At 44.8% G+C, this 254,833-nt stretch overlaps 2 protein-coding genes across 7 annotated transcripts; both read right to left on the bottom strand.

Annotated features, from left to right (window-relative positions):
- Positions 1 to 20,156: 20,156 nt before the first annotated feature.
- Positions 20,157 to 149,866, bottom strand: GTF2IRD1 (GTF2I repeat domain containing 1). 6 transcript variants are annotated; one of them, XM_055001940.1, is made up of 28 exons: positions 149,601 to 149,866; positions 89,025 to 89,153; positions 82,972 to 83,113; positions 77,349 to 77,495; positions 75,877 to 76,060; positions 74,474 to 74,784; positions 72,086 to 72,181; positions 68,223 to 68,306; positions 64,396 to 64,579; positions 60,539 to 60,564; positions 57,675 to 57,795; positions 57,134 to 57,171; positions 55,200 to 55,280; positions 52,848 to 52,937; positions 51,658 to 51,711; positions 49,607 to 49,672; positions 48,843 to 49,026; positions 46,777 to 46,835; positions 46,363 to 46,425; positions 45,577 to 45,660; positions 44,995 to 45,178; positions 44,030 to 44,058; positions 36,819 to 36,866; positions 29,819 to 29,896; positions 29,058 to 29,250; positions 25,318 to 25,355; positions 21,726 to 21,862; positions 20,157 to 20,408 (listed from the first exon to the last, which is right to left on the bottom strand). In XM_055001940.1, the coding sequence occupies exons 2-28, from the start codon at positions 89,145 to 89,147 to the stop codon at positions 20,340 to 20,342; spliced, it is 2,913 nt and encodes a 970-aa protein (XP_054857915.1). In that variant the 5' UTR covers positions 89,148 to 89,153; positions 149,601 to 149,866; the 3' UTR covers positions 20,157 to 20,339. The 6 variants fall into 6 exon arrangements, with proteins under 6 accessions (XP_054857915.1, XP_054857918.1, XP_054857917.1 ...); XM_055001943.1 differs by lacking the exon at positions 149,601 to 149,866 and adding an exon at positions 149,020 to 149,068; XM_055001942.1 differs by lacking the exon at positions 149,601 to 149,866 and adding an exon at positions 147,928 to 147,964.
- A 19,381-nt stretch (positions 149,867 to 169,247) lies between these two features.
- On the bottom strand, positions 169,248 to 238,706 carry CLIP2 (CAP-Gly domain containing linker protein 2). Its single transcript, XM_055001933.1, has 16 exons — positions 238,628 to 238,706; positions 234,017 to 234,243; positions 221,792 to 222,333; positions 206,152 to 206,276; positions 202,580 to 202,793; positions 199,885 to 200,082; positions 199,215 to 199,318; positions 196,528 to 196,588; positions 185,682 to 186,626; positions 184,073 to 184,130; positions 183,184 to 183,267; positions 180,405 to 180,561; positions 178,228 to 178,387; positions 176,108 to 176,293; positions 175,568 to 175,630; positions 169,248 to 173,231 (listed from the first exon to the last, which is right to left on the bottom strand). The coding sequence occupies exons 2-16, from the start codon at positions 234,135 to 234,137 to the stop codon at positions 173,220 to 173,222; spliced, it is 3,030 nt and encodes a 1,009-aa protein (XP_054857908.1). The 5' UTR covers positions 234,138 to 234,243; positions 238,628 to 238,706; the 3' UTR covers positions 169,248 to 173,219.
- Between the last annotated feature and the right edge of the window lie 16,127 nt (positions 238,707 to 254,833).

The raw sequence follows: 254,833 nt of genomic DNA, 5'->3' as shown, positions 1-254,833 counted from the left end.
TTTTAAATCCCCAATGCCTAAGAGAGGGGAAAAACACAAACTGAAGTCCCTTTTGTGCGTGTGTGTCTGTGTGCAAAAGCGCTGCCACAAAAATAAATCCCGCCCCCTTTTCCATGCACAATGAGGGAATCTTGCTGCAGAGGCAGGAGACTTGGCAAAAGCAGGCCTCGGAGGAGGAGGAAGGCCGGGTCTTTTTCCGTCCTCCATTTCCAAGGCAGCCTTTTCAGTACATGCATGCCTCGGAGGGGGTTTTTTAAAAGCCCTGTGAACTGGCTTGTTGTGCAAAGCTCTGCCAGCATAAGAATCATACAAAATTAAAAAGTTGTTTGCAGAAGAGAGAGATAAAACATTTTTTTAACCTTTCCCCCCCCCCAAATCTTAGTTTGTAGCAACAAAATAAAACGGGGTTCCTTTTATGGCCCAGATAAAACATAATCGTTTTTTATCCCAACCTTGAGGGCTAGAAACATTTTAGTAACACTGTTATTAATTTGATTGCTTATTCCAAATTAGGCCAGATCTGTTTCACTGTGTGATTATCTATTAAATGTTGCCCAAGCGTACTTGAAAAAGGAGGCACTGTCCTTTGCCCTCCATTTCCAATGCATCCTCAATATATAGGTATAAAATCTGAGTGAACTAATTAGTTCTTGTTAACGACTATGCAATCAAACAATTAGTAAGATTTCAGAATGGATATGTTATAACTGAGACTATTGCCATCTGCTGTGATAATTTAAACAGTGGCCCAAAAGTACATACTTTTCCCAACCTTGAGGGCTAGAAACATTTATGAATGTTACTAATATGATTGCTTATTTGAGATAAGAACAAAATGTTTCTCAGCATGAGTCACTACTAGTAAAATATTTCCCATATACACTTGAAGAAGAAAGCCATGTCTTTTCCATCTTCCATTTCCTATACCTTCTCACTACATACACCTTACTTAAAAAAAAAACTAATTTCCATAATTCTGTATCATCACACGTACAAGGGAGAGAAAGAATGTCAGCATTTATCATACTTTAAAATATGGCCTGAACCTTTTTAAAAAAACCTTGAGGTCTAGAAACATATTTAGCATACATAAAATTTACTAACATTATTAATTTGATTGGTGATTCAACGTATAAGTAAAACAATCTCCAGACTCTGTGTGACTTTCTATTGCCATAATGTCCAAGCATAATTTTTTCATGCGGGCTAGAAATGTTTTAAACATATACAACCTTTATTTAATAGTTTATTCAAGCTTCTTTTTAAAAACCTCACATTTTGAACATTATTACAATGTAATTTCTGTTCTATTCTAAAATTCCATGAATTGGCCACATTTCAATGGCTATTAAAATAGTTCTGGCATTCTGTGTGACATCTGGACACAGCTTATATAAATACGATTCCATTTCTGAATAAATGACAACAATAATATCATCTATTACTACTATTACTATTACTACTACTACTACTACATCCTGTCCTATACTAAAGGCTAAAGATGGGTAATAAGACAAGGAGAAAATCTTTTCTGAAGGGAATTTTAAAATATAGTTTGTGAAATTATGCTAATATTTTTTTTAAAAAATGGTTTAAAATATTTGTATATCTGCCTTTCTCTCACACATCATAGGACCCAAGGTAGGTAATAACAATGTAAAAACAATTTGATAAAATAATAAACATTAAAACCATAGTTACAAAAATCCATTCAAAACCAATTCAAAAACACGTTATGCCCTCAATAGCAGGGGGCATAATAAAGCTTTAAACTTAATTTTTAATGTTTTAATATTATACTTTTTATGTTTTAAAATTGTTTTAAACTTAATGTTTAATGTTTTAATATTATACTTTTTATGTTTTAATATGTTTTAAACTTAATTTTTAATGTTTTAATATTATACTTTTTATGTTTTAATATTATGTTTTAAACTTAATGTTTTAATATTATACTTTTAATGTTTTAATGTTTAAAACTTAATTTGTTTAAACTTAATTTGTTTTAATATTATGTTTTAAACTTTAATTTTAATGTTTTAATATTATGTTTTTATTGTTTTATATTTTAATTGTTTTATATTTTTAAGGTTTTAATATTATATTGTAAAATATTTCTCATTTATCCCCAAATCACTTTTCTACCAAACCTGAGAGGAAGGTAGGACTGGGGAATGTTGTTGTGTTGTATATGTTGTATATACCTCACCCCCATCATTTTTCAGGAAGACATGGGGGTGCATTTTAAAAATAAGTGATGGCAAAAACATCCACACTTGAACAAACATTCTGTTAATTCCTTTTTTAAAAACTGATTTACAGGATTTATTGGCTTGTTTTCAAAAAATTCAAAACTGTGCCTGCCAAATCATGATAAAAAAAGGAAAGAAAGCAACAACAAAAAATGCTTTAAACGTTAAAAATATGACCATACAACAACAGAACAGGGTTTCATCCCAAAGTTGACTTAAAAGCTATAGGGTTGCCAACCTCTAGGCGGTAGCTGGAGATCTCCTGGAATGATCTCTGGGCAACAGAGATCAATTCCCCTGGAGAAAATGGCTACTTTGGAAGATGGACTCTATGGCATTATATCCCGCTGAGAACCTCCCTCCTCAAACCTCGCTCTCTCCAGGCTCTACCCCCCACATCTCCAGGAATTTCCGAACCTGGAGCTGGCAACTGTTACTGCAATCCAAGGTTTAGTAAAAAGCAAGAGAACCAGTTTAACTTCTCAGCAAAGCAAATATAAAAAAATCAGACCAATCTACCCTCTCAGCCCAATGCAGGCCAAAGCTGTAGGGCAGCTACAGAGAAGGCCCTGCTGCGAGTGGCAGCCATGCTGGTCTCCCCGCAAGATGAAGCCCTAGGCAGGATTTCCTCAGCTTTCCACTGGAGGAGGTCTATTGGTCAACATGGTATAGTGTAATGGTTAGAGTATTAGACTAGGACTGGCCCAGATTCAAATCCCTACTTGCCATGAAACTGACTGGGTACTTTGGGCCAGTCACTGCCCCTCAGCATAACCTACCTCACAGGGTCTTTCAAGGAGAACGTGACCTCATTTAAGACAGGACTGTCCCCTTCCAGTCAACTAAGCCTATACCCACCACGTCACTTCAGTTTTGTCTCAGCTGAGCTTGTGTTTTTGTTCATCCACACCCAGTCCATTTTAAATGCATAACCAAATGAAAGCTGGGGGTAGGGATGCCACGCCCCCCGACCCTCCTGCTGACCTCATTGTTCCTGGGTGCTCCTTCCAGGAAGTGACATCATTGCACGGGCATGGGTTTTCACATGTGCTTCTCAGAGGGCTGTTTTGGCCTGTTTGGAGCCAAAATTGGCCCACTGAGAAGCACAGGAGCGCTCTCAGGGGTGGTGTGATGACATCAGTCCCGGAGGTGATATCACTGTGCTGCCCCAGGAGCACATCCAGGGTGGCTTTCCCACACCTTTCCTCCCCCACTGCCCAGGCAAGTAGAGGTGGAGGACGGAAGGTGGAAGTGAAGGATCCCCTGCCCTCAGTGGGGGAATGGCATCCCTACCTGGGGCTGTGGGAGGGGGTGTAGTTGTGCATTTCCTGCATTGTGCAGGGGTTTGTACTAGATGACCCTGGAGGTCCCGTCCAACTCTATGAGTCTACAATTCTATGAAGTGCCATTCTTCATTGCACAAGCCACACCTAGCTGTCACACTAGGGTTGCCAGCTCCAAGTTGAGAAATTCCTGGAGATCAGGGCGGTGAAACCTGGAGAAAGCTGGAGAAAGTGGGGTTTGGGGAGGGAAAGGACCTTGGCATGGGATAATTCCATACAGCCCACCCCACAAGTAGCCATTTTCTCCAGGTGAACTGATCTCTGTGGCCTAGAGACCTGTTGTAATTCCGGGAGTTCTCCAGCCACTACCTGGAGGCTGGCAACCCTATGTCACACCGAGGTTAGCTCTTTTTCTGGCCTACAGGTTGGATCATTTTGGTAGGATACCCAGCAGACTGGCAACACAGAACTATCTATCAATTTTTTTTTTAGTGCTATTGTTTCTTCAAGAAGCTTAGGGCAACATCCTTAGTTCTCCTGCCCTCTGATTTCACCTCCTCACAACCCTAGCCTTTTCTGCACTGCACAATATTAATTGGTTCTGGCTGCATACCTCTTCAGGTTCTCTTCTGAATTCTGCATGTTCAGATTTCAATGTGGTGTCTTCAAGGTTTCTCTTTGAATTTTCTGCATGCATTTATTCCCCAATGTTTTTTCTCAATGTGGATTTTTAATAGTGCAAAATTTTCCTTTTGGACCCAAAGCTACTTACATAGTTATTTTGTTTTCATGTATCATCAATTTTTATTTATATCAGGGCTTTTTTTCAGCGGGAACACGGTGGAACGGAGTTCCGGAACCTCTTGAAAATGGTCACATGGCTGGTGGCCCCGCCCCCTGATCTCCAGACAGGGGGGTCTAGATTGCCCTCTGAGCCGCTGAGCAGCGCATAGGGCAATCCAAACTCCCCTCTGTCTGGAGATCAGGGGGCGGGGCCACCAGCAATGTGACCATTTTCTCCGAGGGCAACCCACTGAGTTCCACCACCTCTTTTCCCAGAAAAAAAGCCCTGATTTATATTATGTTGAAAGACCTCACAAATTGGGGGTGTCCTGGATCTCTCTTGACTTCAGAGAGGGCACAGAGGTATCCTAGTGTAAATTTTCCCAAAGTTGGCATTTTTGATTGGGTGTAATAGCTCTAGAGTGATGTTGTTTTCCCACCAGAGCCAAAGAGCTGTTATAATTCTTTGGAGTTCTCAGTCTTTAAAAAGCTAGCCAATGATAATATTCCTGAGTCCCACCCTGCTGGGAGGGTAAGAAAACTTACCAGCCCTAGTAAGAGCTGGTCTGCTGCGTGGTATCCTTCCTGATTCCATGCCATCCATACAGTCTCTAGAGCTATGAAAAGTGTATATATTTTATTTGTAAAATATCATAGACCATACCAGGGCAATGGGTTTGTAGTATCCTCCCTGGTAGAGTATATATGTTCTCCACCCACTCCTGTGCTTAGGCCTCAGGTGGAAAACGGGACATTGGATAAAATCCTTGGTCTTATCTTATCCAACCTTATGCCGTTTTCTTCCTTATCCTGCAGATAATGAAGGAGTCTAAACAAGGAAGAACAAAGCTGTAAATTACTACAGTATGCCAGGAGATACTATCCTACATAGCACTGCAAGGGTCTACAGGGCAGCTAAAATTGTATCTGTTTTAAAACCTTGCCTTTCAATGTGTTTTAATCATTAGAGAAAATATTTCATAAGTTTTTAAAAATGTCAACCCCACCCCAATGCTGCCAAAAAAATGTTAAGTTTTCCTAAGAAGGAAAGCCTGTTTCTCATTTAGATTTCATCACTGAGTGCTATTTAAGTTAATTAGGAGACTTTGGTTGATTCTGTTATCTAGTGACTTCTGAAATATAATCTCTGGTGTTGTTAATAGCAGGGCTAGTCTATTACCTCCCGCTTTGTTTTTCTTTCTTCCAAAGCACCTGTAGAAACATATTCCAGCCACTGGCAATGTGTATATTTTCCAAAATATATTTTCCAAGAACCAGTATGGCTTCTTTATCACAGTACACCTCTACATAGTCTGAGATCTTTTGGGGGTTTTAATCAGTCTTAATTAATTTAAGAATGAAAATATGAAGTTCTGTTACAGAGCTGTAGCTAACCATGCCCTGACCCGGATAGCCCAGGCTAGTCTGATCTTGTCAGATCTCAGAAGCTAAGCGAGGTCAGCCTTTGTTAGTCATTGGATGGGAAGACCAGGGCTGCAGAGGCAGACAATGGCAAACCACCTCTGTTAGTCTCCATGCCCTGAAAACCCCAACAGGGGTCGCTGTAAGTTGGCTAAAACTTGACTGCACTTTCCACCGTAGCTAGCCTTCCTTGTTAGGCGAGATTGTAATGTTTTCAGATGCTGTCACACCTTTCCAATTTGTATGGGGGGAGGGAAGTAGTGCTCTCATTTATACACTCATGGTGGGGGAATTACTCCTTGCCCCCCATTTCCCCTTCCTGAGGAATTGAAGAGCAGGGGAATACATGGGCTCCACACAGTGTCGCTCTAGGAATTTCCGTAGTTGCTATATTAAAGACCATAGAGATTAGGAGAGGGAGCTGAGAGAGTCACCCAGAACTTACGTCATATCCTCCGCAAACGCTGCCCTACCCAGACACGTACACACCAAATCTCCAACATTTGCTGAGGCAGTTTTGAGAACCCTAGAGGAAGAGTTGTGTCCTCACAGGCAGAGGATCTGCCTTCCTGTGCTTAGTCAAAGAAGTTAGCCATCCCAGTTTAAGTGATTTTGCGCATCACCATCATATAACACCCTCCCCTGGTCATCTTTTCTCTAAACTTAAGAGCTTCAAGGTCTCCATGTTTTCATCACAGGAAGGTGTCCACCCCGTTGGCCATCTGGGTGACCTTTTCTGTATTTTATTATTATTTATTTTTTATTTATGTTATTTATAAACTGCCTTTCTTTCTGAGACTCAAGACAGATTGCCTAGTATATGTCAATATGATCAACATTCAATAAACTGCGCAATAGGGTAAGGATAGCAGAAATGTGAAAACAAGCAGAAATCCGATACAAAGTTGAAAATGCTGAAACAAAACATAAGCAGATTGAGACAACATATTAAATAGTATAGAACTATCTAGTTGGAGCATATTTATAGCAACAGACAGTATACAGTAGTATAGTCTACAGTCCCTATCCCTGTCTGCTGCATCTCTCTGAACCATTTCCTTACAGCAGGGGTGGGCAAATTGCGGCCCGAGGGCCACATGCAGCCCGCTACAGAGTTTTTTGTGGCCCGCCAAGACAGTCAGAAAAATCTACCTTGAATCGAGATTTGCAGCTATAGATGATATGAAATTAGCACAATAAATAAATTGAATAAAACTACCACTATTTTATTTAATTTATATTTATTGATTTTTATGATACAATTTATACCTTTTCTGAAATGCAAAGTTAACTAATGAATGCAATCATTTTAAAAGGTGCGGCCCTCCGCTAACCTCCGCTCCCACAAAGTGGCCCCCGAGCCAAAACAATTGCCCACCGCTGCCTTACAGCATAGCCCTATTACTTGTGTAAGAAAGCCTTGTGAATAGTTCAGTTTTGCACAGTTCAGTTTTGCATCTAACAAAGAGAGCTGTGGCTCTCGAAAGCTTATGCTACAATAATGTTGGTTAGTCTTAAAGGTGCTACTGGACTCTTTGCTATTTTGCACAGTTTGTGGAAAGCTAGAAGAGAGGGCGCTTTCCTGGCCTCCTCAGGCAAACCACTCCATAAGGTGGGGGCCATCACAGAGAAATCACATTTGCTGGCAGCTGTTGATTTTACCCATCTGTAGGGCAGTATCTGCAGAAGGCCCTGCTCAGATAAACAAAGCTGCCATGGTGGAGGACAGGGGGAGAGGCTGTCTCACAGATATGAGGGGCCAAGGCCATGAAGAGCTTTGAACGTGCCAGTTACAACCTTGAATTAAGCTTGGTAATGATGGAAAACCAATGGAGTGACAGCAGAATAGGAGAGATATGCTTACTCTGCCTAGCTGATGAGAGTAAACAAGCTGCAGCATTCTTCTCCAGCTGGAGTCTCCAAGTTAGCTTTGAGGGGAGGCCTATGTAGAGTACATTACAGTAATCTAGTCTCAATGTTACTGTGCCATGAATCCAGGTGGCCAGATCAGCCGTGTCAAGGTAGGGGGCCATCTTCCAGGCTAGTCTGCGTTGTGAGAAGACCTTTTTTGCATCTGCCTTATCTTGCTTCTCTAGCAGCAGCTCTGGATCTCGTATAACCATTAGGCTCTTAACTGTGTCAGCCGGGCCAACTGAACCCCTTCAAAGATCTGAAGCTCAATGTCCTTCAAGATCTCTGCTTTTCCAACCAGCGTCACTTCTGTCTTGTCTGGATTCAATTTCAATTTGTCTGCTTTCAGCCAATTGACAACAGCTGTCAAGCTGCAACTCAGTATCTCTACTGCATCATCAGGGGATTTGGATAACAAGATACAGAGCTGGGTATCATCTGCGTATTAATGGCATCTAATTCCATAGCTACAAAGGAGTTCTCCTAAAGGCTTTAGATTGAGGTTGAATAACATGGAGCCCCGTGGCGCAGAGTGGTAAGCTGCAGTACTGCAGTCCAAGCTCTGCTCACGACCTGAGTTCGATCCCGGCGGAAGCCAGGTTCAGGTAGCCGGCTTAAGATTGACTCAGCTGGCTCATGGTTGACTCAGCCTTCCATCTTTCCGAGGTCGGTAAAATGAGTACCCAGTTTCCTGGGGGTAAAGTGTAGATGACTGGGGAAGGCAATGGCAAACCACCCCATAAAAAGTCTGCCAAGAAAACGTCGTGATGCGACGTCCCCCCATGGGTCAGTAATGACCTTTACCTTTAAGAGTGCGCATTGTGGAACCCCACAAGATAATTCCCACACTGATGATAGCTGATCTCCAATAGCAACCCTTTTGAGTCCATCCCATGAGGAACAATTTAAACTAGTCCAAGGCACATCCCCTGATACCTACTTCTGCCTCCAAATGTCTTAGCAAGATGGCATGATCTACTGTGCCAAAGGCTGCAGATAAATCCAGGCAGAGCGACAAAGAAGCCTGGCCTTTGTATACATTCAGGCAGAGGTCATCCACTAGAGCCACTAGAGCCATCTCTGTCCCATAGCCTGGCCTAAAACCAGACTGAAAAGGGTCCAAAGCACCAGAGTTGTCCAAGAAGGCCTGGAGTTGGTCAGCTATTGTTCTCTCTCAACCACTTTGTCCAGAATGAGTAGATTAGAGACTGGGTGGTAAATGGCTATATCATTTTTGTCTAAGGATGATTTTTAAGCAGTGGGCAGATGACCACCTCTTTGAAAGGCTGAGGGAAGATGCCTTGAGTTAGTGATTGATTTATGATAGACATCAAGGGCTCCTTTATGTGGTCTTTACAAGATTTTAGTAGCTAGGATGGGCAAAGATCCAGAGTACTAGTAGCGGCCTTAACAGATGCTAGAAGTCTGTCAAAATCCATCACTATGACCAGTCAAATGATTTCAGAAATGGACCAGGCAGTATGTTAAGCATTACTTCTGGCTCAGCTATTTTGCAGGTTCCATCCAAACCAGAGCGTATTTGAGGTATTTTATCAGCAAAAAACTTTGCAAAGGTGTCACAAATAATTTTCTGTTCTTGAATCAGGGAAGGTTCAGATTTAGGGGTCAAAAGATGCCAAGATGCCTTAAACAATTGGGGTGGGCGTGACTTAGCCGATGCAATGGTTATAGAAAAATAACATTTCTTTGCTGCTATCACCGCCGCTTCATAAGTTTTCCAATGGGCTCTATCAAATTCAGCATGAGTTTTCCGCCAATGTCTTTCCAGTTTCCAGACATCTTCCAGTCCTCCTTGTCACCCAGCTCTGTGGTGAAGCATGGGGCTGGTTTCTGCTGCAACGGAGGAAGGGGTCTGCAAGAAGTAATCTTGTTAACAGCTTCAGGGACCTTCGGATTCCACGCTTCCGCCACATCCTCAATATATCCTGAGTTTGGAATTCCAAAATCCCCCAGGGCATTTTGGAATCCGGAGGGATCCAGAAGCCTTCGTGGGAGGACCATTTTAACTGGGGAGCCCATTTTGTGAGATACCAGGGTCATGTTCACCCTTGGATTCACCAGGTCCTGAGCCAGCCCTGATGTGGAGCATTCTGTATGGCAGTCCCCAGTACTATCAGCCTAGGTATCTCCAGTACTGTTGTGTATTGGGCTGAGCTAGGCCAAAAAAGGCCTGAGGTAATTGCTATATTGAATGTATTTACTGTTACACACTGAGCTTCAGGTTATGCCAGGGTTCCAAATGCCTGCACTCTCATTGGTTACATTTGCCTGCACTTGACTATCATTGGTTACATTTGTCTGCACATTCATTGGGTACTTTCTGGGGGCAGCAGCCAATCGGTCCTCTCCAATAAAGACCAATCAGTGGCCTGCCTGTCTTATACATTGTATATAGTTCATGCAAATGATGGTATTGTAAAGTACATGTTCCTATTGGTTACTGGCTATTCTTGGGGCGGGGTTTCTGTGTATATATTGAGGGCTTCTGTTCAGCTTGGGTGTCTGTGTAGTATGTGTCATCATCACTCTTGGCTTCCCTGAACCCAGCTGCAATCTGGCTGAAAATGCGAATGACCTCACTGCAAGCACCCGAGGAGGACCCCCTGAGACCGGAGAGGAGCTCCCCGATGCCAGGACCCACGCCCGATGGCTGCAAGTAGTGAGGAAGTCTGTCCACCCACCGCTGGCCACCCAAAAGGAAGGCCAGGGCTCTACCCTGAGCCCAACCAGTTGGACTATTTCCTTAGAGACTCTAAACAGACTCACCCCAACAGGACTTGGGCTGCATGTTGCAATATTTCAGCCTGAACAATGTTTTGATTGATCCAAAGGACTTTTACATGCACCTGCAATGACTGGGATGGGGTTTTGTATGTATTTGCCATTTTCTTTCATTGATTGTAACTGAAACATTATTTGAATAAAGTCAATCTCATCTAGTGTATAGTGTCTGCTGTTGTCTGTCCTGGCTTGCAATAAAGAGCAGTGTTTTGGCTGAAATCACTCGGGGCTGAAATCATTCTAAGTTCCAGGCTCAGTACACACTAAGTACCACCTGAGAAAGGTTGCCAGGAACTAGGTTGCCGGTAGACTAGAAATCTGTCCTTAGTTCCCAATGTAAGGAGCATACAGTCAATGCCTGCTATAGTTGCTACTGAAAGTTGGCAGAAACTGAAAGTCTCATGGAGCTCTTACCTCATCACTTCTTTGGATTCGGATCTCATATCCAGAACAGCTAATTATTACCTATTGCCGTAAACTTTGGCAAGGGAGATGGGGCGTCCCCCCTTGTTCCTTCAGGGTCTGAACTATTGGGGAAAACTATTGGTCATAAAATGCAGAGACATTTTAATAGCTTGTTTATTTAATTGACTTAAAGCATTTATAATGGATATATTTATAACAAAATATGTGTAATATTCTGTCATACAGTCACAGTGGTTATTAAGTTGATTACCTAAGTATGTATGTGCTCACCATTAGAAATAAAATGGGAATTTGTTAGGGACAGGCAAGATATTAATTGCTAAGTATTGATATTCTCCTGATTCTCCAGCTTTGTTTGAATAGATAAGGAAATCCTAGAATTTTAGCTGAGATGGCTAAAATCTTTAATATATTCAATTAAAGAACAATAAAGAAACTTTGCACTAATGACAGAATTAGACTGAGTACTGTGAACTGGATTTGATAGTCTGTAGATCTTTTGTAACTCTTGCTTCATTGTTTTGTTTATGAGTTTTTATTAGATGAAAATAAAGTTGTTTTTTAAAGAGGATGACATGGTGTATTCCGGGATTTCCCTGTCTTCATTCAGTTCGTTTTGGTTTCTGTTTGATGGTAGCCATGGAAACAGCATCACACTGACATTTCTATTTCATCTCCATTCATAAAAAAGAGATGGAGCAAATGACTGCGGGAAGCGTAATTAAACGTCGCAATGGTTTTGATGGGCGATACCTGATCACTCCTCTTTTTACAACACAAACTGTCAGCAGCACCCTTGACATAATGTTCACTTTTAAGTGCTCAAAATTGTTCTAAATCATATTGCAAATGTTTTGAGTGCTAACGCTCTTGCGCTGCTTTCCTGGGTCTAGCCTGCCCTTATTGGCCATTTGCTGGAGAGGAAAAAAATCTACTAACTTAAAAGTGTTGGCTTTCCTCGGTGATCCTATTGGGGTGTACACAGGAGGTTGGGGGAGCAGAGTGTCCTTATCTCATATTCCAGCCTAATCCATTTTGAGGGGACATGGCTCCATGGGATAGCATCCTCCTTACATGCAGAAGGTCCCTGGTTCAATCCCTGGTGGTGGGATAATGTGAAAGACCTCAGCCTAAAGCCTGCAAAAGCCATTGCCAGTCTGAGTAGACAATATTGACCTGGTGACACTGGTGACACTGAGAGATCTCTGTCTTTTGGTGCTACACCTCTGAAGATGCCAGCCACAGCTGCTGGCGAAACATCAGGAACTACAATGCCAAGACCACGGCAATACAGCCTGGAAAACCCACAACAACCATCAATATTGACCTTGATGGCTCAACGGTGTGATTCAATATAAGGCAGCTTCATGTGTCCATGTGTCTACCTAATTCCTTCAATCAATAATAATAATAACAGCAACATTCAATTTATATACCGCCCTTCAGGTCAACTTAACACCCACTCAGAACAGTTTACAAAGTGTGTTGTTGTTATCCTCATGACAATCACCCTGTGAGGTGGGTGGGGCTGAGAGAGCTCTGAGAGAGCTGTGACTGACCCAAGGTCACCCAGCTGGCTTCAAGTGGAGGAGAGGGGAATCAAACCTGGCTCTCCAGATTCGAGTCCTGCTGTTTTAACCACTACACCAAGTGTACTCAAGTGTTCTATATTGGCTCACAAATACTTTATGCATTCTTGCACTGCCACTTCAGGAGCTGTAGGTTGATCCGGTGGATTTCAATAGGCAGCAGCGCAAAACCAAACTTCAGTGGATTTTAACTGGTACATGCAAGCAATGACTCTGGGGAGCAAACAGGGTTGCCAGCTCCTGGTTAGGAAATGGGGAGTAGAGCCTAGAGAGGGCGGGGTTTGAGGAGGGGAGGCACTCTAGCTGGAGTTAATGCCATAGAGTCCACCTTCCAATAAAATCATTTGAGCATATGTTAAAAGCTGCTACCTGGCCAGCCTCTGCACTATGCTACCTACTGCAAAATGCAGAACAACTTCCAACACTGCTTGTTTTTTAAAAATATTTGTGAAACAAATAAATCTTCGTGTTGGGATGTGATCAAACTACTATAATCCATACTAATATAATGGGCTGCAAACACAAAACAAGAAATATGTGCAGGGCCAATAACCCTGTTGTCTGATGCATGTGTAATTTTTCAGTAAAAATCAAAAAGACACACGAGAGCCAGTTTGGTGTAGTGGTTAAGAGCAGCAGGACTCTAATCTGGAGAACCGGGTTTGATTCCCCACTCCTCCGCTTGAAGCCAGCTGGGTGACCTTGGGTCAGGCACAGCTGTCTCAGCCCCACCCACCTCACAGGGTGTTTGTTGTGGGGATAACAACAACACACTTTGTAAACCGCTCTGAGTGGGTATTAAGTTGTCCTGAAGGGCGGTATATAAATTGAATGTTATGTTGTTATGATGTTTCATTTTCTAAAAATGTCTGTTGTTTGCTGTTATTACACAAATGAAAGTTTAAATACTCAGAAACTTATACAAGTAGAAGGTTGAATGAGACCTCAAGATGATTGTAACTGTGCCTGCTACAAATTCAAACTCTGACTGGCCCTGCCCCGGTGGTCTCTTTATTTGTACGCACAATCCCACAGAATAGTATTGTTTCCCATAGCAGTACTCTCCCACCACTGGATATGTGCGTGAAGAAGGCCCAAGACATACAAATGACTAAGAAACTCTGAAACTGAAACCCTTATATCTCTTTCCCTTGAAATGGGAGGCATGAAATGAAGTATTTCAAGAAAAATGAGAGCCCACGATGCATAGCTGCTAGAGCTTTGGACTTCGACTGCGGAGACTTGGATACAACTCCCTTCCAAGGTCCTCGGTTTACTGGGAGCATATCAACTGGCTGTAATGGGGTCCAGTTAGATGTTAGGAGAGATACAGCTTCTTTTGTTGCATTCTAGATGCGCCTGAAGTTTGGGGGGGGGGGAGTACACTTCATGCGTCTGTTCTAGAGGGAAAGTTAGGTGGCTAGCCATGTTGATCTGCAGTAGAACAGTAGGATTTTAGTCCAGTGGCATCTTAGAGACCAACAAGATTTTCAGAGTGTAAGCTTTTGGGAGTCAGAGCATGCCTGAAGAAAGAGTGCTGACTCTCTAAAGCTTACACTTTGAAAATCCTGTTGGTTTCTAAGGTGCCACCGAACTAAAATCCTGCTATTCTAGAGGGAGAGATGACCACATGTCCCATTTTCTGATATATGTAACTATGGGCCAAACTACAAGTGACGAATGACACAGGTTGGACACTTGCCAGCTTCCCTCAAGTTTTGATGGGAAATGTAGGCAGCTTGGCGGAATGTTGGACAAGTGACAGTTGAAAAGTCCATTGGACAGCAGTCAGAGAGCCAAGCTGCAAGACCAGGATGCCTACATTTCCCATCAAAACTTGAGGGAAGATGACAAGTGTCCAACCTGTGTCATTCGTCACTTGTAGCTTGGCCCTATGTGTCAGGGTATCTTGGATTCTGTGGGTACCACTTATGCGCAGGTACCTTAACAATTTTGACACCCCAATGAGTCAGTCAGCCTTGTATGTCTATGTATATGTCTATGTATATAACACCTTGGCATGCTTCAGGGCCAGCTCCAGGTTTTTGGAGAACTTGTGGGCAAGATGTCCTCTGGGCAGCCCTTCCTCTTCCTCCTCCTCCAGGCAGCAGCCCCCCAGCAGCCAAAGGTGCTTGGCCCACATCTCCAGGGAGGCGAGGAGCTGACCAAGTGAGCAGTTAACAGCAGCCAAGCCAAAAGAGGCGTTTTAGGAGAGGGGTTGTGGCTCCGTGGAAGAGCACATCAAAGGTCCCATGTTTCTCAAGAGCGCATAATAATAATAGCAGTGCTATTCACCATCGCTTAACTCTCTCCTCTTTTTCCATACGAACACCAGATAACAGGTGCAACACTGGAGAAAACAATAGGCGACAGACTCCAGACATGCTACGGACCAGACTGTTCTTATCCCAGCTTCTTTTTGCAACCTGACATCCCATTCCTCCGCCGTCCTCCAGTTGCTATGTGATCGCTGCTAATTTTAGGCACAATCTTCCCTGAACAAGGCGTTGTATGTAGGTTGATATCCTGCCAGAAGAAACACCAGGAGCCAAAGCTTGCAGCGATACACCTTCAAGTTGCAATGTACACAACTGCGTCATTGCCTTCTCTACGCCCACCAACTCAGTGTCAAACCAGGATCCACAAAGGGATTTCTAGAATGATTTTTACTGCTAAATAGCAGCCATACAGGTCCTGATTCAGATCAGGGCTGTAGGGCAGTGGGAGAAGCTGTTAATTCTTCCTTCTCTGTGCTGCTATTTTCTGATCATAAATGCAAACACTCCAGAAATGCCATTTGCTCTGTTAGGGGAAGCAGGTGAACTCCATGAGACATTGGCAGTTCCCTAAATAGAGCTCCTTGCAACTGCTTTCTAGGGTTACCAGCTCCAGATTGGGAAATTCCTGAAGATTTGGGAGGGGGGGTGGAGCCTGGAGACGGCAGGGTTTAGGAAGGAAATGGACCTACCTTAGCAAGGTTAGTAGGGTTACCAGTCTATAAGTCATCATGCAGGATGCACTTTGTGCTGGGCTGATTCTTAAAGAATTGGCCTGTGTGGGGCCCAAATTGGCCTGTTGCGGAGTGCAGGAGCATTCCCGCAGCCTACATGAGGACAGCCCTGGGAGTGACATGGTCGAGCTGCACCGGGAGCACACCTCGAGAGGCCCATTCCCCCACCTTTTCTCCCCACCAGCGAAGTGAATGGTGGTGGGAGGGTAAAGGCTGGGAGCAGGGGATCCCCTGCCCCCACTGAGAGACCTGAAGCCCTATAAAATCAGTCCACCCTCCAAAGAAGTCATTTTCTCCAGGGGAATTGATCTCTGTGGCCTGAAGATCAATTGTAATTCCAGGATACCTCCAGCCACCACCCAGAGTTTGAAACCCTACCTTTTCCCTTTAAAAAAACCAGGCAGGGAGGGGATTGGGAATGTGGCTCTGGGGGGAGGAGGTCAACCCTTGTCTCTAGCACCTATTCCCTGATCTGAAATGAGCTCGTGGAGCCACTGCATGCCCCATTGTAGTAACATATAATAAGTGTTCAATGTCCGCATCTGTACGTTTCTTCCGACGGAGGAAATAGCAGCACTGAGAAGCTATTTGAAATTTGGAAAAGGACATCCTCTTTCCCGTCTTGCTGCACCCCTGCTTGAAACCGAAGGATCGGCGCCCTGAGGCTGCTATCTAGTTATCTATCAGGAAGGCTAGTTCTTTTTTTATGTGCCATCAAGAAAAGGGGGGGGGATATCTTAAAATAGCATATGCATGTGTGTGCAGTCAAGTTGCAACCAACTCACAGGGACCCCCCATCAAAGGGTTCTCAAGCCAAGAGGTGAGCAGAGGTGGTTTGCCAGAGACTTCCTGCGTATAGCAACCCCGGTCTTCCTCGGGGGTCTCTTATCCTAGTACTGATTGAGGCCAACCCTGCTTAGCTTCCAAGATCTGATAAGATTGGACTATACTATGATGCTTTCCTGCAACATGGTGGTCTTCCTTTCAGGTAAATATGGGAATTAGCAATAAAGAATGTACTAAAGATCAGTTCATGGTTCTTCAAGGGATTCCTCAGGTTTGACCCTCAAATACTGCTGAGAATAGACTGGAAAGAACTGGAAAGATATTGGCTCTCTTCTCTAAGCACTATTTCTCCGAGCTCAAATTTGCTTGCAAAATCTCAAGTATCTATCTATCTATCTATCTATCTATCTATCTATCTATCTATCTATCTATCTATCTATCTATCTATCTATCTATCTATCTACTTCATTTTCATAGTATTTTCAATCTTCAGAGGTAGGAGCAATGCATGATCTAGGGACATGAACAGAGGGTGCAAAAAGTTTTGCGCTGGGCTTGAAATGGATCAACAAGATGGAAGAATGATGCTTTTTTCTAAAACCCTCAGATCATTTTTAAAAGAAGCATTTCTCAAAAGTTGTAGAGGCCAAATGCAAAGAATTTCACGGTATCTTGAATTTGGATGAAAGGCTGTTGCAGCTGCTCTGCTCTAAATACCAGCTGTGGATTTAAGATATGGGCTTGAATCTTGGCTTCGTTATGTTATGGAGAGCCAGTTTGGTGTAGTGGTTAAGAGCACGGGACTCTAATCTGGAGAGCCGGGTTTGATTCCCTACTCCTCCACTTGAAGCCAGCTGGGTGACCTTGGGCTAGTCATGGCTCTCTGGAGCTTTCTCAGCCCCACCCACCTCACAGGGTGTTTTGTTGTGGGGATAATATTGGCATACTTTGTAAACCGCTCTGAGTTGGCATTAAGTTGTCCTGAAGGGCGGTATATAAATCGAATGTGATGATGATGATGATGATGATGTACAGTTGGATTTTGCACCATTCTACTATGACCCTTCTGGGGGTAGATCGCCTTTATATGGAGTAAATAGTTCCAAGGGGGCAACTAAGGTCAGAAAACTGTGGAAGGCAGAGGTAAATCGTCCCTCTGCACTGCGGCCCTGATTCAAATCCTCCTCCCATGGGAATCTGTTCCCATATTTTCCACTGAGTCTAGTTTGATGTGATAATAATGAACCTGTGGTTGTAACTCTTCAGAGCTCAGCTGGAGACTCACATGACTAAACATTCCTCCATACAACAATCAGTGCACATAGCAAAGTAGCATGTCAGAGAGAATTTAGCCTTCTCTCTGACAAGCTAGCTTTCTATGTGCAAGAAACAGTTTTTCATCAGGAAAAGCATTCAGTCGTCTGACCTCCCACTTGCAATCTACAGTGGTGTGCCACCCATCTTTGCCACCTCTGTGAATCTCCAAAGATCCTTCCAGATTACACAGGGTAGATTTCTAAGTTTTTACATACTTTACTGCCAGACCAGTAACAATGCTATGCTCATCACTCCTGGCCTTTCGTTGCTGGTGGCGCCTGGCTGATTTAGGATGTCATTACGCATTTTCTCTCCAATGCATTCTGAGCGCAGCCTAAAAGTTGCAGATGCTGTTTGTTCCAACTTCTCTAGCATCCCGGCGTCATCTCGTTTCAAAGAAATGATTTTAATCAAAGCTGTCATTCTTTAATTAAACCCCATTGAAATGCCATCTGCTTGGGATTTTTTTTTAAAAAGCCAGTTTCATGTTTTACCACTTCTAACGAGGATTGTTATTGAATTTAGAACGCGTGAGTGCCCACGCAGCCCCCCCCCCCATCACCAAAACTCCTTCAAATGTCACAATAAAGAGGGAGATGTAGGAGGATTGCGTCTCCAGGATCTTAATTGCGATGGAATAAAAGTTCCTTCTGCGGATAATCACTTTATATACAGAAGCACACATGAAGAAACAGGCTCCGTTTGAAAAGATGGACAATTGCAGAAAATAGCAAGGATTAGCGGCAGACTGAAAACAGTAATAAAACAATCAGGAATTTCTCTTGCAATCAAGCAAAGAGGCAGATTGGCTTTTCCCCATGCTTTAGAGGAGTCCCTGTTCAACCGGAGGAGCAATCCCAGCCCAGGTCATCCTTTAGGGCAACAATATGAACACACACACATACAACACATCTGCCGTACAAAGACCACTGAACTATCTTGTTCATTATCAGCTGCAGGGGACACGATTCGGTCTCGCAGAAGGAGACGTTAGAAAAGAGCAAGAGTCCAGTAGCACCTATAAGACTAACCACATTTGTGGTAGGGGTATGAGCTTTCATGAGTCACAGCTCACTTCTTCAGAAGGCAACATGGTATCGGTCCAATCTCATCAGATCTCAGAAGCTTATTAGAGCTGGTACTTGGATGGGTGACCAGCAAGGAAGGCTCCATAGAGGAAGGCAATGGCAAACCACCTCTGCACCTCACTTGCCTTGAAAGCTCCTTGCTGGGGTTGCCATAAGTTGATTGTGACTTGATGGCACATACACACACACACACACACAAACACACAGGCAAACTACGGCTTTGGCGCCCCCATCTCCCATTCAAGAATAATAACATAATAATAATAATTTTTGATTTATAATATCGCCCTTCAGGACAACTTAATGCCCACTCAGAGCGGTTTACAAAGTATGTCATTATTATCCCCACAACAAAACACCCTGTGAGGTGGGTGGGGCTGAGAGAGCTCCAGAGAGCTGTGACTAGCTCAAGGTCACCCAGCTGGCTTCAAGTGGAGGAGTGGGGAATCAAACCCGGCTCTCCAGATTAGAGACAGAAAAGTGAGAAGGCTAAAATGAACATTTTGCTCACCATGTGGGCATACAAAATGAACAATATAAAAATAAATAAGCTCTTCAAAAGGCCTCCATGATCCATCATGGCAGCTATAGAAGACCAGAGTCAACAGATATGGAGATTCTAGAAGCCAGTTAACTCCCAGCTTCCCCTCAAGCCCGTAGAGGAAATTCCTCTCACCTGGTTTGGTGCCCCTCAAAATCTGGAGCCCTAGGTAATGGCCGAGGTTTACCTAGTGTTCGGGCAGGCCCTGGTCTTAGAGAGCTGCTGCCAGTCACAGTAGACAACGCATGGCTAGATGTGTCTCAACGGTGCGACTTCATTGTGCTTCCTTCTGTGGCCACAAACCCACGGGCCTGGTTTCTCCTGAAATAAAAGCCTCTGTGCAGATGTGGACGAAATTCCAAAGTGTTGACCAATGAGAGAGGGAGTTGAGGGAATATGGCTGTCAACTCGTAACAACCAGGCTGCGTGTTCATCCCTCTCCTGTCGCAGGTATTTAAAGCCTGGCTGAGGGAACGAACCGAAGGTCTTAGCCTGTGGCCTTGACGGACTAACCTGGCAGACACCAGCCCAAGACGTTTTGTCTACCTTTTTTTGACGTGTCCTTTATACTGTTTCGTTTATTTCAACTTATTTAAATTGTATTTGTGCGGGGTTCTTTTTTTGTAAGGGTTTAGACAGGCAATCTGTGTGGAAGCCTGAACTTTGTGTGTCTGTGAGAGAACATTTGTTCTATCTGAAGCAGGCAAACTGTGTGTGCGTCTGAAAAAGTTTATGTATATCAGTGTGACTGAGCCTATGAAAAGAAACTTTAAGAACCGAGAACCATCTTTGAACAGGGCCGGATCTAGGGTTGCCGGCGCCCAGGGCAACCCTAGTCCGACCGCTCATGTGCTCCCGGCGCTGCGTGATGATGTCATTTCTTTTCCTGCCCAGAAAGGGTGAGATTTTATTCCACAATAACTGGAAGCACTTTTCATAGCAAGGCAACACCTCCTTATCTTTTTTTTATTCAAAAAGGCCCTGGAGGCAGGAATATAGTGTAAAAATCATTGGAAAAACTAAAAGGCATTGATACATATTGGAATATACATTTTGTACATAAAAAAAATTACAGGTCATCATTGTCTGTGATTCGTTCGTCTGAGGTTCCGGTTCAGCAGCTGAGATCTTAATAGTTGATGGGTCCTGGGATTTGAACGTTAAGCCCGCCGTAGTCCAACATGTACATGGGCCATTGCTGGAAAAGAGCAACGTGTTAACAAAAGGATGAAGGAAGAAATCACAGCAGTGCATGATAGACAGCCAGGTCACCAGCTGAGCCCCCCTCCCCAATACTCTCTCAGCTGCCTTCTACCCCAGTCATAGTCTCGGTCCAGCTATTTCTTTGTTGTCGATTCTGTGGCTCTGGAGTCTCAGACTTACTACTTGAGATTCTTTAACTGGAGAAGCCACTTAAACACAGGGCTTCTAGCATGCAAACGTGCTCTCTCACTGAGCTGCATCCCTTCCTAAGTAGGGAGAATGCCCCTTAAAAGTCTTGGAGGACAGGGTGCTTCCAGCTCTCAGGGTGGTGGTGGTGGTGGTGGTGGGGAGTCCCCAAATTTGTTGAACCTGAGAACACTTTTCAGATTTCGAGAACAGGAGGCAAGCACTTCAATAAAATGGCTGCTGTCCTGGAGGGAGGAACCCATCACAAAATAAGGGCTACGGCAAATTACAAAGCACTGGAAAGTTCCATAAAAAGGAGGATCCAAGCCGAACATGCTCGTAAGAACAGCAACAACATTCGATTTATACACCGCCCTTCAGGACAACTTAATGCCCACTCAGAGCAGTTTACAAAGTGTGTTGTTATCCTCATGACAATCACTCTGTAAGGTGGGTGGGGCTGAGAGAGCTCTGAGAAACTGTGATTGACCCAAAGTCACCCAGCTGGCTTCAAGCAAAAGAGTGGAGGAATCAAACCTGGTTCTCCAGATTAGAGTCCTGCTGCTCCTAACCACTACACCAAACTGGAGGCAGCTGTTTTCAAATGGGTGCTCCCTGTAGATAATGTCTCCTGGGCTCTGATATGCACCCCCAACTCTGATAAAACTGAGGCCCCAGGAAACATATTGGCAGGCACCATGTTGGGGATCAGTGCCTTACAGAGTATGGTGAACAAACTGCCTTCTGCTAAGGCCTTACTTTACTTTTGAGTATATCTGAGGCTCCCTTGTCCCAAGTCATATCATTGGTCTCTCTCAGTATTGTGCTGGCAGTGGCTTTCCAAGGTCTTGGAGAAGCAAGTAGAAAATGCTGACCTTGATAAAATGGTATTTTCCCAAAGTGCATGGAATGTTTTTCTCCAAAGGAGCAAAGCAGCACATCCAGGAGAAAGAAGGAATAAAGCCCTTCACCCTGACATGCTGTCTTTCTATGTGCATGGATGTTTTTCTTTCATAGGGAAGACCGTTCAAGCATGTGTGCTTCCTCATGCAGTCTGGAGTGGTCCAGACCAGAAAGAGGTGGACTGCCTTCGTGAGAACTACAGTAGTTTTGTTAATATGTTTACCACGAGTGAAATCTGATTTGCTGATGATGTGGACTCCAGGTTGGAAGAGGAAGAGGAAGATGAGGATGAAGAAGAAGATACCGAATTCCCTTCAGAGATCCGCTTCCGCTTCCGTTTGGGAACGCTGCCATCAGTTTCTAGGAGAATTCAAAGGAAAAAATGTGCTTTAATTTGAAGGTTGTCTTTCCCCGTACAGCTTCCTCCAAAGATACATTCTCTGTAGTGTGACAAACACACACCAGGGCCGTTTCCAGATGGCTTACCTGCAGCCGCTCCATGCCGCAACGTCGCGGATCGTGCCGGGGAAAACGCGAAATATCGCGTTTTCTCGCGCGAGTTTTGCACGACATCACGCAAAACTCGCGTGAGAAAACACGATATTTCGCGTTTTCCCCGGCACAATCCGCAACGTTGCAGCATGGAGTGGCTGCAGGTAAGCCGTCTGGAAACGGCCCTGGAATTTTGACAGAGAAACACAGTACATTGGTGTATGCGTGGTGGTTTAAACCTCATCCTCCCATGCACTCTTTCTCCCCTGCAAACTGAAACCTCCCATCTGCCTCTTCTCCCCCTCAAATCCCACCCTCTCACCTGTTCTCCCCTTTCAAATCCCGCCCTCTTACCTGCGTCTTCTCCCCATCAAATCTCCCCCTCTCTCTATTGTTTTGCAGCTGCTCAGCAGAGACTGAACTACTTAGATGTTAGGTAAAAAGGTAAAGGTCGTCCCCTGTACAAGCACTAAGTCATTGCTAACCCATGGGGGATGTCACGACGTTTTCTTGGCAGACTTTTTACACGGTGGTTTGCCATTGCCTTCCCCGGTCATCTACACTTTACCCCCAGGAACCTGGGTACTCATTTTACCGAGCTCGGAAGGATGGAAGGCTGAGTCTGTCAGGGCTTGCCGCCGCTGCCGCTGGGCATGGCACTGGGCAGTCTGCTCCTGACGTCACAGGGGGGCCAGGGATTCTGCAGGACCCTGCTCTGTGGAAGGAGGGGCGGTATACCTCACCCAGACTCCCTCTCAGTCCACTCGCTGGCCTGCTCAACCTGGCCTGCTTACCCTCTGCATCCTCCTTCATCTCCTCCTTCCAGAACTCTCCTCCAAACCTCCACCCTTGCATCTTACTGCTCTCACTCCACATCATCACTCCTCACTCACACCCACCCACCACAGGGCTCTTCCCAGCCAGCTTTTATAGGGCTTCCTTCTACTGCCCCACCCCTCTTCCAGCCTGGCCTTGGGCTGCACCAAGCAGTTGCAGCTGGGGTAGCTGATCTGGCCCCACTGACCAGCACCAGCTGTGCCTTGTTCTCTGGCTGCCCAGCCTCCCTGCCTTGGCTGATTGCTGAAGGCATGTCCAGCTGCAGTCCCCTGGCTAGCAGCCCAGCCTCCCTGGCAGAGCTGATGGCTGAAGGTGGGTCCAGCTGCGGCTCCTTGGCTGGTTGCCCAGGGCTTCCTGCAGAGTGCCTCCAATAGCCCCACCTAGAGTGGCTTGGCTTTTGGCAACTCCTGGGCCAGGCTACTATTTTCTAGCTGGGGCATGGCTTTGGGTTGTTGGGGCTGCTGCTGCTTCTCCTCCTCAGGTAAGGTCTTTGGGTGGGTGACTGCTGGGCTCCCAATCCCTCTGCCCTTGCCCCCTTCCGCCTTGCCTAGCCCCCTTTCCCTCCCTAGGGGAGTGGGACTCGCTGGCCTCTCTCTGTCTCCCCCTGCCTCCTGAGGCCCTGGACTTTTGCCCCTTGCCCCTGGCACCGGCAGGTTCTGGCTCCATTTGCCTGTGGGAGGGGTTGACCTGCTGTCCCCCAGCTGCCCCCTCTGCCTGCCAGTCAGACCAGTTGACCTGCTGTCAGCTGGCTGACCAGTTGACCTGCTGTCTGCTGGCTGCCCCCTCTGTTTGCCCGTCAGCCCAGCTGACCTGCTGTTCCCTCCTACCAAGTCTGGGGGCTGGGACCCAGACCCCGGACAGAGTCAACCTTGAGCCGGCTACCTGAACCCAGCTTCCGCCAGGATCGAACTCAGATCGTGAGCAGAGCTTGGGCTGCAGTACTGCACCTTACCACTCTGCGCCACAAGGCTCTTCTCGCTCGCTTAGATCTTGGACTCCACTTAATTTCTGTTTCTGACTAGAGAATTCCTTTAGTCACCCCACACCACACATCTTTACTGAGAAATATTTCTGACTAAGTTCAATGGGACCTAATAAGCATTCTTGGGAAGTAAAGATCTTAAAGCTGTTTTAGTCCAATTCTTTTCGAGAGGACTTGCTTCCAGACAAGTGTGTCTTTCACTTTCAGGCTCCGAGTCAGATCAGAGATCATATCAAAGCTGCTCATCAAGGAAGCAGCGAGGGACCCATTTGAAAATATTCAGGGTGGCCTTTTCACTCTATAAATGGACATGAGAAATTTAAAACATTTTAAGAGCTTTAGATAAATGTATGGTGGTCAGGCCCATCAATGACTATTAGAACACTAGTTGCTGGTGAGGACAACATGGGCAGGCTTTGGCTTCTGTGTTGTCTTTCCAGGGCAGCTGATCGACCATTAGGGCAAACAGGATGACAGACACTTCATCTTATCCAGCCAAGCTCTTCATAATAGTTTGCTCTACATGGACCCGTTGAGATCAGTTTTGATAAGAATAAAGACGATCAAGATTCCATTCATATGACCCCTTACTAAAGGCCCTGTCATCACAGAGATGGTTAGCTTGTGTGTGAGCTGTACCACTCCAGATTTTAAATGCAGGATTAACATGTTTCTGATTGTAAATGGAGGATTAATAGCATTTATTTCATTATGAGCACTTGTGAGTAGGGGTGTGCATCCGAAAATGATTTGGGTTTACCGAAGCAGGAAAAAGATCTGGAAAAACCTGAATCCTGAAGCAGCAAGTCACTTCAGGATTCGGGAATTTAAACCCAGGGGTTTTTTTTAATGGGAAAAGAAGTGGTGGAACTCTCAAGAGGGAAATGAGGGACAAACACATGGGATTCTTTGAAATAATATTATTTTCATGTGCTATTGCCGAGTATTTTCAAGAGGTGCCAGAACTCCATTCCACCACATTCCTGCTGAAAAAAAGCCCTGTTTAAACTGCTTTGGAAAGCTTCAGGTAGAGCTGCTGCAGCACTTTTCTGCAGTGCTGCAGCTGCCGCCACTCTATTCGAAACTTTCTGAAGCGCTTCGGGAAGCTTTGATTCAGTATTTTTGAATTGGTTCAGCAATGTTGGGGCCAATTCGGAAATACCGAAATCATTCTGAATCAGGCTTGATTCGGGCTAAAAACCCGAATTGGAAACCCGAAGCACACACCTCTACTTGTGAATCACAGCTCCTTTCTGCAGATACAAGAAGGAGAGAGTGTACTGATGATTCTTCTTATGAGGAAGATTACAGGGAGGTGATTTCAGGGGGATGAAATCAGGATTAAAAAATGGGGCGGTGATATCCATGTATGCTGCTCTGAGCTTTCTGGAAAAGGGTGGGATAAAAATGTACCAGCCTGATAAATATGGTTAAGATGAGCAAAGACAGTTTCTCTCCAACATGCTGTTTTGGGCTACCCCCCTCTTTTCATTTTACAACTTACCTGGCAGTTTGCCCTCAGGGCCCAGGTCTGCAAATGGCCTGCATTTCAAAACACAAACAAAAATATGTGATTTAGATGAGGGGACATCCAACATCTCTCTCAAAAATTCATCAAGCTGATGCTGGCTAGTCTCATTGCACAGTATACCTGAGTGAAAACCATCTCGAATTCCAGACTGGAAAAAAAATTCTATAATTATAAAGGATTTATATTTCCTTCCTGCTTTTCAGCCAAAAAACTGGCTCCAAGAAATCAAAAGAGTCAATATAAAATGTTTCTCAGGGGCTGGGGTGGGAGGGTTTCAGCTTGAACTGGATCCAGGCATAGTGGAAGGGTACTTGGCTGCGTTCTGTTGCCTATATCTTGTAGATATAGAGTGATGAACCAATCCCTTCTCGTTCTGTGATGGGGAGGAGTTGGCTGGTTAGCTTTCTTCACAATTGCTCAGGAAGCTGTCAGAAGACTGGCTGTTTTGGTTCAGAATTTAGCGAGCAAACCAAATTGCATTGGTAGTATCCAATTTGGTCCTAGAGTTGGAAGGGACCTTCCAGTTCTTCTTGTGCAGCCCTCTCTCCACTTTAGGAACTCCAAAGCTAGATCATTCCTGACAGATGACTGTCCACCCCTCTGTTTGAAGACCTTCCAGCAAGGGAGGGCCTTCTCCAGGTCATCTAGCTGAAACACAAGAAGTTGACTTCTACAAAGGCAGACCATTGGTCTACCAAGGCCAGTATGGCCTACTGAACTGGCAGCAGCTCTCCGGGGTCTCAGGTTGAGGTCTTTCACATCCTACCTGGTCCTTTTTAAACTGGAGATGCTGGGGATTGAACCTGTGACCTCCTGCACACAAAAGCATATGCACCAAGCCACAGTCCCGCCAAGGTCAAACTGCTCTTATTGTTAGGAAGGGGCTTCTATTATTTAACCCAATCCTGTCTTCCTGTAACTTAAGTGCATTAGGTCTCCTCTGGCCTTCAGAAGGAGGAATAAAGTCGCCCTCTTCTATGCAGCAGCCCTTTGAAAAGCACGTTCATATCCCCGCTCGGTCTTCTCTTTTCCAGGCTGAACATTCTCATTTCCTTCAAACTCTCCTCACAGGATTTGTTTTCCAGACCCCAAGCAATCCTAACTGCAGTCCTCTGAACCTGTTCCAATTTGGCTACATCCTTCTTAAATGAAATCTTCCCAGCCTGTCACATGCGGTGGGCAGTTCCTTTCAGCTCACGTCTGTGAGAGGATTTTCTGACCCCTTTGGCAGTCACAAATTTACCTCTTCACTACCCATTTCCTCTCTTGCTTCTACACTATCTGGCAACAAACCCCAATTCTCCAATAACCACATGGCCTTTTGGGTGAATTCCCTTGGACTTGCCGCAGTGGACCAGTTCAGATTTATGGAATTTGTTGGCAGAAGATATGGTAAATGGCCACTTGCCTAGATGACTTTAAAAGAAGATGAGACACATTCATGAGGACATGTCCGTCAGTGGCTTTTAGCTACACGGAACCTCCATATTCTGGGGCAGTATACCTCTGAATGCCAGTTGCTTTGTGGGGAGGGGAGGAAGAGACTTTGGCCTCCATGTTTGCTTTTATTGGTTGGTCACTGGATGGACTTAAAAAGCTACAGGAAACAAACATTTGGGGACTTGGACTTAGAGAATGGATTTTGAAAGTTAATACAAAATTATTTGAAAATACAAGGTGACTTCCCAGAGACTGAGCAAATTATTCAAATTAACACGTCGGAATAAGGTACCTAATAAAGTCACTTTTACTCAAAAAATCAAAGGATACGATTTTATTACAACTCAGAAAGAAACTGCTAAAAACTGAAGGAAAAGAAATACAGATATAATAAAGAAACAAAAAGAATTTAGAAATCTGAAGTGAGTGTTGCAGCAGAGGCAAACAAGATATCGCTAGAAAATCCCTTTTGCCCTAGAAATATTCCTGACACAGGGGAAGAATATAACAACAACAGGTGAAGAAACGGAAGCATTTCTACAAGACTTGGAAACGGAGAACAGTGATCAAGGTTTGAGTTCAGAAGACGTGGGCGCTTCAGCTGGAGAGAAAGAAGGAGCAATCAGTAGGAGAAAGGAAGGGAGGAGGGGAGGAGAAAAATGAATGGAATTAAAATAATTTCAATGAATTTGAATGTCCTTCAAGTTAGAGGAAACGCCCATGTTTAGAGGAAGTGAGCCTCTATATACTAGTTGCTGGAGGGCAGTGAGGGGAGGGAGTTGTGGCCATCAGACCCTGCCTGTGGGTTTCCCGAGAGGCTCCTGGCTGGCCCCTATGGGAAACAGGATGCTGGGCTTAGATCGGACTTTGGTTTAATCCAGTGGACTCTTATATTCTTGTGATCCGGGTCTGCATCAACCCTGACTCTGGCTTTATGTCCCACGGTTGGGGAGGGACCACATCCAGCAAGCGTGCAACGTCCTAAAACATGCTGGGCTTCGATCCAGGCTAAATCAGCAAGTTGAACCGATTCCTCCTTCCTGCTGCAGACCCCCCCTCATGTCATTCCTCGGGGTCTCTTAGCCCCCAGAAGCAGTTTTTCATGTAGATCCGAGGGGTGTAGGAGGAAGGGTGGAAAGTTCCATTCTGCTGATGGAATTTCTAGTTTTAGTCCAGCCCACTATCATGACATATATAATACCAGGGCTTTTTTTCTGGGAAAAGAGGTGGTGGAACTCAGTGGGTTGCCAGCACATTGGGCAACTCTTGGTGGGAGATGGTGCCCCTGGTACCACATGTGCGCATGCAAAGTGCACGCATGTTCCCAGGGCCAATGATGTCACTTTGGGTCAGCTGGAACAAGGGGGGAGTTTTTAAAAGTTTAAATCACCCTTGGCGAAAATGGTCACATGGCTGGTGGCCCCGCCCCCTGATCTCCAGAGGGCAATCTAAACTCCCCTCTGTCTGGAGATCAGGGGTGGGGCCACCAACCATGTGACCATTTTCAAAAGGTTCCAGAACTCCGTTCCACTGCGTTCCAGCTGAAAAAAAAGCCCTGTATAATACCATAGCAACAGTGGAATGTATGAAATTGATCCACATGTTAATATGTCAACCAAGATTGGTTTTCTTTTTTAAATACTTTTTAATTATAAAATTTGGGGGGGGTTGTTTTGTTTTTTGTTTTCATTTTCCTATAGATTAGTTTTCAAGAATCATTTATAATTTTTTTCATCCCCATTCCTTCCCTAAAGCAAAGCAGGCACTAGCCGAGAAGCCAAGGGAGGGAGGGAGGCAGAAATAAAAGGATCCTCGAGGAAACTAGGGCATAAAGTCTTTGGAGATTTCTGCATTTCAGTGAAAGAATAAAAGGTGGAGATTAACTGACCACAGCTTCTCAGAGAACATGCTGTAACCCTACACCGCAGCAATGAGGTTAAGTTTACGGCCTGCTGGCATCTTACAGAGGAAGCCAGCAAGTTCAGACCTTTACACCATGGCTTGAGAAATGTTTTCAACCATTTTATCTTTTTAAACTTTATAACATCAAGCCTGACCAAGAGACCTGGTGGTCTGGAAAAGCTTTCATGGTGTTTCGTGCTAATTTGGTTGGTCCAATAAAAGGTGTTAGATGGGTTTTGTTCTTGTTCTGGGGATTTTGCATGGATCGATATGGCTGAGCTTTAATTGCAGAAGGAAAAAGCTGTTCTGACTTCACACCGGCAGAGGGCACTGTCGCTGCACAGACTGCTCATCGAAGTGGCAAAACTTACTGGAGCTGGTTGATAATGGCCATCCGGATACGGTCTCGGGCTTTGAGAATCTTCTCCAACCGGTGGATGTCGTATGTGTTGGGGTTTCGAAAAGGGATGTCGTCTGGAAGGCCGGTCACTTCAATGGCATCAGGACTGTCCCTGATCAGTTTATATGGCACCAGGACTGGCCGGTTCAGACCCAAAGCTTCTCCTGTAGCAACAGCCAAGGTGAGGTAGAAGGGTTATGGAATAGAACAGCATCATTCCAGCTACAGAGCTCCACAATTCCCGAAAGCAATAGCTATCAAAAACGTGTGTTGAAATTCTCTTCTATGTATCTAATTCTCAACAGAGAGCCAGTTTGTATAGTTATGGAGAGCGGCAGGACTCTAATCTGGAGAGCCAGGTTTGATGCCCCACTCCTCCACTTGAAGCCAGCTGGGTGACCTTGGGTCAGTCACAGCTTCTAGCAGCTCTCTCAGCCCCAACCACCTCACAGGGTGATTGTCATAAGGATATTAATAACACACTTTGTAAACTGCTCTGAGTGGCTGTTAAGCTGTCCTGAAGGGCAGTATATAAATCGAGTGTTGTTGTTGTTGTTGTTGTTAACAGAATTTGGGAAAACTGAGTTTGAATCCCCACTCTGCCATGGAAGCTTTTAATCACAGCAAACTGAGTATCAGGGGGGTGGGGAGCAGAGAGAGGTTAGGGGATACTAAGAATCCAAGTCTGTGCTGGAACCCACAGAGAATCCAGCTTAGGGAGTGGCCACTCACCGTATTTTTCATTGAAGAGCTCCTTCACTTGCTCTCGGAGAATCACCTTCTCGCCCAACCTGTTGGCGTCGTCTTCATCTGCAAAAACCCCCCAGAAACAGAGTTGTAAAATTAACAGCATTTCCCTGAGGTCTCCTGTTGAGATCAGTGTGTTGTGTGTGTGCGTGTGTGCGTGCATGTAAAGCGCTGTCAAGTCACAGTCAACTTATGGTGACCCTGCAGTTTTTTCAAGGCAAGAGAAAAATAGACGTGGTTTGCTATTGCCTGTCTCTGCGCAGCAACCTTGGACTTCCCTGACGGTCTCCCATTCAAGAACTAACCAGGGCCAACCCTGTTTAGCTTCTGCGATCTGATGCAATTGGACTAGTCTGGGCCATGTAGGAATTGTCCCCAGGACTCCTGTTTCTTTTCACTGCAGTTGACTAAAGGCCAACCTACACATTCCCAATGGGGAACAGGCAGCTGTATTGCAGGAACTCATTAGCATAACTCATTAGCATATGCCACACCCCTTGCCATCCTCAGAAGTGTGTCATTAGCATAACTGATTTGCATATGTCACACTCCCTGACCTCACCTATCCTGGCTGTTTTGGTCCCAATCCTGGCCATTCCGGGCTGAAACTGGGCCCAAAATGGCAAAAAAGGGCTGAAAATGGCTGAAAAGGGGCCAAAATGGTCAGAATTGGGCCGCTGCTGAGCGGGAGAGTGATCCACCAACCGTAAGAGGTCTGATCCTGGCCATTGTGGGACTAATCCTGGCTGTTTTAGGCCCAATTCTGGCCATTTTGGGCCCAATCCAGGCCAAAATGACCAAAAATCAGATGGGCAGGGCCACCTGACATGTGACCTCTTCGGAGGACTACTGGAACTACGTTCCTGTGCGTTCCCCCTCAAAATGAGCCCTGCTTGAATGCTGATCTGTATCTTGTATTCTAATAAATATGTTGTCCCAACTCCCATTTATAGAAATAACAGGGAATGCTGGGGACAGATGTATATGAATGGACAAAGCTATCTTATACCGGGCATGTATTACGAACAGTTGAAGCTGCTTTATATGCAGGGGGGCCATAAGAGTATCATTTAGCTCGGTCTTGCTTGCTCTGACTGGCGATAATTTTCTTAGGGTCCCCAACTTCTGCTCTCAAAGACCTTTTAAATGGCAACGGTGGGGGCCAAGCTTGGGATCATGCAAATTCTTAGCAAGTGCCAACTGTCCCACTGAGATATAGCGGGATCTGTAGGTAGAAAGTAAAAGGGACGAACATTTACCCACCTAAGTGCCTGCTGACCATACCCCAAAAATATCCTGTCGCCACACCACCCATGACCATTCACACCAATGAGGCACATCCAGTTTTTCTGTTAAGCTGGGGGTCGGGGGGAGACATGAAACTGCTAGATGAATTTTCAGGGGACACTCTGTAGATGGGGGAAGGGTTAAGCACCTCCCTTGAGCTTACCGATCCTTCCCTCCAGTCCATGTTAGTGTTTCAAGAGGAAAACAGAGCTTAGAACCCCCATGTTGCCCTTAACAACCAGCTCAGCTTTTATTTCAGGATGAAAGACAACCTGTATGGTTAGAGTGTTGTACTCAGATCCGGAAGACCCAAATTCAAGTCCCCCACTCTTCTGTTGAAGCTTGCTGGGTGACCTTTGGCTAATCAACACATTCTCAGCCTAGCCTACCTCACAGGGTTGTTGTTGTGAGGACAAAATGAAGGAGACGGATGCATGCGCCTCAGAGGAAAGATGGGGTGAAACTGGGACAGATAGAAAGGGAGGAAAATGCCTGATGAAGCCGGGGACCACTGATCAACTCCACTCGTCTTCTGATTCATCTCCAGAATATGAGAATAAACACGTGGTATCAGCTTGTCATTTTTCTTTGAATAACTCATGAAAGTAAACAGGCCACAGAGATTACTGGGAAAGGATGAGGGACTCTGGGAAATTGTTGGGGGGGGAGCATTTACCCCCAAGCAAAATAATTAAAGTTACATGGAATCCAACCTCAAGCATTTCTGCCAATTCTGGAACAAAGCCAATTAACTCCAATGCAAAGAAGAACTGATTTTTTTGTCTGGCACCAGAATGCCTGTCGGCTGTGGGGGAGCAGGGAGGCATATCAATATGACCGAGAGCCAGACATCCCCAGCCATGCTACCGTTGGCATTGGTGCATTCACCCTCTGCTTATGAATTCTCTAAGGCAAACAGATTCCTGTGCAACACAAAACGTTCCTATCTCGGAGCATCTTTCCCGTACTGCCCAAAAACGTGCTGAGAGGGAAGTCTGACTGCAGAGCAACCTCTGACTACGCAATTTCGCAATTTCAATTCTTAGCAAACCAACCACAGCCCTTCCAAGTGCTCACAATATCTTTGAAGTGGCAAATATGGTAACAGCTTTCCCTGTAGAACAAGACTGCAATTCCCTATGGATCACCCTCCATCTTCGAGACTGTTGACTTGAAGGGGTGGATAGAGCTGGAACCCTGGGGGGGGCAGTTAATGAAGAGGTACAGGGTCGACTTCCACCACCCCTCTTTCCACCACTGATGCTCAGTTGGATACATGTGGGTGCGTAGATGGTAGCAGACAAAGAAAGGGTTAAAAGGGAGGTTTGGGAGGAGATGGGCACATTTGCTTGGTTTGGAAGAGTAACATTTTCTAAGTAGTTATTCGCAACATTTTCATTATTGCCATTTTTTAAAAAATTACAAACCACAATAACATCTGTCCCCAAAATCAGAAAGCCACCTGACAACAGAATAAAACTGTGGACTATACCACAGTCTGGGCTCTGCAAAAGACATTGTGGATTTTTTTTTCTTTTTACACTTTCCTTCAAAATGAGGCTCTAGATGTGGGAATTCTACATCCTTGGGGCAACCAATAAAAAGGCCCTGTCTCACAGATGGTGTGACAGATGGTTTTGAATTCACCAGCAACGGTGCCCTGACCAAGACCTCAACAGTAGGACTTGATAGCTAATTGTTCAGGAGTAGGTGCTTCCTAAATTATTCTGGATTTTAAAAATCAAAATCAGCCCAGGAATATGATGAAGTACAGGCTATTGCACAGGGTCCTTGGGTTTGCAAAATGCCACAAATCAATGCATAATTTTAATGACTGTTTTAAGATTGCTGTTGATTTTATAGTTGATGATTAATTTATTGTATTTTATGGATGATGTGAGCCACCCTGAGCCCATTCATGGGGAGGGCGGGATATAAATCAAATCAGATCAATCAATACATAAATGACTAAAATTGGATTTTTTAAAAAATGTTGTTTTAGCACCTTTGCCATTTTCCTGCTGTTCTGTTGCATTTGAGTTAGGACGATGAAAAAATGTTATAATGCAAATATGCTTCAAATAGGCTGTAATTTACATTTGGAACCGCAAGTTGCCCGAAATGCTCTTAAAATACTAAAATGTTGTCCCTCACGCTTGTATCCTTCCTCCAAGGAACTCAGGGCAGCGTGCCAGAGTGGCAGCTATCCCATTTTGACCTCAGAACAACCCTGCGAGGTAGACACAGAGAAACTCGAGTCTCCCCGTTCTAAGTCCACCAGCCTCCCCACTGGCTTCAGCCTTTATTTTTAAGAAATGCAACAGAAACATTTGAAGCTGCCTCATCTGTCTGCTCATCACATTTTATCCCAACCTTGACCCCAAGAGGTCAGAGCAGCAGGGGTGGTCTTAGTGATTCTGAGGCCGTGGGCAAAAGTCCAGGTTGGGGCCACGGAATCACTGCCCCCCATGCTGCCCCGAGCAAGAGGCAGCCTCTGCAGCCGCCCAAACAGGGTGGCCACCGACTGCTGCTGCTGCTGCAATTGAGCAGCTCAAGTCTCAGAGATGGCAGGTGAAAGCACCTGGGCAGAGCCTCTACTGTAGTGAGTGGGTGGGTGGGAGGAGCCTCTGCCATGCTGAGGCATTTCCCCCTGCACTGACTCCTCCCTAGCACTCACCTGGCCCTTCTGGTCCAGCGGAACGCTACACCTGCCCTGCCCTGGGAGAAGACGGCACCCCACCTCAATCCCTTGCCTCCTCTCCACAGACAGTGTCAGAGGCGCCGCAGCTTCTCAACTGGCTTTTCCTCGCCCTGCCCGTCATTGCACTGCGCAACTGGTTGCCAGCCCCTACCTGGCCAGCTGCACAGCTACCAGATGTGACTTACTTGATGCCTACCCTCCTCACCATGACAGAGAGCAGAGAGCGGTGAAGTATAACACTTGGACTGTCACCTGTGTCCCAGAACAGCTATCCCGGATGCTCTGGGGCTAAGAGTCTCTCTACACAAGACATCTGACATGTGAAGAACACATGTTGGGAGATGCAAAGGTAGCCAGGAAGGGCAGAGTTGGCGGTAGGGAAAAGGCTTTGCTATACACTGGAGCTGTGTAAAGGAGCTGTGAAATGCCAGAATGGAAACTTCAGCCCATTATAACTTCTCCAGGTCCAAGCCTGGCTCTGGAAGGCAGCTTCAGCCCATTTCCATTCCTTGCTGCCCTCTGGTTGTGATCCCACACAGTTTTAGACCAGAGAGGTGAAATTGACAGAGCTTTCCGGGAGGCAAAGATGAAATTAACAAATCCTCTGAGGAGAGATCTCTGCTGGCTCTGGCTCTTTAAACTGCGCTTCCCAGCTAACATTGTGTCTCTCTACACTTGACAAACACACGCTGGGGCGTCTCGTGTAGAGAGACTCTAAGACCGCCCCTGCAGAGCAGCACACATAGTCCTTCCCTCTTCCATTTTGTCCTCATCACAACCCTGCAAGGTAGGTTAGGCTTAGAAAGACCACATCTGACTCAGGATGATGGGGTGAGCTTCATGGCCAAGTGGGGATCCCGGGACTCTCTGGTCCAAATCACTAACCATTAAGCAGCATTACCAGGCAGGTGTCTTTCCTAGCCCTGCTATATGAGATCCTTTGAAGCAGAGACACTCGGGACTGAACCAGGAATTTTCTGCTATCGGCCTCTGAGGCAATGCACTTTCTTGGACCCACGAGAGGACCGTGGGTCTGTGTCGCAGAATCCAGAGAAGAGCAGCCACGCTGGATCCAACCAAAAGTTTCATCCGCAACGTTTGATCCACTCCAGCATCCTGCTCCCCACAGCAGCCAATCAGAGGCCTCCAGGAAGCCCACTAGCAGGACATGAAGCCAGTAACATTCTGCCTTTGTTCACCCTCCATCAACTAGTATTCAGAGGTACACTGTCTCTGAACATGGAGGCTCTGTTTAGCTATCATGCTGAGTAGCAATTAACAGACATACCCTCCATGAGACAAGCACGTAAGAGTAAGCAAAAGTAGTATACTCTCCTCCTCCAAGATCATCCCGATCCCAGAATGCTGGGAGCTCTGTTTATCACACCCCACCTTTCCCTTACAATTCCACATTAGAACCAAACATAATACAATAACACCCCAAGGAAATGCCTCCTGCTCAACCCCACATTAAAAGCCATCACGAATTAAACAGCCTTATAGCTCCTCCTAAAAGCTTCTGAAGACAACACCCCATCATTCCTTTAAAGGAGCCCATGCCACAAAGTAGGAGCCACTATAGAGAAGGAACAGTGGGGGAACAACTAGAGGTGGTGGAACTAGAGGACTATAACTGACATGGGGGGTCTAAGAGGGGACATGGCGTCTCTACACAAGATGTCTCGGTGCATGTTCGTCAAGTGTAGAAAGACGAAATGTTAGCCGGGAAGCATAGTTTAAAAAGACAGAGCCAGCAGAGATCACTCCTCAGAGGGTTTGGAAGGCTCTGGTCAATTTCACCTCTCCAATCTAAAACTGTGTGGGATCTCAACCAGAGAGGGCAGAGAGGAATGGAAATGGGCTGGAGCTGCCTTCCAGAGCTGGGCTTGGACTTGGAGAGGATATAATGGGCTGAAGTTTCCCTTCTGGCATTTCACAACTCCTTCACACAGCTCCAGTGTATAGCAAAGCCTGCCACCAGCTCTGTTTTTTAAAACTGTCCTTCCCAGCTAACATTGCATCTCTCAACACATGTTCTTCACACGTCAGCTATTTCATACAGAGTCTTTCAGATATTTTGGGCTTAGCCATAAAAGGTGCCCTGACCTGGATGGCCCAGGTGAGCCTGATCTCATCAGATCTCAGAAGCTAAGCAGGGCTGGCCTTGGTTAGTAATTGGATGGGAGACCTCCAACGAAGACCAGGGTTGCAGAGGCAGGCAATGGCAAACCACCTCTGTTAGTCTCTTTCCATGAAAACCTCACCAGGGGTCGCCATAAATCAGCTATGACTTGAGGGCACTCTCCACCACCACCTGTGAAAGGCACTTGGAACTGAAGGGGGAAGCAGCAGCCAGCACAGCTATTTTAAAACAGGGGAAACATGTCGCCATAGGGTAGTCCCTGATAATCAGGCTGCCCCGTTCTGAACTAACTGCAGTTTCTGGGTTATCTTCAAGCGCAGCCCCACGTACGTAGCGCATGCCACAGTAGTTCAGTCATGAGGTTCCAAAGGCACAGCTGTGTCACCTGATCCTAAGAAAGAGGTGGGTTTTTTCAGTAATGTGGCACGTATTTATCTCACCTTTTCTCCAAGGGGTTCAGGGAGGTGTACAGCAGTCTCCCTATCTCCATTTTATCCTAGCAACAACCCTGCAGGGTAGGTAAGGCTGAGAGAGAGTGACAGACCCAAGGCCACCCAATGAGCTCCGGTGGCAAAGTGGGGGTTAAAACTCGGGTCTCCCAGATCCCTGCCTGATGTTCTGACCATGACACCACCACTTTCAAATAGTTTTTTGCAACTCCCTAACTTCGGACCAGGGATATCCCAGATCATAAGCATCACCAGCTACGGCTGCAATGGGAAATTATTCTCCCCCCACCCATCCTGAAATTTAGATCCTTCTTCGTTTTTCCTCTTCTTTTGAAGACACCACATTTTTTTAGTAACGCGTTCCTTGTCTGCTACCATCCACAACACAGCAACTGAGCAACGTACCGTGCAAAGCAGCATAAGCTTTTTCCAAGGTGGATATCCGTCTAGGGGCTACGGCATAAATTAAGAAAAAGAGAGAGGGAGAGAGAGAAAGAGGGATAAAATGGTGAGTGGGATTTAGTTCACTGCACAAGACAAGCCCAGTAGAAATCTGGGCACAACCTTCTGAAGAACACACTCCTCCGCAGTCTGGGATCCTATGATAGTAAAGTCAGATAAATACTTTTGAAGTGATCCAGAGACACGGTTGTCTGTGGTGTATGTACACAGACACGTTTCCTTGGTCCCACTGCAGCCTCTGATCAGAGACATTTGTGGATGGAAAGCCTGCTTTGCAAATCCAGAATGTCCAGGTTCATTCCCGTTGCATCTCCAGTGAAATGGATCTCAGGGAACCAGGTTAGGAAAGAGAGCAGCCCAAAACTAGAATGCTGCAGCAAGTCAGAAGTGACAATACTGAGCTCGGTGAATCAAGGATGTGGCTTAGCGTAAGGCAAATGTATGTATTGGGAAGGACTCAGCAGGCAAAAAGACTTCTGCCTTGGAGAGCTGTTACCAGCTAGAGAGGATAGTACTTGGGGAGGGGTGAGGTTTGGAAGAACAGCACCTTTTGCTGAACGGTCCCAGCTTCATTTCCACAAGGCATCTCACACTAAAGTATCTCAGGTAGCTACTGTTTGGAATAACTCCCCTTGTGCCTGAGACCCTAGCCGGAGGCGTGCTGCCTGCCAGAGTAGACAGCAGTAAGCTAAATGATTAGTGACACTTTCACATGCACCATATCCATCTTTCATGGACAATCAATTGGAAAGACGTTTTGGAACTTTATTCTTAAATGATTATGGCAGCAAGACTAATGTATGCACAAAAATGGAAAACTCCAACATTGCCTACAATGGAGGAATGGAGGATAAAGGTTTTGGAATTTGCATCGATGGCAAAACTTACTTCACTAATTACAGAAAGGACAATATCTACATTTTTGGTTGAATGGAAACCGTTTATAGACTTTTTACATGAAATGGATAATTATTTGATGGTATGTTGATTTATGGATTAACGAATATGAACTATAGAAAAAAGAGGGCTTTTATTCTTAATATAAAAAGAGCCCCGTGGCGCAGAGTGGTAAGCGGCAGTACTGCAGCCCAAGTTCTGCTCACAACCTGAGTTTGATCCTGGTGGAAGCCGGGTTCAGGTAGCTGGCTCAAGGTTGACTCAACCTTCCATCCTTCCGAGATCGGTAAAATGAGTACCTACCCAGTTTTCTGGGGGTAAAGTGTAGATGACTGGGGAAGGCAATGACAAACCACCCCATAACAAAAAGTCTGCCAAGAAAACGTTGTGGTGCGAATTCCCCCCATTGGTCAGTAATGACTCAGTGCTTGCACAGGGGACTACCTTTACCTTTACCTATTCTTAACACAGAATAAGTGAGAATTTGAATATGATATATACTTGTCAAGGAGAAAATCAGAAATCAGCTTGTAGTTTAGTTTTTCTTTCATTTTTCTTCTTTACATTTCCTTCTTATTATTAGCTGTCTTTTCTGTTCTCTCATGTTTATATGTACTGTTAGTTTGGTTCTTAGGTGATTGCACTTTTTCTTTCTTTTACGTTTATTGTTTAAACAAACTTAAGTTATCACAAATTATCATATGCACCATATCTGTCTTTAGAAATAACACACCACTAGTTTGATTTTACACAAACTGGGTGGTGGGTGGGGAGGGGGAGCACAGCATTAGCTCTGCTTGCAGGAAGTCCCAAAAATTCAGTCCACAGCATCTTCAGTTAAAGAATCTCAGTTATCTCTCACGTACAGACCCCCAGGTGACATCAAGAGACTTTATACCTAGCTGGTACCCAATCTTAGAATGCCTAATGAAACAACACGAAATCCCCCCAAAGACTTAAAGATGAAGATCTGTGGTAATTTGGAAGTATATAATTCCTCTGTATCTCCACGACTAGTTCTACACATCCGCTTCTACACGCTCAGATACAACAGCACATAACAGGATGGATATTCAAAACAGTAAGATATAATCATTGCTCTGTGACTGTATATGAATTGTAAATATATGTTATTTTCGAAAACATACTGAATGTAATAATTGTTTACAGATACCTATTCTTGTAAAATCAGAAATCAGCTTGTAGTTTAGTTTTTCTTTCATTTTTCTTCTTTACATTTCCTTCTTATTATTAGCTTCTTATAATTGTATGCATGATATTTTCAAAAACATACTGAATGTAATAATTGTTTACAGATACCTATTCTTGTAAAATCAGAAATCAGCTTGTGGTTTAGTTTTTCTTTCATTTTTCTTCTTTACATTTCCTTCTTATTATTAGCTTCTTATAATTGTATGCATGATATTTTCGAAAACATACTGAATATAATAATTGTTTACAGATACCTATTCTTGTAAAATCAGAAATCAGCTTGTAGTTTAGTTTTTCTTTCATTTTTCTTCTTTACATTTCCTTCTTATTATTAGCTGTCTTTTCTGTTCTCTCATGTTTATATGCATTGTATTGTTTATATGTTATTTGTATTGTTGCTGATTTTGAAAACAAACAGAATTTGGGAAAAAAAGAATCTCAGTTACAGGCACTGGGAAAGACCTTTCTGTCCTAGACCCCCGAGAGACACTGCCAGTAACAACACGGAGCTGGACAGATCCCGGCGTGATTCGGCATTTTAGGTTTATTCTATTTATTTAAAACCTTTTAAAGCCGCTTTCCCATCCAACTTAGAATCCCCAAGACAGCAAACGATAAAAACATTAAAATAATTTTACCCACCCACCCCCACACACATATAAAACAGTTAAAAATACACAGATACATGAACGGGAAGGAGAGTGGATGAGAATCAGTTAGGAAATGCAAAACAAAACAGAAAAATCTTCTGGCAAAAGGCAGTAAGAGGAGGGAATTCCACAGTTGGGTGCCGTGACCAAGAAGGCCCTTTCTCGGGTTGCTACCCAAATAGCCTCAGATGGTAGGGCCACCTGAAGAAGGGCCTCCACAGATGGCTGCAGTGGTTAGGTGGGTTCATATGGGAGTAGGGAGCTTCATGCGCTAGAAAGGGGCACATAGTTCCACGGTAGCGCATGTGTTTTGTTCTGGCTGGCTAATCTGCCCATAAAGCAGAACAAACGCTACCATTTTATTTAATGTGTTTATTTATGGGATTTTAAGCCATTTTTCTCCCAAAGGTTCCAAAAAGAAAAGAAAAGAAATACAGCAAAACCACCAAAAAGAGAAACAATGCACCATCGTAACATGAAAAATAAAGAATCTTTATGTCTGTATTTACAATCAGCAGCCGCAGCTGATATTCAGGGATTCTCCCACCTTCTGCTACTACTGCTCCGTGACTATGATCACACAGGATCCAGATACTATCTTCTCATAATAGAAAAGAGTCCAGTAGCACCTTTAAGACTAACCACCTTTATTGTAACATAAGCTTTTGAGAACCACAGCTCTCTTCGTCAGATGCATCTGACGAAGAGAGCTGTGGTTCTCAAAAGCTTATGCTACAATAAAGTTGATTAGTCTTAAAAGTGCTACCGGACTCTTTTCAATTTTGCAGCTACATACTAACATGGCTAACTCCTCTGGATCTATCTTCTCATAGAATCTTTAAAGTTGTTTTTATGTATCTACTTCTGTATTTTTGTATACACTTCTATATTTTTGTACTATTTCGGTTATTCTACCTTTCCCCCCCGCCCCCCTCCTTGCATTTCTGGGTCCACTTAAGTCTTCCTTCTCCCTATGCTTTCTCATGCAAAACAAGTGACTGCAACCGTCTTACATACAATTTTGCTTAGAAACTTTTAAAAAAATAAGAGACAAGCTGAATTCCCCAAAAACTATGCAGAGGAAGCATATCAGTATACAGGGCTTTTTTTCAGCAGGAACGAAGTGGAACTGAGTTCTGGCACTTCTTAAAAATGATCACATGGCTGGTGGCCCCGCCCCCTGATCTCCAGACTGAGGGGAGTTTAGATTGCCCTCCGCGCCGCCAAGTGACGCGGAGGGCAATCTAAACTCCCCTCCATCTGGAGATCAGGGGGCGGGGCCACCGGCCATGTGACAATTTTCGCCGAGGGCGATTTAAACTTTAAAAAACTCCCCCCTTGTTCCAGCTGACCCAAAGTGACGTCATTGTGCGGTCCTGAGTTCCACCACCTCTTTTCCCAGAAAAAAAGCCCTGTCTGTATATATTTCTTCTTCTGTTTGCATATTCTGCTTCTAAATGGCGCATGAATTTCCAGTTGATGTTTTTTTAAAAACATTTCACAAGATTGAGACAGCCTCCCACTGGGCAGGATTTTTGATATAGAGAAACATCATTTTCTAAGCCACCATTCAAGCAATTATCATTTTCTCCCAGGAAAAATAAGATTCCTCCACTCCTGCCTTCAGAAAGAGCAAACCAGTTACTGCATTTAAGGGCTGGGTGGGTCACTGTTGCATAAGTGAAAGAGGTACATCTTGGCTAGCACCTGTGACAAGCAGTACAAGTCTCCCCAGTCCCTGCGCTCGCACCATCCTGAAAACTTCTAAAAAGAGCATGCTTTAGCTATACTTTTAAATTCTCGAAAAGCTGAGCCCTAGCCAGGCCATAATGACATAGGGCAAGACCACACATTTATTTCATGTATTTATTTCAAATACTTTCAATCTATCGATCCACAAGGTGGCTGACAAACAACTGCGTTCAAAACAAACATCAAAACTATACAGAATAATCCAAAATGAAATGCGACTGACGACAACAAAAACAGGCAAAATCAGCACAGTAAATCAGCCGCAGAATCAAAACCATCTGGAGTCATCTTCAATTCAAAAATCCTACTCTACCTTTTTTAAAGCATTTTTTTCTTGTTTGCTGATAATGCATGCCTTGAGCACAACAAAAACCATCTCAAAAGAGCTTTCCCCTTCTCGGTGATACAGGAAGATGAATGCTTTCCCACTTCAGAATGAAGGGGGGGGGGCCTTTTTAATCAAGTAACACAATTTCTAATCTAATCAATGAATCAACTGAACACTGCCAGAATAGTAATAATACACCAAACTCTGGAAGCTACCCATAGCTGGTGATTATTCTGAGCAATACAGAACAATAAACAGGTCTGGGAAACAGGAGTGTTTGCCACGACACACACAGTTGGGGGCGGGAGGGAGATACACAGAAGGGAAGAGGGAGATGGTACCAAATGATTACCTTCCGATACCTGGGAGGATGCTGCGGTTTCAAATCAATTGGGGCAGGGGGAGAAAAAGGAAATAAAAATCAGGCAAAAAATGTTGAATAACCTACAATGGGTATTAGCAATCCAGTCTGAAAGCGCTTGCGCCAACGGGCTGGCCGGCAGCCGTGGTGGTGGGCCACATAATGATTTCTGCAGTGGCGCATCAGCTGACACATTGCTGTTTGTGAACCAATGGCTCTGGAGCACAAGAAGAGCACCTGGTGCACAGGCCGAGTCCCCTTGGCACACAATAGCTGCTCCCTTCTCTTCTGTGAGTGATGGAACAATCTACACAGGCAGCGAGGAACCTCCATCCACCTGCAAAACAGTTCCAACTGGGGGGGCAGGGAGAGAACTACAAGTGAGCACATCTGTAATCAAGTCAAGCCATGGGTCCGCCTAGCTCAGCATTGTCTAACCGGATTGGCAGAGGCTCTCCAGGTGTTGGCAAAGAGCTTCCCAACACCTGAAAATCATTTAAATTGGAGATGATGGGGAAAGAACTCCACTACTGAGCCATAGCTACTGAGCCATAGCCCATAAGAACATATGACAGCTGCTCTCCACCACCTCAGGCTGAGGTCATTCACATTACCTACCACCTGATTCTTTTAATGGGAGATGCCGGGGATTGAACCTGGGACCTTCTGCATGCCAAGCAGATGCTCTACCACCAAGCCATGGCCGCTCCCCTTAACAAAAACACAAGAAGATGCCTTTTCCTGAATCAGACCCTTAGCCTATCAAGGTCAACACTGCCTGCTCTGACTGGTAGCAGCTCTCCAGGGTCTCAGGTCAAGGTCTTTCACATCGAGAAAGATGTGTTTTTCTCCCTTTCTCACAATACAAGAACTCGTGGGCACTCTATGAAATTATTGAGCAGTCGGGTTAGAACAGATAGAAGAAAATACTACTTTACACAAAGGGTGATAAACACATGGAATTCGTTGCCACAGGAGGTGGTGGCAGCTACAAGCATTGCCAGCTTCAAGAGGGGACTGGACAAATATATGGAGCAGAGGTCCATCAGTGGCTATTAGCCACAGGAGATAGATGGTATTCTCTTTGTGGGGAGGTGGTGCTCTGTTGTCTTGGTGCTGGAAGGAAGGCAGTGGGAGGGCTTCTGGTGTCCTGGCCTCACTGACAGTCCTTTAGATGGCACTGGATTTCTAGCCACTGTGTGTGACAGAATGTTGGACTGGATGGGCCACTGGCCTGATCCAACATGGCTTTGCTTATGTTCTTATGTTCTTATCCCCTACTACCAGATCCTTTTAAATGGAGATGTCGGGAATTGAACCTGGGATCCTTTGCCTGCACAGCAGGTGCTCTCCTCCTGACACTCCCCCCCCCCCAAAATTTGGCTTGATGTTGCTTTTTGCTGCCTTCAGAAGCTCTGTTTTGGTTTGAATCCAAAAAGCAGACATTTGCTCAGACACACAATTTATTTCCCTCCGCTCTAAAATCTGGGCAAACTTCATCTATTTTCTTTCTCCTTATAATGGACAGAGTTCTCGTCACCCAGACAAAAATGATCAGAACGGGTGTCAGTCTTCACTCCCAATTATCTGTAAAATGGACGCACGTATGACTCCAAAAGTCACCAAGGAACATCCGTACTGAAGTTCAATTGTAGTTTGCAAGGATAAATGCATCCTGTCGTTGCTTGGAAAAACAAGCTTGGAAGGTACAAGACTCAGATCGGGGGCAAGGGGTGTCTCCTCCGTAAAACCAAGTGTCATTTTCATGTCATAAATATTTTCAAATGTATGATTGCACTCATTGGCGACAAGTAGGAGGTGGCTTTTGTCTGGTAAACAGAAAGCAGGCTTTACTCCCCAACGTGGAAAGCACCAGTCAGATTACTGAGGCCTTAACATTTCTGGAAAGGCAAAATATATCACACGTTGGCTCTTTAAAGCATTCCACACTTACCAGGTTTAGGGATGAGGCCTTGGAAAGGTCTGGAAAACAGAACAACATAATAACAATCAGGAAACCAAGGACATTACAGACAGGTTTCAATCAATCATTGCTGCGGGCATGCGCCGCTTGCCGCGTTACAAGTGTCACCGAAACGGCAAGCCTTGGCTCTGTGCCATGGCACTGAACTTGCTTTGCCCACAAAGTCTCAAGTGCAGTTCAAAGGCGCTCAGGAAACAGTGGTTGGGAGAGACCTTTCTCTGCCCAAGGCCTGGGAGAGCCACTACCGATCAGAGCAGATGATACGTGGCAAGAAGACCCAACGGTCAGCAGTTATAGAGGGTATAGGGGAGGGTTTACAGATCAGTGGGAGAGCACTGTCCGGTATCCAGAGTGGCTCTGGGCTGAATTCAGTTAACAGAGCTTGGAAACGATGTGTTAGGAAAGCTGCTTCCCTGACCAAGACCCTGGTGAGCCACTGCCAGTCAGCAGAGATCCAGTTTGGCGTAGTGGTTAAGAGCGGCAGGACTCTAATCTGGAGAATCAGGTTTGATTCCCCATTCCTCTGCGTGAAGCCAGCTGGGTGACCTTGGGTCAGTCACAGCTCTCTCAGAGCCCTCTCAGCCTCAACCACCTCACAGGGTGACTGTTGTGGGGATAATAATAACACACTTTGTAAGCCACACTGAGTGAGCATTAAGTTGTCCTGAAGGGTGGTATACAAATCAAATGCTGTTGTTGTTATTCCTGAGCTAGACAAAGCAACAGTCTGACTTGATATAAAGCAGTTTCATATGTTCACCATGTGATACATCCCCAACTGTATGAGATTTCTCCATGCATGGCTCCCAAACTAGTGCCAAGAAGGTGCTCTAGCCCTCTTAATTAATGGCTAGTCGTTAATTAATAAAGGTCTAAAATACAGATTATGAAATGAAATGACACAGCCCTCCCACGTCAACAACCTGGCAAAATACCTTGTTACCGTGAACCTGATTTTGTCTGCCACAGCTAATATCCTCTCCAGGTTCTGGGAGCCGAAGGTGCACGGTTTCCGGAAGGGGATCCCTGGGGGGAGACCTTCTATGATCACCGACCCTGGGTTGCTTTTGATACGCTTGTAGGGCACTTGGACGGGGTACTTGATGCCCAAGGCCTCACCTGAAAGGAAGGCAGGCAGGTGAATTTTTTAAAAAGCAAGAGGGCTCTTCCAAGAATTCTTCATGTCCTCGCAACGGACAGCGATGGTTCCGGGAGCATGAAGGACGCAAGACCTATTACAGGGACCTATTACAGTTCCGCTGGGCCTGCAAAATGGAGATGTTCCACCAGGCCTATGATTATGGATATAGTTGAGGAGCTGGCAAACTCGCCTGGTCTGCTCTGCATTTTCCATCTTAATCAAATGGGAAGCGAAACCTCTCTCAATGCTTTCAACTCTTTAAAAAAACCTGTTCTCCATCTCTCAGCCTAACCCACCTTGCAGGTTTGTTGTGAAGATAAAACAAAGTAACCCCATAGACAATGCCCTTAGATTAACACCTAGCCTTCTTGCTCACCATATTTCTTGTTGAACAAATCTTGCACTTGTTCCCTTAGCGTATTTGCGATATCGATCCGGGAAAGCCGAGTGTCATAGTTTTCTTTACAGAGAGAGAAAGGGAAACCAATAGAAAGCCCCTGATGTTACATTTGCAAGAAATATAAAACCATTTTTAGACAACATGCTTCAGCAAGTAGGAAGGAAAATCAGTATCTTTCTCTTAAGTCAGCTTAGTAACTGAATCAACATCTTTTGTTAAAAATGAAAAAACATTAATCTACAGTATTCTATTACTCATGTGATTTTATTTTCGGTATAAGGAAAAACAAACAGGGGCTTGGAAGGAATCGTACCTGGGGGAAAGGAGGGAGAACTTCTCTCTCTCTCTCTCTCTCTCTCTCTCTCTCTCTCTCTCACACACACACACACACACACAAACACACACACACACACACACACACACACACACAAATCTCTTCCTCCAAATTTCTATAGGTTCTTGAGCAGGCTAATTTCCACACTATGTTCCATCTCCCCCCACCCCACCGCCTTTTAACTAGCTCTGAACCACACTCAACATTTCATGCCACCTGGAGCACACGCCACTCTCACCAGGTCTTTTGATAGTTCTCCTTTTTTTTTTTTTTGCACACCTGGGGGCATTCTCCAAGTATTCAAAAAGCTCTACCTTGTCCATAGGTGGTCCCTGTACCATTCTTTCTGACAGTAAAAAACAGAAATATCCAAAGCCAATACTGAAATCAAATGAACGGGAGGATTCGATGTGTTCCCCAATTCTCACCATGAAATCCGGGTCTTTTCACAGGTTCTTCTATAAGACGATCACTGGAGTCTCTCTCATTCGCTGCCGACAGGGGAAAAAAAAGAAGAAGAAGAAAATACACAGGAGAAAGATTCTTATTTATTTTACTGCATTTTATCTACTCTCCTCAAACAGTCTGAGCCTGATTTCTTCTTTTAAAAAGGATCAAATCGTGTCCACTATAACCCTTACTAATTCTCAGATGCATTGTCAGAGAGCTGTGGTTCCCGAAAGCTTATACTACAATAAAGTTGGTTAGTCTTAAAGGTGCTAGTGAACTCTTTGCTATTTTGCAATTACAGACTAACTCGGCTAACTCCTCTGGATCTTTGTTTATTGAAACACTGTGCCATCATAAAGTCCTGGGAATCAATATGTAATACCAATACATACCTATCGTCGCTGGGCTTTCAGAGCTTGTATCCTTCACTGCTTCTGTAAGAAGTTCTGGTCTGAAAAAAACAATAATTATGATGATACAAAAATCCTGCCCTCATTTATTTATTATTTATATCCTGCATTTCCAGCTTCCCCAAATTAGGAACTGGCCGCACAATTTGGGAATACGTTCCCTGAGCTATTTTGCTAGCACACCTCCTTCAAAAATTACTGCTGCACATGGGTGTTTGGGAGTGTCTGAGGTGGGGTAACTGCCCCCTTGGGGCTAGGGCAGGAAGGTGTTACTTTTGCTTCCTAGCCTAACAGAAAGCAGAGTTCCCCAACAGGGTGCCCCAGGAGCATTATGTCTCCCACCATTACTTCCCCTGGTGCCCTCCAAGCTTTTCAGAAAGTGAGCAGGGCCACTGTAAGGCCGATCTTGTTAATGGTTATCCTCATTCAAGTGAAAGGGATCTCCATGGCACAACAGCATCTGCAGAAAGCGACTGGAGGATCAGCTGGACTGAAAAGCAACTAGGAATTCTTTAGTGTGTGGTTCCCTTACTTCTTCAAGCCTAACGGACTGTTACCCTGAGCTTCCTCAAAGCAGAGAGGAATCTTTGTTCTGGTTTTAGAGTCCAGGCAGCTAGTCTGTTCCATGAGGGAAAATTTAGTATTCAAGAGGAGAGGCCACCTATTCCTTTTCCAGACTTCTTATTAGAGGTGGGCACGAACCAAAATATGAACCAAAGTTCATCATGAACCAGGCCGGTTCGTGGTTCGCGAACCAGCAGTTCGTCAGAGTCCATTTCTGATGAACCGCCACGAACTTTAGGGCAGTTCATTTGGTTCGTTTTTTGGTTTGTCACTGCAGACAGCCTAGTACCAATCAATCTGTTTCCTAGGCAACGGAGGCTGGGCTTTCTGTAGACCTTCTGCTGACCCAGAAATGACCTTCTGCTGACCCAGAAGTGACTTACTGCTGACCCAGAAGTGACATTCTCATGAACCAAATGAACCAGTTCACGAACCAGGGCAGGTTTGTGAAAGTTTGTAGTTCATGGTTTGTGAAACGTGACAAACCACAAACCGCATGGTTCGGGTTTTTTTCTGGTTCGTGCTCATCTCTACTTCTTATCCTGCAAGAGGCTGGACCATGGTCATAGCCAAACTACAGATAAAACTAACCTTGAGAGATCACAGGCTGGACTCTGAATAACAACAAACCACAAACAAGAGAGAGTTGCAGCAATAAGCTAGAAAACAGGAATCCCCACCGTAACTGACTAACTAGTTAAATTTAAGGCTATATATATAAGAATTAATACAATCGCTTGTATCATACAGAGATCATTCAGTTATATTCATCCAGCTTTGCATCCAATTACAGAGTCACAATTCAGCATGAATAAAATAAATATTTGAGCATCATAAATACTCTTAATGGAGACAAAAAACAGAGTCCAATGAAGTGACTAAAGTGCAACTTTTTTCTTTTCTTGCAAGAAAAGAAAAAAGTTGCACTTTGGTCACTTTATTGGACACTTGGACTTACCTGTCATGTATACTTCATGTCAATGAATGGTGCTTATTTATAGTGTTTTTATCTCCATTTATGATGCTCAAATATTTATATTGTTCAAGTTGAATTATGACTTTGTAATTGGATGCGAAGCAGAATAAATATAAATGAATGCTTTCTGTATTGTATAAGCTATTTATTAATTCTTATATATATAGGCTTAAATTTAACTAGTCAGTCAGTTATGGTGAATTCCTGTTTTTTGGACTCTGAATAAGTCAACTTCAGGTGTTCAGTGTGGTTGCCATGCGATTCTTTTGCAAAGCACAGAGGCAGGTATTGCGTTTGGCTCTGCCTCTGGCAGGAGCCATTTTGGGTTTGGCCCGCCTCCTGTGGCAGCCATTTTGGAGTAGCACTCGCCACCCCCCTTTCAAAATTCCGAAGGTGCCCATGGGCTCAAAAAGATTGGGGAGTCCATGATGAAGATGGACATTGATGGTATCACCCAGACTGAGTCACAGCAAGAAATAAAGCCAGCAGTTTCCCTCCCCCTCCCTACCTTTTGATGACAAACTGGATACTGCCGCTCGCCTGAAGGATCTTTTTAAGCTTTGCGATCCCAAAGCAGTTGGGCCGCCTGAGCAAGATGCCATCTGGCAAGCCCACAACAAAGAGGTCTTCTGGGTACATCAGGAACTTGGAGTAGGGGACTTTGACAGGCTCTGAAATTCCTATGGCTTTAGCTGCAAACATAAACATTGAAATGCGGGAGCTCAGAAATTGTTATTGGGCATCCATATTTAAATGGTGATTCATTTGAGATGTGGTGCTGGAGGACAGTTTTGTGGATACCGTGGACGGCCAAAAAGACAAATAAGTAGGTTCTAGATCACATCAAGCCTGAATTCTCCCTAGAAGCTAAAATGACAAAACTTGGAAGGGAGAGGGTAGCCTCCATCTCCTCAAATCTCGAGGGAACAAGAAGGAAGGCATTGGCTCACAAAAACTATGCATGGATCCATGCATGGGCAACTGGTTGGCCACTGTGTGAAAGAGGACGCTGGACCAGGTGGACTCGTGGCCTTTTTTAATCAGGGCTTTTTTTAATTAGCCAAGGATGTCGGAAATAGAGCATGTTCAGAGGCAAGCTCCCTTCGAACGGCAGCTGTCATTGGGCAGGGCCCAGTGGTAAGTTTCCCAGAGGCACAGGCGTGGTCACTTGAGAAATAGGATGCCGGACTAAATGGGTCATTGGTCCGGTCCAGCAGGAAACCAGGACATGACTCTAAAAAGCCTTAATAAAATAAAATGAGCATAACTTACCATATCTTGTATTAAACAAAATTTCGACTTGCTTCCTTAAGTGACTTAAAACATCACTAACGCCGTCTGGAAAATAAAAAAACAGCAAACCTAGCAATGAAATAACGAAAACAACAACAACAACGATCACATCAGAAAAAGGAGAGGTGACACAGTCATGTTCATTGGATGCGGCAAAACCACACTGAAGTCTTGTGGGACCGTAAAGATTTAACAAGCTTTTATTGCGGAATAAACTAGTCCACAAAAGCTTATGCCAAAATAACAACCTTTTAAATGGTCCCACAAAACTGTATATACAGAAAAAAGTGAATACCAAAGGCTGCACCAATCTGGAATTTGGCAACAAAAGTGTGAATAACAGAGGTTTTTTTGCAATCTATTTTTTACATCTGCACATTTATTTTTTCAGCATAAAAAGAGCTTGGTGGCTCAAAGCAAGAGTCTATCTAGTGTTTCCCACACTAGTCAATTAGTTGCCTCCAAATGGCCCACAATCATGGGAGAGGGGAACCTCCTCTGTTGTTTCTCCAGGTATATTGCTTCTAAAAATGGAGGTTCCATTTAGCCATCATGGCTAATAGCCACTGAGAGAGATTTCCTCCTCTATGCATTTCTCTAACCCCTTTTAAAGTCATGTAAGCCACAGGCCATGAGTAAATCCTGTGGCACTGAGTTCCACAAGTTAATTATTTTTATTGATCTGTTATTTATAGTCTGCTTTTTTCACTGAGACCCAAAGAGGATTATATAGTATAAGTCCATGTGATCAACAGCTGGGGCATTCAATAAACAATATAATAGGGTATAAATAGCAGTAATTTGAAAAGCATAAAATCCAAATGGTAGTGGGAAGAAATAATTTCTTTCATCTGTACTTAATTATGTCGCCCCTCAACTTAAATTGGGCACCTGCAAGTTCTAGAATTCTAGAAAGGGAAAAAATCCTATCCAATCAAGGCATACTTTTATAAACCTTTTTCATGTTAACCTCTCCTTGATCATCTTTTTTTCTAACCTAAAAATCTCCAAACACTTTAACTGCTTTTGTAACCTTTTGTCCTATGTAAAGCCCATCCATGAGGAGTGTAATGAAACCCCAGGATGAAAAATACAATAATAAAAATTACCACAAAAATGTAAAAAAGCATTAAAAGCTTGTTTTTTTAGATCCCCTTGTCCACAAACCGGACAAAATTATCCCAACTGGTTTCAAAAGGACAGTGAAGTCTAGTCATACGAGCAAAAAACTAGAATATTAGGGACAAAAATAGGCTAAAATTCTTCTCCCTGCTAATTTTCTACTGCTGGGGCTTGAGGTTTTTTGATATGGAGTTATAATGTATAATTTGCGTGGAGTCTCAACATGAAAAGAGGAGTATAAACAGGGCTTTTTTCCAGCTGGAACGCGGTGGAACAGAGTTCCAGCACCTCTTGAAAATGGTCACATGGCCGATGGCCCCGCCCCCTGATCTCCAGACAGAGAGGAGTTTAGATTGCCCTCCATGCCACTGGAGCAGCGCGGAGGGCAATCTAAACTCCCCTCTGTCTGGAGATCAGGGGGCGGGGCCACCGGCCATGTGACCATTTTCACCAAGGGTGATTTAAACTTTAAAAAATTCCCCCCTTGTTCCAGCTGACCCAAAGTGACGTCATTGTGCGGCCCTGAGTTCCACCACCTCTTTTCCCAGAAAAAAAGCTCTGAGTATAAATAATATAAATAAATAAGTAAGATGGAGTAGCATTCAGTTATCCAAGTCCTTGCCATATGAAGTGGTATCAACTCCAGTAGGTCTGCTTGGTTAAAGATCTTATGAAAGAGGCCACCACTCACAGCCTCCAGTTTTGCCTGTGAAGGCCTTACTCAAAGAAAATCCTTATACAAAGAGACACCTGCTACCCAATTCCACTTTCTTTCCCCCAAAGTAAAAGCCCAGATGTTCCCTGCAATCTCCAGTGGGCAAGACTGTTTTCTTCTTTCCGACATGGAGGTTAGACAGTTTCAGACTTCACAGCAATGGAATCTAGACTAATTTTATGATAAAACGCACCTTTGCCCTCCATCTGTTTCTCATCATGTTGCAAATCACTGCTGGACCCTTTATCTGAAAGCACAGAGAAAAGACAGAAGTTTAGCAGGAAAGGATATTTTGACCAACAGGGCTGAGGAAGAGTCCTGTGTAATTTGAAGTCTTGCACACTGACTGGCTCTCTATGATCCCAGCCAGAGAAGAGACTTTCCCTGTGACCTGAGATTCTTTTTCACTGGAAATGTCAGAAACTGAATCTGGGACCTTCTACATTTGAAGCACATGCTCTGTCATTGAGTCACTCATAACCCCTCACCCATGTAATGGTACAGTCCAGGCAAAAGTCATTATTTCTATTTCTTCTATTTATGGTAGAACAGATCTGGTCATGTGAGTGTACCAGTCATAGGGTGTAACCCAGAGCAAACAAATTCTTAGGTCTTTTGCTCAGCCTCACGAATGCCATCAATAGATAATGTCACACATCTAGGACATATATCCAGAGGAGTTAGCCGTGTTAGTCTGTAGTAGCAAAATAGTAAAGAGTCCAGTAGCACCTTTAAGACTAACCCACTTTATTGTAGCATAAGCTTTCGAGAGCCACAGCTCTCTTTGTCAGATGCCTGTCTGACTAAGAGAGCTATGGCTCTCAAAAGCTTATGCTACAATAAAGTTGGTTAGTCTTAAAGGTGCTACTGGACTCTTTATATCTAGGACATAATATTTAAAGATGATCTTCATCAATATCTATGCATGCTGCTGATTCAATCAACAGGCTTTGTATTTGACTCTGTAAAAAACTGCCCTGAAAGTCAACGTCAAAAGCTTGGACAGGTGCAACCTGGCTAATCCACAAACTTTAGGAACAAACACATTGAAGGCTATTAGCCTCGTGAGGCTCCATGGCAACATATCCACTATGCCCACAACCCGCTGGCATATAGACATGCAGTATATAAATCACAAAAAGCCAATGGTTGGAGCTAAACATCAATGAAGATATTCATTCAACAGCATACACTTCAGAGTTTCTCCAACTATGTTCCTGAAAAGCTGGAGAAAATACTTCAAAGAGGCTTCTCAGTTGTCTGTGAGTGATGCCACAGCTTATGGTTAACAAGTGAATATTCCCAATTGTATGCATAAACACCCAATGCAAATATAAAACACATACAGTGGGGCCCATTTGAAAACCCCTCGTTTGCAATCACCTGCCAGCCTTTCGCGCATGTAGCCGGGATCGTCTGAGGTCACGTGGTTGGCCGTTGAGTCGTGCAATTCATCAGAACCAGGTGATCGGTCTGTTAAGAGGAGAGAACCAAAGGATAATAACCTCTGGACGATCCACGGAAGTGCCAAAAGTCATGGCCTTCTTGTACACGGGGATGATTCTCTGTTGTGGCTCTCATTGCTGCTGCGCATGCACAGGCGTCTGCAGCAGCAACGGAGCACCTGCACAGAAGTTATTCCTGCATATTCCTTGCCTCAGCCCCCCACAGCAGCCATTCCCCTATTCCCTGTGCCATTTTGAGTCAGCAATTGCTAGACTGCTATAGTGCAACAGTTCTATAACAATCTATTGTCACGATCTACCAGCTCTTCTGAATTCCCAGTTTCCATTTTAAAACAAGAAAGAAAGAATCTTGAACAATTTTCGAATCCAGAGAGCCTTCACTGGTCACAGTAGAAGGTACCAAACTGGGTGCATCAGAGTCCTGGCTGCAAATAAGGCAGCTTCGTATATTAATATTACAGATGGGGCCTGTGGCTCAGCAGCAGAAAACCTGCTTTGCATGCAGAAGGTCCCAAGTTCAATTCCAGTATCTCCTGTTAAAGGATCTCAGCTAGCACAAAGATCCCTCTGTTTTTATGCCCCTGGATAGTCACAGCCAGGGCCAGCGCGTCCATGAAGGCGGGTCTGGCAGCCACCTCGAGCGCTGAGACGTTGGAGGGGGCGCCGGGGGCGTGGGTATGCACCGTGGAGCTGGCGGCGGCAGTGCTGGCAGCTGAGAGGGCTGGTAAGCCCCCCATGCACCACCCCGGCCACCTGCCACGCCTGGCCCACAGCTTCTGCGCCCAGCCGGGAGCGTGTGCTGGTGGCGGCAGCATGGGGCAGTCTGAGCACACAGCCTCCCAGCCCTCCCGCTCAGTTGCCCCGTGCTGCCGCCGACTGCACACCGCTGTGGGCCAGGTGCAGCAGGCTGCCAGGGCAGCGCGGGGCAACTGAGTGGGAGGGCTGGGAGGCCACCTGCGTGCTGTCCCAGCTGCCTGCCGCGCCAATGGGCCTGGCTCGCAGCGGTATGCTGCGTGATTACGTCACACGCAGTGATGTCATCATGCAGTCTGGGTTCCCACTTTGCATGCACGCATGGGGGCGGCAACAGCCTTGAAGCTGCCCCCGGCCTCAGGCACTGGCCCTGGTCACAGCTGTCAGAAAATAGATGGACCAACAGCATAAGACACTGTCACAGGTTCAAGCAACAGATTGCTTCCAGTGGCTCCATTCAGAAGTTGCACCAAAGAGGGAGCATGGTGTAGAGTGTCTGACTCAGATCTCGGAGACCTGAGTTCAAATCCCCCCATGCCACAGAAGCTCACTGGGTCACCCTGTGCCAGTCACACACTCTCAGCCTAACCCGTCTCATGGGGATTTTGTAAGGATAAGACAGAGAAGGGGAGGTTGGTGTAAGCTGCTTAGGAGTTCCCATTGGGGAGAAAATTGGAGTATAAAGGAAATAAATTTGGAAAACACAACAAAACTCATGCACAGCCCTCTCCTAGAAGTATGTGGCAAGGGGCTTAGCAGGTAGCAGAGGCAGGAAGGGACCCCACCCTACCCCGTGTGCATACCACAATGTGCTCTCGGTTGACTTTATTAAATACATCAACAAACCGGGGAACCACAATTCTGGAAATTATTGTTGTATATTTTTCAAAGTGCAAGGTGCAAAAGTGCTAAGTAAGTTTAACATGCATCATGAATATATTTACAAAATACAAAGTCCATCCAATAGAACATCAAAGTCAGCATAATCTCAAAGTCCATCCATTTATGAACTGAATCTTCACCGTCCGGAATATGTATGAAACTTTTAAAGTGCAAATGCTGAATATAATGAAAAAAGCCGGTGGGAGGGGAGACATGTGCAGGTTGTTTGTTCTTACACGGTCCAAAGTAGTCTACTTTGGACCGTGTAAGAACAAACAACCTGCACATGTCTCCCCTCCCACCGGCTTTTTTCATTATATTCAGCATTTGCACTTTAAAAGTTTCATACATATTCCGGACGGTGAAGATTCAGTTCATAAATGGATGGACTTTGAGATTATGCTGACTTTGATGTTCTATTGGATGGACTTTGTATTTTGTAAATATATTCATGATGCATGTTAAACTTACTTAGCACTTTTGCACCTTGCACTTTGAAAAATATACAACAATAATTTCCAGAATTGTGGTTCCCCGGTTTGTTGGTGTTCTTTGTTTGGACTTGGGGCCGCCCTTTGTTTTTCTTTTTATTAAATACATCAGCAGCACCACTGGGAGGTTTTGTTTACCATACCTGGAACAGTGATTTGAATGATGTCCACTTCGTCGGGCTCGATCTTGATGCGTTTTATCCCTCCCAGCTCTCCTGAGGTGCCTACAAAAAATGGGAGGAAACAACAATGAGAAAGAAGGCAGGAAGAGAGGGGAGGAGGAGGCTGGACGATGGCGTACTTACAGGATCATAGCCTAATATTTTGCGTGTTCCTAGTTTAATACCTTTTTAATTGTGCTCTTCCTCTAAAGAGCTCAGAGTGGTGCACATCATTCTGCCCCCTTTTGTTTTAGCTTCACAACAACCCTGTAAGGTAGGCTAGGCTAAGAGACAGCAATTGGCCCAAGGTCACCCAGCCAGCTTCAGGGCCAAGAAGGGATCTGATCCTGGGTCTCCCAGATCCAGTTCAATTCTTCACCCATTTTACCATACTGACCCTCCTTAAAAACGTAAGAGTCCTAAGAGCATAATGTTAATCTAGTTCTTCATCCTGTATCCTATAATAGCCAATGAGACACTTCTGGGATGTCCACAAGCAAGGCATGAAGGCAACAGCACTTGCTTGTCCTCTCGACCCCAGCTATGGGTATTCTGAGAGGCACTACCTCTGAACAGATACACTGCCGCATAACACGGAGGTAACACGGAGGTTCCACTGAGGTAACTCGCCTAATAGCCATAGATGGACTTCTGCTCCATAGATCCATTTGAAAAATGAAATCCTGCCCTCAAGTTATAGCTGACTTATGGTGACCCCCCCCCCCTGGTAGGGTTTTCATGGCCAGAGACTAACAGAGGTGGTTTGCCATTGCCTGCCTCTGCAACCCTGGTCTTCGTTGGAGCTCTCCCATCCAATTAGTCCCTTTTAAAAGCCACCTAAGCCAGTGTCCATCAGTGTACCATGTGGCAACAAACTCCTTTCTTCAAGGTCTCACTATGGAAGTCGTCTATCCTAGAGGAAGACAAGACAGTAACTAATAAACTGACTGCAAGGTGCTGGGTGCGAGAAGGAGGCTGCTCACAGTTAAGACTGTAGCAGCAGAACCAGGCCCGTTCTTGCTCACAAACCAAGGGAACTCCTGGTTTGAGCTCTGCAGTGTAATGCAACTTCAAGCCCAGAAGAGGCCAGTAAGATCACACCTGTTCCTATAAAGTTGCTGATTCTATCCTGGCTCCTAAGCCTGAGCAAGTTGTTATTCAGGTGCAGGCTAGGCTGCTTACAGACCATTTTTGATTCCTTGCTCAACCGCCCGCAAGCAGATTCTTCTTCTTATCTCCAGCCAGCCAGCTGAGAAACCGTGTGGTTCAATTATGCCAAAGTCAGCCCAAATTAGGTATTAGATTATTCTTATTATTATTATTTACAGACATTGGCCAGTAAACAGTTTGAAGGGAAACAAGTAAATAACAATTAAAACAGTGATGTTAAAAAACCAAAATACATTCTCATATAAACAGAGGTTTAAAATTTCAAATATTCTAGAAGTTAAGATAAAATATCAGAACTGAAGAAACAAATAAACCTATCTATATACTTATCTCTACTATATTTCAAAAGCAAGTGCTTCTCAGACCCAACTTTCTCCATCATTCTCAACAAAGATCACAAGGATTAGAAATTCTCTTTCTAAACGAAACCTGATCATGGTTTAATTGCAAAACAATAGTAATAATAATAATATAGTAATGATATTTGATTTATATACAGCCCTACACGACAAATTAAGACCTGCTCAGAGCGGTTTACAAAGTGTATTATTATCATTCCCACAACAATCACACTGTGAGGTGGGTGGGGCTTCAAGTGGAGGAGTGGGGAATCAAACCTGGTTCTCCAGATTAGAGTCCTGCCGCTCTTAACCATGACATCAAATTGGCTCTATTCATGCAACCCCAATTGTCCTCTGCCTATCCTGGGAGTTTCTGACAAAACATCAGCAGTTGTTTGTGCTTACCTGGTTCACAGTCTCCTGAAATGGAGGACTTCTCAGACCTGACAAAGAAAAAATGTCGTATTTTGGTTACTGAACAAAAGGAGACCCTGCTAGGACTCCCCCAGGCTTGTTCACGCAAGGATCAAACCACGGTTTGTTATTATGTCCAAATGATGACTAACATCAAAGTTCATGGAGAACTGATAGGTTTCAGGGAAGTTACTTCAGCAAAATTATGAATTTTGTTCCTCTAGACACTTCTGATGTCTGCTATGGGCACACCATGTTTTCTAAACATTAGCTTTAAATATTTAGACATTTATACCCTGCTTTTCCCTCCATTGGGAACCCAAGCGACTTACAGCATCGTTCTCTCCTCCTCCATGTTATCCTCACAACAACCCTGGGAGATGGATATGAGAGAGTGAATGGCCCAAGGTCACCCCACGAGCTTCCAGGGCAGAGAGGAGACTAGAACCGGGGTCTCCCAGATCCTAGTCTGACATCTAACCCCCTGCACCACGCTGGCCCTTAGATTATTTGTAGAACAAAACAAGCTTACCTGTGATTAGCCTGTGACGACCCTCCCAGATCAAGAAATGCCATTCTGTGCGGTTCAGGAGAAATATCCCCAGAGGGGCTGGATGGCTCAATCTTTGTTGAATCTTTGGTAAATTTACTTCCTGGTTGCAGTCAAGACACAATGTTATCCCAGCGTGAAGTAAAGAGGCAAAGGAAGCCGAGATGTTGAAAGGGAGAGAGGAAAAGAAAGGATTTAAAAAAAAAAGTTTTCCAGAGGCAGAATTTACAACTTAGTAGCTCCAAATTCCAGGTATAATTTCCTCTTTTTCTTTTAACAAAAGTTAGGAACAAATGAAGTTGTATGGGATGGGGGTGATGATCCCAAAGCTGCTCGAGAGATTTGGGCATCACATTCCAAGGGAAATAAAAGAGCCCCAACTCCTTTTGATATAATTAGAACACAGGCTGTGTTTCCAGTCACCAGGAAAACAACCACGCATGGATGGAGTCCAGTGGTCATTTTCAAACAGCCTGGCTTACTTCTGCTATCAGAGAAGGGCTGCAGGGAAACTGGTCTATGGGGCCATAGAAATATGAGGCAGGGAAGGGTCTCATTTCCCCAGTCATCAGTCACAGGCTCTGATTGAACTTAAGGTCACTCACAACTCTCCTCCTGGGGTCATACAAAAATGGAAGGCAAAATTCAGTGTTGAATGATTTAAACACCAATTATGGAGAACACCGAGTCCCAAGTCAAGGTGATGGTAACGTTTTAACTCTTTCCACCCACAATATTTTCCTAACCTCAAAACAGGCCCCTTTAATTCCCTTAAAATCAGGTCCATGATATTAATGCCTAGGCTCTGGTTCTGACTTCCTTGAGAGAAGTACCATGCAATTCTATGCAGTTTTACTCCAGTCTAAACACACACATTTCAAATTGATTTCAATTACCTTAGACTGGAGTAACTCTGCAAAGGATTGCACTGGCTGCCATCTTATTGGTTGAAGTGTTTAATTTAAAATGGCATCGAGTGCAGCGTTAAGCATATTAAAGTTCTATTTCAGCCCTCCTGCTATTCGAACAAGGGCCAACCCTCTGACTCTGGAGAGAGGTCAATTCTGTCTCATCAAAATGGGATCTACTTTTGAATTTACTGTACTTACTTGGCAGGACTTGACTTGCAAAGTAACTCCATTCTACTTTCCCCTCTCCTCGACATAAAATGCAGGATTTGGTGAACACTAAACATTCCATTTTTCATTTTTGATATTTATTAATCAAAAGCATTATTCCGCAGCAGGCGATGTTTCACAGCCCTTCACATATGATGCAGAAGCAAAGTAAAGTTTGATCAAGCCTACCAGAATATCCAGGGCTTTTTTTCATCTGGAACGCGGTGGAACGGAGATCCGGAACCTCTTGAAAATGGTCACATGGCTGGTGGCCCCGCCCCCTGATCTCCAGACAGAGGGGAGTTTAGATTGCCCTCCGCGCTGCTCCAGTGGCGTGGAGGGCAATCTAAACTCCCCTCTGTTTGGAGATCAGGGGGCGGGGCCACCAGCCATGTGACCATTTTCACCAAGGGTGATTTAAACTTTAAAAAACTCCTCCCTTGTTCCAGATGACCCAAAGTGATGTCATTGTGTGGTCCTGTGCTGGCAACCCACTGAGTTCCACCACCTCTTTTCCCAGAAAAAAAGCCCCGAGAATATCCATTCTCCACTCACTCCATTTCTCCTCCTGGAATCAGCATGCCAAGAGGGGAGGCAGCTGCCAGGGCCCAGGGTTTCTGGCAGGACACACCCTTCACCTAGACAAATCCCCTGACACCTGCACACATGTACTCCTCCCCTCAAATGCTTGCAAGTGCTCATTTCCAGCTGCAGATGTTGGGTGGGTGGTGCACAGAGTCAGTTCTCCTGGTGGCCCAGGTGATGGCATTCCAGGAACATGTACCACCCAGCACCATTGTACATATATTATACTGCCTTATACTGAATCAGAACATTGGTCCATCAAGGTCAGTACTGTCTGTTCTGACTGGCAGCAACTCTCCAGTGTCTCAGACAGAGATCTTTCACAGTATCTGCCACCTGATCCCTTTTAACTGGAGATGCTGGGGATTGAACCAGGGATCTTCTGCGTGCCAGGCAGAGGCTCTACCACTGAGCCACAGGAGTTGTGGGTGGCTGTGATGGCAGATGAAGTGGAACTTGCAGTAGGTAAACTAAGGACACAGAGCCAGGTGGAGAGATAATGTGAGTGTGTTAATGGAAGGGGGGCTCGTGGTGCACGTGGGGGTGCACATTAGTCTCTGCGCAGGGACCTCCAAATCTGGATCTGGCCTTGAACTTGAGAATGAGGATTTAAATATCTTCTTACTGATATGGGGCTGAATGAATTTTGACAGGTATAAATTGTTTCCATGCAGAACTAAAACCAAAATGCAACAGCATAGTTCGAAAAGGCTATTTATTTATTTAGGGTATTTAATTGCTATCTGTGCAGAGTCCTGCTCAAGGTGGCTTACAGAGAAAAACAAAACCACAAACTGAGTGAAACATCATAAATCAGAGGTCCACGTGGCTTCTTTTTACTAACAAGAGCTATTTTGAAGAGCCGTTCACAGATCTTCAAACATCTCATTTGTGTCGGCTTGGAGAAGCCAGCGCACTTGAGTTTTCAGTAGAAGTTGTGACTGCAGCATGTGAATCAAAACACATTGTTGTCACAGTCACTGGCCAAGTAGCAGAATGAAGTAGGATACAAAATCATCTTTTAAAAAACCAGGATTTAATCACGGTGCAGAGAACATGCCTCCATACAAGTTTTATCTAGGCATACAAGACATCGGTTTGTTCAGAGAGAGACAAGGGAATTAACGAAGGCGTTTGGCTTACCTGTAAAAATTCTTTCATCAAACATCCTGTAAAGAAAGGAAAAAGGAATATATCAACTAATACTTCGGTTTACAATCTCATCTGAAGACCTTAAAACAATCTACACGACGGAGGACCTGTTGCTGCTCCTATTCAACGCTATGCAAAGTTGAATCGCAGCAAGGAGTTTGTCCACATAGTCTTGAAACGGGCTCACTACAAGGCTCAGTTCTCCAGATTTATCAGCACTCACCTTGACTCTTAACATGTAATGTATTTGTGTGTTATGTTTGTATCTGGCCTTTCATACAAGGAGATCAAAGTAAAACTAGACGTGACAGTGGAAGACCTGGCTCTCAAAATACAGGTTCAAGCACAACAGGTACCAATTGTGGGGTGATTTTAGGCAGAAAAGGGGCACTTTTGGGGGGTGGGTGGGAGTGGAGTAACTGGAGTGCCTGTTTTTCAAATGATACCAAAATTACAGGAAACTTAATGCTACCTGTCTACTAAAGAACCCCCAAGTTTCACACAAATTGGACCAAAGAGTCTAATTCTATCGGCCCCTGAATAAGACGGACCCCCAACCTTCCCACCTGTTTCCAAATACACAAGAGCAACCACTGGCTGAGAACAGAACCAACAAGCCCCATAGAGCCAGTGTCAAACCAAAGAATACCAACAGAGCTGTGGGCCAATGTGGCACTCCAACACAACAGACGTCAAACCCGAGAATCCTAGCAAAACCAGCTTAAGTAAGGGACACTGATGGAAATCTGCTGGGATTCTCTGGTTTGACACAACCAATGTCAAACCAGAGAATGCCAGGGAAGCCAATCTGGCAAAGAACCAACCATTGTTCATCACTGGTGCTCCTGTCCCCTCCCAGCTCTGCAAAGAACAAGCACAACAACAATGCAGTGTGCATGAGCTTCACTTTGGGTGCTTTTGTGAGATCTGCGGCTTCTTATTTTAAATTGAGATACACATCTACGTTCCGAAAAACTTTTGTTCCAATTATATTTGGGAGGAGGGTTTTTTTCTTTATGAGAGCAACAAAAACAACATTTTTGGCACCATATTTATTTACCTCTCGCACAGAAGCATTCCCCTAACATCTGATATCATTGCCTGGGAGAGCTGCCTCCCTCCCCCCCCCTCCCTCTCATTGCCCCCCAAACTTGTAAAATTGAAGAAAAACAGGCCAGAGAACCTTAAAGTGCCAGCCCTGAATATTTCCGGATATTCCCAAATATTTCCAGAATTTTTCAGGAATCACTATCCAGTATTCTTGAGAATCCCAAATATCACCTGGATATCCTAATATGCCCCCCAAATACCAATGAAGTATTTTTCAGATATATATTTGGACTGGAAATATCCAAATGCATATCCCTATTGAGAACAAATTCTTAAGAAGACATTGACCATTTCCACACACGTTGAATAATGCACTTTCAAGGCACTTTAGCAATCCTTTGGAAGTGGATTTTTTGTTCCACACATGGGCCGTTTCCACACGGCTTACCTTATTCTGCAAAATAGCAAAATCTCGCACGAAATCTCGTGAAAAGATGCTGTTATCACGCGAGAAGACGCTGTTATCACGCGAGAAGAGGCAATAACAGCGTCTTCTCACGAGATTTTGCGCGAGATTTCGCTATTTTGCAGAATAAGATAAGCCGTGTGGAAACGGCCATGGAAAAGCAGTTCCAAATGTTCACTAAAGAGTATTGAAAGTGGATTATCCAACGTGTGTAGAAGCAGCCATTCAGTTTTTATACGCAAGTTGTTTTAATGTTATTTGTATACTGTTTTATCTGTTTTTAACTGTATTTATGTACATTGAAATGTTGTACTCCACCCTGAGCCCGCCTGGTGGGGAGGACGGACTAAAAATCTAATCTAATAAACAAATAAACAAATAATTTATCTGTCATTGTTGCTGTCACAAAGAGACTGGGAAAACTGCCCTAACTGTGGAAGCAGCAGTGAGCAGGGTTGAGAGGGCAGGTGGGATTGCACCCGTATGCCCCTTCCCACTCGCTGCTGTCCCACCATTGAGGGGGTGCAGAAGTGCTGACATGCTGATGATCACATCAGGTCTGTCCACTGACTTGTTTCCCCTCCCCATATTCGCTGTGCGTACAATGTCCACCCACAATCACTCCACGCTTCTGCCTTTGAGCTGAAGTAAAGGAGGTTCTTTGCCCTAAGCTCAAAGACAAAACCTGCAGAAGCCCCACGAGTTGTGCTCAGAAAGAGTTCTCAAAATGTTGCAAGCTGCTTAAACTGTATCCTTTTGCAGAGCAAAACAGTTTAAGCCAGAAGCCTTTTTGTTGGGATTAATGGACAAACAGTTGGAAATTAGCATTTTGGTATATTTTTGTGTATGACTACAGCAGCTAGGCTTTTATATGTGCAAAAATGGAAAAGCACAGAAATGCCTTCAACTGAAGATTGGAGTATGAAAATGACGGAGTTAGCGGACGTGGCTGAACTTACAGTTTTGATCAGAGATAAAACATTGTCTGCTTTTTTGGCTAATTGGAATCCCCTTATTAACTTTCTGCGTGAAACAAGGAAAAGTGATTTGATGATTTGTGGCCTTGATTTTTAGGAAGATAAATCTGAGAAAAACAAATAGAAAGGAGGCAGTAGAGAAAAAGAAAATTTTGGAGAGATTAAATTTTAAGTATGATGTTTGTTAAAAAAAAGATGTGTTGTAGAGAAGAATGGAAATGAAATATGTATTATTGTTTTCTTTTATTTCTAAGTTCTGTCTTTTCGTTTTTTTTAAGTGTTGTGAGTCAGCCAGGGCTGAGTGATAGTGAGGACTCCTCAGGGGAAGAGGAGCTCCAAGCAGCTAGCCTTGAACAGCCAGAAGCTAAGGACTCCTCAGAGGAAGGGGAGCTCACAGAAGCTGACCAGCAGGGAATACCTGCTGCTCAGCCTGCACCGTCAACAGCTGAAGCAGGGCCCTCTAGCTCTGATCCAGCAGGTGAAATCCAGCTAGCTGACCCAGCCCTACAGATTCACCTCCACCCTTTGAGCGCCGCAGATGGAAGCTGAGAACTGAATTGCAGGCAAGGAGGCAAAGTGCGCGCCTCCTGGCCCGACACCAGCCGCTTGTTGAGAGTGATGAGGAGTGAGCACAGGATAGCTCCCAAGCAGCTGGCTTCAAGCCCAGCCTGTCTATAAAAGCCTGCCACAGACAACCAGGGAGCGTGGAAGCAACACGTCGGAATCCTGTCCCCCGTACTGTGCCTTGACTCTGCCTCTGGATAGCCCTTGCTCTGACTGGTAACTGACCTACGGACCTCTTGACTTAGCTTTTGAATTCTGGACTTTGGACTTGAAACACTCACCTGGCTTTGAACCCATGCACTGACTTTGGACTGGACTCAGACTATCCTGCCTGTGCTGACCCGGCCCACGACAGTAAGCTTTTTATTATCCTTTTTTAAATGTTTGTTTTCTGCTCTTTTTATTGGACTTTTAATTCTATGAATAAAATTTTAAAAAATGTTGCAAGCTGCTTCAGATCCCTTTCTGGGGTGAAAACAGGAGAAATACTTAAATAAACAACTAAAAATTTAAAAAGGTGATTTTCAAAGCTGAAGCAGCAGGGACGTAAAAATTCAAAGTCATTCCTGCTGTATCAAGACAATGAATCCCAACCGACTGTCCCACATCCCACTGCCCTTGGATTGCCCTGCACAAAAAGTGAAGCAACTTTACAAGCAAGTACCTAAAATATTACCCTCAGACTTATGGCTCATACAGCCTCAGCAGCCTCTCAGAAATGGTTATTTGTCCCGGTATGGTTGGAAATGCCTACTTGCAGCAACTTTGAGTCTGCTGTATGAGCCACGTACCTTTTGATCACAAAGTGGATGCGATGCCTTTCCTCCAAAATCCGTTTGAGCTTTGGGACACCATACGTGCAAGGACGCTTGAATGGGATTTTGTCTGGGATCCCGATGATTTCCACTGCCTCTGGGTCGCATGCAATTTTCCGATAAGGGACAGGAACCATGTGATCCAAACCCAATGCTTCCGCTGAAAACAATTTGCAGAACAACATTAATTCCTTTAGAACAGTGGTTATCAACAACTTTTTGATGTGGGACCTGTAAAAGAAACATTCCCCTCCTCCCCTTCCTTCTTGGTTTCCTTGCCCAAGAGATAGAGGGGACTCCAGTCTGGTGTAGCAGCAGGACTCTAATCTGGAGAACCGAGTTTGATTCCCCACTCCTCCACTTGAAGCCAGCTGGGTGACCTTGGGTCAGTCACAGCTCTCTCAGAGCTCTCTCAGCCCCACCTACCTCACAGGGTGATTGTCGTGAGGATAATAAAAACATACTTTGTAAACCGCTCTGAATGAGCATTAAGTTGTCCTGAAGGTTGGTATATAAATCAAATGTTGTTGCTGCTGTTATCCACGTGCATGTGAAAGGACTTGCCCCACTTTCCCCCTTCCTTCCTGCTGTATGGGGTAGCGTGCCCTCACTCAAGCTGTGCCCTTCCTTTTTCTATCCACAGACTGAGGCATGGATAAGGCTATATTCATTTGAGTGTATGTGCATATTGTCTTACACTCCCCTCCCCCTTAGCCAGCTAACCTCCTGTAGCCCAGTCATGAGTTTTTGGTCTATGTGTAGAATGAGCAGTCAAGCACATAGGTGAGGGGTTTTTTACCTCAGTGCGAGATCTTTAAAAAGGAAGAGATCTTTATTCACTGAGAAAACACACTTGATTCACTAGAGCACAAAGCATTGGAATCAAGTTGGTGCAGAATGCTGCAGCTCGATTGTTATCAGCAGCTAGGAGGATCGTGAATATTACTTCCATTCTGCAGTCACTCCATTGGCTACCTATCAGTTACTGGGCTCAATTCAAGGTATTGGCTATCACATACAAAGCTCTTCATGGCCTTGCATCTGACGAAGAGAGCTGTGGTTCTCAAAATGCATCTGATAAAATGTATCTCGAAATGTATCTGACATGCATCTGATGAAAAGAGCTGTAGTTCTTGAAAGCTTATGCCTCAATAAAGTTGGTTAGTCTTAAAGGTGCTACTGGACTTTTTACTAGTTTGCAACTACAGACTAGCACGACTAACTCCTCTCGATCTATCTTCATGGCCTTGGTCTATCATTATCTACAGGACCGCCTCTCTCTCCCTATGTTCTGCCATGGTAACTTTGTTCATCTGAACAGGGGCCTTCTGCAGGGGCCACCTTGCACATAGGCAAAATGAACAGCTGCCTGTACACATGCATTCTCTGTTGTGGCCCCCACCATATGGAACAGCCTCCCTGGAGGTCAGGAAATCTTCCACTCTCTTGGCTTTCCAAAAACAATGCAAAACTGAATTATCCAAGAGGGCTTTTTACTCAGACAGGTGGGCTGTACTGTAAGGAAGGAAGTGGTCTCAAGGAGAGCCATCAGTACAGAGATAGGGACCATAGACTTTACTACTATGTACTGTTTGTTGCTGTAAATATGATCTTACTGGGTAGTTTCTTTGTTGTTTAATATGTCAGGCTTAGAAGTGTTCATGCTTTGTTTCAGCATTTCTTTAGCCCTGTATTGGATTTCTGCTTGTTTTAAATCTTTGCAAACCTGCATTTGTATATCCCATTACATTATTGGTTGAAATGTCTTTTACATTGACTGTACGAACACACAATATGTTATCTACCTTGAGTCTCGATAAGAAAGGTGGACTATAAATAATGTAAATTAAATAAATAAATACAGTATATAAACTGTGAACCCAGTCACTTGTATCAGCTGCTCCTCTCTTAGAGAAATGGCTGCCTTTAAAAGCACTACTACTCACAAGCAGGGCCGGATCGATGGGGGGGCAAGGGGGGTAGTCTGCCCCCGGTGTCACCAAAGAGGGGGTGCTGGGCGCGGCTGCCAGCCGCCAGGAGCACACTGGAGCTGGCGGCAGCAGCACAGAGGGCTGGGTGGCCGCCCGCACCGTTCGCCTGCCCCACCGACAGGGTGGCTAGCTTGCCACATGCACAGGACAGGGAGCATGTAGCAAGCTGGCCGCCCCATCAGCAGGGCAGACGAACAGCGCAGGCGGCCTCCCAGCCCTCCACTCAGCCGCCCACGCTGCCACCGCCAGCTCCACGGTGCACCCTGCGCCGGGGCGGCCAGCTTGCCGCGAGGGTGGCATGCTTCTGGGCCCCTGCATGATGACCTCACAGAAGTGGCATCATCACACGGTGCCAGGAGTGCGCGAATGCATAGCGCGTGCACAGGGGCAATACTGGACTTGGGTTGCCCTGGGCGCTGGCAACCCTAGATCCAGCCCTGCTCATAAGACCAATCTGATCAAACAAAGCACAAGTCCAACACTGTAATACTGAACGCAAGCACCTTGAATGCCTGGATACTCAAAAACCAGGCTTAGGTACAAGATGCAAAAACCGAGAGTCAGCAAATTATGACAATGCAGCTCCCATAACCTGTGGTGAAGCGTGTCATATCAAATCAGGCCACTGATTGTTCTAGCTAAGCTGTCTACGGTGGCATGGACTCTTCTGGACTTACAGACTTAATTCCACACGGCCTTAATTTGGAGGAGAAGACATCGTTATTAGTCTAATCTGCCTCTTCCTCTCTTGCTGGTGTCTCCTGAGAATGCCATGCTGATAGTTTCCAAAACCTGTCACCTTGGTTCCCAGGGCACCGAAAAATCAGCTGTTACAAAGCAGTCAGAAGCCCAAATGTTTTAATTACAGGCTTTTAAACTCCTCTGCTTCGTCTCTGACTCACAAAAGCTTAAACTGGAATACATTTTGTTAGTTTTAGAGGAGCTGCTAGACTCTCGATTCATTTTATTTGCATAAACCAAGATCCTGAATCTACCGGCTTGCGGCCCGATTTAACTGCTTTAAAAGACACATACATTTTATAGGCAAGGCATGCACATGATACAGACAAGAAAACACAGTAAGGTTAAAAGGGCATGAAATGCAGACGGAACCCTCCATATTGATTTGTTTAAAATATTTATACTGCCACCTTTCTCTCAGACAACTGGAACCCGAGGCAGGTAACAAAAATAAATCAATAGGGGGGAAAGCCCAATAAGAACAAAAATACACTCTTCACAAAACGGCAACGAAAATACCCTCTTGACTTAACAATGTCCCTGGTTTCCTGTCAACCTTTAAGTTCGTAGATCTTCTCCATTATCAGAGGACCCCAAAGAACCTTTTTGAACCCTTTCGAAGTTCTGCAACCCTTGCGAAATTCCCTCAAAGTCAAAGCCCTCCTCGTTTTTCTTGGGAAGCCATTCCAAAGGGTGGACGGAGGGGGAGGACCTGCCCAAAATTGTAGGTCTAATACAAATAAGCACCATGATAATTCAAAGCAGCTCTGCCTAGTAGTAATAGTGCTGTTAAGCTAATTCAACACCCGTAGTGTCTGAGAAATGCTCTCTCTCTATTCATGCCCTGGTTAATGTAAAACACGAGCTAGAACTTGAGTAGCTAGAATCTACCATACCAAAAGAGCAGCTAAAAGAAGGGACATGTATCATATGGCTTCTACTGCTATGCTGCTGCTAGGAAATATTTTTTTAAAAAAAAATCCACCGCAAAAGCAAAACAAGACAGCTCCCCTGATGATATGCAAAACATAAGCACCACAGATGAAAAACGGGCGTTTTCCTCCCACTCACCATATCTGCTGTTAAACAGAATTTGCACACATTCCCTCAGGGTGTTGATGTCTTCGGTTTCTTTGATGAAACTGTCCCATTTATCTAGCAGAAACAAAACGAAGAAAAAGATTCCGTACGGCAGCAGAACAACAGATCCCCAGTCTCTCTTGCCCCCACTTGGGTTGGATCCAACAGTTTGCCCCCTAAAGCTAAGTGAGGAATCTTCTGTCGAAGGATGGAGTCTTCTTCCAAAAGACAATTCCTCCGTGGATGTGAACCCAGTTACTAGAAGATCGCTGTACACAGTTTCTGTGGTCAGCCACAGCTCCGGTAACAACATTATTCAGTGTCGCTGTCAACTCCCAGCATCTTTTTTACCGGCCTCCCCTTTTCAAGAAAATAGCACTTTCAACTTCAGCATTGCCCACATCTCTCAAAGATTATGGACAGAGATGAGGAGAAAATGACATGTTATGTAAGAGACCTGTGAACTGATTTTCCAATGTTAAAAAAAGAAACTGAAGAGGGTCTCTGATTTGATATGGGAAGTGGTTCTAGCACAGAATAAGCTCTCATTCATTCCATATGCTGTTTCTTTGAAATAAATCTGCCCCCCCTAAGATAGTTTCAGGTGGGCAGCCATGTTGCTCCACAGTAGCACATCAAGATTTGAGTCCAGTAGCATCTTAAAGACTAGCAAGATTTTCAGATTATAAACTTATATCTGAAGAAGCAAACTTTGACTCTTCAAAGCTTATACTCGAGAAATCTTGTTGCTCTTTAAGGTGTTACTGAACTCGAATCTTGTTCCCCTTTAAGATGTCCCAATTCTTAGCTAGAACTGGGGAAAGAGAGGTACATTGTGGACATCTGTCTCTCCATTCTCTTGGGGGAATCAACGCAAGGGAAAGGGTTAAACTTCCCCTGTCCCAGAACTGTAGCCCTGAACCACATGTAGGGTTGCCAGATCCCCTTACCCTTTGGGAGGGAGGGAGGAGACTATTGGGCGCTCGCGGCCTGTGCGATGACGTCACTTCTGGGAAGCGACATCATCATGCAGGCACACGCTGCCCCTGGGAGCACACCTGCACTCCACAACAGGCCAAATTGGGCCCAATTCAGCCTGAATCGGGGAGCTGCAGAGTGTGTGAACGCTGTCAGGTTGGCGCAACAGGTCCTGGAGTGCTCCTGCGGTCCGCAGAGGCCCAATTCTGGCCAAACTGGGCCAGATTTGGGCTGAATTGGGGGCTGATTTAGACAACTGTGAAGTGTGGGAATGCTGCTGGGGTGGCATGACAGGCCCCAGAGTGATCCTGCACTCCGCAACAGCCCAATTCGGGCGAATTGCACAGCTGCAGAGCACGGGAGTATTGCCAGGGCAGTGCAATGGGCCCTAGAGTGCTCCTGTGCTCTGCAGCAGCCCATTTTGGGCCAAAATTGGCCTACTGTGGTGCGTAAGAGCACATCGCACCACTCAGAAGTGTGCCCTGGGAGGCGCATTTCCCCTCCCTTTCCCCCACTGGCCAGAGGGGATGCCGCAGAAAACACAAAATGAGGGAGAGATCAAAAATCTCCCGCGGTCAAAACTTACAACTCCTATCAACATTTAAAGTGCACTGTGCAAAAGCCAAGTGGGGGATTGGCAACCCTATCCACATGCTCCCCCTGCCAGCAGTGCCCCCACCTCCCGCCCAGCCAACAGCTTTTCAGTTTTATAAAGGAAAACAGCCAGAAATCTAAACACATGTCACTTGTAGTTTAACCCGGAGTGTCGTTTAAACTCCATGGTTGTTTTGTTAAAACCATTTAGTGTGGCATTTTAAAACACAGAGCAGACTGCCTGGTGTGTAACTTGTTGCCTAACACACAAATTCTATCAGCTAAGCTCCGGAAGTAGACTCACTTATCAACTGCAGAATTGTGGAAGGGTAAACTGTATAGTGCTAAAGAACAAGTTAAGTTTTTGCAACCATTGGTAGGGTAGGAAGGGGAGCAAGAACAACCATTTTGGACCAAGGCAATGCCCCCCCAAAAGCATTATACAAGAAGCACGGGTCTTGATTTGAGTTAGTACATTTGGGTTGAGAGACTGTCAATCAGACCATACTTCTCAACCCAGAAATCATGATCCTTAGGTGGGTCAAGAAGTCTTCCTGCTGGGTTATGAGCCCCCATAGACAGAGAGCCAGTTTGGTGTAGTGGTTAAGAGAGCGGAATTCTAATCTGGAGAGCCGGGTTTGATTCCTCACTCCTCCACTTGAAGCCAGCTGGGTGACCTTGGGCTAGTCCCAGCTCTCTGGAGCTCTCTCAGCCCCACCCACCTCACATGGTGATTATTGTTGTGGGGATAATAATGGCATACTTCGTAAACAGCTCTGAGTGGGGATTAAGTTATCCTGAAGGGCGGTATATAAATCAAATATTATTATTATTATTATTTATTTTAAACTGGGGTAACTTTGTTTATTTAGGTATTTAGAACCTGCTTTTCAACTCAATGGCAACTTAAAGTGGCTTATTTTAAGATCCAGTTTGGTGTAGTGGTTAAGAGCGCAGGGCTCTAATCTGGAGAGCCAGGTTTGATTCCTTGCTCCTCAACTTGAAGCCAGCTGGGTGACCTTGGGCTAGTCATGGCTCTCTGGATCTCTCTCAGCCCCACCCACCTCACAGGGTGTTTTGTTGTGGGGATAATAATAACATACTTTGTAAACCGCTCTGAGTGGGCATTAAGTCGTCCTGAAGGGTGGTATATAAATCGAATGTTATGTTATTATTATAATTTTGGCTGCCTTTTCAAAAGAGATTGATTGCACTTTAGCCCGGATTGGAGAGAGGCTTGTTGAAAGGAATTATTAGTCAGAGGAAGATAAAGTCGTGCTGAAAGGAATTATTGGCCAGAGGAAGACAATGCTCGAAACGAGCCAATATGGAAGAAGCTGGCAAAGCTCGTAGCCGACGCCAACAACGCCCATACCTCTAAGTATGACTTTCAATTGACAACACAGGAGGAATTCCTACGACCAATATTTAGTGTGTGTTTAAAGAAGGGGACACATATGAAGTATTGAAGAACCAACTGAAGTCCACCTAGTATTTTGAATGGGAAAGGGGACTATGTGATTGGTCATATGTTATACGTTATGTAACAATCGAAGGATATTTCACCCAGTAAAGGCAATGGGAAAGCTGACGATATGAGTGTTTGTATTATATCAGACAGACATTGTGTGGTATATTATATTGCTATTGACTAGTGATATTTGTATAGAGGGGTATGTTATTATTATCCTCACAACAATAATCACCCTGTGAGGTGGGTGGGGCTGAGAGAGCTCCAAGAAGCTGTGACTGACCCAAGGTTACCCAGCTGGCTTCAAGTGGAGGAGTGGGGAATCAAACCTGGTTCTCCAGATTAGAGTCCCATCGCTCTTATCCACTACACCAAACTGGCTCTTGAAATGCAATTTGAAGAGGCAGCACAATTGAAATCTATACACTACTCAATTCTTTGCACCTCCCAAGGTTCACCTGCCAAAAAGCATAACCATACCTGATTTGATGGTTGTTGTGGGTTTTCCGGGCTGTATTGCCGTGGTCTTGGCATTGTAGTTCCTGACGTTTCGCCAGCAGCTGTGGCTGGCATCTTCAGAGGTGTAGCACCAAAAGATAGAGATCTCTCAGTGTCACAGACACAGAGATCTCTCAGTGTCACTGTGACACTGAGAGATCTCTGTCTTTTGGTGCTACACCTCTGAAGATACCAGCCACAGCTGCTGGCGAAACGTCAGGAACTACAATGCCAAGACCACGGCAATACAGCCCGGAAAACCCACAACAACCATCGTTCTCCGGCCGTGAAAGCCTTCGACAATACATCATACCTGATTTGTCATGGACGATAGAGAAAAGGATCCGTTTAGAGGAGTGCACGTTCTGGATGAGTGGGCCACTAGGAAGAGCAGATTTCTGACTTGGACCTATCAGGAAAAGAAAGGAAGCAAAATGAGAGAGAAATCAGGATGATAAAAACAAGGAAAAGAGGGCTCTTGTACATTCAGTGCAGCAGTTGCAGAGATTAACTGAACACGCAAGTGCAGTCCACTGGGAATTTGTGCCTTCACATGAGCATCACCTAATCCCAAATGTGCGAGGATCTACTGCAATCTACTCAGGTATTGGGAGGGGGGTCTTAAAATAGGGCCCTCAGAAACCAACTCCAGCACCTTTTCTCCTGTACCGCTAGAACTGAGTTTCTGCCACCAGCTTTGCAAAAACAAGCCATCTTCCTCAAGGGTACCACATTGTAGCTTGCAGCACCAACCAGCCACGCCCCATGACAGAGCATTCAGTCAGCTAATCTTAAAGGCCTATCTCTTTCCACCATAGCCCATAAAAGCCCTGGCCTCAGAGCCTGCCCTTGTCTTAATTTTATTAATTATATCAATATGCAGCATGTGCTATAGCTTGCTTCCCTCATCCAAGGCAGAATTCCCAGGAGGAAGGTCTCCCATTCAGGCATCGATTAGTCCCAGGCCTGCTTTGTTTCAGTAAGATTGTTGCATTATAGACTTTACATATGTTCCCTGGGACCTGGTCTGAAAGCCCCCAAGACAGGGTACCCTGCAGCTGGATTTGATGTGGTACTGAACTGAGATGTAGGCTTGAAGAATGCCATTTGGACTGTACCACTAGTTAGAGATGTGAAGGCTCAGGAAAAAAAATAAAACCAGAAAAATACAAAATTTGGAGCTTAGATGCTTAAGGAAAATATGAATGAAATGCCTTTTATGATCAGGTTTTACTTAATCAAAATGTATAGCATGGAAGTCTGAGGCTTTTGCAGCAAAGAGTGGGAAATGTGTGAGAGCGCTGCAAAAAAACTTCTATGAAATATTTTTTTCCTTTTGGAATAAGTGAAATGTGCTAAGACAGAATACAGTGCAGCATATCGCAGCTCTCTCATTTTAGCACTGGGATTATTTGCAATTTTGCAACATTTAAAGCATTTATATGTTTAACCTACAAAATTATAAATGATTCAGTTTATGTTGTTAAAGTAGCAAAACAGGTTTAGGTTTGATAGGGAAGTATTGCATTGCAATTTCATTTCGATTCCTCGCCCCCCCCACACACTGATTTCGGGGTGGGGGGTGGGGGTCCAGGAAGCTGAGCAGGCTGTATAAAGCTCTACATTCAGACCTTTGTTCTCAGCCCATTCAGCTCTTCTCAGGAGATGACGAGCGAAGGATCTTGCCTAACTCACACCCTGCTCTCTTGCACCCTGCTCTCTCTGACTGGAGCTTGGCCCTTGCTTGGTTTGACTCCACCTTTGTAACTCCCCTGTACCAGCTCCCAAGTCCATCCCACACAGAGTGTCGATGTAGTGTGGTGACCAAGAAAATTTGGTTGTGACTGGGGAGGTCTCTTGATCAAATCTCGCCTCATCCACGAACTCTCTAGGCCAGTGACCCCCAACAGGGTGCTATTAGAAATGACAGGAAAATGAAACTTTCAGAGACAGAAATGGTATTGCTCAGGGGTTATTTCGTAGAAAAAGAGCATGGGGAACTTATTAGCATAACTCATTAGCATATGCCACACCCCTTGACATCACCAGAAATGTGTCATTGGTGTAACTGATTTGCATATGCCACACCCCCTGACATCACCTATCCTGGCTGCTTTGGACCCAATCCTGGCCATTCAGGGCCGAAATTGGGCCCAAAATGGCAAAAGGGTCTGAAAATGTCCGAAAAGGGGCCCAAAATGGTCAGGATCGGGCTACTGCTAAACAGAAGAGTGATCCACCCACCCGTCAGAGGCCCGATCTGGGCCATTTCGGCCCCAATCCAAGACGAAACGGGCCCCAAATGGCCGAGAGTCAGGTGGGCAGGGCCACCTGACATGTGACCTCTTTGGGGAACTGCTGGAACTGCGTTCCTGCACGTTCCCCCTCGAAATGAGCCCTGGTATTGCTGTTGCCAGGGGACAACAACAGAGAGGTGCTTCGAGCTCCATGTTTGCAAGTCTTGTTGGGGGCACTTAGTGGATCGCTGGCAATGGGATAATGGGCAATATGGACCTTTGTTTTGATCTAGCAGTGCTCTTCCAATGTTCTCATCAGCTTTGATTAGGAGTGGCAAGTCTATATCTTTATCAAAGCCATAGTGGCACACTTCCTCCCCCTGCCCTCTATTAAGTTCAAATCCAAGGAATCTCAGGGGTCTTTTCACAGCCATTCCTTGGACAGCAAACATGAATGCCATTACCACAGCAGTCACCGAACTCCTGTGGCGAAGGCACCTTCGGTTCTCCTGTCAGCCGGGGCCTCGGTATCTCGTTGGTCGCATTCACTCCATGCCGACCAGCAGGGCCCTCCTGCTTTATCTCCATGGCAATCTGCGCAGGTAGTGACACCCCGTACAGGAAACTATTGGTGGTGATTCCAGAAAGAGCGTCTTGATTGGCTGGTTTAGTGTGTGTGTTGTTGAGGCTGGGATCTCGACTGCCCTTTGACATCAGGGTGGAGGAGTTCATTTCGGAGCCAGGGGTAGTTTCTCTAATGGAGTCCTCAGGCAGCCTGAAAAGAGAAGGAAACACCAGGTAACTTTCAGTCCATCGTCATGCGGGAGGGATGGTTCAGCACTGCAAACAGGATCATATAATTGGAAGGGGACCCCCAACAGCATGTTTTATAGCGGCTGCAGATATGTGCTATTTCTCGTTGAGGAAATGGTATGTCAGATGGAAAGGTTAAATCACCTACTTCAGCCCTGCTTTTTATTCTGGGTCATACCCCCCATGGCTGCTTGGAGCCCTAACAAGGTTAGGAAAACTGACAATGAATCACCCAAATACCAAACGAGAGATCTATAAATAGTTCTCCCACATTAAAACAAAACTGTACGCAGCAATTGCGTGGGGCATTCAGATCGAGGCTGTGGCATTTGCGGGGGGAACTGTGAACTTCTTCATCCTACATAATTTTAGTGATCTCAGTCATCCCATAGTACATCGGTTTTGCTTGAGGGACAAAAAACCTCGGGAGCAATAATGGTAAAAGAAGAATTGTGTGTTTTAATTTCATCATCCCCGTGTTACAACCTCCACCCAAATTAGAATGTCCACAATTGCTATTTATGGTTACACAAAGAGTAGGAGATGGATTGACTAATTTCCCATCATCTTGATAGTCTGACCCTCAAAATCACCGAGGCAGGACAGCAAAGATTCTATGCGTTAACAGCTGCTTAAGAGGCAAAAAGTCAACCAAGGTCTTTTGGTGCTACACCTCTGAAGATGCCAGCCACAGCTGCTGGTGAAACGTCAGGAACTACAATGCCAAGACCACGGCAATACAGTCTGGAAAACCCACAACAACCAACCAAGGAATGCCTTTCATAGGAGGCACATAACAGACTTTATTAATTTCTGCCAGCTATGCAGCTGTTAAAGGTAGGGAAGTTGTATCTATAAGAAAAAGAGCACTCGTACCCATAGACCTGACACATTTGAAGTCAGCACTTTATGACTTTACATCTAAACTCCACAGCCAACTTTGATGCTCGAATCTTCGGTCAAGCATATTCGGTGACTCCAAGTAAGAACTTGAACACAAACATATCAACTCCCTCCTACTCAGTGCTAAATCCCTACCCAACGTTCCTCTTACCTTTTCAGCCTGAACCGCATACTGTGGCTATGTTCTAAAATGGCCATCAGAGATTTCGCATCATACTCCGTGGGCTTCCGGAAGGTGAGCCCATCAGGCAAACCAGCAACCACGAGTGACCCGGGCTCTTTCGAGAACTTCTCGTACGGTAATGGCACCACGCTGCTCTTCCCTAAGGCCTCACCTGGTTCAGAAGTGATGAGTTAGAATGCGAACGCAAGGCACCATGTGATGCCAGTCCCTCCTTGGCCGCAAACCCAAATGGCGGTTTTAGGTAAATCCCTTGATCTCAGCTGCAGCTCCCCAACACCAACTGAGATAAATGGAATTATAAGAATGATCACCCTGACCTGAACAGCCCAGGCTAGCCCAATCTCCTCAAATCGTGGAAGCAGAGCAGCGTCGTCCCTGGTTAGTACTTAGATGGGAGACTACAAAGGAAGACTAAGGTTACTATGCAGATGCAGGCAATGGCAAACCACCTCTGTTTGTCTCAAGCCTTGTAAACTCTGCAGGGTTGCCATAAGCTGGCTGCAACTTGATGGCACTTTCCACCACCATAAGAGTGAACTTTCTTAGAGGTACCACAAGAGAAGCTGCTTTACTTAAGTCTCTACTGCAGCAAAACAACAAAGAGTCTTGCAGTTCTTTGATGATTAATAGGTGTTCAGACCTTTGAAGACTGGAGCCCGTGTTTGTCAGGCAGAGAGAAATGGATAATATGAAAGCTCTTGCCACATAAATAGACTTTAAGATAATAAATAAGTAACAAATAGCCTTTAAGAGGTCACAAGACCCTTTGTTGTGCCCGTTTATAGGGTGGTATTCTCCAAGAAAGTTCGGGAAGCATGCTGAATACTAAAGAACTTGTGTAAAGTATTAATTATAATAGAAATTAATAACAATAGGAGACCTTCTGAGAGTCCGTAGCCTTATTCTGCACTGTCAACTCAGCTTACTAGAATTAGTGTGTTCTGGCAGTGTGGCACATTGGTTAGAGTGTGGCACTGGGGAAACCCAGGTTCCAAGTCCTCCTCAGCTACAAGGGTTAATGGGCAATCATGGATTGGTCATTCTTACCCTCAACCACATGTGGTTGGATGGGAGCATCTTGGATGAAAGATGAAATAAAAACCTAATAAATGATATTCAGTGCTTGGGCGCCACCACTACAGATGGCCAGAACTCAATACTGCAGCTACTAGGTTAGTAGGGAGTTAACTGACAAAAGGATCCATGAAGGTACCACGAGGGCCCCTAAAACTCCCTCTGTTTGCTCTGCATTCTGAGCAAGCTTGATCCAACCTGCTTCTCTTCCTCTCTACCTAATTTAACCTCCGCTATCCACCTCCAGCCCCAGATGTGATGGATCAATAATTTCAGAACACTCTCAAAGGGAAACCAAGCACACACCACAGTAGGAAGCAACCTCAGGAGAAGGAAAATGGAAATGGTTCAGGAGTGTTCCTTACTATAAAGCACATCAAAGACTTCTTCCACCATCTTCCTGAGAAGGTAAACATCCGATCCCTGATCTGGGGAGATCCGTGGAATGCTCCGGCCAAAGTCCTTGGCTTTCTTCTGGCTGTCTAGATCGTGTTCTTTCCTCTGTTGGATTCCTGCCAATGTGGTGGGGAGTATGGAGAAGAGAAAAAGAGAGAGGAGAAACGAAACTGTTCACTCTTGCGCCCTAGATTCTATACCCCTTTAAGCAGGCTGTGTGTATTCTATCTATCCACCCATTCCATGTCAACATGTAATCTGTTATCTGGAGCAGAACATGGTATCCTCTTAGCTGGGGCATGTGACCTCATCACCAGGGGTGCTGGTAGACTTTCCTTCATTTTCCTATGCCAACTAATCTGCCATGAATCTCAGTGAGAAAGGTGGGCTATAAATGAAGTTAATTAGTGTGTACAGACATATCTATAGAAGCCAGAGTGCGATTTTTTTGAGTATGCAACAAGGATCCCTCCCCGCAACTTGAAAAAACTATTCTGGGCACAGAACGGTGTGGAACTGTTTCCTCTTGAACTTGATTCTCTTAGGAGGTGTGCTAGAGCTTAACGGAAGAAATCTATGTTCAAATTTCTGCTCAGCCATGAAGTTCTCTGGATGAGAGTCAGTGTGTGCAACAACAACAACACTAAATTTATATATCACCCTTCAGGACAACTTAACACCACTCAGAACAATTTACAAAGTATGTCATTATTATCCCCACAACAAACATCCTGTGAGGTGGGTGGGGCTGAGAGAGTTCCTAGAAGCTGTGACTGACCCAAGGTCACCCAGCTGGCTTCAAGCGAAGGAGTGGGGAATCAAACTCGGTTCTCCAGGTTAGAGTCCCGCGCTCTTCTTAACCACTACACCAAACTGGGTCTCAGTTTGTAGTGGCTAGAGAGATGGACTAGGATCTGGGGAAACCACCTTTAATTTCCCTCTTCTGCCTTGGAAGCACATTGGGTGACCTTGGGCCACTCATACCTTCTCAGCCTAAGCTACCCTGCAGGATTGTTGTGAGGGGGGGAATGGAAGAGAGGAGAATGATGTAAGCTACTTTGGGGAGAAAGGTAGAGTATAAATGAAGTAAAGTTTTAAAAATAAAATCTTGGGCCAGTATTGATCATTTAGCCCCACATACTACACATGGTGGTTGTTTGATAAAATGAGGAAAGGGAATCTGGAATCCCCTATCTACGCAGTTCTGAATTCCTTATAGGAATGGTGGGTTAAAAATGTGTCCGACCGAAGTCTGCACACACCCTAACTTCTCTTCTGCTTCCAGTCCAATTGTAGTTGATATCTCGAGGTATAGAATGCCCAGCTACCGTGTTTGTTCATTTGTTTTTAAAGGGGTTTTGCACTTTATTAATTGTATGTTAGGGATGGCAGCTCTTGAAAGAATTGGAAATGTTGCTGTATCAACCTTGCATTGGAATTTGTAATTAAAAAGACATGCCAGCTCATGAGAACACCTCTCTTCAGCAATAAGGCAAGCACCTCTTTTCAGTACATAGAAAATATTTTCCTGTACGCATCTCAGGGTAACTGATACGATGTATTTATTTTTGCAAAATATTTGCATCTTGCATGCTCAGCTTTGCTCAGGAGGTAGTTTCCAAACAGATTTTTTTAAAAAGCAGTTAAAATACAACCGTAATCATAAAATAAATATCAGGACTGTGGAGGAAAAAGGTCACAATACAGCAAAAAAAAATAGCATACCTTGCTTTCAGGTGCTTGAGTGGGTCAGTCTCCCTACGGTGCGTTCCCCGCCTCCAACTGTCAACTGCACTCAACATTCCATGCCTCTTGGAGCATGCTCAGTTCTTTGGGGATTTCCCCCCCTTTTAGTTAATGTGTATGTGTTCTCACATACCAGAGGAGTCCTCTCTGGTGAAATCTTCCACCCACCTCACCTGTCCCAAAAATCCATCTCAAATTTGTTTTATGCTGACAATGCCTCCCCCAGATTAACTAGGCTGACTTTTCTTCTCCCACCCCACGGCTCTTTTCCCCTTTAATGCAGCCGGCCTTGACATTCTATCCAGGGGTCATTTTGTAGAAAAAGAGCTGGAGGAACTCATTAGCATAACTCATTAGCATGACTCATTAGCATATGCCGCGCCCCTTGCCATCACTGGAAGTGTGTCATTAGCATAACTGATTTGCATATGCCACACCCCCTGACCTCACCTATCCTCGCTGTTTTGGACCCAATCCTGGCCATTCAGGGCCAAAATAGGGCCCAAAATGGCAAAAAAGGGACTGAAAATGGCTGAAAAGGAGCCCAAAATGGTCAGGATTGGGCTGGTGCTGAGCAGGAGAGTGATCCACCACCCGTCAGAGGCCCAATCCGGGCCGTTTCAGCCCCAATCCAGGCCGAAATGGGCCCAAAATGGCTGAGTCAGGTGGGCAGGGCCACCTGTCATGTGACCTCTTTTGGGGAACTGCCGAAACTGTGCTCCTGCCCCCTCAAAATGAGCCCTGATTCTATCCCATCTGAAGCATGCCCACTCCCTCCTCAGGCTGTTTCCTTCTGTTAAATTACGTGTATTTGTTAAATTACATATTTTTTGGCAGATGTAGGGATTTCTCCTGTAAAGCAGGAGACCCTTACCTTGCCTGTAGGTAGCCCATTGAATGGCTTCTATCAGTCACAAATGACTCAGCCCCTTTACTATTACATTTAATGATAACACACTGAGATTTTTTTTTTTATTAAAAGAAGCTGAACCACTATGCTGTAACTTTCGGGCCACAGCGAACAGGTTAAGGTATACGACAGAGCAGGAGAAAGATATCTTTGCTGAAGGCTGAATGCTTACAATGGATTAGACCTGGGGCGAATTTTACAGCTGACTCCCACTCCACAGATAATCCCAAGCAAGCATTGACCTTGACAGACCAGCAGGGCTAATATTTGCACGAGAATGAACTGTTCCTGAGCAGTTCCACCAAGGGGATTAAACACGAACGCAAATGCGCTTTCCACCAGCACTGAGCATGCAGGCACTCCCCGATGCTTGATTTTTCTATTGCACGAATACTCACAGGATTATAATTAAACAAATACGTTCTTTTTCTCCCCTCATCCCAGGGCACAGACCCAGTTCTCTAACAACTGCCTCCAAAGTGCTTTGAGAGACCAAATCAACGGGGCGAGATCGAGGAACCAGCTACACTGCACAAACAAAACTTTTTGTTTTTCTTTTGCGACTTTAGCTGCCTGGTTTGCTTTATCAAGGAGAATGGTATGGCAAAGGATTAACCCTTTCCTTTGGGGCAATTTTTTCACTGAAAAAAACACTTCCAAGCTGCTTTTACTTGTACTGGGGAAAAATATATAGGTATCTAAGCTTTCTGCAGTGGAGTTAAAAGCAACTCAGGGGTTGCTTTTAACCCCTGAACATGGCTTTTTTTGAGCCAGAACACCCCAGAACGGTGTTCTGGCACCTCTTTAAAATACCCACGTGACTGGTGTCAAGAGGATATTTTTAAAATGGCCTGTTTGGGCCATTTGGGGTCTGTTTGGGCCCAGATAGGGCCCAAAATAGCCAGGATTGGGCCACTGCCAGACGGAGGAGGGTTCACCTGCCCAGCTGCGACCCGTTCCAGGCCAACTCAGGCCCAATCCAGGCCATTTGGAGCCCATTTTGGCCATTTGGGGTCCATTTACGGCCTGAAATGGCCCAGATCCAGCCACTGCCAGGCGGGGGAGTGCTCCCCTGTAGTGGAGTGGCCCATTCTGGGCCGATTTTAGCCTTATCTGGGCCAAATTGGGCCCCACCATGGAGCATGGGAACACTCCTGGGGCGGCCACAGCCTGTGTGATGACATCACTTCTCTAGAGAGAGGCACGCCACCTCCTCCCGGGAGTTGCCCTGGGTGAGAGTTCCTCCATCTCTTTCCCCAGAAAAAAAGCCCTGGCTATGAAGGAATGGATTCTCCCTTTTTAAAAAATTCTTGCAATAGAACATGTGATGCTTAAGCTAATTACAGAAACAAATTAGTTAATGGTAACTGTGAAACAGCAAACTTAACTTTACAAAAAAGTGTGTTAAGTATATATGGCTGATCCTAGGCAGTGACCATTGCTGCTGCTGTCTGTTAATATTCCTGTTCCAAGACGTCTAAGAAGCTTTTGAGGTAAAGACATGGGGGGCACAGCATTGTGTGTCTCATGACACCACTTCTGGTAAAACCCAGAAGTGACATCAGGCAGCTATGGGAATCACCAGTCAGTCTATGGTAACTATAGAGTTTTTAGAGATTTCCAGAGCTACTCAATGTCATTTTAGGATGCCAGCTTCCAGGTGGGGCCTGGAGATCTCCCAGAATTACAACTGATCTCCAGTCTACAAAAAGCAGTTACCCTGGAGAAAATAGCTGCTTTGGAGGGTGAACTCTATGGCATTATACTCTACTGAGATCCCTCACCTCTCCAAACTCCACCCTCTCAGGTTCCACCCCACTTTCACCTGTGGAGCATGGCTTCTTCTTCTGCAGGCCAAAATGTCTCCTGAAATGCTGCTTCTGAAGGGACCCCAGCATTTTGGGGGGCATTTTAATCTGCAGCAGGAGAAGGGAGGCAAGAAAGTCACATTGGAGGTAGAAATCCTTCCATCTGGTGAAACTGCTCTGATGGATCTAAGTCAATGTTTATTAGAGAGGTGACCGGGGTGGTACTCAGTTTCCTGCTTTGGGTTTCCCGCTTTGGGTTTCCCTGAAGCAGGAAAACAATCCAGAATAACCCAAATCCCGAAGTAGCAAGCTGCTTCGAGTTTCATGTATTTAAACCACTTCGGTATGCTCCGTAAAGATTTGGTGCATATAAAAGTGAAAAAGCCAGGGGAAGTTTTGTCCTAGCTCACCTCCCCACACCCACTGACTGGCTCCACCAGTCAGCTGAAGCAAGGGCAGGGGTTTAAAGCGCCCCCAGTGCCGCTTGCAAGAGGTGTGGGGATCACTTTAAAGTTTGTGGCATTGCTCCAGCTGACTGGTGTGCTCTGCCAGTCAGCTGGAGCAAGAGTGTGGGTTTTAAATGACCCGAAGCCTTCTGAGGCAGTCCAAATAGCTTCGGAAAGCTTTGATTCAAGATTCTCGAATTGGTCCCTCGATGCTGGGCCTGATTCAGAAATCTCAAATCTTTACAAATCGGGTCTGATTCGGGTATTTATCCCGAATCAGTAACTCAAACTGCACACCCCTAGTGGTGACCATGGTAACCACAAATTTTCAGTAGTGCAGTCTCAGATTATGGAACCAGCTACGTACTGTGATTTGCCACATTCAGGATCTTTATTCATTTAGAATATTTATTTTGCCATAGATCCATATCAATGCCCGATGAGGCTTATGATAGGAACTATGAAATACTAAAATCCAAAACACACACACAAAACAATACAAAACAAAATGAGAGTAGCGAGTGCATTTTTAAAAAAAATACCATTGCACCAAAAAGATGGAAGAGCAAAACCCAACATGTTGGCCTGATATTGCTTTTGGCATTAAAAGTCTCACTTTTCGAGCAAAGGATTTCTGCAATTAAAAAAATGGGTCAACGGTTCTCTAAAGAACTCCACTCACTGCAGAACTTCTTGAAATCTGCCTGGACCTCCTTCCGAGTGTTCATAAAGACCCTCCCCTTCTCTGTCCCAACGACAAAGGTGTTTTCATCATGAACTGCAATGCAGGCAACCTCCGTGTTGAGTTTAGAAAGTGCTGAACACTGGAGAAACAAGAGAAAGAAGCACAATTGAGAACATCAAAAAAGAGATCGCATCCATTAGGCTCTTGCATTATCTCCACGCGACCACAAAACTATGTGCATATTTTCTAAAACTGACTATTGCAATACCTTCTATGTGGGTCTGCCTTTGAAGACCCTTTGGAAGTTTCAGAAACAAAAATGGTTTTTATTCATTAAATATTGTGACAATACAAAAATTCTGACCACCTCCATATTCTGGAGAACTTATTAAGTTTAGAAACTCAATAAAAGCCAGAACTCTGTACTGCCTGATAGTCACCCCAAATCTGTCCAATGACATGTCTGCGTTACACATTTAAACAGGGCTTTTTTTCTAGGAAAAGAGGTGGTAGAACTCAGTGGGTTGCCAGCACAGGGGGCAACTCTTGGCGGGAGGTAGTACCCCTGGTACCACATGCATGTGCGGAAAGTGCACACATGCTCCCAGGAGCACACAATGACATCACTTTGGGTCAGCTGGAACAAGGGGAAAGTCCCTGACTTCCTGACAAGCAGCTGATCCGCAGATTTAAATGTCCCTTTCCCTGCTGCTGCTAAGCAGCCGGAAAGGGGTATTTAAACCACACGAACCACGAACTAGTTCGTGAACTTGCCCCACTTCGTGAAAGTTCGTGGTTCCTGGTTCGTGAAAATGCCACGAACCACGAACTGCACGGTTTGGGTTTTTTGTGGTTCGTGCCCATCTCCACTGCAAACCAACATGGCTACCCACCTGGTATTATTGTTATAATTATATTGTTATTTCAAGACCCTCTTTCAAGCTGCAGATTGGAGTCTGTCCAATTTGTTGGAACTGAATTCCTTCCTCCCCCCACCCCCCGCACCTTTCCCCTAGAAATACAGTGGAAGAATCCAGTACTTTGTTAGACTGGAGCATTCAGCTCACTACAAAGGTTTTGCAAGCAAGAATCATTTGTTTAACTGAACTCAGAGAGACTATCAGTTGCATGTTCGTTGCTTTAACTACGTGTTTGGTTATGCGAGATAGTGTTGTACTGTTTCATATGGTGGAAGGTTTCGTGTAACAGACATTTTCTTGAAATTATCTTGCAAGTTTAATTCTTGATTTAGCTCCACAAGTTATACCAACTTAGAAATGTTATTTTGTTAAGTATCATTTCATTAATGTTTACATTGCCCTCCCGTAATACATAATATGCCCAAGATCACATGGGAAGGAGGACTGATGCCTGATAACATACATGCATTCTCTAAAACAAAGGAAACTAGGCTGTTTCCTTTAGAACTATTATTTTTACTAAGCAGCAGAGCACGGGCTTTGCATGCAAAAAGTCCCTGGATCAAATCCTTGGTATTGTTCCAAGCAGGGCTTTTTTTCTGGGAAAAGAGGTGGTGGAGCTCAGTGGGTTGCCCTCGGAGAAAATGGTCACATGGCTGGTGGCCCCACCCCCTGATCTCCAGACAGAGGGGAGTTTAGATTGTCCTCCGAGGGCAATCTAAACCCCCCTCTATCTAGAGATCAGGGGGCGGGGCCACCAGCCATGTGATCATTTTCAAGAGGTCCCGGAACTCCGTTGCACTGCGTTTCAACTGAAAAAAAGCCCTGGTTCCAAGCATCAGGTACTGGCAAAACGCTTTCTCTGTCTGAGATCCCCCAAGATTCCCTACCATTTGAAACAGGCACTCTTAGGCTCCGTTGGCCATTGATCTGACTCAGCATAAGGCAATGCCACATTTTCACAGGCAAACATATGCAAATGTAACTGCTTAATTAAGCCATGGACTACGACTCATACGATTTAATTGACTAGGATTTTTAAGGGACTGACAGACCCAATTTTTATTCAAATTGATGCGTTCTTGAGCTCTGATGCTGCAAAGACGCACACACACACAAATACCCACACACTTCCTTGCCTGATTCATTCGCACTTAAAAAAAATAAGCTACAGTCTTTTGCAAGAGACATAGCCAGGCAGATATCTTGTTTGTGGAAACAAGACGGTCTTATGTAAGAGTTCTACTGGTTTTTTTTTTTCAGATGGGGAATGGGAGAAAGACATTCATGCAAATTATTTTCTCTGTCATAGGAGAAAAAAGCCTTTGACATCTTGTTGTGGAAAAGCACACAGAGAGATTGGTAAAGGGACTATCAAAACAGCAGATTCCAACAAAAAGGTTAATAGAGAAACACAATATGTGTTTTTAAAGATTGACTTCAAAAAACACTTCTGAATGGATGTGGAAGCGATTTTCACTTCAGATCCCAAAGAAGTGAAGTGATTCGTCCTAGCAGCAGCCTAGAGAAAGGAATGCAGCAACCTTTCGTTACCAACAGTGCTAGCATGAATTCAAATAAAATCATGTCACCCCTCCTGTCCCTAGGCCTTTCCGGTGAAATTTTTACTGCTGTCAAACCCCATTTGCTTCATAGCCGCTTAACCAGTTTGTCGCATTCCATGACTGCCCCTCCTGCTGCAGTCTTTAGAATATTTGCAAACATACCATGATATCACAGAAGCTTGACAAATGGGAGGCAACGAACATTTTAGGGCATGGCAGGGTTTTTTTGCAGCTGGAACGTGGTGGAACAGAGTTCTGGCACCTCTTGAAAATAGTCATGTGGCCATTTGTGTAGAGAAGAAGGGGGAGACGCTTTGAGGTCCACAGGAGAAGCTGGTACAGGCCCAAAACAGGAGGGATGTAATGTGATTCTCATGAGAAGATTGCTAGAACCCTGCATAGATGTCCACACAGTAGATTAATCCTGATGGTACCTTCCTCCGTCAACACACTGGACAACATGTTTGCGTAAAGGCCTATACACACTGGTCACAAAATTGCAGTGTACACATTTCATTTTGTGATAACACACATTGGGGCCTAAGCTTATGGGGCCTGATGCAGACATGATGGCCAACCAGAAGATACACTGAGGATGCAGGGAAAAGGGGGCAAGCACTAGGGTTGCCAGCATCCAGGTGATGGCTGGAGATCTCTCAGAATTACAACTGATCTCCAGGCCACAGAGATCAGTTCCCCTGGAGAAAATGGCTGCTTTTGGAAGGTGAACTCTATGGAATTATACCATGCTGAGGTCCTTTCCATCCCCAAACCCTGCCTTCTCCAGGTTTCACCCCCCAAATCTCCAGGAGTTTCTCAACTTAGAGCTGGTGACCCTACAACACTATGTAGAACTAGTGGGATACTGACAGGAGTAGAATACTCCAACTGGATGAACTCCTGGCCGAATTCAGTGATGACATGGGCTTTTTTTCTGGGAGAAGAGGTGGCGGAACTCAGTGGTGGAACTCAAGACTGCACAATGATGTCACTTTGGGTCAGATGGAACAAGGGGGGAGTTTTTTAAAGTTTAAATCACCCTTGGCGAAAATGGTCACCTGGCAGATGGCCCCGCCCCTGATCTCCAGACAGAGGGGAGTTTAGATTGCCCTCTGCACCATGGTGGGGAGGGCGATCTAAACTCCCCTCTGTCTGGAGATCAGGGGGCAGGGCCAACAGCCATGTGACCATTTTCAAGAGATGCCGGAACTCCGTTCCACTGTGTTCCCGCTGAAAAAAAGCCCTGGCAATGACAAACAGTATCTTGCCAGAAGGACATCTCTATCCCACCACACTTCTCCACCCTACAGGGCCTTCCCCTTCAAAGCAAGCATCAGCCCCAAGAAGGTGTGAAATCTGACATGAGGGTGGGGATATTTTGGCTTATGAAAACAGCAAATGGGAGGGAAGGCAGAAGCCCCTTTCAGGCCCCAGCTTGCTCAGAAACGGTAGTCCTGCAAATTCATGTTTTTTATGTTTTGTTGGACTATAAAAGGAACCCCAATACAAATAGTGTTGGATGTCCCGTTTAGTTTGGACCTCAGATGAGAAAGCAAGATTTTCACCCCCTAGCTGTTCCATACCTCTTCTTTGCCACACTTTCAGCTCTCATAACAAAAACAAAAATGATACACAGTGTAGTGATTGCAATATAAGCAAACTACTATGGAAACCGGCTAATCACAGCCAAAACAAAGCGCTATATATAATATATCCTATATGAGCATACAATATGGTTGTTTACAAAATAGATACACTTAAATATAAAATACTCGTACATACAATATTGTAATAGCCAAACACAAAGAACTGCAAAGTCTACAATATGTTGATAGTAGACAGCCTTTACCTTGAGAGTTCCAACTTCAACACAATGTGCCATTCGTTTTAAACCTCTGTTACAGGTATGTAAGAGTATTTTATATTTAATTGTATAGATTTTGTAAATGTGTTTATTATGCACAACATATATATAACACTCTGCACAACAAAGAATCACAGGAAAACCTTCCATAGCTTCTGCCATGTGTGTTTAGAGGCAGGCTGGACATTCATTCCTCTTCCCTCCCTGCAAACCTGCCCACCTGCTTCTCGTACTGGCTAGGTTGGTCTTTCTAGAGGAGTGTGGCCCTCTGACCCACGTGCCATTAAGTCCCAGTGGGTCCAGCGACCACGGGAAGGGTCAGAAGGGTCTACTAAAGGGAGAGGCCAATGCAGGAAAGATCCATGATTCTTGTGCCAATGGATCACAAGATCCAATAACGGCATTATTCTCATTCCACCTCTTAAATCCCGGACTCTTGGTAGGTAAGAAAGACTGCAAAACCATAGTTTGTGATGTATTGTCGAAGGCTTTCACGGCCGGAGAACGATGGTTGTTGTGGGTTTTCCGGGCTGTATTGCCGTGGTCTTGGCATTGTAGTTCCTGACGTTTCGCCAGCAGCTGTGGCTGGCATCTTCAGAGGTGTAGTGACACTGAGAGATCTCTATCTTTTGGTGCTACACCTCTGAAGATGCCAGCCACAGCTGCTGGCGAAACGTCAGGAACTACAATGCCAAGACCACGGCAATACAGCCCGGAAAACTTACAACAACCATAGTTTGTGACTTGGACAAAATGGTGAACTACAGTTTTCCACAAATCCAAAAGGTTTTTTTCCCCCCAAAGGCCACACGCCAAAGGAGGAAGAAGTGTGTGAGGATCCGCCACAATTTACGTATTATCCGCTGCTTTAAATATGTACTCCTATGTACCACCAGTGCTCTATGTTGTCTAATGTTAGTCCTAGAATTGATCATGTTCTGTTTCAGTATTTTTATCTACTCTATATTGGATTCTTGCTAATACTATGTCTTTTAAACGTGTATCTATTCACCCTATGGCATTGTTTATGGAAACGTCCTTGATACTGTATTGAAATGTACTTGATACTGATTGTACTAATCTCATACTGTGTAATCCGCCTTGAGTCTCAGTGAGAAAGGCAGACTATAAATGACATAAATAAATAAATAAATTTCGTCCATGTATGACCAAAACTCTAATGAGATCAAATGAGCCTAATTTCATTAGATCTTAGAAGCTAAGCAGGGTCAGCCTTGGTTAGTCAGCGGATGGGAAACATCCAATGGAGACCAGGGTTGCAGAGGCAGGCAATGGCAAACCATCTCTGTTAGTCTCTTGCCATGAAATCCCCACCAGGGGTCGCCATAACTCAGCTATGACTTGAGGGCACTCTCCACAACCACCAATGGCCAAAACCACAGCTTGCCTCAGAAAAACACCACAGCCTCTGCTAGAAATTCCACAGAAATCCCACATTTGTTTTGTGCAAAGATCCAACATCTTTGTAGTGGTTAGAGTTGGACTAGGCTGTGGGAGACCAGGTTCGAAGCCCACTCTGCCACAGGTTATCTTGAGCTAGTCACCTTTCCTGTCAGCTTAACCTACCCTCTCAGGCCCTCAGGCCTATTTTTGTGAAGATGAAGCACAATGTTGTAAGCTGCTGTGAGTCTCCATTACAGAAAAAAGCAGAGTTTAAATAAATAAATGCCAAAACCTTACCATAGAATCTAAGGCAGATACTAAACTGGTGATGACTTCATCTTTCTGAGAGAACACCACGTGCCACTGGTCGTGTCTGGAGTTGTTCGGTGGTCCATCGGAGAGCTTCCCCAACAGAGCCATCGTCACCTGAAATAAAGCAACACCACACGCTTAAGGTTAGGCACGTTTATTTGTTTCATTTACAGTTCACCTTTCTTCCTGAGACACAAGGCATATTATACACTTTAAAACAACACAATAGGCATAGCACGTAGAAGAAACCTCCAAGGACTCACAGGATGCATCTCATTTGCCCCACTATTTCTCTTTCCCTTTCCTGAAAAAGAACATAGCATCTCCCCTTTTCCTGCCTTCTTCTCTCCTTCCCACATACCAGCCAAACTGCCTTTATCTACCCTGCTGTCTTTAGCTTCCTCTCCTTCCTTCCCCCTGGCAGCCTCTATCTGGGAAAACTATAGCCCAATTATACAGTGCTGACTGTCATGCTGTTGCTCCAAACTTGCAGGGGCATCTCACTGTACCCTGTATCTCCCTCCCCACACTATTTCCTCTTTCCCTCGTCCTGGTAACCCTCACATCCTCACCTTCCCTTCTTCCTGCTCTCCTTCCTACCCACCAAGCAACCTACTTTTTATCTGTCCATTTTCAGCTAAATTTATTACTTCATTCATACCCCACCTTTCTCCTCAATGGGGTCGCAAAGCAGCTTACAAAATTCTTCTGCCCTCCATTTTATCTTCACAATAACTCGAGGAGGTAGGTTAGGTAGGGAGTATGTGACTGGCCCAAGGTTACTAGGCAAGCTTCCATGGCAGAGCTGGGATTTGAAGCTGGGTTTCCCCGGCCTTAGTCTGAAACAATCTCAATTACACCACACTGACTTTCTTGAGGTGAGTGCTGTTGAACATCAGTGAGTATCTGGGCCTGAATGAATCATGAAGTCATGAGGCAACAAGATGCGTTTGGCTGCTACCAGGCCTGGCCCTGATGAGTTCTCCCTCAAAAGCCAAAATAGTCCTAAAGAGGGCCCTGCCCCTCTCCCTGCCTTTTACAGACAGAAACCAAAGCTTGAAGGCTGGCAATACTGTTGTGGTTGCCTAGCAACTTGCACTGATGGCATTAGATTCTTAAAGCTACAGGCACTGCATCTATTATTTTAACCTTCCAATGTATTTTTTCCCATTTCAGATTTTTCTGAAAACCTGAGGCTTTACCAAGGTCTGTAGAAATATCTGTACTATCCAGGGCTTTTTTTTTAGCAGGAACGTGGTGGAACGGAGTTCCAGCACCTGAATAAAGATATCACACGACAGGAAATAGCAGAAGTATTAAAGGGTCTAAAAAATAGAAAATCCCCTGGTTTAGATGGATTTACTGCAGAATATTATAAAGAAATGGCGGAGTTACTGATACCAGAAATGCAAAGATTATTTAACTATATATTAAAAGAAGGTAAAATGCCAGATTCATGGAAGAAAGCTGAGATCCTTCCAATTCTAAAACCCCAGAGAGACCCTTTAGATACATATTCTTATAGGCCAATTAGTTTATTGAATCAAGATTACAAAATATTCGCAAAAGTTCTAGCTAATAGACTGGAAAAACATTTACCAAAACTAGTTAAGGAAGATCAATATGGTTTTGTCAAGAATACATCTATAGCCCATCCATTGAGAAATATATTAAATGTTTTGTTTGGTAAAGAAAAGAAAACCCTAGCTCTGCTAAAATTAGATGTTTATAAGGCGTTTGACACCTTAAATCATAATTATTTAATGCAGGTATTGGAGAAATTTGGTTTTACTGGACCGTTCCTAAATACTATAAGGGAAATTTATAGGGGTGGTAAAGCAGTTATTAGAATAAACGATAGACATACTAGAGAAATTTCAATCCAGAGAGGAGTAAAGCAAGGTTGCCCATTATCCCCGATGCTATTTGCATTAGCAATGGAACCCCTAGCAGACAGGATTCGAAATAGTGGTAGAATTCAGGGATTTCAAATAGGTAAGGAAGAACTTAAGTTAAATCTTTTTGCAGATGATATTCTGCTGACAATAAGTAATCCACTACAGGCAATAAGAGAACTGCTAGTTATTTTAGAAGATTTCAAGTCAAGCTCGGGGCTTGGTGTCAATATTAAGAAATCTGAAATAATGTTTCTTAACGTAGATAGGGAAACTAAAAGAGAGATATTAGTTCTAACGGGGATGAATTCAGGAGTAAGTAAAATTAAATATTTAGGGGTATATCTTACTAGAAACATAGAGAAGCTACAAAAAATCAATTATAATAAGGTTTGGACAAAGATAACAAAGAAACTGAAGGATTGGAAGAATAAACATTTGAGTATTTTAGGGAAAATTAGAGCAGTTAAAATGTTTATATTACCCAAGATGTTATATCTACTTCAGGTACTCCCAATAGAACTGGACCAGAAAGATATAGGGAAATGGGATGAAAATATTAAAAATTGGGTGTTCGGCCGGAAAAAAGCAAGAATCTCAAAAAAATTGGTATATATGCCCCAAGATGATTTAGGATGGGGACTCCCACATTTGCAAGCTTATTATGATGCATTTCAGTTGAAAGCATTGATGGAGCTAGAATGGAGGAAAGGGGATAAGTGGGTAAGATTTGAATCTGCAATCAATAAGGGAGCAGGTAGTTATGGAATTTATACTAGAGATCTGCAAAAGGAGATAAGACAAGCAAAAGGCCCAAGAAAAATAGCCTTGATTGCTTGGAAGAGGTGGAAAACGGCTATGATGCCACAGAACTCAAAATGGACTCCACTCAAGTATATCTGGGAGAAGGAGATGAACTCGAAATTTTGGGAAGATCTTAAGGCGGAAGGTATAACTAGAGTGAAGGACATGTACAATGGTCAAGGGGATTTGTTACCACTTCAGGAATTGAATCAAAAATTGGGGGAAAGATATTGGTTAAATCTAATGGGGTTACACCAGTTAATTAAACAAGACAAATATAAAGAAGCTATTAAAAGGGAAGACAATAATATAGAACACGCATTATATGTGGATGAAATAAAGAAAGGGCTGGCAGGGAAAATTTACCTTGAATTGGTGAGGGATAAGGAGTTTATGTTTAGAACTCTAAAAAATAAATGGAATAAAGAAAAACAAATAACTTCTGAGGAGGTTAATAAGTTAATGGTGAATTTGAAGGCAATTAAGCTAGAAAAGTATAGAGAACTTGAAAGGAAGATTATTATGAAGTGGTATAGAACTCCTGCCCAATTGGCATACATGCTTAAAGGGATGAAACCTAACTGCTGGCATTGCAATGCAAAAGAAGGGTGGTACTCCCACCTATGGTGGGAGTGTCCAAAGGTCATAGATTTCTGGGACAAGGTACGGGGAAAAATAGCATTGGTATGTAAGGTCAACCTCAATATAGATGTAGATCTAATATTCATGGGTGTATTGGGAAACACTAGAATTGAGAAACAAAACCAGGATATTTTCAAAGCGATGATACTAGCTGCACATGCAGTGATTGCATACGGTTGGAAGGAGAAGTTAAAATGGACCTTAGAAAGATGGAATGATTACTTGTATGAATATATTCAATCGGATATGTTGGAATGTTTAAAAAAAGATAAGGCATGGGATGGAAAAATGGAGGAGATAAAAGAGAAATGGTCTGTATATTTTCAATGGGTATATAATGGAGAAGCCAATACAACTATATTTGGAAAATTGGAAAAAATGTGCTCGTGGCTAAAAATTTAATTTGTAATTATAGGATGGTCACCTTGCGGGGGGGAGGGTTACAAAAGGGGTAAAAGATGTATCATAGGAGAACTATGACTGTATTGAAATGTAATAATAAGTGATGCATCAATTAAAAAAAAAAAAAAGGAACGGAGTTCCAGCACCTCTTGAAAATGGTCACGTGGCTGGTAGCCCCGGCCCCTGCTCTCCAGACAGAGGGGAGTTTAGATTGCCCTCCACGCCGCATGGCACAGAGGGCAATCTAAACTCCCCTCTGTCTGGAGAGCAGGGGTGGGGCCACCAGCCATGTGACCATTTTCACTGAGGGTGATTTAAACTTTTAAAAACTCCCCCCTTCTTCCAGCTGACCTAAAGTGATGCCATTGTGTAGTCCTGAGTTCCACCACCTCTTTTCCCAGAAAAAAAGCCCTGGTACTATCTAGTCATGACTCCAGCCTCTGGATTTAAGTATCCACACATTTGGCTAAGTTGAAAATTAGACATATAGATATTCAACAAACATGGTTAAAAACATTAAAACTGGATTACAAAATTAGAGATTGATAGATATGATAAAGCAGGGTTACAAAACTGAAGAATAATGTAATAATGAGAACTACCCATAATTTTACCCAGTTGTCTTTATTAAAAGGCCCTCTTGAACAATTCCATTTTACTCATTTACATTAAATTCCCAGTGCAGCACCCCGAATTTCCATTTCATCCAGCATCTTCTTCCCCAGTCTAACCAGATACCACAGGAATCAAGCCCCCCTTTCACGGTTCCGCTAGTGCCACATTAATTGCTTTTCTTTGGGCTTGCTGCATAGGGTTACTGTACCTGCGATTCTGTGGACAGAGCAAATCAGAGATCCATATCACAAGATTGATGCCTTCAGTATAAGACCCACATGCCCTGCCCCACCCAGGCTGCAGAAATGCTGGAGATGAACCCACAAAGAAATCAGTCCCACAGCATCCACAAGTCATTTAAAGAGGCTCCTGGAATGCTCATCTTCTGTAATTCAATGGAAGCCAACAAGAGCCAGTGTGACTCTCGCTGATGCAAAGTCTCGTCTCAGCAACAAGGTATCTGATTTCCCCTACTCAGACATGATGCTCCATGGCCTCACAAGATCAGGCATATTCTTTCAGCCTAACCCACCTCACAAGGTTGTTGTGAGAAGAAAACTGTAGCAAGAAGACCGAGATTAAAAAAACATAACAAATAAACAGGACAACCTAAGTTCTCAAAGGGGGTCTGCCCTTTTCCCCTGTTAGTCTTCCATAGTATCTAATGATCTGGCAGCTTTTTTTCCTCCTCACAACACCCCAGTGAGGTAGGGCAAACTGTGGGTGCAAAACTAGCACTCAGTTTGTTTTGCAACTTGCAGGAGGATTTAGAGATGGGATCTGAAGGATTCTGAGGATTCTTATCAGCAGCCCTTTTGACCAGCCAACAACAACAAAAAGCCCCCAGACTGGCAAATCTACATCCAGCCTTTCCCCCTTTTGTGCGGGTCGCATGCCCTATTGTTATCTTTCTATCATATTTTAATCTTCTCTTTCTTCTAAAGAGCTGAAATCAATAAACATAATTCTCCACTCTTCCATTTTATCCTCATAACAAGCTGGCGAGGTAGGCTAAATTTAAAAGAGTCAGCAACCGGCTGACTTTGTGGCTTGCACAGAGGGATCGTACCCGGGTCTGGCTAGTCATAAATAGAGATGGGCACAAACAGCAATACGAACAAAAAAAAGCCATGAACAGCCCAATCTGCTGTTTGCAAACAAGCTGTTCGTAAGGCCTCATTCTAAACGAACAGGTGGTCGTTGCAAGCCTCGTTCCTTGCTGTTCGTTGCTGTTCATCAAGCCAGACAGTCTGGCACCTGCAATCAATTCCCTTGGCAACTTAGGCAGGGATTGTCTGAACTCTGTCTGAACTCCTGCTGTTGCCCTGGAAACCCCAATCTAAGCCCAATTTAGCTTGATAAGCAGGTCTTCTTTTCAAGCGTGGCGCTCCAAATTTGTTACAAGGAAGCAAAGAGCAGGGGGGAGGGGAGCTCCCAGCTCTGATTTTGCAGACAGTGGAGAGGGAGAGAGACAGCTGCTGTTGGCATTTTGAGAGAGAGACAGGGAGAGTGCATTGGAGCTTGAATTTTCTTTGTGTGTGGTGGGATATGGATCTACCCCTTCAGGTTCCAGGGGTGCTGCCAGGCTCTGGGGCCAAGTTATTATTTATTATTGGTACATTTCCTACTGCCTGCTCAGGTAGGGTTTCTGAGAGTGGTGTGGTAGGGATCTTGATGGCTGGAGGAGAGCCTGCTGGCCCCCACGAACAACGAACATGTTCGTGAACAGGTCATGTTCGTTAATGTTCATTGTTCGTTGTTCATGGATGGCAACGAACAACGAACACCATGTTTGGGGTTTTTTTTCTGTTTGTGCCCATCTCTAGTCAATAAACCAACACTTTAACTGCTTCATCATAACATTGAACCAGATAGGCACAGTTTGGCATTCATGTTTGCCTGGCTACTGTACTGTGGAAGCTGTCCCTCACAAGAAATATATTCCCACACGTAGAAAATAGTGGACTGGGGAGACGTGCTACTTTTCTGTGCAGGGAATTCTTTTTCTTAATGGGGGAGCATTCAACCAAGACAGTCCCACCTCTCTGATCTGAAGTGCTATGTCCCAGAAACAGGATGACTCGATTTCTGTCTGGTGATTGAGATCTTTTGTTTCTTTAGGCATACCCACAGTAAACTCTTGTGACCCTCTTCTCAGGTTGTGTTTTTTGTATGTATACATGTCTTTACCATATTGTTACACACATATACCACACACACACATTTTAATGCTGTTGTTCATGTTTTAAATGTTTTTAATGCCTTGATGTTCGCCACCTTGCAGAGCTCATTTGGATGAAAAGATGGTGCATACATGATTTAAATAAAATAAGCAAATACATCTGTCCATACAGCCATACCCATGAAACTTCCAACAGCAGAGAAAATGCACAGAACTAAGGTAATAATATTTAGTGTTTGCACACCTTATCACAGCAATCCTTTCTAACAGTCCTGCAAAGTAGGTTGGTGTTACTTCCCACATATTGCAGATAGGCAGACCGAGGCTGAAAGAAAACAGCTTGCTTAAGGCTGTTGAGTGAGTTTGTAGCAGACATGAGATTTTGAAGCAGCAATCATCCCCCCATCCGAAATCAAAGTCACAATACTATTCTAGCTCCTGGCTAAGGAGGTAGAGGCTGGTAGCTGTACCTTTCAGGAAACGCAATCTACCGCCAGGCTTTGGTAGGGTTGCCAGCCTCCAGGTAGTGGCTGGAGATCTCCCAGAATTACAACTGGTCTCCAGGCCACAGAGATCAGTTCACCTGGAGAAAATGGCTACTTTGGGTGGGGGGGTGGACTCTATGGAATTATGCCATGCCAAGGTCCTTTCCCTCCCCAAACCCCGCTTTCTCCAGGTTTCTCCAGGTTTCATTCCCCAGATCTCAAGGTGTTTCCAACTTGGAGCTGGCAACCCTAGGCTTTGGGTATTTCAATCAAAACGTGCATGGCATTTTGTTCAGCAGTAATTCAAGGCCGATCCAAGCAAACCATGCAATTCACACAGCATGGACCAAAATGTGCGTGTGTGTGTGTGTGTGTGTGTGAGAGAGAGAGAGAGAGAGAGAGAACTAAATAGCTTGTGGATGCGGGGGAGAGACAGGAAAATCTCTAATGAAGCAAAATTCAGGGAGGCTGCCTGGAGAATTAGAATGAAGCTAGCTCCACTTAACTCAATTTGCTAACTAGGCAACAATTGCCGAAGAGAGAGCTCAGGGCTCTGCGGGGGCTTGAGATCGAATGTTCCATGGGGTGAGGAGATTTGGATGCAACGGACAAAAGGAAGCTTGTTTAGAAGGGGAGCAAGTTAAGCAACTGAGACGGGACTTAGTAAAACGACAGCCGCCTCACGAAGAATCGCTTAAGGTGTGCATTATCTGTTTTCAGAAGCACAACCCTTGCACTACCTCCAGTTGTTGCACTGGGCCCTCTTTTCTGCTCCCTTTCTCGATTTTTGTCCAGTGCTCAAATTATAGGAGGGAAGATGTATGTGGAAGGGGGGGAGTCTTTAATGCGCAATGGCCGAAACAGTGATGCCCAAAGAGTTAGAAAATATTAGCTAAAGAAGCCTTCACAAAAGGATCCAGAGGAGTTAGCCGTGTTAGTCCGTAGTTGCAAAACAGTAAAGAGTCCAGTAGCACCTTTAAGACTAACCAACTTCATTGTAGCTTGCTGTGGTTCTCGAAAGCTTATGCTACAATAAAGTTGGTTAGTCTTAAAGGTACTACTGGACTCTTTACTATTTCACGAAAGAAGAAAGGTAAACCATCCTCTGGTCCCCTTGTGATTCAAGGACTGCTTTGTGTTTGGGGGATGCCATGAAAACATTTAGAAAGATTTGCTAGACTTGTCTTTCTTCAAAGTTCAGCTCCATCCCTGGAGTCTCTATAAGGCAGGTTGCAGAACAGGGAGGGGATGCCCTCTGTTTCCAGCACTCAGAAATTATCCGCTCTCTTAAAAAGCACAAGTTTCTAGCCCTTATGCCCACAGAAATCACCCTGAGGATACAAAGGCTGATGGCATCAGAGAAGCCAGAATGGAATTTCCATTTGTTTGCAAGTGAGAATTCAGTGCTCTGCTCTTTGTCCTTCCTATCTTGCCAATCAGGAACAAATGAAGTCTCCAGAATCTACCAGTTTCCCAAATAAATCAAGAACTTAGGAACCCGCTTATTTTACCTGGCAAAAAGAAAAAGGTGTGTCCCTTCCCCCCAACCTGTTACAAAATGCAGAATACAAATGTGCCTGGCCGTCTTATCTGCATGCAATTCTGTTATGGATCAGTAAATTGAATTAACCCGCAAGCCGCATCCAGCGCCTGCATAGACAACAGCAAAGGAACTGTCAATTACTGCAGTCTGGCATCAGCCATCATCTGCACAGGGCCACATCCCGTTCTTATTTGTTTTTAATCATGAAGGATAATTGTCATACTGAATTTTTGCCTTTCCTCTAGAAAACACAGAGTGATTTATGGGGAAGGACAGCCTTCCCTTACTCAAGTTTTTATTTGGTCTGTGCCTTCTTAGCTTCATGGGAACTAAAGCAGTGGTGTTGCACCCATGGGTCAGGAGATCCTTATGCGCATCACAGAACCACACGACACCCACCAGCTTTGTCACTTATAGGTCCCTATAGAACCCTGCCCCCAACCAGGCACCTCTCTCTGCCACGTATGGCAGAGGGAGAAGGGGAAGTCACCAGGAATACTTCCATAGCATCTGGCCTAAGACCTCACTTAACTTAGATCATAGTGACATTTGTATTTGTTTTTAATTGCTCTATGTTGCTCTTAAATTCAACAAATATGTTGCCACAGTTATCATGGTGTCTCCCATGCCGTTGTCTTTTACAAGCAAGCCAGAATTTCTGGATCAGATTTGCAAACTGCAGAACCTCCATGGCTCATTTAATGGCACTTCAGTAAAGTCTTCACTGATCTCCGCTCGTCACAGGAGAACCTTGTCCTGCAACGAGGAAATCCCAGAATGAAAGCAATGCTAGCCCATTGTTAATAAAAAACCACTAAGAACCCACCAGATTAGGTACAGGCCTTGATGGATCAAAGCCTGCCTTGAGAGACACGTTAATGTTATCCTTAGAGAGTAAATAACTATTTACAAGTTCAGGTCCACAATGAACTGCAGAAAGGGAACAAACAATTTTGGAAAAATTCATCTCCACCCCTAAAATCTCTCCCCTTTGGCAAGCTCTTAGGTGCTTAAGTAGGTTCTCTCCCCCTTTCCCCTGCTTAATTGAGACTCAGCTGCTTGTCAGCATTCTCTACCTTCTGGAGCATGCTCAGTTTTCATCAGCTATTCTCAACATTCCCTCCTTTCTTTGTCAGCTACTGTCAACATTCCCTTCCTTCTGGAGCACACTCAGTCTTCATCAGCTAATCTCAACATTCCCTTCCTTCTGGAGCACACTCAGTCTTCATCAGCTAATATCAACATTCCCTTCCTTCTGGAGCACACTCAGTCTTCATCAGCTAATCTCAACATTCCCTTCCTTCTGGAGCACACTCAGTCTTCATCAGCTAATCTCAACATTCCCTTCCTTCTAGAACACATTCAGTCTTCATCAGCTAGCCTCAAATTCCTTCTGTTCTGGAGTATGCTCAGTCTTCAGCTACTGTCAACATTCCTTCCCTTCCAAAGTACAAACATCAGCTAGTCTCAATGTTTTCTCCTCTCTGGAGCATGCGCAGTCTTCATCAGGCTAATTTTTAAAAAGTTTTTCCCCTCTTCCATTTAGTTAACAGAGTTAGATTTTTCTGCATACCTAGGGAGTCCCCTGAGTAAGTAGACATCTCCTCTTTATCTGCGGTTGACCTGAGAGCTTTACAGACAACCCGTCCATGCACTGACGAAGGGAAGGGAAAGTGGGCATCAGTATACTGGCCATGTCCTCTACATGACCGCTGGGTCATCTGCATGGTGTTAACAGTAGGAAGAAGTGTCCATACATACATCCCTCCCCATGATCAGCAATGGCCAGAAAGCATTGCTGATCATAGAGGAGCTATGCACAGAAACTTCCTCTGCGTGTTTGAACCAAGCAGACCACTCAGTAGTTGCATGGAGGCAGAGGACAGGGCCAACATGCTCATGCCTGCTCTCCCTCACCACACAAGCTAATCAACATGCAGATGGCTTGTTGTTACAGGGCTCTGGTTTGGCTGCTTTCATCTTCCATACAGGGCCAACCATTTTGCTTTTCAATTTGGCAGCATGAGTATAAAGAGGAAACAAGCCAATCAAGAAATCAGTGGGGCCCCAAAGTCACAAAATGCAGAAGACCCCCAGCCTATAGTGATTCTAAAGCGCACCAAGCTCAAATGTATGTACAGTAAGCTCAGTGACCATCGTAATCAGTTTGAATCTTACCTCTAGCCACTCATAAGGTGTCCTTAGGCAAGTTACTCTCTTTTAGTCTCCCCATCTGTGAAATGGGCATAGCAAAGGGGAACCTGCAAGGTCTCACAGGGAAGGGAAAATTGCACTCCCCCTTTGTCACCTGCTCCAAATACCCAACACCATATGTATCCCAGGTCCCTTGGTGGGGGCGGGGAAAACCCCGCTCCCACTCTCCGCCTCCCACCACCACTCACCGAGCCAGTGGGGGGAGAAGGGGAACACGCCTCCTGGGTGTGTTTCCAGGGTGGCATGATGACGTCACTCCCGGGAGTGACATCATCACACCATCCCGGGAACGCTCCCGTGCTTCACAGGGGGCCGATTTGGGCCCCAAATCAAGCCCATTTGGGGCTCAAATTGGCCGGCTGCAAAGCACAGGAGCATTCCCGGGCCCTGCACGATGAGGTCTCTTCCTGGAAGTGATGTCATTGCACTGCCCTGGTGAGTACCAGGTCCTCCTCCTCCCACTGGGAGGATAAGGGGGCCTGGCAACCCTATAATACCACCAATTCCCTGCAAGCTCACCTTTCCCCACCCCAACTACCTTTCCTTTCCCCCACCAACATCAGATCAGTTCCTCTCTCTTTACCTTCCTCTTTGCATACCATTTTGCCTTGCCTACTGAAAGGGGGCAGGAAAAATGACAATCACTGCCTTTTCTTTCTTTTTGTTTACCCAGACAACATTCACACATGTGCTAGCTATCAAACTGAGGACGTTACCCCTAAATCAGGGTACGGCGTCAACGTTTTTTGCAAAACCTGGAGGCACCCCAGGCTGTGGCTGGTTTTGCTTTGTAGATTTGTTTACCTGCCGTGTTACAGCTCTTGGCAATTAGATAAAGAAATAATATTCAGCTACCCTAAAGGCCTATTTTAAAGATAATTACACAACTGTAAGAAAGGGAGTGTTTACACTTGACAGTTCTATCTAAAAGCTATGCATTATCATATATACATCTGAGCTTTTTGCATCGGAGCAATCAAGAACAAATTGTAAGCCACACTATATGTGTGCCGCACGCAGTGTGAAGTGGCAAAAAAGATGAGAATGGAGGAACCACAATCTTTGTTGAGGAAAAATAAAGTCCCCTCAAGCTTCTAGGCCTCACGGCTACTTGAAATGACTTTTGCAGAACTCCAGAGCTAGAAAAGTATTTTAACAGTTGGGGAGGTAGAAGATTCAGGAAAAGTGTTGCCGTCTCATATCTGCCTCTTTCTGATCACTGCTAGCACACAGACAGATCTTGGCTGAGCCTCTCAGAGATGCGAAAACCTGTCCTCTCTGCCAAGGCTTGGAATCACTTTCTCTAGCAGCCGGAGACAAAAAGGATTACAAAAACAGAGACGCTGGGATGGAAAAAGTGGAGCAAAAGCGACGTGACCCGGTTTTAACGGTTAGAAGCAGGTTTCCGGCAGCAGCCGACGGAAGTGAGGGAGGAAGCATCTGGAATGAGGGGGAGGGGAGCATTCAGGACGCATTGCAATAAGAGGCATCTTTAGACCTATTTGTAAACGACAGATAAAGCTGCCTTATACTGAGGAAAAGAGCAAAGAATCCAGTAGCACCTATAAGACGAACAAAAATTGTGGTAGGGTGCGAGCCTTTTTTGTTAGTCTTACAGGTGCTACTGGACTCTTTGCTTTTTTCTACTGCTACAGACAAAGACGGCTACCCATCTTGATCTGCCTTATATTGAGTTATACCATGGGTCCATCTAGCCCAATCTCTCGAGTCTTCTGACTAGCAGTGGCTCGCCAGGGTTTCAGGCACAGGAAGTGACTTTCCAACACTTTTTGCTTGTGATCCTTTAACTGAAGATGCCGAGAACTGAACTTGGGTCCTTCTGCATGCAAAGCCCATGCTCCACCACCAAGCCACAGCCCTCCTTCTCTTTGCCCCCTCAACAAAAGTCAGTCTTTCTTTGCAACGTCTCCAGGTGATCTACCATGCTCAAGGCCCTGGGCCGAGAAAGACCACTTTTATGCCATTTGCAAAAGCGAGTTCCTCAGGGTTCTCAAGGTCATCCTGAATGAGCGTGGACAATATGAGCAGTAAAGCCCAAGAAGAAAAAGAGAGTCAAGACTGAATGCCAACAGATCAGAGGAAAAGGGCAAGGGCTTAGGGGGAGAGTATCTGTCTTGCATGCAGAAGGTTCCAGGTTCAGTCCTCAGCACCTCCAAATAAAAAGAGATCTGGTAATATGTAGTAGTAGTAGTAGTAGTAGTAGTAGTAGTAGTAATAATAATAAACATTTGATTTATATACCACCCTTCAGGACAACTTAACGCCCACTCAGAGCGGTTTACAAAGTATGTTATTATTATCCCTACAGCAATCAGCCTGTGAGGTGGGTGGGGCTGAGAGAGCTCTGTAAGAGCTGTGAATGACCCAAAGTCACCCAGATGGTTCAAGTAGAGGAGTGGAGAATCAAACCTGGCTCAAGGATCACTATATCATATGTGGTGGACATGTGAAGTAGCTAAACAGTATTGGGGTGAAATAATCGAAGTAATAAATGAGATTTTACAAATACAAATAAATAAGAACCCAGAATTGTTGCTACTGAACTTGGGAATGGAGAACGTTCCAGTGCAGCACAGAACATTGTTATTTTACATGACAGCTGCAGCAAGATTATTGTATGCGCAGAAATGGAAAGTGCAAGAAGTACCTACTGTAGAGGACTGGATTTACAAATTGCTGTACATGGCAGAAATGGACTAAATGACAAGAAAACTTAAAGACCAAGACCCGGAACAATTTATGGCAGACTGGGCGAAAATGAAACAATATTTGGAGAAAAAATGGGATGTGAAAGGAGAACTGAGGCAGTTCGAGAACTTTTAAACTATGATACTACAAACAGAAGAGAGAAGTGACTTTACCAATAGAAGAAATGTGTGTTTATATTAATCTAAGCTAGGATTATAGTTAACTATAGGAGGGGTAGAATTTATAACTGATACTTAGAAGTGGGATTGATATACTAGAAAAAGTAATATAGCATACATATAGTCATGTAAGGGAAGAGGAAATTATTTAGAGTAATAAATGTTATTAAGTTAGAATATTAACTTAACTATCATTAAGTTTGAATTATGGTTAAGTATAAGATATGAGAAGTATGCTGTTAATTATGGGAAGAAGTATTAGTAAAATTAATTTGATAAGTATGTTATTAATTTTGGGAAGAAATATCAGTAAAACTAATATAGTATGTATAGTACAGAGTAATTAGGGCTTAGAGTAAGGATTGCTATGTAGGGATGCTTGATTGTTTAATATAGGATATGTTAAGTAATAAAGGGGGTAGAGGGTTGGAAAGCTGTTGGAAGTCAAGAAGGAGGGGGGAAAGGGTGGGGATTAGGTTAGATTTAATCAGATAGGGTTTAATTGAAATATTGTTTGAAATTATGCTCAACAATAAAAAAAAAATTTAAAAAAGAGAATCAAACCTGGCTCTCCAGATTAGAGTCCTGCCGCTCTTAAGCACTCCACCACTCTGGTGCTGCTGCCAGACAATACAGTCTTGATAGACTGAGGATCTGACTCAGGAGCATGTTTTTCATCCTTTATTTGGCTAGAAGAGGAAGAATGCTAATAAATGCACATTAGCTCATTTTCACTAGTTTAGTGTCAGAACCAGGCTGGTGCTATAAAGGGCCATCTCCGTTCAGGTCTCCATCTGAAGGATAACAAATTTTGCAGGGAAGACAAAAGCTGACTTTCTCAGGAATTTAAATAGCAGGTGTGCTGCATGCAGGGATAGTGAATCACATTAACAATAAAGTGGTAAAAAGCACACTTTGAATATGGAGAAGGTGCCAGGTTTAATCCCTGACATCTCCAGTTAAAGGACCTCAGGTAGGAATCGTTGAAGAAGACTTCTCTCTGGGGATCCACTGCTCGATCTGACTACAAGGAGGCGGTTTTAAATGCTCTGACATGTCACCCCACTACAACCATTTCTCAAGTCATTTGCATGGTAGGTAGGGTTGCCAGCCTCCAGGTAGTGGCTGGAGATCTCCCGGAATTACAACTGGTCCAGGCCACAGAGATCAGTTCACCTGGAGAAAATGACTACTTTGGGGGGTGGACTCTATGGAATTATGCCATGCCAAGGTCCTTTCCCTCCCCAAATCCCACTTTCTCCAGGTTTCTCCAGGTTTCACCCCCCAGATCTCCAGGAGTTTCCCAACATGGAGCTGGCAACCCTAATGGCAGGTCATTGGCCAAAGAGTGGTATGTTTTTGGATGAATGGTTCAGCTGACTATTTTTGTGGTGTAGTGGTTAGAATATCGAGCTAGGAGAACAAGGCCCAAATTTCCACTCTGCCATGGAAGCTCACCGGTTGACCTTGAGACAGTCACACACTCTCAGGCTAACTTACCTCACAGGGTCATTGAGAACACAAATAGAGGAGAATTATATGAGCCCCCTTGTGTCCCCACTGGGGAGGAAGGTGGGGTATAAATGAATAATGAATAAAATCTGGACTGGGAGTCTTACACCAAGCCAGGGTTCCCCGAAATAACTCTCTGATTCTAGAGATGCAACCGCAGCACCCCACTCTGTCAACCCAACAAGAGCTGAAGGCCAGAATTGAAATATTCGTAACAATTCTGGCCAATCCAGAGGATTTATACAGCCTACCAATCGCAGGGGGTGATTTTGTATCACTGCTGTTCCTTTCTGAAGAGGGCACTGAAGCCTGTATGTCCATGTTGGAAGAGCAGCAAGATAGTCCAAGGGATCAGCTTGATATGCTTAATAATAATAACAACAACAACAACAACAACAACTGTACTTATATACCACTCTTCTAGACAGATTAGTGCTCTACTCAGAGCTACAAAGTCAGCATTGTTATTATCCCCTCAAAAAAGCAGGCGAGCTGCAGCTTAGATAGGGTTGCCAGCTCCAAGTTGGGAAATTCCTGGAGATCTGGAGGGTGAAACCTGGAGAAACCTGGAGAAAGTGGGGTTTGGGGAGGGAAAGGACCTTGACATGGCATAATCTCATAGAGTCCACCCCCCAAAGTAGCCATTTTCTCCAGGTGAACTGTTCTCTGTGGCCTGGAGACCAGTTATAATTCCAGGAGATCTCCAGCCACTACCTGGAGGCTGGCAACCCTAAGCTGAGAGGAGTGGCTTACCCAAGACCTCCTACTGAGTTCAGGGCAGTAGTAGAATTCAATTTGCAGCCCAGCCACTTAACCCCTATGCTACAACAGCTAGAGCATCCATCAGTCCTGACCAGATAGGTCCTTGGTAGATACTGATCCCAGTCTTGTTGTCAGTTGCACCCCACGGCATCAAGCCACAAGTGTGAGAAGCCACAGACCAAAGTGTGGGGAAACTTCTGCCTTCTGCACGTTTTTAAAAACCCCAAACAGCCCTTAATTTTGGTTACGGGATTTGAACTAGCCTGCAGAGGAGCTAAGTTCTTGCGAGCTCCATTGACCTAGCAGCTCAGCCCGTGCAAAGCCTTCATTGCTCATCTTTAATTGTTGAATGATTATGGGGAGGAAAAAACAAACAAACCGCAAGGCAGTTGTATAAATCCCAACAGCAATAGGGAGGTCTTATGTGGGCAGTGTTCACAGATCCAAGCGGGACTTTCCCAAATTCCTGTCTTGCTTTTTGCTCCTCTTCATTTTTGCTTCCACGTTCTTCCTGCCTCTTTCCCACTGCTGCTACCTCCTAGCAACCACTCTTCTGACTTGCCCAGGAAGGTCTATCTCACACCATCTCATAAGAAGACAAAGCTGTGTGTTGCATTCGGTAATACCGCTTGCTCTTCAGCCCCATGCAGCACTTCCAATCACTTCCTCCTCTCCCTGTGCAACAAACTCACCAATAATACCCCCCTTGGGTCCAGTAACCCAATATACTTCCATCTCCTGCATTTATGAGCTGGTGGGGAGCACTTTCAAGATTCCCCCCAGAGGTTTTTTGTGACTGTTTTATTAAACTTCTACAGCTGGAACAGTTTGCACATTGAACAACTGCTTGGCTTGCTCAAGAAGGAAAATACAAACACACTAAAAAAAATGGCAAAAATCTATTTTTCATCATCTCACATATCTAGATACCCTGGGATCTAGATACAGACTACAGCATTTAATACATAATCAGGTTTCTAGCTCTCACAGTATCTCTCCAACAACAACAACAACAACAACAAATCCCGAAAACCTTATGGTAGCTTTTGCCAACTACACAGAAAATAGGAAGGTCAGGATTAGGGTCACAATAGGTAAGACTTCATTTTCTACAACTGCATATATCTGCATTTCTCCCATAGTTTTCTCCAATGTTTCTCTGAGCTGATAATTTCTTACAACTTCTCCTCCTTTCTGTATATCAAATAAAGCTCAACAACAAAAAAGTTCCAGACCTGCCAGAAAACATCATAGTTGCTAAAGCGGGAAGAATCTGCTATAAGCCCTCTGTGCCTACTACAAGGTTACTTTCCAATTTTTTTTTACCCCCAAATTCCCCATTTTTGATTTCACTGCTTCCTTGCATAAATCAATCCCGATTCATTCTAGAGTTGCCAGGGAGGTGGGAGGCCCAGCACCTACCTTCTATTCCCTGATTGCGCGTGCTCCCTGGCCATTCAATGATGTCACTTCCTGGAAGTGACTTCATCTCATGGGCTGCAGGCCACCCTGGGAGCGCTCCTGTGCTCCAAAGGGGCTTGAAACAGGCCTGGATCGGGCTGCTGTGGAGTGTGGGAGCACTGCTGCACTCCGCAGTGCCCCAATCTGAGCCGATTCGGCTCTGGACCGGGCTGATTCGGGCTCGGATTGGGCCGCTGCAGTATATGGGAGTGCACCACGTAGCCTGGGAGCTTACCGCATGGCCCGGGAGCTCACTGCATGGCCTGGGAGAGCACCCCGGGAGACATGTTCTCACCTGCTGGCCAAGTAAGCGGAGGCAGGAGGTGGAGGGTGGAAGCGGGGGATCCCCCACCCCTAGCAGGGGACTGGCAACCCTAATTCATTCCATGCACTTATATTAAATTTCCCCCATAAAACATATGCACTTCTCACCATTATTGGTACCTCAGCATCTGTATGAACCATGTACATTGTATATATTGCATATTAAGACACAGCTAAAGTGAGCAAGCCCTGTCCTGGATGGCCCAGGCTAGCCTGAGCTAATCAGATCATGGAAGCTAAGCAGGGTTGACCCTGGTTATAAATAATTGGGAAACCACTAAGTAAGTCCAGAGTTGCTATGCAGGGGCAGGCAATGGCAAACCACCTCTGTTTCTCTCTTGCTTTGAAAATCCTACGAGGTTGCCATAAATTGGCACTTTCCACTACCAATTGGAGCATACCATCCAGATGCATCAACAGGGAAAATAAAGAACTGAAATGGGTGAGAAAAATACACATAAAAATAAAACTGGCTTATCCCTCCGGTCATCAGGAAAATACAGCATGAGTGTTTATGAAGCTACTCTCTTGTCAAGCTTTCCATCTGATTTTTCCCCCTTTAAAAAAAGAGGGAGGTCTTCTAACTGCCACTCAAACCACATTAGTGTTTACTGACCGCTTTCAGCTTTTCACTTTAAAAACTGTATTTTTGTGTGGGGTCCCCCCCCTTAAAAAGCAAAAAGTTCTTTCTGCACTAATTCAAAGCAGATCGCAACCCAACTGAAAGTTTCATTTCTTCAGGAAATAAATAATTGGTCCCATGTGCCCATTAAAACCACGAAAGCCAGAAGGGCGGCGGGGGAATGATTCGCCAGGTAAAGAAAAGGACATCATGTAAGCCCATGTTTTAACTAACTGTACATTTTCAAACCAAAAAGTCTCTATTGCAGGTTTTATGAAGGGGGTGGAGGGACAGCAACTTTGACAAAAAGCTAAGAAAAATGACCTATATCCTCTAGCAATTTTGGTCACAATGGAAAATCTTATTACAAAAAAGGACTGTTTGAAGTGCAGCCAAGAAGCAATTAAAGATTAATCTCTCTTTCCACCCCCCCTCCCCAATATACACACACATTGCTCCAACCTCCAAGTCAGTAACAAAGTGCCTATTGATTGCAAGCAGGGCAGGATCTGACCTTCACTGCAGGCTTGCTCCAAATTCCAAAATCATGGGGTGGGGGGGCGAGGGCTGAAATTAAAGCACACAAAACTGCAACCGTTTTGAAAGCAAAATAAAATCACAGCTAAAAGGCGATTGTGCAATTGAACTACCCCACCCCTCAAATTACACTGAAATTTGGTAGCAAGACAACCCCAGTTCTGCAACAAGACTGATGATTGTGCCAAATAAATCTATTTGTATCCATCTCTGAACACTTGCATATTTCTGCCTGCTTCCAAACACCAGATTTGGAACGGATTGGGCAAGATTGGGGGGTAATGGTAAGGTACAAAAATGTGGGGTGGGGGAGAGGGGAAGACAAGGCCACAGAATAGCTACTACCTCTTTACTGTCTCCGGACAGTTAAAACCCAGACATTTTCTCACAAGATCCCAAACTATTCTTGCAGGTGGCAAGTTACATCATCATTTTGGTTCGTGCCCATCTCTAGTAGTTATATGTTGTCTAATGTCAGTCCTAGAATCACTTGTGCTCAGTTTCAACATTTCTTCAACTCTGTATTGGATTCGTGCTAATGTTATGTCTTTGTAAACTTGTATTTATTTATCCTATGGCACTGTTTATGGAAATGTCCTTGACTGTACTAATCTCACACCAAGTAACCCGCCTTGAGTCTCAGTGAGAAAAGTGGACAAAAATGACATAAATAACAACAAGTGGAAAGAGAAGGTGGCAGATGCATAGAATGGGGACAAAACTACATATCTTTTTATGCCTTGATCTGATTTTCCCCAAAGAGATGAGAGGCTTAGAGTAACACACAACCCAAAGTTCTGATATAACTCCAAAGCCGCCATTACCCTCTATATTTTGTATTGCAAAAGGGAGTGGCAAACCATTTCTGTTTTAGATTAGAAATGGCGAGAAGGATTGCGCTGGGATCGGGCCTCCTTGCTTTCTCCACTGCTTTGCAATTACAAGGCGAGGTACGCCTCTTCTAAAGAGTAACACTTAACAGCAACAAACTGCGTAGTAGTCTTCACAGGCTCAGTTCAAACCAAATTAACCATGGTTTCTTGTAACTATGGTTAGTTGGTCAAACCAGGGATGACAGATGATCATCCATATGCCAGTTTGAAGCAGCAGTGCGGATTTCATCACTTTTGCTCTTCTTCTCTGCAGAGACCAAGTTGATATCCTGTGATTCCTGTCCTGCACTGCAGAAAAGCCAATGCCAAGGGAAAAGCCAGAATTAAGCCACAATGTCCCTGTGTTCATACATCACGCAAAACCATAGTTAAGAGTAACTGTGGTTAATAAACCAACTTCAAGCCATGGTTTCAGATCCTGGTTTGACATACCCTAACCAAATATAGGCCGATTCCAGACGGCCCTCTGCAATCCAAAACGTTGCGCGTTGTTGCGCGTTGTTGCATGTCATCGCGCGGAAAACGCGAAATATCGCATTTTCTCACGCGAGTTTTGCACGACCTCGCGCAAAACTCGCGCGAGAAAACGCGATATTTCGCGTTTTCCACGCGATGACGCGCAACAACGCGCAACGTTTTGGATTGCAGAGGGCCGTCTGGAATCGGCCACAGTTAGCGGAGTGGGTCCATACTTGGACAATCACCCTAACTGTAGCTAATTTATCTAAACCATGGTTTTGCATGCTGTCTAGGCTAAGAATTGTATTTAGCAAGTAGATATGTTTTGCTTTTTTATTTTATGCTTTGTCTTCATGGTTTGTTGAGCTTCGATTCTCTAAAGAGATCTGTAATTATTTCAGTCCATCCCCTCGCATCCTACCTTGTACCTAGATAAACTCTCTTTTGAGAACTTGAATAAGAAAGGCTACCTTCATTTGCACTCAACACATACCATGGTTACCTTGTGGAGGCAAAACCACCTTATGTTTTTCCCAATGATAATAATAATAATATTCGATTTATATCCCATCCTTCAGGACAACTTAACGCCCACTCAGAGCAGTTTACAAAGTGTGTTATTATTATCTCCACAACAATCACCCTGTGAGGTAGGTGGGGCTGAGAGAGCTCCAAGAAACTGTGACTGACCCAAGGTCACCCAGCTCGCATCAAGTGGAGGAGTGGGGAATCAAACCCGGTTCTCCAGATTACAGTCCTGCCACTCTTAACCGCTACACCTTGAGTCAAGTCACAGACCTGTTCTGGAAACTCTGCAGTTCTCAAGAACATAGAGAACAAACTGAGATCAGGACCACAGCAAATGGGGACAGCAGTCTTAGACTGTCCTCCCCACACTGTTATCCCAATTTGCAACAGTCCCAAGGAGCCACTATTTGCCCCACTAGAGGCTGCATGTGTACCAATCTGGGGAACTAGACATGTAGCTGTATCAACACAGATGAAACCCCCAACGGGTAAACAGAGGTCCATTTCAGGTCAAGAAAACTGCACAGAGGGAAGACCTAAGCTTTCTCTGACCCACTGTTTTTATTTAGAATTGAGAATTATGATACTAATATCAGAATGGGAGAAATGGAATTAATCCTGGGGGGAAAATAATGTTACTGTTTATTTTGTTATTGGTGCAGATTTTGAACTACAAGGATTTTTTAAAAAAGATTTATTGATTACAAAACTAAAATAAAGAAAACACACACAATGCCTCTGCCTGGGGGGAAATTGGTTAACTCTTGTTCACTTATGGAAGGCCAATTGTTCCAGTTTCTTAAAAGGCCAGAGTGATATAAACCTTAGGGTGTGACTGCCAGGGGATGTTGAATCCATCTCTCTCCATTAGGGTGCCAGCCTCCAGATGTTGTCTAGAGATCTCCTGGAATTACAACTGATCTCCAGATGACAGAGATCTGTTCCCCTGACTCTATTACATTAGAGCCCAACTGAGGCCCCTCCTCTCCCAAACCCTGCCCTCTCCAACCCAAATCTCCAGGAATTTCACAGCCCAGAGCAGACAACCATACCTTTCATCACAGGAGTGTCATTTCTGGGTTCAGAAATTCCTGGAGATTTGAGGGCAGTACCTGGGGAGATCAAAGGGCTCATTCAGGATTTGATGACACATAATGGTCCGTCCAAAACTGCCATTTCCTCCAAGGGAACTGATCTCTGTAGTCTGGAGATCAGTGGTAATTCAGGAACTCCAGGCTCCATCTTAGAGTTGCTAATTCTTCCACCACCTCTGCTGGCCACCGTTGTTACCCCCAACCACCAGTGGCAGCAGGAGAAAAATTTTACAAACACCAACACCGCAGATGGTGAGATGTCACTTCTGTGGAAAAGCCCAGAAGTGATATCATGTTGCTCTAGGGATAGTTGGAAACCCTATGGTTTTACCACAGAGTTCCCAGCATTTCCTAGAGCAATGTGATGTTACTTCCAGGTTTTCCTGGAAGTGACATCATGGCACACACATCACCAGTGCCCCTCATCTCCCTGCCGCTTAAGTTTCCAGTGGTTGCCAGGCAAACCTATCCCATCTTGAGGCTTGTAGTCTCAAATCTATCCCATCTTGAGGCTTGTAGTCTCTTGCTAGCCTTCTTCCTCCCCTCCCCCACCCAGTTTCTAACCTGCCAGGAGTATCAGGTTATGTGGCTGGCCAGCACTCACTACCCCCCAGTTCTCATCCCTCCTCTCTGTCACCTGGTAGGCTCAGTAAGTCCGTACACAGCATCTGGTTGGAGGATATTGGGCATGCCAGCCTACCACAACTCCCAAGTTGTTACAACAACCCTGTTGTTTTAGCTGGAGACTACAGCTGAAAACCCAACATGGCTCCAGAACTTTCCAAGCCCACCAGTGAAATGGCTTATACATGGAGACTTGCTGGTTCATAACCACAAACAACAGTCAAACAAAACGGGAGCCTTTGAGGGGGAAATGCTGTGGAAACCACTTTTTAAAAAAAAAAACAGAACAATGACAAGCAAGCTTTTATAGACCAGATTTGGGCTTCAACCGGTGGTGTTGCTAATCGCTTAGGCAAACATTGGTACATTGCTGCCAACAGGAAGCAACCAAGCCTAAATTCACAAGTAAACGGGGAGGGTGAGGAGAAGTTACTTGGGGCAGGCCAAAGAAGGGGCGCTTGCTTTGGCCAAATTAAGCACAATACAGCCACAAGGGGCATGCTTATGTGGAAAAGCGCATAGTTTCGTCACCTCATCATAGACTGAGAGCCAAGCTGCAAGTGACACGTGACATGAGTTGGACACTTGTCAGCTTCCCTCAAGTTTTCATGGGAAATGTAGGTGTCCTGGTCTTGCAGCTTGGCTCTCCATTTCATTGAAGTTTACAGAAACCCCCCCACACACCCAGCAGAGGGGAAGGGGAGGTGCCTGGCGAGAGCCCGACGCCTGCACTCCCCTCCCAACGGCACGTTCTCCCTCCCATAGACTGCCTCTCTGTAAACTTCATTTCCCATCAAAACTTGAGGGAAGCTGACAAGTGTCCAACTCGTGTCAGGCGTCACTTGAAGCTTGACTCTGAGCCAGTGAGAGATCCCGTGTGGTGCAGCGTGAGAATGTTTGACTCAAATCAGGCAACCAAAATTCAAATTCCCACTTGCCATAAAAACTCACTGTAACGCTACAGCCAGCTGCACTCAATCTCAGCCACCTCACAGGGAAAAGTGTTGTGAGAATGAAATGGGGGGCAGGAATAGCATGTTCCTTGGAGCAAGAGCAGGATAAAAAGGCTTGAAATATATGGATATTAATATGGATATTGAGACGATCCATGGGTTGGAGTATTTTCCATACAAGGGAAATCTAAGGTCAAGGTCAAATCCACATTACTCATTCTAAGTCGCATGTTCCCCGCATTCCCCACGCAATCCCGAGTGCCGGTCACATTACCTCATTAAATAGATGCATTTCATTCACATTTCTCCCGAATATGTGGTCACAGGTTTTCAACGGGAGTTTCACGGTGGCCGTGAACTGGCCAATGCGCAATTTACGTTTTTTTTTAAAAACCACCCCCCTTCCTGTCTCTCCGGCCGTTCCGAGAGTTCCTATTGGCTGATTCAACTTGCAAGTGCTCTGTAGTCTGCAAAAGACTGTTTTTGACTTCATAGTATTGGATTTATTGATTATGCTGTTTCTGAATCAAATCTGGTAGTTTGAAAAATCATTTTGGGGTGAATCCATCCTCAGAACGGACTCACGAAACTTCCTTTTTAACTGTTTTTTATTTTTTTTATTTTATATTACTGTAATATCGAAATTACGAAATATCAAAATAATGACACTCCAAGGAAGTGAAACTGCAGTAAAATTCAGGCACTGAACTGTCCTGCATAGGAAATGCCCACGAAAGCTTCCCACATGCTTCCAAATTTCCAAAAAAAGAAACGGGAGAGAGCCATCAGTGCTGTCAGTGGGGGAAAGAGAGTCATCATTATCTTCAATGATGTTTCTTTATAAGGCAAGATCGAAATAACGGAAAAGTGCACTCAAAAAAATAAAAAAAAATGGGCGGGAAAAAAGGTCCCGCCCAAAAAAGCGGTTTTCGAGCGGCCGTGTGACCGGAGGGACACGCGAGAAAGACGGATTGGAAGCAGGAATGTGAACGAAGAGGAAAAAATCGCGGATTGGAGGCAAACGGAAGATATCCGATAAACATGCAGGTAATGGGTGAATGTGGATTTGACCCAAGTCTCCTTCACTCCACACGGCTCAAAATTTCAAAAGGCAGATGATTTGCAAATGGGGAAAAAAAGCAAGTGTTAGCATGTTTTTGGAAGATCTGGAGGGGATACACTTTCGCTTCCAATTCAAAGGGATAAATAAAGCTCCCTGGGGATCTTTTTCCCTTCAGTGATATAGGGTAGTTGGACATCAAAGGCAAAGCCCACAGTAGCAAAGCAATCTTCACACACGTACCCACCCCCACACACGTACCCACCATTGCTGTCTTCTCTCTTATTTCAAAGCTATCTTGAGGGAATAAAGATGAGCACAGTAATTATTTAGAGGCTGTTCCTCTTGTGCACGTACCCAACAGAAATGCTGAATTTGCTTAGGGTACATACAGGATAGATTACCATGCAGGAAACGTAGAGAAGTTTGTTCACTTCTTACATGTGTACTAAAACGCTGCAACAAAGATAGGGCTGCCACATTCTCAGCGCCCCAGATCCTAAAATTCACAGTGTATGCATTGATGATGTCACAACAAACAGCAGCCACACCTATAACCAGGGGTCATTTTGTAGAAAAAGAGCTGGAGGAACTCATTAGCATAACTCATTAGAATATGCCACGCCCCTTGACATCACCAGAAATGTGTCATTAGCACAACTGATTTGCATATGCCACATCCCCTGATCTCACCTATCCTGACTGTTTTGGACCCAATCCTGGCCATTCAGGGCTGAAATTGGGCCGAAAATGGCAAAAAGGGGCTGAAAATGGCCGAAAAGGGGCCCAAAATGGTCAGGATTGGGCTGCTGCTGAGCGGGAGAGTGATCCACCACCTGTCAGAGGCCTGATCCAGGCCATTTCGGCACCAATCCAGGCAGAAACGGGCCCAAATGGCCAAGATTCAGGTGGGCGGGGCCACCTGACATGCGGCCTCTTTGGGAAACTGCCGGAACTGCGTTCCTTCACGTTCCCCCTCGAAATGAGCCCTGCCTATAATACTTCTTCTACATATCCCTATATATCTTTTCACATGGAGGCTTTCCTGTAGTTTGGGTGTTGAACTGCAACCATTTTTATCTGTGTGAACTGCAACCATTTTTATCTGTGTGAACTGCAACCATTTTTATCTGTGTGAACTGCAACCATTTTTATCTGTGTGAACTGCAACCATTTTTATCTGTGTTTATTCATTTTCCATTCATTGTTTTTCTGTGGTCTCCGTGCTGTTTTTCTCACTTTCTCTCTCTCTCTCTCTCTCACTCACTCACTCACTCACATGCACAGTGCGCCCTACTATCATACAATGTATGAACAAACTTAGTAGCAGAAATCTGTTTCCCCATTAAAAGTGCATGAGTAACTACCCATTCATATATCAACAAGAATTAAAAGGGGGGGAACCCCTAAAAATTGACATTTATATTTTTGAAAATTGATCAACACCACTTGGTATTGCGATGAAACTTGAAAACCATGGCAAAAAAAAAAACTATGGAAGACAAACCATTGCTTAAAAACCAAAAAGAGTCCAGTAGCGCCTTTAAGACTAACCAACTTTATTGTAGCATAAGCTTTCGAGAATCACAGTTTTCTTCTTCAGATGCATGGAGGGCAAGAAGAAACTGGTCAGATATATAGGCGGAGAGGGGAGGGCGGAGTAGATGCAAACAGTAGCTTCTGATATGGAGATCAGTTTGCTTCTGTTAAGGAAGTCAGTTACTTCTGATAACGAGATAACCATTCATAGCTTCTATCAGAAGCTACTGTTTGCATCTACTCCGCCCTCCCCTCTCCACCTATATATCTGACCAGTTTCTTCTTGCCCTCCATGCATCTGACGAAGAGAACTGTGATTCTCAAAAGCTTATGCTACAATAAAGTTGGTTAGTCTTAAAGGTGCTACTGGACTCTTTTTGGTTTTGCTACAACAGACTAACACAGCTACTCCTCTGCATCATTGCTTAAAAGGAAGATTCTAGCCATGAAACTCTATGGCTTGCAAGAATACCTCCTCATCCAATGTTACCTGCCACAATTCAAACAATCTTCTGTATGGGAAATTTAATTGTTAATTGTTTTTATCAGGAATGTAAACGTTTTCTTTGTATTAGCATAACTGCACTTCCATGTTTTGTACTGGTTTTGCCTTTGGCTGATTATAAGCCGCTTTGAACTTTGAATAGTGAAGAATATGTTTTTAAATACACAAACATTGCATCACCTGCCCCAATGCTCTCGCACTGTTATACCATCCTCTAGCCATCCATGGTAATGACATTGTGGCCCATCTTAAAGCAGAGCAGTAGCCTTCTCCTCTACCAAGCTATCATGATGCTGCAAAATGTCACTTGATACCACTGAAGCTTTGCAAATTGCTGGATACATTGCCCCCAAAGAAAAATTATGCATAGCATATTGCTATTTTCCTCCACAGAGAACACTTCAGCTTAGAAAAATATGGCTTCGTCTACATTGCTTGAATGACCAAGTGTTACAGGTAGAACTTAGCAGAATCTGGAATTTATTGATATTCCAAAAGTCCCTGTACTGTTTACCTGGCCAATACTCGTTCCCAATCCATCAGTGTTTGACAACTTTACTTCATCCCGGAACCTGAAAACCAAACCAAGGTCCTCCTTCACAGTTCTTAGAAACAGATGCCAGTTGAAAGATCAACACGGTGGTTACCATTCCACGAAAAGAATAAAAACGCTCTCCAAATACTAAGCAAGGACTCAGATTGCACTCCACGGAACAGACAGCTTCAAAAGACTAAAATTAGCCGGGTGTATTAGTGAACTAAGCCTGTCTCTCTTCATCAACAGCAGTCTATTCCCTCAGCCCCCACCAGCACCTACCTTGCTAATCACAAAAATTACTTTGTGTTCCCTGGAGAGGTTGTTAAATTCCTTGCCAATCAAAGTGCACTTTCCGATGTCATAGATAATGAAGTACTTTTTATTTGGACCGACTAGAGTTTCAAAGGCAGGATGCAAACTTCTGAGTTACACCGATCTCCTAAACTGGATATTTAAGAAAAGAGGATGAGAAAGTAATTTTCGTGGACTCAAATATCATTTTGCCCCTTCCCGAAAATACCTAAGCAGAAGTGCTTGGCCCTTAGAAATTGCATATTGATATCTAAAAATAAAATATTTTACTAGAATTGTTCCCTGATTGTATTTTAAAAGCATACAGAAAAAGATGGTAAGGTCCAGGGCTTTTTTTCAGGGGGAACGCGGGGGAACGGAGTTCCGGAACCTCTTGGAAACGGTCACATGGCTGGTGGCCCCGCCCCTTGATCTCCAGACAGAGGGGAGTTGAGATTGCCCTCTGTGCTGCTTTGGCGGCGTGGAGGGCAATCTAAACTCCCCTCTGTCTGGAGATCAGGGGGCGGGGCCACCAGCCATGTGACCATTTTCTCCGAGGGCAACCCACTGAGTTCCACCACCTCTTTTCCCAGAAAAAAAGCCCTGGTTAGGTCCCATTAATAAAAAAAAATCCATCTTAAAGATGAGATTGAGATTCCCATTTACAGTAGATTCATTTCCTAACTATGAAAAGGGAATGATATTAACTTCCCCCTCAAGCTTGTCATAGGGGTAAACACAGAAATGAAGAAGCCTTTAATAAATTAAATTTTGTTCATACATTATTAGAACCAGTTGTATATTGGCATACAGAAAGCAAGTACAAACAGTACAAGTTGTGTGATGGGAGGAAAAGATCAGCTTAGTTTTCTTATCTGACTTGCTGATTATGTTTGAGACTACAGGCTCAACTACAAGCATTTCGGATGGTTTCTGAGAAGAGAGAAGCAAGGGAATATTGAAGAGGAAATGCTTGGATGCATTCTTTTCCATTCCTTTTTCCTTACACACAGTTACAGTTGCTCTGAACAGCAGTGGTGGACTTCAAAGTATTTAATTTATACTTTACTTTTTCCACCAATATGCCTAGGAAACCAAAGACATCATCATACATAAAATGATCACTAAAGTCAAAAAGAGAGCAAAGTGGGACATCCAGGGACTGCTCCAGATTTCAGAAAGGCTTGGGCAAGATCCTTTCTGGGCCCCACACTAAATATGCCATCCCCTTTTGCACATGTGCCCACACACAACCTGGACGAGGAAGCAACTAATTCAGGCTCCTTCAAGCCTCAGTCAGCACTGGTATAAAGAGTCAAGCTTTGCACTTTTCCTTACATCAAATGAGACTGGCACCGAGTTGCCTCCAATGTCACACAGGCCTCCAGATCAACACAATTCCCAAGGGGAACAGATGGTTAAATGTGTCTGGTCAGTGGTGACCCACTGCTAGACTACAGGTCTTTGCTGGTATCCTACCATGGTGACTTTGATGCCAGCCCCCAGGGTGACACATTCTATAAATCCATCCCGACCCGATGCAAATATGTTTACATAGATGGCTAAAACCATCAAACCATAGTTTGGCCATTAGACAACCGAGCATCAGGCATGTGTAAAGCTACCAACTCTAGGTTGGCAAATCTCTGGAGATTTGGGGGGTAGAGCCTAGGGAGGGCAAGGCTTGTGGCGGGGAGGTACCTTTGCCAGGATATAATGCCATAAAGTCCATCCTTCCAAAGCAGCTGTGTTCTCCAGGGGAACTGATCTCTGTCATCTGGAGATCAGTTGTAATTCCAAGAAATCTCCAAGCCCCACCCAGAGGTTGGCAATCTTATGTGCCCTCCTCTCCCGACCCTCACACAAAACTTGATTAGCATGGACTTCTGGATTAATGCCCAAACAAAAGTTTGTCCCTTTGACCAAACTGCAAACTGTGGGTCTTCATTCCAAAAGAGTATTCCAAACCGAGGTTTGATTTGGGTTTGGAATCTTTCTCCTGAAACACTCCGCTTTGTGTCTTAGGGTCAAACTGCATGTGACATGATCGGATTCTCCAATTTTGTAAGACACAAAAGACAGACTCAGAATGGATGGGGGGAGGTAATTAATTGGGGCTAGGGTACTAAGGAAGGTGGAGTTTAACTCTTCTCCTTTGTGCGTCCTTACACTCCTGCCCATATACATGCATACACCCATAGTCAGATGGGAAATTGTCATCGAAGAAACAAGGTTGTGCTGGAGGAAGGGATTAAAATCTCCATTCCCTAGCACCACAACTTCCCTAGCTTTGAATCCAACATGGATACCCAAAGTCATGTGTAATCTGGCAGCAAAATAGCGGCACATCAAAAGAAATCCCATCATAGGCACTGCTGGAAAACTACATCTCTCCGAGTCCCTGGAACCCAAGAGGCCAATGTTCTCAGCACTGGAAAAGAGGTAGAAAGGTTTCTCAGCCTCCAGCTGCCAGAGTTCCCTTTCTGCAGCTACCACCATTCGCTGCCTCTGCTGGACCAGGAAAAGGAAGAAGGAAGTGAATAGTGGTGCAACGGCAAGGGTATTTTTTTCTCCATTATGATCCAAGAAGCTCTCAGGAGACAGTGCTGAGTTCAGAATAAAGCCGAGTATTAGGAGGCAGGAAAATGCAATATTCTGAAAACCCACAAATTTTGGTAGCCTCTTTACAGACAACACTGGTGGTCACTACTGAACTGCCATGAGCCTGCTGGCATGGGGAGGGCGGAATACAAATAGAATAAAATAAATAAACAAACAAACCAGAACTAGGGTTGGCCATGGGAGTGGTCAAAAGAAATTGCTCAACTGATTAACTGTTTAAAAGCAAGCATTATTTTAAGGCCTTATTAGAACAAGAAAAAATATTATTCTTGTGAAACAGTGAAATTAACTTATAAAATAGTTTAGAGAGTGACCTTGGCCAAAGATGCCTGCTTATGCAGGAGATACCTTAAGAAGTAGCAGGTGGGAAAAGGGCTGCTTTGCCCCATGCGCTGTAGAGCTGGAGGGACAAGCTGTCCCAACTCCATTCACAATTGGAATGAAATAAATTGTAAACTGCTGGCTACACAGTGGATATTTTGGCGTCATAGAAGGTTCAACTAGTCAACTCTCCTGGTGCGCCATCCCTAAGCAGAACAGAAGCAAGTAAATGATGGTCCTTGCTCTTATAACCAAAACGTCATGTAGGAACAAATGGTGACAGCCCCCAAAGCCCAAGTGCCCGGGTGGTGATCTCATAGCTATGTACTGATGTCGTCTTCTTCAAACTGGCAGCAAGAACAAACTTCCCCCCATCCAAAGCAAGGGTGAAGGGACAGAGAAAGATCAAGATGGTTAGCCATGTTAATCTGTCTGTAGCAGTGGAAAAGAGCAAGAGTCCAGTAACACCTATAAGACTTAACAAAATTTGTGGAAGTAGGATATGAGCTTTCGTGAGTCACAGCCCACTTCTTCAGATATCTGAAGAAGTGGGCTGTGACTCACGAAAGCTCATATCCTACTTCCACAAATTTTGTTAAGTCTTATAGTCTTATATATCTGAAGAAGTGAGCTGGGACAGAGGAAGGAAAACTAAATAGAAGAAACGGGGACAGTCCACAAGCAGAAAAAGAGAACATTTCCCCCAAAATTTCGACAAGACCAAGGAAGAGGACCCTTGCCAACTTAGGTCCAATGGAGAGGCTGTGGTGGCAACAGGAGTTATTAATTTTTATCACGGATTGTCATTATTGTTACTGTTGTTGTTGTGGATTAGGTTTAAGACTGTATCCATAAATTGGTGCTTCTGCCAAAATCCCTTAGAAAGACGTCACACAGCCACCCTCCAAATTAAAAATGAGGGCCAAGTGATACAGATTCTAGCGTCGGGTTTTTTGATATTATAAGACGAAACTCTCATTATTTCAGAGTCACAGTTTTCTTTTTTAAAAAAACAACTGTGGCTCAGCTACTGCTTGCTTGCGTGACCTGGGTGAAAAAATCCGCAATCTTAATTCCAGGCCCCATGGTGCCTATGGCAACTGGCATCCGTCGCCTTGGAAACTAATCTCGTGGTATTTGAACAATGTAACGAGGGCCTTTAATCTCCCAAACACTGTAAATCTTTATTCTAGCCCGCTTGGCTAGGACCACAAGAGGCAGTATGAAAAGGTCGTTGTTTTCCACCTAGTCAGGGAGCTCCCACAAGTAGGGTTTTTATACATATATTTGTACATTCACAGGGAGGCGGAGCGGCCTACCCAAGGCCTTCCTACAAGTAAATAATTAGTCATGTTTTGTGATAGGAAGAATTTGGTTCCCTGAGGTGTTAAGGAGCCAGAATTACAGAGGGAGCCCATTCTCCCCCACCGTTTCCATTTCTATCTCTTTCCCATGGAAAAAAAAAATAACAAAAGAAATAATTAGGCACAACACACCTTTTAAAATAGCAAAAGTTAAATAAAAAGTATGCTAAGCAAAAACACAATCAAACCAGGCTGGGTTTTTGGAAAGACCAAGTGGAACACAAAAATGATACCAATGGAGCCGGTTCGTATACAACGGCATGTTATTTGACTTCATTTTGTGGGGATAAAGGTATGAAATTGAATATTTATTCAACTTATTCAACAAAGCGATTGATATTGCTGAAAAAGAGAAAGGGTTCTGTTCACAACATATACATCCAAAATGGGAAGGGAAAAAACGGGAGATGTGGAAGCCATGTTTGATTAAGGCAACGAGGACTTCAGCAATGCTTTTATTCAGGCCGAAAAGCAGCCCCTAACACTCCCCATATTCTTTAGTGCAGGTACTGTTTATAAACTAGTAACAGCTTATCTGCAACCAGAAAAATATTTATTTAGATGTTTATACCCTTTTCCTCTCAAATGGGGACATCATCACTCTCCTCCGCCTCCATTTTATCTTCAGAACTTGTGAAGTAGATTAGGTTGAAAGAATTCACATAGCCTTTGTAGACCGTTTTGGCTGCTGATTGCTAGTAGATTGTAACATTTCAGACACAACTGGTTTGTCTACGAGTTACTAATGGGTTTTTAAAAACATTTTCTTACCTTTCACCTGTGCCCTGTTTGCAATGGGGGGCTGAGATACAGGGTTTTTAAGATTTTTTTTCTTTCATTCCAAAGAGTTCTGTCCACCTCTGATTTACTGCAGTGCACTGTCGGAAATGTTGGCAGTTCTTTTGCTAGCACTTTTTTTTTTAATGGCTAGTGATTAGCGCTATAGTGCTACAGCATTGTAATGATAGGTGTAGAGGGTTCTCTGAATTCCCAGCTTTCATCTTTAAAAAAGTAAGTCTCTAGCCCCTTCACTTGAGGAAATATGCCTTCTTCCTTATATCTCTACAAAGGCAGGGCTCAATACTTTTTTTTAAATGAAAGCTGAGAATTCAGAGAACCTGTTACACTTTTCATTACAATGCTGTAGCACTATAGCACTGTAGCAATATTTTGTGCAGATTTTTTAAAAATGTAAAAACCCTGGTGGCTCAGCGGGTGAGAAGTAGCCATTTCCAGAGCTAGAAAAATTGGTGCTGTTTGAAATTACCACAGTGATTGACATATGAATCATAAATAAATGCAAATGCTATTTGGAACTGCCACACCTACATCAGTTTACACAAAGTCGAGGCAGCAACAGATAACAACCAGGTTAAACCAGAAATGTGAAAAGGGCCTTAGCCTCGTCCAAGGTTATCCACACAGTTGTCATGACAGAGTAGGGATTCAAATCTGGATCTCCCAAACATAACAGCTCCAGTTAAATCGCTCTCAGCTACAGTTGTCAACTGTACAGGTTGGGAAACTGTACAGGTTGGGAAACTTCTGGAAATTTGAGGGCAGAGCACATGGAGGGCATTGTGTGGGGCGAAGGAACCTCAGTGGGGTATAAATGCCATAGAGTCCATCCTCCAAAGCAGCCATTTTCTCCAGGGGAACTGATCTCTGTCATCTAGAGATCTGTTGTAATTCTGGGAGAACTCCAGGTGCTACCTGGAGACTGGCAACGTTGCTTCTCAACAGAATTCTATAAATGAGGCACAAGAAACTCCCATCAAAGAGACCACCAGAAGTGATAGCTAATAGCCCCCTTCCAGCTCTTAGCTGCCATCAATGAGATCAATGGCAGAAGTGAGGAAATGCCAGCATGGTGTAGTGATTAGAGAGCCAGATGAGGATCGGAGAGAGCCAGGTTCAATCCCTACTTTGCCACAGAAGCTCTATCATGCCTGGATCCAGCTGCAGCTGAGAAGTCTTAAATACTGGATTAGATCCCCCCAAGCCACTTCAAGTACCAATTTTTAGCTGAAAATTGGGATAGGAGTCTACCCACCGAATCTCAGCAAAGATGCTGGGTCCCTGTAAAGACACACACACAAATCGTTTTGCCTTTCTATCATTATATTTCAACAAAGGCGAAGGGTATGATGGGGAAAGGAGGTTAATCAGCACCCTTCATTGCATCCGCCTTTATGTGTTAAAATTAGAGATGGGCACGAACCGAAAAACCCCGAACCATGGGGTTCATGGTTTGTCAAATTTCACAAACCACGAACCATGAACTTTCACGAACCTGCCCCTGGTTCGCGAACCGGTTCATTTGGTTTGTGAAAACATCACATCCAGGTCAGAAAACCATCACTTCCGGGGCAGGAGAAGGTCACTTCCGGGCCAGCCGAAGTTAACTTCCGGGTCAACAGAAGGTCTGCAGGAAGTCCATCCCCCATTGCCTAAGAAACTGATTGATTGGCACCAGGCTGTCTGATTGATTGGCACCAGGCTGTCTGCAGTGACGAACCAAAAAATGAACAAACGAACCAGCCTAAAAGTTTGTGGCGGTTCATCAGAAATGCGATCTGGCGAACCGTGGTTCGTGAACCATGGTTCGTGAACCATGAACCGACCTGGTTCGTGCTTAATTTTGGTTCATATTTCGGTTCATGCCCATCTCTAGTTAAATTGAGACCCTACCCACACTTTATACCTCAACAGGGCACATGTATTATCAGGGCCAGCTCCAGGTTCTGGGTACACTGGTTAAGCACCCCACAGTCTACCAAGTAAGTGTATCACTGTTACCAGTTTCATCCTCCTCCACCTCAGAGCCAGCGTGATAGTGATCAGAGTGTCAGACTGATTCAAATCCCCGCTCTATCATGGAAGCTTGCCAGGCGACCTTGGGCGCCCTCAGCCTAACCTCACGGGGTTGTGAGGTGAATGGTTTTAAACCAATAATGCCAAGAGTTTTTAAATAAATAGGTAGAATCGACAGGGGAAAGGGGGGGAAGTATCTGAAGCTACTTCATGACTGAACCCCACCTCAACTCAAATACTGTTATACAAAAAGAAGGAAAGAAAGAAACGTGGCACAGAGAAGGAAAATTAATTTGTACGCTGCTGGGAAATTATTTTGTCTCCTGTAGCCCGTGTGTGGCATTACAAACATAAAAGCTGCAAAGGGTCTCCACGGTTAACAGCGTGGCGACAAAACAAAAACGCAGTAACCTTTTGGATCTGGAAAAGGGATTTTTGGAATAAATGGCTGCAACCAGCTGGGATTTAGGAAGGCTTCTGAGAGGCCTTGGTTCTGACACTGCTTGCCACCACTTAACAATAGGATTTAATTCATTAGGAAGGAGAAAAAGAACAATTAACAATGGGAAAAGGAGGGGGAAAAACATATAACGAAGGCCTAGCACTGCTGCAGCCCACTGCTGGATTTAAGCCTCGTGAAATTCCAAGCTAGCAAATTAAATCCAATCACTTGTGCCATAGGTTTAAGAAGCCAAGGTGGGAATAAGCCATTCACTTGTGCAGAAACTGTTGCAAAGAATTCAGGGAAGAATCTCTCCTCCCCATAGTCTTACCATTAACCTGGTACTGGCAGGGAATCCCCTGCCGCCAGCTGGTGCTTACCACCATCAGTCAGCTGGCCAGGGCAGGGGGGATTGGTGAGAATCTGAAGGAAGAGATGGACAGCATTCTGATGTGCTGATGTTGCTCCCTGTATGCCTAGAACTGATGTCAGTGCATTGCCAGGGGACGTGGGGATGCTCTGGTAATAATAAAGTCCCCTAGTGATGCGCTAATATCATCTCTGGGCACACAGGAAGTGACATCACAGCATCACAAGTGGTGTAGTAATGTCATCAGTGAGCTCCCAGTAAGTCAGTGGTCAGGGGGGGACCCGGAAACCGTACCCCCACAGGTATATATGCTTCAACTGTCCTTATTTACCAGAAGCAATGTCTATTTCCCAGTTCTCATTCCTGGCAAATTGGGGTCCCAGGTGCCCACCAGTGGCAGGCAAACTCCTGGCGGTTTGTCTCTCTGTAAACTCTCTAGTGATCACCCACCACCAGCAGGCATCCCAGGCAAATGTGTGACACGCACAGTCCATGGCAGGTGCGATGATGTCACTTCCTGACATCACTTCTGCACTGACCACAGGAATGCTCCCATGCTTCATGCAAGACTGATATTGGCTCCAAACAGTGCAATGACATCACTTCTGGAAGTGACATCATTGTGTGCCAATCAGGAACACGTGCACAAAGGAGAAGAAGCCCAGTAAGTACCACCCTCCCAGTCTACAAATTATGGCCTCATTTTTGTTCATCTTGGGCAGGCTTCCACAACATGGCACCTGTGGGCACTGTGGCACCAGCCATCAGTACTTCCCCAGGTGCCCACTGAAAGTGGGAGGGGAATTGTAAGGCAGGCTTGTTATTAGCTGACATTCAAATGAAGAGGTTTTCCGTGGCTGCAACAGCAGCTGCAACCACTAAGGTGGACGGGTAAGCACTCAGGTTGTCACCTCCAGGTTAGGAAATTCCCGGAGATTTGGGGGGGTGAAGCCTGGAGACGGCAGGGTTTGGGGAGGGGAAGGACCTCAGTGGGGTATAATGCCATAAAGTTCCAGCTGACCCAAAATGACATCATTGGCCTTGGGAGCATGCGTGCACTTTGCGCGCACACATGTGGTACCAGGGGAACCACCTCCCGCCAAGAGTTGCCCCCTGTGCTCGCAACCCACTGAGTTCCACCACCTCTTTTCCCTGAAAAAAAGCCCTGCATTAATGCATCCCATCGCATTCGTGACACACACCCCATTTTCACCTGTGGGTGGGCAACCAGCAGCCCTAATTTTAGGGCAATTTATTTCTCTAGGTTATCCTGAACCATACAAACCATAGTCTTCTCGGTTTTTGACGCAATATGCTATTTAAATGACTCAAGCCTACCAGCAGTGAATCAGAACAATAGGTGGGGTTCAGGCCAGAATTCTGAAGCATACACCTATTTTTGTTTTGGAAATGTTGGCGGATAGGCAGGTGTTCCTTGAGCAAGTGAGTAGGGGGGAGGGTGATTTTGTATCAGGTGTTCAGTGCCATGATCTTTCCAGAACCCCAGATAGGTAAGACGAGGTAGGACAATACAGAGTAGTGAAGAGAAATATGGCAGGCAAAAACAAGTGCAGAGGGAGCACCAGAAGTCTGCCAAAAGCTCGTAGCTTCTTTAAATGATCTTTTTCAGGTGGGTAGCTGTGTCGGTCTGCAGTGGAACAGCAGGGTGTGAGTCCAGTAACACCTTAAAGACCAACAAGATTTCCAGGGTATAAGCTTTTGTGGGTCAAAGCTCCTTTTGTCAGAGCCAATTCGGTGTAGTGGTTAAGAGCGGCAGGACTCTAATCTGGAGAGCCGGGTTTGATTCCCCACTCCTCCACTCGAAGCCAGCTGGTTGACCTTGGGTCAGTCACAGCTCTCTCAGAGCTCTCTCAGCCCCACCCACTTCACATGGCGTTTGTTGTGGGGATAATAATAGCATACTTTGTAAACTGCTCTGAGCGGGCATTACGTTGTCCTGAAGGGTGGTATACAAATCTATTACTATTACTATTACTATTACTATTACTATTACTATTACTATTACTATTACTATTACTATTACTATTACTATTACTATTACTATATCTGACGAAGGGAACTTTTGACTGTCAAAAGCTTATACTTTGGAAATCTTGTTGGTCTTCAAGGAACTACTGGACTCGAATCTTTCTCTTTTAAATGAGCCAAAACTGAGGAACATGTTGTGGGGAGGGCTTATGTTGAAGAAAAAATGAGACTAATGATTGGTTCCTGAAGATCAGCTGACTCCCTGGCTGGGGGCAGTTTCCATGCAGAGATTTTTGACAGGTCTCCGAGCTTGTTTTCTGGCCAGCTGCCCAAGTAGGCCAGTATGTCCGGTGCCAAGCCCCACCCCACCCCCCGCTCTCCACAACGTGCATGCTTTTCCAGCCTGTGGCTGGGATTGCCCTGTTGCAATCCCCCAACTCCAAGCTGCCTAATTTACATATTCTCCAAACCCATTGCTAATTATGCAAATTGTGCACATTTCACTGTTTCCTCCTCCGTTTGATTTGTGACTGATGCTGGCAACGAGTACGAGAAGCTGGGGGAAACATCAGAGGAACATATTTGCTTTTTTTTTTTTTCACCCATCTCTGGGTAACTAAACTCATGCAAAGGTTTCTTCCCTTAGACCACAGCAAAGCTCCAAGAGGAGGGGATGCAGAAGGAGGCATGTCAGGAGTTCTCTTGTTGGCTGGAACAATGGAAGGCAGAAGCTGCCTTGCTTCCTATTAAATCGTTGGACAGGACACTGCCTGCCTACATTTTGTCTCCCGTTTCTGGATCGACAAGGACTAGAAACTTGGTTCAGAAAGGAGCAAAGAAAAAACAAAAAAGAGAAAGGGAATCAATGCCAACTAATGGCACAAACAAGTACTGGGTGGCATGCACAAAATCTGGATAACATCTACGCAACTGGGCTATATGACAGCCATACATTTTATTTATTTATATCCCATTTTTCTCCACAACAAGGAGCAAAAGCAGCTTACAACACAGTTCTCCTTTCCTCCTTTTCCTCTCAGATCAGCAGGTGCCATCAAAATGTGAGATTTATTTACTTAGATATTTATACTCCCTATTTCTCCCCCAAAGGGAAGCCAAAGTGGCTTAAAACATCGTTCTCACCTCCATATTATCCTCACAAAAAATCCTGTGAAGTTATGCTAGGCTGAGATTAGGGTTGCCAGTCCCCCGCTGGGGGTGGGGGATCCTCCTCCCCCCTCCCCCCTACCCCCACTTACCTGGCCAGCAGAGGGGAGGGAACGCACCTCCCAGGGCACGCTACCACACACTGCAGTGGCCCAATTTGGGCCCAATTCAGCCCCCTGCGGAGCGCGGGAGCACTCCCAAACGTGGCATGTGGCCTACTCAATGATGTCACTTCCAGGAAGTGACATCATCACACATGCGCAGAGACTGCCACAGGTAAGTGCCAGGTCTCCTGCTTCCCGCTGGGAGTGTAAGGGGAACCTGGCAACCAAAGCTGAGAGAGAGCGACTCGCCCAAGGTCACCAAGCGAGCTTCCATGGCAGTGTGGTGGAGATTCGAACCTGGATTTCCCAGATCTTAGCCTGAGACTCGAAACACTACACAACACTGGCTCTCATTCAACCCCATTCCTAAGGCTACTTCATCACCAAAAGCCAATGTCCAAACTTCAGCAGTGGAGCGAAACTTTCAAGAATCATTTTCTCTTCAATCATCGCCACAAAGACAAATTTCCGTTTGCTCACGGAACCGTTCCAAAGGCCATCCCTTGGGTGCTGATTGTTTCCCAGGAAATACCTCTTCAGTTCTCCCCAATTCCATCACTCTACTGTTTACAAATGAATTTTTAGCCGATGCATACCTGAGCACAACTGTTTACTTTCCCTCCATTTTCATTCCTCTAGGATTTTGGGGGGTGGGTCGGATAAACCTTATAAAAATAAGAAATTCAGTACGCTGACAAACACTGCCTAATCTCATCCCCAGCTTCAACCGCTTCCAATTCTCTACAGCTCCGGTATCTTATCAAGACCCATTTGCATAGTACATAAATATTTATTTGCCTTTAATCCAGCAAACCAAGCCTGCCTTGTGGCATTTGGGGACCTGGAAGGTTGGAAGGGGGAAATAAAAATCGGGGGAAAGGGACCCCCCCACAGCTCTAATCAGAAAATGCAGCCTTTGATAAACTGAAAGCTGAAATGGAGTGTTAGATTTGCGAAAGGAGGGAGAAGACAGAGCAATGTAAATAATGGGATAGATGCTGTTTGTACTCCAAATGTCTCTTTTGTGCTCTGATCCACGGGTCCCTGCCCCTTTCTTCAGGGATCTCAGAGTGGCATACATGCATCAGACTTCCCTCTTCCATTTTACCTTCACAACAATCCTGTGGAGCAGGTTAGGATAAGAAAAGATTTGACTTTCCTGCCTCAAGGTACAAGGATAACCTCTGGGTTAGAGAACTTTAAAAGGGGAGCAGACAAATCCGTGGAGGCCATGAAGGCTAAATGGAACTGCCATGTTCAGAAGCAGTGCACCTTGGAAGTCCAGGTAGCAGGCAAGGGAGGCCCCTTGCCTTCATACCTTTCTCATGGGCTCCCCATAGGCATCTGAGAAACAGAATGCTGGCCTTGACAGACTTTAAGCCAGTCCGACAAGGAATTATGTCCTTATCGGCCACGATAGTTAGGAATGGAAGCTCTGTGCACAGAGGCATGTCTGTTGCCAAGGAACATTTTATAATGTGTTGAAGTTTTTATAAGTCTAGTGCCTTGTATTTTTGTTTAATTGGCATTTTGGGTTGCTAGCATCTTTTGTGCTAACCACTTGTAGCACTTTCGTGGAAGCACCAAAAGGGCACCTGCAAGCAACAACATAACTTTTCACTGTTTCCCACAAAGGAATCAAATTAAATTGGTGGCCCAGATCTAAAGGACTAACTGCGTAAATCATGACACTGGAACCTTGATACCACCTTAATTATCCCTCGCTGTGGGCCAATAAGACAAAGAACCACCTGTTCTTGTGATCAAGTGCTCAAGATCCAGAGCTGGGTAAGCCCAAGATTACAATTTTGTTTGGATTGTTCTTAATCAGTTTCCCACTTGGTTGTTTTGGAGTTTTACTCTTAATAAAAAAGATGACAGTGAGTGGCAATGCAAGAGAATCTGCTCGATCCATGTCAGCATCAGTGGCGCAAAGAGTCTGTTCCTCAGTGAAACATGACTGCTATGAAGGAGCCTCCAGGAGCAATCCCAAAGGGCAGACAGAGATGAAAAAACATTGTATTACACAAAGGTACCAAATGAGAATAAATACAAAGCTCATTCTGAATTATAGTTAAACTAGCAATAAAGCCCGTTGTGGTGGAAAATACAATGGGATCCAGCGAGGCCTTGGGAAAGCCTTCCCACTGTCACACCGGTCCTCCCTGCACTGGGCCTCTGCAGGGCCTTGGGAGGGCCTTGCTCAGCCAAACTGGGCCTCCCCCCTCCCAAGGCCCCACAGAGGCCCGGCCTGGAGGCAGGGAGGCCCAGTGCAGCCCCACAGCCCTCTGGAGGGCCCCATTGCAGTGAGGAGGCCAGAGCAGTGACAGAGTATCCCGGCGTGGCGGTGGCCTCCTTGGGGCCTCGGGCAGGTGCACCAGGATAAAAAGTGAGTCATCGGCAACATGGCTTGTCTTTTATATATTAGGATATTGAAAGAGAAAGTTGATTTCCTCTACCTTGGGACAGAGCACCTCCCACCTTTCCCATAAAATCGTAAGAAGAGCCCTGCTAGGTCAGACCAAAGGTCCATGTAGGCCAGAATTTTCCAAGCAGGGTTCCTCAGAAGCCTAAAGATCTATAAGCATCCTCCGAGGTTCTGCGAGGATTTCCTCACCTCAGGCGCTGTGCTCTCCCCTCTTTTCAACTTTGACATCTGTGACTGTTAAAAAATGAATTACTTATTACCCGTTTTTGCTTGGTTGAGAGTGGGTTCCACAGAAGATCAGGACATATTTCAGGGGTCTCTCAACTGAAAAAGGGCCGCAAAGCACTGAAGCAAACTGTCACCCCCATTTCCTATGGTGGGCTAACCAGATGCCGTCGGGAAGTCCAGAAGCCGGATAAGAAAAGCAATCGGTTCAATCCTAGCAAAAACAAGAGCTCTTTAAAGGACTTAACAAACTTAGCAATAAATCGGACCCACTACCTTCCTCCTCTCCATGGGTTTACAGATCTTGTGAGCAAAAGAACAGCCATTTTTTTCTTGCGAGCTTGAAATACAAAGCTGTTTTTGCCTGGCCTTGAGTGTTAACTGTACAGAGAAATGCTTGGCCAGCAAAAGCAGAAGCAGTAAACAGCTACTGGTTGAAACCAGCTAGATAACATGGGAAAGTTTTCACTGAGAGCTGAGAAAAGAGGCTGGGCCTTTTGTCTCAGCAAGAAGGTGGGCTTTGCCTCAGAATGCAGCAAGGGGTATAAAAAGATCCTCCCTACCATTTTAGGGTGAGCAAAGGGTATTTTTACTGGCTTGAAACTCTGTACCCCTTCATTCCTGGAATAAACTCTTTTCCTCTTCAAAGTTCTCCAAGTCTTGGAGTAATCATGGGGCAAAGCACCAGGTCACGAAACTTGCTATTTTTGCAACTATCTGCCATCTTAGGATGACGCTTTCACTGCCTGTTTTTACAATAATAATAACATTCGATTTATATACTGCCTTGTGGGACAACTTAATGCCCACTCAGAGCGGTTTACAAAATATATTGTCTCCACAAGAATAATCACCCTGTGAGGCGGGTGGGATTGCGAGAGCGCCTAGAAGCTGTGACTGACCCAAGGTCACCCAGCTGGCTTCAAGTGGAGGAGTGGGGAATCAAACCCGGCTCTCCAGATTAGAGTCCCGCGTTCTTATCCACTACACGAAACTGGCCTGGAGATGAGTTGTCATTCTTAGAAATCTCCAGCCACCACCTGGAGGTTGGCAATGTGTGTGTGTGTGATGTGCCGTCAAGTCGCCTCCAACCTATGGCAACCCTATGCAGAAATGACCTCCAAAACATCTTATCATTAACAGACTTGCTCAGATCCTGCAAATTGGAAGACATAGCTTATTGAGTCCAGCCATCTCATTTTAGGTCTTCCTCTTTTCCTACTGCTTTCCACTTTCCCTAGCATTATTGACTTTCCCAGAGAATCTTTTCTTCTCAGGATGTGACCAAAGTAAGATAGCCTCAGTTTTGTCATTTTAGCTTCTGGGGAGAATTCAGGCTTGATTTGATCTAGTAGCCACTTATTTGTATTTTTGGCCGTTCATGGTATCCAAAAAACTCTCCTCCAGCACCACATTTCAAATTTTCTTCCTGTCAGCTTTCTTCACTGTCCAACTTTCACATCCATACATGGCAATGGGGAATACCATAGCTTGGATTTCCTTGATCTTGGTTCCCAGAGAGACATCTTTATCTTTAAGGATCTTATCTAGTTCCCTCACAGCTGCTCTTCCATGTCTCAATCTTCTGATGATTTCTTCATTGAAGTGTCTCTTTTAGTTGATGATAGAGCCAAGGAATAGAAAATCTTGAACAATTTCAATTTCCTCATTGTCAACTTTAAAATTGTGTAATTCCTCAGTAGTTATTACTTTTGACTTCTTGATGTTTGGCTGTAATCCTGCTTTGGCGCTTTCTCCAAACTTCAGCTCTATAGGTTTACTGTAGCTACCAAACTCCTAACGAGAAATTTTTCCTTCAAAAGTTTTCCTGGAAAGTTTTTTTTTTTTTAAAAAAAGCAACACTCCCATTCTGTTTTGTTTCCTGACCTAACCAGAATCAATTCGTACACTTCATTTCATCATGAAAGAGTCTGGTCTGCACATCTCTCTGAAGATAGGGTAGGATTTATGCAGGTGTAATTCCCACAGAGATAAAGAAGGTGTCTTTTCAAGAACTAGCAACATCGAACATGAATTATCACCTCAAAGATCAAAACAAAAAGGGCTCCCCTCTTTTTCACAAGAGCATAACTCTCATCTTGGTGAATTAAAGGCAAAATAAAAATCATGTCAAAGAATAAACATGAATGAGGCTTTTGAAAGGGGGGAAAGGTCACAAGCTACGTGCCCTAAGGCCAACCTCCTTTTCAAATCACCCTCAGCTATTTAAGATAGTAAGTCTGCAGTAGAAAAAAGAACTCCAGAATCCCAAAATAAATGCAGTAAGAGAAAGAGAAAACATCATCAGCCAGCTCCAAGAGGAGAAATGGTGACTCTCAGAAAGTCACTAAGGGGACAAAAGGAAACTGAGCAGGAAAGCCTGATGCCTCCAACTTTAGTCATGAGTGGCCCAAGACTCCATTTTTGAGATCCCAAGTAGAGATGGGCACAAATCGAAATATGAACCAAAATTAAGCACGAACCAGGCCGGTTCGTGGTTCACGAACTTGCGGTTCATCAGATCCCATTTCTGACAAACTGCCACGAACTTTAGGCTGGTTCATTTGGTTCATTTTTTGGTTCATGACTGCAGACAGCCTGGTGCCAATCAATCAGTTTCCTAGGCAACAGGGGATGGACTTCCTGCAGAGCGCCTGCTGACCCGGAAGTGAACTTCTGCTGGCCTTGAAGTGACCTTCTGCTGACCCAGAAGTGATGATTTTCTGACCCGGATGTGACGTTTTCACAAACCAAATGAACCTGTTCGTGAATCAGGGGCAGGTTCGTGAAAGTTCATGGTTCGGGTTTTTCCAGTTCGTGCCCATCTCTAGTCCCAAGTAGATGTGCTGGTTTTCAAAGAGCTGGATCCAACTTCCCTGGACCCAATTCTATTTCCCTGGAGCCACACACTAGCTATGGAATGGCTGTTAAAAAGTTAAGGAGAGCCCATTTGGGCTCAGAATGCCACCACAGATGGAGGAAAGGCTCCTGCCTTCTCTCCCCAGCCATTTTCCTGCACCAAAACAGCAATGGGCTAGGGGAGGTATTTTCCTGTGTTTGCTACTACGTGTACATAAAATACTCCACGAGGAATGGCATAAAGTGGGGAAATAACTCCTCCACAGAGCCATTTGGGTGCAGGAAAATTTCCGGAGAGAGAAGGCAGGAGCCCATCCATTCCTTGTAGTGGCATTTCAAGCCCAAATGGGCTCTCCTTTATTTTTAAAAAGCCATAAAACAGAACCCAACTCTTAGAAAACCAACACATCTACAGACTTTCTACACGAGACATCTGGCACGTGAAGAACACATGTTGGGAGATGCAATGTTAGCCAGGAAGGGTAGTTTAGATAGAGCCAGTGGCAGGGCAAAGGCTTTGCTATACACTGGAGCTGTGTGAAGGGGCTGTGAAATGCCAGAAGGGAAACTTCAGCCCATTATAACCTCTCCAGGTCCAAGCCCAGCTCTGGAAGGCAGCTCCAGCCTGTTTCCATTCCTCGCTGCCTCTGGTTGTGATCCCACATAGTTTTAGGCTATAGAAGTGAAATTGACAGAGCATTCAGGGAGGCAAAGATGAAATTAACAAACCCTCAGAGGAGCTTTTCCTGCCTCTGTCTTTTTAAAGGATGCTTCCCCAGCTAACATTGCATCTCTCTACACTTGACAATCATGCACCAAAGCATCTCATGTAGAGAGACTCATAGTTTCAGGCAGTGGGGGAGATCATTGAGCCAGAAAAGCAGCTTTAGAAGGTTAGGAACTGCTGCTCCACAAAGCCCATTGGTGTGATGCACAAAGACGACAGGGTAGTAATGGCACATATTCTGGGGGTGAATCCTTGGAATCAAGACAATGAAGACAGGGTTACCATCCCTGGGATAAAAAGTGAGTAACTTCATTGTTCCCTGTAGCTCCTCCTATGGTGATCTCTACCAAGGCAACTACCTCCCAAGGAGAGGGAAGGAGATATATGCTGTCAATGATCCACATTCTTCATGGCTTTGGACCCCTGTTCTCATCATGAAGCATCATAGCCCTATGTTGGGACACTTGGTCATCTGGAGGCATTTCTCATTCGCCACAGGTGAACAGGCATGTACCTGCTTATAAGGCGTTTAGTCCTCAGCACTGGAAAGCTTATTATTGAAAAGTTTGAGAAACCCTGGTCAGGACACTGTTGGATGGCACCGGAATAAATCAGTGTCGAGGAAAAGAAAAAAAAACGAGAGAATTTGGAGCACCTTGAGCATATTTACCTGTCCATGTCACTTCTCTCTGCCGCTTTCCCTCTGCACCAGCTGTGTGGCCCTCCCTTTATTCCCTTTTTAATCAATACAACCTGACACTAATTCTAATGGTTTTAATAAATGTTTAATGCCTCGCTAAAGGTCGCCCGCCTCCTGTTCCCGCCGCAAGATTTGTATTAATAGCGCGCCGACCGCTTGGTTTTTAACTGCACTGTTTTTGCCAGGATTTCAAAAGCTTTGGCATGGAGTCTCGTCCCGTGTGATGCATTTAAAACAAGAAACACTCTCAGTGGGTTCCATAATAAACTGTCAGGGAGCTCGGTGGCAGGAGGCCAGAGAGGATGAAGGGAAGAGAAAACAGACAAATTAGCATGGACAGAGGGAGAACGATGGAGCGCTTGGGGCAGGCATTCGGCAGCTAACGGCATCCCTGATTTGAGCTTTACTTAAAATCTGCAATAATCATAAAACAAACCTCTGTTTTTCGTTCCCTAAAACCACAGCTGAAGCGCCCAAATGATACAACCAGGGCTTTGTGTGTTCTGCACAAGCATAGCTAACATCCAAAAATGGCTCCTGGGTGGACTGTTTAGCATCCTGAACCTGCGGTGAATAGTCACTGTGTTAGTTTTGCGTACCATCGAACTTTGCATTGAAACATTACAAGCCAGACAGAAACCTTTAATCTTTAAGGTGCCCATTTTTCCAAATCTGCATTACCAATAATGTAAATATTTTAAAAGACAGCCAATTCATTGGGGGAGGGGGGTAGATCACAATATGTTTCATCAATTCATCTGACCAATTGAAATTAACTCATTGTTGCAGTCGTAATTCTACAACGAGGTCTCAGAAGCACGGTTAAGAATCCCGTCGATTTCCACAATTCAGCCATTTCAATGCAAGGTCAAGCGAACAGGCCTTCCAAAGCTCTGCCTGCTTAATCCAATGCAGCGGAAATTCCATCTGAAAGTAGTGCCTGAAACACATGTTTAAGCCCGTCGGGGTTCCGTCAAAGTACCATTCCCAAAAAGGAAGCACCAGGCTTTGATAAGGGCCGACTGAATTTCATCAACAAAAATCTTAGCTATTTCCTGTGGGAACAGCATGTTGAAAGATCAGCAGAATTAGGGACACTGCAAACAAAACAAGAAAAAAAGACACTCTAGACTTTGAGTCCCCGTGAGACTTTCGTGTTCTTCAAGGCCTCAGGTGACGTCTTGCTGAGTGAACAAATAAGTCCTGTCCATTCCCTGAATTGCTCTTTGCTGCCAACAGAATGGGTCAGACATACAGTACTCAACCATAACAACAACAACAACAACAACAACATTCAATTTATATACCACTCTTCAGGACAACTTAATGAACCACTCAGGGTGGTTTACAAAGTATGCCATTATTATCCCCACAATAAAACACCCTGTAAGGTGGGTGGGGCTGAGAGAGCTCCAGAGAGCTGTGACTAGCCCAAGGTCACCCAGCTGGCTTCAAGCGGAGGAGTGGGGAATCAAACCCAGTTCTCCAGTGCCGCGCTCATAACCACTACACCAAACTGGCTCTCGAATTCGAACCCAGGCTTCCCTGCATTACCATTCTTGCTATGATATTTTTCCCCTTCCTGAATTGTGAATTAAACACAGCCCTGGACATGTCCTAAGGACAAAGGGGTTGGGTGGTGGTGGTGGTTGTGGTTGTTGTGGTGGTTGTTGTTGTTGTTAATAATAATAATAATAATAATAATAATAATAATAATAAGCAATTACAGCATCATTCCCCCTAATTACCCCTCTCAAGCACCTCTCCGATTACATCTGCCTTATTTTGCTTATTCATACACATTCTGCATTTCTTCCCAAGGAGGACCCAAAGCAACTTACACTGTTCTTCCCTTCTTCCATTTTATCTTCGCAACCACCACCCTTTGAGGTTGGGTTAGGCTGAGAATGGCCCAAGGTCACCCAGCAAGCTGCCATGGCCAAGGGGGGATTCAGACCGGGGACTCCCAGTCCAGAACTGTAACCAGCACATCACACTGGATCTTTGTCCTTAGGACCTGTCTGGGGCTGTGTTTAATTCACAATTCAGGAAGAGGAAAAAAGTTCATAGCAAGAATGGTAATGCAGGGAAGCCTGGGTTCGAATTCTTGTCGAGTCATGATGTTTGTGGGGAGAATTGCGAACCTAGGAATAGCTTTAGGCTGCATCCACACATTATTGGAAACTGCAATATCCTTTGCATGAGAGTGATCATTTGCAACTGAATTTTCCTGTCTAGGTAAGACAATCCTGTTGCAAATGACTGCCACAGCTCAACAAAAGAGCAAAAGTGCAATAAATTGAGACATATGCCCACCTGTCTTAGTATTGTCTCCTCTGAGTGGCCCAGAAAGGTCTTTCCCATCACCTGTTATCTAGCAGCTTTTTGATTGGAGATGCTGGGGACTGAATCCAGGAAATCCTGCCTGCAAAATGTCTTAAGTTCACCGTACTTATTTCTATAGACATCAGCCACAAATAGGCAGATCAGATTAATAATGAGGGCTTGTCCTCTAAATGAAGACCAGGTGGAGCCAAATCCCTAAGTCCAGAAGTTCTCTCTTGTTTCTAATGTTCCTGTATTTGATGGTTGCTTTATTGCAAATAGGTCAGAGAGGTTATGGGCCTTCAGAATTGCTGCTAGCTATTCAGTCTTCTTGGTCACAGTTTTAAGCTGGTGGCTTCCGAATCTGGTACCCAGGTTTTGCTGACATTGTTGGTAAATGCCCTGGATACTCCATAAAGTACTCTGCTTTGTCATCCTTCTACATACATGTATATAGCACAGGTGTCTTTAGCATCCAGCTGTATCCTTAAAGAATCCAGAGCTTACTAATTTGCAGCCCTACCGAGCTGATTGGTGGTGCAGCGTGCCATCAAGTCATGGTGAGTACCTCTGGTGGGGTTTTCATGGTAAGAGACTAACAGAGGTGGTTTGCCATTGCCTGCCGCTGCAACCCTGGTCTTTGTTGGAGGTCTCCCATCCAATTACTAACCAAGGCTGTCCCTGCTTAGCTTCTGACTAGATCTGACAAGATCAGGCTCACCTGGGCTATCCAGGTCAGGGCATTGAGTTGGTTATAACTATATAATTTACGAAGCTGTTTCAGATCGTTGGTCCATTTGGTGACGGAAAGTGCTGCCGAGTCGCAGCCAACTTATGGTGATTTCCACCCACCCCCCGGGTTTTCAAGGCAAGTGAAATTCTGAGGTGGTTTGCCATTGCCTGAAGGGCTGACCCTGCTTAGCTTTCAAGATCTGACAAAATCAGCCTAGCCTGGGCCATCCAGGTCAGAGCACTGGTCCATTTAGTCTCATACATATGAAGTCATCTTATACCAAGTCACACCATTGGTCCACCTAGCTCAACGATGTCTCCACTGCCTGGGCAGTAGCTCTGCAGGGATTCAGGCAGACAGAGGTCTTTCCCCTAACAATAGCTACCTGAGATCCTTTAACTGGAGATGCTGAGGATTCAACCTGAGACCTTCCGCATGCAAAGCAGGTACCCGACTTCCACCACGGCACTTCCACTCACAATGCAAATATGAAATGAATAAAATGTTTTTGGAAGGAGGGTCTCATTCATGCAAATGATTAGTGTTGCTTTATTAAAAACAAAAGAGCCTTGTAATATTAAAGACTAACAGACTTATTACAGCACAAGACTTTGTGGATAAAAGTTCTCTTTTGACACAATTCTGATGACTAACACTCGAAGGGGGTGGTTCTAGTCTACTAAAGCTCATGCCATGGTAAATCTGTGAATCTTCAAAGTGCAATCTTTTTGCTGGAGCAGACCAATACAGCTGTGCCTCTCGAATTCGGTCAGAGTAAAGTGCAGGAGCTGTTGAAAAGAGTGAGTGATCTGCTAAGAAATATAACTAAAAATGACTTGTTGATGGGTCCTTCCGGGTCTACGAGAAAGATACGGCGTCAAAGGTTGATGTTCCTTTGAACATACTTACATTGCTTAGTATCAAAATGGTAAGTTGCCAAGGACTTCTCCAGAAATTGAACTTTTGCAGAAAGTTTAGGACACTGGAGAAGGATGGAGTTCAGCCGCCTGTGGCTACTCTGGAGTCGGACTGGTTAATCTAGGGTAACTATACAAAAGCATGACCTTCCAGAGGCATCACAAAGCAGAATTATTTAGATACTCATTCTATTGAAGTTGCTTCCGCAAAAGGCAGCTTGGATTAAGAGTACCATAAATAAAGAAATCTAGGTTTGATTGTGGGTCAAAATAATAATAATAATAATAACAACAACATTTGATTTATATACCACCCTTCAGGACAACTTAATGCCCACTCAGAGCGGTTTACAAAGTATGTTATTATTATCCCTACAACAAAACACCCTGTGAGGTGGGTGGGGCTGAGAGAGCTCCAGAGAGCCGTGACTAGCCCAAGGTCACCCAGCTGGCTTCAAGGGGAGGAGTGGGGAATCAAACCCAGCTCTCCACATTAGAGTGCCACGCTCTTCACCACTACACCAAACTGGCTCTATAGACTCACAACTGGACGTACCCTCCATCCTCCATCCCAGCCACAACCTGTTTATTTCCTCACAGAAGGGCTAATAGCAACTAGAACTGATCCATCTGAGGTTCGGAAAGCCTCACCAGGAGTGGGGGAGGGGGAGAATTTTTCCCTGATTCCCAATTTTTCCTTGATCATTTCCTCTTTCATAATTGAGAAGGATTTTATTCAACAAATAGATTTTCTTTTTTTTAAATATTTAGATTTTGCATTGCTGTATAGCATTTTATGACAGCATCTTAATTAATCAGCTTAATCTGCAGCCACAATAAATAAAACCATATAATAAATTAATGAACAAACAGAAACTGCCAATCCACAATTAACATCGACAGCAGGGAAAAGGGAAGAGTCAGAGAGGGAGGAGGAAACGGACGAGGCCTGACAATAGAAACTTGATTGCTGGCTACTCTGGTGAGTATCTAGATTAAAATCGGAGAGAGAATTCCATGTGACCCACATATAGCCACAAGCATCTATGTTTTCGATGCTGTAAAGTAAGTGGAATTTAAAACCCTGAGCCTTATCAGAAAAGGCCGTTCAAGCCAAAAAGGTTTCACAATACACTTTGGATCCAGATTAGTATCTTGTGCTGTCACCCTAAGCGCCAAATCGTTCTTTCTTTTGCAAAGGGGAGGTCACCGTAGACAACGCACCTGCTATCCGGCTTCATAGTTTTAAAAATGTCAGGTAACTCGCACAAGCCTCAGTTGAGCTGCAGAGTGAAGAGAGACTCAACAGAGCTCAGACAGCACTGCAGCCCAGAGAATAAATCAGCTTCTAATAGCCAGTTTTTTCTGGAGGGCAGAGGCATTTTTCCCCTTTGCAAAGAGAGTTCAGTTCACAGGACGCATACATGAAATGCTTGCAAGGATAAGCTGCCAGCTCCAAATAAAATGGGTGGAAATGTGTGTGCATAAAATCCAAGCTGATTTCACTGAAAACGGTAACTGAGTATGCAATACATTCTGGGGTAAACAACAGCAAAACGAATGGCTCTGGGTTAGAGATGGGCACAAACCAAAACATGAACCAAAGTTTGTGACGAACCGAGTCGGTTTGTGGTTCGTGAACCGGTGGTTCGTCAGAGCCCATTCCGCAAAGAACTTTATGCTGGTTTGTTTGGTTCAATAAGTTTCCTAGGCAACAGGGGATAGACTTCCTGAAGACTGTCTGCTGACCCAGAAGTGGCCTTCTGCTGGCCTGGAAGTGACCTTCTGCTGACCCAGAAGTGGCAATTTGCTGACCTGGATGTGACATTTTTACGCACGGTGGGAGTGTGTGTGCACTGCGCATGCGCATGAAGAGATGCACTGAGGACTTCAGAAGGTAAGTGCCAGGTTCCCAATCCCCTGCTAAGGAACTCAAGGGATCTGGCAACGCTAATTTCCACACAAGTCACTGTCTGAGCTTACTGGCAGGTTGTACACTACACAATGCCTTAACTTTCATGGACATGCATCTATGCACATGCACATTAGTCAAGATGATGCATCTGCCTCCAAAACTGGGGATATCAAGACAGAAATGGGAACTCTTCTGCACAAACTATTGATTGCCTAAAATAGGTATCTTTGAAGTGTCCTCTAAGGACATAAATCAGGACAGCAATTCAAGAACGAGAGGGACTAGAAAACAATGTGATGGCTCCGACCATCCTCCAAGTAGCCTTCCTCCGGTGTAAAGAGGAAGGCTTCAGACTTGCGTCAAAAGGAAATGTGGGGTATAAATATTTTAATTAATAAATGAACACACTTTGCACAGCGGAGTGGTACAATCCATGTCAATGACTAGCACTAGGTTAACAGGGAGGATATATTTTGGACCCCAATCTCCAGTGAATGGATTGTCCACTTTACTCCCCAAAGTAAAATTGACAATTCTGCATACCGCTACAAAAAATATCAGTGAAGTACAGCATCTTAATTTTAGGTAAAACAATACCTCAAAAAAAACCCAATCCCTTAAAACGTTTATCCAATAGTCCAAACAGAAATTTCTACGGAAACAGAAAAACTCTGTTTAGGAAAATAAACAAAACCAATACCCTGCAACTTTCAAACTGTCCAGTTTGAGTGGTCTTCTTTCCAGCTGCTATGGCTGCTCACTCATTTCATGAAAGAGTGTGCAGACATCGTAAATTTTCTATGTGAATATTTCTGCCCCACATCACTGTTTCCAATTTTCCAGGTTGCAAAAGCTACAGATTTGCTGTAAAATGGGAACTGCAAGCCCAAAGCTAAAGTTGTTACATTCCAGGATGTGGGCTATGAATGGAGAGACCAGGGCCGTTTCCACACTACTGTTTGCACGACATCGCGCAAAACTCGCGCGAGAAAACGCTATCTTCCGAGTTTTGTTTGCAACGTTCTGCAGCATTCCAATTGAAGGTGAGTAGTCTGGAAACGGCCCAGATTATTCCCTCATCCATAAAGCTCACCAGATGACCTTGGACTGGCCACCCCCTCAACCTCGACCATCTCACAGGATGGTTGTTATGAAAAAATGAGGCAGGAAAGAACCACATGCACTGTCCTGAGCTGGGACAAGATATAATACATAGTCCGGTATTTTAAACTGAGAGCCATTTAGATAAACTTTAATACTATTTTTTAAAGCACACTTCCCCACTTTTATTGAGGAGGGGCCACATCTCAGCAGTAGAACATCTGCTTAGCATGCAAAACATCCCCAAATCAAACCCCTGGCATCTCCAGTTGAAAGGACTAGACAGTAGACAATGTCTGAGACCCTGCACAGCTACTTCCGGTCTGAGTAGACAATACTGAACCTGACGGACCGAGAGCCTGACTCAGCAGAAAGCAGCTTCCCAGAACTTTTATGACTGGTCAGAATCCAGGAAGATTCAAACAATTTAGAAACCAACACGTTTTTCTCCCCATCTGCATAAAGGTGACTACTTGCCCCTTAATAATAATATTAATAATAACTGTGCTTATATACCGCTCTTCTAGACAGGTTACTGCCCCACTCAGAGCAGTGAACCAAGTCAGTGTTGTGGTTATTATCTCCACAATACAACTGGGAGCCGAGGCTGAGAGAAGTGGCTTACCCAAGGCCTCCTGCAGAGCTCACGGCAGTAGTGGGAGTCGAACTGGCAGAGTGCTGATTTGCATCCCAACCACTTAACCAGTATGCTACAGCAGCTCAAAAGGATCCAAATGAGAAGATCTATCAAAAACCTTTCATATATCATTAAATGCATGTCAAACAAAGTGGTATTTTTGCAACCATACACAAAAAACCGTTTATAAAGTGCAATGTGCTTTGTAAACATAATACATTCCTATATGCAGGGCTTTTTTTCAGCTGGAACGCGGTGGAACGGAGTTCCGGCACCTCTTGAAAATGGTCACATGGCTGGTGGCCCCGCCCCCTGATCTCCAGACAGAGGGGAGTTTAGATTGCCCTCGCAACCCACTGAGTTCCACCACCTCTTTTCCCAGAAAAAAATCCCTGCCTATATGTGTATACAAAGTGCTAATGCCTATGTTACATAAGGACCTTGGCTTTACACTATAATAAATATGTAATACCACCCATGAAGCCTGAGCACAATGAACACAAATACTATATAATTCAAATGCTTTGTTTGGCATTGCATAACGTAAAGTCCCAGATAGATTGATTGGTCCGGTTAACCCAACGTGCAAAAATCCAGTATATGGTATGCTGGGAGCTCTTCACAAGAAATCCAATTGTGAGTGTGATGGGGAGCTAGCAAGATTTTCCCATTTCAACAAAAATTCTTCACCATGGCAGTTATGAAGAACACAAATATCAGTCAGTTCCTACAAACAGTCATATGGTATTTGTGTTCATTAATGCCCACTCAGAGCAGTTTCCAAAGTATGTTATTATTATCCCCACAACAATCACCCTGTGAGGTGGGTGGGGCTGAGAGAGCTCTGAGAGAGCTGTGACTGACTCCAGGTCATCCAGCTGGCTTCAAATGGAGGAGTGGGGAATCAAACCAGGTTCTCCAGATTAGAGTCCAGATTAGAGTCCAGCTGCTCTTAACCACTAGACCAAACTGTCTCTACTACGGAGCCTAGACTAATAGCCGAATCCAGATCCTAACTTAATGCATGGAAGGAAGCCACGTTCAGCCATTATGGTGGTTTTTGAAGCATCAGCCCCCTGTAAGTGCTACTTGGGTAATACTACAAACCAGGGCTTTTTTTCTGGGAAAAGAGGTGGTGGAACTCAGTGGGTTGCCCTCGGAGAAAATGGTCACATGGCTGGTGGCCCCGCCCCCTGATCTCCAGACAGAGGGGAGCTTAGATTGCCTTCCTCGCAATCTCAACTCCCCTCTGTCTGGAGATCAGGGGGCGGGGCCACCAGCCATGTGGCCATTTTCAAGAGGTTCCGGAACTCCGTTCCCCCGCATTCCCCCTGAAAAAAAGCCCTGCTACAAACCATCACATATGTAAACTGCCGAGGATCTCAGGGAGACTTATATAGAGTTCCTTATCACACACACACACCACAATTTTATTCTCACAATAACTCGAAGAAGTTGGTGAGGCCGAGAGCATGTGACTGGCTCAAGGTTACCCAGTGAGTTTCACCCACACCACAGAAGCTTACGATGCAATCCTAAGCAGTGTTACTCCAGTCTAAGCCCAGGGTTTCAATGGGTTTAAACTGGAGTAACTCTGTTTAGGATTACACTGTTGATCTAGAATCACTTGATACCCAACATTCTGGAACCTGGAGAAAGAGACAAGAGTGGAAGGACAGGTAAAGTCATGCAGGTTTGGAGGAGTCCATGGACAGAGCTCAGTGCAAAATCTGCCAGTTCAAATAAGCCTCCCCCCCCCACCTTTTTTTTTTTAAAGGTTGCAGGAAGAAAGAAATTACCTTTCCTCTTGAGTTTCTGGCAACTGCCCCCCTCCAATAAGAAATAACTCAAAGAGACAACGTTGGTAAGGGACTGGGACTTGGGTGCCATCTGCTCATGTAGATATGCTCTTACCGGGTAGTTCAACATAGCTAAAGATGTCGTGTGAATTACCTGTGCTTTAATTCAGAAAGATTTCATTTGTATGTTTGGCTTTACGCTAATGTTCAAATTTGTGGCTGCTGTACCCTACTGTATCTGTTTTTACTGAATGTCCTAACTGTTGATATTGTAGTTTTGCTCTACGAATGTCCTAGCTATTGATTATATTGTATTCACTTGCAGTATGTAATCCGCCTTGGATCTCATTGAGAAAGGCAGACTATGAACGAACAACAATAAAATAAAAATAGAAAAGGCTAGCTGTACGTTTCTTTCTTTTTGCCAATTGGCAACCCTATTTGAATTATGCCTCTGCACCATCTAAAATAAGACTTTGGTTTTTTAAGTGGAATGGACATACCCTCCAATATTTCACAAAGGAATCCCGGATTATTTATTCATGCGTTTGCTTCATTTATACCCCACCTTTCTCTCTATCCAATGGGGACCCAATGCAACTTTCATCATTCTCCTTTACTCCATTTTACCCCCACAACAACCCTGTGTGGTAGGTTAGGTTGAATGAGTGTGACTGGTCAAAGGTCACCCAGCAAGATTCCATAGCAAAGCAGGGATTCGAACCTGGGTCTCCCAGATCCTAGTCTGATACTCTAACCACTACATCACACTGTACAACACCCTAATTATTAAGGATCACTGCTTGGGCCCTACCCACTCAGGCACTACGACACATTGCAAAAAGCCTACAGTTTTTGCTATATTAATTTACTTGGCAACCCACCTGCCAGAAAGAGGTTAACTCACTGGGTTAAAGACACACTTGAGTGGGAAAGAAAAAACAAAATATAAAATTGTCCTAAAATAGATCCAAAACACTCCAAATATAACTCAGCAGCTGTAGTATGCGAAATGGCAGGTTGAACACTGTCTGGTGCATTAGTGTTCATGTATATGCAAGCATGAACAAGAAAGAGACATCCATCTATCCAATCGAGAAATTTCACTTCTAGAGATTCTGAAAGATAACATCACTAGGAATCTGCATGGGGAAAAAAACCGTAACAACCATCCTCAAGCAGGAATAAAAACAGGGACGAAGGAAAAGTACCGGAAAATAAGGGGAAATAGGACATGTTCTGCTAGTCAGCGCAAGGCTTTATTTACACGTTCTATTTCTGCCAAGTGATGGTTTTCATTTTTAAAAAAGCTTGTGCTCGGTGTCCCTGCATATTCTTCCTGCCATCTCTGTGGCGGCACGTTTTCTTCAGGGGTTCCATATCCTACGGTTCAAACCAGGTACCTGCTGTGTCGAAGAGAAGCCCTCTGCTCCTCATGCTGCCGCAAAGAGAACTGCAAACCTCTGAAACAGAGATGCAACCGTCCCCCAGAAACCTTGTGATACTGCAAACCAGGAGGGCCAATCAAGTGCTACTGCCTGCTATAAAAGCTCCCTGGCCTCAGTTCTCAGGCATTGGGTCACCAAGCTTTCCTTCTGCACTTACTTGTTCTCGGAGCTAAACACCAAATCGCAAGAAACTGGGTCTTCCCTCTTGCTGCTATCGCCATCTAATTTGTCAAGGACAGTCATGTCAGGTAAGGGCCTAAAGATGGCTCTGGACGCAGAGATTTTTGGACTAGGCTCAGATGTTACTGGAAGGCTTGGCTTGGATTAAACTGCCACTTCTCTTCTATTGCCAGATTCTGATCGCCTCTCAATCTTAACTCCTGATTGGCTAGGAGCCCCATGTGAACCCATTTCCAGGTCAAGTCAATACAGTCCAGCCTAAGAATTTTGTCAGCAAGCTACAACCAGCGCAGCATATACTAACTGTAGGTCATTCTGTAGGAGCACCGGACATGTTGCACAGAATTGAGAATTTTACACAGACAGGCACGAAAACTCTATGGAAATCTTGGGTGAAAGAATGGAATATGTTTAGACAGAGAAATTCATTTTATATCCTGTTCTCTCAGCTAGCTTGGCTCTTCAGAAAGCTTATGATAAAAATTAAAAAATAGAAAAATAAGTACTATTAGCTGACAGTCTCACTATGAGTGTTTGTGGGTATTCCATAACATCGCAACACTTCACCAGCAGTTGGACTGGGAGTGATCCTTGCAGGCAGAGAGGTGATACATGACAGAGAGTTTTTAGTGTATTACATATATAACATGATACCACTGGTGGGTATTAGTAGGATTTCAAAAGTCAATGATAGCATCACAACCACCAACAACTGTAAGAACAGCCAATCGGGTTGGATCCTGAAAGCTTTTTCTATTCCGTCTCACCCAGTTTCCCTCCAGCTCTTGACCCATGTGGCTTCTGCCCATACTGAACCCACAATCCCCGGCATAATCTTTTACAGAAGCAAAAAGGGCCTCTGCTGCCTTCTTTCCCTGTGGAAAAGCTGGTAGGATCCAACCCTGCATATCAACGGAGAAACCATGTGATCCAGAGGAAACAATATAGCTGTCGTTCAGGGAGCCATTCGCTGATGCTAAGCTACAACATCCTTTCTCAGCTTCAGTTCCCTTGTCTAAAACATGGAACTTCCCCAGGTCTACTGTGATACGGACGTCACGAATGCACCACAAATCCACTGCTGCTCCCTGTTATTTATACAAAACATTTCATTTGCAATCCCTCTTGAGTTTCTTGCAACCTTTGAGAGGGGCTGAGGCTCACTGGTCCATCACCTTCTTCTTCCACAGAACTTCCAAGATTTCATCCCTAGCATTTCCAGTTAAAGGGTTGCAAGTACCTGGTCTTGGGAAAGACCCTTCTCTACCAAAGACCCTGAAGAACCTCTGTCAGTCAAACGAGTCATTACTGCACTAGATAGACCAATGATTGACATGCAGAAGACACCAGCAATCTACGGATAAGCAACTCTGACAGCAGGGCTGGGAAAGGCCCTGGAGAGACACTGTTGGTCAGAAGAGACAAGACTGAGTTACATGGGCCAAGTATTCACAATATATGCTTCACGTGTCCGAAACAAGTAATAATTATTATAATAAGAGCCGTTTTTGGACTTGTAGCTGGGAAATCTAGGTTCGGACAGCCATGACATGGTGTAGTGGACTAGGATTAGAGAGACCCAGGTTCAAATTACCACCCTGCCATGGAAACTTACTGGTTGACCTTGGGACAGTTACACCCTCTCAGATTAACACAGTTGTTGTCATAAGGGTAAAATGGAAGAGAGAAGAACGATGTTGACAGCCACTCTGAGTCACCAATGAGGAGAAACGCAGAGTATAAGTAACTAAATAAATAACACTGTGAAGCTTGCTGTATGACCTGGGTCTGTTACTCCCTCTTCATTTAGCCTACCTCGCAGGGTTGCTGTGATGATAAAGGGAGGAAGCATGCACACCGCTTTGAGCTCCCTGGAAAAAGGGTGGAATAAAAATTGACTCGACAGATATGATTTATGAAATATCTAAAAGCTAGGTGCTGTGCAATACGCATATTCCAAAAAAAGGTTTTGTTCCTAGTTTACAATGTGGAACAGAAGTGGCTCACCCAGGTCTGTGGCAGAGGTGGGAACACACTTTCCAGTCCAAATGTAATTCTTATCAGTGGGCTCATGCTCCCCTGACCCAGAACATAAAAGCAACATACTCATCCATCTTGCCACACAGGAAGGTAACAAACCTTCTGGCCTAATAAGCAGATCCAGCACCTATCATAACACGAAGGGGAATTTAAAACTTCCATCACAGGTCAAATGTACCCAAAGGGAACTGATCCAAAAGAAACTCTTGTTTAGCGCTTGCTGCCCAAATTCCACTAAAAACTCCATCAAGGGGGAACTCTCCCCCACCCGGTCCAAGAGCTGACGCACCTTCCTTTCCATGAGGAACCCGGCCAGTCATTTCCCTGCCGAAAGAGGCAGTGTGAGAGTTGCATTTCTCTGCATCTGGATAGCGGTTTTGTCCAAAAACGAGGGAGTGCCTCGCCAGTTAAACCACTTGTTTCTATTTTTAAGCATGCTTCTGTGGTTCCACTCCGCTCCCCCCGCCTCTCCCTATGCATGGATAAATATGTTTTGTTTTTTGAAAAAGCCTCATCTTCTCGCTAAGCGTCACAAACCTGAACGATGCAACCCACACGGCAGGCTGCCCACGCCAATGCCAATTTAGACACAAGGAACCAGGGATGCTCTATTCGTGCCAATGCAATAACATCCTTTCTTTTCTTTTCTTTTTGAAAAACAGAAGCTATCACATGCGAGAAAAGTTGCATACATGCACCCCAAAGGCATAATCTTCTACGCATTTAAAGAGTCATTAAAAACACACACACACACAGCGGTGGTACCTTCTGCATAAAGTGTAATTTTGAGGCTTAGACCAAGACATTTCTGAACCAAACAGCCCTGTTGACGGGGTAGTGTGGCTGATAATGCTTAATTTGACTTATCCAAAGCTGATCCTCAGAACCCTCATTCAGGACTGAACTCCAGCATACTTAAAGAACAAAGCCTCCAAGCATGTGCAGAGTGCCTTTTCCTAATTTTGGACCCAAAGCAGATGTAGGCCCCATGTATGGGTGGGAACATTTCTAGTGACTTCTAGGAAGGTTTGCGTCCTCTTATTTTACAGGGAGGGAGGGTCTTCGTAACAATAAACGCAACTTATTTGTGAAGGACTTTTAAAAAAGCTGCATGTGTAAAAAAAAAAACAGTGAAAATGATTACAATCACAATGCATAACAAAGCCAAGCCAAAAACTTAACATTAAAGTATAAACGCATGATTGACAAGAAGCACTAAAAAGATTAAGTTATTTGGGGAGGGGGTGAAAAGCTGTACAGGTTTGATTGCAGAGGAAAGAGAAAGGGCTTTAAAAGTGGCGAAGTGTCATGGGGGAGGAGAGAGAAAAAAAAGGAAGCAAAATAAAGGGAAAGGGAGAGATTTAGTAAATGATCTACTCACTTTCCTCTGCCAGACTCTTTCATATTGACCTCACTGCCCAACTGCAGCAGCGAAGAAAAATATAGATGTATACGTAATTACACGCACACACACACACACACACACACACACACACTGTCCACCCTCCCAAGCGAACAACGAGGTTGCCTCCAAACTCTGCTTGAATTAACCTGCCTCCCTTCTGCCAAAAGGAAAAAAACAAGAGCAAAAAATACTGCAAACCCCATGCAAGGCACCAGACCCCCTCCACATACATACAGATGTGTGGCATACAGATTTCTCAATGGGTGTCTAACAGGCCACCTCCCAGTCGGAAATCCCCCCTAAAAAAACACCCTCTTTTACCCCATCACACCATTTCTCTAATTTCGAATAATCCCAACCTCCCCCATCACCTCTGCAACCTGCATTAAGAAAAAAGAAGCAGCAGCCACACTGATCCATGTACATCTAAAGAGTTACGATGCAGCGGTGGGATGGGGGGGATTTTTTTTTATTTTCTCCCCTCTTTGAGATCTGGGGATTTTTCCCCCCGGGGGGTGGTGTTGGAGAGAAAAGGGGTGGTGGAAAGTTTCTCTTACCGCAGGGATGGGACGTCTTCCAGCTCCGCCCGGATTGCAGGGCTGAATTAATCTGCGAGGAGGAGGAAGGAAGGAGAGAGAAAGGAGGGGGGGGGGATTGAGGAGGGGGGGTAATTCCCACCCTGGCTGCCTAGGGGGGATGGATGCTAAAGGGAGGGGGGTGCTGGGCCAGGCAGGGGGGCTCCATGCAGCCACCCCCTGCTCCCGGGGGCTGCAGACAAACCGAGGGGGAGGGGGGAAGGCTCTTTGTTCTATAATCCCAGTAAGATTGCCAGCCATTCGCCCCGGCTCTAATCCCAGCCCCGCTCAAGAGCCGCATCCATTGGCTGCCATTTACATACAGGATTAAGAGGCAGGCGGAGAGCGAGCCGAGCAGCAGCGCCTCCAGTTTGCAGCGCCTTCCTGCCCTCTGGCCAGGTCGATGCAGGCGCAGGACGGGGGAAGCCCGCAGTGGTGGGGGGCCAAAGGGGGAGAGAGTTCGCAGCAGCGGCTGCCTGAGAGTCGGCGTGGAGCGCGATGCAACTGGGAAGCCCTTGCTCCAGCCTGATCCTGGGCAGGCAGATGCAGGAGCAGGACGGAGAGGGGAGAGCGGCCGGCAAGGTTCTTTCATTCATTCGTTTGCGGGCAACGACCATTAAAGCCATTAACATACATTTACAACAGTCCCAAATAAAACGGGGTCCGTGTAAAATCGCAGCGTATAAAACCAAGATGGGTAGCCGTGTTTGTCTGTAGCAGTGGAAAAGAGCAAGAGTCCAGTAGCACCTATAAGACTAACAACATTTGTGGCAGGGTATGAGCTTTTGTGAGTCACAGCTCACTTCCTCAGATATCTGAAGCTTTTGTGACTCAAAGCTCACAAAAACTCTTGGTACTGGACTTCAGGTATCTGAGGAAGTGAGCTGCGACTCACGAAAGCTCACAAAAACTCTTGTTACTGGACTTCAGATATCTGAAGAAGTGAGCTGTGACTCACGAAAGCTCACAAAAACTCTTGCTACCGGACTTCAGATATCTGAAGAAGTGAGCTGTGACTCACAAAAGCTCGCAAAAATTCTTGTTACTGGACTTCAGATATCTGAAGAAGTGAGCTGTGACTCAAGAAAGCTCACGAAAACTCTTGCTACTGGACTTCAGGTATCTGAAGAAGTGAGCTGTGACTCACGAAAGCTCATACCCTACCACAAATTTTGTTAGTCTTATAGGTGCTACTGGACTCACGCTCTTTTCTACAGCATATAAAATGTGAGGTATAATAAATACATAATAACATTTAAAATACATGTTAAGATCATTAAAATTGTGGCAATCATGCCAAAAGGAAGGAAGAAGTAGATCTCTATGTATGACCTTGTTGCTCAAAGAACGGGTTGAACAGAGATGTGTATGTCTGTAAGGTGGCCACCCACTCAATCTACCAGCAACATTAAACTCTGCTTTTAAACCCCTTTCCCTCCACCAAAAGGGGGGGGGGGTCAACAGCAAGAGGAAAAAACCTGCAAATTTAAGCAAATTATAAATCCAAGGAGTAAGTGGATGACCTATTTTGAGGGATTGGTCACACGCCCCCTCCTGAGCAGAATTTCCACATCCAAACCCCAAAAGGATGCTAATTCAGAAATACATATTTTTAACATAACAAAAATACACACTCTTGCGCAGCCTCTGCCCAACTACTTAGCTAATCTCAGGTTTTATCCTATGAGGATTCCAGTACAACCTTCCTCTTTTTTTTTTTAAAGAATTGAATCAAAGCTTAGCCACTTCACACCATTTCACTACCAAGCAGGAAGGGTTACATCATTGCTTAGTTCTTGCGGTCCCTTCTTACATGCTCAGGGTAAGGCCAATCGCCACCTTGGGGTTAGGTAATAATAATAATAATAATAACATTCGATTTATATACCGCCCTTCAGGACAACTTAATGCCCACTCAGAGCGGTTTACAAAGTGTTAGCAATTTTCCCCAGGCCAGCTTGGCTAGGGATCCTGATGGTGACTTGCCGTCCTCTGAGCATGGAGTAAGGGTCACTGGGGTGTAAGGGGGAGGTAATTGTAAATTCCCTGCATTATGCAGGGGGGTTGGACTAGATGACCCTGAAGTTCCCTTCCAACCCTATGATTCTAGGAGATGTGGTCAGGATATAACTTTTTTTATATCAGGTAAGATTTATGAACAAGCTGGCTAAGATGACACTAGGTGACTTGTCCAAGGTCACCTCAGCAGTCCAGGGCAAAAGTGACGCTTGAACCCCAGGACCCCCCAAACCCCAGCTCATTTTCTTAGCCCCTATACTACCCTGTCTTGAGGACTCTATGTGTTGCTGCTCCCCCCTTTTTGTTTTATTGTTTGAGTCGAATATTTGTTACAAATTGGGATTTAATTACTGTAACGTGACTGGAGAAATTTTCCAATGGAAAAAAAATGTGATTTAAATGCTAAGAAGGAATCCTGCCTTTCGCCATTATAATTGGTTTATAGAAATTCTACTCAAAAACTAAAACACTTATGGGGCACACTTCGATAGAATAGGCGAGAAAGCGCTTGATGCCCCTCTTCTTACCTCAGTGAATTCCTCTGAGATCAGGACTGCCAATGTTCCACAGTTGGTCCTCCAGAGTCATAAAGGTTGCTCTAGAAGGGCTCTTCTGTTGTGTCAGTTACAGTCTAAGCAGAAAGCACTGGTGGTTGATATTAACTGAGGAGAAGGAGCAGCAGTTCCTGAAAAGAAGTGTGGACCTTGGAAACAACAGACCTGTATATAGCATATGCAGGGGTCATTTCGTAGAAAAAGAGCTGGAGGAACTCATTAGCATAACTCATTAGCATATGCCACGCCCTTTACCATCACGGGAAATGTGTCATTAGCATAACTGGTTTGCATATGCCCCTGACATCACCTATCCTGGCTGTTTTGGACCCAATCCTGGCTATTCAGGGCTGAAATTGGGCCCAAAATAGCAAAAAGGGGCTGAAAATGGGCGAAAAGGGGCCCAAAATGGTCAGGATCGGGCCGCAGCTGAACAGGAGAGTGATCCACCACTTGTCAGAGGCCCGATCCAGGACAAAATGGGCCCCAAATGGCTGAGAGTCAGGTGGGCAGGGCCACCTGACATGTGACCTCTTTGGGGAACTGCCGGAACTGCGTTCCTGCGTGTTCCTCCTCGAAATGAGCCCTGAGCATATGACAGTTTGCTGCTTTAGTCTAGAAATCTAAATTGGGGGGGATGAATAAGATCACGGAGACCACCATGGCAACTGGTTACATTGTTGACTCTTTACGGCCTCTTCATGGTATCCAAAATCTTACCTGGAGACAGGTCAGTTAACCTTACCTGGCAGTAGAGTTGACTATTATTTAGGGTTGTCAACTCTGGCTTCAGAAATTCCTAAAGATTTGGGGGCGGTGTCTGGGAACAGAGCTTGTGGAGAGAATGGAGAGCTCAGCGTGGATGTGGTGCCATAGAATCCCCCCTTTGAAGCTAGCAGAACTGAATTCTGGATTCTGGAGATCAGGCCCCACCTTGAGGTTGGCAACCCTACTATTAGTAGGACAGGACAAAGAAAAATGGGGTGAAGGGAATATTGCTTTAAGAACATAAGAAAAGGATGGCTGAATCAGACCAATATTCTATCTAACTAAACATCTTGTTTACCACCATAGTGGCCAAATGGGGGCACAATTTCTCTGCTTGCTGTTTTCTCCCTCCCAACTGGTGTTCAATAGTACACTGCCTCTGCACATGAAGGTCCATTTAGCTTTCATAGCTGTTAACCACTGATGGACCTATTCACTAATTTTTTGTTATGCAGTAGCAGGCAATGGCTAACCACCTCAGAGTATCTCTTGCCTTGAAAACCCTACTGGGTTTCATCATGAGTCAGCGGCAACTTGGCACTTTCTACCGCCAAATGCCATCTAAACTAGCAGCCATCACATTCCCTGTGAAAGCCAGTTCCATAGGTCAATGTTAAGATCAGGGCTTTTTTTCAGGGGGAACACAGGGGAACGGAGTTCCGGAACCTCTTGAAAATGGTCACATGGCTGGTGGCCCCGCCCCCTGATCTCGACAGAGGGGAGTTTAGATTGCCCTCCGCACCGCCAAGTGGCGCAGAGGGCAATGTAAACTCCCCTCTGTCTGGAGATCAGGGGGCGGGGCCATGTGACCATTTTCTCCTAGGGCAACCTACTGAGTTCCACCACCTCTTTTCCCAGAAAAAAAGCCCTGGTTAAGACCAATTTCTTAAGCCATCATGAAGGACTCCCTATTAGAGTCAAATAGTAAAGAGTCCAGTAGCACCTTAAAGACTAACCAACTTTATTGTAGCATAAGCTTTCAAGAATCACTTGCATCTGACAAAGAGAACTGTGATTCTCAAAAGCTTATGCTACAACAACATTTGATTTATATACCGCCCTTCAGGACAACTTAATGCCCACTCAGAGCAGTTTACAAAGTATGTCATTATTATCCCATAACAAAACACCCTGTGAGGTGGGTGGGGCTGAGAGAGCTCCAGAGAACTGTGACAAGCCCAAGGTCACCCAGCTGGCTTCAAGCGGAGGAGTAGGGAACCAATAAAGTTGGTTAGTCTTTAAGGTGCTACTGGACTCTTTACTATTTTGCTACTTCAGACTAGCATGGCTAACTCCTCTGGACCTATTAGAGTCGTCTACCATCTAGCTCTAATTGGCAAATTGATTGCTCCAAATAGCGAACTGCTGTTGTGTATATGTTATGATGTTTGTTGATTTTAAACTGTTTTTATGATGTAAGTATATAAAATGTTTTTATCTGATGTAATTCAACCTGGGCCTGCTTGCAGGGAGGGCGGAATAAAAGTCTAAAATAAATAAGTTTAAACACCTCCTCCACTGGATCACAAATGGAAAATGTGATCAAAACAAAAATTTGCTTTCGGATGGTAACGATAAACTATGGTATATAAACCCCAGTCAGCTGCAATGTATGAACACAGATTGTTAGTTGGCATCCAAATTTCAAAATAGGATTTGTAGCTGGTTGGTTAACCACGGCTTATACTAATGGAGGCTTTTTGTGATGTCTGAATGCATAAGCTACAGTTCATGGAGTGACATAACCCCTTGGAGATCGCTGGCCACAGACACAGCAGTAGGAGGAGGATTTTCTTCCTGCTGGAAGGTGGAAAGGAGATGAGGCATGATCAGCAGGAGAACTTTATCGGATCAAGTCCTCTCATTTGGGATGAAATTCCGATCAGATTGCCTCAATAGTTGCTGTCAAACTTCATCTCTAGTTTCACACTGAACAGTATTATGTATACTCACCAACCACTAGGCTATGCCTTCATAATAAGGAACAGGAAAGTTGTGGCTTACAGCCATGTTTACCAGAGAAGAGGCGTGTATCCCCCCAAGTCATGCCCAGTTTATTAAATTCACTTTGTTATCAGACGTGGAATCACTTGCATTTATTTCTTATTTGTACCTGTGCAGTCGGATGCATACTTTATTCAACCCTGGAGACGTTGCCTGCTTTTTGCACCTAAACTGAAGGCACATAAAGAAACCCAAGCAGTAAATCTCAACTAAAAAATCTTGAACTTAAAAAAAAAAATTGGAATGTAGCCCTGTGCCGTCCACATGTTGACTTACCACGTGGGGAGAAGAGCAGGCCTAAGCACACTGGCCCCTCCCCCTTCTTTTGTGCGATCACTGTAATCTGCACGATATAAACATGCGGAGGAAGCGCATGTGTGTATACCCCTTACCCGTGATCAGTGATTTGCTTTCCTAATGTTGCTGATGAAGGGGAGGGCAGCAAGTATTTGGGCACTTCCTCCATACGTTTATACCATGCAGACGACTATACGATCGTGTACAGATGAGGGGCAAGGCCAGCCATCCATGCCAATCTCCTTCCCATGCAGTGAGTTGAGATGCAGATGGGTCATTTTAGTAAAGCTACTATACTTTTTAACAATTAGAGAGGGGCACAGAAGGAGGAGCAGCAACTGTGAGTGCAGTGTAATGTGGTAGAAACGAACAAGAGTCCAGTAGCACCTATAAGACTAACAAAATTTATGTGCTTTCATGAGTCACAGCTCACTTCTTCAGATACCAGATACCTGAAGAAGTGAGCTGTAACTCATGAAACCTCATATCCTACCACACATTTTGTTAGTCTTATAGGTGCTACTGGACTCTTGCTCTTTTCTACTGCTACAGGCAGACTAACACAGCTACTCGTCTTGATCTATCTCAGTGTAATACAATAAAGGACACATTCAAATACATTTGGATGTGTATCCCAAGAAGAATAGGCTGTTGAGTTGCAACCAACGCATGGTGACCCCGTCCATGGGGCGTCCCAAGCAAAAGACACGCAGAGATAGTTTGCCATTTCCTTTCTCTGCATAGTGTCTTCCTTAGTGATCTCTCATTCAAGTACTAACCATGGCCACCCCTGCTTAGCTTCCTAGGCTGCTAATAATTAAGTGCTGTCAAGTCATAGCTGACTTATGGTGACCTCTGGTGGGGTTTTCAAGGCAAGAGATGAACGGAGGTAGTTTGCCATTGCCTTCTTCTGCATAGCAACCCCAGTCTTCCTTGGTAGTCTCCCATCCAAGGACTAAGCATGGCCAACTCTGCTTAGCTTCCGAGCTCTGACAAGCTTGGGGCATATCTGTGCAAAACAATCAGCTCCATGATCCTGAGCCAGGGGCTGGATGTGAGCTGAGCCCACAAGTGATCAAGCATCCCTGGAGGAGGCAAGAAGCAAACAAACCAGGGATAGGACCAGACTGGGACTTGTTGCCAGCTTCTGGAAGACTAGCCAATATTCATTGCATAAACCATGTGTAATGATTTTAAATGTGTGTGTGTTTAAATGTTTGGTGTGGTACAGATGAAGAGTGGGGGTGAAAGAGACTGGTTGGTGACTGAGTGTGGGTGGAGTGGACTGTTGTTTTTATACTCGGGGCCAGGCTACAAGTGATGAATGACACAGGTTGGACACTTGTCAGCTTCCCTCAAGTTTTGATGGGAAATGTAGGCATCCTGGTCTTGCAGCTTGGCTCTCCGACTGCTGTCCAATGGACTTTTCAACTGTCACTTGTCCAACATTCCGCCAAGCTGCCTACATTTCCCATCAAAACTTGAGGGAAGCTGACAAGTGTCCAACCTGTGTCAGGCGTCACTTGTAGTTTGGCCTTGAGAGAGAAAAAATTCAGTCTGGGGAAAGCAGGCAAGCTGTGTGCAGCCTGAGTGTGTTTAAGCATTTCTGAGAGAAATATAACCTATGTGGAAGCCTGAACTGTGTATGTTTGAGAAAGAACATTCAGTCAGGGCAAGAGAGGCAAACTGGGTGTGCGCCTGAGAGGACGTCTTATATGTATTTGAGTGATATCAGAATTCAGAACAAAGCAGGCAAACTGAGCGTGCGGCCTGAGAGAAGATCTGACTGTGTCTATGAAAAGTAACTTTAAGAACAAATAACACTCTTTTGAAACCATCAAGCTTAAGAAATAATATGAAACCGATACACTTATTGTAAAAATAAGTTTGTTTTTTCAACCCAGAGTATCTGTTATTCCCATATCCCGTTCCTATCCTCAGGGCCACATAGTCCCACGAAGGAGCCTGATGCTTGGGCACGTTATTAAAGGGGAAATTTAAGTTATTTTGGAATATAATTCCTGGTGGCAGCAATCTAACCAGAGGGGGCAAGAAGAAAAGGGTTAAAGGCAAAATCTAACTGAGAGAAAGAAAGGGTCATATAACACCATGGTTTAAACAAACCATCCTTTAGCATCATATCTGAATGCCCAAGAACAAAAGATCTGGCAATTATATTCTTTTTTTTTTCTTTTCTTTTTTTTTTGGCAATTATATTCTGTTTGCTTAAGCAAAGGATTACTGTGACCAAATGGCAACATCTCCAACGAAGCACCACAATGCCCGAGGTCAGGACGATATTGATCCATTTTTAATAAGACCCACAGCTGAGCTTACAACCAAAAGCGCCCTTCAATCTTTTTTTAATATTAATATTCTCCTAATTTAATGAAGCACAGAGCTGCAGAAAGAAGAAGAGTGGACAATACAGCTTGGAACAAACCGGTTTACAAAAGATATCACTTCTTGGGAATATTTTGGACTGCTCCAGACAGTCGTCACTTGGGTGACCACTGGGAAAAAGGAGGGAAGGGGCAGATGCTGCATTACGTCCCCTGCAGGGTGTTGCGCTCTGCAGACAAGCAACTCCTGGTGGTCCCCGGCCCGAAAGACATCTGCCTGGCCTCAACCAAGACCAGGGCTTTCTCTGCCCTGGCCCCGGCCTGGTGGAACGCTCTCCCACTGGAGATCCGGGCCCTGTGGGACCTGTTACAGTTTCGCAGGGCCTGTAAAACGGAGATATTCCGCCGGGCCTTTGGCTGAGCGCCAGCGGGTGTCCTCCTTCTTCCATCTAAGACTACCACTTCTTCTGGGGCTGCCCTCGGCCATCTGCTAGGCCAGAAACGGACTCCCAATATTTGTTTAAATACCCTGCTCCTGGACTATTTTAATGACTTCTTAAAAATTATTATTGATTTTATGTTTTTGTGACTTTTAATGTATTTTTTGAATGTTGTTAGACGCCCTGAGCCCAATTGTGGGGAGGGTGGAGTATAAATCAAATAAATAAACTTGCAAAGAGGCTGTAAGATTCAGTGCGTAATAGTCTGCTTCTGCTACCGACCCAGAGGGCAGTGAATGATCTGGGTCATATCTTTTTCATCTTTGTGCTACTAGGTTTGTGCTTTGGTGTTAAGTAACACAAGCCACAAATGAGGCCTTCTAGGTGTATAGCCGCTTTTTGGAAAAGTCATTCTGCAGACCCAGAAAGCCAGATTTTACAGTGCTACAGACCAATAGAAAGGGGCTTTGGTTCAGGGATAGAGCATGTTTTGCCTCCCGAAGGTACCAGGTCCAGGCCCTGGCATCTCTAGAGAAAGGGTCTGAGGCAGCAGTTGATGCAAGAGACTTTTCTCTGCCCAGGACCCTTCAGAATCTCTGCCAATCAAACTGACAACTCTGCGTGCAGTGTGAGAGCTAATAGTTGAACATTGTCTAAGGCAGTTTTCGTAAGATCTGAAAAGTACTAAAGGGTTTCCTGTGTTTTATTTATTTATTTAACTTCATTTCTACCCCACCTTTCTTACCAATGGGGACTCAGAGTGGCATACATCATTTTCCTTTCCTCCTGGGGTGCCCAAGGTCACCCAGCAAGCTTCCATGGCAGAGTGAGGATTCGAACCTGAGTCTCCAGATTCTAGACACTCTACCCACTACAGCACAATGGCTGTATTGCAGGTGGTACTGCAGGGGGATATTGTATGTTTGAAAGAGGGATTTTAAAAAACCTCCCCAAATACAGAAAATGAACTATTCAAGGAAAGGGATTCAGCCAGGCCAGCTCTTTGATCCACTATTTTTTCTCTACAAAGGGAGTTTGTCTCATAAGTTTCCCACCTACCTGTCTACTGGTATGGTAACCTCCCTCCAAGGAGCCCAGGGCAGCATAAATGGCTCTCTCTTCCTCCATTTTATCTTCATAACAACCCTGCCATGGAGGTTAGGCTAAGAAATTGTAGCTGGCCCAAGTTTGGGTCTTCTAGTCTAACAGAAACCCTAGACCTTTATCTGATGACAGGAACTTTCATTCTCGAAAGCTTATACTCTGGGAATCTCATTGGTCTGTAAGATGCTACTGGACTCAAATCTTGTGCTTCTATGGCTACCCACTAGAGATGGGCACGAACTGGAAAAAAACCGAACCGTGCAGTATGTGGTTCGTCGCAATTCACATACCACGAACTTTCATGAACCTGCCCCGGTTCATGAACTGGTTCATTTGGTTCATGAAAACATCACATTCAGGCCTGCGCGTCACTTCTGAGTCAGCAGAAGGCCACTTCCGGGTCAGCAGAAGGTCTGCAGGAGGTCCATCCCTCATTGCCTAGGAAACTGATTGATCGGTGCCAGGCTGTCTGCAGTGACGAACCAAAAAACGAACCAAACGAACCAGCCTAAAGTTCGTGGTGGTTTATCAGAAATGGGCTCTGATGCAACAGTTGATGCAAGAGACTTAGCAAACCACAAACCGGCCCAGTTCTTCATGAACTTTGATTTGTATTTCAGTTCTTGCCCATCTCTACTGCCCACCTGCAGCTACCTAGACTCACAGAAGATGGATGCCTGAATGGAAGCCCTCTGCATCAATTTCACTCTCTAGCTTTTGAAATGGAAAGAAGTTGGAAAGAGAGCAGTCCCCCAAGTCTGTATACAGAATTAAGAGAGCATGCCAGGGGACCCAGTAGGGAAGGAGTTATTCTAAATTTTTCTGCTCAGCCTGCAAGTAGACATCCCAGGTTTTTTCCCCCTTCCTAACCAAAAGGAAAGAAGCAGAAATCCCACAGAAAGAGAGAGAGAGAGAGAGAGAGAGAGAGAGAGAGAGAGAGAGAGAGAGAGAGAGAGAGAATTTATCGCCTTGCAACACTTTCCCTGCTGTACAAAACATCCCCATAATAAACTCTCGTGCAAGAGACAAAAGAAGCAGCTTTGTACCAAATCTAACTGTTGAGTCATCTAGTTCACGATCTCCCCCTTCCTAATGGCAGCTTTCAGGCAACGGTCATTCCCAGCCAGTCAAGTAAATTAACCTTATTGACCCTTCCATTTTTGCTCAGTTCGAAAGAGGTAATTGTAAAAAAATAGATATAGTCACTAACTGGGATGCTAAACTTTTGCAGCTCTCACAAAGGACACCAGAAGAAGGCAATACACAGCTTAGTGAGATGCAGAAGGAACGCTTCTATATCCTTCATCCTTTGCATCATTCTTAATTAATGACTTCAAAAGGATTGAACTCAAGAGTTGTGCTATTCCTCTAACAAAGTTTGATGGGACTTTGTGGATTTCAAAGCCAACCCTTTTGACAATAACTAAACAAAACAAAACATTATACTGGTTATGTTCCTGGGCTGATTCTACTGAGGATCGAATTTTCGCAAATGCCACAGTAAAAAAATCTAATGTATTTGCTCGCAGTGCCAGCTCTCTTCCCCGACCACCTTGCACAGTTGCATTTGTGACATGTTCCCAATTTGGAACAAGTAGCATTTCCAGTGGCTTTGCCACTGTCAGCATTCACTGTTGGCTGGCTCACGCTTCAAATTTGCTGGCATGGTTGGATTCCTTATACCGCAAGGTCATCAAGAGCAGGCCGTGAGTCATTTAAAAATCAGCTCTAATTTGAGTGTACGCACTGCTTTGACTCTTGTACAATCAGCAGCCAGCAGCTTCCGTAATGTGGCACACGTACAGAAACGACTGGATTAAACTACATTTCCCATACATCATCGTGAGAATACACAATGGATCCTCCTGAAGTAGGTCAGTGGCAGAGCGTTGATGTTGCTGTAGGAAAAACTCCAGCGCACTACAGAGACTAAAAAAACACAGAGCAGGGGCATGTGAAGCAGACCGTCCAGGTAAGGACTCTTCTCCAGTAAATGGGATTTCGTTGTCAGTCTAGGCAAAAGAATGTGTTCCCTGTGCCGTCAAGTCGCTTCTGTCTTCTGGCGATCCTATGATTTAAGGATCTCCAAAACCTCCTATCATTAAGAGCCTTCCTCAGATCTTACAAACTGGAGGCTGTGGCTTCTATTATGGAGTCAAGCCATCTCATTTTGGGTCTTCCTCTTTTCCTACTGCCTTCCACCTTTCCTAGCATTATTGTCTTTTCCGAAGTCTTGTCTTCTCATGATGTGACTAAGTCCAATAACCTGAGTTTCATAATTTTAGCTTCTAGGGAGACGCAGTAACGGTGTGCTTATATATTGCTTTTCGACAGATTAGTGCCTACTCAAGAGCAGTGAACAAAGTCAGTGTTGCTATCCCCCCCAATACAGCTAGGGAGCTGGAGCTGAGAGGAGTGGCTTACCCAAAGCTGCCTGCTGAGCTCATGGCAGGAGTGGGATTCAAGCCAGCAAAGTGCTGATCTGCAGCCCAACCACTTAACCACTTTGCTGCAGCAGAATTCAGGCTTGATCTGCTCTACAACCCACTTTCCATGGAGATAGATCAAGATGGGTAGCCATCATTGTTCCCGCTAATGTGAGCATGTGAGCAATTGCTCACAGATTCTGACTCCTCAATTCCCAGATTCTCAGCTGTAGCTCACAGGTATTAACTCTCAGATGGCCCCGCCCTCCCACTCAGCCGGTGCCAGCAGGCAGGTCCAATAGGGATGGAGCAGGGATGGAGCCCTGTCCTGCTTCTCTTCTTCCTTCCTGGCTGTGGCTGGCTTAGCCCTTGGGGGTGGAGCCAGAGAGCGGATCCAGTTGCCTCCAGCTCTCTAGCTGGGGAACAGAGCCAAGCCAAGTGATGGAGCCCAGTCTGACCCCGCTGGGATCCCCTCAGCCCCAGAGAGCAGAGGAGAAGAGGTGGCACCTCAGCCGTTGCTATGGTGAAGGTGTCATTTAACTTGGTCTTGGTGCAATAGGAGACCAGAAAGAAGAAGGACGAGGAGGGGAAGGAGGGTGGAGAGCTGGGCCAGGTACTCATCATGCCCGCTGACGGCCAGATGAGGAGGAGAAGACCACTGCAGTGCTGAAGGAGGCTGGTTGGACTTTACCGTTGATGAGGCCTCCTTTTCGAGGGCTCTTCCAAAGTAGCTTTTAGAGCCTGAAATGCAGACTCGGCCAAGAACTGGATCTGGCCACCCTGTCTCGGCAAGCTGAGCATCTCCATCTAAAATGCAATCAATGGACATAGACCAGAGTAACTCTGCATAGGATCGTGCTGTTGGGGTTCTATTTTAGTGCAGTCACTGTGGGGCTGGCTCCAGCTTGGCTCTCTCATTCTTTGTCCCCCACGCCAAATCTGGATCTGAAGCTAACATGCGCCTCCAAGGGCAGCTGTGCCTGACTTGCCTTCTCTCCTGCAGCGGAAGCTGAGGGAAGGCCTCTTCGTTCACAGAGGAGTCTGTAGGTGCAGAATTAAACAGGAAGCCTCGAAGATTTTGCAAGGTTTGAGTCCAGTGGCACCTTAGAGACCAACAAGATTTTCAGGATATGAGCTTTGCAGAGTCAAAGCTCTCTTCTTCAGATACAAAGGAAAAGGGAACTTTCATTCTCTAAAGCTTATACCCTGAAAATCTTGTTGGTCACTAAGGTGTTACTGGACTCCGATCCTGCTGTTCTACTGCAGAGACCAAGACGGCTACCAAACCGAAACTTCTTTGGTGCCACAAAGTCTCCTCTTTCACTTTGTCCAAAACCAGTGGTTACTGGCCAATTCCAGAGGTTTACGTTTTGATCCTGTTCATGTTAACTGGCTTGCAACCTGCTGATGGGCCCAGTTTTAGAGTATCCTAACGATGATAGATCGAAGCATTCTGGAAACGTTTCCTCCTCTCATCCTGACTTCTTAAAAATTATGTTGTTTTCTGTTTGTGAGCCACCTCAAGCAGCTCTCTGTACAAGTGGTACATAAATATTCTAAAGAAATATCAAAGCTTGCAATTCTGTATTTGCAGGTCCTGCTATGAGCTAAAACACTGTGCAGATCTTGTTTATCTACCCCAGAAAAGTGGCAAATGGACTTCAAGTTATTGAAATTGCATGACCAAAGTTGCTAAGGCACCAGGTTTGCCATTCCTCAGCCTCTGTCTAAAATGAAAGGGTTAGATGAGCCACATTTTCTTTGTGACATGAAGAAGTCTATGAGAGAGACAGTGCATTTGGACAGCTTTTATGTATTTTGTAATTGTCTAAAGCACAATCGTTCCAAATGTTGTATGGTGTCAGATTTCCAGGTGCTTGTATAGGGTAATGGCTAACGGCCTGAGCTGAGAAATCCAAGTCAGAATCGCATCTGAGCCACAAGAAAGCCAGTCTGCATGAATGTAAAACAAAAGTCCAGTGGCGCCTTAAAGACTAATTTTTATTTCAGTATGAGCTTTTGTGAGTTACTGCTCATTTCTTCAGATGTGGAAATCAAACTTACAATTCTTCTTATGGGGCAGGTTGGGCAGGGGATTAAGATCAAAGATGAATTCTGTCATGAGTCTTTCAAGTGCAGATTCATTATGTAGGGAAAAAAATGTGAGAATGCTTCTCAGGTCGATTTCCATACATATCTGAAGAAGTCAGCGCTGACTCACAAAAGCTCATCTTGCAATAAATGTGCCACTGGGTGTCTGCTTTATTTTGCAGCAACAGACTAATACAGCTATCTTTTTGCAATCAGCATGAATATATCCATTTTTATACAGAAGTATACTCTGATTTTTGTGGCCCTTTCACCTAATTGGATTAGATGGTCTTGGACAACTGGTTTTTATAGTTAATTTGTTTTAATTGTAATCAAAATGTATTACATGGCTTTTGTTTTTGGATTCTACAGAGGCTAGAAATCAATGAGTTTAGACTGGAGTAACTTTGTACAGGATTGTACTGTACATCTCTCCACCTACCTGCTGCAATCTTGTTGGAATAGAGAAGGCTAATGTGTGCTCAGGATGGGATGCAGACCCTAGCACATGTTCACAGATATATATTCATATTTGTATATCAAATAGTTGGGAAGGAGAAGTATTAATAACTTTGCCTGCAGAGTAATTTAGTTTGATATTTAGAATCCATGTTTGAATGGCTGCTTGAATTGTTGCTACTAAGCGAGAAACAATACAAATTAGTTTGTAGTTTGTATGTTTTATATGTTTGTAGACTGAATTTTTTTTAAAAAGGAGGTGCACTCAAAACTTTAATGAAAGTTGTTGTTTCAGCTCACAAAGTAGATTTTTAGCTCACAACACTGCACAGCTTAGAGGGAACATTGGTAGCCATGTTAGTCTGTCTGTCTGTAGCAATAGAAAAGAGCAAGAGACCAGTAGCACCTACAAGACTAACAAAATTTGTGGTAAGGTATGAGCTACCACAAATTTTGTTAGTCTTATAGGACCTACTGGACCCTTGCTCTTTTCTAGAACCCACTTATTTGTCTTTTTGGCAGTCCATGCTATCTGTAAAACTCTCCTCCAACACATTTCAAGCGAATAAATTTTCTTTCTGTCAGCTTTCTTCATTGTCCAACTTTTACATCTATACATAGTAATGGAGAATAATATAGTATGAATTATCTTGATCCTGGTCCCCAAGCAAGTAAGTATGCAAAAGCTGCAATGAACCAGCCCTGTAACAATGCAGCTACCGTGCAGCCTCAAAACAGCTCAACACAATGGTGTGTTCAAGATTTCACAGGGGAACATCTAGGTGATCTGATTGGAGATTGCCTTACATGGAATTTGAGCAAGGTAAGTTTTCCCAGCAATGATACAGAAGTTCTTAGCATGTCTCCAGCAGCAGATATGGAGAAAGGCCTTTTTCTGGCTGAGACCCTGAAAAATGCTGTCGGATAAAGTAGACAAACAGAGCCGGATGGGTCCATGTTCCAACCCAGTAGAAAACAGCTTGTAACATCATCGTCGTAATGAATGGATAAGTTTATATGGAAGACGTCAATCTTTAAATTAACCTAGATGTAGACAATTTAGGTCTTTGGGGTGGGGAGTTACTTTTAAATTCTAATTGGCCCTAAAAACAAATTGAAAACCAATGTGATCATCACAACAATAAAATGATTAGGATAGAGGAAGCTGAGTAAAGGAGAATGTATAGAAACAGGCAAGGACATAGGATCCAATGTGGTGCTGAGGTGTGCAAAGTCAACAGTCATGTATCTGATTAGTACAAGAAAGGGAAATAAAAAGAACATGAAACAGGAATTTTCTGTTCAAAACAACAGGGCTGAGAAATTTAAAACTGAAAGGCCTATCAACATCTTCTTTTGTCTGCCATTATCACACAGAATGTTCACAAACATTCCAACCATGGAGAGGGAGAAGATCAGCCAGTGTAGCAACTATGAGGAAACTGGGTTGTCCGTTTGGGAGGAAATAGGGAGGGGGGGGCGAGAATTGTACATTTTTGGTCAGAAGAGGGGCCAAAGAAACAAGAGACTGAGTGAACAGCAGGCCAAAAAACTGTCCTCTGACAATGGGGGTGGGTGGGTATAGAAATTGGAAGCCAGGAAAGATTTTAGGTTCACTTTGTGGTTTTAGGTTCACTCTTGTGATTTTAGGTTCACTCTGTGAGACCAGGGCCAGAACTTTTTCAGTACTGGTGGAACTCTCTGTTGGAGGACACCCGGGCCCGCCAAGACCTTATGTCCTTTTGGTGGGCCTGTAAAATGGAGTTATTCCACCAGACATATGGTTGAGGCCAGTCTTTGACCTTTTGACTGCTTAGGTGCCTCCCTACCGGGCTTCCACCAGGGGGGCAACAAAGTCATCTGCCCCCCATAAGTGCTGTCACCAGAATATGATCAACTATGGACCCCACCCACTCCTCTTAGTTTGTTATGTTCAGATTGGGGAAATTGGAGGGGGCCGCCATCTGATATGCTGTTTTAGGTATTTATGTATTTATGTTTTTAGTATTTTAAATCTTATTTATATATGTTTATACTTTAAATGCTCATTGAGCATTTTATTGTACCCCGCCCTGCGCCTGTTCGCAGGGCGAGCGGGCTAAATATCAAAGTAATAAAATAATAATAAAGTTGCATTGATGCTAGCTGAGAATATAAAATTGTATGGTTAAGGATCACAGTGACACCTGGTGGTAGATTGAAGCTATGTTGAACAAAAGTATCTCCAAAAGATGTTTGGGGTCAGAGTCTAAAGGTCACAATCGACTTCTTTTTTTAAAATTTAGCTACTTATATCTTGCTTTTCTCCCCAATGAGGACAAAAGCAGCTTACGAATTCTCTTCTCCTCATAATATCAGGACATCCTTAAATGAATCTTAGACATTTTTTTAAAAGTATTAACACACCTTGTGTGAAGAGAGGTGCTAATAGTTACGGAGCAGGAATAGGGTAACCCTTTCCCCCATGCCAAACTTAACAGGTCCCACAATGTGTTGTTTGCCAAAATGTAAGTGTGTGTGTGTGGGGGGGGAGTCTCTCCACACAAGACATCTTACATGAGGATGCTCAAGTGACTTGTTTTCTGTGTGGTTTTACGTTCGAGTGTATTCTGTCTTCCTAGCGGTGCAGGTGTATCCACAATGGGAGAGAGATCCAGAGGAGTTAGCCGTGTTAGTCTGTAGTTGCAAAATAGTAAAGAGTCCAGTAGCTGTAAGCTGTCAGCCCGGCCTCCGCCATCTTTAACAGCCATTTAATGTGGCTACCTGTGATATGAAATCACAAGGCCCCTAGTTTTAAAAGGGCAGTTTGGTTTGGTGGACATCCCGTTGTTACCGCCTCTCGCTTACCTTACCTCTTCCCTTGCCGCTAATTCCCCCCACTCACTTGCAAGGACATCCATTTGCAAGGAGACCCATTCCAGGTAACATAGCTACTGGAGTCTTTACTATTTCACAATGGGAGAACAAGTGTAAGATCTTTCACTTGGTCCTACTCATGTAAGATGTCTTGTGCAGAGACTCTGATATCTATGGTGATGATAACAGGAGTTGCCCAGTGACCCACCTGACCCAGTCCCTGCCCACTCTGCTGTTATTTACGCTCAAAATAACCCCCAGCAGACCCATTCACAAATTTCATATCACATCTGGATTCATCTTGAGTCAGGTCATAATTTGTGTCCTCTGTATAGGATTTGGAGGAGGGGAGATGCAGGGCTTTTTTTCAGGGGGAACGCGGGGGAACGGAGTTCCGGAACCTCTTGAAAATGGTCACATGGCTGGTGGCCCCGCCCCCTGAACTCCAGAGGGGAGTTTAGATTGAGAGCAATCTAAACTCCCCTCTGTCTGGAGATCAGGGGGCGTGGCCACCAGCCATGTGACCATTTTCTCTGAGGGCCGCCCACTGAGTTCCACCACTTCTTTTCCCAGAAAAAAGCCCTGGGGAGATGTACAGCAGTCCCTGTAGCTGTTAAAGGTGCTACAGTCTTCATGAATTCCATGGGTCTTTGTATGGATTCTCCTCTTTTACCTTCTTTCCTCCTCCCTTCAACTAGAGTAGCTAACAGCCTGTTTGTGGGTTTTCTGGTGGCACCCAGTTGGCCACTGTAAGAAACAGAATGCTGATGGACCGTCGCTATGATTCAGCCAGGTTCTTCTTCTGGATTACAGTTGGTTTTGAGACGTTAGTATGGAAACAGCTGCACTCTGGGCTATTCATAGACTGGGAGTTTACGATGGGGCCAAAGGACATGCAGTTAAGGAGACAGTTTTCCAATACACACATTTTCAGTCACAAAAGTTTGCTCCAGCTCATATAGTAATTGTACTTCACACCTTCAAATACACATTTAAAACATCTCAGTTTATGCTTAAAAAGTCATAATAGGTGAAAACCAAGTTAGGACCACCAATGGACTGACTCACTGTGCGGTATGAGGGGTTCGTGGATTGATGTTTCTCTTGGTTTGTACTTAGTTTTTTGGACTAAGAGCCAGGCACAGAGGCCAAAGCTTCCCCACCTCTTGATTATTCCGACGGTTACGGCCTCCAAATATAGAGATTCCATTTAGCTCTCAGGGCCAGCAGCCATTAATGGATCTATCCCCCCACAAATGTTTCTAATTAGAGATGGGCACGAACAGCAATATGAACAAAAAAAGCCACAAACAGCCCAATCTGCTGTTCACAAACAAACTGTTGATGAGGCCCCATTCGTTCACTGCTGTTCGTTGCTGTTCGTCAAGCCAGACAGTTTGGCACCTGCAGTCAATTCCCATGGCAACTCAGGCAGGGATTGTCTGGACTCCGTCTGAACTCCTGCTGTTGCTCTGGAAACCCCAGTCTAAGCCCAATTTAGCTTGATAGGCAGGTCGTCCTTTCAAGTGTGGAGCTCCAAATTTGTTACAACAAGGGAGCAAAGACTAGGGGGGAGGGGGGCTCCCAGCTCTGACTTTGCAGACAGGGGAGAGACAGTTGGTGTTGGCATTTTGATAGAGAGAGTGCATTGGGGCTTGAATTTTCTTTGTGTGTGGTGGGATAGGGATCTACCCCTTCAAGTTCCAGGTCTGCTGCCAGGCTCTGGCCCAAGCTATTATTTATTATTGGCACCTTTCCTGGTGCCTGCTCAGGTCTGGTTTCTGGGAGTGGTGCAGTAGGGATCTTGACTTGGATGATGCCTGGAGGAGAGCCTGCTGGCCCCCACAAACAGCCAACCACGAACATGTTCATGAACAGGGCCATGTTCGTGAGTCCCTGTTCGTGGATGGCAACAAACAACGAACACCATGTTCGGTTTTTTTTTCTGTTTGTGCCCATCGCTATTTCTAATCCCCTTTTAAAAACAACTGAAGTTAATGTCCATCTTAACATCTTATGCCAATTAGTCTCAGAAGGTCATTACACTTTGAGTGAAGAAGTACTTCTTTTGATCTGTCCTGAATTTACTGCCCATCAGTTTCGCTGTGGGAATTCTTAACTTTTTTTGACCATGTTAAACATGTGGCAATTATAACCTGCCTTCCGGATTGTACTTTTTTTTTTAAGTAAATTTTTACCTCATCTTCTAAAGCAGTTCCAACCAGTTTGTGTTGTTATGCATCTTTAGAGGAGGGACCAAACATGTTGCTTCTCTTCCACCACAAGTTTTTATTGGTTTAGTATGAGTTCACCACACTTCAGAAAGCCAGTTTTAGGGCCTGTGATACATGAATACATATTCTGTAGAAGTAGTTACACTTAATAGACTCCCGTCTGTAAAGCTTTTGTACAGAGGAAACAAGGAAACAGAAAATTTAAGCCCATAACAAAATAAGACATTAGCTGTCAAACCAATTTTCTTTCTCTAACAAAATTTGATAGCCAAAAAAGTGACTAAAACTACAAAATTGGAATACATACCACATGGGTAAAAGGTTATCTTTTTTAAAAAAACATCTATTATCAGCTTACCCTATAAGCTGGATTTGTTTGTTTAGTGGATTAATAGATCCATACAAGATTAAGTGTTGAACTGCTCGAAAGCTGCCATTAACATTGGATTTTCTGATAAGACAGTTTTATTGGTATCTTGCTCTTGTTTTCAGGTGAAATCGACATGCATATTTACCAGGAGCCAAAAGGGGTGGGAGGGGAGTCCATACGGGGTAATCGGTGTCACTCATCTATTTGCAACTTGTAAATAATCATGATAATAATAAACTTGTGGTCTAATTTGTTTGGGCTTTTGTGTTGCGAAGCTGAGCCTGAACTTCAAGATCTCACCTTGCAGCCAAAGGTTTGTAAGCTTCTCTTGACCCCAACAGTTTGGTTGCTTAGATTTTTGCTTGGATTTTTTTTGCCGCATGGTGAGATCAGGATCCCAACAACACCAAATCCTCTTCTATCAGCCCCAAACCGTACAATGGAGGGGGGAGGAATAGCATCTCCTTTTCACATCTACCAACTTGTTTAGGGTACCACCTCTTCCCGCTTGGGAAGAGGATACGTCCACCCCAGATGGGTCGATGGTATGAAAATTCTTTGAACTGTGATTGTAGGTCAGAAAGCTATTTAGCCCATCTTCAAGTGCTTTTTTTCATGGTGGATCAGTTCTGAACTAGTTTTGGAAAGAAAACTTTCAAGGACCGATCAATGGGATCAGCATGATAGCTATTCCCGTGTCTTTACAGGAATGCGGGGCGAGGAATGAGAAGCCATTGGGACTGCTGCCCAAGGGATAGAGTCCCTCGGCACTTAATGGGAAGAGGCTGGCCGCCTTTCTCTGCCCAAAGGCAAAGCTTAGAGCAATCTGTTGAGAAGTATTAACAATGGAAGGGTCAGAAAGAACCACAGTCCATTTACAGCGGTTTCTGTTCATTCTTCGACTGATATTCTTGTATTTCAACAGTCAGTTTGATTTGATGTCCATCAGAATCTTGGCTTGGGGTGGGGGTGGGGTGGGGGCTAAAAAGATCCAATCTTGGTTATTGTCTAAGAAGCAAGGCTTTATATATATCTATATCTATATCCATTTCCTTTATTCATCATGAAGTCACAAAGTAAAAATGGTACCAATCTTTCTCTAGCTTATACGTCAGGCTGTGCAAAGGTTTGGTAGGAATTTGGTGGGTGGCCAATGATCAAACAAAGGAAACAACAGCTGGATCCCCCCCAACCCCCCAAAACTGTATCTATTGTTCAAGTTTTATTCTACAGAGAAAGAGCTCCAGGGCTACATCACCTGGGAAGAAAGCCCGTTTCTTTCTCCACCAATCTCCGTCATCAGCTGTATCAAAGGGAAGCAGATCCAGAATGCCGGGCAAGGCAGGGAACATTTCCCAGAAAGATGCAAGGGAACCTGGAGGTCAGTTAGAACTCAATATAATTTCATTACAGAAAGCGAAGCTGGATCAGGAATACAGACACACAAGCACACACACAAAAAAGCAAGCATAAAATGGTTTTAGGGGCCTATCACATACCCAGAATACTAAAATAAGATTGTGCAAAAGGTGCGGGGCGGGGAACAATAGCTGCAGACGAGATGAATTGTGGAGTTTGGTGATTAGATCTTGTAAAAGGGCCATAGCAGCTGCGCATGACGTTGATTAAAGTTCCAGCAATGCCAAGGGGAGAATGGATTCCAAACCTCACACCGTTTTGCCAATCAAAACTGCCCTTCCTGCTGGGTGTTATCAGATCTGAATATGAAATCTGGAAACTGGCACTTTCAATTGGCAAAAATGTGTAGGGATGGGAACCTTAAGACCACCAGAATGGGCAGAAACGCACTAACCTGTGGTCGAATTGTTAGGAGCCCTTCTTCCCTTTTGCCTGGATCATGAGACTGGCATTAGGTCAAACTGCAGGATAAGTTTCCACTCCTCTGATCCTACGGCCCTTTGCCTTCCCACCCCCCAAAACGGCAATCATGGAAGTAAGTTTCTCTTATTTTCGACATCAGTGTTGTTAACGGTTATCTCATTCCACTGTTCTTTTGCCAGACTTCCATTAGGGTATGAAAAAAGCCAACTTAAGACAGCCAGGAAAAAGGTACTACCAAAAGGAGGTACAAATATTCACCCAGAACTAGTGGGAGTTCTGTTCCAGCCACAATTAGTAAACAGCGAAACAGAAAGTTTTGTCTCAGAGATCTCTTCTCAACGATTTTGCTCTCTGCTCAACTCCACTTCATAGATTTAACCATTTCCAATACTGGGCTTTTCTACGTCAGGTTTTTGATGCAACTTGGCTTTTTAACTGTGTTGACTTTTCTCCTCCCTTACAGACAATATCCTTTGCTATTCATTCCTCTCTCTCTCTTTTTTTTCTTATTTGGGGGGAAAACTCGGGGCGGGGGGACCCAAGAGAGCAACAGCCAGCAAACAACACTGTCTATATGGGAGGCAAAAATTCAATGCTGCTAATAAGCTGAGCTGCATCAAAAAAGCTGGTGTGGAAAAGCCCTCTGAGGTTAACCTCCATTTCAGAAAAGGCAGGCATTTTGGGACACACACCAAAAACACGTCTCTCTCAAATCTCTGTAACCTGTAATAGGAAGAAAACACACGCACACCCACACCCCATTCATAGGTTAGAAAAGCAAACGTTCTTCCTTATTTGGAGATTAATCTCTGCATTAGAAAAATTAACATATGAGGTCACTTCAGAACTTCAAACTTGGTGAATTAAATGAAAGTCACAGGGATAGAAGATCCCAAACACCTTCAGAACTTTGCTGGGCATATAACTCCATCACAGCAAGACATACATCTCTGCTTTTGCTTTAGGACCTTGGTATGGATGAGTTTAAAAGATTTCCGAACAGACCAAGGGAGTCTTTTTTACGGGCACTGGCAAGAAAGAATCCACTGCCATTTTGTAAACTCCAAATAACCAATGACTTAATAGTTACTAAGTTAAGTTAAAATAAGTTAGAGAAAGTCCACCAGAAAATCTGTAGTCACACATTATATGATTAGAACTCCACATTCAGAAGTCTTAAGACGCCTTTTTCCCCTCTGGATAATGTCTAGTGGATATCTAAGAACCGAGTTGGCCAATGCAGTCAATGGCTGTGCACCAAAGGTCTCTGTGGCACAACCAAGCAAAGAAAGGGAAGGGAGCGCTTCCAGAAGGAGGATGCTGAGGGAGGAATTAAATGCCACATGCCAATCCTTAGATACTCAAGTGTCTCGGGGATCAACTAAGCAGCCACCAATATTTCCAACAGGCAGCCGGAACAACACGTCTCCCTTGAGTGATGTAGCAAGCTGTCCCCGTGAATGGGCAGAGCTAACCCACGCTACCACCACAGTCGTTGAATGCTGCTAAAAGCTCAAGGCAATACTGGAGGAGAAATTAAAACAGAGATACAACCACTGTAGTGCTTCTTCCGCAACAATGCTTAGCTTGGAAAATCTGAACTGTTGGCAGGAAAACTCTTCCCTGTTCACGCCCATGAATAGATGCGAGAAGCGCAGTTGTGCTCTTAGAGCGGAAATACTGGTAAATGGCCTTCAGGTGGCGCTAAAGCTGGGAATGGGATTGGGAAAGGCATCTCTTGTCTGGCCCATTTCCAGGAGCAGATCCTAGTGTCATACAGTCCTCTTCACCTCTATCAGTGCTTCTCCTAGAGAAAAAGGACAGAAGGGATTAGAATAAGATCCATTCGGTCAGAACTTTGGTCTATCAAGGTCAATATTGCCTGCTCTGACTGGCTGCAGCCGTCCAGGGTCTCAGGAAAGACTTCTTACACATCACGGATTACTCCAGTCTTTTGAAATGGGACATGCCACTGAATTGAACCCGGGATCTTTTGCATGTGAAGCAGACACCCCACTGCACTACAGCTCCTCTCCAAATAGCTGATCACCTGCGTACACTAAGGAACAGTTAGCATTTAGGTTGAAGCCAGATGAGAAGCTGGGATAGCTTAGAGCTCTCAGCATTCCCTCGTCCTTTTAAATAGTTGGCGTGGAATGCATGGAGCACAGGGGGGAAGAAGTTTAAGGCTTCTCCGTCATGCCATTTTTCTGATCTGAAATGTATGGGTACAGTTTCAACAAACATACAGGACCTTAGATGTATAGACATCAGCGGGGACTGCCTAAGTTGGTGTGGTGGTGGAGAATGCTGTCAAGTCTCATAGCTAGCTTATGGCGACCCTTGGTGGGGTTTTCATGGCAAGAGACTAACAGAGGTGGTTTGCCCTTGCCTGCTTCTGCAACCCTAGTCTTCACATGAGGTCTCCCATCCAATTATGAACCAAGGCTGACCCTGCTTAGCTTCTGAGATCTGACAAGATCAGGCTTGCCTGGGCTATCCAGGTCAGGGTACCTAAGTTGGTAGAAAACTTTCTGCCAGGTTGTAGCTCAAAAACATGAAAAATGGATGATGAAGTTCCTTAAGAAGGAGGTGACAGAGAGCTCTCCACATTCTGAGATAGTGAGCCTCTGAATATCAATGTCGGGAGGAAACTTTGGGGGAAGGCCTCAGCTTTTATGTAGCATAGTGGTTGTACCATAGTGTAGCATAGCGGTGAACTGGCTGAGTTGCAAATCAGCACTCTGCTGGTTCGACTCCCACTCCTGCCATGAGCTCTGCAGGTGGCCTTGGGTAAGCCCCTCCCTCTCAACACAGTGTTACTGTGTGGGGCTAACAGTAGCACTGATTTTGGTCACTGCTCTGAGTTGGGCACTCATCTGTCCAGAAGGGTGGTATCTAAGCACACTGTTATTATTGTTGAGTTTCCATAGTGACCATAAGAGCCCTGTGGCACAAAGAGGTAAGCTGTAGTACTGCAGCCCAAGCTCTGCTCACAAGCAGAGTTCAATCCCAGCAGAAGCTGGGTTCAAATAACTGGCTCAAGGTTGACTCAGCCTTCCATCCTTCCGAGGTTGGTAAAATGAGTACCCAGTTTCCTGAGGGTAAAGTGTAGATGGCTGGGGAAGGCAATGGCAAACCACCCCGTAAAAAGTCTGCTAAGAAAATGTTGTGATGTGACGTCCCCCCATGGGTGCTTGCATAGGGGACTACCTTTACCTTCTTTACCTTCCATAATGACTGGCTGGTCACTGTGTGACAAGATGCTGGACTAGATGGACCATCGGTCTGATCCAGCAGGGTCCTTCGTATGTGTCTCCACTACCTGACTGAGCTACCACCAGGGAGGAGGAGGGTTTGGAGCATGGTTTGCAGTTTGGAGCAGGGTTTACATGCAGAGTGTGGGTACGAGCACAGGGACTGAAATAACAGAATAACACACACACACCCTTGGTTTCACGTTTGATTTGGGAAATCCATCCATCTCTGGCTGATCCACCTGCCAATGCATGCTGTCAAAATGGCAGCGCGAAGGAACTATTCCGCACTATTGATGCTACACCTATGTTTCAGTGGGCACTACTGCTCACCTTTGACTTCAAAACAGCCCAAGCGAAGGGGAGATACAGGAAATAATCATAATCATAACCATAATCATCTGCACTTATATACCGCTCTTCTAGACAGAGTGCCTCACCCAGAGCAGTGAACAAGTCAGTGTTATTATTATCTCCATAATACAGCTGAGGAGCTGGGGCTGAGAGGAGTGGCTGACCCAAGGCCTCCTACTGAGCTCATGGCAGTAGTGGGATTTGAATCAGCAGAGTGCTACAGTAGTTCATATTGAAATAAATGTTGATAGTCTTTAAGACTTTTGCCTTATTTTGCTGTGACAGACGAACACGGCTACCCCTTTGCAGTCCTCGCAGGAGAGGTGGCTTGGGGCCTATTTGAGTGGGGTGCTGCCATTGCCATGAAGTGGCCTAAGAGCTTCCACGGCAGAGCTGGGATCTGATCTTGGGTCTCCCTGACCCTAGTCTGTTACTCTAACCACTAGACCACATGGACCTTGGCATCAGAAGTCCATCTGGCCAAGGCAAAGCAAAGGAGAGAGACATGCATGCTAGATAGATGATCACCAACCTCCTGCTTGTGAGATTTATCCTGTTGATGGATCCCATTTGCAGAGCCGGAATTTCCTATAGTCTAAAACAAAGAGGAAAGGGGGGGGAATGAAAATCACTTGGTTGGGCTTGGGTGAGTTATGAACCCACATTATACAACCATCAGCGGAGACACTTAAAACAGAGCACAATGACAGTAAAGCATCAAATCACAGCATTCAACAAGAAAGCCGCAGTATCTATTATTTTTTAATAAATGTGAATGTTTGCATTTACAAAGGCAGGCATTCCTGAAATCATCTCCTGAAAAGAATTTATTTATTTATTCGTTTCGATTTCTATTCCGCCCTCCCCACACCAGCAGGCTCAGGGTGGACTGCATTCCATAAAAGCATTTCAATAAAACTTATATTCACAATTTAAAACAACAGTAATGCAATATAAATATTTTAAAAAACATAGAAGATGCAAAAGAATTCCTGGAGATGCCAGGGGCCTTCTGCCTGCAAAGCAGATGCCCTTCCGCTGCAGAAGTGGCTGCAGAGACGGGGACACCTACCTGTGTTTTTTCAGGACAAGTCCTCATCGCCTCCATGAGCTTCTCCATCTGCTGGCCCTGCTCCAAGGCGTTTCGCAGGACATCCTCGGTAGTGACCAGGCGATGCTGCAACCGGAGAACCTCCGACTCCGACGAAGGGTCTATCAGAGAATATCGCCTCTGATCCGTTACAGATTTCTCTTTATCCTGTTGCAAAGGGAGAAGAATTAAGAACCTACTCGTTCCCGTGGGAGTCTTTTTGAAGAGACTCTCAGAACTGGGACGGTCTCTAGTTTGAACCTCACCTCTGCCTGGAACTCATTAGGTGGCCATACCTATAGCGTACGCATGCGGGCATTTATTTATTCATATCCTGCTTTTCTCTTCAGCTGGGACTCAAAGCTGGGTCTCAAACGTTATTCTCCACTCCTCCATTTTACCACAAGAGTGAGGACAGTCAAGCTGGTAGTATGCAATAAGCCCAAGGTCACCCAGCAAGCTTCCATGGCAGAAGCGGAGATTTGAACATGGGTCTCCCAGGATCCTAATCCAAGACTCGGGGTCATTTTGTAGAAAAAGAGCTGGAGGAACTCATTAGCATAACTCATTAGCATATGCCATGCCTCTTGCCATCACCGGAAGTGTGTAATTAGTATAACTGATTTGCATATGCCACGCCCCCTGACATCACCTATTCTGGCTGTTTTGGGCCCAATCCTGGCCATTCAGGGCCAAAATTGGGCCCAAAACGGCAAAAAGGGGCAGAAAATGGCTGAAAAGGGGCCCAAAATGCTCAGGATCAGGCCGCTGATAAGCGGTAGAGTGATTCACCTCCCATCAGAGGCCCAATCCAGGCCGTTTCGGCCCCAATCCAGACTGAAATGGGCCCAAAATGGCCGAGAGTCAGGTGGGCGGGGCCACCTGACATGTGACCTCTTTGGGGAACTACCAGAACTGTGTTCTGGTGCGTCCCCCCTCAAAATGAGCCCTGCCAAGAATCAATCCATTTTGCCATCCACAATGGCTGGGAAAGAGGATGTGGTTGCTCCAGAACCGACAGCTCCTGACAGCCTAGCTGCTGCACACTTTTGCTCCTTGCTGCGGTTACACTAAGCTCAGCAGCGGCCTGGTAGCATGTCGGCATCCCCATCCTGGAGCAACTTTCTCCTGCTACTGGAGACGCTGTATGTCCCGCTTGCGAGTAGCAGCTAGGTACAGGGGCCAGGTAGCTCCTAGGCAGACAGGCGAACTGCTTACCCTTGACCCCAGGTCAAGCTATCAAAACCCAGCCTGGGAGGAGGGACACAGTCGCCGATCAAGAGGGGACTGTTTGTGGTTCCATTTTGTGTGTACTGTATTCAAAGCAATGTGGAAATATTTAGCTACACGAGCATGTTTTGGAAAGGATGATAACAAAGGGTAGGCAGGCCCAATGATCCTCAATGCTACAGAGTCCAAAAACCTTAGGAAGCAACACCACTGTTGCATGCTGAAGTCCTCAACCTCTCTCTCAATCTGAGCAATTCTTCCCTGTTTACCCGAGGATAATACTGGGCCTACCTTACAGGGTTGTTTTACAAGATCACAAAAATGGCAAACAGCACAAAAACACTGCATGCTCTGAGAAGGGTAGTCATTGGGTTGGTGCCAGTCAAGTTTAATAAGCAACTGACTTTTTTTTCACCATTAAGCGAACTCATGCTATAACATCAGGATCATAGATTAGACAATTCATGGTGCATATATGAGACAGTCTGTGTAATGGTTAGAGTGTCAGTCTTGGATCTGGGGGCCCTGGGCTTGATTCTCCGCTTTCTCATAAAGCTTGCCGGGTGATCTTGGGCCAGCAGCTCTCTCTCAGCCTAACCTACCTCACAGGGTAAGTTGTAAAAGGCATGCACGGTGCACAGTTGCAAAATTCATGCACGGTGCAATAAAGTCCTTGGAGGAAGGGTAGGAGAAGGAGGGTGGGAGAGAGATGCAGCTTTATCTGAAATGCAGAAGTTATTCTACACATCTGTATTGGGGCTGTCACCCGAGGAAAGCGATCTGGCGGATACAGGGCGGGGTGCTTCGGCCCTAAGTCCCAACCCTTAGTGCAGTTCAAGTTACCCTGAATGTCTCACCAGCCTTGAACTCACCAGAATAATCAGTTTCTCCCTCAGCCCTTTGATGTCATCTTTGAGCTTCTGCTCCTTCAGCCGCCATTCAGCTTTATGTACTTCGCGGCTCAAGTCCCGCTCGGGCCCAGGCGAATGTCTGTTGGCTTCCAAGAGCAAAGCACGCAGTTCATTGAGGCTTCTGGATGAAGGGCAAAGAAAGCATGAAAGAGGTTTGAAGGCCGATGATACAAAGCTGATTTATTTATTTAATTTCATACCCTGCCATTCTCCCAATGGCAGAAAGCACCTTACGTCATTCTCTTCTCTTCCACTTTATCCTCACAACAACCCTATGAGGTAGTTTAGGCTGAGCGTGTGTGATTGGCCCAAGCTTCCATGGCAGATTAGGCTTTCAAATCTGGACCTCCCAGATCCCTAGTCTAACCCCTACACCACAACAGCTCTCAGATTTTCTCAAATCAGACCAATTGTCCATCTAAGCAACGCCTTTTTCAGCAGATTCCCCCGATGGGTTTCCAGAGCTCAATTGTTTCATCAACCAAGCATCTGTTGCCCAAAGCAAACAGCCAATCCAAGTTTTCAGGAGTTCCTCATCTCTCATCCTCACCAGGGAAACTTTGTTCAGTTATTTAGAGAATTTCTACACTGCCTCACCAGAGAATCTGCTGCTTGAGTGGCATACAAATTAAAATAATACACTATAAAAGTTGTCAACAATTAAGAAACGTTGAGTGGCTTAAACTGAGTCTCACAAACCAGTGCTCAGGCTGGAAGTAGATGATAAAAAGAATGTTTTTAAAAACTTCTTAATTGAAAAGTCTGAGCGAAAAGAAATGTCTAATGGAAAGTAGGATAGGTGTCAGGTGAGCCTCAAAAGAAAGGTTTTCTTACAGTCTCTCTACACAATACTTTTGATGTGAGTCCGTCAGGCTATGGGTGGCAGGAGATGGTAGACAGGTCCCTGTACCATTGCAACAAGAAGTCCAAGCTCTTGGTTAAATGGTTTTATTCAGAAATCCAATCATTTCCATATATGTGTCCATAGAATTACTCGGAGGCAGGAAAGCATCTAAGCAGTACACGTTTCCTTGACAGGAATAGGAACTTGAAGAAAGCACAGCTCTAAATACTCAATCATTTCCCCCCTCCCACTTAGAGCACAAGTTTGCACGGGAAAAGGTCTGGGAACTTCTTCTGGAGTTTATACGTCAGCCTAGACGGGACAAAAAGCTGTAATATTTCAGACAGTACAAGGTCACTTCTGTGAGCTTCAAAGAGAAGAGATAAGACAGCTGTATTCTCAGGCTGCTTGAGAAATGAAAGTGATGGTTAGATCATTTGCAAAATGAAATTAAGGTACAGCATTAGCAATGGTTCACCACCTGGAACAATAACATGGATGTAGGGGTACAGACATGACACCATCAAATGGCAGGAGACGCAATGTCAGCCAGAAAGCGTAGTTTTAAAAGACAGAGCTGGTGGAGATCGCTTCATAGCCAGTGGAGATCAGCCCTCTGGCGTTTTCCCTTCCAGAACCTTTGTCCTGCTGAGGCTCAGTTAATTCAAAATTTTAAGCAGTGAGGGCAGCAGGGTCAAAGTTCTGGAGGGGGAGACAGTCCAGCACACCAGAGGTGACGGAGGGCTGTGAGAGAATCCGTTCCTCCGGAGCAATCTCCACTGGCTCTGTCTTTCAAAACTACACGTCCCAGTTAACATTGCGTCTCCTGACATTTGACGGACACACATGCTGGTGTCTCGCACAGAGACACTCTCCGTGAGGAGCTGCCACAGAAAAGTCCCTGTCTGTAGTCACCACCTGTTTCATTTTTAAAAAAAGGGGCACTGATCGCAGAGCTCATGAAGCAGATCTTAACTCGTGGGCTGGACGTGTTCAAGCATCACTGCTTGAATATGTTTTTAAAGCATTTCTTCCCACACCATTTCACTGGTAATTCTGTTGGGAGGCTCACATTATTTCCCAGGTGCCACTGAGAATCTGAGCTCCTGCTGTGCAGATAACACCTTCTTCCAGCACTAACAGTACAATCCTAAGAAGAGCTACTCCAGTCTAAGCCCATTGATTTCGATGGGATTAGACTGGTGTAACTCTTTTTAGGATTGCACTGTAAATCTTCCATCTTTTATCTCTGAGATGAGCAAGGAGGAGGGGAGGAGGGGCTGAAAAAACTGACCTTTCTTTTTTGAGTAGCTCCTGGCTGATCAAGACCAGCTGTCCAGAAGCATCGTGGGTTTTCTTGGACACGGTTTCCAGTTCTGATTCCAGCCTCTTCTTCTCTTTCAAGAGAGAGTCTGCCTTCTTCTCCGTACTTTTGCATCTGTTTTCCAGTGCTGGTGGACAGAACGAAGTAACAAAAATTGCAAGCTAGAGCAGAATCCTTTTGGGAGGAAGTTATTATTCATATTAATTTTGTATTGGAACACACATTGATTTTTGAGGATGTTTATGTACTTTTAAACAGCCCGCCTGGAACCTGGAACCGAACCAATGGTCAACGTAAATGGACCCTCCATGTTCTTAAGGTAGCTAAAAGACTCATATTACAACACTGGAGAGACAAATGCCCACCTCCCATAAATCAATGGATGGAGGACCTTACAATGTTATATTTGAACATACGGCATATACACGACAACTGTGGATAGACTTATTTTCAGACATTTGGAAGCTTGCATGTAGATTTCTTATTATTGTTATCATATTTTTATTTCTATTGTGTATGAGGTTAATCCCCCTCCCCTCTTTTTTCTTTTCTTTTCAAATGTAAAAAAGCTAGACCACAATCTTGCTTTTTGGAGCACTTAGGTAGGAAGAGGCCAGTTTTGGGCTGCTATCGAATGTCAAAACAAAGATTGTTTTGTCATAGAGGAAGAGGGAGGGAACTCAGATGTCCAAGAACTTCCTGGCTCATGGTGAGAATAAGAGACTCTCTACACAAGACATCTTACACGAGTTAGATCAAGACATCTTACCCGAGAAAGATCTTACACTTGTTCTTCCATTGTGGATACACCTGCACTGCTAGGGAGACACACTTAAATATAAGACCACATAGAAAATAAGTCACTTGTAAGATGTCTTGTGTAAAGAGACTCTTAAGCCTGAAGTCTTTGGGCTCTCTTTCCCTACAGAGATTGAAGACTTCCTGTTAGGAGGAAACTTGTTGCTATGTCTAAATAAGGCAAAAATGATAAACCCTGGCTTTAAACAAGAGACCAAACCACGGGTTTGTTGCATTTGTATTTGGATGTCACAACAAATGGACATTTGCTTCAAAACAGGTAGTCTTCAAGCTCCATGCTGTGATTGGAGGGAAGAAGCAAATGGATGCAAGGACTTTGTGCCTTGTCCTTATTGTGAACCAACTGAGGTTTGCTTGTGATGCCGGACAGAATGCAGTCTCTCTGTGGTCCACATGTTAAAGTCTATGGTCATCACCAGCTCTAAGACTATCGTATACAATTCATCCAGCCCATCCTAGCCATGTCTACTCAGAAGTAGTCCCACTGATTTCTGTAGGATTAACTTGCAAGTAGATGTACAAAGGATTCCAGTTTTAGACAAACCACTCAAGTTCAAAATAGTTACATGGGAGATTGGTGACCAGATTTTACTATGTTTACATAAATATATTTATGTCTATTACAAAATTGTTAGTGTGTTAGTAGCAATGCAGTTCCTGTAATATTTCTGGAAGGAAATGGTGTAAAACAATTTTAATCCAAACAGCAACTCAAATATCTTGTACAACCATTTCTAAGCCTTGCTCTAGAGAACAAGTCATGCATTCTTAGGGCAAGTTCACACATTACTAATTCCTTTGACTTGGCAAACTGTAAGTGAATGTCTCTAAACTGCAAACAACAACAACAACAAAATTTGATTTATATACCGCCCTTCAGGATGACTTAACACCCACTCAGAGCAGTTTACAAAGTATGTCATTATTATCCCCACAATAACAAACACCGTGTGAGGTGGGTGGGGCTGAGAGAGCTCCTAGAAGCTGTGACTGACCCAAGGTCACCCAGCTGGCTTCAAGCGGAGGAGTGGGGAATCAAACCTGGTTCTCCACATTATAGTCTTGCACTCTTAACCACTACACTAAACTATAACTACAGTTGCTGGGGGGAGCAATCTTGATTGGGGCTATTGGGGAGGAAGGTCACCCTATTTCCCCCTCACAGAGTTCCCTCCTAAGATGTTATTAGTTCCAGTGGTGTGGGGGGGGGGACGACACCACATTATATCTGTTGTTTTTCCTTACCAAGACTTACAGCAGAATAGCAGGGACGGGGAATCTAAGGGCGAAGCTACAAGTGACGAATGACACTTGAACGGCAAGTGTATTTCTCCCTGTTCACTTGCACTCCACTCAATCCACTTGCTGTTCAAGTGTCATTTGTCACTTGTAGCTTGGCCCTAAGTCAACAAACAGGAGTGCCATTAACTCTCTACCCTGATTAAAACTACTACTTTGCACAATTACCCTGGTAGATCAAATCAATTTTCTATTTCATTCTTGCTTGGTAATTGTTATGACGAAATATCTTTTCAAGTAGCTAGATTTGTGCCCTGGCATGCTTCATTAGGCAGAAGAATATGATTTTATCCTAGCAATTTTAATTAAGAACCATATTTATGTACAGTATATTTTTATATCTATACCCTATATTTTTATATCTATGACCTGAATTTAATGTATATGCCTCAATTATTTTGACTTCTGATCTCGAATCGTAACAATAAACTATACTACACTAACGGCTACCTTGCCCATTAAATTTGCCCCATCACTGAACGCAGCTCCATAATGGGTCACCACACGAACTTCAACCCACAGTCTGAAGTGGTACATCCCAGATTCAGGTGAACTCCCAACTAGGCCTGTGATGGCTGTTGCTCTGGCAACAGTGCATGATCCTGGCCAACACAAGTCTTAGGAAACTTACCACTTACTTGGGCCCTTAGAGTGTCTGTCTGGGAGACGAGTGATGAAACCTCTTTGTCTTTTTTGCTAAACTTGTCCTGGAGATCTTTAAAAGGAGAACAGAAGGTCAGGTCACCATCCAGACACCACTCGCCACACACTTCACAAGGGGCTTCTTCAAAAATCCGTAGGTCAGGCCTTAACAATGTACGGCAAGCCACAGGCCAACCTCAGGCGCCATCTTGTGACACCTTTGATGGGCTTTTTTCATTGCCGGGAGCAGGTCCAGCAGACAAAAAACAAAGCATTTTCCAAATCTAACTAGAAATTCAAGGGAAGACGTGGCTGCGTTACTTCTACGCTCATTCTCACACTTCGCATCCAGACCCCACCTCCAAGCCATCTCTCACTGGTGACAGCCAAGCCAATAGATGTGGACACCCACAACTCCTGCTGAGGAATGATAGACTCCATTTTGTTGTTTGTTTTGGAACCATAATGGTTCTCCTTCCCCTTTGCGAGAAGGGATGGTTGAGTCTAGCAGCTGAGGTGGCAGCCTCAGCAGCTCCTTCTGCCGCTGCTAGATGTCAGCTTCGGGCTCCCCTCACTGACTCTTTCCCTCATGTCCGTCTGGCCCTGCTGATGCTGATGGCCGAACTACACTTCCCCAGGTAAAGTTGCAGGAACCTGACATGTGTTGGGCACCTCATGTAGTTTAGCTCAAATCCCCGCTCTGCTGCCTGTGAGACTTTTGGCCAGTCACAATCTCAGTCTAGGCTACCTCACAGGGTTGTAGAGAGCATAAAATGCCACCCAAGCTCCTTCAAGGAATGGTGGAATAAAAATGAAATAGAATTCACCATGCCAAATTCTAAAGTAGATTTGGAATCCAGAGTCCCGCACGAGGTTACCTTCCATCATCTGCTTCATCTTGATCTTTTCCTCTGAAATGTCATTTGTTTCGATCATCTGCAGCAAATATTTTAAAAAAAAACCCACATACAAACATAATGTTTATATTGCTGTGGTTTATGCAAGTAGAAGGGAAAACTTTCATTAAACATCATTGTGTTTTCTCTGGACTATATAGAATTATTTTATTTACTTCAAATATTTTTGTCCTGCTTTTCAGTCAAAATTGGTTCCCAAAGTAGCTCAGAGGAATCAAAAACCTATACAGGAGACACTTCAAATATAATGCAAAATGGTCTTCGAGGAGGGATTAGCAGTTCCATCCAAACTCAGTGGGTAAATTCTGCACATTTCCCAGTCAATGTGCATAAATCCCCAAGTCAGGTTATAAGAACCTGGAGGGTTAGCCAGAAATCCATGTGGTTGGTGACATTTTGGTGAAATGGCCTCTGAAAAGGGGATGTGCCATTGTGTAAGACTCTGCTTTTTGTAAGACCCTTGTACAGATTAGGATTTGGGAGATCTTGGCCCAATTCAGGACTCTGCCATGAAGTTCACTGAGTGACCTTGGGTCAAGCCCCCTCTCTCAGCTTTACCTACCTCACAGGGATGTTGTGATGATACCACGAGAGAGGAAGAACCATGTTTGCAGCCTTCAACAAATGGAGGGCTAAAAGCTCAAGAGAGCTCTTTCTTCTTGCACCTGCAGTTTATTTTCATTTGATTTTTTTTAATCTGCTTTTTATCTGCTGCTCCTTCTTTTACTGCTATCTTATTATTGTCATAAATAGTTTGTGTTTCTGATTTTATTATTGTCTTATCAGCTTGGATCCTGCCTAGAATTTGGTGGGTGATGTTTGCCAATCCTGTTCTCTCTCCCAGCCCAGGACATCCCCCTCAAATGCTGTCCTTAGGCATGGAAGACCCCTCCCCTTCTAGGAATAGCTTGAGGGGAAGCAGAAGTCTCCCACTGGAGGTGGGAATCAGCCAAGATCAGCCTCTTCCTTGGGCCTATGGAAATTTTAGGTGGGGTCCAAGCCATCAACTGTACTGGAAGCCACTTGAATGGCAGGTTAAGAAAAATACCTAAATAAGCAAGCAAGCAAGCAAGCAAGCCTTTATTGGCATATAGAATATAAGCATTGAACGGTTTGCTATGAAGCTTGCATAATGTTGTAGGCTCGTATATGTTAAGTGCTGTCAAGTCACTTCCAACTTATGCTGGCCCTATGCGTTAATGACCTCCAAAATGTCCTATCCGGTCCTGCAAACTGGAGGCTGTGGCTTCTTTTATTGAATTAAGCCATCTCACATTGGGTCTTCCTCTTTTCCTACTGCCTTCAACTTTTCTATCATGATTGTCTTTTCCAGTGAGTCTCGTCTTCTCATGATGTGACTAAAGTACAAGAGCCTCATTTTAGTCATGATAGCTTCTAGAGAGAAGTCAGGCTTCACTTGATCTAGAACTTTGTCTTGTAGCTTTATTCTTATGCAAATATCTCCAAAAGTTTAGAGAGAGTTTTTTTTTTAAAAAAGGAGTCATAACAGCAGTACGTTGAAAAACAAATTGTCAAAGATGGACCCAGGACGATTAACCCAAAGACCTACATTGGCATGTTGAGAAGGATGTAGCGTCTCCATGGACTGTAATTTGTTTTCCAACACGAGGACTTTCTCCTGCAGCCTCTGGATCTCTTGCTTACTCTGGGCTTCGGTATTCTGCAGCGTCTCATAGTCCAGCATCTTTTTCTCAGCCAGAGAAATCTGCTCTTTCAAGAACTCAATGGCTTGCGCTTGATCCTTGTAGTCACCATGCAACTTCTCCAGTTCGTGCACTCGGAAATCTGCATCTCGACACTTCTCCTTGAGGTCTTGAAGCTCAAGGTGGTGCTGGTTGGCTTTGGTTTCCAGCTGCACCCTCCAATTGTTGCTGCTTTCCTCAAGCTCATCCTTGGCTTCTTGCAGCTTCAGCTTCAGGCTTTCCTTTTCTTTAATGTGAACCGCGGTCTCAATGTCATGCTTGGCTTTGAGGTTCTCGAGTTCCAACTGGTGCTCCATCTTGATGCTCTCTACTACAGCCTTCAACTCCACAATCTCCTTGTGCTGGGAGTCAGGACCCGTGTTCAAGGTTGCCTTGAGATCCTCCAAGGACTTCTGGTGGTCCGATGCTAAAGTGTCCAGTTTGGACTTCCAGTTGTCCATCAACCCCATATTCTCATTGGTGGCTTGCTGAACTTTCTGCTTGAGGTCCACAATTTCCTGAGAATATTTCTCATTGAGCGCTTTCAGTTTCTCAACCTCTTGTTGATGTTTCTTCAATGTTTTTTCATACTTCTCCTTTAGCTGGATGCTCTCTTTTTGATGCTCTTTATTAGCAGAAAGCAGCTGGTCTCGTAAGCGGAGGGCTTCTGACTGCAGGCCGAGACTGTGGTCTGGAGAATCTAGTTGGTGAGAGTTCTTGAGGCACTGCCTCAGTTCCTCCACTTCGCTTTTCGTTAAGTTCAGTTCTTCTTCGAGTTGGAGGATTTTTGATTGTTCTGCTACTGTGGTCAACTGAAACAGTTTATAATAAAAACACACAGAGGGGAAAAAATCAGCTTTTCCATGCTTTACAATTCTCCAGGGCCTCTTCACACATTATGATGTTTTAGGTACCAAGATGTTTTACGCATATGCCTAGGTATGGAAAGTACAAACACAGATGTATTTGGAAAGACAAGTATCATAACGGTACATTTGCCTGTGAAATGTAGCAGCTCAAGTGCTTACTCCATAGCAAACCCAGGTTTGCTGCAGCATAATGTGTGAAATGACCCTTAGTGGAAGAAAGGTGTCAGGGCCCCTTCCAGAGTTGCACCCAGAAATAGACTCTGCACCAGAGGGAAAAGAGGAGGGCCTGGGAACTGTCCCCGAGGAACTTTGGGCGCTCAGGAGATCTCTAATGCTGCTAGAGCCCCCAGTCTCCATCCTTAGCAGTTAATGTCCTACTGTCCCTCAGAGCAGGAGTCTGTTCCTTGGGTCCAGCCCTGGAACGGTTCTGACAGAAGACAGCTTTCAAGTACTTTAGTAATGCAAACATTACTAATTTGAAATATAACTTTTTTGCACCAGGGTAATGTAAGTAAAAACAACAGGGAGTGATGGAATCACCTTGTGTGCTGTGGGCCTGCTACCAACCTTGCAAATTAAGAATGGAAATCTAGGCAAGGTACAATCTCACTACATTGCCTTCAGCAAACCCCTCCTGCTCGGCCTCCATTTCCCTTGGCTGTAAAATGGGCAGTCACTGCATAGGGGCGGTTGCTCATTTACTTCAATGTCACCAGTCCCTTCAGTCATATGGCTTACCCTGGTGTAAAAGGGCCTTTTAAAAAAATTAAAAAATCCCATGGAAAGTACTCAGAAATCGTTAGCAAAGTTTTAGAAAGGAATAAGTATGGGAGGATGCTAGATGGAGAAGCGCGTTGCTAGCCATGGTTAATGTTTAATGATGGGGGCTTGGAAGCAGCTTGCTAGCATATGAGGTGCAACATGTTTGGCTGGCGAATTATGGGAAGGAAAAAATGGAAGGAACAGGAAGGCATTTCTAGGGCATTTCAGACGCAGGATGTCTGGCCAGGAAGGTCAAGCTTATTCCATCAAATCCACCCAAGGTTGAAGAAACCTGGATAGAGGCCCGGAAAGTTTCACCTTGGTTCCTGCCAAACCAACGGACCGTGATAGCCTAGAGAAGCCAGGCCTCTGGCTGCTTGATAAAGGCCGTTTCCACACACCCTTAATGGGACAGCCCACTCACCGAATGCTGACGGCTTTTCCCCATTAATCCGTTTGCAAAATGGTTGCGGTCCGTTTGGCTTCCGTTTTTGCGATGCCTTTTCTGGGAACGCACTTTCAGTGGTCACAGAAAAGGCGTCAAAAAAACAGAAGCCAAATGGCCTGCAAATGTTTTGCAAATGGAGACACTGCCAGTGTACGGTAAGTGGGCTGTCCCTTTAAGAGTGGGTGGAAACGGCCAAACCCAGCATTACAATCCAGCTTTCAACTGCCAGCCAGTACCATGGACAGCTACCCCCTAACTCTCAACCTGGAGCCTGGGCTTCCCTGGCCAGGAGTCTAGAAATCCATCAATGAAGATGGAAAGCTAGAGAAAAAAAAGCAAAAGGGAGGAGCCTGAAGCGCAGTGAACTGCAGGCACTGCTCCATTGGTCAGGCCCAGGCAGAAGGCCCAGACTCCAATTATACCAAGCCCGACCAATCCAGAAGCTTCATACTGTCTGCCTATCACAGGAGCTGATGTTGTGAACTACTGTTCCCTAGTTTGCCTGAAGGGGGCTCCAAGGCATGAGTGTAGATAGTCCACAGTAGCTCCTAGCTCACACCTTGGTGGGGGTGGTGGGGGTGGAGAGTGCCCTCAAGTCATAGCTGACTTATGGAGACCCCTGGTGGGGTTTCCATGGCAAGAGACTACCAGAGGTGGTTTGCCATTGCCTGCCTCTGCAACCCTGGTCTTCCTTGGAGGTCTCCCATCCAACTACTAACCAAGGCTGACCCTACTTAGCTTCTGAGATCTAACGTGATCAAGCTCACCTGGGCTATCCAGGTCAGGGCAGCTCACACCTTACGAGTTAGGTTGTAATGCTGGGCTTAGTATGAAGCTGAAGGGTAAATATCATAATGCCTTCCTATGATGAGAGCAGCTATACTATAACTTTCCACTGCCATGGGTCAGGAATGAGCTTGGTATCAAATTTCAAAAGCCTTGCTTGGAGGGAGTGACCAGGGTTTCTAGCGAGGAAGCATCTTATCCCATCCCTAACATCAAATGGAAAGAGATTTATGGGAAATAAGGAAATACTAATTTAGATTGTAAGTTTAATAGGGGGTAGGGATTTGTATCCTGGTAGCCACTCTGTAAAGCATCGTGTATGTTGACTGAACAATCGAATTTGTCCACTCTTCGCAGTTAACTCAGAATATATAAGTTGTTGGGCCTTTTAAAAGTGTAAACTACACCTTGGGGCAGCTTAAGAGGAGGGGAAATCTGATTTCATTTGTGTTGACCCTTGATCTCACAAGTTACAAAGTCTTTCCATATTCAAAATAGGGTTTGAGGGGTGGGGTAAGAGAACTTTGAATCAAGCCCATATTTTCAGAACATAGCCTTGTGCAGAGGTTTTTTTTTCACACATTAGGGCACTGACTTTCTATAGCAGCCGTCATGGGATCGGCAAGCCAGCACGCAGCATGACAAGCGAGTCTCAGAAGCTCACAGGTCTCTGCCACAGCAACTTGTGCAACTTCTCACACTGTAAAATGTACCTTGGAGGTCACGTACATGCTTCGGCTACGGTTCGGACAACATGACGTGGCAGTCCATGAAACTTGTGGCTAGAAAAGGGGTTATGAACAGCAACACTTGCAACATCCCTGAAGACACCTCACAACTCAGACACATCAGATAGTCTGGTTGCTACTCCTCCTGCTCAATGCTCTTCCATAATTAGGAGCCCCCAGTTCTTAATTGCACAACCTTTAAAGAGTTTCACAATTGGACAAGAAAGAAGGATCCAGGGCCACCAGCCATCTATCAGTGTGCATGGCAAATGTATGAATCTCTAGTGCGATGATGAAATTCAGCATCTCATGGTGCGGACACCAAATTCCAAGAATATCTGGGTCTAGCTGCTAGGTCAGTTTGGGTGGGGCTTTGGTTTTTCTGAGTAAAACACTTGGACTTCAATGATTAAAAACATCTCAGGACAACCCCTTGGGTGCCTGGGGATATCTGGGCGTCTGCAACCAGGTCTGGAGATCTCTGCCCCTCTTGCAGTGGATCAGGCCCTTCAATTCTTCAGATGGCCCCATGGAATAGGAGCAGAGTGAGGAGGCATAACCCGTTCCAGATAGAGCAAAGCAGATGCAGGGATCTCAGTTCTCAGCGCCCCACATCTACCACCCCCTTTACCCCTTTGACACACACCTTCTTCAATCAGCATTACCACCCTCTGGACTCAGAATTATGGAATTTGGTTTTGAAGCAGAATTCTTCAGAGACCCTGGAATTTCTGCAGTGATAATGAGTGAATCTAGATTTACCAAGTGGCGATTAACCAGGGTATGCAGGTGTTTGTAAAGTCCTGCCATATTGTAGGGAGAATTTTACCTCCCACTCCTTTGCCAGCTTTCTCACTGGATGCAGATGCATTGGAAAAATATCCGCAAGAACACAGACATAGCCTTCCGCTTGTGCTAGGGTGCCTGGACTAACAGCACCTTAGGATCCAAACCATAAACATTAAAGAAGACAACCCGTGGGTTTTTTTAAAAAGCTGAAAAGAAATTTAGATGGGCTGCGTTCACACACATTAAATAATGCACTTTCAGTGCAATTTAGCAATTGTTTGCAAGTGGGTCTTCCTCTCACACAGGAAAATCCAGTTGCAAACGATTGCTAAAGTACATTCATTATCCAACATGTGTCAAAGCAGCCAGGATCAGTTAAAAGCAACTAAAACACACTGCTCCACCTCCATCTCCCCCCCCCAAATATCCCCAAAAGAAACACTCCGTTAGAACATAGCAAAAAAAAGGAGTTTTCATACACAGCAAATCTGGTGCTGGATGGTTATTTGGAAGAAGGGAAGTTCTATATTTTGTTGTTTTAATGTTGCTCACTGGTATTATGGTGGTTGCTTGATGGGATTCGTTCCTGGATTGTTTTAATTGCTCAATAGTTAGTGGCATGTGAATGCATTCTAGTAAAAAATTAAGAGATTCCTCCTCACACCTTTGTGTAGAACGGTATAGACTTCAGAATGTACGGAAGAATTGCATGCCTGCTATGGGGTCAATGGCCACATGTAAGTCAGGGGATGATTATTATCAAGGGGTTAAATTGGATGGCAGATGGCACGCAGCTCCAGCCCAAATGGAATCATGTGGCATGAGAAGCTTGCAGACAGGGGCGGACTGGCCATGTCACTTACTGGGAAATTGCCCAGTTAGTCTCCCTCCTGGAGGGCCTCCAGTGGAACCAGAATCAAGCAAAGCCAAGTGCTGGCACAGGTGCCAGCTCGGCAGCAGCCACTCAGCTCAAACCTTTCCATGGCCACAGCAATCAGTGTCAGCTCACCAATTGCTTCCTCCTGTACCACAAGCAAAGCCAACAACCAGAAGAGGCACCACAGGTATATATGCTGAAAACCAGAGGGTACCGCTGCCAGCTTGCAGGAGAAGACCATAAGTGAGCCAACTCCCCTCGCTGGCACCGCTTGTTGGGTCTTAACTGAGTGGCCCCCACAGTGTTGGCTGGTAGCATCACAGGGGCAGCTCAGCTTGGCTTGCCCCTGGGGCTGTTTTAAGTTTCCAGTCTGCCCCTGGCTTGGGAAGAAAGGTTTGCTATTCGATAACAGAGATGGCAAACCTGCAAAGATTTGCCTCCTCTAGAAAAAGTGAAGAAGGGCGGGGACATAGCAAAATAAAAAGCAGGATGAAATCATGGTAGCCCAAATGATAGAAAAACTGAGTTATCAGTGTCGTCAATGCAGCAGGCAAGCAAGCTGATCCGCGGGCATTGGCTACTGTGGGACGAGATGGAGTAGGGAGGGGATGGATTACCCTGTTGTCCTCCAACTCTTTGAGAAGCTTTGCTGCCTGTGTCTTCTCAAACAAGAGGCTCTGCTCGAGCTCCCGTATTCGGGCATGCTCCAGCTGGGTCTGAGTCTGCTCGCGCGCCACGAAGAAAAGAGGAACCAACCAACAGAAGAAAGAAAGAAAGAAAACAAAAGATGGGGAGAAAGCAAAAAACAAGGGAATAAAAAAGAGGACGAGAGAAGGCTACAACATTATCTTCAGCATACAAGACAAAAGAAAGGCAGTTCACAGTAAGGGGCGGGGGAGAGATAATAAGGTCTGAAGAGGCGAGAAAAAGCCATTCAAATATGATGCATCCCTTAGAAATAAAAAATCCCGCAAGAGGACTGTCTTTGGTTCCCACCTTTGAAGAACTGAAACATGCACCCTCCCGATGTGGAACATGTACACTGCAAATTATTTGGCTCGCAAGCAGTCCCTGGGCATGGTAACGTCCCTCCTGCTCCTTCCCACTGGTCAGTCCACTGCTTACGGCTAAAACGCTGGTAGGAGCCACCCAGATCAGAGCCAGGCATTATAGCCCGAAACAGCGCCTCTGCCCATCTCCCCCAGTAATGGTAAGTAATGCAAAAGGCATGACCTGATATTGTTGCATTGTACACACTGTGCATCAGGGCCAGAGAAATTCACAACATGATAATGCATTACTCAACATTACCAAGAGGAAGCAGAGCTGCTCATTATGGCAGGGAAGAGCAACCAAATGGATCTTCTAAGATGTTGTCTATTGCCTATTTGTGCTAAAAGTCATTAACCTTTTTCTTAAAGCACTGCAAAACAATGTTTGCTGTGGGTGACTGAACGCATACAGAATTTGCTAATCATAACTGAGAATTATAGCGGTGCCTCGAAAAACATACATATCGTTCGTTTTCGTGAGCTTCAATTAGGCGATTGAAACCAGAAGAAACTGCAGTTAATGGTGTGTGTTTAACTCTCATTTCCCCAGCAAAGACGGACATCTTGTTGATCATGTGTTTGAGCGAAATCAGACGGAGGAGGTGCATTCGTCAGGCAAACTGCAGCTCCTACATCTGACCAAGAAGCAGTTAGCAGTTGCAGTCTCTCTCTCTAGACCACACAAGGCAGTCCTTGTAGAGACAGCATGAATATAACAGAAGAAAGAGTGGGCAAGGAAGAGACACACACAGGCCATCACATGCCAAGGGAGAGTGACCCAAAGAGAACCCAAACTGCCCATGCTCCAACAGGGACAACTGATGGGCATCCTTAAACCACGAATCCCGGACTGGCCTTCTTAGTCAAGTCTCAGAATCCAGATCCCAAGAAAACCCAAGTCTTGAAGTAGCAGGGCCATCATTCTGAGGCTTGGAGAAAACTTAGGGAGGCCTCCCCCATATTAAATTTTCTAAGAGAAACAGAAGCAACTATGAAGAAAGCCAACCTGTCTTACTGCCCTTTATTGGACCCATAGTTTAGGAAGCACTTCTGAACCAGAGCAGCAATGCTTCCCTGTTGCAATATAAGAAAGCTCACACCTGCAGCTCCATCAGTATGACTTGGTTAAAAGTCTCCGCATGGACAAAGTCACAGGAAAACCAACAGGTACTAACAGCTTTCTTTGGCCTTTGGACAAAAGTGGAGCACCACCCGGGAATGAAAAGACAATGATACTTCAAACTCTTACCGTGTCAATATTCAGAAATCTTACACATTTATCATAAAGCAAATGCTAAATATTCCAATATATACACCTTAACAATATTCCAGTCACAAAGGACAACACTCTCCCATCCCGTGTATTCAAAGGAAACAGGATATACTCTCCGAGATAACCAGTCAGGTAAGTCCAATGTTCAATCCTTTCTACCATGCAACAGTTCTCATGTTCTTTTGTTCTTTTTGTATCCACAGGTAATTCCAAGCGGAGACCCTGCAGACAAGGTAGCCCAAGCCGGGGGCCGGCTGCAATGCCAGATTTCGTCTCCTGACTTCCTCAAGGGCAAACCAAGGATCCCCGAATTAGGACCGGTTTCTTCTCATTTTCATTCCATAACATGCTCGGAGGTTGACACAGATCTATCAGTATATCCTGTTTCCTTTGAATACACGGGATGGGAGAGTGTTGTCCTTTGTGATTGGAATATTGTTAAGATGTATATATTGGAATATTTAGCATTTGCTTTATGATAAACGTGTAAGATTTCTGAATATTGACACGGTAAGAGTTTGAAGTATTATTGCCTTTTCATTCCCAGGTGGTGCTCCACTTTTGTCCAGTTGTGTGTAACCGGAAATTGCCTTATATTTGTTTCTTTGGCCTTTGAGCAGCCATTAACATTCACCTGTGTCCCACCATTTCCAAAACCATACAAGATCCTGGAGTTTGGAAAAGGCTCATAGCTCAGAGGTGGACCTCCAGGCAGGCATGCAGAAGGTTCAGCGCCTAGCATCCCTGGTAAAGGATCTCAGGTAGCAGAGGATGGGAAAGACCTTTCTCTGCCCAAGATCTTGGAGTGCTGCTGCCAGTCAGAGTAGGCAATACTGAGATCGTCAAACCAGGGATCTGACTCGACTTCCGATTTTCATACACCATAAGGTAGCTCTTTAATGTTTGCTATAGTGTAGCTTGGGGTATCTAATAACATTTTTGAGCCTGTAGGCACAGGGTGATGGGTGCAATCACAAAATGGCTGCCACAGAAGGAGGACGAGGAAGAAGCAGGGCTTTTTTTCAGTGGGAACGTGGTGGAACGGAGTTCCGGCACCTCTTGAAAATGGTCACATGGCCAGTGGCCCCGCCCCCTGATCTCCAGACGGAGGGGAGTTTAGATTGCCCTGCACGGAGGGCAATCTAAACTCCCCTCTGTCTGGAGATCAGGGGGCAGGGCCACTGGCCATGTGACCATTTTCACCCCCTTTGTTCCAGCTGACCCAAAGTGATGTCATTGTGTGGTCCTGAGTTCCACCACTGAGTTCCACCACCTCTTTTCCCAGAAAAAAAGCCCTGGGAAGAAGTAACTGCAAAATGCCCAGGAGTGAGGTTAGGCATAACTCTGCTATTAAGTCTTCAACATTTCAAAAAGAAGAGCTTCTTCTGCCTTTTAAAATGAACATGTTGTTCTAAAATATTGTCCTGCATACCCACAGCTTACCTTCGGTCACACAGTGACGGTCCTTGTGCTGTGGTAAGTAGCTGTATCCAAAGCAACATTTAAAAAAAACTGCACCAGCCAATTAAATCTCTAATGGCCAATCAGAAATCCCTTCCAGGTAAAAGCCCCATCTTGTATTGCCCACTTTCTAAAATAACATGGGCTGTTTTCACATGGCTTACCCAATCATGTAAAACTCCCGGAACGATGCGCCTTTCTGGCGTGATTTCCCGCAATAACTGGAATTATGATGGGAAATTGTGCCACGAAAACATGTTGTTCCGGAAGTTCTGCACAATTGGTAAGCAGTGTGAAAACGGCCATGGTGGGCACCAGGAAAAGTATTGGCAGGAACCATGGCACTGTGTTGGGAACCCCTCGTATAGCCAATTGCCATCCTTTGCAAGGTAGGACACTTCAGGCACAGATTTACTCAGTCACTACCCTCGCAAAGCTTCTCTCTCTTTCTGGAGATCTTCCAGTTGGGGCTGCAGCACTTGTCTTCCATCGACTGAAACTCAGATGGTTAGGAATGCGTTAGCAAGTGTGCATCTGCACACAAGTGATCCCCTCTCATACATACACACAGCGCATGATGTTCCGCTCCTTAGCCCTCACTGGCTCCCCTAGCCACTAGCACTGGGTCTCTTTCAAAACAGACTATGGTATCTATAGAAGGAGATTCGTGGGGGAAGAGAGAAGTTTTGCACAAACAAAAGCAGGAAAAGGCCTCCTTTCATCTTGCATGTACCACCCATTTCACATGCTAAGGCACCACCCTAAGAATCCTTGGAGCAATGCTGCAACTCCAGTGCAGACTCCATTCTTCCCCCTTTTCTACAGAAAGCACATGTACAGGAGATGTCTAGCACAAAAACTGGAGAATCTTAAGTTGATCATATGGCTGAAGCCCCTTCCCTACAAGGAAACATTCACAGCTCTGCACTTTGAGGCATCTATTGATGAAGGGAGTTTGCCAAAGCCAGGCATGTATTGGCTGCATGGCTGGTGCAGGGGGCAGCACGGGGAGGGTGATCCCTTGGTACTGGGTGGCAGTCAACTGAACCCTAGCTGCTGAACAGCACCAGGGGGTTGTGGGTGGAGCTCAGCGCCTCTGGGCACAGTTCTGTGCAGAAAAAAAGATATGGTGCAAGAAAGGGTTGTTCTTGTTACTGTCATTTAATAGCCCCCTCTCAAGAACCACAACAAGGGGGGAGGAGCATTCACAGCTCTTCAGTTTAGGAAGGAGAAAGGGAATGATCAAGATTTATAAAAATTATGCACAGGGTGGAGAAAACAGACAAGGAGGAACTTTTTACTCTCCTCCTTTAAGGAACCACAAAACAACTGTGGGGAGGGGGGAAGTGATCCAGAAGTCACAAATGTCTGTAAATTTGCTCTGCAAGCCATCCATCTTTCAGATGAAATAGATAATCTCAAAAGAGAATTAAAAAAAATAAAATGTAAAATGTTATCCATTATTGACCACAGAAACACAGGAATGCTCACCAACACACAACTTAGTTTTCCTTTCTAAACACCATTCTGCAAGAACACACCAGCCTACATTTCACCCAACCAATGCCTGTCTGCTAATAACAAAACTGGGCAACAGAACAGCAGAACTGCCAGAGGGGGGTTACCAAACGCCATTAACTAAATCAGAACATACAGCAGACAGATTACCTCCAAGTCTCCCTTTGTAATGGACTCTTCCTCTACACGGAATTGTAGGTCTTCTACCTTCCTGTGGTAAGAAGGGGGGGAAAGAGAGGAAAGGTTAAAATGGAGATTTAACATACATTTATTTAGATATTTATACCTTGCTTTTCTCCCCAGCAGGGACCCAAAATGGTTTACAACATGCCAAGCAAGATATGGTGGAATTTCTGAAAGCTGAAGATTCAGGTTTCACTTTGCTACCGGAAAGAAGCCATAAAAGCAAGAGATATAGATCTGGTAGCCCTGGGTTCGAATCTCAACTCGGCTAAACTACAAGTGACGAATGACACAGGTTGGACACTTGTCAGCTTCCCTCAAGTTCTGATGGGAAATGTAGGCAGCTTGGCGGAATGTTGGACAAGTGACCGTTGAAAAGTCCATTGGACAGCAGTCGGAGAGCCAAGCTGCCAGACCAGGATGCCTACATTTCCCATCAAAACTTGAGGGAAGCTGACAACAAGTGTCCAACCTGTGTCATTCATCACTTGTAGCTTGGCCCTCAGTCATACAAGCTTCCTGGGTGACCTTGGGCCCGTCACACACTCTCAGCCTAAGCTCCCTCACAGGGTTATTATGTCATAGATCCAGAGGAGTCAGCCGTGTTAGTCTGTAGTCGCAAAATATCAAAGAGTCCAATAGCACCTTTAAGACTAACCATCTTTATTGTAGCATAAGCTTTCGAGAACCACAGCTCTCTTCGTCAGATGCACGGAAGGTATAAAGAAACTGGCTGGAGATATATAGGTGGTGAAGGGAGGGGGAGAGGGTGCAGGGAGTGAGGGCCACGTAGATGCAAATCAGTTGTGATTTGGATTTACACTGTGGTTAAGTATAAAATGGAGGATGATTATGTAAGCCACTTCGGCTGTCCCTCAAGGAGAAAGATAAATAAAGTAAAAAAACACACGTCTTGTCTAGCATCCTGCTGCCATTGAAAAAAAAATTAGAAGCACAAGACAACCAACGTCATCTTTGATCTAGCTAAAACGTAGGTAGCTACAGGAACAAAGGCTCGAGAAGGAATATGATGAGAAACTAAAATGGAAAGAGACGGAGGAAGAGAGGGCAGGTATTAAAAGGGGTTCCTGGTTTCTGTGTTCAATGGTAAATTAGTGGGCATTTTTGGAAGGTATAAGAATCTTCTTTAAAAAACAATAACAGGTGGAGAAATCAGACACTTTGCTCTTCTCTGAATATTTCAGAGTCAAAACACTGCATATTGCAACATGATTAGTAGCACTGCTGAAAGCATCTTGGACCGAAATGCATCTGCCGTGATTCATTAATCTTTTGAAACAGCAGCAAGCAAATCTAAAACCCTAGCACAGAGTGTCTGACTTAACCAATCTTGTGATTTTTCTATTAATAAACCAAAAGCCATCTTCTAATGCAGATCTCTCCGTTGCCGCTCACATGCTACCTAGCGAGGGTTGGATAAGAGGCTGCGTGGGTTTGGGTCTTCTTTGTGGCCCAAGAGGAACTATCTCTCATTTTGCAGCCAAGATTTGGCCCTCCTGCAGTTCTCAGCAGTCTAAGAAAACTGGGGGCTGTCACCAAAGACCTGGCTGGTTATTTCAGTCAGAGAACCTTCACCTCTGTAGCTACTGGCTATACACGGGTTTTCCTTGCTCCCTATTTCGTCCTCTTACAGCCAGCTGCAATAGAGCCCCGTGGCGCAGAGAGGTAAGCTGCACTACTGCAGCCCAAGCTCTGCTCACGACCTGAGTTCGATTCTGGTGGAAGCCAGGTACAGATAGTCAGCTCAAGGTTGACTCAGCCTTCCATCCTTCCAAAGTCGGTAAAATGAGTACCCAGTTTCCTGGGGGTAGAGTGTAGATGACTGGGGAAGGTAAGGGCAAACCACCTCGTAAAAAGTCTGCCAAGAAAACGTCGTGGTGCGATGTCCCCCCATGGGTCAGTAATGACTCAGTGCTTGCACAGGGGACTACCTTTACCTTTACAGACAGATGCATATTTTGGAAGCTCCCAAGAAGTATACCAGCCCTGTTGTACCTTTCTGGAAGAGGGAGCAGAGCGCTGCTTTAAGTTCCAGCAGCATCGAGGACAGAAGAAAAGAATTACACCCCCAGGCATCTCTCCCAGCACCAATGCGCAGATTCCCCATTTAGCCCCTGCTGATGTCACATGGCTCTCTGGGGCAAGTCCCCATTCCCAGTACAAGCATGAGGGCATAATGGTAGGCAGTGGGCCCTCAGCTGAACTCCTCAACACCAGTTCTTTCCCTCTGCTCGTTTCTCCAGATAGCTCCCTCTTCCAAGTCCAAAGCTCTCGTTCCCCAAGTCTTTTGGACCACTGGATTCCCAGTCCAGTGTCTGTTGGTTTCCTAGGTCCATGTTAGCCCCCTCCTGCTTTCCTAAGCCCGTCTGACTGCTTTTCTCTAAAATCAAAGCAACTCAGCTGGTAGACACATAGTCTGCCCTGTCTCTCTCTGACATCAGAGCAGCTCAGCCAATCACCACCAGAATCTTAATGAGTGTCAAAGCAAAAAAAAAAAAATCTTGACTGAAACACAGGACATGAGTTCCTCTGAGCATATGCATGAGCAATCACTCACACACACACACACACACGCTAGTAAACTGTAGTTTGCTCAGTCCTTCCCTCCTCCCAACATCTTCTGGGGCAGATACCTTTTCTCCTCTTCCAACTGGTTCAGCAACTCAACTTTCTCCTTCTGAGCTCCGTCAAGCAGAGTTCGTGCTCGCTGCAAATTCCCCTCTGCTTCAGCAATGTACTAGGAAAAGGACAGGGGGAAATGGAAAATCAAAATACGCACAGAAAGAGACAGCGTGGTGTAGTGATTAGAGTGCCAGACTAGGATCTGGGAGGCCCAGGTTCAAATCCCTGCTCTGCCATGGCAGCTCGCTGGGTGATGTTAGGCCAGTCACAAACTCTCAGCCTAACCTACCTTACCGGGTTGTTGAGAGAACAAAATGTAAGAGGGGGAACAAAGTACAACAGTCTGAATTGCTTGAAAAATAAATAAACAAACTATGATGTGACACAGATTGCACATGGGGATTTGCAGTGCTCATGGTGAGCAGGCAATAGGTCCCATGTTCAAACCCGGGCATCTCTAGAATGACCTTCAGACCTCTTTCTGATTGACAGCTCCATCCTGGGTCTCGAACGTAGCCATTGAGACGAGAACTTGGATGCCAAGGGAACTTTGTTAACCAAACACATGCTTTGTTTTAATGATTGCATTGCCGAAAGGTCTGCTGACCATATAATAAAGCTAGAGCCATTCAGTGCCATGCACCCCATCTCATGGGCGCCTGTGGCCACAGGTCATCGTACCTGCTCATGCTGGGCTTTCAGGATAGCGATCTCCTTCTCCACTTCGCAGATGCGGCTGGTTGCCTTGGCAACCTCCGCTCGTTCCAGGTCCCGCTCCGCCAGCAACTGCTCGATGTGCTGTTGCTTCTCCTTCAGAGCCTCTTGCAAAGCTGTTGTGCCGGAGATCTTCCGGGCGTAGCGAGAAGAGGTCTCGGTCAGCTGGAGCAGAAAAGGTAAGGCTTGAACCATTGCTTAGTTGTACAACCCGTTCCCTCGTCTTTCAACAACCTCAATGCCCAAACACCATCCTGTACCTTCTGCCCAGGGCTTTTTTTCTGGGGAAAGAGGTGGTGGAACTCAGTGGTGGAACTCAGGACCGCACAATGATGTCACTTTGGGTCATCTGGAACAAGGGGGGAGTTTTTTAAAGTATACATTGCCCTCGGCAAAAATGGTCACATGGCTGGTGGCCCCGCCCCCTGATCTCCAGACAGGGGGGAGTTTAGATTGCCCTCCGCGCCGTCCAGCGGTGCGGAGGGCAATCTAAACTCCCCTCTGTTTGGAGATCAGGGGGTGGGGTCACCAGCTATGTGACCATTTTCAAGAGGTGCTGGAACTCCATTCCACCGCGTTCCCACTGAAAAAAAGCCCTGTAGGTAACACCCCTTTTCCTTACCTTCAAACTTCTCCACAAACCCCGCTTTTTCTACATGGCTCATCCCCGTAACCCTCACTCCCAACTGTAACCAAGTTTTAAGTGCATGCAACTGGACAGAGGAGTGATTTTAAATTTCTCGTCCTGCAGTTTTGATCCTTTTCTGATTTTGCTTCTCCCTGGTGCAAAGCAAACCTGTGATTCTCAATTTTTTTAAAAATTTTATTATTAACTTGTAACATACAAACTATAATAATAACAATATTAAATACTCAAATCTCAACCAAATCGTAATACAGAGATAATCTTATCAATATATCTAATTTTAAACTTTCATCCAATCATGAAATGAGAAACAGACCTTTATAACAGTAACCTTCTTGGTATAGTTTCCCAATAGTTATTTTTACCAGAAACCCCACTTTTCCATTTCCATAATTTCTTGAAATCTCGATTTTGTTAGTAGAAGTTCGTTTTTAGCTAGAAAATCTAAAAAAGGTTCCCATTTTGTATAAAAATTTGTATTTCTTGTTGGGTTGGCTTGAAGATACAGCTTCTCAGTTATCTCTTCCATCAGTAGGAAGTCCCAAACTTTGTTATACCAGGTGTTAATTGTAGGGATTGAGTTCGCCTTCCAGTGTGATGCCAGTGATGTTTTAGCTGCATTGAGCAATATTATAATTAGATCTTTTCTGATAGAAGGTATTCTCAATTTTTTTTCATACCATTTGGCGCTCCCTTGCACCACGCCCCACCCCAAAGAACAGAGTTTGCTGTACAAGCATAGGCCAAGTGCGCTGTACATATCAAGTCCTTCATACAGCCATATGCACGTACACACGCTCCCAGACGAGACCCTGGATTTTTAAAAATAGGGTATCGGTCCACAGGAACAAAGCTATCTTCAGGTACGCACACTCAAAAATTAGTACCCATGTACATCACACCTTTGAGTTCGTTGTGAGATGAGGAAAGGAAGTACAGAAGTCATTTCATCAAAAACAAATAAAACACGAATGTGTGCACAACAGGGTTTTTTAGACTTCACGTTGTTTATGCCTCCATCCATATTACACTGGTATGTCCAGCTGTTCAAGTGAATTTCTGAACGCACCTTCGTTCCAATTTTACACATGTTGCTCAACACTCTCAAAAATTTCAGTTCTGATGCACACATAATGAATGAACACAAGTCCAGACGTGAGAATAATAGTAGCGGGGGGGGGGGGGAACTAGGGTATGAAGACTGGAAGGGATGGCTGCCTACCCATTGCAGGACCTGGCATGGATCTGCAGACTCAGATGGACAAACCAGAGACCCAGAGGAGGCCTCTGGGGCAGGGATAGTCCAGGACTAACATAGCGAGGAGCTGGCCGGATGTTGTGGCCACTATTGGTGGTGACAGCATCCTTCTGAGGGCCTGGGAATGCAGGGGAGGCCCTGGTCAAGGGGGGGTCCAAATGCTCGGGGTGGGGCTTAAATGAAGTGGCCAAGAGGAGTCTGGGATGAGCAGAGTAAGGAAGCAGGAGGCAGGTGAAGTGTGGAGGTCGGAGTGAGGGAAATCCCCCAGAAACCATGCCTGGTGGTCTGGTACCTGCAGCTAGGAAAACAGAATCAAAATATTTTTTCCACAACTGATGGTGAGAGGAGTCCGTGGAGTGACTAAGGGAACAAACAAATAACACTTTCCTCCCTATATATTATAGTGCCCAAAGATTGGTTGCCCAAGACTAGTAAAAGGGGAAACGCACGTAGGGATACAGTCAGTTTGATTCAGGGCAAGAGGCTACTACAGTCTTTTGCTTGCATTTCGGCTTGGGTAAGAGCTCTAAGGCCAATGGAAATTTTGCGCTGGATCCAACCCTGTCTGCATACACAAACACCAAGTTGTTTGCACAACAGCCCCCCAAATGTGTTCAATGCATGCAACTAAGACCTTGGATCTTTTGAACCCCATTTTTTGCAGGGTATAAAATTGGAATGAATGCATATCCAGATTCTCAAACAGCGGTATACACACACACACACCATGGAAACCCCTAAAGAAAGTCGCCTCTTACTAATCCGCTTCGGCTGGGTCGTCCCCCGACAGAGGAGGCTACGGAACTGACTGAGCTGATGGAGGAACTGCTGGGGCTGTGGGTCAAGGCCGAGACCCCCATGGCCAGCCTCTTGCTCTTCTTGGCTTTGGCCGGGCTGGTGGATGGGAAGCCAATCCGGATCACCTTGTGAATAGGAGCAAAGAGGCCGAACTTGGGTGGACACTGAAAATATCTGGAAGAGAAAGCAAGACTAATGTCATAACCTCATGTTGAGGGGCAATGGGTCTCTTCTTGGGTCTTGATGACCAAATGGAGCCTCCATGTTGAGAGGCAGTCTCTCTCTGGATATCAGCGGCTGAAGGAGAGGCTGTGTCCTCACCGTGGTAGTGGGTTCACAGAAGCATCTGGTTGGCCGCAATGGGAAACAGGATACAGCCCTAGATGGAACATTCTGAGCAGGGCTGCTCTTGGGTTCTTAAGAAATCAGCTTTTTTTTATCATTCTTGGAAGTTTTTGTCTTTTTAAACCATCACAGAGGAGTTGCTGCTACTCACTAGAGTGGGTCATTTGAGGTTTTGGCCGGGGGTCTGAGCTGATGCACAGGCTGAGAAGATCACTCAGTTCTCAATGGCCACTGGACCTTGTTTCAGCAGCAGATGCCACCACAGTGTTGGTTTTATTCTCTCTCACTCCTCTTTCCCAGCGTATTTTTAAAATTACTCCTCTGTGTGGTTGGCTCCGCCTCCTCTGGCAGCCATTTTGTGATTATGCCTACCAAGGGTCATTTCGTAGAAAAAGAGCTGGAGGAACTCATTAGCATGACTCATTAGCATATGCCACACCCCTTGACATCATTGGAAACGTGTCATTAGCATAACTGAATTGCATATGCCACATCCCCTGGCATCACCTATCCTGGCTGTTTTGGACCCAATCCTGGCCATTCAGGGCCGAAATTGGGCCCAAAATGGAAAAAAGGGGCTGAAAATGGCCGAAAAGGGGCCCAAAATGGTCAGGACTGGGCCATTGCTGAGTGGGAGAGTGATCTACCACCCGTCAGAGGCCTGATCCAGGCCATTTCAGCCCCAATCCAGGCTGAAATGGACCCAAAATGGCCGAGAGTCTGGTAGGCGGGGCCACCTGACATGTGACCTCTTTGGAGAACTGCCAGAACTGCGTTCCTGCACGTTCCCCCTCAAAATGAGCCCTGATGCCCACCACCCTGTGCCAGAATTCCAAAGATGCCCACCAATTCCAACAGGTTAGGGATTTCTGTTATCAGCATCAAGTCCTGTTATCAATATTTGCTCTTCCAAGTCAGTCTCTTGAAACAGGAGATTCCAGGGATTGAACCTGGGACCTTTATCATACATGCTCAGCAACTTAACAGGTAACTGTTTCTGAGCTGCACAGCTTCAAACTACAGGTGGGGGCTCACATGATGAAATACTCCGCCCTTAAAAAAAGTCATTGCACAAAGAAAGCTAGCATGTTGGGTGAGAACCCGTTATCCTGACAGGCTACTTTTCTATGTGCAAAGCTTCTATTTTTAAAAAAGAACACTTCGTCATGTGCATCTTTCCCCCGATCTACCCTCTGAGTTAGTATAGATCGGGAAAAGGTTGATGACTTTAGCAAAAACTAGGCCTAGAAGGAGCTCATCCCAGACTTCTGAAGAGATCCAGAAAAGTTAACGGCATCTCATTTGTGTCTGTGGGTGACCTAACTTTATCACACCCATAGCACTGAATCTACAGCAAGCAGCAGAATTGGGCCCATTGAAGACCAATTTTGAATTGTTTTGCAAAGGCAGGACAGAACAGCTGCTCCAAAATGATTCATTTTCTCCTCCAGTGGGAAAGCTTAGCAAGGTTTCCTTTCCCTCTCCCTTGGCTGTGCCTTCCTTAGACAGACAAGCGGGACCAGCTGCCAGCTGCTTGTGCGAATTTGAGGAGGTATTTTGGAACAGCTGCTCACATCTGGGGAAACTCCTCAGCAAGCTTATAAAAAATCTCCCCTTGACTTTTTCAGTAGTTAGCGGATATAATATTACTAGTGAGTCATCGACTCTACTCATGCAAGCCCTAGTCTTCTCCCTTGGGACCCCACCCCCCATCATTAGAAAGTGCCTCCTTCACGTCACTGTGGCTTCTAAGTCTCCTGCCACCAAGGGTAACGGTGTTATTTCCCTACTGAAAATCACCTTGATCCAAAGCTGTTTTTACCCTCACCTGCGAAAACTTCCATATAATCCTTTTGCAAAAAAAAGGCTATTCAAAAGGACATTAGAACTGCACCTAACATTATGTCACCTTGCCCTGAGGCAGATGGGGTTTTTTTGCACAGACTGAGTTGAAAAAATGATCAAATGCAAATCCAAAATCTTCACGCTCTCCCCTCTCCTTAATGCAATTATCCACCGCTGTATGCTTTGTGGAATAGACCAAAAAGTAGTTAGGAATTTCATAAGCACCCAGCATCTTCTTTCCGAGAGTGGCCAGCCTGATTCGTCCAGATTTGTCAAAGGATGGTAACGTACTCCTGGTTGGCTGGCAGCTCCTGTAAGGACAAGGTGGCCACAGGAGCCAAGCCTGAGACAACCCCCGGCAGCAACAACCAGCATTGTGTGGTTCACTGCTTTGGAACGTGGCAGTTCCATTTAGCCATCACAGCTAAAAATCATTGAGAGTTCCTTTTCTATGAATATGTCAGGCCTCCCTTTTAAAACCATCTATGCCAACAACCATATGAGTTCTATAAGGTAATTACGCATTGGGTGGAGGACTTCCTTTTATTTGAATCTAGTGCACATCAGTTTCATTGGATGCCACCAAGATCCAGTAAGTTGGGGTAAAGAGTTTTCTCCCCCTCCTAAACTGTTCTTGCGCGGAAACATTCTGAAAGATGGAAAGGGGACATAGCTCAGTGGTAGACAGGGCCGGCATGCCCATGGAGGCCAGGTAGGTGGTGGCCTCAGGCGCGTGGGCACTGGAGGGGGTGTTGGGGGTGGAGGCGCGCGCAGCGAAGCTGGCATGACTGGGCTGCTTGAGCAGCGGCTCACGGCTTCTGCGCCCAGCTGGGGCGCACGGCGGCGGCAGCACGGAGCTGGCTGGATGGCTGCAGCAGCAGCTGTAGCCAGCCCACGCCAGCTCCGCTGCGCACTCCTCCGCCCCAGTTGGGCGCAGAAACCGTGAGCTGCTGCTGGGGCGGCGCATGGAGCAGCCTCCGCGCGCCGCTCCAGCAGCAGCCTGTAGCTTCTGCGCTTGGCAGTCCGCACGCCGCCCAGCCCCCTGCAGCGTGTGATGACGTCTGCGATGATGTCATCACGCCATGCGGAGGCGCATGCGCATGCCGCCGCAGGCGCTAAAACCTCTGGCGCCGGCCCTGGTGGTAGAACATCTCTGCTTGCATGCCAGGGTCCCAGGTTCAATCTTGGACATCTCCAATTTTAAAAAGATCAGGAAATAAATTACGTGAAAGACCTCTGCCTGAGACTCTTACACCAAATCAGACCATCAAGCATTGACCTTGATGGACGGATGGTCCGATATGACATAAGGCAGCTTCGCATGCTTGTTACCATTTAGTACCTTGTTCCTGCCACGGCGCCGTCATTCTTCCCCAACGGTTCATCCAGCTCCACTCCGCACCACTCTCCTTTGGCAAAATCCGTCTCCCCCACATAGCGCACAACACCCGTTTTAGTTCCGCCAACCTGTTGATTATGGGAGGGAGAAGCAGGGGGAGAGTTTAAACTTCAGTTGACTTCTTGTGAATTGCTTCTAAAACAATAGCATCCATTCCAATGATCAAAGAATGGCTAACTACGGCCTCAGAGGCTAGTGAAACAGACAAACTCACTTATGTGTCCACGGTAAAAACACGTTAATTTTTTGGGGTCATATGGAAAAACCCAACTCCATTGTTTGGAATACATATTGTAATAGCATCACTATTCAGAGAGGCGTTTTCACGTAACATTCAGGTAGATATTTTTAAACTTGAGATGAAAAAATAAATAAACTGAATATGAAAATATGGCACAGGAAAACGGAAACAGGATTCTCCCAGTATATTCATTGTACATGTGTACAGACCACATGCGAAAACAATACGGCGATCGTACTAGCCTAACGGCTATGGCTGTTGAAAGGATTACTAGATAAAATGTGTACACTCTGACTGTGCTGCATAAATACCAAATATTTTTATTATATACACAAACTAAGGGCCCACAAGAAATCGTAGGAGGTGGGCAAAATGTGAAACCCTCCCCATCCCACCAACTTCTTCCCTTCTGCAGGATTCTCAAAGCTCTTAAGGACCTGAACAAACAATTTCTCCGCCACTTCAATGACTCTCGAGTACTCTCAGTATTCTGGGCTTCCTGGAGCAAATTGAGTTCTTATTGGACCATCCGGTTAATGTACAGATTTTTATCTACATACCTGGGGAGTTCCCCAAATATGTAGGAACCCTTACCTTGTCTGTGGCTAGACTACCATTGCTCCTTATATCTGTTGTGAGAATTTTGTGGGTGGCTGGCTTCTCACTGCTGTGAGGGGGGAGCCCCCATCAAGCCCTATAGCTCCCCCTTGGTTCAGCACCCAATTTTCCTTGCAACCAAGATGACTCTGTAGGATGCAAGCTTAAAACACCCTAGCTGTCCCTGTCTTAAGAAAATCCACTCTATACAAGAGAATACAATGCTTAACCAGAATATGAACATTTATTATAGAAGGCAACAAGAAAAGAACAGAAAGACAACTTAACACAATGGATTAATATGAATAAAGTCATACAGTCTTAACACTAGAGGTACCAACACACTTACTTAGGCTCTATAATTAATACTCTACAGCTTAAAGTCCTATCCCATCTCCCAAAACGAAAGCTTTCGGGCCACCCCCACCAACATCTTGGAGAACTTCCTTAAAGGTGGAAGTCCCCTTGCCGAAGGGCAAGTGTGGCAAAGATGGGCTGTGAGCTCCTCCCTTTTATGGACACGAGTCAGAATGTGTTGTGTACAGAAGGTGACTATCAGCAGGACTAGCTTGTTCCTCCTCAAGGACCAAATGGACTTCTACTTCTCACTTAGCCTCCACCAGTTGGGGAAAGGAATGTCACACTCAGCTCACCCAGGCTCTGTTTTGTTTCACTTAAAACAGGAGAAAGGGACCTTAAAACCATTTGTCAGAATGACTTGCTAAAATTTAGAGGCAAAGCTAGAGACCTTGGAAACCACTTAATGCCAACAGGGCTCCAATTAGGCTCACATCCTCCCCCTCCTTTTCCCAGGAAAGGAATCTCCGGCCAGCCTTGAGAGGGACCGATACAGAAAATGAAAGTTAGAGGCCTCTTCTAAGGCCTTTGGGAGCTTCTTTACACAGAGCCTGGGCTGAATCCATTTTATTAATGGCCTGGTCTCAGATCCAAACCCCAAAATTCTTACCACAATATCCTCCGTATGGGGAGAGAGGCAGCCATTTTACTGTTGGATATCATGATAAGCATGCAACTATTAATAGGTGTTACCATTAACGACATTAGGCTTTTCCAAATTTAAAAACTAGCATGGAAGAATACATTTTCTCATGTCTCTCAAATGGGTTGTCATATTAGTCTACAGCAGAACTGCAAGATCTGAGTCCGGTAGCATGTTAAAGACCAACAAGATTTTCAGGGTAGAAGCTTTTGAGAGTCAAAGTTCCCTTTATCCAATGAAGGGGTTCACTCTCAAAAGCTTATCCATGGCAACATTGTTGGTCTTTAAGATGCTACTGGACTTAAATTCTATTCTCCTCACCTGTGGCTTCTGGATGCTGGTCTGGAGGACCACTTGCCACTGGATTAAGATACAATCTCATCATGACTTTATGGATGATTGTTCAACAGTGGCTTACTCTCCTTTCTGCATCTTCTTCCTGCCTGCTCCCTATCTATTTCCTGGGTGACATAATGGGTTAGTGTTCAACTAAACCTGAGACAACTGGGTTTAAATCCTTCATTCAACCATGGAAGCCAGCTAGGTGACCTCTGGCTCATCACAACCTCTCAGCCCCTCACAAGGTTGTTGTTCTGAGGATTAAGTGGCGGAGGGGGGAACGACACAAAAAGACACTTTTGAGTTTCCAATGAGGGAAAGAATCAGGATATAAAGCAAAAAATAAGAATTTCACCAGTCCAGTTTCTCATGAAGGCTAGGGAAAGACATTTCAATTTCAGAGGTTTTTTTTAAATTAAAGAATTACTGGGCCCATGGCCATACATATTCATGGAATGGGGGATGCACACACATGTGAGTGTGAAGAGATAATTAAGTTCAGAGCAGGTGGGAAAACTGAAGGAGCCAGACAGGAACGTGGAAAGATGGGCTGCCATCTAGTAAAGTCTAGGGCCAGAGTTTATCTTATCTCCTGTTGCTGATACTGAACACCCAGCAAAGCAAAAGCCCTTGACTGTGAGGCAAAGGGCAAGAGATATAGGACCCGTGGCTCATAGCCCGTGGCTTGCAGCCTGTGGGCAGATGGATCAACCCAGTAGATACAAGCCAAGTCCAGAATGTTTGATGTGTTTTGCTTCCTTTATAACTGTTTGTTTAAATTTAAATATTAGTATTTTTCTAAGGCACTTTGGGTTTCTACTGGGGAGAAAAGCAGGATAAAAAACCATAAATAAAGTTGGTTTCCCCTAAATCTTGTCAGTTTCATGGTAGGGGGAGGGGGTGAGGGAAGGAAACGGTTGCACTGCAGCTGTTCCTGTTCTTGGAAAAGGAGAAGGAATTGGGTAAGGGAGCCCCAACTGTGAACAGCAATAAAAAAGGCACTTGCAGAGAGAAAAGGGAGTTTGAAGAGTAAAGTTTCCAAATGTATGCAACGATTGAAGAAATGATGGATAGATGACTAAAAATACACAGTAGGCTGAGCACAGACTAAGAAAGAAAGAAAGAAAGAAAGAAAGAAAGAAAGAAAGAAAGAAAGAAAGAAAGAAAGAAAGAAAGAAAGAAAGAAAGAAAGAAAGAACGAACGAACGAACGAACGAACGAACGAACGAACGAACGAACGAACGCTGGAAGAAGGAAATTCCATTGTAAACCCACCTTCCTGTGTGGCGATCAGTCCATTGAGAACTTGATATGAACCCATTTAAAAGTATATGCCTGCCATTCACACATGAGCGCCAACCGCACAAGTGTTTCAAGCAGCACATGAGAAGAAAAAAAAACCTGGCCGAACCACGTTCATTTATGATTATTTTAACCACTTGAACCAGGAGCGAGTCCTCGACAGTGATGTAAAATAGGGGCTGCCGCTCCTGTCTTCCAGTTTGCTTCAAAAAAGATTTGCGAATAGATTTTTAAGCTAATAATGAGGGATTGAGGCTGCTGTTAATTGCATGACCTTGCCAGCATTCCAGCCGTTGGACTCACTAAAGGAATTCACATGCAGCGGCAAGCTGGGGGAGGACGCCATCTGATCGGCAAGCCTGCCTAGTCAGCCCTGATAATCTGCTAATGCTGCTCAAATAAATGTGCTTTTAATTTTAAAAAGGCTGCTGACAGTCCTGATTGCTGCGCCAGTGGAACGGACTTGATGAATACTCGGCATTTGCTGACAGCCATGGAATGGGAGCATCCCGAGTAGAGAGAAATTACATTGTTATGGCTATTGAGTAAGCAGCCACAGGTGACCTTTCGTTTGGCAGATAAAGATTCTTCCTCAATGGCCAACAGAGAGCTAGAAGATGTTTCTTATTTATTTAGTACATTGATGTTCATTGATGCTTGGCCAGTGGCGACAGTCCACTTGCTTAGGTGAGGACTTAAACTGCCTAGCCAGCCTGTACATGGGCAAAATCAACAGTAGCCCGTACAGGGGCTTTCTCTGTGGTGGCCCCTACCCTACGGAACGGCCTGCCTGGGGAGGTCAGGAGAGCCCCCACCCTCCTGGCTTTCCACAAATGATGCAAAACTGAATTATTCAAAAAGGCCTTTTTTCTCAGCTAAGAGGGTGGCATTGTAGGAAAGAGATCTCAGATGTTTTGCTAATGAGTTAGGAACCATAGATTTCACCATTATGTTGCCTTACATATTATCTGTTGCTTTAAATATGTACTCCTATATACTGCCCTACCTGTGCTTCATGTTGTTTAATGTAAGTCCTAGAACTGACTATGTTCTGTTTCAGCAATTCCTCAACCCCATACTGGATCCTTGCTAATACTATATCTTTGTAAACTTATATTCTTTTACCTCGTGACATTGTTTATGGAAATGTTCTTGACACTATGGAAATGCCTGCCCTTGTCCTTGCCATTGATTATACTAATCCCACACTATGTAATCCGCCTTGAGTCTCAGTGAGAAAGGCGGAACATACATGAAATAAATTAAATAATACATACATACATACATACATACATACATACATACATACATACATACATACATGCAGCTATTGGCCTTTCAGCTATTTAGAACAAAAGCGCCTAGATGGATCAAATCAGGGATCCATCTACTTCAGCACTAGGTTTCTCACAGTGACCAACCGGAGAAGGCCCAAGTCCAGCGAAGAAAGCCTTCCCTTGTTGCTGTCCCTCTTCCCATCCATGGCATCAGGTGCACAGGTATACTGCCTCAGAACATGGAGGTTCCAGTTAGTCATTACGATGGACCTATCTTCTGTTTCATGTGCCGAATCTTTCGGCCACCTGTACTGGCGGCTATCACTACCTGGGCCCAGGCTGAGGGGCAGACCATCTGTTTTGCACACAGAAGGACCCAGGGTTCAATCCCCAGTTCAAAGGTTCAGGCGGCAGGTGATGTGAAAGGCCTCAACCTGTTTGTTTATTGTTTACAGTCAATGACCATTAAGAACCCATCAAGAACAGTTACAAGAGTTCTAAATTCCAGTGTATAAAACGTGAGAGATAAAAATACATCATAGAATTTAAAATACATATTTAAAAGCATAAACGTTGTTAATATCCTACAAAAAGAGAGGGAGCAATAGGTTTTTTTTATGTATGACCTTGTTGCTGGCTGCGAGCGAGCTTTTATCATATAAGCACAACTTGGCTATAAGCCTGGAGATAGCTGGATTTTCATCTCTTAAAAGTTTCTCCAAGCAAAAGCCTCAACCTGAAACTCTGGAGAGCTCCTTCCCATCAGAACAGACAATACCAACCTTGACAGACAAATGCTTTCACTCAGTCTAAAACAGCTTCATGTGCATAACCCTGCGGCAGCAAATCCGTAAATTAACTTATCAGATGGTATTTAAAAATCAGGATTCAGGCCGTTGTCCACAGAAGTGGGTCTTAGTGATTCTGGGGCGCCAGATGAACGTCCAGGATGGGCCCCCAAATTCTCTGCCAACCCTACACTGCCCCACTGGGGGCAAAGAAAGAGGTGTCCCTCACCCTGTGAGAGACGGGTGGAAGCTGTCCCTGGAAGCCAGCTGCCCAAGCCCTGGACGGACGGGGTGGGTGCGATTAGCAGCTGTTGTGAGCAGGCAGCCTGAGTACTGGACAGGACAGGTGCAAGTAGCGGCCGTGGAAACCTGCTCTTTCTCTTCTCTTCCTGCCCTCTCTTGGAAAGGCAGGGCCGGGGTAGTCAGTCCCCCACAGCAGCATAGAGGGTATTGCCCATTGGCTAAGACTGCTCCAACCTCTCATGGCCTTACTGTGGCCTTCAAAAAGAAAACAAAAGCATGCTTTGAAATTCCAGAGCTAGTTTGGAAGCTAACTGGGGAAAAGCCTTTGGAGGTGGGAGCTGCTCTGTGCATGACATTTGCTCTGGGGGGACTGCTATTAACTAGGCTAACATGACCCATCTAGGCACCCACAGCTTCAATAGTTGTAAACAGGGCTTTTTTTCAGCTGGAACGTGGTGGAACGGAGTTCCGGAACCTCTTGAAAATGGTCACATGGCTGGTGGCCCCGCCCCCTGATCTCCAGACAGAGGGGAGTCTAGATTGCCCTCCACGCCGCTCGCTATCTAAACTCCCCTCTGTCTGGAGATCAGGGGACGAGGCCACCAGCCATGCGACCATTTTCTCCGAGGGCAACCCACTGAGTTCCACCACCTCTTTTCCCAGAAAAACGCCCTGTTTGTAAACATGGGCGCACAAAGCTGCTTTCTACAGAGTCCGTTTCTTGGCCTCTCAAGGTCTCAATATTGCCTACTCTGACTGGCAACAGCTCTCCAAGGTCTTGGGTAGAAATCTTTCACGCTGCTCACTACCTGCTGCTGCTAACTGAAAATGCCAGGCGGGGACTGAACCTGGGACCTTCAGCACGCAAAGCGGATGCTGTACCACTGAGTCACGGCTACACCCCAAGAAAAACAGATCGTACAGTTAAACTCAAGTGCTCTCTCCTTCCAAGGGAATGGACCCCTGGTAATTAGCCCTGGAACTTCCTACTGCTAGAATCACACAAGGCAATAGAGTGCTCTTTTCCCTCTATGATTGCTTGCGACCTCTTAGGGCTTCTCTGAATTACCATTTCCTCTGCCTTCGCTTCAGTGATCTGTCCACCACCCTCTTTTCCCATTCGCTTTCTTCCTAATCACCGCAGCCGAGCTTGGTTATCACAAGACCCTCAAATACAGCTGAGCCAAGACAGGCTTCAAAGGACGCTTCTTGAACATCATGATGAAAATAATCTTGCTGGGATTCAGAGGGGAAAACCTAAAATTACCACGTCTCATAATTGTGGGGTTGTTATGACTCCGAGACCGCCCACGCTTTCCCCTCCACCATAGCCCGCTGATGTCCAGAAGCACTGATGGAAAGTAATGCAAGTGGAAAACTAAATGAGGAAAGCATGTTTGCCCACAGACAGGGGCCGTCGTCACACGGGCATCTCTTCCGTTAAATTTACAGCATATAGCGTCCTACCTGTTATCGGCACAGTAACGTTTCTTTGGGTCACCTAACAGCTCTTTGCGCCACCAGCTGTCCACACCGAAGCACTCTGTTCTGTTCTCTCTAACCGCGCAGAAGCAGCTCCTCCCCCTTTTAAAAAAATTATTCTGGCGTTTAATTCCGCTATAACGGAATAACAGCATATAAACGTTCCGTTAGAGCAAAACATTACGACCCTTTTGTTTTCCCAACTTTGAAATTATATAAATAGCCCTTTGCCCGCAGAAAGCTCCCTGTCTGACGTGATCCCCATCGCTGAAGACTCTGCCATGGCGACTGAGTCATTTTTACTTCAGCAGAAAGTTTGCATTGTGTTATGTCGTTATGGCGTTATAAGGACATAATAAAATTTTAAAAAGGGGAGTCGCAGGAAGAAATGGATTCTGGGATTGAAGGGAGGGCATAGGACGTTGCGAGGCGAAATACATCGATGTGAGGCATTCACACTGAGGCGCAAAATAGCGCGACTATCAAGCACAAAGCAGAAGAGAGAAAATCGCTACAGTGTTGGAATATGGTGGGTGTTTGCCGGGAAATAGCGCCATTTTAGCGCTAAATAAAAGCCCGTGTGACGACGGCCAGGGTTAATTGGAACTAGGCTCAACCCTCAAATGTATCCCTACATCGACTTTCAGCCCCAGTTTGCAGGAAACAATCTGAAATGTTCCTCCAAGCAGAAGCACGTCACCGACGCACCGCTCTGTCTCACTTGAGAGAAACCATACTTTATCCCTACCCACAGGGATGCTAATAATATTTGTGTTTCTGTAATAAGAAAAAGCCCTGATCTGGATAGCCCAGGTGAGCCGGATCTCATCAGATCTTAGAAGCTAAGCAGGGCCGGCTGTGGTAAGTAATAGAATGGGAGACCTCCAACAACAATCAGAATTGCAGAGGTAGGCAATGGCAAATCACCGCTGTAAGTCACTTCCCATGAAAACCCCACCAGGGGTCGCCATAAGTCAACTCTGACTTGAGGGCACTCTCTACCACCACCAATAAGAAAGCAGGCCTAGTTATCTTGGACTATGACATTGGTGCAGAAGTTAAAAAATTAAAAGTATGGAGACACAGGTTCAAATCCACACCCAGCCATGAAGCTGAACAGATGACCCTGGGCTCGACACCTTCCAGCAGCCTGGCCTACCTCACAGGGCTTTGGCAATGTCCACGAACTCCTCAGAAGGAGGAGAGGATAAAAATGAACCAGACAGAATAGGGGTGTCTAACGAAGTGGCTTGGGGAGAACAAAGAGATGATAAGGACCATTACTAGGAGAGCAAGAATTTTTGCTGTGCAGTTTGAACATTTTACAGAACAAAGATAAATATAACTTTAATCCATGCCACGGTGGTGGTAGAGAGTGCCATCAAGTCATAGCTGACTTATGGCGACCCCTGGTGGGGTTTTCATGGCAAGAGACTAACAGAGGTAGTTTGCCATTGCCTGCCTCTGCAACCCTGGTCTTCGCTGGAGGTCTCCCATCCACTATACTAACCAAAGCCGATCCTGCTTAGCTTCTGAGATCTGACAAGATCAGGCTCACCTGGGCTATCCAAGTCAGGGCAATCCATGCCATAGGACCCAAAGAGACCATGACAGAACGATGGAGAAACCCAAAGCTAGTGAGAAAGTAGTCCTTTTCATGTGTTGCATCCACATATACTGGGAGTGCAGCAATTGCACAGATTAGGAGCACGTGCTACCTGTGATGCTCCCCAAAAGCAGTCTTCATGTAGATTTTGGTGGGTATCCATGTTGGTCTGCAGTACAACAGCAGGATTTGAGCCCAGAGGCACCTTAGAGACCAACAAGATTTTTATAGCGTAAGGTTTTGAGAGTCAGAGCTCCTTTTTTATTCTTCATAAAGCTGCTGTAGCACAGGGGATAAGTGGTTTGGCTGCAAATCAGCACTCTGTTGGTTTGACTCTGACTACTGCCATGAACTCTGCGGGTGGTAGGGTTTCCAGGTGCCCACAGTGGCGGGCAAACTCCCAGGGGTTTGCCACCTTGCTCACAGACATGCTAGTGGTTGGTGGGAGGTGGAGATCGCCCACTGCTGGAAAGCACCTCAGGATTATGCACCGCGCACGCGTGCTCCCAACAGGCACGGCGACATCACTTCTGGAAGTGATGTTGTCATGCTGGCTGCAGGAGCATTCCTGGGTTTCATTAGGGACTGATTTGGGCCCCAAATGGGCTGAATCGGCCCTGTACAGAGTGCGTGAGTGCTCCCGTGGTCAGCACGATGACGTCACTCCTAGAAGTGCTGTCATCACACAGGCGCCAAAACCTCACCGCTGGCACGAAGTGTCAGATTCCCCACCCCCACGTGGGAGGGTATAGGGACCTGGAAACCCGAGCAGGTGGCCATGGGTAAGCCACTGCTCTCAGCCCCAGCTCCCCAACTGTATTATGGGGATAATAACACTGACTTCGTAGGCTGTTCTGAGCGTGGCACTAATCTGTCCAGAAGAGCAGTATATAAGCACAGTTTTTAATATTGGTAGTAGTAGTAGTAGTAGTAGTAATAGTAGTAGTAGTAGTAGTAGTAGTAGTAGTAGTAGTCTGAACAGGGGTAACACAGGTATTTTGCATATGAGTACAGTGCGAACCAGAACCCTAAAAACTCCTGCGGTCAGTTTGTGTGTATAAAAGCAGGAGATGCATGAAAAATACATCCATTGCCCCTGTTCAGGCAACATGGCGATCATGCATATAGGGAGAATCTACATATGGGTATGACGTTTGAAAAGGACTACTGTGTGAAGGGCTTGATAGGGTCGCCAGTCTCCAGGTGGTGGCTGGAGATCTCCAGGAATTATAACCGATCTCCAGGCCATAGAGATCCATTTCCTGGAGAAAATGGCTGCTTTGGAGAGTGGACTCTATGGCATTATACCCACTGATGTCTCTCCCCTCCTCAAACCCTGCCCTCTCCAACTCCACCCCCCCAAAATCTCCAGGGATTTCCCTAACCTAGAGCTTTCCTAGCTCTTCTTTGGAGTAATCTCTGCACATGGAGACTGGCCTAGCTCTTATGCAATACTTTCCAACTTCTCACAGACAGAGGTTTTGGGATTAACTATAATTACGTCCCCAATTCCCCATTCTAAGGTCACCAAGTGTATATCTTAAGTGAAGGGTGTTCTCTTTTCCCGGCAATGGACGACTTTACCACAGGAGTCGAAATTAGGGGTTGGGTCAGAGTTTAAAATTTCAAAAGTTAAATGTGGGAGCGGGAGGAGATAAGCTGTTTCTGTGTATGTCTGATTTCCAGGAAGAGAGACATGATTTTTAAACAGTGGCTCCAAAAATAGTGTAGCCAAAAGAACACAACAGATACTTCTACGCTAAACCATTTATTTGGAGGGGGGCACCTATCTGCAAGATCCAGAGGAAAGCATATGCAAAAACATAAACATTTCCCTGTTTCTGGCTTGTTGGGGGAGGATGCTCATTCCTAACTCCTTCTGATGCTTTTAACTAACCAACAGCAACTGAAAGCCGTCTGTCTCTACAAGCCACACTGGTGCAAACTGCTATAAAGCTGCCATGAAGCAAACTGCCAAAAAAAGCCAGTAATAGAAACTGTTGGAGTCAGTAATGTCTTGTGTATGAAGAGGAGAAGATCCTGGAGGGGCATAAAGCTACAGCTAGACAAGACTGTAGGGGGAGAACCTTCTTCCTAAAGGGGCTTTTCTTTGTCTGTCTACAGAATGCTCTTCCTATGCTTTTCCTATGCTTGCCAACCTCCAGATGGTGGACGGAGATCTCCCAGAATTACAACTGATTACCAGGCAACAGAGATCTGTTTCCCTGGAGTCAATGGTTACGTGGGCTTTATGGCATTACACCTTGCTGAGGCCCCTCCCCTTCCCAAACCCTGCTGTCCACAAGCTCCACCCCCCAAATCTCCAGGAATCTCCCAACTTGGAGCTGGCAAACCTGGCTTTTTTCCAGAACTCCATTGAGAACATTCTGAACTAGTAAGGCAGCTAGTTTTATTTCTTCTCTTTCCTATCCAGTTTGTAGTTCTATTACTAAAGCTTCTGTTATTCTTAAAACATTCAGTGTTCTGATTTTTGCACAGATAGGCACTCTGCCAATAAAAATCACAAAAGCAGTGGCCAAAAGAGGCAGTAAACAGATACACAAAAAAGGGTAAGCACGAGAGGAGGCGAACAGGAGCATTCAGGTTCCCTTTCAGAATGTCCTCTTTTTGAAATGATTTTTTTTTTTTGCCTATGAATGTTCAGTGCAGCCCTAAACACAACTACGGAAACAGGCAAGTCTCTGTATGAACTCCTCACTGGGAAACACTGCTCCCGTCTTTGCACCCCAGCTGAGAAACATCTGTCCCAACCAATTCTGATTGCTTTAAAGAAGTATGTATAATATTATACCAGAACAGATGACAGTGAAGCACTTCACCCAGTCTGCAAGAGCAGCCGCCAACCCTGAGCTCAAAAGGCAGCCCAAAAGCAACGATCTTATTTCCTTAATGGGAGGCTCTGTCTATCCAAAAGGGCCTTTGACTATAGCCTCAGATGAAGATAAAAGCCTCTGAGAAGAAAGGGAGGGGGCGGGAGGGGTTCTCCTCTGCAATCTGAGTCTCAGGAGCGCTTCTGCAAGCTTCGCATTGCAAAAAAGATTTCAGGGGAAGGAAAAATGCAGGCACAGGTGGCAGATCAAAAGAGTATTCTGTGTCCAAATTCTCCATTTTTAATGCAATGAAATAAAACATTCTTGAATCAATTTATATAGTTAAAAAACACACCATGGCACTGGAGAATCCAGAAGGAAAAGGATAAATCTAGCGAAAGTCTATGAAAAGGTGATCCACGAGGTCTCATTTTTCTTTCTCAAATGCCGGATGGTGCTAGGATTCATCCCCGGCCTTCCAGACAAAAAATCATGAAGCTGCCCTATACTGCATCAGACCATTGATCCATCAGGGTCAGCGTTGGCTCCTCAGACAATACCAGTGTTTGAGCATCTGCTTTGCACACAGAAGGTCCCAGGTTCAGTCCTCAGCATCTACTAGGGTAGCCAGGTCCCCCTTACCTTCCCAGTAGGAGAAGGCGGGAGGACCTGGCTCTTACTTTCTTTCTTCCCCTCTTTCTTCATTACTCGCATGCACACAGTGCGCATGGTCCTGTGGATGTGCGGTGACATCACTGCGCAGGTGCAGGAGATGTGCCTGCTTCACAGCAGGCCGGTTTGAGCCTCAAACGGGCCCAATTTGGCCCGTTTGGGGCCCAAGTCGGCCTGGGGCAAAGCGTGGGAGTGCTCCCAGGGCAGCATGATGATATCAGTGACGCCGTTGCACTGCACCAGAGCACACACAGGAGGCCCAATCCTGTGCCTTCCTCTCCTGCTGGCCAGGTAAGTGGAGGAGGGGGGCAGATGGTAAAAGCGGGGGATCCCCGGCTCTTACCCGGGGAATGGGATCAATAGCATTTACAGTTAAAAAGGGATCCAGTAACAGGGGGATGCTGAAAGATCTCCGAAACCCTGGAGGGCTGCTGCCAATCAGAACAGACAATACTAACTTTGATAGACCAAGGATCTTACTCCTCATCGGGCAGCTTCATTTGACTCCCTAGCAAGTAATGGTTCACTAAAGTGAACAAACAAACAAAGAGAATGGGAGAGAAAGGCAGAGGAGGATTGAAATCAAAGCTGTGAATGGCTGACAAGGTCCTGCAAGCAACTGGTACAAAGCATCCAGTTCCGTATACTGAGTAAATCTCAATTGCACCCAAAAAAGCAGACAAGTTTCTAGTCCTTAAACTCAAATCTTCATACAGAGATATGAAAATGGCCACTGAACATAAGCGCCAAAGCAAGCAAAAGCACAACCACAAAAAAACGGACCGTGATTCTAGATTTGTCCGTGTCACAGGGGAATTATCACATCATTACTTTTTATGCATTATGGAAATACCATTTTAGTTGCCTCGGAGAAGTAAGAATGATCTCCAGGTGACTGAGCTGGACGCTTTTGCAAATGTTAAAACAATTTGCGCTTTTAATATTTTTTTAGTTTTACTTTTCAAATTGCTAACATCTTGCAGATGTTTGGGCAAGGGAACTAGCAAGTTGTGCAAATTCTGTGAATTTCTTTACAAAGTTAAGGAGTTAAGGCTCACTGACGAACCAGCTGCTTTGCATAAGCTATTCAATTAACATCACCCTCTCGCCTCCCTGCACACTCGCACAATTCAACAAAGCCCTGGCATTCGCAATGTACTGCAGAATGAACCAAAGCAACATCACAAACAGCCAAGTTCAACAGCAATTTGCTGAGCTGTGGCATGAAGTCACCTCCAACACCGGGCGTCAAAGCAATGGTTGTGTTTACCCCTCAGCAGGTCACGGAGAACAATGGCTGGCACAGCAGCTCTGCCAGACATGTACGAAACAGCCACGCAGAGAGAAAACGGTTCTCTGATCAGTCAGGCAGCCAAACTTACCCACAGATTGCCCTTTACGTGTCATTAATGCCTGTTTGGATCATAATGGTAGGTAGCTGTGAGCCAAACTAGGCTTTACACTTTTTAGCTAGGTGAGTCTGGGTTCCGCTGACCCAACTTGTGATCCCCGCAGCCCAATGGCAATAGAAAAAAAGCAAGAGTCCAGTAGCACCAATAAGACAAACAAAATTTGTGGTCGAGTAGGAGCTCTCGTGAGTCACAGCTCACTTCTTCAGATACACCCTGTACCAGACCCTGCAACAGACCCAGATGCCAACTCTACCCTCATATCTACCCAGGAAATACGATTACAGGAGCCAATGGCGTCAACTACACTATCTCTGGTCCTTACAGCTGCTCATCCTCCAACGTGATATATGCCCTCATGTGCCAACAATGTCCATCTGCTCTGTACATTGGACAAACCAGCCAACCTCTACGCAAAAGAATAAATGGACACAAATCTGACATTAGAAAATGGAAACGTCCAAAAACCAGTGGGAGAACACTTCAATCTACCAGGACATTCCATCAAGGACTTAAAGGTCACTGTGGTTCAACAGAAACCTTCCAAAAACAAAATCCAACGGGAAGCTGCTGAATTGGAATTCATATGTAAATTTGACTCAGTCAGACTTGGATTGAATAGAAGACTATGAATGGTTATCTCATTATCAGAAGTAACTGATTTTCATTTACAAAAGCAAACTGATCTCATTATCAGATTTGCATCTACTCCCCCCTCCCCTCACCACCTATATATATCTGGCCAGTTTCTTCTTACCCTCCATGCATCTGACGAAGAGAACTGTAGTTCTCGAAAGCTTATGCTACAGTAAAGTTGGTTAGTCATAAAGGTGCTACTGGACTCTTTACGATTTTGCTACTGTAGACTAACATGGCTAACTTCTCTGGATCTAGAATGTGAGTCCATCTGTCCTTATATCTTGAAAAGCGGAGTGATTTCAGATGCTGAATAACAATAGCCAGTGAATGACGTTCTAGCTGTATGTGAAGACGTGAGCTGTGACTCACGAAAGCTCATACCCTACCCCTAATTTTGTTAGTCTTATAGGTGCTGCTGGACTCTTGCTCTTTTCTACTGCTACAGACAGACTAATACTACTACTCGTCTTGATCTATAGCCAAATGACAGTTACAGAGAACTAGATGCCAACGTGCTGCCGGGTCCCATTCAGGCACGGATCGTGGCACAAGGGGAAGAGGGCTCCCCCCCACCTACAGTTTCGAAACTGCTCTGAGGGCATTATTTGCCCATTTGGGGGGAGCGGGGAGCAACTTGCACATGGACTGAATGCTGCACTGCACCCCCCCGGAGAGGCTAACAACACGCCCCTGCAGCCTTCTGACCGTGCAGAATGAGAGTTGGGCTCCTGTTTAATTTTGATACAACAAACGAACACAGCTACCCCTCAAGAAAGGTACAAGACTCTCAGGTTTCAAACCAAAACATATCCAAGGGCCTAAATCTCAGCTTGGACATGAGAGGGTTAAACCCAGAAGCGCAATAGACTAAAGGGCTGATGGGCCTTCATTCTCTTTGTATCTGATGAAGTGAGCTTTGAGTCAAGAAAGCTTACACCCTGGAATATGTAGTTGGTCTTTAAGGTGCTACCGGAGTTCTGTTATGTCCTACTACCACAGACCAACACAACTATCCACCTGAAAGTACCCCGATGCTTGTTTTTAGTACCAAATGAGAGGCTTTGGCTCATTGGCTTCTTCCATGTTGCTTCAGCATGTATTGATAAGGAACTTTTTTCCTGAGAGAGCAAGAACATATTTTTTTTAAAAGAACTCACAAGAACTCGGTCTCCAAGCCGGAAATCTTTATCCCCTTTCTTCACTGACCCACTGTCCGACAGATTCGATCCAGATTCGTTCCCTGTCTTCATGGTGCTGTTGAGGACGCTCTCCCTCAAGGGAATGACGCGGGTGGAGAGAGGTGGCGTGGAGGTCCCCGAGTGGAGAGACAAGTTCTGAGCAGTCAGAGACTCCACAGAGTGAGCATCGCTCCCTGAGCCCTCCGCCGTGGGCTGACGGGTCAACTTGGAGGGCCGTGTGAAAATCCCCTGCAGCGGCTGGCATTCAAAGTAGCGCACGCCACCCACGGAACCGTCATTCTTCCCGACCGGGTCATCCAGAACTACCCCTGCCCACTGTCCAGGGGCAAACTGGGTCTCTCCCAGATACTGGATCACTCCTGGCTTCACTCCATTCACCCAGACACGTTCGCCCACCACGAAGTCTCCCAGGAAGTCATCGCCCACCTCAGCGACCTTTGACCCCGGGGGCTTCTCAGCAGCAACTGAAGAGGCGGAACCCTGTTTGTGCAATGGTGAGCCTGGAAAACCAAAGATGAAAGGTCATATTAGATTAAGACCTTCAAGGAACCTATATATGGTTTGAATTATTGGTAAACTGAACACTGTAGAAATGGTCTGCATAAAACGGGTGGAGTCATCTGCACAAAAACCAAAAGACAAATCATGGTTTAGAAAGCTGATGAGGGGGATTATGGCTGTCTGTGGTGCATACTCTATCTCAGTTTGGTGTCAGTAAAACTGGCTTTTGTTTCAAAAACCTGCAAAACTTGTTTAAGAAATGGGACAAAAGAAAAAGCAGTAAGTGGATACGTTTCTATCGACATACATATACTATGTGTAATTGTTCCCAAGCTTCTTCCAGTACTGTAATTGTGCATTCATTTAAATTGAGTAAAACATGAACAATATTTGTTTTGCTTATTAGAGTAAACAAGAACAACAAAAATGAATGGAAGTAACAACGGAACAAAGTTCATTGCTTTGCCTGGTGGTAGATTAAGAGAATTCATAGAGGAAGTAAGGAAACAGTAGAAGATAGGAAACTGACATCAAAGCTTTCCAGTCAGCAAACTCAAATATGTGCTGCAAAGAGGTTTAAATGGGAGAGTCTGTATAAAGAAGGTGATATGAAAACAACATCAAAGCTTTCCTGCTGAAACCAAAAACAAATGTAATGATGAAACAAATGCAGCTTTTGAAACAGAAGAGAATTATTTTCTACAGATACCTGAGATCAGTCTCAAGTGAAAACCATTTCCCAGCAGTATGCTTGCAATACACAAATATTCATGCAACACCATCTCATATTTTGGGAATATCAGGCACTGTCCAAAAGGATCAGCAACACTTTGTATACTTTGTATACTAGGAATTGTAGCTTGACCCTCAAAAACAACAAATGCTCAAATTAGTAAAGAGTCCAGTAGCACCTTTAAGATTTACCAACTTTATTATAGCATAAGCTTTCGAGAACCACCGTTCTCTTTGTCAGATGCATCTGACGAAGAGAACTGTGGTTCTCGAAAGCTTATGCTACAGTAAAGTTGTACTGGACTCTTTACTATTTTGCTACTACAGCCTAACATGGCTAACTCCTCTGAACAAATGCTCAAAGACATCCAGTAAATACACTCACCAATCTTTTCGCATGACAGTTCAGAAATTCCACATTCAAAACCGAGGAACCCTCCAGTCCACATATAATAAATGGAGTGGGGAACACAACGTGGGCCTGTTTGCCCTTTTGTTCTCAAAAAAAGGAGAAAAAGCTCCTGCCCTCATATGTTGCCAATCCTAAAACAGCATTCCTAACTGCAGATTCATTTCCTGCCACAATTCAAAGCACTGGTTTCTACCTTTATGACCCTAAAAGTCCATCGACCAGGTTACTCCAAGAACTGTTTGCTGTCTTCTCTCCCTGCTTCAGAAAACATGTAAGCAGAGCTTAAGTGCAACAGCTCCCACCCCTGCCAACATGTCTCCAGTAACTGTCACTCAAGAGATCTATTACCTCTGAACATGGAGTGTCCGTTCCTAACAAGAATGTAACAATTATCCCGCTGGATCAGACCAAATTTTGTCCCAAACGGCAGCCACTGGATTTCAGTGGACATTCCATCCCCTGTCTTTGCCTCCCTTCTCAAGGCCGTTTTCACACTGCTTACCGGCCACGGGACATCGTGCCGAGCTCCTGGAACGATGGCGTCTTCCTGGCGCAATTTCACGCGAGAACGGGTTCTCACGCACCAGGAAGAGGCTGTTATTCCAGGTGCTTGGCGCGATGTTCCGTGGCCGGTAAGCAGTGTGAAAACGGCCCTGGTGAACATACTGCCTCTGAACATGATGGGCCCATTTAGCTGCTCCACCTAACAGCCTTAATATGAAAGCAGAGATGTGAAGGCTGCCTCCACATCCATACAGAAGTTTAAAAGGACCTGACAGATTCCCTTCCAAACTCAGAGCAGATGCTCTAAAATTTCTATTTTTTAAAAACCCAACAGCTACCCCTGAAGATCTAAAGCAAACAGTTAATGTGTTCTAGTTAGTGCCACATGCTCTGAAGACTGCTGCTCACATGAGCGTCAGCGAAGGATTCAAAGCACCACTGACCTTTTCAAGTTCCTGCGTTGCGACTGGCAGCCCAGGGGCCAAATCCTGCCTCCAGGCAGGTGCCACCAAGAAAATGTAACACCCCGAACATAACCTCAGAAGAGCCCTGCTGCATCAAACCAGTGACCCATATCGCCCAGCACCATAACCAAGACAGAGAAAGACGGCCCGAATACAGCATGAACGTTCGCCCTGCCTTTCTCATCAGCGGCAGAATCCGGCACTTAATCCTGTTATGCCTGTGAAAAAGTCCTTGCCAAGAATGCCAGCTGTCAGGAGGAGCCGAAAAGCAATGGAGCTGCCCTGTTGCTATGGTTATCCGGTATACTGAGAAAAACGATGCCTCCATGGGAAAACACAACCGATTTCAGACTGTTCTCAGACACCCGCAGGGGAACGCTGTGTGGCCTTTGCACAGGTAGCAGCCCAGATTAAACAAGACACTGAGTGAGTATAAAGTTCCATAGAAGAGTATTGTAGTTTCACCAACATCTTTTTGAACTTGGCTCTTAGATAGGAAAAAGCAGATTTCTCATGGACCGCTAGCAAAGTGCCGATCCTTATGACAGATGGCACCCATTCCAGAGGGCAGGCAGGGCTTGAATACGTCTAGGATCCAGGATAATGAAGCAGTTAGTGCCAGATTAGAATCGGAGAGGCCTAGTTAACCCTTTTTTTTTAATTCAAGGTTTGCCATATGACCACAACCTCCACCAGCACTCCACCCTGTAAGCACTCAGCGGAGTGGAGAGGACGAAATGGCATGGGGCAACAGCACTTCCTGCTAAGACCCCAGAAGTGATTTTGCCACGACACTCTAGGAATGTCACAGAGACTGGGGGAGATCCTAGAACATCAGGGTAATGTCACTTCTGGGTTTGTAGCCAGAAATGATGTCCTAGGGTTGCCAGCTCCAGGTTGGGAAATTCCTGGAGATCTGAGGGCAGAACCTGAGGAGGGCAAGCACCTCAGCAGAGTACAATGCCAGAGAGTCCACCCTCCATAGCAGCCATTCTCTCCAGTGGAACTGATATCTGTAGTTTGGAGATCCTTTGCAATTGTAAGAGACCTCCAGGCCCCACCTAGAGGTTGGCAACCTTAGATGTTGCAACGTCTATGTTACTTTGCCAGTCTTCACGCCCCTCCCTCCAATGCTCCTGCCACTGTTGGAGCCAGGGCTGGCAAACTGACACCTCCGTCATTCTTCCAAGATCCACTTCCTCCCCGAAATATCCATAATCTCAATAACTGAGTATAAGGTAGAAACATCTCGTGTCTAGCACACATCCATACAAATGTGTGTGCATGAACACTAACTCTGTACAGCCTGCTGTTTTACACCCTGCAGCTACCAAGGCATATTTTGAACCTCTTTTAGGACAATGGTGCTTTTCTAGTGCAAAAGCACAAAAGCCCCAAGGATGTTATTCTTTTGCTTTAATTGCTGGAGTTGAAGGCGATGGCAGAGAAAATGGTTACAGTACAGCGCACAAAAGGCAGATTTAAACTTTCAACAATGGTTAATTGGCGGGGCAGGAAGGGATTGGTTAACAATCCTTGTTAAGAGAATTCAGGTGCTAAGAATGAGTTGTGTGTGTGTGTGAGAAAGACATGCCTGACAAACCTATGGCCACTCTGAGCAAGAAAATATTGTAGAAGAAATGGGCAGGGGCCGTGAGCCAGTGGTTCAGCACTTGCTTCTCATGCAAAAGGTCGCAGGTTCAATCCCTGGTATTGCCAGTTTAAAAAAAAAACAGATGGCAGATGCTACAAAAGATTTCTGCCTGAGACCATGGACTAGGGTTCCCAGGTGCCCACCAGCAATGGGCAAACTCCTGGCAGTTTGCCCTCTGCCTGCCTATCACTGGTGATTGGCAGGAGATGGCAAACTGCTGGGCAACCACCTGCCACAGGCAGGCATCCCAGACAGATTCGCAGCACATGCTCTTCTGACTGGGCGCAATGGTGTCACTTCCTGTGACCACTTTAAACAAGAAGTGATGTCATTGCATTGGCCACAACAGTGCTCTTATGCTTTGCACAGGGCCGATTTTTGCCCTAAACTGGCCAATTCTTAACAATGAAATGACATCACTTCTGGAACTGACATCATCACACACTGGCTGGGAGTGTATGTGTTTGGCAAAAAAGAAGTCTGGTAAGTACTACCCCTCTCCTGCCAGCTGCCAAGGAGACCTGGCAACCCTACGCTGGACAGGTGCTGCCAGTCAGAGTAGACGATGCTGACCTTGCTGGACAGACTCAGTATAAGGCAGCTTCCTATATCCATCAATGCTCCCAGATATGCAGCACCCTCGTTGCAGGAAAAATGTGTGCATTGCTTGGGTCAGTGCTGGCATTCCAGGTTGGCATGGCCGGGTCCCAGTCAAAGCCCATACCCTGGCAGAGGACTCAGCAATGAAAAATTGGGGAGTTTAATCTAGAAGAGGAGGAATGGCAGCAATATACTGAAAGACTGGGCCACTATTTTCAGGCAAATGAGACCACAGATGCAGCTAAGCGGAAAGCAGTATTTCTCGGTGTCTGTAGTAGCAAAACCTATAGACTCTTGTGAGGCCTATTGCATTCTGAGAAGCCTGGAGACAAACATTTAATGGATTTGCAAAAAGTTTTGAACATTACACTCCTAAACTTAATGTCATTGTGGAACGTTTGAAATTCCATAATCAAATGAGGAAAGAAGGAAAATAATAAAAAACTAACCAAAAGAGGTTACTGATTCAAAAGTGATTCAAAGTGATTGAAATGTGATTGAAATGTGGTGCTGGAGGAGAGTTTTGCGGATACCGTGGACAGCCAAAAAGACAAATAAGTGGGAACTAGATCAAATCAAGCCGGAATTCTCCTTAGTAGCTAAAATGACAAGACTAAGGCTATCGTACTTTGGTCACATCATGAGAAGACAAGATTCTCTGGAAAAGGCAATAATGCTAGGAAAAGTGGAAGGCAGCAGGAAAAGAGAAAGACCTAAAACAAGATGTCTTGACTCAATAAAAGAAGCCGTGCCCTCCAGTTTGCAGGATCTGAGTAGGTCTGTTAGAGAGAGAACATTTTGGAAATCTTTCATTCATAGGGTCGCCATAGGTCGGAAACGACTTGACGGCACATAACACACACACACAACCTAAAGGGGGAGGGATGTAGTAAAATGGAGTTAACTGGATTATGGGATGGAGGAAAACTCCACCCCCTAGACTGTTCTCTTACTTACTTTCCTTTTCTATGTTAGATCGCTGTTGGTAGATAATTAAGCAGAGCGTTACATTCAGCAGCTCCGGTGAGTATAGCGATTTATTGCACTACCACAGAGTGATGTCAAAACAAGCCAATCTGAAATGTGACGGCAGTGGAGGGAACAGAGCCAGAGAACAGCACTTCTTGCTACCTCCTTTCCATCCACCCGATCAGCTGATGGGAGGTTGGTCCCAGCAATATTTCCGGGACATCTGGGGCAATCCCCCACTTTGTGGTGGGAGAAATACTGGAAGGGAAGGAGAGAACCCCACAGCTCTTGCACAACCGTTAGGCATATTTCATTTTATTTAGAAATTTATGCTCCACTTCCCTGTCTATTGGAACCCCAGAGTCACTCACAACAGCATTCTCCCTTTCTTTGTTTTGTCCTGTGAGGTATGATAGGCTGAAAGGAAGTAACTGTCCCCAGGTCACCCAGTGAGCTTGCATGGCAGAGTGGGAATTCGAACCTGGGGCTCCCAGATCCGAGGCTGATAGTCTAACGGATACACTTTGCTTCCTCCAGCAACGGACAGGAGAGACAGGAACTTGAACGGAGGGGCTCATGGCCACCTTGCGTCCAAGGGCCCCGAAAAACCCTCAGATATCCCAGGAATGGGAACATGTGGCTTGTTTCCTCTATAACAGTAACGCATTGGCCGTTTTCATACGGCCATGCGCCTGGAAGATCGCACAAAACTCATGGCATAAAAGCGTCTTCCTAGCGCGATTTCTGACGTCATCGGGCCATTAAAGGGCATCGTGTTGGGAGATGGTGCTAGGAAGATGCTTCATGCCATGAGTTTGCGTGATCTCCCGGGGCGCATGAGAAAACGGCCAATGGATGTCACTGTCTGAAATAAACGGAAATTCTCAAAATTATACATGTGCAGAGAAAGAAGAATACATTGAAAGAATCTTTGTGTTATTCACAGGGCTTTTTTCCAGCTGGAACGTGGTGGAATGGCGTTCCGGAACCTCTTGAAAATGGTCACGTGGCTGGTGGCCCCACCCCCTGATCTCCAGACAGAGGGGAGTTGAGATTGCCCTCCACGGAGGGCAATCTCAACTCCCCTCTGTCTGGAGATCAGGGGGTGGGGCCACCAGTCATGTGACCATTTTCCCCAAGGGCGATTTAAACTTTTAAAAACTCCCCCCTTGTTCCAGCTGACCCAAAGTGACGTTATTGGCCTTGGGAGCATGTGTGCACTTTGCAAACACACACATGGTACCCGAGGCACCACCTCCCACCAAGAGTTGCCCCTTGTGCTGGCAACCCACTGAGTTCCACCACCTCTTTTCTCAAAAAAAAAAAAAGCCCTGATTATTCATGATTTCAAGCCTGTTCACCTATTCACCAATCAGGGGTTTTTCTCCCCAAAAAATAACAACAAAGGAAATAAGGGGGGCAGAAAAGAGGTAGCTCAGAGGCAAAACCAGCAACCAGAACAACGTCCATCCTTTCTCTGAAGTAGAAAACATCCTCTCTCCCTCTTTGCTTTTGTATAAAAGATTCTGCAGTCCGGCACAGACTTGACCAGGATGCAATATTTGGGAGAAACGGTACAAGATCCAACAGCATATATTGGAACCACCCATGCAAAAGCTTGGCCAGTCTATGCTGGTAAATCTCGCCCAGCTGCACGGCAAATCTTGCAACTGAGATAACCAGAGGGGAAAATCACATTAATGTCAGAGCTGAAAAGGAAGCACAAAAGACGGAGGCGGAGATCAAGGAGGGGGAAATCCATCAGCTGTAAATTCTTGCTGCTCACTATGAAGAATAAAATATACGTTTGCAAGGCCAAGGAGACGTTCCCATCCATTAGCGCTCTTTGGGGGAATGGCCTTCTGGTGTAGTTTAGTGCTGGAACAATAAGGCACAATCTGCCCTCTGTAAGTTAGCTGGGGTGAGCTGGAGTAATAGACTCCCTCCCGCTTTGCGTCCATTGTCTCCAGTCACTGTTGGAAACGGGCTGGAGGCCGTAATCCTCTTAGCATGGAATCCTCGTTACAGGTACTTGTGCAAAATCTTTCGGGGTACTTGTGCAAAATCTTTCGGGGTACTTGTGCACAATCTTTCGGGGTTATATATTCATACAATTCATACCTGCCTGCAAGGCTGGAAAACTGTTTAAAATTCTTGGGGAGGGGGACAGGATTCGAGCTGTGCAAAGTTTTTAAACATTCCGGAAAAAAGTGGTGGGGTGTTTACCTAGGGTTGCCAACTTCGTGTTGGGAAATTCCTGGAGATTTGGGGGCAGTGCTTGGGGAGGGGAGGGAGTTCAGTGGGATCGTGATCCTTTAAAACCCACCCTTCAGAGTTGCCATTTCTTCAAGGGGGATTGAACTCTGCTGTCTAGCGATCAGTTGTAATTCTGGGAGAATTCCAGACCTCACCTGGAGGTTGGCAACCCTATTTTGCCATTGAATAAAGAAGTCTGTGGGACCCTTGACCTCCCTCTGTCTTCTCACTCCCTTCTCCCTTGCAGCCCAGTAATTAGAGACTTCTGCTTTCATATAGTTTGCTGTCAACATCCCCAAGCAACTTCCAGTTTGTGATTTCCTTTCAAAACTGGACTCCAAGTACTGCTTTAATCCTGGGTTTGGAATCAGTCTTTGCACTTAAACTCTATTGTGGACGCAACAGCAAATTTGATGATCATAGAGCTGCAGCGAGCCATAATTAAGGGGTCGTGGGCAAGGGGAGGGGAGCAGCCTAAGATCCGCCCCGCCCCCCTTCCCAAGGCTTTGGCCTCTCTAAAGATCTGCTCGAGGCAGCTCACAAAATAAAAGAACAAAATCATAAAAAATTATCTCTGCTAAAGAACGCTCTAGGGACATATAAATAGCGTAGCATAAAAGCAGTATCTGGTAGCAGTAAAACAATTCAGCAGAGTACATAAAACGACGAGTCACTGAATAGCCCTCAGGCTGGAGAAATACAACTAAAAAGGCTTTCTAATACTTGGTATGGAGATGGAGGAGGGAAAACCACACAGACACACACACACACACACACAGAGCTCACACACCTCTCCTTGATTTGCAGTGAGTACAGGGATAGTTAGTTTGCCCTGCTTGCACACTCTCCTTGCTCTTCTCCGACCCCAACACACACTCCTGCCCAGCTAGGGCTGCCAGCTCCAGGTTGCAAAATTGCTGGAGATTTTGGGGGTGGAGCCTAGAGAGGGTGGGGTTTGGGGAGGGGAGGAGCCTCAGTGGAGTATAACGCCACAGAGTTCACTTTTCAGAGCAGCCATTTTCTCCAGGGGAACTGGTCTCTGTTGCCTGGGGATCATTTGTCATTCTGGGAGATCTCCAGCCACCACCTGGAGGCTGGCAGCCCTATGCCCAGCAATATGCTGATGTCACTTCTGGGTGCCCGGAAGTGGTGTCAGCATTTTGCTGGTGAGGCGATGATGTCACCACCAGCAAACCCCCACAAAACAGTACTTCCTAGGGGAGATCTCTCAGAATTACAACTTATCTCCAGCCAACATTGATCAGTTCCCTTGGAGAAAATGGCTGCTTTGGAGGGTGGACTCTAAGGTATTATACCCTGCTGAGGCCCCTCCCCTCCTCAAACCCCGCCCTGTCCAGGCTCCACCCCAAAAATCTCCAGGAATTTTCCATTCTGGTGCTGGCCACCCTAGTAAGTCCCCACCTAACCCCTGCAGGTTGCCAGGGGGCACCTGGCTAACCTAGGTTGTTGTGAGGATAAAACTGAGGACAGAACAGTGTATGCTACATTTAGTTACACAAAAATAATTGGTAGAATAGACTGTATGGTAGATAATATTGAAATATTGGCAAAAAGTCAACGTTGTTATTGTTAAGAAATACATAAGTAAAAGGTAATGATAAAAACAGGGGAAATAGAAACAGGTTGGAATTCCCAGTATTACTTTACTTTAACACTCTCAAAAGTTATGACAGTTAGTTATATTAAATAATAAGCATTATTATTATTAACAATTGTTATTGTTAAGAAAAGGTAACAGTAAAATGGGGTAATAATGGAATAATGAGCTTTTTATTTTAAAAAATAAGGAGTAGAAGTAGGTTTGAATTCTGCACACATTGTTTATTTGGGAAAATATACACTAAATAGGCTTAATTATTATTTTAATTATTCTAATATCTAGAAAGGTTATGATTTTTGTATTTTGTATTTTAATAATCCTTGTAGTGCACAGCTTTATATTTGCTTTGCTTGTCCCCTCTTTCCATTTTTGTTTCAATAAAATAAAATATATTTTTTTTAAAAAATAAAAAATTAAAATCCTAAAACAAAAACAAAAACAAAAACAAAAGAGCAGCGTATCCTGCTTCGGTTACCTACTAGGGCGAAAGGCGGCATATAAAAGAAGAAAATAGTGTGACGTCTGAATGCAGCCTGGGTTTGTTTTTGTTTCATGCCCATGGATGCACATATATACAAACTCTCCTAAGAAGTTCAGGATGGCCATCAAACATTTTAAAACCAATAAAAACTTTAAAAGAGTATGCATTTTTCTTAAGAGTAGTCATTAACAGCCTCATTAAAAACCTTGTGTTGCTCATCCCTGGCTTAAAAACAAAATAACGAACTGAATGCAGCATTTTAGCATTGCTTCTACAAGTTATTCGGGTGGTGTTATTGCACAGCGTATTTTTTTTTAAGAGGAGTTCGCAAACGGGGTTGAATTCGCTGACGAGCAGGGGACCTGGGAGTGGAATCCGTAACTGGCAGGCATCCATTCATCTGCAGCAAGCAGAAGGAGCCAATATGAAGACGCTGTCGTTTTTCAAAAAATTGGCTGTAAAAGAGCTACTGTACGTTAAAACCAATAAAAGAGCCAATTGTGCAAGACGCGCTTCGTGCCCTGGAGAGCAACCATTTTTATTGTACCAAGTTGTCTGTTGCTATTTTAAAAGGGAGGGGCAAGTTTTAAACAGAAGACATCTTGCTATTTGCTTTAGACCTGAACCAGACGTTATGTTTGATACATGATCGGAATGGAGCCTTACACCCAGACATCAGCTGAGAGTCTCCTGTGAGTACCCAACTGCAAAGCTCCACAGCGACATGATTTGGATCACGTCTGTAGTGTGGGGGGAGCCGACTTCAGCCTTTACTTCTACGCTGTTTCCTGACCCAAGATGACCCTAGGGGCATTATTTGCCCCCGAGATAAAATAGGGACAGAGGCTTGGAAAAGGGGATAGAGTGTCAACCTAGGAGACCCAGGTTCAAATCCCGCTCTGCCATGGAAACTTGCGGGGTGGCCTGGGACCAGTCACACACTCTCAGCCTAACCTACGTCACCCGGGTCTCTGTCAGAATTAACTGGAGGAGAAGAAAACTGTGTCAGCTGCTTTGGTTCCCCGCTAGGGGAAAAGGTGGAATATAAATAATTTTTTTTTAAATTAAGTGGAAAGAGGCCTCACTGTGACTTCTTCTCATGGCAACAGTATGGACCATTTGTGCAATTCATCTGTACCAGAAAGTGTCCAATAAACTTCCAATATCCTATCATTAGACTTGTTGTTGCACATGGAAATTGAAAAACAAGCCACAGCACCCACGCTCAGCTTTCATGAACAGCAAAGAGTCCAGTAGTACCTTTAAGACTAACCAACTTATTTGTAGCATAAGCTTTTGAAAACCACAGCTCTCTTTGTCAGTTGCATCTGTCGAAGAGAGCTGTGGTTCTCAAAAGCTTATGCTGCAAATAAGTTGGTTAGTCTTAAAGGTGCTACTGGACTCTTTACTATTTTGCTACTACAGATTAACACGGCTAACTGCCCTGGATCTTTCGTGAAAGTGTTGCTGTTTTCTACAGAAATGGGCTTCAACATACACATACGTACATCTAATCTTTTCTAGTTAAAAAAAAACGGTTCCTAATCTATTGATGGCAGGAAAACACATCTGCATACACTGAGGAACATAAGATCCATTCATAGATTCCCCGAGGTCTTGTTTTGCTCTGTGTAGGGGAGACGGGACACAAGTTGGTGGTAAGAAAAGGAGTAGAAACACTGGATTCCACCGATCAGTTCAGAATTACCAAGCCCCTGCTGGCCTCCTGGTTGATGCAAGGAAGTGTCAAAAGTTAACAGCTAGAAATACTCCCTGCACCTCGCTCACCAGTGCAAATGTCCAGAAAACAGATACTGTTGTACCTTATACAGATTAAACCAACTGCATATAATTAAGCCCAGCTCATTTGGGCACAGTGCAAAATGGGTCTGGCATTTACATAACAGTTTATGCTCAGACCTGATCTACTGAGAAACTGGGTCATTTCCAAGGACTTCAGGGAAGACTGCAATCAGACCTGTCACTTACCTTCTTTCGTGACAGTGGTGGTTGTGGTGGCTGCGGTAGTCGCTGTCCCCCCAGGTCGTCCCACGGGGCTGGAGTGCTTCCCAGCACGCCCAGGAATTTTAAGTCCGCTTGGCTTTAGCATGGTTGCCTTGATCTGTGGCTGAAAGTACAGGATGCCCTTTTATAGGATAGCTGACATCACACCATCAGGCATGCAGGCGATGGACCTCTTCTTCCATCTTCAGAGACTGAAGGGGGGGAGAGACACACAATTATAGGTGAAAACAGCTTTTGTCAGAAGTTGGGGAGGCTAATGTACCCAGCTTTTCAACCTGAACTGGATACAGAACAAGCGTCATCATAACCCAAATGATTTTGTCCCTGCCACCTCTTGCTGCAGGCCAGAAAGAATTTGGATTGGAGAGGGAGCTCAAGCCTCCAGGGAAGAAAGTTCTAAAAGTAAAGGATGACTGCAAAACTTACCTCTCCTGGGGACTTAAAAATTGCTTTGCCAAAAATAGTCAAGCATAACATTGCTGAACAAGGTGTAGTTGCTAAGACCACAAGCCAGGCACAATGGCAGCCACCCTCTGGCGCTGTTTGACTCCCCACGCAAACCTATTAACTGGAGGTAGACTGCTACTGTACATGGAGGTTCTATTGCTACTGAGTAGATAAGAACATCCCTGCTGGATCTCACGAGGGCCTGTCTAGCGCAGTATCCTGTTTCCAGCAATAGTTAGCTCATAAGCAGCAGAGAGAAGCAATAGTTCACTGCTGTTTGTCCCCCCAGCAAACTGGAATTCACAAGTGTGTTGCTCCTGAATGTGGAGGCTCCATTTTGCTGTTACAGTAAATAGCTGTTAATGGACATGAGGAATTTGTCTAGCCTCCTTTGAAAGCCATCTAAGACAGCAACCATCACCAGATCTTGTAGCAGTGAACCCCACAAGTTAAATACACACAATGTGAACAAGAACTTTTGTCTGTCCTCAATTTACCACCAATCACAGAGTGACCCAAAGAAAGTCCTGATGTTATGGGAGAGGGAGAAAAAGTTCTCTCTGCTCCCCCACCAGGCATAGTTTTATAAGCTTCTCTCACATCATCCCATCCTAGAGTTGCCAACTCCAAGTTTGGAAATTCCTGGAGCTCTGGGGGGTGAAACCTGGAGAAACCTGGAGAAAGTGGGGTTTGGGGAGGGAAAGGACCTTGGCACAGCATAATTCCATAGAGTCCACCCCAAAAGTAGCCATTTTCTCCAGGTGAACTGATCTCTGTGGCCTAGAGACCAGTTGTAATTCCGGGAGATTTCCAGCCACTACCTGGAGGCTGGCAACCCTATCCCATCCTCATATTTCTTTCTAAACTCACAGCCCAAATGCTTTTAGCTTCTCCTCATACCGAATGTATTCCTTGAGCATTCAGTCGCCTTTCGCAGTATCTTCTCCAGCTCCCATCATATTCCCCATGTAAAATATGTCTCCAGCACCCTCGCCTCCAAAAAAAAAAATTAAGTTGTATCACTACTAGGAAGAGTAGGAATTTAAGCTGCAAGACAGCTAGCCATCTTGAGATTCTGTACCTCTTTTTCTCTCAGCCTCCTCCCACCACTTTTTAGATCAGCTTCAGTAGCTGGGAGCGGTGCCAGCAATCTTCCTCCCGCCAACTCGGCCTGCCCTAAAATCCCTTACTCATGCGTTGATTACTTCCTGTCTCGGCTACCGCCATCCCTTCTTTAATGACATTTTAAAATTCTTACGCTGTTCATTCCATCCAGGCCTACTCTGAGCAGGAAACAGCCAGTTGCCTCCATGTGGCTTAAGAAGTGTATAAAAGCTCCCACTTTTTCTATTCTCGTTTGATCAAACTTTAGTCAGTAGAACTATTCATCAAACCAATAGGAAACCAGAATAAATTGCTTATGAATTACAACGAGCTGTTTTATAATGTGGTGCAATTGATTATTAGTTGTATTTCCAATACCGTAAACCGTCTCAGGAGATTTTTAGGATGAGATGATAGCACAGGGCACGGAGGGCAATCTAAACGCCCCTCGATCTAGAGAGCAGGGGGCAGGGCCACCAGCCACATGTCCATTTTTGTCGAGGGCAATTTAAACTTTTAAAAACTCCCCCCCTTGTTCCAGCTGACCCAAAGTGACATCATTGGCCCTGGGAGTGTGCGTGCACTTTGCGGGTGCACATGTGGTACCAGGGGCACAACCTCCCGCCAAGAGTTGCCCCCTGTGCTGGCAACCCACTGAGTTCCACCACTTCTTTTCCCAGAAAAAAGCCCTGTGATAACATATAAATCTTTTAAAACATTTCGGGATAAATTTCCTTCCTGGTTGTACTTTTTTTTTTGTCAGAATGCCTTGAGAAGTGGCTCTCACTGTCACTTGTGCTTCACTAAAAACAATGTTCCTAAATCAAACCCACTTACAATTTTCTCTCCGCAAAACAGAAAAACACCCGAGGCCTAACACACCCCCTCAAAATCATCAGATTTTGCCATTGGGGCATTTTTCCGTCACAACTGGTACAACATGTTAGGAATAGAACTGCCCCATGAGTTTCTGCCAAGGAAAAATGCAGGCAGGCACTGAGGTGAAGTGTAATAGCTGTCTGTAGAATAGCGCAAACCATAGATCTTCACTAGAGAACGTTTTCCTCATCACAGATAGATACAATGCAATGTGTAGAAAAATAATCCCATAATCTCTACTAATAATGACAGAGATTAATAATGATAGATTTCCTACCTGGTTTATGTTGCTTTTCCCAACTTTTTTGATTCAGTCTGGATACTGTGTGACACACTCAAGCATAGCTTAGTGACAGTTGGAATTGTAGTAAATATGTCACCCGGACAAGATTTATATATTTTTTTCACATAATGAAGCAGTTGTATTTTTGGCTATCACTATGGGGAAAAAATCTCACCCTTCCTCTCAGAAATTTGGGGCTGCACACACAGTTCGCTCTTCCTCTATTTTATCCTCTTAACAATCGTGTGAGACCCGAAATTCATTGATGGGCACTGTGGCTAAGTAGAGATTTTACCCAGGTCCTTGTAAACTGACACACTAACCACTATACGACATTTCACTTACATTTTCACACTTAGAATTACCATGCCAACCACCTTCTAAAATGAGAGAGGCTGCACTCCAATTTTCAAATAATAAACAACACCAAGAAAGTATATCTGTTAAGTTTCACACAGCTTTAATGCAGATGTAAATCTGCATCAGCTAGAACAGGAAGTGAGTTTTAAAATAATGCTCTCTCACGCTCTTTGTTCTGAACTTGTATATTTGCATGTATGCATTTATATGGTGCCATGGGTCAGGCCTCCCTGCAAATGGATCCGTTCACACAACTATGCAGCCAAGAGATCCAGTTTAAATACATTTGCAACAGCTTTCATCCCAGCTACAAAAGCCAGTTCCCCCTTATTCACAAGTGCCAAAACTGTCCTGTCACTTGGGGAGGCAACAAAGCAAGACAGTTAATCTCTTTTATTGGCTCTTGCTCCAGGGCATTTGAAAGGTGATTTTCAAAAAAACTTTTCAGCAGTCTGTCACTGGTTTATCCCACCAAAAGCTCATGGTTCTCCTGTTTCTATTTATCCTCACAACAACCCCACAAGGTAGGTTAATTCAAAAGAGTGAGTTGCACGGCTGAGCAAAGAGTGGATCCATTCCCAAGTCCATCCAGTTTAACTCCCAAGGTTCCACTCACAACCCCACCCTAGGGTTGCCAGCCTCCAGGTAGTGGCTGGAGATCTCCCGGAATTACAACTGGCCTCCAGGCCACCGAGATCAGTTCATCTGGAGAAAATGGCTACTTTGGGGGGGGGGGGTGGACTGTATGAAATTATGCCATGCCAAGGTCCTTTCCCTCCCCAAACCCCACTTTCTCCAGGTTTCTCCAGGTTTCACCTCCCAGATCTCCAGGAATTTCCCAGCTTGGAGCTGGCAACCTTACCCCACCCTGCTGCAAAATCAGGATACGGTTGCCAACCTCCCAGTGGTGGCTGGAGATCTCCCAGAATTAAAACTGATCTCCAGGCAATAAAGATCAGTTCCCTTGGAGAAAATGGCTGCCTTGGAAAGTGTTTTGACATTATACCCTGATGAAGTCTCCCCCCAAACTGTGCCCTCCCCAAGCTCCACTCTCCCAAAATCTCCAAGACTTTCCCAACCTGAACCTGTGGCAGCCCTATAGGTGACACACATCAGCTGAGGTACTGATTCACGTACTGCCCAGGAAAAGAATCACCACACAAAATATAGCTCAAGATGTACGTGTAGCATTGGGAAAAGGAGATTCCCGCAAACTGAGCTGGTTTTTAATGTAGTCTAGAAAGATAATAATACAGAAATTCTTGTAATAACCAAAAGAGAGAGGGGCTAAGGTTAAACAAAATAGGAACAATGAAAGAGAGAGAGAACCATCTTCGAAGCTAGCCATGTGGCACAGGCAACAGTGAGCCCCCAGAGACCATTTGCCAAGAGAAAACCATTTCGGAGCTCGGCTCATACAAGCAAGAGAAGCGATGGAGAAAATTGGAATGCAGCAGGAGGGACTGCCACTGCCTGCCAGCCCGACAAGGCAATCCGCTTACCTAAGGAAGAGATCCAAATACATTATTTAGTGTCCAAAAGAACCGGTTCCAACAGCCGCTCCCCTTTTCTTAAACTATCTGAACTCTGTAGCGTGCAAGCAGCTGAACAAATCACTGAAAGTCTGGGTCCGATCCTTGCAAGAATGGGAAACTTTTGCCTTTTTCTCTCCCCCCTCCTCTGCCCTTTTTTTTTAAAACAGGAAGTGGGAAAACCAAGTGATGTCAAAGCAGCAACAGATGGGCTTCAGGCAAGAAAACGTTTGTGCAGGCATGTCGGGAAGGAATTCTGCCTTTCCATCAAGTTTGAAAGAATGCTCTCAAGCCAAGACTGTGAATACACATAAAGACAGAGACAGAGAGGTATGATCTAGGCAGAATCCAAAGGGGTGTGTGTTGCTGTTCCTTTAAAAAGTTAACAAAGTCCAGGGTTCGCACACATACGGTTGTCTTCAATCATTTTATCTACCAGTGCATTCTTTGCCAAGGAATCCAGTTTCACAGCTGCATATGGTTTACAGACAGGGCTGGTGTGAATCTGTGAGGAACGCTGATTTATTGGGAGCAATATCTCTCTTCGTTTAACAAAAGGGGCTTTTCCAAACATGGGAAATGTTTGAGGATATGCAGCTGTGATTTTCAGCCCACAATTCAAAGCTTAACAATGCTGATCGCAGAACCAGTGAGGTATAGTGCTTCGAGTGTAGGAGAAAAAGCTGAAAGGCGTGGGTTCAAATCCTACCATTACTGAAAAGCTCCCTTCCAAAATTCCAACCATGCTGTTTTCAACAGTGACAACGAGATGCCCCCAGAAGGCCGGCAAGGACATCAAGAAGGTGATGGTTTAGGACCTGGGAGACCCAGGTTCAAATCCCTGCTTGCCATGAAACATACTGATGGGACCTTGGGACCTTCTCTCTCATTCTAACCTACCTCACCAGGTTGTTGTGAAAATGAAGAACCACTGCTCCATGTAGGAAGGGTAAGATAAAAACAGGCCTACACAAACTGGGATGTACTGTGTGCAAATGCTTAACAATTTGTCAAACACAGCACATAGGTGACTTGCGGAATTCACTGCCACAAGATGTTAATAGTGTAGCTTGCCACTATGCATGATGGGGAATGAAGTTCCAGGGCCATCCTATCTCCTTCAGACTGCCATGACGGCAGGGACGGCATGAGAAAGAGAATCACAGCTTCAGTCTGGGATCTCTCCCCTTCTTCCGTTGCCCCAAGTTCCACCTTCTCAGCTGAAAGAGCTGGCCCACGAAGGGCTCGGGTGCAAGAGAGATTATTGCCCTCTTCACTTGCCACTCTCTTTGTATTTGTATGCATGTTTTATTCATGAAAGGTTTTGGATTGTGAAGACCTATAACCAGGGCTTTTTTTTCAGCTGGAACGCAGTGCAACGGAGATCTGGCACCGCTTGAAAATGGTAACATGGCTGGTGGCCCCGCCCCCTGATCTCCAAACAGAGGGCAGTCTAAACTCCCCTCTGTCTGGAGATCAGGGGGCAGGGCCACCAGCCATGTGACCATTTTCGCGGAGGATGATTTAAACTTTAAAAAACTCCCCCCTTGTTCCAGCTGACCGAAAGTGACATCATTATGTGGTCCTGAGTTCCACCACTGAGTTCCACCGCCTCTTTTCCCAGGAAAAAAAAGCCCTGCCTATAACCATATACAATAAGTTTTCTTGTTCTTGGCTAAAAAAAAAAGATGTGGTAGTAGCCACTGACTTAGAAGGGTTTGGAAAAACTTATGGGCGACAGGTCTATTGTTAGCTATTGGCCATGATAGTGGAATGGGCTCACAGGTGGAATGATTCCAGTCCTCAGACGCTGAGAAGCAGTTAGCAGGTAATTCTTCAGAGGCCTGGCTCGTGGCCATCCACTGCTGTGAGGGGTGGGTCCGATCACAAAACACTGAGAGCTTGCACAAAAATGTTGGGGGGCTCCAAGCCAGGCATTCTCCATTTACCGAGGCCGCTGTTACCTAATGAGTAGTCTCTGGAGACACAAAGTCGATGCCTTCTTAAATGCACTCTCTACTCCAGTGAACTTGATGAAAGCAGGAATTGGCTCTTTACTTCAGAGCAGAAGGGTGTGGGTGCCAGGAAACACACCCACAGGCATCACGGTGCCCAAGGATGCCACACTGAGGATCATTACCCTACAGCGTAGCCACTCTGCACATTATCTCAGGAGGCAGCCAAAAGCCAGTTCTCCGTTGTATACTCAAATATGACAGATGTCTACCACCAAAGGTGATCAAAGCCCCTCTTCCACTACGAACGCACAAAGCGCATTCTGAATCTACTTGGCTTGGCATAATGAGGCCTCCTTTTGAAACAGAAAAAGCCTTGGGTGACTCACCCAAATGTTGTCAGGCAGGGGGGTGGGGGAGTGTTTATTGATCACGCTGCAGAATTCAAACATATGAATAGCCCTGCTGTTGCAGACCAATGGTCCATTAAACCCAGCATCCTGCTCCCAACAACGGCTAGTCAGAGGTTATGGGGATTGGGTCGCCATCCTCCAGGTGAAACCTGGAGTTCTCATGGAATTAGAACTGATCTCCAAAGCTAGAGATCATTTCCCCTGGATGAAACGGTGGTTCCAGAGGGTGGGCTCGATGGAATCACATCCTTTCTGGTTCTTCCCCCGGCTCCGGCTCCAGATCCCCAGGAGTTTCCCAAGATGGAGTTGGCAACCCTACTGTCAGCCTACCTTTGTATTTTGTTTTTAAAAATCTCTTTTCCATGAGGATGTTAATTCTGTAACATTCCAGGCTTAAAATACTGGCTTCTGACTTGCATACTTAAGGAAGACAGAAAAGTTTGGGTTCTTTCTAGAAGCAGCTGCAGCTTTGCTAGCCCTTGCAGATAAATTGAACTTTCTCCAACACTAATTGGAGAGCATCAACTTTTCTTTCCAGAGTGTGAAGTGAAGGACAAAGGGGACTGGCAAGAGAAGCAGGTCACCGGAAGAAAGGGAACTGTCAGCAACTTCAGCCGTTTAATTTAATTGAGCTTGGACAGGAACTAGGGTCAAAGTTTGGGGTTTGGATTAGGCCTAAATGGGGTTTGTAACTTCTTAAAAAGAAGCAAAATTCTTACAATCAAGCCAGATCATACCTCTGGACTCTGAACTCCATTACTTTCATTGGAAGATTGGACTGGAAAGATGATGAACTTAGCTGAGATGGCCAAACTTACAGTATTAATTATAAATTAAACACTCTCTATATTTGGGGCAAATTGGAAACCCTTTATGGACTATCTGCGAAACAAAGAAAAATGAATCAATGATTTGTGGCTTTGATTTTTAAGAATAAGGTTCTGAGATATCAAGAAGATGAGACACAGAAAAAAGATATTAATGAGACCACAAGCTGATTGATAACAAAGGAGGAAGTGTTGTAGGTGAAAAACTGTAATGGGTTAATAATATGCCTATTATGTTTTTTACTCTTTTTGTAGACTGGTTTGTAGGCCATTCTTGGCTCTTTGTAGTTGTCTTTTTGTTATGTTTTACTTTCTTTCTTTCGCTCTATCTTTTAACTTTTCCACAATAAAAATAAAATATAAATGAAACTGAACTCCAGTTCTGTTAGGGGAGCTAATTGGCTATCCTTTGCTAGGCTGATGGCTTGCTAATTGGTTATTGTAATCACTTGATGGTTCATCCATGGGTGCTAACAACAAGAGAAGTTCTCCTGATAGCTGAAGACCTTAAGCAGAGTTTGGGAAAGCGACTCCCTCTACCTCAAATCTTGAAAGAGGCGGCTATTTGGATCCAGTGTGCAGCTTCAATTCAGACACAGAGAGCTGTTAAGTTGGTGGAAGCGAACCGGGGGATACAGCCACTCACTTTGGAAACCTGATATATAGTTTTCGGGTAGACTCAGCAAGTAGGTATAGGGGAGGGAAAGCAGGCACAGTTTTGCTCCCACTCTATGCATGATGTCTACAAACTGGAATCCAGGGCAAGGGAGATTCACAAGCGCATATTTCTCCTACAACTTCCTGTTTCTTCATGCCTTCAAAAAGTAGGAACTGACATGGCAAATGCACTTCAAAAGAGCCTTATTGTTTTGGCAGTGTGCTATTGGATTTATGTGCACTTGCTCAGCAATAAGTCCCATGGATTTCAGTGAAGGTCTCCCCCCACCAAAGCAGCATGCATAGGTTTATAGCCTTAATCTTCAATATATACGAGCGCCTTGGAATCATATGGTGACTCTCCTCTTGAAATGCAAGTGGTTTTGCCTTTCACTGAATGCATTTATCATTCAATGACTTTACATACTAACAGGGCTTTTTTTCAGCTGGAACGTGGTGGAACAGAGTTCTGGCACCTCTTGAAAATGGTCACATGGCCCGTGGCCCCGCCCCCTGATCTCCAGACAGAGGGGAGTTTAGATTGCCCTCCGCGCCACTGGAGTGGCACTGGGCGATCTAAACTCCCCTCTGGAGATCAGAGGCAAGGCCACCGGCCATGTGACCATTTTCGCGGAGGGTGATTTAAACTTTAAAAAACTAACCCCTTGTTCCAGCTAACTCAAAGTGACGTCATTGTGCAGTCCTGGGAACGTGCATGCACTATGCACGTGTGCGTGTGGTACCAGGGGCACCACCTCCCCCCAGGAGTCGCCCCCTGTGCAGGCAACCCACTGAGTTCTACCACCTCTTTTCCCAGAAAAAAAAGCCCTGTATACTAACTTCCGTCTCCACTCTGTTTTAGCTGCAGATGACAGGTCCAGTCAGACCCTTGGTCCATCCAGCTCAGCATCAGAAACAGAATTGCCAGCAGTTCCTTGAATTCTTTCCCAACCCTTGGTATCCTGTAACTGGAGAGGTCAAGGAACAAACCCCAAGACTTTTGCATGCCAAGCAGATGCTCCACCCACTGGACCTCAGCTGGTGCACAGCGGCTCTCCAGGGTCTCAGGCAGAGGTCTTTCCCAACCTCTCTACTGAAGACATCCTGGGATCAAACCTAGGACCTTCTGCACTCTACCACAGAGTCACACCCTAGCTGCTCTTCCTGGAGCTGGGTGAGACAGCAGGTCAGCAGAAGAGAAACCGGCTCCTCATGCTCTCATTTCTGAACCAAAGAGAGGCTGCCAGAAGAAGCTGCAGTCTGACATCATGAACTACTCTGCTGGACAGATGCCCAGAATCTAATAATCTAATAATAAAGATCCTCTTTTAAACAGCATTGTCCCTCTAGAAACCCAAATGAATTAGCCGTGCACTAATAGGGGCCTTCCTAAGTGCAGTGGACAAGTTAGCATGGTGCAGAGGTTACAATGCTAGACTAGGATCTGGGACACACCAGTTCAAATCCCCTCTCTGCTATGAAGCTCACAGGCTGACCTTGGGCTATCTCGCAGCCTAACCCACCTCACAGGGTTGCTATGAGGACAAATGGAGGATAAGAGCATCCTTTATTCAGCCATGAAGCTAACTGGGTGGCCTTGGGCCAAATACACTCTCCCAGCCTAAGTTACTTCATTGGTTTGTTGTAGAGATAAAATGGAAGAAGAGAGAATCCAAAATAGGCAACATGCAGGTTATTATGAGGGAAAGCACTTGGTACATGCTCAGATTTCAATCCAACTATGTTCCCCGCAGGGCCTTGTGCTCTGTGGATAAGCAGCTCCGGGTGGTCCCTGACCTGCAGGACTTTCATCTGGCCTCAACCAGGGCCAGAGCCTTTTCGGCCCTGGCTCCGGCCTGGTGGAACACGCTCCCGGTTGAGATATGGGCTCTATGGGACCTGTAACAGTTCCACATGGCTTGCAAAACAGAGATGTTCCACTGGGCCTTTGGCTGACAGCCAGTGAATTGTTCCCTACCTGTTTGCCACATCCCGTACTCCACTGGCAGCTGCTCTGGGCTGTGCCACAGCTATGTACATTTTAAAAGATATTTATTATAGCCTAAGGTGACCATGGCACCAGTTGTTTGTATTGTTCTTTGGTTTGTTTAGATATGTATCTGGTTTTAATTGTATAATATATGTTAGCCGCCCTGAGCCCGTTCAGGGGGAGTGCGGGGTTTAAATTTGATAAAATAAATAAATAAATAAATGTTAGTATCAAAAATGGGTTTGTTTCAAGGGCTTTGGCCCTGGCATGATTACAAAGGCGATTCAGATTCCACCGCAAAAACCTTCAGCCCTCCAGCGATTTCAGGACTGGGTTCCACAAATATTTCCTACAGAAAGCAACAAAATGCCCCCAAGAAGCCTGCAAAGGCAAAGAGCTGTTCCCCGACCATCTTTCTTTCAGCATCCCAATTTGTAATTCTGTCTTAGCAACACCAATTCTAAATATAATTTTCAGACCCCACCAGTTAAAGACGAGCCCCACTGCTTAGTCCATTGAAACCTCAGTTCATTTAGTCGCTAGATTCAGAACTGCAATCTTTGCTTCTAGCGGCAGAGCTGGCAACAAATCCCATTGCGGTGATTTAACTGCTCTGCCTGGGCTGCTTCCACCACCCAGAGCTCCTTGGGAGAACAATGAATGCAAAAAAAATGATAAATAGGTAAAAAATGTCCCTCTGGATGCCAATTCTATACAGGAAACAGCACTGATCACAGAATCACAGGCAGATGAGTGCAATCATCACACACACACACATGCAAGGTACACACCGTTTTCTTCCCAGAAGAGATCTTAGAACAGGAAATTAATTCTGCATGGAACTTTTGCCACCAGAGACCAGCGTGCTTAAGAAACATAAGGGAAGAGGTGGCAGGTGAGCTGCTGAAACCTGTGGACAGCTCCTTTTGGTCAACCACACGGGGCAGCTTGCCTGATTCACAGCAGGCCTCCCTTTGAATGGGGCTCTTCCTAACTGCTACAATAAACTCCAGTTATCCCAGGATAGCATGACCGCAACAAGTTTCAGCCTCTGATAGATTTAGGGCTGGAGAGGTAAATGAGGCACATGGTCCCTTCCAGGAAATTAAGACCAGGACTCTTAATTTTGCTTTCAGCATTAAATGATCTCCACAGCTGCAAGCAAAAGCTAAATTCAGACAACCTGGTAATAGTCATAAGAACTGCCTGGCTGAGTTAGAGCAGAACTTGTTCGGGTCCAGCACCCTGTTTCCGATAGTGATTATCCAAACGTCTCCAGGAAGCCCACAAGCAAGGCATGAAGGCAACACCTATCACTTATCACACCCTCTGTTACTCACAGATACACTGCATCTGTACATGGAGGTTCAGTTGCTACCCCTAATGTCTAAGAAGAGTCTTGCTGGTTCAAACCAAAAGCCCATGTTGTCCAACATCCTTTTTCACGCAATGACCAACTAGATTCATCCAGAAGGTCCACAAGCCAGGCATGAAGGTGCTGAGCTAGGATATGGGAGACCCAGGATCAAATCCCCTCTTGCCAAGAAATAGAATGATTGGCCCAAGGTCACCTAATATTTCTCTGCCCAACCCGCTTCACAGGGATGTCGTGAGGATAAATAGGAGAAGGGGAGATCAACATACAGTGCTCTAAGTGGCTTGGAGGAAGGGTGGGATAATAAAGGTCTAAAAAAAATTACAGTTTTCTTCCAACTGTCACCTTCCAGCAAGTGGTATTCAGAGATATACTGCCCTTGAACCTGGAAGTTCTATTTAGATGTTATTGGCTAATGATAGATCTGTCCTGCCAGAATTTGTCTAATCCAATTTTCAACCCGTCTAAACCTGTAGCAATCAGCACATCAGTTCTCATGGAGAAACTCATTCCAGGGACTATTCTCTCCCAGGCTCAGAAACCCTTGCTCTCCATTCTTACATAGCCTGGAGCTGATGGCTCAAAATAGCATCCTTCAAATACCCCTTGCACAGGGTTTTTTTCCAGCTGGAACGCAGTGGAACGGAGTTCCGGAACCTCTTGAAAATGGTCACATGGCTGGTGGCCCCGCCCCCTGATCCGCTGGAGGGCAATCTCAACTCCCCTCTGTCTGGAGATCAGGGGGCGGGGCCACCAGCCATGTGACCATTTTCTCCGAGGGCCACCCACTGAGTTCCACCACCACTTCTCCCAGAAAAAAAGCCCTGCCCTTGTGTGTAAATGTTCATAACTATGCACCACAAGCATACAAGTTGGGCAGTTCCAGTATATACTACAAACAACACTGAAATACTGCAATCCACTTCCACCTGGGATCAGAGTGCTAGAGTGCTGGGATAGGATCTGAGAGAGCCAGGTTCAAAACCCCGCTCTGCCATAGTAGCTTGTTGGGACCAGCACACACTCTTAGTTTAACCTCCCTCGCAGGGTGGGTGTGAGGATAAAGTGGAGGAAAGGAGAACAATGTAAGCTATTTTGGGTTGCCACTGAAGAGAAAGGCAGGGCATCAATGAAATAAATAAGTTTCTATTACAATTAAATGATACTTTTTTAACAAAATCTTCCAATTTCAGGTATAATAAAGCTAGAAAATTCTATTCCCTGAATGCCTTTTTGCTACATAGTCAGAAACCTTTATTTATTTATTTTGCAATTTCACACACACAGTTGGAGCCTTTAATGTTCTGACCATTCTGACAAAGGGTGGAGTCCCATAACAATCTCCTGCATGGTTCTGATTCCATATACATTTACCCTGTGATTGCAATACCAGGTGGACAGCCTGTCCTAGGTTATCGCCGACAAGCTCAACAGAACCTTACTTGCTGCGACCTGTTTTTTCAGCTGGTATGGGAATAGAGAGATAATCGTATTCTCTCTCAGTCTACCATACTACACAGGGTTGTTGTGAAAATAAAAGGGAAAACCAGTTTGGTATAATGGTTAAAGAGACTGGTTTATAGCAAGTACAACACAGTAAGTCAGTTTGGTGTAGCAGTTAGAGTGTTCAATGGGGATCTGAGAGACACAGGTTCGAATCCCCACTCTGCCACGGAAGCTTACTGAGTGACCTTGGGCCATCAAGCCTAACCTACCTCATAGGGTTGTTGTGAGGATGAGAGAGGAGAATGACTAAATAACTTTTATTTAGTATCAAGGTTGTATTGCCAGGGAATGGAAGGGGTGCCTTCTCCCCACCCTCAACACTTCTGTGGTGGAGAGTGCCCTCAAGTCATAGCTGACTTATGGCGACCCCTGTTTGGGTTTTCCTGGCAAGACACTAACAGAGGTGGCTTGCCATTGTCTGGCTTTGCACCCCTAGTCTTCACTAGAGGTCTCCCATCCAATCACTAACCAAGGCCGACCCTGCTTAGCTTCTTCTTTTTTTTTTTTTTTGAAAAATTTTTATTGGGTTAGAATCCATTATTTCCACATTTACATTCAATTTTCCCCAATTTTTTCATCTCTAACCCCCTCCCTTCCCCCCCCTTTTTGTTGACTTCCAACAGCTTTCCAACCCTTTGTCCCCTTTCCCTTACTTTTATTAGCTTCCTCTATCTAAAACAAATATATATTCTCCATTATTCTAAGCAGTACATCCTTAACTATTTTTAACATTATATGCCCAAACTGTAAGCCTTTGTTTCCATCTTAGATAAACAATTTATCCCAATTTTTCAATTTCAGGTATTTCTATATATCATAAACCATATAGATCATACATTCGTTTATATCAAACAATTTGACTTATTCTCTATATATATTACTCATTCTATCTTTTTATAATAGTTCTATATATCTCTCCTCACGTAGTCAATCAATTTGACCCATCTATATCTTCAGACATTCAGTTTGGTACAAAACTTGTCAGAAAAAAAAAGAAAATATTGTTAGTTAATCGCTCCTTATATTTAGTCCTTATAATTAATTATTTTCTCTATGTTCTGTTTGTTAACCTATATATATCTATATATATGTCAATCTATTAATCTGACTGCTTATTAATTCACATTTATCTCTTCTCCCCCCGGTAAAGTCTCCCCCCTCTACTTCAATACTTCAGTAGTTCTCAAACTGCCAGTTTTCCTCCCACCTCCCATTTCTTCTCCAGGTATTGTTTCAGCTTCTCCCAGTCTGTGTTGAACTGCCCTGAGTCCAGATCTCTCAATTTTCTTGTCATCTTGTCCATTTCAGCCATATACAGCAATTTGTAAGTCCAATCTTCAATAGTTGGCACTTCTTGTACTTTCCATTTTTGCGCATACAAAAGTCTAGCTGCTGCTGTCATATAAAATATCAACGTCCTGTGTTGGGCTGGAATTCCCTCCATTCCCAAGTTCAGTAGCAGGAGTTCTGGGTTCTTATTAATTTGAAATTGTAAAATTTCACTCATTTCTCTTATTATTTCCCCCCAGTACTGCCTGGCTACCTCACACGACCACCACATATGATAGAGGGAGCCCTCATGCTTCTTACATTTCCAGCATTTATTAGAAGTATTCGAATTCCCTAGCGCAATCTTCTTTGGTGTCATGTACCAACGATAGATCATTTTATAAATGTTCTCTTTGATATTAATACATGTCGTTGTCTTCATTGTAGTTTTCCACAAGTATTCCCATGCCTCCATTGTTATTTCTTTATTAAAGTTTATAGCCCATTTCACCATTTGTGTTTTAACTATCTCATCCTCGGTATACCACTTCAACAGTACTTGGTATACCTTGGATATTCTTTTCTTATCTTCTTTAAGAAGGGTCTGCTCTAGTTCCGAATTCTCTATTCGTATACCTCCCTTTACAGAGTCCGAATTATATAAGTCTCTGATCTGTCTATACTGGAACCAATCGTAGTTAGGTGATAGTTCCTCTTGTGTCTTTATTCTAAGTTTGGATGCTTCAGTTTTAGTTATTTCTTTATACGTTAAACATTGTTGTTCATTATCAACAGCTCTCGGGTCTATCACCTCATATGGAACCACCCACAAAGGGGTTCCTTCTTATAGATAAATTCTGTACTTCTTCCAGATTATGTATAGACTTCTCCGAACAAAGTGATGCAGGAACATCGAGTTGACCTTTACTTTGTCATGCCATAAATATGCGTGCCATCCAAATATTTTTTTATATCCCTCTAGGGCTAATAGTTTCTTGTTCTTTAATGTCGACCCCGCTTAGCTTCTGAGATCTGACAAGATCAGGCTCACCTGGGCTATCCAGGTCAGGGCAATATGATACTTCTACAAACAATTAAATTAGAATCAGCCCATTTCACATTGCAGTTTCTTTTCTGTATGGAGGTTAAAAAAAACTAGGAAGAGGTAATTTCAATAAATGAAAAAGCATCGAGGTAAGAGAGGAAAAGAATTAACCCCCCCACACATACATGCACACATAGGGGTGTGGCCTTGATATCCCCAGGGCTGATTATAGGGCCAAATTCATCTGGAATTCCAGCCCAGAACTACATGTCACTTGATCCCTTACACAAGTTTGTTTACTTAGATATAAACTAAAGCATTGCCATCTTTCAACTGTAAGCACAATATAGCTTTATACACAGAGAGAGAGAAAGACATGGACAATGGATAGTCCAAAAACCACATTAGCCCTCACTTTGCAGGTCACTTGAAGTCCCTGCCTGCCTGTCTAGACAAATGATTTGTTTTCCAGCAGGCTGAACGCCCACAACAGCTATTGATGCTATGCTGCTGGCATTAGACACCTTTGGAAAAAGAAAACCAGGTCATTGCGGATTTACAACCCCTGGCCATCACAGGGCCTTCTGGCCTAGTTTCCAACATTTGCGTTATCAACAGAACATTTTTGGGTTCACTTCTCCCCTCTTCTTGGTCTAGTGGGTGTATTTATAATTGACGGAGCTGTCTGTTCCACCCACAAGTGAAAACTGTGCAAACACCGACATCGTTTGTTGGGTGTGTTTTTTTAAACCCACTCCAACATTTCATGTACAAAAACAGGGATATTTTTGTGTCTCTGTGTCCAGTAATCTGATGCGGAAAGAAGTTTAATTGCTATATTGATCAGGGTGGAAGAAAAAATCCATATCTAAATGAAATGAATATTTATTTATTTGTTGGATTTATATGCCGCCCTCCCCGCAAGAAGGCTCAGGGCAGGTCACAAAATCATATAACCACAGTTTAAAAATATATACAATAAATAACAGTTAAAATCATAAAACAATAAAATCAATACATATTACTCTGGGTAGGCATAATGAATAGATGCATTTTCTAGCACAAGAAAATGTGATAGATATAGATATAGATATAGATATAGATATAGATATAGATATAGATATAGATATAGATATAGATATAGATATAGATATAGATATAGATAGGGCTTTTTTCTGGGAAAAGAGGTGGTGGAACTCAGAGGTGGAACTCAAGACTGCACAATGACATCACTTTGGGTCAGCGGGAACAAGGGGAGTTTTTTAAAGTTTAAATTGCCCTCAGCGAAAATGGTCACATGGCCGGTGGCCCCGCCCCTAATCTCCAGACAGAGGGGAGTTCAGATTGCCTTCCACGCCGCCGAGCAGCACTGAGGGTAATCTAAACTCCCCTCTGTCTGGAGATCAGGGGGCGGGGCCACCAGCCATGTGACCATTATTAAGAGGTGCCATAACTCCGTTCCACCGCGTTCCCACTGAAAAAAAGCCCTGGATATAGATATAGATATATCAACTTTAAACCACATTAGAATCTGTGCAGGGGGGTGGTTAAGACTACACATGAGAGCCTATTTTAGAATCCCCGCCACTCACCTATGAAGTTAATTGGGTGACCTTGGGCCCCTCACCATCTCTCAGCCTACCTCACAGGGTTGTTGTAAAGATACTCAAGAGGAGGGAAGAAATATATACGCTGCCTTAAGTACTTTGAAGAAAGGACTAGATAAAAATGATAAATGATTGATTTCCACAGTTCTCCAATCGATTAAATACAGTTCCTCTTTCTCAGTTCAGCGATTTTTGGCTCTTTTTAAAAAAACGACCTTTTTACAGCATGAAAAGTTAACAAGACACATTTTTAACGCTTCTTTTACTTAATGCAAATTAAGTCAATGTGCTAAAATTAGATCCCCATCAATTTAGGGCATCAGCTGAGGCCCGACTCTGTTTTATCCTAACAGGAATTTTATGCAGTGTTGACTCTGTGGCTGGCTTTTAACAATTGTTTATTGATTGCTGTTTTTATACCATTTTAATTTTTATACAGTTGCTTTTAGTGACTATTATTTTGATTTTATGGTTCATGAAGTGGCTACTAGGCGCTGCCATAAACATTATAAATGGAGCATGCAGCATATTAAATTTTTTAAAATTCTAGTTCAAAGTTTACCAGGCCACCAATGTTACTTAGGGGTGCCAACCTCCAGATGGGGCCTGGAAAGCTCCCAGAACTGATCTCCAGACAACAGAGATCAGTTCCCCTGGAGGAAATGTCTACTTTGAAGGGGGGGACTCTGTAGCATTATACCATCATGAGATTCCTCTGCTCTCCAAACCCCACCCTCCCTAAGGCTCCACCCTCAAATTTCCAGGACTTTCCTAAACTAGAACTAGCAACCCTACTTACACAGATCCAAAGATCACTACCCCAATGTCTCCTGCCTCCCCTAAGAGCACACGTTGTAGAAGGTACTTCTGTAATTTCTGTGTGTAATTTGAATTTGCCCAGCCATAGTCACCATGTAAGCAAGGCAACTATGGTGCCATTTTGAAGCCAAGCATCTTCCTATGCCTATGGTACATAAACACATGGCCTTGAATATAGTTTTCTCTCCTCCATCTTCCAACTCAGTAAACTGAGAGAGATGCAACTTTCTATCCTGTGCACGTACAGAGTTACCTTATACCACGTTTGACTATCGGTCCAACTAGCTCAGAACAGAACGGTCTGTTCTGGCTGGAGCAATTATCTAGGCATCAAGTAGACAGAGCTCTTTCCCATCCACCGTGTCCAGGAATTAAACCTCGGACTTCCTGGGCAATGGCCATGTGTTCTACCCACTGAGCCACAGTTCTTCTCAATGGCCAGACCACATGGACCTCCCCCCACACCAAGGGTTGCCAGCTCCATGTTGGGAAATTCCTGGAGATCTGGGGAAGTGAAACCTGGAGAAAGCTGGAGAAAGTGGGGTTTGGGGAGGGAAAGGACCTTGGCACAGCATAATTCCATAGAATCCACCCCCCAAAGTAGCCATTTTCTCCAGGTGAACTGATCTCTGTGGCCTGGAGACCAGTTGTAATTCCAGGAGATCTCCAGCCACTACCTGGAGGCTGACAACCCTACCCATGCTCCTGGGCAGGGTCAATAGCAAAAAAAATATATCCTTATTCAATAGGGTTGCCAATTCCAGGTTGGGAAATTCCTGGATATGTGGGGGTGGAGTGTTTGTTTCTCCAGGGGAACTTATCTCTGTGACCTGAAGATCAGTTGTAATTCTGGGAGATCTCCAGCCACCACCTGGAGCCTCGCAAACCTATCTTCCAGTAATAGTTTTTGCTCCCCATAATGTATCATACTCTCTTTCACACACAACTGCTCTCACGCATGCAACAGCCATAGCTAAATTGGCTGCCTTCAGCTACAGTATAAGGGAATGTGCTAGGAAAGCGCTCTATAAAGGGAACAGGATGCTACTGTTTATGGTTATGTATTATCAGTTTAGGGTATGTCTTATGCTGCTCATATTGCATTGTGTTCTAATTCCTGTAATTCCACTTTCCTCATTTTTTGACATATCATGTCTGATACTAGGTTTCTTTTTTTTGCACTGTTTTTAATTGATTGCGTCTGATGCTTTTTTGCACTGTTTCTAATTTTTGTAATCCCAGTCCTATTATACTGTGCTGATTAGATATCTCCTACTGTTTGATTGCACTGTTTTATACTGTGTAATCTGCCTGGATTCACTGTAAGAAAGGCAGACTATTAATAAAGTAAATAAAATAAAGGCAAACAGGGTAAAAGAGGAAAGGCACAATTATTTAATCAAAACTTCTCAGTTCCCAAAGTTCCTTGTAACCTCCATCTTTGAAAACATGTGCAGAAGCACATCGTTTCACCCAATCATAAGAAGAATTCAGAAAAAAACCACAAATATGAGTCTACCCATAAAACTCACAAATCATACATGCACAGAAATATAGAACAATCCAAAGAGATCCCGTGGCCCCACCGATCAAGGTTACAAGTTGCATTTAGGAATTGAATAGCTTCTACCACAGTGCCAGTGTGGTGTAGCAGCTCACAGTAAAATCCTAAGCAGTTACACCCTTGATAGGGTTGCCAGGTCCAGGTTGGGAAATTCCTGGAGATTTTGAGGGTGGAGCCTGGGAAAAGTGGAGTTTGGGAAGGGGAGGAGCCTCAGTGGAGTATAATGCCACAGAGTCTGTCTTCCAAAGCAGCCATTTTCTCCAGGGGAACTGATCTCTGGGGCCTGATCAGTTGTGATTCCGGGAGATCTCCAGCCACCATCTGGAGGCTGGCAACCCTAACCCTTGACCAAGGGTGTACTTCTGTTTAGGATTGTTCTAACAGAGTGCCAGAAAAGACTTGAGACATCTGGGTTCAAATTCACAGCCGCAACGCTCCTGTCTCTCTCCTTCCCATATCTTCATAAAGACCCTAACGTGCATAGAAAAAAAACTAGCTTAAGGTCGTCCATCAAGCTACATATCCAAGAGGGATTTGAACACTCTATCCATTACCATGTACTTGTAAGAAAGCCCATTTGAAAATACATTTTTAAAAAGTAGGTAATTTGCAGGGCTTTTTTTCAGCGGGAACGTGGTGGAACGGAGTTCCGGCACCTCTTAATAATTGTCAGATGACCAGTGGCCCCGCCCCCGATCTCCAGACAGTGGGGAGTTTAGATTGCCCTCTAAATAGTGGGGTGGTGCGGACGGCAATCTAAACTCCCCTCTGTCTGGAGATCAGGGGCAGGGCCACTGGCCATGTGACCATTTTCGCCAAGGGCAATTTAAACTTTAAAAAACTCCCCCCTTGTTCCAGCTGACCCAAAATGACGTCATTGTGCGGTCTTAAGTTCCACCACTGAGTTCCACCACCTCTTTTCCCAGAAAAAAAGGCCTGGTAACTCATGACAGAGAAAAGCAGAATCTACTTCCTGGTATTTTTATACTATAGTGATTCAAATAACTCTGAAAGACTGTTCCTCTCGAAAGTCCCGTATCTTCTATCAGGGTCAATCTTGGCATGCCTGCAACGTTCCACAGCCTCCCAAGGGAATGCAAGTGCCTTTCTGACTCCAGCTGGACGTCTCAAATCCCTCGAATGTCACCA

Source organism: Eublepharis macularius, chromosome 17, assembly GCF_028583425.1.
Source record: "Eublepharis macularius isolate TG4126 chromosome 17, MPM_Emac_v1.0, whole genome shotgun sequence".
NCBI lineage: Eukaryota > Metazoa > Chordata > Lepidosauria > Squamata > Eublepharidae > Eublepharis > Eublepharis macularius.
The sequence above is the reverse complement of the archived record's forward strand: the minus strand, read 5'-3'. Positions and strand labels throughout refer to the sequence as shown.

Coding starts and splice junctions, on each gene's coding strand:
- CLIP2 (XM_055001933.1), bottom strand. CDS start 234,137: ATGCTAAAGCCAAGCGGACTTAAAATTCCTGGGCGTGCTGGGAAGCAC. Junction 222,334..234,016: donor CACCACTGTCACGAAAGAAG/GTAAGTGACAGG, acceptor TTGGTTTTCCAG/GCTCACCATTGCACAAACAG. Junction 196,589..199,214: donor CAGTTGGAAGAGGAGAAAAG/GTATCTGCCCCA, acceptor TTCTTACCACAG/GAAGGTAGAAGACCTACAAT.
- GTF2IRD1 (XM_055001942.1), bottom strand. Junction 83,114..89,024: donor TATCTGCCTTAGATTCTATG/GTAAGGTTTTGG, acceptor TTGTTTCTCCAG/TGTTCAGCACTTTCTAAACT. Junction 76,061..77,348: donor AGTCTTTGATGTGCTTTATA/GTAAGGAACACT, acceptor CTTCTGAACCAG/GTGAGGCCTTAGGGAAGAGC.